The sequence below is a fragment of the Schistosoma haematobium genome, chromosome 5 (assembly GCF_000699445.3).
Source record: "Schistosoma haematobium chromosome 5, whole genome shotgun sequence".
Lineage (NCBI taxonomy): Eukaryota > Metazoa > Platyhelminthes > Trematoda > Strigeidida > Schistosomatidae > Schistosoma > Schistosoma haematobium.
The window spans coordinates 2,807,781-3,096,138 of NC_067200.1; the positions used below are offsets into that span (position 1 = coordinate 2,807,781).

The window sequence follows — 288,358 nt, forward strand, 5'->3', positions numbered from 1 at the left end:
TAAAAACAGCAGTCAAGTTTGATAAGCGAATAATTAACAAGGTTAAAATGTGACTCAAGAAGGATGAATAGACTGGTCGGTCCGAAACCTAGAATGAATGAGCGATCGAGCGTACGAGCGAGCGATAGTGTGAGTGAGTTAGTGATTGAGTGAGTTAGTGATTGAATTAGTGGGATGAGTGTGTCATGAGGAATGTGTTTTGATGTTCCCCATTGGATTGTTCGAGTGAGGTGGAGAGTGGATGGCAGCCGAATGTTCCGGTTTCCCGTTATCATGGTTGTGGTCAGCCAGTGATTCGAGTTCGGTGTTGGCAGTGTCGGTTTGCTGATCATCAGAGTTGATGTGTAATTGTATGATATGTGTGATAGTTGTGTTACTGTGGTATATGTTTGTGAGATAGTAGAGTAGGTGACGATTGTGCGTTATGTGTATGTGTTTATGTTTGTCGGAGTTGGGTGTTGTGTGGGACGAGGTGTATGTGAGCGTGTATACATGCGCCCGCGTGGCCTAATGGATAAGGCGTCTGCCTCCTAAGTAGAAGATTGCGGGTTCGAGTCCCGCCGTGGGTGTGGATTTTGTGGATATACGAAATTCCGAATCTCACCGAACCACTCCACATCTACTGCACGTCAGTATCAATCGTCAGATAGATCACTGACTGCTTCTGTCTGGTGCATGGAATAGGAGCGGAGGGTCCGATCAGTCGGCGCACACCGACTCGCGGTAAGTCCACATTCCTCTAGGTCGGTCCACCGCATACACGTCATCCACCTACAGTCTCTACTAATGATTCGCTTTCGCTATATGTCTTGTCGGTGCGACACTCATACACCGTCCTAACCTACAACCTAACTCATCATCGCTACCAAACACACACTGTGACAGATGTATCAACACACACACACACACTCACCACTCTACTCACTCATCCACCCACTCACTTACACACACTCTCGCTCTCTCACACACACACACATACACACTCTGACAACCACCACTTGAGCAGTAGTCAATGGTTGTCGCACAGACAACAAACAACTGACTGCCTCTCAGTCAACAAGTTCACTGAATCACACAACGTCACAGCGTCAACACCAGTTCCAGTCTGTGATCAGTTGAAATGCACACATTGAATAAGGAGATCATTAAAATCTCACGAACAAATGCCAAAATAATTAGAATGCAGTGATGTGTGGTGTTTGTGTTGATGTTGCAGTATATTTGTGTGTAACGCTCTTGTACTGACATGTTGCATGCTGATTCTGTGACTGTTATGTATGAAAGTGTATCCGCTCAAAATCACCTAATCGAGCACTCAGTCAGTCAGTCAGTTAGTCAGCTAGTCAGTCAGTCAGTCAGTCAGTCAGTCAATCAGTCAATCAGTCAATCAGTCGTCCAATTATACGCACGTCTCGAGTGAGATGAAAGTTTAGTGGTCCCATATCTGACTCCACTTAGATCGTTTCTTACTTTTATTGAAATGTACATGTCGCCAATCCTCGTATATAATCATCGACTTAGATCACGTTGGTGAATAACGCGATTAAACAAGTCAAATTGGATAATGGATTTTTGAATAGGTATATTTCGTACAATCGTTGATCGGAAAGCGAAGCAAAACAAAATTACGTGCAATGGAGAAGGCGAATGAGCCAACTCAATTTAGCCAAGCGTGAATCCATATTTATAGTCGAATAAAAATCAGTTACAGACATGTGACGGTGCACACACAGACGCTCGTATAAAAACAGCAGTCAAGTTTGATAAGCGAATAATTAACAAGGTTAAAATGTGACTCAAGAAGGATGAATAGACTGGTCGGTCCGAAACCTAGAATGAATGAGCGATCGAGCGTACGAGCGAGCGATAGTGTGAGTGAGTTAGTGATTGAGTGAGTTAGTGATTGAATTAGTGGGATGAGTGTGTCATGAGGAATGTGTTTTGATGTTCCCCATTGGATTGTTCGAGTGAGGTGGAGAGTGGATGGCAGCCGAATGTTCCGGTTTCCCGTTATCATGGTTGTGGTCAGCCAGTGATTCGAGTTCGGTGTTGGCAGTGTCGGTTTGCTGATCATCAGAGTTGATGTGTAATTGTATGATATGTGTGATAGTTGTGTTACTGTGGTATATGTTTGTGAGATAGTAGAGTAGGTGACGATTGTGCGTTATGTGTATGTGTTTATGTTTGTCGGAGTTGGGTGTTGTGTGGGACGAGGTGTATGTGAGCGTGTATACATGCGCCCGCGTGGCCTAATGGATAAGGCGTCTGCCTCCTAAGTAGAAGATTGCGGGTTCGAGTCCCGCCGTGGGTGTGGATTTTGTGGATATACGAAATTCCGAATCTCACCGAACCACTCCACATCTACTGCACGTCAGTATCAATCGTCAGATAGATCACTGACTGCTTCTGTCTGGTGCATGGAATAGGAGCGGAGGGTCCGATCAGTCGGCGCACACCGACTCGCGGTAAGTCCACATTCCTCTAGGTCGGTCCACCGCATACACGTCATCCACCTACAGTCTCTACTAATGATTCGCTTTCGCTATATGTCTTGTCGGTGCGACACTCATACACCGTCCTAACCTACAACCTAACTCATCATCGCTACCAAACACACACTGTGACAGATGTATCAACACACACACACACACACTCACCACTCTACTCACTCATCCACCCACTCACTTACACACACTCGCTCTCTCACACACACACATACACACTCTGACAACCACCACTTGAGCAGTAGTCAATGGTTGTCGCACAGACAACAAACAACTGACTGCCTCTCAGTCAACAAGTTCACTGAATCACACAACGTCACAGCGTCAACACCAGTTCCAGTCTGTGATCAGTTGAAATGCACACATTGAATAAGGAGATCATTAAAATCTCACGAACAAATGCCAAAATAATTAGAATGCAGTGATGTGTGGTGTTTGTGTTGATGTTGCAGTATATTTGTGTGTAACGCTCTTGTACTGACATGTTGCATGCTGATTCTGTGACTGTTATGTATGAAAGTGTATCCGCTCAAAATCACCTAATCGAGCACTCAGTCAGTCAGTCAGTTAGTCAGCTAGTCAGTCAGTCAGTCAGTCATTCAGTCAGTCAATCAGTCAATCAGTCAATCAGTCGTCCAATTATACGCACGTCTCGAGTGAGATGAAAGTTTAGTGGTCCCATATCTGACTCCACTTAGATCGTTTCTTACTTTTATTGAAATGTACATGTCGCCAATCCTCGTATATAATCATCGACTTAGATCACGTTGGTGAATAACGCGATTAAACAAGTCAAATTGGATAATGGATTTTTGAATAGGTATATTTCGTACAATCGTTGATCGGAAAGCGAAGCAAAACAAAATTACGTGCAATGGAGAAGGCGAATGAGCCAACTCAATTTAGCCAAGCGTGAATCCATATTTATAGTCGAATAAAAATCAGTTACAGACATGTGACGGTGCACACACAGACGCTCGTATAAAAACAGCAGTCAAGTTTGATAAGCGAATAATTAACAAGGTTAAAATGTGACTCAAGAAGGATGAATAGACTGGTCGGTCCGAAACCTAGAATGAATGAGCGATCGAGCGTACGAGCGAGCGATAGTGTGAGTGAGTTAGTGATTGAGTGAGTTAGTGATTGAATTAGTGGGATGAGTGTGTCATGAGGAATGTGTTTTGATGTTCCCCATTGGATTGTTCGAGTGAGGTGGAGAGTGGATGGCAGCCGAATGTTCCGGTTTCCCGTTATCATGGTTGTGGTCAGCCAGTGATTCGAGTTCGGTGTTGGCAGTGTCGGTTTGCTGATCATCAGAGTTGATGTGTAATTGTATGATATGTGTGATAGTTGTGTTACTGTGGTATATGTTTGTGAGATAGTAGAGTAGGTGACGATTGTGCGTTATGTGTATGTGTTTATGTTTGTCGGAGTTGGGTGTTGTGTGGGACGAGGTGTATGTGAGCGTGTATACATGCGCCCGCGTGGCCTAATGGATAAGGCGTCTGCCTCCTAAGTAGAAGATTGCGGGTTCGAGTCCCGCCGTGGGTGTGGATTTTGTGGATATACGAAATTCCGAATCTCACCGAACCACTCCACATCTACTGCACGTCAGTATCAATCGTCAGATAGATCACTGACTGCTTCTGTCTGGTGCATGGAATAGGAGCGGAGGGTCCGATCAGTCGGCGCACACCGACTCGCGGTAAGTCCACATTCCTCTAGGTCGGTCCACCGCATACACGTCATCCACCTACAGTCTCTACTAATGATTCGCTTTCGCTATATGTCTTGTCGGTGCGACACTCATACACCGTCCTAACCTACAACCTAACTCATCATCGCTACCAAACACACACTGTGACAGATGTATCAACACACACACACACACACTCACCACTCTACTCACTCATCCACCCACTCACTTACACACACTCTCGCTCTCTCACACACACACACATACACACTCTGACAACCACCACTTGAGCAGTAGTCAATGGTTGTCGCACAGACAACAAACAACTGACTGCCTCTCAGTCAACAAGTTCACTGAATCACACAACGTCACAGCGTCAACACCAGTTCCAGTCTGTGATCAGTTGAAATGCACACATTGAATAAGGAGATCATTAAAATCTCACGAACAAATGCCAAAATAATTAGAATGCAGTGATGTGTGGTGTTTGTGTTGATGTTGCAGTATATTTGTGTGTAACGCTCTTGTACTGACATGTTGCATGCTGATTCTGTGACTGTTATGTATGAAAGTGTATCCGCTCAAAATCACCTAATCGAGCACTCAGTCAGTCAGTCAGTTAGTCAGCTAGTCAGTCAGTCAGTCAGTCATTCAGTCAGTCAATCAGTCAATCAGTCAATCAGTCGTCCAATTATACGCACGTCTCGAGTGAGATGAAAGTTTAGTGGTCCCATATCTGACTCCACTTAGATCGTTTCTTACTTTTATTGAAATGTACATGTCGCCAATCCTCGTATATAATCATCGACTTAGATCACGTTGGTGAATAACGCGATTAAACAAGTCAAATTGGATAATGGATTTTTGAATAGGTATATTTCGTACAATCGTTGATCGGAAAGCGAAGCAAAACAAAATTACGTGCAATGGAGAAGGCGAATGAGCCAACTCAATTTAGCCAAGCGTGAATCCATATTTATAGTCGAATAAAAATCAGTTACAGACATGTGACGGTGCACACACAGACGCTCGTATAAAAACAGCAGTCAAGTTTGATAAGCGAATAATTAACAAGGTTAAAATGTGACTCAAGAAGGATGAATAGACTGGTCGGTCCGAAACCTAGAATGAATGAGCGATCGAGCGTACGAGCGAGCGATAGTGTGAGTGAGTTAGTGATTGAGTGAGTTAGTGATTGAATTAGTGGGATGAGTGTGTCATGAGGAATGTGTTTTGATGTTCCCCATTGGATTGTTCGAGTGAGGTGGAGAGTGGATGGCAGCCGAATGTTCCGGTTTCCCGTTATCATGGTTGTGGTCAGCCAGTGATTCGAGTTCGGTGTTGGCAGTGTCGGTTTGCTGATCATCAGAGTTGATGTGTAATTGTATGATATGTGTGATAGTTGTGTTACTGTGGTATATGTTTGTGAGATAGTAGAGTAGGTGACGATTGTGCGTTATGTGTATGTGTTTATGTTTGTCGGAGTTGGGTGTTGTGTGGGACGAGGTGTATGTGAGCGTGTATACATGCGCCCGCGTGGCCTAATGGATAAGGCGTCTGCCTCCTAAGTAGAAGATTGCGGGTTCGAGTCCCGCCGTGGGTGTGGATTTTGTGGATATACGAAATTCCGAATCTCACCGAACCACTCCACATCTACTGCACGTCAGTATCAATCGTCAGATAGATCACTGACTGCTTCTGTCTGGTGCATGGAATAGGAGCGGAGGGTCCGATCAGTCGGCGCACACCGACTCGCGGTAAGTCCACATTCCTCTAGGTCGGTCCACCGCATACACGTCATCCACCTACAGTCTCTACTAATGATTCGCTTTCGCTATATGTCTTGTCGGTGCGACACTCATACACCGTCCTAACCTACAACCTAACTCATCATCGCTACCAAACACACACTGTGACAGATGTATCACACACACACACACACACTCACCACTCTACTCACTCATCCACCCACTCACTTACACACACTCTCGCTCTCTCACACACACACACATACACACTCTGACAACCACCACTTGAGCAGTAGTCAATGGTTGTCGCACAGACAACAAACAACTGACTGCCTCTCAGTCAACAAGTTCACTGAATCACACAACGTCACAGCGTCAACACCAGTTCCAGTCTGTGATCAGTTGAAATGCACACATTGAATAAGGAGATCATTAAAATCTCACGAACAAATGCCAAAATAATTAGAATGCAGTGATGTGTGGTGTTTGTGTTGATGTTGCAGTATATTTGTGTGTAACGCTCTTGTACTGACATGTTGCATGCTGATTCTGTGACTGTTATGTATGAAAGTGTATCCGCTCAAAATCACCTAATCGAGCACTCAGTCAGTCAGTCAGTTAGTCAGCTAGTCAGTCAGTCAGTCAGTCATTCAGTCAGTCAATCAGTCAATCAGTCAATCAGTCGTCCAATTATACGCACGTCTCGAGTGAGATGAAAGTTTAGTGGTCCCATATCTGACTCCACTTAGATCGTTTCTTACTTTTATTGAAATGTACATGTCGCCAATCCTCGTATATAATCATCGACTTAGATCACGTTGGTGAATAACGCGATTAAACAAGTCAAATTGGATAATGGATTTTTGAATAGGTATATTTCGTACAATCGTTGATCGGAAAGCGAAGCAAAACAAAATTACGTGCAATGGAGAAGGCGAATGAGCCAACTCAATTTAGCCAAGCGTGAATCCATATTTATAGTCGAATAAAAATCAGTTACAGACATGTGACGGTGCACACACAGACGCTCGTATAAAAACAGCAGTCAAGTTTGATAAGCGAATAATTAACAAGGTTAAAATGTGACTCAAGAAGGATGAATAGACTGGTCGGTCCGAAACCTAGAATGAATGAGCGATCGAGCGTACGAGCGAGCGATAGTGTGAGTGAGTTAGTGATTGAGTGAGTTAGTGATTGAATTAGTGGGATGAGTGTGTCATGAGGAATGTGTTTTGATGTTCCCCATTGGATTGTTCGAGTGAGGTGGAGAGTGGATGGCAGCCGAATGTTCCGGTTTCCCGTTATCATGGTTGTGGTCAGCCAGTGATTCGAGTTCGGTGTTGGCAGTGTCGGTTTGCTGATCATCAGAGTTGATGTGTAATTGTATGATATGTGTGATAGTTGTGTTACTGTGGTATATGTTTGTGAGATAGTAGAGTAGGTGACGATTGTGCGTTATGTGTATGTGTTTATGTTTGTCGGAGTTGGGTGTTGTGTGGGACGAGGTGTATGTGAGCGTGTATACATGCGCCCGCGTGGCCTAATGGATAAGGCGTCTGCCTCCTAAGTAGAAGATTGCGGGTTCGAGTCCCGCCGTGGGTGTGGATTTTGTGGATATACGAAATTCCGAATCTCACCGAACCACTCCACATCTACTGCACGTCAGTATCAATCGTCAGATAGATCACTGACTGCTTCTGTCTGGTGCATGGAATAGGAGCGGAGGGTCCGATCAGTCGGCGCACACCGACTCGCGGTAAGTCCACATTCCTCTAGGTCGGTCCACCGCATACACGTCATCCACCTACAGTCTCTACTAATGATTCGCTTTCGCTATATGTCTTGTCGGTGCGACACTCATACACCGTCCTAACCTACAACCTAACTCATCATCGCTACCAAACACACACTGTGACAGATGTATCAACACACACACACACACACTCACCACTCTACTCACTCATCCACCCACTCACTTACACACACTCTCGCTCTCTCACACACACACACATACACACTCTGACAACCACCACTTGAGCAGTAGTCAATGGTTGTCGCACAGACAACAAACAACTGACTGCCTCTCAGTCAACAAGTTCACTGAATCACACAACGTCACAGCGTCAACACCAGTTCCAGTCTGTGATCAGTTGAAATGCACACATTGAATAAGGAGATCATTAAAATCTCACGAACAAATGCCAAAATAATTAGAATGCAGTGATGTGTGGTGTTTGTGTTGATGTTGCAGTATATTTGTGTGTAACGCTCTTGTACTGACATGTTGCATGCTGATTCTGTGACTGTTATGTATGAAAGTGTATCCGCTCAAAATCACCTAATCGAGCACTCAGTCAGTCAGTCAGTTAGTCAGCTAGTCAGTCAGTCAGTCAGTCATTCAGTCAGTCAATCAGTCAATCAGTCAATCAGTCGTCCAATTATACGCACGTCTCGAGTGAGATGAAAGTTTAGTGGTCCCATATCTGACTCCACTTAGATCGTTTCTTACTTTTATTGAAATGTACATGTCGCCAATCCTCGTATATAATCATCGACTTAGATCACGTTGGTGAATAACGCGATTAAACAAGTCAAATTGGATAATGGATTTTTGAATAGGTATATTTCGTACAATCGTTGATCGGAAAGCGAAGCAAAACAAAATTACGTGCAATGGAGAAGGCGAATGAGCCAACTCAATTTAGCCAAGCGTGAATCCATATTTATAGTCGAATAAAAATCAGTTACAGACATGTGACGGTGCACACACAGACGCTCGTATAAAAACAGCAGTCAAGTTTGATAAGCGAATAATTAACAAGGTTAAAATGTGACTCAAGAAGGATGAATAGACTGGTCGGTCCGAAACCTAGAATGAATGAGCGATCGAGCGTACGAGCGAGCGATAGTGTGAGTGAGTTAGTGATTGAGTGAGTTAGTGATTGAATTAGTGGGATGAGTGTGTCATGAGGAATGTGTTTTGATGTTCCCCATTGGATTGTTCGAGTGAGGTGGAGAGTGGATGGCAGCCGAATGTTCCGGTTTCCCGTTATCATGGTTGTGGTCAGCCAGTGATTCGAGTTCGGTGTTGGCAGTGTCGGTTTGCTGATCATCAGAGTTGATGTGTAATTGTATGATATGTGTGATAGTTGTGTTACTGTGGTATATGTTTGTGAGATAGTAGAGTAGGTGACGATTGTGCGTTATGTGTATGTGTTTATGTTTGTCGGAGTTGGGTGTTGTGTGGGACGAGGTGTATGTGAGCGTGTATACATGCGCCCGCGTGGCCTAATGGATAAGGCGTCTGCCTCCTAAGTAGAAGATTGCGGGTTCGAGTCCCGCCGTGGGTGTGGATTTTGTGGATATACGAAATTCCGAATCTCACCGAACCACTCCACATCTACTGCACGTCAGTATCAATCGTCAGATAGATCACTGACTGCTTCTGTCTGGTGCATGGAATAGGAGCGGAGGGTCCGATCAGTCGGCGCACACCGACTCGCGGTAAGTCCACATTCCTCTAGGTCGGTCCACCGCATACACGTCATCCACCTACAGTCTCTACTAATGATTCGCTTTCGCTATATGTCTTGTCGGTGCGACACTCATACACCGTCCTAACCTACAACCTAACTCATCATCGCTACCAAACACACACTGTGACAGATGTATCAACACACACACACACACACTCACCACTCTACTCACTCATCCACCCACTCACTTACACACACTCTCGCTCTCTCACACACACACACATACACACTCTGACAACCACCACTTGAGCAGTAGTCAATGGTTGTCGCACAGACAACAAACAACTGACTGCCTCTCAGTCAACAAGTTCACTGAATCACACAACGTCACAGCGTCAACACCAGTTCCAGTCTGTGATCCGTTGAAATGCACACATTGAATAAGGAGATCATTAAAATCTCACGAACAAATGCCAAAATAATTAGAATGCAGTGATGTGTGGTGTTTGTGTTGATGTTGCAGTATATTTGTGTGTAACGCTCTTGTACTGACATGTTGCATGCTGATTCTGTGACTGTTATGTATGAAAGTGTATCCGCTCAAAATCACCTAATCGAGCACTCAGTCAGTCAGTCAGTTAGTCAGCTAGTCAGTCAGTCAGTCAGTTAGTCAGCTAGTCAGTCAGTCAGTCAGTCATTCAGTCAGTCAATCAGTCAATCAGTCAATCAGTCGTCCAATTATACGCACGTCTCGAGTGAGATGAAAGTTTAGTGGTCCCATATCTGACTCCACTTAGATCGTTTCTTACTTTTATTGAAATGTACATGTCGCCAATCCTCGTATATAATCATCGACTTAGATCACGTTGGTGAATAACGCGATTAAACAAGTCAAATTGGATAATGGATTTTTGAATAGGTATATTTCGTACAATCGTTGATCGGAAAGCGAAGCAAAACAAAATTACGTGCAATGGAGAAGGCGAATGAGCCAACTCAATTTAGCCAAGCGTGAATCCATATTTATAGTCGAATAAAAATCAGTTACAGACATGTGACGGTGCACACACAGACGCTCGTATAAAAACAGCAGTCAAGTTTGATAAGCGAATAATTAACAAGGTTAAAATGTGACTCAAGAAGGATGAATAGACTGGTCGGTCCGAAACCTAGAATGAATGAGCGATCGAGCGTACGAGCGAGCGATAGTGTGAGTGAGTTAGTGATTGAGTGAGTTAGTGATTGAATTAGTGGGATGAGTGTGTCATGAGGAATGTGTTTTGATGTTCCCCATTGGATTGTTCGAGTGAGGTGGAGAGTGGATGGCAGCCGAATGTTCCGGTTTCCCGTTATCATGGTTGTGGTCAGCCAGTGATTCGAGTTCGGTGTTGGCAGTGTCGGTTTGCTGATCATCAGAGTTGATGTGTAATTGTATGATATGTGTGATAGTTGTGTTACTGTGGTATATGTTTGTGAGATAGTAGAGTAGGTGACGATTGTGCGTTATGTGTATGTGTTTATGTTTGTCGGAGTTGGGTGTTGTGTGGGACGAGGTGTATGTGAGCGTGTATACATGCGCCCGCGTGGCCTAATGGATAAGGCGTCTGCCTCCTAAGTAGAAGATTGCGGGTTCGAGTCCCGCCGTGGGTGTGGATTTTGTGGATATACGAAATTCCGAATCTCACCGAACCACTCCACATCTACTGCACGTCAGTATCAATCGTCAGATAGATCACTGACTGCTTCTGTCTGGTGCATGGAATAGGAGCGGAGGGTCCGATCAGTCGGCGCACACCGACTCGCGGTAAGTCCACATTCCTCTAGGTCGGTCCACCGCATACACGTCATCCACCTACAGTCTCTACTAATGATTCGCTTTCGCTATATGTCTTGTCGGTGCGACACTCATACACCGTCCTAACCTACAACCTAACTCATCATCGCTACCAAACACACACTGTGACAGATGTATCAACACACACACACACACACTCACCACTCTACTCACTCATCCACCCACTCACTTACACACACTCTCGCTCTCTCACACACACACACATACACACTCTGACAACCACCACTTGAGCAGTAGTCAATGGTTGTCGCACAGACAACAAACAACTGACTGCCTCTCAGTCAACAAGTTCACTGAATCACACAACGTCACAGCGTCAACACCAGTTCCAGTCTGTGATCCGTTGAAATGCACACATTGAATAAGGAGATCATTAAAATCTCACGAACAAATGCCAAAATAATTAGAATGCAGTGATGTGTGGTGTTTGTGTTGATGTTGCAGTATATTTGTGTGTAACGCTCTTGTACTGACATGTTGCATGCTGATTCTGTGACTGTTATGTATGAAAGTGTATCCGCTCAAAATCACCTAATCGAGCACTCAGTCAGTCAGTCAGTTAGTCAGCTAGTCAGTCAGTCAGTCAGTCATTCAGTCAGTCAATCAGTCAATCAGTCAATCAGTCGTCCAATTATACGCACGTCTCGAGTGAGATGAAAGTTTAGTGGTCCCATATCTGACTCCACTTAGATCGTTTCTTACTTTTATTGAAATGTACATGTCGCCAATCCTCGTATATAATCATCGACTTAGATCACGTTGGTGAATAACGCGATTAAACAAGTCAAATTGGATAATGGATTTTTGAATAGGTATATTTCGTACAATCGTTGATCGGAAAGCGAAGCAAAACAAAATTACGTGCAATGGAGAAGGCGAATGAGCCAACTCAATTTAGCCAAGCGTGAATCCATATTTATAGTCGAATAAAAATCAGTTACAGACATGTGACGGTGCACACACAGACGCTCGTATAAAAACAGCAGTCAAGTTTGATAAGCGAATAATTAACAAGGTTAAAATGTGACTCAAGAAGGATGAATAGACTGGTCGGTCCGAAACCTAGAATGAATGAGCGATCGAGCGTACGAGCGAGCGATAGTGTGAGTGAGTTAGTGATTGAGTGAGTTAGTGATTGAATTAGTGGGATGAGTGTGTCATGAGGAATGTGTTTTGATGTTCCCCATTGGATTGTTCGAGTGAGGTGGAGAGTGGATGGCAGCCGAATGTTCCGGTTTCCCGTTATCATGGTTGTGGTCAGCCAGTGATTCGAGTTCGGTGTTGGCAGTGTCGGTTTGCTGATCATCAGAGTTGATGTGTAATTGTATGATATGTGTGATAGTTGTGTTACTGTGGTATATGTTTGTGAGATAGTAGAGTAGGTGACGATTGTGCGTTATGTGTATGTGTTTATGTTTGTCGGAGTTGGGTGTTGTGTGGGACGAGGTGTATGTGAGCGTGTATACATGCGCCCGCGTGGCCTAATGGATAAGGCGTCTGCCTCCTAAGTAGAAGATTGCGGGTTCGAGTCCCGCCGTGGGTGTGGATTTTGTGGATATACGAAATTCCGAATCTCACCGAACCACTCCACATCTACTGCACGTCAGTATCAATCGTCAGATAGATCACTGACTGCTTCTGTCTGGTGCATGGAATAGGAGCGGAGGGTCCGATCAGTCGGCGCACACCGACTCGCGGTAAGTCCACATTCCTCTAGGTCGGTCCACCGCATACACGTCATCCACCTACAGTCTCTACTAATGATTCGCTTTCGCTATATGTCTTGTCGGTGCGACACTCATACACCGTCCTAACCTACAACCTAACTCATCATCGCTACCAAACACACACTGTGACAGATGTATCAACACACACACACACACACTCACCACTCTACTCACTCATCCACCCACTCACTTACACACACTCTCGCTCTCTCACACACACACACATACACACTCTGACAACCACCACTTGAGCAGTAGTCAATGGTTGTCGCACAGACAACAAACAACTGACTGCCTCTCAGTCAACAAGTTCACTGAATCACACAACGTCACAGCGTCAACACCAGTTCCAGTCTGTGATCCGTTGAAATGCACACATTGAATAAGGAGATCATTAAAATCTCAGGAACAAATGCCAAAATAATTAGAATGCAGTGATGTGTGGTGTTTGTGTTGATGTTGCAGTATATTTGTGTGTAACGCTCTTGTACTGACATGTTGCATGCTGATTCTGTGACTGTTATGTATGAAAGTGTATCCGCTCAAAATCACCTAATCGAGCACTCAGTCAGTCAGTCAGTTAGACAGTCATTTAATCAGTCAGTTAATCATTAATTCATTAATTTCAAAATTATTGAACTATCTCCTTGCTGTATTAGTTCTGCTTTCTTCAGATATATTATGGCTATTGTTAATGATTTTTTGTGATTGTCCTACTTAGAACTTTTCACTCTCGCATTGCTTTTTGTTGTTATTGTATGTGTTTTTATTATGGGGTTAACCTTTCTGATCTTTCTTCTCCAATATTTTTTGATGTATACTATCAAATTGGAAATTTTCTATTATTTTCCTGTTATGAATACCGAGAACAGTAGTATATTAGTATCAGATTGTCGTTTCAGTCTTTCTCTAATCATCCATTCTATGGAAATCTATCAAATCATTCAGTCATTCAGAAATATCATGAGCAAATTTAAGACCATGACTGAGATCAATGTAAGAGTGGTTGATATTAGTAGGTTAAAGGTTAACAATCATCAATCATATATGAGGTCTATGAGATAATCTATGACTTATATATGACGAAATTCCAATACTTATGTTGTATCCGAAGTTTTGTCATCATAACAATAAAAACTGCATAACCAAATCATTCTACTTAAAGAGGTAAAGTACACTTAATTCATTCACAAGAGTTACAATTCTTCTTAACTATCTCATTATTATTACATGATTGATCTAATTTTACTGCCCAATTTGAAATTTTTCTCTCCTTCCTTCTAATTGAATATTTTCATAAATTGAATAGTCATGAGTCAATTGGAGCTAGATCATCATGGAAAACCTGGAATCACTGGACTGCCATTTCGTCTTATTGTGAGACTCCTAACTCTGAAGAGTTAGTTGATGATACAAAATAATAAGACTATTATAGCGGTTTTTCAAAATTTGTATATACGCCATGTATAGTTTTCTTGATCATGTCAACATTCAATGGAGTGTTATTTCTTTAAAAAAAAAAAGTTGTTTGAAATGAATTGAGATCGATTTGAATCTCTTTTCATTATCTGGTTGAACAATTACCAAATGTTTCACCAAGTCTAAGAACTTATTTCAACGCTTTTGAGATTCCTGTGTTCGTTTTTTTTTGTTATCTAGAACAGTTAGGAGAATGTTTAATGCAGCTAACCTCTATCCATTGTGCTCAATCCGATCTATGATGATTCCTCAATTAAAGGATAAGTTACCTGGTTCTACCACATCTATATGCATCTACCACTTCAGATGTTCATGTGGAGAAAGCTATAGTGGGAATTGAGCCAATGAGTTAGTGAATACCACTTTTCGTGGTTAAAAAAAAGTATCATCGAGACAGTAAGCAGCTCTGTTTTGTCACACTTGATCGATAATGAAGTGCAATGCTAACTGGTGTTGGGGATGGTTGGAAGAAAGTTAGGGGCGGCCGAACCAAAACGTGGCAACAGTGCTTGGAGTCACTAACTTCTAGTCTGAGCCATGTCAGTAGATGCAGACTACTTGGTCGGGGTTCGAGTGACTATCGTAAACAATGGTTAGAGACAGTGGGTGAAATGGCTCAGAATCAATCACAATGGAGTAGGTGTATACACTTTCTGTCTTCCCTTAAACTAAGAGATTAAAATCGCTTTATATCTTTCTTTCTATGAACTAATTCTTTCTTCCTGTACTATATCCTTATTGCAATCTTTCTTTTATATATTACAACCATTGAAGTAACTACTTCTATGAATCCGGTGTTCATCTTGCTTTGCTAATGAGGTACGGCAACTTGGACTGATGCATATATGTACCTGGTCCTATGTTGTAGCTGACTGATTGACTGACAACTTAAACTAGACTTTGAATTAAACCATCGCTTATATTTTATAGCTAAGTTTAGTATGAAGCTAGAATGTTGAAGTGTTCCGGAGTCTGAGAAATGTTTCAGAAGTCAATATTTAAAGCTTCCAGCGTACTAGACTCATCACTTATCTACGATCATTTTACAGTACCACCTCTTTATACTATAAGAGTGCAGATAACATTCTTAAGCAATTCATCATCAATCAATACCATCGAGAATCTTGTAACTTATCCACATAACTTTACATTTATGTTCTGAAAATTAGTCAAATAGATAGAATCTACAAAATATCATTTGGTTAATCTTAAGAACTCTTCTGGTTACTTGAAAGGAATCACCAATTATCGATGAGATATTCTATTTTCACTCGATTAATCATCCATTTACCGTCGAAATCAATAGAAAACCCACATGATAATTGTATGTTCAGTTTTTGGTAGATCTTAATCAATCAACTTTCGGGTAGCAGGTCATTCAGTCAAGCTATTACGACAGTCTAGCATTAAGTTCAATTAGTAATAGTGAAACATTGAGAAACTATCATGAGAGTATATCAATTAGCATAATGTATTGAGAATATTAACAAGTTAACATCAAATCCCTAGAATATCTAACATGATTACCCAAGTTCATAACAATTGATTGATCACTGGGTGGTAACCAATGTCATGTATGTCAAGTCCTTATTAGTGTAGATCAAATACTGTCGACCATGATAGCTCAGTGGTAACGTCTCTGACTGTGAAGCTAAGTGACACGGGATCGAACCCGTCAGGAAGCACCAGTTCCCTCAAGGTTACAGGTACACCTTGCTGACGAGTGCCAAGTAGCACGAAACCCGGGTACAGAGTTTCCTGTTGACTATCTCCAACCACCATCTAACCCAAGTTCATTACAAAGAATTTATTGGACTAGTGACTACTATGATATGGTGGACCCTAAATTATCCTCATCAATAACTAGTTAACTTATTATGCAAAATGTTACTTGTCACCCTTGGAAGTTATTTACTATTCTCAAGTACATAATAAAAAATTGAGTACTTCTCGTTTAAGTGATTCATAAAAGTTGAAGATTTTATCGCAACTCACGCGCAACTGAGTTGGTTCACATTTAATTCGGTGAAATCATTTTGTTAACTTATTAACGAACTGAGTCATCCGTACAACAACAACTTATCTATATCATTACTTACTTACTTACACCTGTTACTCCTCGTAAAGGAGCATAGGCCACTCACCAGCATTCGCCATCCGACCCTGTCCTGGGCAATCCTTTCCAGCTCCTTTCAGTTGTTATTCATCTTTTCCATATCTGATTCTATTATCCGATGTAATGTGTTCTTTGGCCTTCCTTTTTTCCACCTTCCTTCAGGATTCCAAGTTAGAACTTGTCATCTATATCATTGTATCTTTATTATTGTTGTGAATGTATGAACATGTATGCTTGAGCATTGCTTACTGCCTACACATTTATTCACGCTACTAGCCTTACTATTAACTGCTTAATTGATTCGGTGATTCTTTCATTTCACTATGTATATATATATGTCCATGTTATTCATGTTCATTGTTCTCTCTCGCTTAATTGTACTCGCTTACTCGTACCCATATTCGATGACTCACTCACTCGCTCGCTCGCTTACCTGCTTGCCTTTCGGCACAACTCTTTCATGCTTGTTTAACGCACCTGTAATTTTGGATATCTGTGAGTGTGTTCCCATCATAAACATAATCAACACTTCATATTCACCTTCTGATTAATATAGCGTTGGGGGCGTTATCTAATGATGGTTATCAAGACGAACTGTATACGAAGTTTAAGGATGATATGGAATACCGACTACCATAATTTCTAATTGTTGCTTAGGTAAACATTATCCAGTTAGAATTTAAGTAAAACACTACCAACAATAAACGATAGTTTAGTTTATGTAATAAAGATCTGAATCACTTAACTAAGAAGATAGTTTGATATGAGTTAAACTATTATAACCATCTAAATTCTCATTACATCGATATATGGAATTCATTTGATTAAACTCATGGTAACATTGATCAAATCATGGGAAAATAAAAGAGGGATATATTAAGATAACGAATTACATAATCAAATATTACTGAATTGTGTTGAACAGTGTCGTTGTTGTTGTTGTTGTTGTTACCAAACTAATGAGGTATGACATAATCCATATAAGAAACCAGGTAAATCTTCTGGTAAATTAATATTACGTATTTCTGTTGATGTGGATAAATGAAGACTACGTATACAACCTTTGAACATTTCACCATGATAATTATAAACAGATTGTTTCATTTTATCAGATGTTAAAACTGTAAAAGATGAAATGAGGGAAAATATAAAACACATTCATTATTACATCAATGTGTATAAGCATATATATATATGTATATATCAGTCAGTCAGTCAGTCAGTCAGTCAGTCAGTCAGTCAGTCAGTCAGTCAGTAACAACGTAGAACTTTGTACATGCGTACATCACTTCGAGTTGCCATATTACATTAGCACAGAGATCCAGTTGCCCATTCAAATCCCGTAGTGGTAGAGGTAGTAAAAGTATAAGCAGTAATTGGAAAGACTAGGGTTTGAAGATGTTATTTAAGGAGTATAATACAGTGAAATAAATTTGGAAAGAGGAAAACACGGACATGAAGAATTGAGAAGATTAGAATTTGAGAGAACACAAAAAGTGGACCTACACCTGCATCATTGCAAACGATTTTGAGCCATGTCATTCAGGATCTCTAACCATTGGTTGTTATCGTTTCGCAGTCCCCAACCAGGTAGTCTACACCTACCAACATGGCCCAGTCCACTTGTCAATGACTTCATGGACTTGTGCCATGTTTTGGTCTGGCCGCCCCATATAAATATATATAACATTCTATTCTGTCTATAGTTTACATGAAGGATTAACACTAGTCATTGAAAAGCAGAATATCAAGAACCATGCTACAGTTATATCATCTCATATCAATGTGAGAATTTTCAAGATCATGAACTTATGATCTTATCATCAATCGAATTTAAGATCTACCAGATTTTCAATGAATATATTCACTGATAGATACCATCAAGTTATTATCGATTAGTTCATATGTCTAACTTTAATCAATTAGAATCTATTGTTTGTTACCATAGATCTTATGTCAAAAAATCATTGAACTCAAATAATAACAATATTGTTTCCAAAACGTTGAGTAATTCTCTTGAAGATAATCACTTTTTTTACTACATAATGATTATCAAGATGTTAGGATCCGATACACATGATGAATGGTAACTTTGGGATCCTTTTGTGAACCAATACTAAACGTATATTTCTATGGTATAATTATTAAGTAACTAAACTATGCATATTCATATTCCTCTTATTATAAGCTTTATTTTGACTCATAAACTATTATTATACGTTTTACCATACTTGAGTTATACCCAGTATATTAGTTACTACCTCCCTCATTCACAGCCACATCTGGCTAATTCTTGGACAAATGTTGTTTCCTATTTTATTGGTACGTTGTGGTCTGTTTGATTGGTGCATAAACCCAATATGTTTGGAATATAATGATTCATATTACAGACGCTGAGACTGGTGTTCTGAACTTAACTGGCTGGACTAGGCGGGAAGCAGGGCCAATCACGACTCTAGGCTGTTCGCACGTCTTTTACGCGTCTTTGATCCGATCGACAAGTTATTGCACATTAATCGGTGGTCACAAGTTATAGCACCAGATGAGAGATTTCTGAAGTCTGTTCAATCTATTTTGTTATAAATATAAATCATTGAATACTAATTTGATGGTTTAAAGACGAAACCTATAAATCATGACTTTTATTCTTTATGGGGTGATAATTTAGTAAACAGGTAAAATATGAAATAGATTTAGTTGTCTCATAAAAGAAAGATAGTCATTAGAGAAGTGATGTAGACAACGGTTTCGTACCAGCAAAACATCAATCTTGTCAGCAATAACACTAAGATCACTGGTAATAATGAATGAGGATTATTCTAAACTTAACAAAAGTTGTATATGTGAATAAATAGACTCCGACTCATCAGTTCACAGGTATTTCTGTTCGGAAGATCCAGAAAACTCCTCGAAAAAAAGTCAAGAAAGTCTCTGAAAATACTGAGAAGCATCTTATCTAATCAGTGTTCACTAGACGTTTTCCCAGAAACATCAAGAAGGTGAAAAGTCACATGTCGAGTTTTTGATTGACTGATTACTTATGCTGCTATTATGTTTAGTAGCATTCCAGAATTTTCGGGAAACCCAAAGACATCTTAAATACTATAAAAACCCGAGACTTTCTCTGCACAAGCGAAACCTTTAGAGTAAGGTGTTTCGTACATATTTCGCACCTTTTCTCTCGTATTGAAGTCGCTGTGTTGATCTAGCCTAGGGGTTACTAGAAGAGCTTAAGAACAAAATCTGGCTTTCAATTAACAAGACTTATCAATTTCAATAGTTGTAAGAATTTTCAATCTTCTGAGGTAGTAAGTGGTTAGTCATATCTTCGATTCGTATTTTCTAAGAGACAGAAACTACAATATAAAATAAGGTGTTCATTATGTTGTTGTTGTTGTAACGTGTAACGTGTAACTTAAAGTCATAACAATTGGCGACGGGGATGGGATGTTTTCGGCTCCTTCTGAGCCTCTTACAGCTTCCTCGAGTTCACCGGTGGTCCGTTGTCACAGTTGTCTGGTTCTTTTTTAAAAAATATCTGTCTATAACCAAAAGTCTTATGAAACTTATTTATTGCTATGTGATTTATTTGAAAAACAAAAGTACAGTTTAATAATACACTTCAAATGAATGAATGAATGAATGAATGAAAGGTCTACAGTCAATGAAACCAAAATTATTATATCAAGTAATAAAGAATTATCAGTTTGGTATCCGTGTGACTATCATAACCAGTGGTTGGAGACAATGGGTGATATGACTCAGAATCGATCACAATGTTGTCGGTGTATACACTCTCCATCTTCTCTTACACAGAATATGAACTAATTCTTTCTTTCTGTATTATTATCCTTCTTTTATGTGTTACTGTCATTGAAGTAACTACTTCTAAGAAATTTGGTGTTCACCTTGTTGTGTTAATGAGGTATGACGACTTGAACCTATGCAAATATGTGCATGATCCTATGTTGTAGCTGACTGACTGACCTCACTTAACTGCTAAAGAGTCTTACAATAAGACAAAACGACCGTTCAGTGCTTCTAGGTTTTCTATGGTGGTCTACCTTCAATGAACCCATAATCTCAACGATTCATATTCTATATACATTTCTTTTTCTACCAAAAACAAATGATTAACATTAACAATATGAAAATCCATCTTGTTCACTTATAGCAGTAGTATAAATATTAGTAAGATTTCTATTTGAAACAATCACAGTTGAAGTGGAATCACTAAGGTCTTTGCAATAACAAAGCTCAACTATCTAGACATATATATACATATAAGTTTTTGATTGAGATTATGAACCGATTGATGTTAGACCACCACAATTGAAAATCTGGAAGCACTGGACGGCCGTTTCGTCTATTGTGGGACTCCTCAGCAGTGCGCACCCACGATCCCGCGAGCGGGGTTCGAACCCAGGGCCTTCGGTCTCGCTCGCGCGAACGCGCGAACGCGCTTAACCATTAGACCACTAAGCCGAGCCGGTATCCAATGGTGATAGTGTCTAACATCAACCAATCCACGAAATTGCGCGACCAACTTCCGTTGTACTGAGGTAGATACCTGTCTCTACCCGACAAGCTTCGTGAAGGAATTCTCGGAGTTCTAGTAAGAAGCCGTGACCAGTGGAGCTAATCCTTGTCGGGTAGAGACAGGTATCTACTTCAGTACAACGGAAGTTGATCGCGCAATTTCGTGGATTGGTTGAAGTTAGACATTTTAACACCATTAGATGCCGGTCGGCTTAGTGGTCTAATGGTTAAGCGCCTGGGGCGAGACCTATAGGTCCTGGGTTCGAATCTCTCGGGGTGCAGGATCATGGATGCGCACTGCTGAGGAGTCCCACAATAGGACGAAACGGCCGTCCAGTGCTTACAGGTTTTCAATTGTGATGGTCTAACATCAATCGGTTCATGATCTCAATCAAAAACTTAATAATCTCCACAACCCCTATACGGGTATATACATATAAGTTGGATGGAGAGTATTAGTGGGCAGTCTATGCTCCTCCACAAGGAGTAACAAGCTTAAGTAAGTAAGTAAATAAGTAAATCAATGATTAATCAATAACTTACTTGTATTACGTCCAAGATGTATTGATATAAGTCGATTAGCTTTTATAAATGGTGCTAATGTATCACTAATAGATGTTTGAGATTTTAATTGAAATAATAAATTACGATTAATGAAATTTATATCTAATTTAATATAATGCCATATATTTTGATTATGTCCAATATTAGCCAAATTCACTTCATGATTTAATTCTAATTCATTATTGGATTCTGTGATATAACCCATTTTAACCTTTAATAAAATAGAATAAATGAACATAATAAGGAATTTGAGAAAGAAACAAAGAAAGAAAGAAAAACGGAGTATCAAATCAGTTCGAAACCAAAAAACAAACAAAAACAAACAACGAAAGTACTATGGTATAAAGTACAATGAGAATGATGTAAGATGGTTAACAACAAACTCTATTTAATGTCGATTTCATATTGGTTGACATTAATAACCAAGGAATATCTGTAATCTTTAAGGAATGAATGTTTATTATGGGATTGAAACTTGAATCAGTTAGTTATAGACGGTGATATGTCATTATTAAACTATTCAGGTTACTTATTGACATCTTGTATGAGTGAGTTCTTTTTAAATGATCAATCACTTAATATTGATCAATTTGATGTTTATCTGGTATGGTGTGAGTTACTTATATTCACATAAGTAGTATATAATGATGATCACGCATAGAATGTATTTCAGTAGAAGATTGATAAGGAAAGAACCAGAACACAGCACAATTGATATGAAAATGCATAAACAATGAAATCTGAGACAATAGATTGATGTTTACGACAGGAATGGTCAAGTTTGAGAGGATGAATTGATATTTTGCAAATTAACAATTTACTATATGGTTCTCACATTTGATTGACATGCTCTGTAATCTTGTACTCAAATACATTCGATTGTCTCCATTCGTATTCTTGTTCACTACATTAGTATTTTAAGGGTGTGATTGAACTTTTTTCTTTCTTTTTCACTTTTCGCCTGTTACTCCTAATGGAGCATAGGCCGCCGACCAGCATTCTCCCACCCACTCTGTCCTGGGCCTTCTTTTCTAGTTCTATCCAATTCTTGTTCGAACATTCCATGTACCTAAATAAATTTAGATGGTAGTTAGAGGCAGTCAACAGGAAACCCTGGACCCAGGTTTCGTGCTACTTGGCACTCGTCAGCAAGGTGTACCTGTAATCTTGAAAGAACTGGTGCTTCCTGGCGGATTCGATCTTGTGTCACCTAGCTTCACAGTCAGAGACGTTACCACTGATCGATAGCATTCGATCTGCACTAATAAGGATTAGACAAGCATGACATTGATCACCACCCAGTGATCAATCAATTGTGACCTAAATAAATGGTTGCTCTGGTTGTCAGAAGGGGCATCGGCCTCGTAACTTCCGAAGGAATTCGGATTTCATCATGAGGCGTCATAGTTCTTCTAAATGAAGACCTTCTGACTCCCAAGGCAGAGTTTAAAAGGTTTGAATAATTTTTTCTGGTTAGCGTTTTTTTTAGCGAGTTAGTTTTCTACGGGATGGGGTCGCTAACCCTATGCCCGACCCTCCTCCTTTATCCGGGCTTGGGACCGGCAGTAGCCCCAGAGGGACTCCAGGTGGAGTGACTGGATAGGAACATGAATTTCAGAAAAGGATAATATGAAGGGAATCTTACAAAAACAGACTGTCAAAATGTTTCAGAAAAATATCCTATTCAACTGATGTTTGTATGTTGTTTTCTTCAATGGATCTTGGATTTATAGAATATGTTTGCAGTAAACTTTTGTCTTGAATCATATTAACGAGTATTGATATACTTGCTCACCTAGTGAATTAACTTTCATTATTTGTGAAAAACTCAGTCCAATATGAACTCAACTTTTAGAATTATCCTTGTTGAACTTCAAAAAGAGGATAATCTACCAGAATTATCTTTCATAAGCTCATATCTAATAAAAATAGCTGTAAAAATTATAAGCGACTTGTTCGCTGTAGCTTTTAGTTATTCAGTGTGCTACAAATCTTAAGTCTGGTTATGAAAACAACATAGTTAACATCATATTTTTCTATAGTCTTTAGGATTAGGATTAGGTTTCAGACACTGAATTATGCCATTGCTAATACCTATAAAGCTTCGGTTTTCTGTTTTAAGACTTCTCCATACTGATCGATTGGGTACTAGATTTGAATCCTTGTGTGAATATCACCACTGAGATAAATGCACATTAAGCTAACGAGTCCACAATGTGCATAGTCTATCACAATCACAAATAAAGCAAACCTCTATTTGTCAGAGTTTTCAATAAAAATATCAAGACAGTTCTATTGTATGGAGCAGAAACTTGAAGAACTACCAAAACCATCATTCAGAAGATACAAAAGTTTACTAACAATTGTCTATGTAAAATACTTCAGATCCGTTGGTCAGACACCATCAGCAACAACCTATTGTGGAAGAGAACAAACCAGGAAGAAGCACTGGAAGTGAATAGGGCACATATTGAGGAAAGCACCCAGTTGAATCACAAGGCAAGCCCTCACATGGAATCCTCAGGGCCAAAGGAGGAGAGAAAGACCAAAGAAATGGAGACATACATGAGAAGAATGAATAAAAATTGGATAGGATTAGAAAGGAAGCCACAAGACAGAGTGGATTGGAGAATGCTGGTTGGCGGCCTATTCTCCTCCATTGAGAGTAACAGGTGTCAGTAAGTAAGTAGGTAAGTAAGTATTAACAGTAATAGACAAAACCAAAGACAAACCAAGGATTCATGATCTTAACCATTGAAATTACTATAATATCCACAAAACCCATCTGATATTAATCAACATATGCTCACTAGTGACTGGTTTCAAGAGGTATATCCTTGAGTTCTAGTGAGAGGCAGCGATCAGTGGAGTTCAACCAGGTCTGTTGTGAGATATTATCTCACTGAAGACAATGGTGGATGTGTTGCTCAATTTCATGGATTAGTTGAAGTTAAACATTAACACCATTGGATACCGGCTCAATTGTCTAGTAGTTGTGCTCTCGCACCAAACCAGTAGGTCTTGGGTTCGAATCTAGCAGGGGGTGAGGTCGTGGATGTGCACTACCGAGGAGTCCCACAATAGGACGAAACGGCCGTTCAGTGCCTCCGGCTTTTCCATGATGGTCTAGCTTTAACTGACTCATGATCTTAACCATTGAAATTACTATAATATCCACAAAATCTATCTGATTCAATAATGGCATACCAATAATGTAAAATATTCAGGTTATCAATATATATACAGGAATGAAATTACAAACTATAGACATCAGAATATGGAATGAAACTAGAACTAGAACTTACTTCATTATTTGAAAGGAATAACCATAAATGAATTTCTTCAGTTGGTAAATCAATTGTTCCACCAAATGTTAATACAAATAAACTAGCTTGTTTTATAGTATTACGATCATAAAAGAAACTAAAATCAAATGTTAACTTATCATGTCCTGGTTGAGTCAACATATCTGGTACTGTAAAAGAAAATATCAAAGAATAAAATTGATAGAAGATATGAATAGTAGAGGATTAGTTAGTGATTCATGTTCATTCAATGTTATTTGTATTCACTAAGGTAACCGGTTTAATTAACTTCAATTAAATGGTAACTATCATTTTGATGTAGTTTTGTTCTGTGATCTGGATGATTTAGTCACGACATCATCAACACAAACCTCCGGTTGAAGTGAAGTGTTCAAATTTCTCTATATATGGTTTACATCTTGTCTTGTAGACCTCGATCTTGATTGATTCTTGTTGACCTTAAGCCTGTTATTGTTCACTTCTTTGTTTTGATTTTGTTTTGGTTATCATCATCCATCGCCACAGGTTACATGTCAAATATGATTGAGCTGAAATAATCTTACGATTTGTTTCTACAAATTTCACTATCATTCACAACAACATCGGTGCTTACTTCATGTAGTTGTCAATCTTTCAAATACAAATTGATTCAATTAACTTAAAGCTATACACTTTATTCAGCACTAAATGACTTCCGTGACTAAATGTCAAGTGTACTAATCATTAAGTCTTAAGACTATTCTACAGAAAAGTCTGAAGATGAATATTTGATCTCGAGATGGTGGAGAAGATTTGTAGCTCAGGTGGATGATTTTGGTGGAGTTTTGTTCTCTGAGCTGGATGGTTTGGTCGTGGAGCTTTCAAGCTTTGAGACACATATGGAGGAATTCAAACACTTCACTTCTATCTGAAGTTTGTGCTGACGATGTCGTTCAGAAGAACGATGAAAGCTCCATGACCAAACCATCCAGCTCAGAGAACAAAACTCCACCAAAAATGAATATTTGATCATAAATATAAACAAAAAAGAAATACAGTTTGAATGTGACCACACTAGATGCACACCAGCTCCTATATTTCTCTAAATTCTTCCACTCATAGTTAACAAGACCACATGGTGAAACTATAATTTATGGATAAACCAATCAGTTCGTATTCATCAAAACACTAAATCTAAACCCAATTCGTAATCATCAACTGTAAATCACAATCGTTATCCTTCATACAGCTTTAAAACTCTCATTTAGCCCTAGTCAGTAGGTGGACATTCTTAAGATCACTTTAGGATCGCTCATAGGTCGTCCATAAATTACAGTCACACTGACCACATGAATCTCAGTAGTTGATCTATCACATAAATCTGAAAATATTCCTAGAAAATAGCAATACAAATATATACTACTGTCAATGATAAAAGTAGTTTAAAGTTAATAACTAAAACAATTATTAACTTACTATGTAATTTTATTAAACTATACTTTAAATATTCATCAATATTTTCTGGAATATGAACAATTGTTGGATTTAAACTGAAACAATCATAACAAACTGGACGATTGCTAGTTCTTAAAGACATACCAACATTATTCATTGTTAATTCATCAACACATCCGAATAAACCATAAATATTTGACTATTTAAGATAAGAAAAACACAATAAAGTAAAATAAATGAAGTTCTATTATGAGTATTTCTAAACTTTTGAAAATAATCAATCGATTTATCAGTAAATTGAGTGAAAGTTGCAATGGTTTGTAGATATGAGAAGTCAGACATTAATACCGTTGGATGCCAACTCAGTGGTCTAGAGATTAAGTGTACAGGATCGTGAATGAGCACTGCTGAATAGTCCCAGACTAGAACGAAACGACCTTCAGTACTTTCAGGTTTTTGATGATAGACTAGCTTAGATTGGTTCGCGAATTCAACTGTTGTAATATGAAAATCACTGAAATTTAACTCGATAATTGTATAGTATATTGTTTGCAATATTGTGAAATAATTATAGGCATACCTTATTAAACAATTACGACAAGATTGAACATGTATCTGGTGGTCTTCATCTTCAATGATCTCCTAGATAATCCCTGTTCAGAATAGAAGCTGTTAACAAATTCAGTAAGTTCCACAAATGATGCTAATTAATCAGTGAAATACTTTCATGATAATTGGCGGCCTATGCTCCATTAGGAGTGTTAATTCTATCGAACCGTCCAAGTAACCCCGATTGAGATACGCGCAAAATCGAAGTTCCAAAACAACGATTTGTCTACAAAAGCGGTTCTTTATTAAATAATACACAAAATTTAGTTACAAACCTCAACTTGTGAGGTGTCTAGGCGTTTTAACGCGTCGTTCAAGAATGAAAATGACAAAGGCTTCTTGTAAGAGTAACATAAAGAATGATTGCAACATACGATAGTCCAAAGACAGCCGATAGCTGTGTCTAAATTTGATAACAGTTTATGAACAACCGAAACTCGAACCAAGAGCAAACAATATGGAAACTGTTGCGTTTAAACAAATGCATAAAACTGTGGATAACCATTACAGTAATTAAATCACAGTGATTATAATGATAAATACAACGATAAGTAAAATAAACGCTAAAGATATATGTGAACATTTCAGAATGTTACACTACAACCTGAGTTACAACATAATTGTGAAAATTGTTGGGCATACAACTACTTACTGAATATAAATAAGTAGTATAAACCAACATACAAAAGAGTAGGAAAGGAATGAGTAGGAACAATGTAAAACAAACTTAACAAGGAGTAACAGGCGTAAGTAAGAAAGTAAGTAAGTAATTGGCAGTATGAAGGATTAAAGGACCTACAGTTTTTAAAGAACTGATACTATCAATATGAATTGATTTTATATCATTCATCTTCATAATTTATATCATCTTGATTTAGAATTGCTTAGTTAAATTCATTCTTAGCTCATTATGTCATGTTTCAATCTAATTGATAATTCATTAGGAAACATCATTTGTCAATGTATCATAAGACAAGCATATAGTGGTTGGCAGTGGAATCTAGTTTGATGCGTGTTTCGTCCTATTTGGGACTCGTCGGCGAGATGTAGCTGCGCCTCTAAGTTGAGATTTCCTCTGAGGCTTGAACTCGATACCGTTTAACTTCAAACGTTACCGTGTTATCCACTTGGTTACTGAGTCCTGATTACTTAAATCTATTAGATTATACTATGATAGTTAGCTAAAATTGAGAGTTAATCAATAAATATGAATTATACACTGTTGAGGATGTTAGATACCTATTTTTGTAATTTCATTTTAAGATTTTGAATTTTTTTTTATTTTCACGCCAAAAGCGCCTATTTTCACTTTCATATCGTATTTCCCACTTGGAAGAATCTTGGACGCTATTCGTTCGTTGTATCTTTTAGTATGCTCTATTGTAACGCTCGTGCTTCTGGCTACTTATGAAATATATTTCCCCGTTTTGAACTTGGACTACTCTCTCTAGTTAAATGGGGCCTGGGACGCATCAGAATAGCTAGCTTATTGGTCATTGGTCACAGAGTCTTCGTCCCGTCCTCAGACTAGATGAATTCGTAATCGCTTCAAACATAGCATACACAGTGTTATATTACCATATGTTTTTTTAACATTTCAATTCTCGTTTTACTTTAGATAACTGACTACTTATAAATACACATAAGAAAACAACTGACTGGAATTTTCAATCCAAAACTTTGATCGCATTTCAATCAATCTAATAGGTAGTCAAATAACCAATCCATTATTGATAGTAGTCAGCTGTCTTTTTAATAAGTAAATTATTTAATTAGTTTGAAGTGAATGTAACTACCTATTAAACATCAATTTAGAGATACATTAAATTAAGGATTAAGTTATTTTCTAATTTTAGGTTTACTGTAACCTTTTTGATAGAGTTTTGTTCTCTGAGCTAGATGGTTTGGTCATGGAGCTTTCAATGTTCTTCTGAACAACATCATCAGCACAAACTTCAGGTAGAACAGTAACCGTCTCTATAACTTTTTAATGCATAAAATTCCAGTATACAATTTTGTAATGGTGTTTAAAGGTGAAGACACTGATTCCATTTTTACTGTAGTATTTACACTTAATAATCTTAGATAAGTCACACTTGTGATCATGGAGAGTATACAGATAACTATGAGTCAAAGGTAATTAGATAATTCATAGCCAAAAAAAAATAGTCACATTTTCTCATAACTCTAGCTTAAATAATCAATCAGCGTAGAACTTCGTACGTACGTACATCAGTTCGAGTTGCCATACCACATTAGCACAGAGATCCAGTTGTCCATTCAAATCCCATAGTGGTAGAACTAGTAAGATTATAAGCAGTAATTGGAAATATTAGGGTTTAAAGATGTTATTCAAGGAGTATAATCCAATGACATAAATTTGGAAAGAGGAAAAAAGAAAAGGACATGAAGAATTCAGAAGATTAAAATTTGCGAGAACACAAAGTGAGGACCTTCACCTGCGCCATCGCAAACCCATTAAATTGACACAAGCCTTTTCTTTATTTGTATACGAATACTGCGTTCTTTATTCATGATTATAAAGATATACAATTTGAAAAAATGATAAATAAGTAAAGAAAAAATAGTTCCTTAATAATTTGTATCGATATGAAATTTAAGGTTACTGAAAAACATACTACTTAATATTAGTAAATAGTATAAAAATCTTATCAAAAATATCATTATCTCTTTAATTGGACAAATCGACTTACAGGTTGCCCATTTGCTTGTAATTGTAAATTGAGTACCCTTGGTAATCCTCCAATATATACAACCGATGGTAAATTATATATTTCAATAGGTGGAAGCCAAAAATGACGATGATCAAATAACAACTGTCAAAGAATAATGAACAAGAGAAATGATCAAATGAATTTCATAATGAAAGTTATTATTACTGTTAAATTCATTTATCTTCTCTTTCCTTATTCTTTTGTTGTTCAACTGATTTTTGTGTATTGTGTTTTATACTACTTATTAATATTCAGTAAACAATTCTATTTCTAATAATTTTTAGACGTATGATGTAACCTAAGTTGTCAAGTATTTACATAAACTAATTATATTTACCAGATTTATTATGATAATTAGTTTCTCTCAAACGTCGTCAATGTTACTCCCAGCGTTTTACATCTCTTAAATCCTTGTTTAAACTTAACTGTGTTCCATATCTATGTGCTCTTAGTTCCCATTTTGGTTGTTGATAAATTGTTGTTCATACTAGACCTAATTATAAACTGTGATTTACGCTATTGTATGTTGCGTTTTTATCTTTATTTTATTGTTATTATTTAAAAAGCCTTTCTTTTTCCATAAATATAGACACATTATTCACCGTGGATACCTCACGAGTTAAGGTTTTTAACTAATCTATGTATATTCCCTTTATGATAGAACTGTTCTGTAGATAAAATCATTGTTTTTTCAACTTTGGTTCCACGTATATCTTAAGTGTGTAGTGGGACTCTTCATTGGGCTTACCAATTATTATCATCATTATACTAGGGGGTGGTCTAATCTTATAAAACTAGCTGAGAATCAAGATGGTAAGATATATAGCTAACTGATCTCAAATATCTACATACCAAATACTAATAAATAGTATAACAATTCGACAACTTCCAGTAAATCCTAGAAGCTGACGCTTTTCTGTTTTTGTTTCTTTTTGCTAGACTAAATCGGTTAATGAAAATACTTAGTAGTAGTTTAGAATAGTTTCTAGTTGGTGCTCGTCTAAAAATAACCTCGGATTTCTTTAATGAATTTAGTATCAAGAGTAAAGTTTCAGGCATTACTTCAGTTTCTGTTGAACTCTGGTAGAAGTATAGAAACTTTTTATAGTGTATAACAATTGTTGAATGTTTCAAAATTAGCTGACATTAAAGTATTTGATGTGTTTAGATAGAAAATACAACACTAAATGAAATCAAGTATATTATCACTGAAGAAAAACACAACAATTGAATAAATGTCTAACTCTGTTAAAGACTTCTTATCTACAGTTTATCAACATGATTTTTTGTTGTTGATTTCTCAGAGTAATCAACATTCACTGTTGTAACGTGTGACTGCAGATTTGATGCGCAGCGTATTATCGATCGGATCAATGACACGTAAAACATGTACGAACGACCTAGAGTCCCGATTGGCCCTGCTTCCCTGTCTAACCCAACCAGTTGAGTCCAGAATGTAAGCCTCAGCCTCTGAGATATGAATCATTATATTTCAGACATACTCTGTTTATATACCAACCAAGCAGACCACATCGTACCATAAAATAGAAAACAACATTTGGACAATATTTAACAAGTGGAATAAATACTGATCAATGGGAAGTGTTCATTTAAAGTCTAAGGACACTATTAGACTTAACATGATAATTATTGGTATATTTTCCCGAATATCCTAACATTCACTAAAACAATCCACATCACAAATCCATTAGTAAATGGAATACACACATTAAGACATTAAATAAGAAAGATTAGTTCAGTGAAGAGTTCTCCCTTTTTATGGCGAATTCATTTTCAAAACTGTACAATCGTAGATACGGATACTTATTTTTTCCAGGATAATAATAAACTTCTGTTAGACACGGTGACAGTGAGGTTAAATAAACGAAAGTATTTAAAAAATTTTTTCTACAGAACAAGGAAAGTAGATGGTGGTCGGAGGTAGTCAACAGGAAACCCTGGACCCGGGTTTCGTGCTACTTGGCACTCGTCAGCAAGGTGTACCTGTAATCTTGAGGGAACTGGTGCTCCCTGGCGGATTGGACCTCGTGTCACCCAGCTTCACAGTCAGAGACGTTACCACTGAGCTATCCGAGCCGTGACTAACCTCCTGTAGGACTGAGATGTAATCACAATTGATTGATCACTGGGTGGTGATCAATCTCATGCTTGTCTAGTCCTTAATAGTGCAGATCGAATGCATAGTGCATACATAGTGCCCGCAGTGTCGAGTCACCTAGACTGGTGGCCACATTGCAACATGATCGATAGCATTCGATCTGCACTATTAAGGACTAGACAAGCATGAGATTGATCACCACCCAGTGATCAATCAATTGTGAACAAGGAAAGTTTAATAATCGTTTGATTGTTCATGACTTATATATTCATCAATAGATAGATAGGGAAATTATCATTGGGAAAGGATAGCTCAGCATGATAAGATAAATTGTTGAATTTAAGATGAAATGTGATGTGAACAGAGAAACACGAAGCTACGACAAACTACGAAAGTTATTTTCAGGGGATGTTATTTCATTTCATTCAAAACTTGTAAAACATATTTTTGTTTCTAGGCTATTCTACAGAACAAAAGCTTTCGTTTGATGTATAATTCATTGCCATGGTCTTTTTTTGTTCCAAAGCTATTGTAATTTAAACGTTATCTTTTGTATTCTATTTTCTACGCTAATCTCCGGTTTTGGACATGATTATACTCTCCTAATTGTTGTACGTTGTGGTCGGGGATTAGTCAACCTATTTATTCATGTATCATTTCCACATTGATCTGAAATAGGGAATCAGATCGGAATTGGAAATAAATCATGTAGTGTTCCAGTTAACTTGTCTTCTCTCATTTGCGTGCTTGTCAACCAATCAGGTGATAGAATAGTATTCTTCTCTCTATCCCACTTTGAACTCATGCATATTAGCTTCAAGGTTAAGCTAGTCAACCTATCACGTCAAGGTCTTAATCTAGATTGAGACAAATAATCCTCTTCACAAAGTGGGTGAACAGATCAAGGATGTAACAAATTGTAATCAGGAGGATCGTAGAAACAAAAATAAACCAGTTGGGGGGTAAAAGATGGAAAGGAAAGCAGACGCCTGTAAAGGGAAAGGAGTATGAGGAAAAAGGAAAACCAAAAAAGAGAATGAAGAAAGAGAAAGAGAAAAAAATTATTGGACATTAAGACCATGTTAGAAGAAGAGGTTGCACCAATCTATTTTGCGCACACAATTCTAGTTTTTTCAGATGTATGGCTATTGCTTTGGTAATGCAAAGAACTTACTTACTTACTTACGCCTGTTACTCCCAATGGAGCATAGGCCACCGACCAGCATTCTCCAACCCACTCTGTCCTGGGCCTTCTTTTCTAGTTCCATCCAATTCTTGTTCATTTTTCTCATGTCTATCTCCATTTCTCGGCGTAATGTGTTCTTTGGTCTTCCTCTTTTCCTTTGACCTTCAGGATTCCATGTGAGGGCTTGTCTTGTAACACAGTTGGGTGCTTTCCTCAATGTGTGTCCTATCCACTTCCAGCGCTTCTTCCTGATTTCTTCCTCCACTGGGATCTGGTTTGTTCTCTCCCACAGTACGTTGTTGCTAATAGTGTCCGGCCAATGGATCTGAAGTATTTTGCGTAGACAATTGTTAATAAACACCCGTATTTTCTGGATGATGGCTTTCGTAGTTCTCCAGGTTTCTGCCCCATATAGTAGAACTGTCTTGACATTTGTATTGAAAATCCTGACCTTGGTGTTGGTTGATACGATCTAATTATCTTTGAAATACTTCTACTTCGGTCGGTCAGCTACAACGTAGGACCACGCACATATATGTGTCGGTCCAAGTTGCCATACCTCACTAACACAACAAGATGAACATCGAATTCATAAAAGTATTTAATTCAGTGGTGGTAATATATAAGGGAAGGATTGCATATAGAGATAGAAAGAATTGGTTCGTAGAAAGAAAGATATAAAGTAATTTTAATCTCACAGTTTAAGGGAAAACAAAAGTGTATACACCTACGCCATTGTGATCCATCCTGAGCCATATCACCCAGAGTCTCTAAACATTGGTTACGATAGTCATGCGGATCCCAACCAAGTAGTCTGCATCTACCAACATGGCTCAGACTAGAAGTTAGTGACTTCAATGACTGATGCCACGTTTTGGTTTAACCGCCACTAACTTTCTTCCAGCCGTCTCTAACACTAGTCAGGATTGCGCGTTGTTGCTACCTTGACGTGGCGACCGGGTTTGCCTATCGTGATGAACCAACCAAGTTATAGTGGCTGAAACAGTCCTACCGTGCCAGACAGGTCGGTTGAAGAGCGGTAACACTAAAGGCAGCAAACCCAAGGTTTGAGGCCGAAGTCGTACTACTGACTGTACAGAGGTGTGACGGTAGCAAGGTGTTTCCTTCAGAAAACCAGCATAATAGCGATACTACCCCACCACAGGGAGGAATGGGGTTAGAAAAGGTCGACCGTAAAACTGCACACCTCGCCTTATCCCACGGATATCCGTCTCCGGCGGTAAGGTCTCAACAAGTACGGAGCTAACACAAAAATGACCCATAAAAAGGTCGTGTGTGACCGACTTCAAGCAGTTGTCCCTTGGGCACTGCGGTCACGCTCTCAGGTCATTAAGACCACCAAGAATGCAATTTCCTTTTCAGGTACCTCCAAAAGAACCCTTCCGTGATGTGGGCGAACGGGAAGTGGTAATCGCCTCCAACTTACCTTCTACTTACCATTATAGTATAAATAACGTAGTTTGATTATAGAACAAAAATGCTATTCAACTATGTGTTGTGGATGCGGAGGAATAGACCAATAATTATCATGTTAAGTCCAATGGTGTCCTTGGACTTTAAATGGACATTTCCTATTGGTCGATATCTGTTCACTTGTTGAATATTGTACAAAATGTTGTTTTCTATTTTATGGTACGATGTGGTATGCTTGATTGGTATGTAAACAAAGTATGTTTGAAATATAATGATTCATATCTCCGAGGCTGTGACTTGTGTTCTGGACTCAACTGACTGGGCTAGACAGGGAAGCGCAAACCAATCGAGACTCTAGGCCGTCCGTTCGTGTTTACGTGTACCTGTAATCGATCGATAAGTACGCTGCTCTCTAATTTTCCAGTCAAAGACACAATAATTATCACAGGGTAAAAATCGACCCAACTTAAAGTCATAACACTATGAATTACGATAGAGATGAGGATGATGATGATGATAACAATAACAACAAGAACAACGACAACGACAATAACAAGAAAGAAGTGAAAAAAACAACTAATACTTGTAATCCATGTTCTACATCAGGACCATTTTGTTCTTTGATTGAAATTGGTGAATGAAATATTAACTGTAAACGATGCCATGTTGTATCTGTTATTGTAATTAATGGACTAGACCATAATAGATTTTTTTATCAGCATATATAAATATTTGATTATTTGATAATATCACATAAATATTACCATCATCTGGACCAAAATTAAATGTAACTAATAAACTATATACATCTTCATTAATTTCATCTAAATTAGATAATGTTAAATGTTCACCATTGATAGCAGTATTAGCTAATTGTGCTCGAAATCAATAGTAAATTCAAATGGTGTATTTCTTTGATTTAAGAAAAAAGAAAGAAAATTAAGTAAAAGTTATATATGTATATGAATGATTATGCCGTTATTATGATGTTAGACCACCATTGAAAACCTGGAAGCACTGCGCGAAAGGCCTTGGGTTCGAATCCCGCTCGCGGGGTTGTGAATACACATAAATAAAGCTAAGTCACTTTACAGATTGAAATCATGAATCAATTGAAGCTAGAGCACAATGGAAAATCCGGAAGTACTGTATGGCCGTTTTGTCCTATTGTGGGACTCCTCAGCAGTGCGCATCCACGATCCCGCACCCCGCAAGATTCGGATCCAGGACCTATCAGTCTGGCGCGCGAGCGCTTAACCAACAGAGTATTGAACCGGCATTCAATCAATCCACGATGTTGTGCCACCGTATACCATTGTCTTCAGTGAGTTCCTATCTCATAACAGACCTGGTTGTACTCCACTGGTAACGGTTTCTCACTAGAACTCCAGGAGTATCTCTTGAAGTCAGTCACTAATGAGCAGATGATTATTATCAGAAGGGGTTTTGTGGAGATTTTAGAAATTTCACAGATTGAAATCATGTATCAATTGAAGGAGTCCCATACTAGGACGAAACGGCCGTCCAGTGCTTCCAGGTTTTCCATGGTAATCTAGCTTCAATCGACTCATAATTTCAATCTGTGAAATTTCTAAAATCTCCACAAACCCCTTCTGATACTAAGTCACTTTAATTGAATATACACTTGAAAGAGAATGTACGTTAAATATGAATAGATACATATACATATATCTTATACAGTTTTATTTAAATAACGTACTGTTGTTCAATTATTGTACCAATATTACCAATTTCCCAATATGAATCTGGATATTGATCAAACCATGCAGTATTTTCAGCATTTTCAGTACAATCCTTAAAAATGATCATAGTGAAATGAAGAACATAGTCACAAATATAAAATGAATGAGAAGTAAAAATGTATTGAAGTAAATATATATATGAGTTTAATGCAGAAGTTATAGCGCTAAAGGTTTGATTAGTGATGTAATAAAACAATAAGTGCACTTAGTAAATGACATTTGCAAAATGATAAGATTGTTAGAAGTGTTTGTAATCACTGTGAGTTTAAAGATCTTATTAACACCATCAAATGAGATTTTTAATTGAGTTATATTATTTTGTAAGAGTGGATGATATAGAACAAGGATTAACAGTACACATTAAACTATTTCATGTTAGTATCAGAAGGGGTTTTGTGGAGATTGCAGTAATTACAATAGTTAAGATCATTATGCAAACCTAGAAACACTGGACAGCACACGATAGGACAAAACGGCATTCCAATGCTTCCAGGTTTTCCATGGCGGTCTAGTTTCAATTGACTCATGATTTGAACTATTAAAATTACTATAATATCCACAAAAACTCCTTCTGATATTAATCTAGAGATGTAATTAAATAATTCACCACTTTGTTACTTAATTTGTTTTAAGTAGTATAAATCTTTAAACATAAATTATCACCCTTGATATACTGTAGCAAAAGCTATGGCTCGTGAAAATTGTCAACATGCAGTGCAGTAAATAAGAGTGCATCATTAATAAAATAATTGGTGAATCCTAACACCGAAAAATACACATAAATCGTGAATAGCGACATGTTCAGTGAATGTTTTGTGAAAAAATCGGGGAGTAGAAAAACAAGAACAAAAGTATTTTTCTTTAAATAATATCCCAGTAATTCACAAAATAAGTAGTACATTATTAACAAATAGAACTATGAAGAAGCATCTTTACATCCCATCAAAATGACCTGAGACATGTCAAGGAGTGAAGACAGATATATTCGAATACAATCTAAATATAAAAGGCTGTATTCCAGTGTAAAATTCATTCCAGTTTTAAGTTCATTCATCAATATTTAACCTGGTTCTCAGTTGAAAAACCGGATTATTTATTGACCGTATATGTAATGTAATTAAATAACACAATATATGGTGTGTAGCTCTTCTAGAGTTACTGCCGGTCCCAAGCCGGGGTAAAGGAAGAGAGTTGGGCATGGGGTTATCGACCCTATCCCGTAGAAAACTAACTCGTTAAATAAAAGCTAACCATGAAGTACTAGTAGCCTATTATAGTTTATTATACAGAACGCTTTTTATTTCCTTCTCAATAAGGAAGGATAGAAATTGAAGTACTGATCTTTTAATATAGCATAGAATCTATCAAGTTAAAGAGAAACTCATCGTTAGTTATAATTGTTGGTAATTCGTCGAAGTCAACAAGTAAAACTACTAACGGTCAAAGATCTTATGTAATTGTTGGGGTGATCCAGAAAACTTCTCGCAAAAGCCAATAAAGGCGTTCACCAGAAGTTTTGCCAGAAACATCAAGAAAATGAAAAGCCACATGTAGAGTTTCTGATTGGCTGATCATTACACTGCTACTATGTTTGGTAGCATTTCAGAATTTTCGGGAGACTCAAGGTCATCTAAAATACTATAAAAATCCTATATTTTCTGTACTAGAACGAACGTTTAGAGTAAAGTGCTTCTCGCGTATTTCGCACCTTTTCTCTCGTGTTCAGGTCTCTGTGTAGTTCTAGCTTTGAGGTTTACGAGAATTGCTTAGGAATGGAATATAGCGTTTAATTATCAAGACTTATCAGTAATTTAGTGGATGGATTAGCAAAGAAATCCTTAATTTATATTTTCACTTTGTATAAATATGTGTGCTTGAGCATTGCTTACTGTCTACGCTTTATTGTATACAAATGTTATTTCCTATTTTATGATGCGTTGCAGTCTGTTTGGTTGATACATAAACCCAGTATGTCTGAAATAGATGATTCGATTCAATTCGCATAGTGTAAGCTGGTATTGGTGTTGTGGACTCAAGTGGACGGGCTAGGCAAAGATAGGATCAATAAGGACGCTAGGCTGCTCATACCGGTCGAACGTCATTTATTTGGCACAGTGCTAAGATTGTATAAGTCGTATTTTGATCGGTGGATAAATCACGTGATAAAAAGCTGGACATAAAGTCATAACACCAATATGTTTGTAAATAATTTCAAGAAACATTCATTTGAGCATAAGTTTAATATGCTTAAACTCTTTTCATATCTCATGTATTAAGATTTATAAAACACATACTACTTATATTATCATTAATAGTAGTGATATGTACTACTGATATCAACAGTTATAAGTAGGACATATCATTAATTAAAAGTGAAATACCTGGAGGTAGAAAGTTATGAAGTTCAAAAACAAAACAAAAGAGAACGAGAACAAAGAATGATTAGTGTGGAAACGAAAGAACAATGAAGTTTAAGATGATTGACATTTTGAGAATGAAGTATTTACTATATGGTTCTCAGATTTTACTATGATGTTTTGTAATTTCGTACTCAAATATGTCCGATTGTCCCCACTTGTGTTCTCGTTCACTACAATAGTACTACATTGAAAATAATACTTTATGAGTAACTCAACCATTTTGATGGATTCTCGAACTTGAACAGTTTATTTGTATATAGTTTAGAGAACAAAATCTTCAAAAGATATCTCATCCTCGAGTAAATCTACCATGTTAGTTAGAGAAGGATAGTTGGAATCCGGAACACTCATTCCTTCCTTCTTAGGACTCGTCTGTTTGGCGTATCTGAACTCAAATCGATGTTCACCCTCAGACTGGTACCCAGTAACTTTCACTCTGAACGCCAGAGCAAGACCTACTTAGCTACTAAACTTGAAAAACCTCTTCATTGTACAAAAGGACGAATTTTAACTCGGCTTTATAAATCATCCGGTGAATGTTCAGGACTGAAATTCATCACCTCTTAGTATATGTACTACTAAGCAAACGGCCTAGGTATTGCTAATACATCATAACCTTTTTAACATGATTTATATGATGAATAGCACTGGGATTTAACACAAGCATTTCGTCCTGTTTGAGATTCGTTAGAGATAGGACAATACAAGCGTTCTAGATTCCACTGTTAGTCACTATCCAGTTTTGACCTAAAATGATTGTCACTTAATGATAATATCTAGACAATTTGTTCATAATAAATATATCTTAAAAGAGACTGATCAATGCCATATTAATGACAAGAAATTGAACAGTATAAATTTCTTATCACTAATATATAATTGATCTGTATAAGGCCCTCAAATGCCCTGATATGGCCGAGAGTGGGGTGGGCCCTCCCTCCCTCCCTCGGCCGCGCGTATACAGCCACTCCCAGGGAAGTCCTACTCACTGCCTTCTCATGGCGGGGGTGTTGTTTACGAAAATGAGGGGACGAAAAGCGAATGTCCGGCGCTTCACCCGGATCCCAAACCAATGGTGCATATGGGCTCCAGTATCCTGTGGGAAGAAATGGCGTATGAACCAATCGTTAGTCACCGGCTACCATGGGAATGCATCTCCTCACGATGCTCCACTGCCTTGTGGATCAGATCTTTAGGTCAAAGGCTCCGAGTGTGGCCCCCTAAGAAAACCACCTGTTTCGGTTTGGGCACCCGGGCAGTATCACAGCCCACACACACACACACAAATATGGTGTGGCGCATATATATTTGGTACCCTGTTGTAGTAATGTTTATGTGTTGAAATAAATAAATGAACAGTATAAAAATATTACCGACTTACTATGATTTTATACAACTTCTAGATCTACTATTCACAACAACAATATTTATTATTCATACACTGAATGATTAAATTCTAATTATAGACAAAACTATTTATACATATGAATTAACCAAGTATCATATGATTAATGTAATACTTAATTAACAACAGCATAGATCCACATAGACTATGCAAGCCTATCCATTATGAATAATCAAAATGATAGATGGTTGTTATCATTGAACATATTCAATTCAATTATAATTCTCATATTCATTCATTTTAAGGTATTTCAATCTTATCAATGATTGTGATTATCATTAGTGTGTTTAAATTCTATTCTGCATAGATACAATTTGCTTGCTTGTTTGTTTGTTTGTTTTATCAATATTTAGATTACACATGATATATTTTAATGAAGAAATTTATAAAACAACTCATCTTTTTTGCTTAATGTTTTTACAGCTACGCCTGGAGTTCCCCCTAACCGAGGCTAGTGCCGGTCCCAAGCCCGGATAAAGGAGGAGGGTTGGGCATCACATTAGTGACCCCATCTCATAGAAAAGTAACTCGCCAAAAAATGCCTTTAGAATTAAAAAGTAATTTATTTAGTTGTAGTGAAAAGTCATGACTAGAGAAGAGTCTACATATGTTGCTAATGAAGTAATTACTAATCAATAGTACTGAAGAATAAATTCACTTGATATTGTATTTAGGACTGCAATTGATCAGTCTATTAATGGCATATGTTCATACTGTGCGTATTGCCTCGATATAGCCTTGATTAACAAGCATAGATAGTGGCTAGCAGTGGAATACAGAGTGAACATCAACTTTGAGATGCAAGTACATTCAGCTGACGAGTCCCAAATCGGATAAAACGCGCGTCAAACTGGATTTCACTGCTAGCCACTATCTATTTTTACTTATAAAGTATGGAAGAATGATTGTACAGTATTGCAAATTGACTGAAATGAAGATTGTAATGGTCTAAAAGTTGAGCATTCACAACAACACCTTGAGATTCTGCGTTCTATCCCAGGGGGTAGGAGGTTGCAATAAGTCTCATACTTAGGCAAAGCAGGTAAATGGATGTTTAACTATAGATCTTATGTGAATAATTTATTTCTTTTTTTACCTGAAGACATGTATAGAGTAGACTATATTTGCAGTTTAGTTTGATGTAGGTTGTTATCAGAACATTGTGAGAGATTTAATTTGATGAATCTAGTTGTTTAGATTACTTCCTTGTAAACTTAACAAACCTTCTGATAAGTCACAGCAGTACTATTGATCATTTTCTTTTCGGAAAACATAACCAAACTCTAACAAGATAGTTTGTTTTTAATCTATAAGGTTTCACACTAAAACCTTTATCTGACCAAAATTTGAGTGTTTATAATTTGTTTGTAAAGGTTTGTAATTCCTCATTATATTAATTCAGGATAGTAACTGATCCGTGGTGAACATAACCTTATACAAATGTGATTTGATCGGCATACATATTTGCCATTAAGAGACCGATCAATTACAATCCTGAATTAAAACAATGAAAAACGACAAAAACTTCTAAATACTTTCATACCCGTTGAGGAAACTAAAGACTGTATGAACTTAGCACCATAGTGGATAACTCTTTGGGTATATGAAGATAAAAGTACTGGGTTTGGGAGTTAATGTGACTATCAGCACTCGGATCCAAGTATACTAACCTGACGATACGCCTATTCTGATCCCATCACTGGTCGAATTCTAAATAAACTAAAACTTATTTAAGGGTGTATTATTGAAATAAATTAAAAATACTTCTACCATTGATGAATACTTACATTCTTTTACGAATCTTTCCGTCACCAGTACGTATATTTTCTAAAACCAATTGTTCATCATAACTTACTCCTGGAATAATTTGTTTAGACATTAATTCATTGAATGGTGTAAATATTAATTGTCGTCCACTTGGTGGTGCTGTTAATTCAAGTCCTTGTAATTTACTTGTCAATAGTCCAGCTAAACCTCGACGTTCTGTAAATCGTGGATATAACTGTCCACCACATATTCCAACTTGACTACCGTATGAATTATCTTTACTTACTAATTCAGTTGCAAAATCCACTAGGCTATAAACAATATCATGAATAAAAGAAATAATATTACTCATTATAAGTAAGTAGTAAAATTAATTTTAACGTTATTTTGAGGATGCCTGTGAATATGCACTGAAAAGGATGAACATTATTCAAATGTCGACTTCTGAACTACTGACATTTAACCGGCAATCAATCACAACTTATTGTCAGAATCGATGAAGAAATAAGGAAAGGAAAAGTGTTGAAATACTTTGTGCTGAGAATTCTATATTATACCAATAATATAATATTGAGTAACGCCATCAATGTCTATGTAAAATACTTCGGATCAGTTGGCCAGACACTATTAGCAACAACGTACTGTGGTAAAGAACAAACCAGATCCCAGCGGAAGAAGAAATCAGGAAGAAGCGCTGGAAGTGGATAGGACACACATTGAGGAAAGCACCCAATTGCGTCACAAGACAAGCCATCACATGGAATCCTCAAGGCCAAAGGAAAGAGGAAGACCAAAGAACACATTACGCCGGGAAATGGAAATAGACATGAGAGAAATGAACAACAATTGGATGGAACTAGACAAGAAGGCCCAGGACAGAGTGGGTTGGAGAATGCTGGTCGGCGGCCTATGCTCTATTAGGAGTAACAGGCGAAAGTAATTAAGTAACTAATGCCATCAATAATAATAATATTAATGGGATGGATATATCTGTGAGAGATACCAATGTAAAAGTAGCAAAGTGAGTAAGAGATCTTGATTTTTCAATGTTTGTCTTACGGAGGATAATAAGTATTGATTAATATACTTTTGATTGGTAGACATTCTAGTTTTACATAACAAGTGAGTTTATTTATTCCTCGCAACGATGTAAGTGATCGTAACTCTTGGTTCATAATAAATTAGCCATCACTAAACAGAACCATTTCTTCCTTGCATTGTATTTACATATTTTCTACTTGAGTGTTTGATCACAAAGAATAATACAGTTAAATCGATAAATATCAGATTATGTGATGTGCTGTGGATCAAATAACTGCTTCCGATTAGGATTACATTAAGATAAGCAGTCATTCTTCAATTAACCTATGATCATACAAAGAATTGATCACTACGCATTCAATTTAATTATCTGTTAATGTCAGGTGCACAGGTAGATAGTTATTTTATCATCATCATCAGGCTAGATTTATGATATCATTCGATGAGTTTGAATACATTTTTCATGATTCCAATGAATAAGCGCTTGGAGGAAGATGTGAAATCCATGGGCCTGACTCTTGGTAGGGTTGTGGGTACCTAAAATTTAGGAACTAAAAGTGAGAAGAAACAGCTGTCCTGTACTCCCTGATTCTTCCTGTTATCCCAAATAAACTCAAACTGTTGCAGATACTAAAAATAAACATTTCCAAAAAGACATCGACGGCGGTTAGTAGTGGGATCACCGGCTGGATGTACCTACACCTCGATTTTGGTGTCCATTTCAGGACTCGAACCTAATAATACTGAAGGCGGCCTGCTTGAATATCTGGGCTACCTGTTCCTCGGATCTAGATATTTCATCAAGTTATCTGTTTTGTTGTTTGTTTTAGCACATCATTATGTCCATTGTGCACACAATCTATTCAGGCACGTTTATGAAAAGTTTACAACCTTTCGCTATACAGGATACAAAAAGGTACAATCAGCGACATCATGGTGGCCGGCAATATGCATTGAAACGAATGAACATTAATCAAATATGGATTACCGAACTCCTAACATCTAACTGGTCATCATTCAAAATTTGTCGTCACAATCGATCAAGGTATAAGAAAAGGAAACTTGTTGAAATACTGTATGCTGAGAATTCTATGTTGTACCAAAAATATAATGTTGAATAAAGCTTCTAATAATAATAATAATAATATCATTCGCTTCAAGTGTTATCACATTATCTACTAGGCTACTGAATTCAGTTAGCCGTAGTTTGTGCAATGAAGTGGATTTTAATGTACACCTGTTGATCGTTTGAATCTTCCCATTGAATATTAGAACTCCAGTTGGTGGAGTTCGAAGTGCTGGAGTGAACATTAACTCAGCTGAATGTACGTCCAACTGATGATCTCAAAATAGAAAAAAAACCGATTGTCTTGAATTTCACTGTTAATCACTACCCAACTTTCCTTCTAATTCTTGTAACCGAATATCAACATGGAAGCAATCCGTACACGATACACATATGCTAAATGAGACTTATCAATTAAAGAAATAAACATCAATCGAATGATTCAAACAACCAGTACAAATCAATTAAATACAATCTATAAATATTAGTTTAACGCTTATGATAACTGACACCATCGTATATTTAAAAAAGATTGTTAGAGGGTTTGAACCTCAATGAGAACATTAACACTTAACTGTACGACTATCCATACCTCTTGGAATAAACTTGCAGTTACTATCCAATATATATGTATATATAATCAGACACTTACTGTTTCCCAATTATTAAATATTGTATTGTAACAGGATAAGCTGGCATAAATTGTGGTCCAATATATATTTGTCGAATAGTTTTATTATCTGGTTGTTTTGGTATAGTCCATGTTTGTACAATATGTTGATCAAATAATACAGTTAATTGATCTGTATCAATTTTACCAAAATATAATGTAACAACAACTTCAATTTCAGCTTGTTTTGAATCAAAAAATTGTTTCTTGATTGTTTCTAAATTTATTGGTGTCGTCGAAGATGATGAGGATGACGACGACGACGACGACGACGATGACGACGATGTTATTGTATTTGATGTTACCGTTGAAATTTGTTTCTTTAAATTATTCCAAACTGGTAAAACTTTTGTTAAATTCAAATATTCTGTTAATTCTAAATTTATTAAATTTGTATATGGATCATTCATAGCACGTGATGTTAAAGATGTTCTAGTGTATAATGTTTTACTGACACCCGGTAAAACAATACCTAAACGATGATCTTCTGTAAGGAATATACGTATCCATTCTGCATGTCCCTGTATGTTTTTATTTTAATTTGGAAAAAAATATCAGAAAACATATCAGAATGGTAATAGAACATAAATATTAATTTACTTTAGTAGTTGAGATCATGAATCAATTGAAGCTAGACCGCAATGGAAAATCTGTAAGCACTGGACAGCCGTTTTGTCCTACTGTGGGACACTTCAGAAGTGTGTATCCATGATCTCGCCCATATTACACAAGCATGTGGCTATCAGGACTCAGTAGTTATAAATGAGTAACGCGATGGTGTTTGAAGTGAACGATGATGGGTTCGAGTCCCAGAGTGGACATCAACTTTGATATGTAGGTACATCCAGATGATGAGACCCAAATAGAACAAAGTGGCAAGTGTCCTAGATTCCACTACTAGGCACTAACCAACTTTGCTTATAAAACTTATGACTTAAAACAACATCGAGGCAATCCCCACAGGATGCACATATGCCAACAAAAGACTGATCAATTGCAATCTTAAGCATCAATGGAAAGATCAGTTAGTCAGTCAGTCAGCTACAACGTAGGACCAGGTACATATATGCATCGGTTCAAATTGCCATACCTCATTAACACAACAAGATGGACACCGGATTCATAAAAGTAGTTAATTCAGAGGTGGTAATATATAAAAGAAAGATTACAATAAGGATATAGTACAGGAAGAAAGAATTAGTTCGTAGAAAGAAAGATATGAAGCGATTTCAATCTCTTAGTTTAAGCGAAGACAGAGAGTGTATGCACCGACGCCATTGTGATCGATTCCGAGTCATGTCACCAAGAGTCTCCAACCATTGATTACGATAGTCACGCGGACCTCAACCAGGTAGTCTGCATCTACCAACATGGCTCAGACTAGAAGTTAGTGACTTCAAGCACTGATGTCACTTTTTGGTTTGGCCGCCCTAACTTTCTTCCAATGGAAAGATACAAGTAAACAATACCAAGTAAATTCAAATGTATTTTCATTGTGAAAATTCAATTGACTACTTTAATTTAATTATGAATGTTTGTTTAGTTTGTTTTGTTTTTCAGTTAAATTACTTACAGGTTGAATAATTAATAAATCCATATCACCAGATTGTGTAATTAATGGATTAAAACGTATTGTCATACTGATTCCTGGTTCAAATGGTGAATATCGTTGTGGTTCTTTTAATTCTGATGCCATATATAAATGATGCGGTTTTAATTGTAAACAATATTGATAATTTGGACTTGTATTTTCCTGAGAAAATTTGACAGAAAAAATATATAGATTGGTGTTACAATGGAAGTTGGAAATAGTTTTTTAGAGATGGTGGAGAACAATGGTAGCTCAGGTGGATGATTTTGGTGATGTTTTGTTCTCTGAGCTGGATGGTTTAGTTATGAAGCTTTCATCGTTCTTCTGGACGACATCATCAGCACAAACTTCAGGTAGACTGAAGTTTGTGCTGATGATGTCGTTCAGAAGTACGATGAAACTCCACGACCAAACCACCCATCTCCGAGAACAAAACTCTTTCAAAATAGTTTTTTAATTATTGAATTCTTATCAATTTTAATTTTAATAGTTGAGGTCATGAGTCAATTGAAGCTTGACCATCATGGAAAATCTGAAAGTATTGGACAGTCGTTTCATTTTATTGTGGGACTCTTCAACAGTGCACATCCACGATTCTGATATTAATTGTCATTTTATTGTATAATTATTAAGAAAAAATAGATTACTATATGTGTGTATCCCATTCATCATTAATTTTGGTAAACTCATTAACTTCGGTTGCATGAATTACTATTCCTAATCTGTAGACAGTCTATTAATTACAGCCTCTCCTATTTCACGGTCACTTTTGCCTAGTTTATGTATAATTGTTTATTTTCATTTTATGGTGTTATAGAGTCTGGTATATTTGCATATAAACTACATCTGGACTCAAGCCTGAGTCCTTACTTACTTACTTACTTACTCACTCACTCATCTACTCACTTACTTACTTACTTACTTGCCTTACTTACTTACTAACTTACTTACTTACTGACTGACTTAGGCTTTTTACCCCTCGTGAAAGAGTATAGGCTGTCTACTAGTATTCTTCATCCGATTCTGTCCTGAGCAATCCTTTTCAGTTGTTTCTAGTTTTTATTCATTCTTTTCATGTCTACTTCCAATTCTAAGTGTAGTGTGTTCCTTGGTCTTCCTTTTTACATCTACCCTTCAGGATTACAGGTAAATGGTCGCTACGTGATGAAGTTTGGTGAGTTCTCCAATGTGTATCCTATCGAATTCTAACATCTCTTCCTAATTTCCTCCTCAGATGGAAGCTGATCTTGTTGATGGTATCTGACCAAGGGATATTGAGTATCTTGCGTAGACAATTGTTTATAAATACTTGCATCCTTTTGGTGATGGTTGTAGTAGATCCCCAAGTTTCAGTTCCGTAGTGTAGAACTGTCTTGGTGTTCGTATTGAAGATTCTGACTTTGATATTAGTTGACAGTTGTTTTGAGTTCCGCTTTCTCTCTGCCAATTCGCTCTTTTACGTCCAGATACGTGAATGTTTCCACCACTTCCAGAGCTTCTCCATTAAATGTAATTGCGTTGGTGTTCTCGGTGCTGCATTTCAAGATGTTGCTTTAACCCTTGAGTAGGTTGAGGCCTAATGATACAGAGGCTGTTGCCCCATTATTTGTTCCATAAATTATTTCTATTCTTGTGTGGATTGTTGATTTCGTAGACAATTTTCATTATATATGAGTTCCGATATAGTAAACGAGAACTTGATGGAGTAATTCGATTAACAGTTGAGTGTATAATTACAGAGTACCTTCGTACTATATGCAAATCATACAATAAATATATTATTTGCACACCTTTCTTCAGTTGTCGTTTACATGTTTCATGACTCTTCCAATTCTGTTGTTATTACAATTAATCTCTGTTTCCCTTCCTGTTCTCTTTAAATTCAATCTTCTTAATCTTCTGCTATCAGGCATACCACTTTCAATTGGTGCTACATACTACTTATATCTGTCAACATAAGTAGAATGCATTACATCACAAACTTAAAGTTTTAATGATAATGGGTTCATTTTGGTAACATGAAATAGGTCAAAGTATCTTTTGGTAAAGTTTATGTTTTAATGTAAACACCTGATGAGATTCAATTGAATTTTTCTGGTAAATTTTAGATTATTTAAAATTTCATTGTTTGGTAACATAAATGCTTACTTGAATTCGGTTAGTTTAACCAAGAAATAATTACACAATAATGATCGCGACTGTGATTATTGCCTTGATCTAATCGTTAGGCTTACTTACAGTGACTATATAATAGAGCTATATTGACTGGAATAAGTGTTTGTTTAGATCCTAATATGCCACGCAGCTCAGTGACTTAAGGTCCGAGGGTGAAGTCAAACTGCTAGTTTTGCTGGGATGTGGAGGCACTAAGGTATTTCCACTACCTACCTAAAAGAAATCCTAGTCTCAAACAAAAGAACATACCCATGAAACAACATCGTCGACGGTAAGGTCTTTAATGTACAAAACTAACAAAGTAAGAACTTAGAAAAAGCCCGTATGTAAGCGGCGTCACTCAGTTGCCCCTTGTGCTCTGTAGTCATGCAATCAGGTTGCCAAGATCACTTCTACTAATCCAGCTTACCTTTCAAGTATTTGAAGAAAAACTATTCTTTGATAATGTGTACAACCGAGAAATGACAACCGCTCACACATTTATAACAACACTTGAGATCATATCGTTCACGATTAAATCTCTTCTAATAATAATGATATTATTATCACAATTATTATTGTCAATCACTTACTATAACTCGAATTTCACCAAGTTGTCTAGAATCAGTAAACTGTGTATCACCAAATTGATTTACTGAAGTAATTGCATAATCAGCTAAATAGACTTCACCAGATTGACTTAGTTTACCATTTGTAAAACCAATACGACCGGCGAATGGAGTTAATGAAAAGCCGAGACTAAAAAAACAACAACAACAGAGAATAGGTTTATACGTAAACAATGATAATTTTGTCTTTTCCTGTACAATAGGACAATATAGTTTAATCTCCTAATCTGAAATTTAATTTAACAGTGATTTCATTAGAGTTCATTAAACATGAAATGTGGAAATGTTGTTATACTTATCTCTAACGAATACATAGACTGTATTTGTGTAAATTACATTTATCCCTTCTGAAATATTCTGCATCCCTAGAAGTATTCACAAGTCAGATTTAATGTTATCTCACAGATTGAAATCATGAGTCAGTTGAAGCTAGACCACCATTGAAAACCTGGAAGCACTGGACGGCCGTTTCGTCCTAGTGAAGTTCAACCAGGTATGTTGTGAGATAGGAACTCACTGAAGACAATGGTGTACGGTGGCGCAACTTGGTGGATTGGTTGAAGTTAGACATTAACACCGTTGGATACCAGCGCAGTGGTCTAGTGGTTAAGTGCTCGCGCGCGAAGCCAGCAGGTCCTGGGTTCGAGCCCCGCGTGGTGCGGGATCGTGGATGCGCACTGCTGAGGACTCCCATACTAGGACGAAACGGCCGTCCAGTGCTTCAGGTTCTCAATGGTGGTCTAGCTTCAACTGACTCATGATTTCAATCTGTGAAATTTATAAAATCTCCACAAAACCCATTCTGACTTTAATGTTATCGTTGTAAAGTCATGATTCATCAATTGTATTGACCTATTCAAGGAAGCCAAATGCTTAAATGATACTTTTCCATTCAGTTGAATATTTTATCTTTTTAACATTTTGTCCAGATGTTGGACAATATGAGATAAAGTTTAATGAACCTTAAATATTTCATTAGAATTGTGCACATAGACAATCTTCTCGAATTCAGTTCATCAATAACCATCTTTGTCATTAAATCAATAATCAGGAATGCACATGATATTGTGAGTAATTGATATATTCATTAACATGATATATCGATGGTCATCTAAAATTGACAATCTTAGTACGATATTTGTTAGATCGATCATTGTATATCACATCTTAGAAGACAAGTCGATAAAGTTTCACTATTGAGTAGAGCTAAAGCAACTTTTACTATGATTCTGAGAACTTATTGGACCTATCCAGTTAATCAGAAAAATGAATGAATTTACAAGTATAATTTCTATATATCATTAAGGAACTTCTTGGAATTGCCTATAAGTTCTTCTGTCTTAAGTTCAAAAAAACCCTTCGATCAAACTACTGATAAATAAAAACTTCATGACTTCACATGACTACTCTCAAGTGAATAGTTCCCTAAACTACCTACAATACGTCATACATTTTTGGTATATAAAGTTTTGATTGAGATCATAAACCGATTGATGTTAGACCATCATTGAAAACCTGGAAGCACTGGACGGCCGTTTCTTCCTATTTTGGGACGACTCAGCAGCGCTCATCCACGATCCCGCTCGCAGGATTCAAACCCACGGCCTTCAGTCTTACGCACAAGAGTCTAACCTACTGGACCAATGAGCCGGCATCTAATGGTGTTAGTGTCTAACATCAACCAATCCACGAAATTGAGCGACCATCTTCCATTGTACTGAGGTAGATACCTGTCTCCACCCGACACGGATTAGCTCCACTTGTAACGGCTTCTCACCAGAACTCTATGAATTCGCTCACGAAGCTAGTCACTAGTGCGCACTGCTGAGGAGTCTCAGAATAGGACGAAACAGCCGTCCAGTGCTTCCAGGTTTCCAACGGTGGTCTAACATCAATCGTTTCTTGATCTTAATCAAAAACTTAATGATCTCCACAATCCTACACTTATATAAATAATAAATAAATTGAAATTACATAATAAAGATATATATAAATTACTTTTGCATTCGTTTACGTAATTCATAATGACTAGGTGGTATACCACCTAAAAATAATATCATATCATCATTACAATCAGTTGTCATAAAACTATCCAATCGTAATATACGCATAGATGGATCTAAAATATTTAAATTTAATCGTCGTTTATCTTCATCATGATAACCACTACCACTGGAACTAGTGGATTGACGTCTCCAACGTGGTTTAAAATTGAATGTTTTAAAACGACGTCGTCTTATTATTTCCATATCATCATGTTGTTTAGTATCATCTAATCGATATAATTCACGACCAGACCAATAATAAGCTTCAGGTCGACCATTAATTAATTCAATTGTTATACCATAATCCTTTAATAAGATGAAATTAAAAATTTACATCGATTAAATACAGTATGAAATTATTGTACTTGAAAAGAGTAATCAATCTAATATCTAGTCTATTTTGTAATGAAATACTACTATGCAATATAATGAATTCTGATGTGTGAGTGAAGAAGATAATGAATGGTTGTAGCTATGTCATACTACTACTACTACTACTACTACTACTACTACTACTGCTACTACTGCTGCTGCTGCTGCTGCTGCTGCTGCTGCTGCTGCTGCTGCTGCTGCTGCTGCTGCTGCTGCTGCTGCTGCTGCTGCTGCTGCTGCTGCTGCTGCTGCTGCTGCTGCTGCTGCTGCTGCTGCTGCTGCTGCTGCTGCTGCTGCTGCTGCTGCTGCTGCTGCTGCTGCTGCTGCTGCTGCTGCTGCTGCTGCTGCTGCTGCTGCTGCTGCTGCTGCTGCTGCTGCTGCTGCTGCTGCTGCTGCTGCTGCTGCTGCTGCTGCTGCTGCTGCTGCTGCTGCTGCTGCTGCTGCTGCTGCTGCTGCTGCTGCTGCTGCTGCTGCTGCTGCTGCTGCTGCTGCTGCTGCTGCTGCTGCTGCTGCTGCTGCTGCTGCTGCTGCTGCTGCTGCTGCTGCTGCTGCTGCTGCTGCTGCTGCTGCTGCTGCTGCTGCTGCTGCTGCTGCTGCTGCTGCTGCTGCTGCTGCTGCTGCTGCTGCTGCTGCTGCTGCTGCTGCTGCTGCTGCTGCTGCTGCTGCTGCTGCTGCTGCTGCTGCTGCTGCTGCTGCTGCTGCTGCTGCTGCTGCTGCTGCTGCTGCTGCTGCTGCTGCTGCTGCTGCTGCTGCTGCTGCTGCTGCTGCTGCTGCTGCTGCTGCTGCTGCTGCTGCTGCTGCTGCTGCTGCTGCTGCTGCTGCTGCTGCTGCTGCTGCTGCTGCTGCTGCTGCTGCTGCTGCTGCTGCTGCTGCTGCTGCTGCTGCTGCTGCTGCTGCTGCTGCTGCTGCTGCTGCTGCTGCTGCTGCTGCTGCTGCTGCTGCTGCTGCTGCTGCTGCTGCTGCTGCTGCTGCTGCTGCTGCTGCTGCTGCTGCTGCTGCTGCTGCTGCTGCTGCTGCTGCTGCTGCTGCTGCTGCTGCTGCTGCTGCTGCTGCTGCTGCTGCTGCTGCTGCTGCTGCTGCTGCTGCTGCTGCTGCTGCTGCTGCTGCTGCTGCTGCTGCTGCTGCTGCTGCTGCTGCTGCTGCTGCTGCTGCTGCTGCTGCTGCTGCTGCTGCTGCTGCTGCTGCTGCTGCTGCTGCTGCTGCTGCTGCTGCTGCTGCTGCTGCTGCTGCTGCTGCTGCTGCTGCTGCTGCTGCTGCTGCTGCTGCTGCTGCTGCTGCTGCTGCTGCTGCTGCTGCTGCTGCTGCTGCTGCTGCTGCTGCTGCTGCTGCTGCTGCTGCTGCTGCTGCTGCTGCTGCTGCTGCTGCTGCTGCTGCTGCTGCTGCTGCTGCTGCTGCTGCTGCTGCTGCTGCTGCTGCTGCTGCTGCTGCTGCTGCTGCTGCTGCTGCTGCTGCTGCTGCTGCTGCTGCTGCTGCTGCTGCTGCTGCTGCTGCTGCTGCTGCTGCTGCTGCTGCTGCTGCTGCTGCTGCTGCTGCTGCTGCTGCTGCTGCTGCTGCTGCTGCTGCTGCTGCTGCTGCTGCTGCTGCTGCTGCTGCTGCTGCTGCTGCTGCTGCTGCTGCTGCTGCTGCTGCTGCTGCTGCTGCTGCTGCTGCTGCTGCTGCTGCTGCTGCTGCTGCTGCTGCTGCTGCTGCTGCTGCTGCTGCTGCTGCTGCTGCTGCTGCTGCTGCTGCTGCTGCTGCTGCTGCTGCTGCTGCTGCTGCTGCTGCTGCTGCTGCTGCTGCTGCTGCTGCTGCTGCTGCTGCTGCTGCTGCTGCTGCTGCTGCTGCTGCTGCTGCTGCTGCTGCTGCTGCTGCTGCTGCTGCTGCTGCTGCTGCTGCTGCTGCTGCTGCTGCTGCTGCTGCTGCTGCTGCTGCTGCTGCTGCTGCTGCTGCTGCTGCTGCTGCTGCTGCTGCTGCTGCTGCTGCTGCTGCTGCTGCTGCTGCTGCTGCTGCTGCTGCTGCTGCTGCTGCTGCTGCTGCTGCTGCTGCTGCTGCTGCTGCTGCTGCTGCTGCTGCTGCTGCTGCTGCTGCTGCTGCTGCTGCTGCTGCTGCTGCTGCTGCTGCTGCTGCTGCTGCTGCTGCTGCTGCTGCTGCTGCTGCTGCTGCTGCTGCTGCTGCTGCTGCTGCTGCTGCTGCTGCTGCTGCTGCTGCTGCTGCTGCTGCTGCTGCTGCTGCTGCTGCTGCTGCTGCTGCTGCTGCTGCTGCTGCTGCTGCTGCTGCTGCTGCTGCTGCTGCTGCTGCTGCTGCTGCTGCTGCTGCTGCTGCTGCTGCTGCTGCTGCTGCTGCTGCTGCTGCTGCTGCTGCTGCTGCTGCTGCTGCTGCTGCTGCTGCTGCTGCTGCTGCTGCTGCTGCTGCTGCTGCTGCTGCTGCTGCTGCTGCTGCTGCTGCTGCTGCTGCTGCTGCTGCTGCTGCTGCTGCTGCTGCTGCTGCTGCTGCTGCTGCTGCTGCTGCTGCTGCTGCTGCTGCTGCTGCTGCTGCTGCTGCTGCTGCTGCTGCTGCTGCTGCTGCTGCTGCTGCTGCTGCTGCTGCTGCTGCTGCTGCTGCTGCTGCTGCTGCTGCTGCTGCTGCTGCTGCTGCTGCTGCTGCTGCTGCTGCTGCTGCTGCTGCTGCTGCTGCTGCTGCTGCTGCTGCTGCTGCTGCTGCTGCTGCTGCTGCTGCTGCTGCTGCTGCTGCTGCTGCTGCTGCTGCTGCTGCTGCTGCTGCTGCTGCTGCTGCTGCTGCTGCTGCTGCTGCTGCTGCTGCTGCTGCTGCTGCTGCTGCTGCTGCTGCTGCTGCTGCTGCTGCTGCTGCTGCTGCTGCTGCTGCTGCTGCTGCTGCTGCTGCTGCTGCTGCTGCTGCTGCTGCTGCTGCTGCTGCTGCTGCTGCTGCTGCTGCTGCTGCTGCTGCTGCTGCTGCTGCTGCTGCTGCTGCTGCTGCTGCTGCTGCTGCTGCTGCTGCTGCTGCTGCTGCTGCTGCTGCTGCTGCTGCTGCTGCTGCTGCTGCTGCTGCTGCTGCTGCTGCTGCTGCTGCTGCTGCTGCTGCTGCTGCTGCTGCTGCTGCTGCTGCTGCTGCTGCTGCTGCTGCTGCTGCTGCTGCTGCTGCTGCTGCTGCTGCTGCTGCTGCTGCTGCTGCTGCTGCTGCTGCTGCTGCTGCTGCTGCTGCTGCTGCTGCTGCTGCTGCTGCTGCTGCTGCTGCTGCTGCTGCTGCTGCTGCTGCTGCTGCTGCTGCTGCTGCTGCTGCTGCTGCTGCTGCTGCTGCTGCTGCTGCTGCTGCTGCTGCTGCTGCTGCTGCTGCTGCTGCTGCTGCTGCTGCTGCTGCTGCTGCTGCTGCTGCTGCTGCTGCTGCTGCTGCTGCTGCTGCTGCTGCTGCTGCTGCTGCTGCTGCTGCTGCTGCTGCTGCTGCTGCTGCTGCTGCTGCTGCTGCTGCTGCTGCTGCTGCTGCTGCTGCTGCTGCTGCTGCTGCTGCTGCTGCTGCTGCTGCTGCTGCTGCTGCTGCTGCTGCTGCTGCTGCTGCTGCTGCTGCTGCTGCTGCTGCTGCTGCTGCTGCTGCTGCTGCTGCTGCTGCTGCTGCTGCTGCTGCTGCTGCTGCTGCTGCTGCTGCTGCTGCTGCTGCTGCTGCTGCTGCTGCTGCTGCTGCTGCTGCTGCTGCTGCTGCTGCTGCTGCTGCTGCTGCTGCTGCTGCTGCTGCTGCTGCTGCTGCTGCTGCTGCTGCTGCTGCTGCTGCTGCTGCTGCTGCTGCTGCTGCTGCTGCTGCTGCTGCTGCTGCTGCTGCTGCTGCTGCTGCTGCTGCTGCTGCTGCTGCTGCTGCTGCTGCTGCTGCTGCTGCTGCTGCTGCTGCTGCTGCTGCTGCTGCTGCTGCTGCTGCTGCTGCTGCTGCTGCTGCTGCTGCTGCTGCTGCTGCTGCTGCTGCTGCTGCTGCTGCTGCTGCTGCTGCTGCTGCTGCTGCTGCTGCTGCTGCTGCTGCTGCTGCTGCTGCTGCTGCTGCTGCTGCTGCTGCTGCTGCTGCTGCTGCTGCTGCTGCTGCTGCTGCTGCTGCTGCTGCTGCTGCTGCTGCTGCTGCTGCTGCTGCTGCTGCTGCTGCTGCTGCTGCTGCTGCTGCTGCTGCTGCTGCTGCTGCTGCTGCTGCTGCTGCTGCTGCTGCTGCTGCTGCTGCTGCTGCTGCTGCTGCTGCTGCTGCTGCTGCTGCTGCTGCTGCTGCTGCTGCTGCTGCTGCTGCTGCTGCTGCTGCTGCTGCTGCTGCTGCTGCTGCTGCTGCTGCTGCTGCTGCTGCTGCTGCTGCTGCTGCTGCTGCTGCTGCTGCTGCTGCTGCTGCTGCTGCTGCTGCTGCTGCTGCTGCTGCTGCTGCTGCTGCTGCTGCTGCTGCTGCTGCTGCTGCTGCTGCTGCTGCTGCTGCTGCTGCTGCTGCTGCTGCTGCTGCTGCTGCTGCTGCTGCTGCTGCTGCTGCTGCTGCTGCTGCTGCTGCTGCTGCTGCTGCTGCTGCTGCTGCTGCTGCTGCTGCTGCTGCTGCTGCTGCTGCTGCTGCTGCTGCTGCTGCTGCTGCTGCTGCTGCTGCTGCTGCTGCTGCTGCTGCTGCTGCTGCTGCTGCTGCTGCTGCTGCTGCTGCTGCTGCTGCTGCTGCTGCTGCTGCTGCTGCTGCTGCTGCTGCTGCTGCTGCTGCTGCTGCTGCTGCTGCTGCTGCTGCTGCTGCTGCTGCTGCTGCTGCTGCTGCTGCTGCTGCTGCTGCTGCTGCTGCTGCTGCTGCTGCTGCTGCTGCTGCTGCTGCTGCTGCTGCTGCTGCTGCTGCTGCTGCTGCTGCTGCTGCTGCTGCTGCTGCTGCTGCTGCTGCTGCTGCTGCTGCTGCTGCTGCTGCTGCTGCTGCTGCTGCTGCTGCTGCTGCTGCTGCTGCTGCTGCTGCTGCTGCTGCTGCTGCTGCTGCTGCTGCTGCTGCTGCTGCTGCTGCTGCTGCTGCTGCTGCTGCTGCTGCTGCTGCTGCTGCTGCTGCTGCTGCTGCTGCTGAGTTGGTTCACATTTAATTCGGTGAAATCATTTTGTTAACTTATTTAACGGATAGAGTCATCCGTACAACAACAACTTATCTATATCATTACTTACTTACTTACACCTGTTACTCCTCGCTAAAGGAGCATAGGCCACTCACCAGCATTCGCTGCTGCTGCTGCTGCTGCTGCTGCTGCTGCTGCTGCTGCTGCTGCTGCTGCTGCTGCTGCTGCTCAGGGTTTCCAAGTTAGAAACTTGTCATCTATATCATTGTATCTTTATTATTGTTGTGAATGTATGAACATGTATGCTTGAGCATTGCTTACTGCCTACACATTTATTCACGCTACTAGCCTTACTACTAACCGCTTAATTGATTCGGTGATTCTTTCATTTCTTACTATGTATATATATAAGTCCATGTTATTCATGTTCATTGTTCTCTCCGCTTAATTGTACTCGCTTACTTGTACCCATATTCGATGACTCACTCACTCGCTCGCCTGCTTACCTGCTTCTGCCTTTCGGCACAACTCTTTCATGCTTGTTTAACGCACCTGTAATTTTGGATATCTGTGAGTGTGTTCCCATCATAAACATAATCAAACACTTCATATTCAATCTTCTGATTAATATAGCGTTGGGGGCGTTATCTATGATGGTTATCAAGACGAACTGTATACGAAGTTTAAGGATTATATGGAATCCACTACCATAATTTCTAATTGTTGCTTAGGTAAACATTATCCGATAAGAATTTAAGTAAAACACTACCAACAATAAACGATAGTTTAGTTTATGTAATAAAGATCTGAATCACTTAACTAAGAAGATAGTTTGATATGAGTTAAACTATTATAACCATCTAAATTCTCATTACATCGATATATAGAATTCATTTGATTAAACTCATGGTAACATTGATCAAATCATGGGAAAATAAAAGAGGGATATATTAAGATAACGAATGATTTAAATGAAAAACCAAATTACATAATCAAATATTACTGAATTGTGTTGAACAGTGTTGTTGTTGTTGTTGTTGTTGTTACCAAACTAATGAGGTATGACATAATCCATATAAGAAACCAGGTAAATCTTCTGGTAAATTAATAATTACGTATTTCTGTTGATGTGGATAAATGAAGACTACGTATACAACCTTTGAACATTTCACCATGATAATTATAAACAGATTGTTTCATTTTATCAGATGTTAAAACTGTAAAAGATGAAATGAGGGAAAATATAAAACACATTCATTATTACATCAATGTGTATAAGCATATATATATATGTATATATCAGTCAGTCAGTCAGTCAGTCAGTCAGTCAGTCAGTCAGTCAGTCAGTAACAACGTAGAACTTTGTACATGCGTACATCACTTCGAGTTGCCATACCACATTAGCACAGAGATCCAGTTGTCCATTCAAATCCCGTAGTGGTAGAGGTAGTAAAAGTATAAGCAGTAATTGGAAAGACTAGGGTTTGAAGATGTTATTTAAGGAGTATAATACAGTGAAATAAATTTGGAAAGAGGAAAACACGGACATGAAGAATTGAGAAGATTAGAATTTGAGAGAACACAAAAAAGTGGACCTACACCTGCATCATTGCAAACGATTTTGAGCCATGTCATTCAGGATCTCTAACCATTGGTTGTTATCGTTTCGCAGTCCCCAACCAGGTAGTCTACACCTACCAACATGGCCCAGTCCACTTGTCAATGACTTCATGGACTTGTGCCATGTTTTGGTCTGGCTGCCCCATATTTATATATAACATTCTATTCTGTTTATAGTTTACAAGAAGGATTAACACTAGTCATTGAAAAGCAGAATATCAAGAACCATCCTACAGTTCTATCATCTCATATCAATGTGAGAATTTTCAAGATCATGAACTTATGATCTTATCACGAATCGAATTCAAGATCTACCAGATTTTCAATGAATATATTCACTGATAGATACCATCAAGTTATTATCTATTAGTTCATATTTCTAACTTTAATCAATTAGAATCTATTGTTTGTTATCATAGATCTTATGTCAAAAATCACTGAACTCAAATAATAACAATATTGTTTCCAAAACGTTGAGTAATTCTCTTGAAGATAATCACTTTTTACTACATAATGATTATCAAGATGTTAGGATCCGATACACATGATGAATGGTAACTTTGGGATCCTTTTGTGAACCAATACTAAACGTATATTTCTATGGTATAATTATTAAGTAACTAAACTATGCATATTCATATTCCTCTTATTATAAGCTTTATTTTGACTCATAAACTATTATTATACGTTTTACCATACTTGAGTTATACCCAGTATATTAGTTACTACCTCCCTCATTCACAGCCACATCTGGCTAATTCTTGGACAAATGTTGTTTCCTATTTTATTGGTACGTTGTGGTCTGTTTGATTGGTGCATAAACCCAATATGTTTGGAATATAATGATTCATATTGCAGACGCTGAGACTGGTGTTCTGAACATAACTGGCTGGACTAGGCGGGAAGCAGGGCCAATCACGACTCTAGGCTGTTCGCACGTCTTTTACGCGTCTTTGATCCGATCGACAAGTTATTGCACATTAATCGGTGGTCACAAGTTATAGCATCAGATGAGAGATTTCTGAAGTCTGTTCAATCTATTTTGTTTATAAATATAAATCATTGAATAATAATTTGATGGTTTAAAGATGAAACCTATAAATCATGACTTTTATTCTTTATGGGGTGATAATTTAGTAAACAGGTAAAATATGAAATAGATTTAGTTGTCTCATAAAAGAAAGATAGTCATTAGAGAAGTGATGTAGACAACGGTTTCGTACCAGCAAAACATCAATCTTGTCAGCAATAACACTAAGATCACTGGTAATAATGAATGAGGATTATTCTAAACTTAACAAAAGTTGTATATGTGAATAAATAGACTCCGACTCATCAGTTCACAGGTATTTCTGTTCGGAAGATCCAGAAAACTCCTCGAAAAAAAGTCAAGAAAGTCTCTGAAAATACTGAGAAGCATCTTATCTAATCAGTGTTCACTAGAAGTTTTGCCAGAAACAACAAGAAAGTGAAAAGTCACATGTCGAGTTTTTGATTGACTGATTACTTATGCTGCTATTATGTTTAGTAGCATTCCAGAATTTTCGGGAAACCCAAAGACATCTTAAATACTATAAAAACCCGAGACTTTCTCTGCACAAGCGAAACCTTTAGAGTAAGGTGTTTCGTACATATTTCGCACCTTTTCTCTCGTATTGAAGTCGCTGTGTTGATCTAGCCTAGGGGTTACTCGAAGAGCTTAAGAACCAAATCTAGCATTCAATTAGGAAGACTTATCAATTTCAATGGTTGTAAGAATTTTCACTCTTCTGAGGTAGTAGGTGGTTAGTCATATCTTCGATTCGTATTTTCTAAGAGACAGAAACTACAATATCAAAAATAAGGTGTTCATTATGTTGTTGTTGTAACGTGTAACGTGTAACTTAAAGTCATAACAATTGGCGACGGGGATGGGATGTTTTCGGCTCCTTCTGAGCCTCTTACAGCTTCCTCGAGTTCACCGGTGGTCCGTTGTCACAGTTGTCTGGTTCTTTTTTTAAAAAAATATCTGTCTATAACCAAAAGTCTTATCAAACTTATTTATTGCTATGTGATTTATTTGAAAAACAAAAGTACAGTTTAATAATACACTTCAAATGAATGAATGAATGAATGAATGAAAGGTCTACAGTCAATGAAACCAAAATTATTATATCAAGTAATAAAGAATTATCAGTTTGGTATCCGTGTGACTATCATAACCAGTGGTTGGAGACAATGGGTGACATGACTCAGAATCGATCACAATGTTGTCGGTGTATACACTCTCCATCCTCCCTTATACAGAATATGAACTAATTCTTTCTTTCTGTATTATTATCCTTCTTTATGTGTTACTGTCATTGAAGTAACTACTATGAATTTGATGTTCACCTTGTTGTGTTAATGAGGTATGACAACTTGAACCTATGCAAATATGTACATGATCCTATGTTGTAGCTGACTGACTGACCTCACTTAACTGCTAAAGAGTCTTACAATAAGACAAAACGACCGTTCAGTGCTTCTAGGTTTTCTATGGTGGTCTACCTTCAATGAACCCATAATCTCAACGATTCATATTCTATATACATTTCTTTTTCTACCAAAAACAAATGATTAACATTAACAATATGAAAATCCATTTTGTTCACTTATAGCAATAGTATAAATATTAGTAAGATTTCTATTTGAAACAATCACAGTTGAAGTGGAATCACTAAGGTCTTTGCAATAACAAAGCTCAACTATCTAGACATATATATATATACATATAAGTTTTTGATTGAGATTATGAACCGATTGATGTTAGACCACCACAATTGAAAATCTGGAAGCACTGGACTTGCCGTTTCCATTTGGGACTCCTCAGCAGTGCGCACCCACGATCCCGCGAAAGGGGTTCGAACCCAGGGCCTTCGGTCTCGCTCGCGCGAACGCGGAACGCGCTTAACCATTAGACCACTAAGCCGAGCCGGTATCCAATGGTGATAGTGTCTAACATCAACCAATCCACGAAATTGCGCGACCAACTTCCGTTGTACTGAGGTAGATACCTGTCTCTACCCGACAAGCTTCGTGAAGGAATTCTCGGAGTTCTAGTAAGAAGCCGTGACCAGTGGAGCTAATCCTTGTCGGGTAGAGACAGGTATCTACCTCAGTACAACGGAAGTTGATCGCGCAATTTCGTGGATTGGTTGAAGTTAGACATTTTAACACCATTAGATGCCGGTCGGCTTAGTGGTCTAATGGTTAAGCGCCTGGGGCGAGACCTATAGGTCCTGGGTTCGAATCTCTCGGGGTGCAGGATCATGGATGCGCACTGCTGAGGAGTCCCACAATAGGACGAAACGGCCGTCCAGTGCTTACAGGTTTTCAATTGTGATGGTCTAACATCAATCGGTTCATGATCTCAATCAAAAACTTAATAATCTCCACAACCCCTATACGGGTATATACATATAAGTTGGATGGAGAGTGCTAGTGGGCAGTCTATGCCCGTCCACAAGGAGTAACAGGCTTAAGTAAATAAGTAAATAAGTAAATCAATGACTAATCAATAACTTACTTGTATTACGTCCAAGATGTATTGATATTAGTCGATTAGCTTTTATAAATGGTGCTAATGTATCACTAATAGATGTTTGAGATTTTAATTGAAATAATAAATTACGATTAATGAAATTTATATCTAATTTAATATAATGCCATATATTTTGATTATGTCCAATATTAGCCAAATTCACTTCATGATTTAATTCTAATTCATTATTAGATTCTGTGATATAACCCATTTTAACCTTTAATAAAATAGAATAAATGAACACAATAAAAAATTTGAGAACAAGAAAAAGGAGTATCAAATCAGTTTGAAACCACCAAAAAAAAACACACAACGAAAGAACCATGATATAAAGTACAATGAGAATGATGTAAGATGGTTAACAGTAAACTCTATTTAATGTCGATTTCATATTGGTTGACATTAATAAGCAAGGAATATCTGTAATCTTTAAGGAATGAATGTTTATTATGGAATTGAAACTTGAATCAGTTAGTTATAGACGGTGATATGTCATTATTAAACTATTCAGGTTACTTATTGACATCTTGTATGAGTGAGTTCTTTTTAAATGATCAATCACTTAATATTGATCAATTTGATGTTTATCTAGTATGATGTGAGTTACTTATATTCACATAAGTAGTATATAATGATGATCACGCATAGAATGTATTTCAGTAGAAGATTGATAAGGAAAGAACCAGAACAGCAGCACAATTGGTATGAAAATGCATGAACAATGAAATCTGAGATAATAGATTGATGTTTACGACAGAAATGGTCAAGTTTGAGATCATGAATTGATATTTTGCAAATTAACGATTTCCTATATGGTTCTCAGATTTGATTGACATGCTCTGTAATCTTGTACTCAAATACATTCAATTGTCTTCATTCGTATTCTTGTTCACTACATTAGTATTTTAAGGGTGTGACTGAATTTTTTCTCTCTTTTTCACTTTTCACCTGTTACTCCTAATGGAGCATAGGCCGCCGACTAGCATTCTCCAACCCACTCTGTCCTGGGCCTTCTTTTCTAGTTCTATCCAACTCTTGTTCAAACATTCCATGTACCTAAATAAATTTAGATGGTAGTTAGAGGCAGTCAACAGGAAACCCTGGACCCAGGTTTCGTGCTACTTGGCACTCGTCAGCAAGGTGTACCTGTAATCTTGAAAGAACTGGTGCTTCCTGGCGGATTCGATCTTGTGTCACCTAGCTTCACAGTCAGAGACGTTACCACTGATCGATAGCATTCGATCTGCACTAATAAGGATTAGACAAGCATGACATTGATCACCACCCAGTGATCAATCAATTGTGACCTAAATAAATGGTTGCTCTGGTTGTCAGAAGGGGCATCGGCCTCGTAACTTCCGAAGGAATTCGGATTTCATCATGAGGCGTCATAGTTCTTCTAAATGAAGACCTTCTGACTCCCAAGACAGAGTTTAAAAGGTTTGAATAATTTTTTTCTGGTTAGCGTTTTTTTTAGCGAGTTAGTTTTCTACGGGATGGGGTCGCTAACCCTATGCCCGACTCTCCTCCTTTATCCGGGCTTGGGACCGGCAGTAGCCCCCAGAGGGACTCCAGGTGGAGTGACTGAATAGGAACATGAATTTCAGAAAAGGATAATATGAAGGGAATCTTACAAAAACAGACTGTCAAAATGTTTCAGAAAAATATCCTATTCAACTGATGTTTGTATGTTGTTTTCTTCAATGGATCTTGGATTTATAGAATATGTTTACAGTAAACTTTTGTCTTGAATCATATTAACGAGTATTGATACACTTGCTCACCTAGTGAATTAACTTTCATTATTTGTGAAAAACTCAGTCCACTGTGAACTCAACTTCTAGAATTATCCTTGTTGAACTTCAAAAAGAGGATAATCTACCAGGATTATCTTTCATAAGCTCATATCTAATAAAAATAGCTGTAAAAATTATAAGCGACTTGTTCGCTGTAGCTTTTAGTTATTCAGTGTGCTACAAATCTTAAGTCTGGTTATGAAAACAACATAGTTAACATCATATTTTTCTATAGTCTTTAGGATTAGGATTAGGTTTCAGACACTGAATTATGCCATTGCTAATACCTATAAAGCTTCGGTTTTCTGTTTTAAGACTTCTCCATACTGATCGATTGGGTACTAGATTTGAATCCTTGTGTGAATATCACCACTGAGATAAATGCACATTAAGCTAACGAGTCCACAATGTGCATAGTCTATCACAATCACAAATAAAGCAAACCTCTATTTGTCAGAGTTTTCAATAAAAATATCAAGACAGTTCTATTGTATGGAGCAGAAACTTGAAGAACTACCAAAACCATCATTCAGAAGATACAAAAGTTTACTAACAATTGTCTATGTAAAATACTTCAGATCCGTTGGTCAGACACCATCAGCAACAACCTATTGTGGAAGAGAACAAACCAGGAAGAAGCACTGGAAGTGAATAGGGCACATATTGAGGAAAGCACCCAGTTGAATCACAAGGCAAGCCCTCACATGGAATCCTCAGGGCCAAAGGAGGAGAGAAAGACCAAAGAAATGGAGACATACATGAGAAGAATGAATAAAAATTGGATAGGATTAGAAAGGAAGCCACAAGACAGAGTGGATTGGAGAATACTGGTTGGCGGCCTATTCTCCTCCATTGAGAGTAACAGGTGTCAGTAAGTAAGTAGGTAAGCAAGTATTAACAGTAATAGGCAAAACCAAAGACAAACCAAGGATTCATGATCTTAACCATTGAAATTACTATAATATCCACAAAGCCCATCTGATATTAATCAACATATGCTCACTAGTGACTGGTTTCAAGAGGTATATCCTTGAGTTCTAGTGAGAGGCAGCGATCAGTGGAGTTCAACCAGGTCTGTTGTGAGATATTATCTCACTGAAGACAATGGTGGATGTGTTGCTCAATTTCATGGATTAGTTGAAGTTAAACATTAACACCATTGGATACCGGCTCAATTGTCTAGTATTTAAGTGCTCTCGCACGAAACCAGTAGGTCTTGGGTTCAAATCTAGCAGGGGGTGAGGTCGTGGATGTGCACTACCGAGGAGTCCCACAATAGGACGAAACGGCCGTTCAGTGCCTCCGGCTTTTCCATGATGGTCTAGCTTTAACTGACTCATGATCTTAACCATTGAAATTACTATAATATCCACAAAATCTATCTGATTCAATAATAGTATACCAATAATGTAAAATATTCAGGTTATAAATATATACACAGGAATGAAATTACAAACTATAGACATCAGATTAGGGAATGAAACTAGAACTAGAACTTACTTCATTATTTGAAAGGAATAACCATAAATGAATTTCTTCAGTTGGTAAATCAATTGTTCCACCAAATGTTAATACGAATAAACTAGCTTGTTTTATAGTATTACGATCATAAAAGAAACTAAAATCAAATGTTAACTTATCATGTCCTGGTTGAGTCAACATATCTGGTACTGTAAAAGAAAATATCAAAGAATAAAATTGATAGAAGATATGAATAGTAGAGGATTAGTTAGTGATTCATGTTTATTTAATGTTATTTGTATTCACTAAGGTAACTGGTTGAATTAACTTCAATTAAATGGTAACTATCATTTTGGTGTAGTTTTGTTCTATGATCTGGATGATTTAGTCACGACATCATCAACACAAACCTCCGGTTGAAGTGAAGTGTTCAAATTTCTCTATATATGGTTTACATCTTGTCTTGTAGACCTCAATCTTGATTGGTTCTTGTTGACCTTAAGCCTGTTATTGTTCACTTCTTTGTTTTGATTTTGTTTTGGTTATCATCATCCATTGCCACAGGTTACATATCAAATATGATTGAGCTGACATAATCTTACGATATGTTTCGACAACTTTCACTATCATTCACAACAACATCGGTGCGTACTTCATGTAGTTGTCAATCTTTCAAATACAAATTGATTCAATTAACTTAAAGCTATATACTTTATTCAGCACTAAATGACTTCTGTGACTAAATGTCAAGTGTACTAATCATTAAGTCTTAAGACTATTCTACAGAAAATTCTGAAGATGAATATTTGATCTCGAGATGGTGGAGAAGATTTGTAGCTCAGGTGGATGATTTTGGTGGAGTTTTGTTCTCTGAGCTGGATGGTTTGGTCGTGGAGCTTTCAAGCTTTGAGACACATATGGAGGAATTCAAACACTTCACTTCTATCTGAAGTTTGTGCTGACGATGTCGTTCAGAAGAACGATGAAAGCTCCATGACCAAACCATCCAGCTCAGAGAACAAAACTCCACCAAAATGAATATTTGATCATAAATATAAACAAAAAAGAAATACAACTTGAATGTTACCACACTAAATGCACACCAGCTCCTATATTTCTCTAAATTCTTCCACCCATAGTTAACAAGACCACATGGTGAAACTATAATTTATGGATAAACCAATCAGTTCGTATTCATCAAAACACTAAATCTAAACCCAATTCGTAATCATCAACTGTAAATCACAATCCTTATCTTTCATACAGGTTTAAAACTCTCATTTAGCCCTAGTCAGTAGGTGGATATTCTTAAGATCACTTTAGGGTCGTTCAAAAGTCGTCCATAAATTACAGTCACACTGACCACATGAATCTCAGTAGTTGATCTATCACATAAATCTGAAAATATTCCTAGAAAATAGCAATACAAATATATACTACTGTCAATGATAAAAGTAGTTTAAAGTTAATAACTAAAACAATTATTAACTTACTATGTAATTTTATTAAACTATACTTTAAATATTCATCAATATTTTCTGGAATATGAACAATTGTTGGATTTAAACTGAAACAATCATAACAAACTGGACGATTGCTAGTTCTTAAAGACATACCAACATTATTCATTGTTAATTCATCAACACATCCGAATAAACCATAAATATTTGACTATTTAAGATAAGAAATACATAATAAAGTAAAATAAATGAAGTTCTATTATGAGTATTTCTAAACTTTTGAAAATAATCAATCGATTTATCAGTAAATTGAGTGAAAGTTGCAATGGTTTGTAGATATGAGAAGTCAGACATTAATACCGTTGGATGCCAACTCAGTGGTCTAGAGATTAAGTGTACAGGATCGTGAATGAGCACTGCTGAATAGTCCCAGACTAGAACGAAACGACCTTCAGTACTTTCAGGTTTTTGATGATAGACTAGCTTAGATTGGTTCGCGAATTCAACTGTTGTAATATGAAAATCACTGAAATTTAACTCGATAATTGTATAGTATATTGTTTGCAATATTGTGAAATAATTATAGGCATACTTTATTAAACAATTACGACAAGATTGAACATGTATCTGGTGGTCTTCATCTTCAATGATCTCCTAGATAATCCCTGTTCAGAATAGAAGCTGTTAGCAAATTCAATAAGTTCCACAAATGATGCTAATTAATCAGTGAAATACTTTCATGATAATTGGCGGCCTCTGCTCCATTAGGAGTGTTAATTCTATCGAACCGTCCAAGTAACCCCGATTGAGATACGCGCAAAATCGAAGTTCCAAAACAACGATTTGTCTACAAAAGCGGTTCTTTATTAAATAATACACAAAATTTAGTTACAAACCTCAACTTGTGAGGTGTCTAGGCGTTTTAACGCGTCGTTCAAGAATGAAAATGACAAAGGCTTCTTGTAAGAGTAACATAAAGAATGATTGCAACATACGATAGTCCAAAGACAGCCGATAGCTGTGTCTAAATTTGATAACAGTTTATGAACAACCGAAACTCGAACCAAGAGCAAACAATATGGAAACTGTTGCGTTTAAACAAATGCATAAAACTGTGGATAACCATTACAGTAATTAAATCACAGTGATTATAATGATAAATACAACGATAAGTAAAATAAACGCTAAAGATATATGTGAACATTTCAGAATGTTACACTACAACCTGAGTTACAACATAATTGTGAAAATTGTTGGGCATACAACTACTTACTGAATATAAATAAGTAGTATAAACCAACATACAAAAGAGTAGGAAAGGAATGAGTAGGAACAATGTAAAACAAACTTAACAAGGAGTAACAGGCGTAAGTACGAAAGTAAGTAATTGGCACTTTGAAGGATTAAAGGATCTACAGTTATTAAAGAACTGATACTATCAATATGAATTGATTTTATATCATTTATCTTCATAATTTATATCATCTTGATTTAGAATTGCTTAGTTAAACTCATTCTTAGCTCATTATGTCATGTTTCAATCTAATTGATAATTCATTAGGAAACATCATTTGTCAATGTATCATAAGACAAGCATATAGTGGTTGGCAGTGGAATCTAGTTTGATGCGTGTTTCGTCCTATTTGGGGACTCGTCGGCGAGATGTAGCTGCGCCTCTAAGTTGAGATTTCCTCTGAGGCTTGAACTCGATACCGTTTAACTTCAAACGTTACCGTGTTATCCACTTGGTTACTGAGTCCTGATTACTTAAATCTATTAGATTATACTATTAGAGTTAGCTAAAATTGAGAGTTAATCAATAAATATGAATTATACACTGTTGGGGATGTTAGATCCCTATTTTTGTAATTTCATTTTAAGATTTTGAATTTTTTTATTTTCACGCCAAAAGCGCCTATTTTCACTTTCCTATTGTATTTCCCACTTGGGAGAATCTTGGACGCTATTCGTTCGTTGTATCTTTTAGTATGCTATATTGTAACGCTCGTGCTTCTGGCTACTTATGAAATATATTTCCCCGTTTTGAACTTGGACTACTCTCTCTAGTTAAATGGGGCCTGGGACGCATCAGAATAGCTAGCTTATTGGTCATTGATCACAGAGTCTTAGTCCCGTTCTCAGACTAGATGAACTCGTAATCGCTTCAAACATAGCATACACAATGTTATATTACCATATGTTTTTTAACATTTCAATTCTCGTTTTACTTTAGATAACTGACTACTTATAAATACACATAAGAAAACAACTGACTGGAATTTTCAATCCAAAACTTTGATCGCATTTCAATCAATCTAATAGGTAGTCAAATAACCAATCCATTATTGATAGTAGTCAGCTGTCTTTTTAATAAGTAAATTATTTAATTAGTTTGAAGTGAATGTAACTACCTATTAAACATCAATTTAGAGATACATTAAATTAAGGATTAAGTTATTTTCTAATTTTAGGTTTACTGTAACCTTTTTGATCGAGTTTTGTTCTCTGAGCTAGATGGTTTGGTCATGGAGCTTTCAATGTTCTTCTGAACAACATCATCAGCACAAACTTCAGGTAGAACAGTAACCGTCTCTATAACTTTTTAATACAAAAAAATTCCAGTATACAATTTTGTAATGGTGTTTAAAGGTGAAGACACTGATTCCATTTTTATTGTAGTATTTACACTTGATAATCTTAGATAAGTCACACTTGTGATCATGGAGAGTATATAGATAACTATGAGTCAAAGGTAATTAGATAATTCACAGCCAAAAAATAGTCACATTTTCTCATAACTCTAGCTTAAATAATCAATCAGCGTAGAACTTCGTACGTACGTACATCAGTTCGAGTTGCCATACCACATTAGCACAGAGATCCAGTTGTCCATTCAAATCCCATAGTGGTAGAACTAGTAAGATTATAAGCAGTAATTGGAAATATTAGGGTTTAAAGATGTTATTCAAGGAGTATAATCCAATGACATAAATTTGGAAAGAGGAAAAAGAAAAGGACATGAAGAATTCAGAAGATTAAAATTTGCGAGAACACAAAGTGAGGACCTTCACCTGCGCCATTGCAAACCCATTAAATTGACACAAGCCTTTTCTTTATTTGTATACGAAAACTGCGTTCTTTATTCATGAATATAAAGATATACAATTTGAAAAAATGATAAATAAGTAAAGTAAAAATAGTTCCTTCATAATTTGTATCGATATGAAATTTAAGGTTACTGAAAAATATACTACTTAATATTAGTAAATAGTATAAAAATCTTATCAAAAATATAATTATCTCTTTAATTGGACAAATCGACTTACAGGTTGCCCATTTGCTTGTAATTGTAAATTCAGTACCCTTGGTAATCCTCCAATATATACAACCGATGGTAAATTATATATTTCAATGGGTGGAAGCCAAAAATGACGATGATCAAATAACAACTGTCAAAGAATAATGAACAAGAGAATAAGTCAAAACATGATCAAATGAATTACATAATGTAAGTTATTATTACTGTTAAATTCATTTATCTTCTCTTTCCTTATTCTTTTGTTGTTCAACTGATTTTTGTGTATTGTGTTTTATACTACTTATTATTATTCAGTAAACAATTCTATTTCTAATAATTTTTAGACGTATGATGTAACCTAAGTTGTCAAGTATTTACATAAACTAATGATATTTACCAAATTTATTATGATAATTAGTTTCTCTCAAACGTCGTCAATGTTACTCCCAGCGTTTTACATCTGTTAAATCCTTATTTAAACTTAACTGTGTTCCATGTCTGTGTGCTCTTAGTTCCCATTTTGATTGTTGATAAATTGTTGTTCATAACTAGACCCCATTATAAACTGTGATATACGCTATTGTATGTTGCGTTTTTATCTTTATATTATTGTTATTATTTAAAAAGCCTTTCTTTTTCCATAAATATAGACACATTATTCGCCGCAGCTACCTCACGAGTTAAGGTTTTTAACCAATCTATGTATATTCCATTATCATAGAACTGTTCCGTAGATAAAATCATTGTTTTTTCAACTTTGGTTCCACGTATATCTTAAGTGTGTAGTGGGACTCTTCATTGGGCTTACCAATTATTATCATCATTATACTAGGGGGTGGTCTAATCTTATAAAACTAGCTGAGAATCAAGATGGTTAGATATATAGCTAACTGATCTCAAATATCTACATACCAAATATTAATGAATAGTATAACAATTTGACAACGTCCAGTGAATCCTAGAAGCTGATGCCTTTCTGTTTTTGTTTCTTTTTGCTAGACTAAATCGGTTGATGAAAATACTTAGTAGTAGTTTAGAATAGTTTCTAGTTGGTTCTCGTCTAAAAATAACCTCGGATTTCTTTAATGAATTTAGTATCAAGAGTAAAGTTTCAGGCATTACTTCAGTTTCTGTTGAACTCTGGTAGAAGTATAGAAACTTTTTATAGTGTATAACAATTGTTGAATGTTTCAAAATTAGCTGACATTAAAGTATTTGATGTGTTTAGATAGGAAATACAACACTAAATGAAATCAAGTATATTATCACTGAAGAAAGACACAACAATTGAATAACTGTCTAACTCTGTTAAGGACTTCTTATCCACAGTTTATTAACATGATTTTTTGTTGTTGATTTCTCAGAGTAATCAATATTCACTGTTGTAACGTGTGACTGCAGATTTGATGCGCAGCGTATTATCGATCGGATCAATGACACGTAAAACATGTACGAACGACCTAGAGTCCCGATTGGCCCTGCTTCCCTGTCTAACCCAACCAGTTGAGTCCAGAATGTAAGCCTCAGCCTCTGAGATATGAATCATTATATTTCAGACATACTCTGTTTATATACCAACCAAGCAGACCACATCGTACCATAAAATAGAAAACAACATTTGGACAATATTTAACAAGTGGAATAAATACTGATCAATGGGAAGTGTTCATTTAAAGTCTAAGGACACTATTAGACTTAACATGATAATTATTGGTATATTTTCCCGAATATTCCAACATTCACTAAAACAATCCACATCACAAATGGAATACACACATTAAGACATTAAATAAGAAAGATTAGTTCAGTGAAGAGTTCTCCCTTTTTATGGCGAATTCATTTTCAAAACTGTACAATTGTAGATACGGATACTTATTTTTTCCAGGATAATAATAAACTTCTGTTAGACACGGTGACAGTGAGGTTAAATAAACGAAAGTATTTAAAAAATTTTTCTACAGAACAAGGAAAGTAGATGGTGGTCGGAGGTAGTCAACAGGAAACCCTGGACCCGGGTTTCGTGCTACTTGGCACTCGTCAGCAAGGTGTACCTGTAATCTTGAGGGAACTGGTGCTCCCTGGCGGATTGGACCTCGTGTCACCCAGCTTCACAGTCAGAGACGTTACCACTGAGCTATCCGAGCCGTGACTAACCTCCTGTAGGACTGAGATGTAATCACAATTGATTGATCACTGGGTGGTGATCAATCTCATGCTTGTCTAGTCCTTAATAGTGCAGATCGAATGCATAGTGCATACATAGTGCCCGCAGTGTCGAGTCACCTAGACTGGTGGCCACATTGCAACATGATCGATAGCATTCGATCTGCACTATTAAGGACTAGACAAGCATGAGATTGATCACCACCCAGTGATCAATCAATTGTGAACAAGGAAAGTTTAATAATCGTTTGATTGTTCATGACTTATATATTCATCAATAGATAGATAGGGAAATTATCATTGAGAAAGGGTGGTTCAGCATGATAAGATAAATTGTTGAATTTAAGATGAAATGTGATGTGAACAGAGAAACACGAAGCTACGACAAACTACGAAAGTTATTTTCAGGGGATGTTATTTCATTTCATTCAAAACTTGTAAAACATATTTTTGTTTCTAGGCTATTCTACAGAACATAAGCTTTCGTTTGATGTATGATTCATTGCCATGATCTTTTTTGTTCCAAAGCTATTGTAATTTAAACGTTATCATTTGTATTCTATTTTCTACGCTAATCTCCGGTTTTGGACATGATTATATTTTCCTAATTGTTGTACGTTGTGGTCGGGGGATTAGTCAACCTATTTATTCATGTATCATTTCCACATTGATCTGAAATAGGGAATCAGATCGGAATTGGAAATAAATCATGTAGTGTTCCAGTTAACTTGTCTTCTCTCATTTGCGTGCTTGTCAACCAATCAGGTGATAGAATAGTATTCTTCTCTCTATCCCACTTCGAACTCATGCATATTAGCCTCAAGGTTAAGCTAGTCAACCTATCACGTCAAGGTCTTAATCTAGATAAGACAAATAATCCTCTTCACAAAGTGGGTGAACAGATCAAGGATGTAACAAATTGTAATCAGGAGGATCGTAGAAACAAAAATAAACCAGTTGGGGGGTAAAAGATGGAAAGGAAAGCAGACGCCTGTAAAGGGAAAGGAGTATGAGGAAAAAGGAAAACCAAAAAAAAGAGAATGAAGAAAGAGAAAGAGAAAAAAATTATTGGACATTAAGACCATGTTAGAAGAAGAGGTTGCACCAATCTATTTTGCGCACACAATTCTAGTTTTTTCAGATGTATGGCTATTGCTTTGGTAATGCAAAGAACTTACTTACTTACGCCTGTTACTCCCAATGGAGCATAGGCCACCGACCAGCATTCTCCAACCCACTCTGTCCTGGGCCTTCTTTTCTAGTTCCATCCAATTCTTGTTCATTTTTCTCATGTCTATCTCCATTTCTCGGCGTAATGTGTTCTTTGGTCTTCCTCTTTTCCTTTGACCTTCAGGATTCCATGTGAGGGCTTGTCTTGTAACACAGTTGGGTGCTTTCCTCAATGTGTGTCCTATCCACTTCCAGCGCTTCTTCCTGATTTCTTCCTCCACTGGGATCTGGTTTGTTCTCTCCCACAGTACGTTGTTGCTAATAGTGTCCGGCCAATGGATCTGAAGTATTTTGCGTAGACAATTGTTAATAAACACCCGTATTTTCTGGATGATGGCTTTCGTAGTTCTCCAGGTTTCTGCCCCATATAGTAGAACTGTCTTGACATTTGTATTGAAAATCCTGACCTTGGTGTTGGTTGATACGATCTAATTATCTTTGAAATACTTCTACTTCGGTCGGTCAGCTACAACGTAGGACCACGCACATATATGTGTCGGTCCAAGTTGCCATACCTCACTAACACAACAAGATGAACATCGAATTCATAAAAGTATTTAATTCAGTGGTGGTAATATATAAGGGAAGGATTGCATATAGAGATAGAAAGAATTAGTTCGTAGAAAGGAAGATATAAAGTAATTTTAATCTCACAGTTTAAGGGAAAACAAAAAGTGTATACACCTACGCCATTGTGATCCATCCTGAGCCATATCACCCAGAGTCTCTAAACATTGGTTACGATAGTCATGCGGATCCCAACCAAGTAGTCTGCATCTACCAACATGGCTCAGACTAGAAGTTAGTGACTTCAATGACTGATGCCACGTTTTGGTTTAACCGCCACTAACTTTCTTCCAGCCGTCTCTAACACTAGTCAGGATTGCGCGTTGTTGCTACCTTGACGTGGCGACCGGGTTTGCCTATCGTGATGAACCAACCAAGTTATAGTGGCTGAAACAGTCCTACCGTGCCAGACAGGTCGGTTGAAGAGCGGTAACACTAAAGGCAGCAAACCCAAGGTTTGAGGCCGAAGTCGTACTACTGACTGTACAGAGGTGTGACGGTAGCAAGGTGTTTCCTTCAGAAAACCAGCATAATAGCGATACTACCCCACCACAGGGAGGAATGGGGTTAGAAAAGGTCGACCGTAAAACTGCACACCTCGCCTTATCCCACGGATATCCGTCTCCGGCGGTAAGGTCTCAACAAGTACGGAGCTAACACAAAAATGACCCATAAAAGGTCGTGTGTGACCGACCTCAAGCAGTTGTCCCTTGGGCACTGCGGTCACGCTCTCAGGTCATTAAGACCACCAAGAATGCAATTTCCTTTTCAGGTACCTCCAAAAGAACCCTTCCTTGATGTGGGCGAACGGGAAGTGGTAATCGCCTCCAACTTACCTTCTACTTACCATTATAGTATAAATAACGTAGTTTGATTATAGAACAAAAATGCTATTCAGCTATGTGTTGTGGATGCGGAGGAATAGACCAATAATTATCATGTTAAGTCCAATGGTGTCCTTGGATTTTAAATGGACATTTCCTATTGGTCGATATCTGTTCACTTGTTGAATATTGTACAAAATGTTGTTTTCTATTTTATGGTACGATGTGGTATGCTTGATTGGTATATAAACAAAGTATGTTTGAAATATAATGATTCATATCTCAGAGGTTGTGACTTGTGTTCTGGACTCAATTGACTGGGCTAGACAGGGAAGCGCAAACCAATCGAGACTCTAGGCCGTCCGTTCGTGTTTACGTGTACCTGTAATCGATCGATAAGTACGCTGCTCTCTAATTTTCCAGTCAAAGACACAATAATTAGCACAGGGTAAAAATCGACCCAACTTAAAGTCATAACACTATGAATTACGATAGAGATGAGGATGATGATGATGATAACAATAACAGCAACGACGACAACGACAATAACAAGAAAGAAGTGAAAAAAAACAACTAATACTTGTAATCCATGTTCTACATCAGGACCATTTTGTTCTTTGATTGAAATTGGTGAATGAAATATTAATTGTAAACGATGCCATGTTGTATCTGTTATTGTAATTAATGGACTAGACCATAATAGATTTTTTTTATCAGCATATATAAATATTTGATTATTTGATAATATCACATAAATATTACCATCATCTGGACCAAAATTAAATGTAACTAATAAACTATATACATCTTCATTAATTTCATCTAAATTAGATAATGTTAAATGTTCACCATTGATAGCAGTATTAGCTAATTGTGCTCGAAATCCAATAGTAAATTCAAATGGTGTATTTCTTTGATTTAAGAAAAAAGAAAGAAAAAAAGAAAAAGAAAAAAGAAAGAAAGTTAAGTAAAAATTATATATATATGAATGATTATGCCGTCATTATGATGTTAGACCACCATTGAAAACCTGGAAGCACTGCGCGAAAGGCCTTGGGTTCGAATCCCGCTCGCGGGGTTGTGAATACACATAAATAAAGCTAAGTCACTTTACAGATTGAAATCATGAATCAATTGAAGCTAGAGCACAATGGAAAATCCGGAAGTACTGTATGGCCGTTTTGTCCTATTGTGGGACTCCTCAGCAGTGCGCATCCACGATCCCGCACCCCGCGAGATTCGGATCCAGGACCTATCAGTCTGGCGCGCGAGCGCTTAACCAACAGAGTATTGAACCGGCATTCAATCAATCCACGATGTTGTGCCACCGTATACCATTGTCTTCAGTGAGTTCCTATCTCATAACAGACCTGGTTGTACTCCACTGGTAACGGTTTCTCACTAGAACTCCAGGAGTATCTCTTGAAGTCAGTCACTAATGAGCAGATGATTATTATCAGAAGGGGTTTTGTGGAGATTTTAGAAATTTCACAGATTGAAATCATGTATCAATTGAAGGAGTCCCATACTAGGACGAAACGGCCGTCCAGTGCTTCCAGGTTTTCCATGGTAATCTAGCTTCAATCGACTCATAATTTCAATCTGTGAAATTTCTAAAATCTCCACAAACCCCTTCTGATACTAAGTCACTTTAATTGAATATACACTTGAAAGAGAATGTACGTTAAATATGAATAGATACATATACATATATCTTATACAGTTTTATTTAAATAACGTACTGTTGTTCAATTATTGTACCAATATTACCAATTTCCCAATATGAATCTGGATATTGATCAAACCATGCAGTATTTTCAGCATTTTCAGTACAATCCTTAAAAATGATCATAGTGAAATGAAGAACATAGTCACAAATATAAAATGAATGAGAAGTAAAAATGTATTGAAGTAAATATATATATGAGTTTAATGCAGAAGTTATAGCGCTAAAGGTTTGATTAGTGATGTAATAAAACAATAAGTGCACTTAGTAAATGACATTTGCAAAATGATAAGATTGTTAGAAGTGTTTGTAATCACTGTGAGTTTAAAGATCTTATTAACACCATCAAATGAGATTTTTTAATTGAGTTATATTATTTTGTAAGAGTGGATGATATAGAACAAGGATTAACAGTACACATTAAACTATTTCATGTTAGTATCAGAAGGGGTTTTGTGGAGATTGCAGTAATTACAATAGTTAAGATCATTATGCAAACCTAGAAACACTGGACAGCACACGATAGGACAAAACGGCATTCCAATGCTTCCAGGTTTTCCATGGCGGTCTAGTTTCAATTGACTCATGATTTGAACTATTAAAATTACTATAATATCCACAAAAACTCCTTCTGATATTAATCTAGAGATGTAATTAAATAATTCACCACTTTGTTACTTAATTTGTTTTAAGTAGTATAAATCTTTAAACATAAATTATCACCCTTGATATACTGTAGCAAAAGCTATGGCTCGTGAAAATTGTCAACATGCAGTGCAGTAAATAAGAGTGCATCATTAATAAAATAATTGGTGAATCCTAACACCGAAAAATACACATAAATCGTGAATAGCGACATGTTCAGTGAATGTTTTGTGAAAAATCGGAGAGTAGAAAAACAAGAACAAAAGTATTTTTCTTTAAATAATATCCCAGTAATTCACAAAATAAGTAGTACATTATTAACAAATAGAACTATGAAGAAGCATCTTTACATCCCATCAAAATGACCTGAGACATGTCAAGGAGTGAAGACAGATATATTCGAATACAATCTAAATATAAAAGGCTGTATTCCAGTGTAAAATTCATTCCAGTTTTAAGTTCATTCATCAATATTTAACCTGGTTCTCAGTTGAAAAACCGGATTATTTATTGACCGTATATGTAATGTAATTAAATAACACAATATATGGTGTGTAGCTCTTCTAGAGTTACTGCCGGTCCCAAGCCGGGGTAAAGGAAGAGAGTTGGGCATGGGGTTATCGACCCTATCCCGTAGAAAACTAACTCGTTAAATAAAAGCTAACCATGAAGTACTAGTAGCCTATTATAGTTTATTATACAGAACGCTTTTTATTTCCTTCTCAATAAGGAAGGATAGAAATTGAAGTACTGATCTTTTAATATAGCATAGAATCTATCAAGTTAAAGAGAAACTCATCGTTAGTTATAATTGTTGGTAATTCGTCGAAGTCAACAAGTAAAACTACTAACGGTCAAAGATCTTATGTAATTGTTGGGGTGATCCAGAAAACTTCTCGCAAAAGCCAATAAAGGCGTTCACCAGAAGTTTTGCCAGAAACATCAAGAAAATGAAAAGCCACATGTAGAGTTTCTGATTGGCTGATCATTACACTGCTACTATGTTTGGTAGCATTTCAGAATTTTCGGGAGACTCAAGGTCATCTAAAATACTATAAAAATCCTATATTTTCTGTACTAGAACGAACGTTTAGAGTAAAGTGCTTCTCGCGTATTTCGCACCTTTTCTCTCGTGTTCAGGTCTCTGTGTAGTTCTAGCTTTGAGGTTTACGAGAATTGCTTAGGAATGGAATATAGCGTTTAATTATCAAGACTTATCAGTAATTTAGTGGATGGATTAGCAAAGAAATCCTTAATTTATATTTTCACTTTGTATAAATATGTGTGCTTGAGCATTGCTTACTGTCTACGCTTTATTGTATACAAATGTTATTTCCTATTTTATGATGCGTTGCAGTCTGTTTGGTTGATACATAAACCCAGTATGTCTGAAATAGATGATTCGATTCAATTCGCATAGTGTAAGCTGGTATTGGTGTTGTGGACTCAAGTGGACGGGCTAGGCAAAGATAGGATCAATAAGGACGCTAGGCTGCTCATACCGGTCGAACGTCATTTATTTGGCACAGTGCTAAGATTGTATAAGTCGTATTTTGATCGGTGGATAAATCACGTGATAAAAAGCTGGACATAAAGTCATAACACCAATATGTTTGTCAATAATTTCAAGAAACATTCATTTGAGCATAAGTTTAATATGCTTAAACTCTTTTCATATCTCATGTATTAAGATTTATAAAACACATACTACTTATATTATCATTAATAGTAGTGATATGTACTACTGATATCAACAGTTATAAGTAGGACATATCATTAATTAAAAGTGAAATACCTGGAGGTAGAAAGTTATGAAGTTCAAAAACAAAACAAAAGAGAACGAGAACAAAGAATGATTAGTGTGGAAACGAAAGAACAATGAAGTTTAAGATGATTGACATTTTGAGAATGAAGTATTTACTATATGGTTCTCAGATTTTACTATGATGTTTTGTAATTTCGTACTCAAATATGTCCGATTGTCCCCACTTGTGTTCTCGTTCACTACAATAGTACTACATTGAAAATAATACTTTATGAGTAACTCAACCATTTTGATGGATTCTCGAACTTGAACAGTTTATTTGTATATAGTTTAGAGAACAAAATCTTCAAAAAGATATCTCATCCTCGAGTAAATCTACCATGTTAGTTAGAGAAGGATAGTTGGAATCCGGAACACTCATTCCTTCCTTCTTAGGACTCGTCTGTTTGGTGTATCTGAACTCAAATCGATGTTCACCCTCAGACTGGTACCCAGTAACTTTCACTCTGAACGCCAGAGCAAGACCTACTTAGCTACTAAACTTGAAAAACCTCTTCATTGTACAAAAGGACGAATTTTAACTCGGCTTTATAAATCATCCGGTGAATGTTCAGGACTGAAATTCATCACCTCTTAGTATATGTACTACTAAGCAAACGGCCTAGGTATTGCTAATACATCATAACCTTTTTAACATGATTTATATGATGAATAGCACTGGGATTTAACACAAGCATTTCGTCCTGTTTGAGATTCGTTAGAGATAGGACAATACAAGCGTTCTAGATTCCACTGTTAGTCACTATCCAGTTTTGACCTAAAATGATTGTCACTTAATGATAATATCTAGACAATTTGTTCATAATAAATATATCTTAAAGAGACTGATCAATTCCATATTAATGACAAGAAATTGAACAGTATAAATTTCTTATCACTAATATATAATTGATCTGTATAAGGCCCTCAAATGCCCTGATATGGCCGAGAGTGGGGTGGGCCCTCCCTCCCTCCCTCGGCCGCGCGTATACAGCCACTCCCAGGGAAGTCCTACTCACTGCCTTCTCATGGCGGGGGTGTTGTTTACGAAAATGAGGGGACGAAAAGCGAATGTCCGGCGCTTCACCCGGATCCCAAACCAATGGTGCATATGGGCTCCAGTATCCTGTGGGAAGAAATGGCGTATGAACCAATCGTTAGTCACCGGCTACCATGGGAATGCATCTCCTCACGATGCTCCACTGCCTTGTGGATCAGATCTTTAGGTCAAAGGCTCCGAGTGTGGCCCCCTAAGAAAACCACCTGTTTCGGTTTGGGCACCCGGGCAGTATCACAGCCCACACACACACACACAAATATGGTGTGGCGCATATATATTTGGTACCCTGTTGTAGTAATGTTTATGTGTTGAAATAAATAAATGAACAGTATAAAAATATTACCGACTTACTATGATTTTATACAACTTCTAGATCTACTATTCACAACAACAATATTTATTATTCATACATTGAATGATTAAATTCTAATTATAGACAAAACTATTTATACAAATGAATTAACCAAGTATCATATGATTAATGTAATACTTAATTAACAACAACATAGATCCACATAGACTATGCAAGCCTATCCAATATGAATAATCAAAATGATAGATGGTTGTTATCATTTAACATATTCAATTCAATTATAATTCTCATATTCATTCATTTTAAGGTATTTCAATCTTATCAATGATTGTGATTATCATTAGTGGGTTTAAATTCTATTCTGCATAGATACAATTTGTTTGTTTGTTTGTTTGTTTTATCAATATTTAGATTACACATGATATATTTTAATGAAGAAATTTATAAAACAACTCATCTTTTTTGCTTAATGTTTTTTACAGCTACGCCTGGAGTTCCCCCTAACCGAGGCTAGTGCCGGTCCCAAGCCCGGATAAAGGAGGAGGGTTGGGCATCACATTAGTGACCCCATCTCATAGAAAAGTAACTCGCCAAAAATGCCTTTAGAATTAAAAAGTAATTTATTTAGTTGTAGTGAAAAGTCATGACTAGAGAAGAGTATATACAAGTTGCTAATGAAGTAATTACTAATCAATAGTACTGAAGAATAAATTCACTTGATATTGTTTTACTGCAATTGATCAGTCTATTAATGGCATATGTTCATACTGTGCGTATTGCCTCGATATAGCCTTGATTAACAAGCATAGATAGTGGCTAGCAGTGGAATACAGAGTGAACATCAACTTTGAGATGCAAGTACATTCAGCTGACGAGTCCCAAATCGGATAAAACGCGCGTCAAACTGGATTTCACTGCTAGCCACTATCTATTTTTACTTATAAAGTATGGAAGAATGATTGTACAGTATTGCAAATGAACTGAAATGAAGATTGTAATGGTCTAAAAGTTGAGCATTCACAACAACACCTTGAGATTCTGCGTTCTATCCCAGGTGGTAGGAGGTTGCAATAAGTCTCATACTTAGGCAAAGCAGGTAAATGGATGTTTAACTATAGATCTTATGTGAATAATTTATTTCTTTTTTACCTGAAGACATGTATAGAGTAGACTATATTTGCAGTTTAGTTTGATGTAGGTTGTTATCAGAACATTGTGAGAGATTTAATTTGATGAATCTAGTTGTTTAGATTACTTCCTTGTAAACTTAACAAGCCTTCTGATAAGTCACAGTAGTACTATTGATCATTTTCTTTTCGGAAAACATAACCAAACGCTAAAAAAAGATAGTTTGTTTTTAATCTAAAAGGTTTCACACTAAAACCTTTACCTGACCAAAATTTGAGTGTTTATAATTTGTTTGTAAAGGTTTGTAATTCCTCATTATATTAATTCAGGATAGTAACTGATCCGTGGTGAACACAACCTTATGCAAATGTGATTTGATCGGTATACATATTTGTCATTAAGAGACCGATCAATTTCAATCCTGAATTAAAACAATGAAAAACGACAAAAACTTCCAAATACTTTCATATCGGTTGAGGAAACTAACGACTATCTGAGCTTAGTGCCATAATGGATAACTCTTTGGATATATGAAGATAAAGGTACTGGGTTTGGGTGTCAATGTGACTATCGGCACTCGGATCCAAGTATGCTGACCTGACGATACGCCTATTCTGATCCCATCACTGGTCGAATTCTAAATAAACTAAAACTTATTTAAGGGTGGATTATTGAAATAAATTAAAAATACTTCTACCATTGATGAATACTTACATTCTTTTTACGAATCTTTCCGTCACCAGTACGTATATTTTCTAAAACCAATTGTTCATCATAACTTACTCCTGGAATAATTTGTTTAGACATTAATTCATTGAATGGTGTAAATATTAATTGTCGTCCACTTGGTGGTGCTGTTAATTCAAGTCCTTGTAATTTACTTGTCAATAGTCCAGCTAAACCTCGACGTTCTGTAAATCGTGGATATAACTGTCCACCACATATTCCAACTTGACTACCGTATGAATTATCTTTACTTACTAATTCAGTTGCAAAATCCACTAGGCTATAAACAATATCATGAATAAAAAAATTAATATTACTTATTATAAGTAAGTAGTAAAATTAATTTTAACGTTATTTTGAGGATGCCTGTGAATATGCACTCAAAAGGATGAACATTATTCAAATGTCGACTTCTAAACTACTGACATCTAACCGGCAATCACTCACCACTTATTGTCAGAATCGATGAAGAAATAAGAAAAGGAAAAATGTTGAAATACTTTGTGCTGAGAATTCTATATTATACCAATAATATAATATTGAGTAACGCCATCAATGTCTATGTAAAATACTTCGGATCAGTTGGCCAGACACTATTAGCAACAACGTACTGTGGTAAAGAACAAACCAGATCCCAGCGGAAGAAGAAATCAGGAAGAAGCGCTGGAAGTGGATAGGACACACATTGAGGAAAGCACCCAATTGCGTCACAAGACAAGCCATCACATGGAATCCTCAAGGCCAAAGGAAAAGAGGAAGACCAAAGAACACATTACGCCGGGAAATGGAAATAGACATGAGAGAAATGAACAACAATTGGATGGAACTAGACAAGAAGGCCCAGGACAGAGTGGGTTGGAGAATGCTGGTCGGCGGCCTATGCTCTATTAGGAGTAACAGGCGAAAGTAATTAAGTAAGTAATGCCATCAATAATAATAATATTAATGGGATGGATATATTTGTGAGAGATACCAATGTAAAAGTAGCAAAGTGAGTAAGAGATCTTGATTTTTCAATGTTTGTCTTACGGAGGATAATAAGTATTGATTAATATACTTTTGATTGGTAGACATTCTAGTTTTACATAACAAGTGAGTTTATTTATTCCTCGCAACGATGTAAGTGATCGTAACTCTTGGTTCATAATAAATTAGCCATCACTAAACAGAACCATTTCTTCCTTGCATTGTATTTACATATTTTCTACTTGAGTGTTTGATCACAAAGAATAATACAGTTAAATCGATAAATATCAGATTATGTGATGTGCTGCGGATCAAATAACTGCTTCCGACTAGGATTACATTAAGATAAGTAGTCATTCTTCAATTAACCTATGATCATACAAAGAATTGATCACTACGCATTCAATTTAATTATCTGTTAATTTCAGGTGCGCAGGTAGACAGTTATTTTATCATCATCATCAGGCTAGATTTATGATATCATTCGATGAGTTTGAATACATTTTTCATGATTCCAATGAATAAGCGCTTGGAGGAAGATGTGAAATCCATGGGCCTGACTCTTGGTAGGGTTGTGGGTACCTAAAATTTAGGAACTAAAAATGAGAAGAAACAGCTGTCCTGTACTTCCTGATTCTTCCTGTTATCCTAAATAAAATCAAACTGTTGCAGATACTAAAAATAAACATTTCCAAAAAGACATCGACGGCGGTTAGTAGTGGGATCACCGGCTGGATGTACCTACACCTCGATTTTGGTGTCCATTTCAGGACTCGAACCTAATAATACTGAAGGCGGCCTGCTTGAATATCTGGGCTACCTGTTCCTCGGATCTAGATATTTCATCAAGTTATCTGTTTTGTTGTTTGTTTTAGCACATCATTATGTCCATTGTGCACACAATCTATTCAGGCACGTTTATGAAAAGTTTACAACCTTTCGCTATACAGGATACAAAAAGGTACAATCAGCGACATCATGGTGGCCGGCAATATGCATTGAAACGAATGAACATTAATCAAATATGGATTACCGAACTCCTAACATCTAACTGGTCATCATTCAAAATTTGTCGTCACAATCGATCAAGGTATAAGAAAAGGAAACTTGTTGAAATACTGTATGCTGAGAATTCTATGTTGTACCAAAAATATAATGTTGAATAAAGCTTCTAATAATAATAATAATAATATCATTCGCTTCAAGTGTTATCACATTATCTACTAGGCTACTGAATTCAGTTAGCCGTAGTTTGTGCAATGAAGTGGATTTTAATGTACACCTGTTGATCGTTTGAATCTTCCCATTGAATATTAGAACTCCAGTTGGTGGAGTTCGAAGTGCTGGAGTGAACATTAACTCAGCTGAATGTACGTCCAACTGATGATCTCAAAATAGAAAAAAACCGATTGTCTTGAATTTCACTGTTAATCACTACCCAACTTTCCTTCTAATTCTTGTAACCGAATATCAACATGGAAGCAATCCGTACAAGATACACATATGCCAAATGAGACTTATCAATTAAAGACATAAACATCAATCGAATGATTCAAACAACCAGTACAAATCAATTAAACACAATCTATAAATATTAGTTTAACGCTTATGATAACTGACACCATCGTATATTTAAAAAAAAGATTGTTAGAGGGTTTGAACCTCAATGAGAACATTAACACTCAACTATACGGCTATCCATACCTCTTGGGATAAACTTGCAGTTACTATCCAATATATATGTATATATAATCAGACACTTACTGTTTCCCAATTATTAAATATTGTATTGTAACAGGATAAGCTGGCATAAATTGTGGTCCAATATATATTTGTCGAATAGTTTTATTATCTGGTTGTTTTGGTATAGTCCATGTTTGTACAATATGTTGATCAAATAATACAGTTAATTGATCTGTATCAATTTTACCAAAATATAATGTAACAACAACTTCAATTTCAGCTTGTTTTGAATCAAAAAATTGTTTCTTGATTGTTTCTAAATTTATTGGTGTCGTCGAAGATGATGAGGATGACGACGACGACGACGACGACGATGACGACGATGTTATTGTATTTGATGTTACCGTTGAAATTTGTTTCTTTAAATTATTCCAAACTGGTAAAACTTTTGTTAAATTTAAATATTCTGTTAATTCTAAATTTAATAAATTTGTATATGGATCATTCATAGCACGTGATGTTAAAGATGTTCTAGTGTATAATGTTTTACTGACACCCGGTAAAACAATACCTAAACGATGATCTTCTGTAAGGAATATACGTATCCATTCTGCATGTCCCTGTATGTTTTTATTTTAATTTGGAAAAAAATATCAGAAAACATATCAGAATGGTAATAGAACATAAATATTAATTTACTTTAGTAGTTGAGATCATGAATCAATTGAAGCTAGACCGCAATGGAAAATCTGTAAGCACTGGACAGCCGTTTTGTCCTACTGTGGGACACTTCAGAAGTGTGTATCCATGATCTCGCCCATATTACACAAGCATGTGGCTATCAGGACTCAGTAGTTATAAATGAGTAACGCGATGGTGTTTGAAGTGAACGATGATGGGTTCGAGTCCCAGAGTGGACATCAACTTTGATATGTAGGTACATCCAGATGATGAGACCCAAATAGAACAAAGTGGCAAGTGTCCTAGATTCCACTACTAGGCACTAACCAACTTTGCTTATAAAACTTGTGACTTCAAACAACATCGAGGTAATCTCCACAGGATGCACATATGCCAACAAAAGACTGACCAATTGCAATCTTAAGCATCAATGGAAAGATCAGTTAGTCAGTCAGTCAGCTACAACGTAGGACCAGGTACATATATGCATCGGTTCAAATTGCCATACCTCATTAACACAACAAGATGGACACCGGATTCATAAAAGTAGTTAATTCAGAGGTGGTAATATATAAAAGAAAGATTACAATAAGGATACAGTACAGGAAGAGAGAATTAGTTCGTAGAAAGAAAGGTATGAAGCGATTTCAATCTCTTAGTTTAAGCGAAGACAGAGAGTGTATGCACCGACGCCATTGTGATCGATTCCGAGTCATGTCACCAAGAGTCTCCAACCATTGATTACGATAGTCACGCGGACCTCAACCAGGTAGTCTGCATCTACCAACATGGCTCAGACTAGAAGTTAGTGACTTCAAGCACTGATGTCACTTTTTGGTTTGGCCGCCCCTAACTTTCTTCCAATGGAAAGATACAAGTAAACAATACCAAGTGAATTCATAAGTATTTCATTGTGAAAATTCAATTGACTACTTTAATTTAATTATGAATGTTTGTTTAGTTTGTTTTGTTTTTCAGTTAAATTACTTACAGGTTGAATAATTAATAAATCCATATCACCAGATTGTGTAATTAATGGATTAAAACGTATTGTCATACTGATTCCTGGTTCAAATGGTGAATATCGTTGTGGTTCTTTTAATTCTGATGCCATATATAAATGATGCGGTTTTAATTGTAAACAATATTGATAATTTGGACTTGTATTTTCCTGAGAAAATTTGACAGAAAAAAATATATAGATTGGTGTTACAATGGAAGTTGGAAATAGTTTTTTAGAGATGGTGGAGAACAATGGTAGCTCAGGTGGATGATTTTGGTGATGTTTTGTTCTCTGAGCTGGATGGTTTAGTTATGAAGCTTTCATCGTTCTTCTGGACGACATCATCAGCACAAACTTCAGGTAGACTGAAGTTTGTGCTGATGATGTCGTTCAGAAGTACGATGAGAACTCCACGACCAAACCACCCATCTCCGAGAACAAAACTCTTTCAAAATAGTTTTTTAATTATTGAATTCTTATCAATTTTAATTTTAATAGTTGAGGTCATGAGTCAATTGAAGCTTGACCATCATGGAAAATCTGAAAGTATTGGACAGTCGTTTCATTTTATTGTGGGACTCCTCAACAGTGCACATCCACGATTCTGATATTAATTGTCATTTTATTGTATAATTATTAAGAAAAAAATAGATTACTATGTGTGTGTATCCCATTCATCATTAATTTTGGTAAACTCATTAACTTCGGTTGCATGAATTACTATTCCTAATCTGTAGACAGTCTATTAATTACAGCCTCTCCTATTTCACGGTCACTTTTGCCTAGTTTATGTATAATTGTTTATTTTCATTTTATGGTGTTATAGAGTCTGGTATATTTGCATATAAACTACATCTGGACTCAAGCCTGAGTCCTTACTTACTTATTTACTCACTCACTCATCTACTCACTTACTTACTTACTTACTTACTTACTTACTTACTAACTTACTTACTTACTTACTGACTGACTTAGGCTTTTTACCCCCTCGTGAAAGAGTATAGGCTGTCTACTAGTATTCTTCATCCTATTCTGTCCTGAGCAATCCTTTTCAGTTGTTTCTAGTTTTTATTCATTCTTTTCATGTCTACTTCCAATTCTAAGTGTAGTGTGTTCCTTGGTCTTCCATTTTAAATCTACCCTTCAGGATTACAGGTAAATGGTCGCTACGTGATGAAGTTTGATGAGTTCTCCAATGTGTATCCTATCGAATTCTAACATCTCTTCCTAATTTCCTCCTCAGATGGAAGCTGATCTTGTTGATGGTATCTGACCAAGGGATATTGAGTATCTTGCGTAGACAATTGTTTATAAATACTTGCATCCTTTTGATGATGGTTGTAGTAGATCCCCAAGTTTCAGTTCCGTAGTGTAGAACTGTCTTGGTGTTCGTATTGAAGATTCTGACTTTGATATTAGTTGACAGTTGTTTTGAGTTACGCTTTCCCTTTTTCAATTGTTGATTAATGGTACTGTCCAGGTACGTGAATGTTTCCCCCTCTTCCAGAGCTTCTCCACTAAATGTAATTGCGTTGGTGTTCTACGTGTTACATTTCAAGATGTTACTTTAACCCTTGAGTAGGTTGAGGCCTAATGATGCAAAGGCTGTTGCCCCATTATTTGTTCTATAAATTATTTCTCATCTTGTATGGATTGTTGATTTCGTAGACAATTTTCATTATATATGAGTTCCGATATAGTAAACGAGAACTTGATGGAGTAATTCGATTAACAGTTGAGTGTATAATTACAGAGTACCTTCGTACTATATGCAAATCATACAATAAATATATTATTTGTACACCTTTCTTCAGTTGTCGTTTACATGTTTCATGACTCTTCCAATTCTGTTGTTATTACAATTAATCTCTGTTTCCCTTCCTGTTCTCTTTAAATTCAATCTTCTTAATCTTCTGCTATCAGGCATACCACTTTCAATTGGCACTATATACTACTCATATCTGTCAACATAAGTAGAATGCATTACATCACAAACTTAAAGTTTTAATTATAATGGGTTCATTTTGGTAACATGAAATAGGTCAAAGTATCTTTTGGTAAAGTTTATGTTTTAATGTAAACACCTGATGAGATTCAATTGAATTTTTCTGGTAAATTTTAGATTATTTAAAATTTCATTGTTTGGTAACATAAATGCTTACTTGAATTCGGTTAGTTTAACCAAGAAATAATTACACAATAATGATCGCCACTGTGATTATTGCCTTGATCTAATCGTTAGGCTTACATACGGTAACACTATAATAGAACTATATTGACTGGAATAATTGTTTGTTTTGATCCTACCATGCCACGCAGCTCAGTAACTTAAGGTCCGAGGGTGAAGTCAAACTGCTAGTTTTGCTGGGATGTGGAGGCACTAAGGTATTTCCACTATCTATCTAAAAGAAATCCTAGTCTGAAACAAAAGAACATACCCATGAAGCTATATCGTCGACGGTAAGGTCTTTAATGTACAAAACTAACAAAGTAAGAACTTCTTAGAAAAAGCCCGTATGTAAGCGGCGTCACTCAGTTGCCCCTTGTGCTCTGTAGTCATGCAATCAGGTTGCCAAGATCACTACTACTAAATCCAGCTTACCTTTCAAGTATTTGGAGAAAAACTATTCTTTGATAATGTGTACAACCGAGAAATGACAACCGCTCACACATTTATAACAACACTTGAGATCATATCGTTCACGATTAAATCCCTTCTAATAATAATGATATTATTATTATCACAATTATTATTGTCAATCACTTACAATAACTCGAATTTCACCAAGTTGTCTAGAATCAGTAAACTGTGTATCACCAAATTGATTTACTGAAGTAATTGCATAATCAGCTAAATAGACTTCACCAGATTGACTTAGTTTACCATTTGTAAAACCAATACGACCGGCGAATGGAGTTAATGAAAAGCCGAGACTTAAAAAAACAACAACAGAGAATAGGTTTATACGTAAACAATGATAATTTTGTCTTTTCCTGTACAATAGGGCAATATAGTTTATTCTCCTAATCTGAAATTTAATTTAACAGTGATTTCATTAGAGTTCATTAAACATGAAATGTGGAAATCTTGTTATACTCATCTCTAACGAATACATAGACTGTATTTGTGTAAATTACATTTATCCCTTCTGAAATATTCTGCATCCCTAGAAGTATTCACAAGTCAGATTTAATGTTATCTCACAGATTGAAATCATGAGTCAGTTGAAGCTAGACCACCATTGAAAACCTGGAAGCACTGGACGGCCGTTTCGTCCTAGTGAAGTTCAACCAGGTATGTTGTGAGATAGGAACTCACTGAAGACAATGGTGTACGGTGGCGCAACTTGGTGGATTGGTTGAAGTTAGACATTAACACCGTTGGATACCAGCGCAGTGGTCTAGTGGTTAAGTGCTCGCGCGCGAAGCCAGCAGGTCCTGGGTTCGAGCCCCGCGTGGTGCGGGATCGTGGATGCGCACTGCTGAGGACTCCCATACTAGGACGAAACGGCCGTCCAGTGCTTCAGGTTCTCAATGGTGGTCTAGCTTCAACTGACTCATGATTTCAATCTGTGAAATTTATAAAATCTCCACAAAACCCATTCTGACTTTAATGTTATCGTTGTAAAGTCATGATTCATCAATTAAATTGACCCATTCAAGGAAGTCAAATGCTTAAATGATACTTTTCCATTCAATTGAATATTTTATCTTTTTAACATATTGTCCAGATGTTGGACAATATGAGATAAAGTTTACTGAACCTTAAATATTTCATTAGAATTGTGCATATAGACAATCTTCTCGAATTCAGTTCATCAATAATCATCCCGTCATTAAGCCAATAATCAGGAATGCACATGATATTGTGAGTAATTGATATATTCATTAACATGATATATCGATGGTCATCTAAAATTGACAATCTTAGTACGATATTTGTTAGATCGATCATTGTATATCACATCTTAGAAGACAAGTCGATAAAGTTTCACTATTGAGTAGAGCTAAAGCAACTTTTATTATGATTCTGAGAACTTATTGGACCTATCCAGTTAATCAGAAAAATGAATGAATTTACAAGTATAATTTCTATATATCATTAAGGAACTTCTTGGAATCGCCTATACGTTCTTCTGTCTTAAGTTCAAAAACCCTTCGATCAAACTACTGATAAATAAAAACTTCATGACTTCACATGACTACTTCCAAGTGAATAGTTCCCTAAACTACCTACAGTACGTCATACATTTTTGGTATATAAAGTTTTGATTGAAATCATGAACCGATTGATGTTAGACCACCACCTTTGGAAACCTGGAAGCACTGGACGACCGTTTCTTCCTATTTTGGAACGACTCAGCAGTGCGCATCCACGATCCCGCTCGCAGGATTCAAACCCACGGCCTTCAGTCTTACGCGCGAGAGTCTAACCTACTGGATCACTGAGCCGGCATCTAATGGTGTTAGTGTCTAACATCAACCAATCCACGAAATTGAGCAACCATCTTCCATTGTACTGAGGTAGATACCTGTCTCTACCCGACACGGATTAGTTCCACTTGTAACGGCTTCTCACCAGAACTCTATGAATTCGCTCACGAAGCTAGTCACTAGTGCGCACTGCTGAGGAGTCTCAGAATAGGACGAAACAGCCGTCCAGTGCTTCCAGGTTTCCAACGGTGGTCTAACATCAATCGTTTCTTGATCTTAATCAAAAACTTAATGATCTCCACAATCCTACACTTATATAAATAATAAATAAATTGAAATTACATAATAAAGATATATATAAATTACTTTTGCATTCGTTTACGTAATTCATAATGACTAGGTGGTATACCACCTAAAAATAATATCATATCATCATTACAATCAGTTGTCATAAAACTATCCAATCGTAATATACGCATAGATGGATCTAAAATATTTAAATTTAATCGTCGTTTATCTTCATCATGATAACCACTACCACTGGAACTAGTGGATTGACGTCTCCAACGTGGTTTAAAATTGAATGTTTTAAAACGACGTCGTCTTATTATTTCCATATCATCATGTTGTTTAGTATCATCTAATCGATATAATTCACGACCAGACCAATAATTAGCTTCAGGTCGACCATTAATTAATTCAATTGTTATACCATAATCCTTTAATAAGATAAAATTAAAAATTTACATGGATTAAATACAGTATGAAATTATTGTACTTGAAAAGAGTAATCAATCTAATGTCTAGTCTATTTTGTAATGAAATACTACTATGCAATATAATGAATTCTGATGTGTGAGTGAAGAAGATAATGAATGGTTGTAGCTATGTCATACTACTACTACTACTACTACTACTACTACTACTACTACTACTACTACTACTACTACTACTACTACTACTACTACTACTACTACTACTACTACTACTACTACTACTACTACTACTACTACTACTACTACTACTACTACTACTACTACTACTACTACTACTACTACTACTACTACTACTACTACTACTACTACTACTACTACTACTACTACTACTACTACTACTACTACTACTACTACTACTACTACTACTACTACTACTACTACTACTACTACTACTACTACTACTACTACTACTACTACTACTACTACTACTACTACTACTACTACTACTACTACTACTACTACTACTACTACTACTACTACTACTACTACTACTACTACTACTACTACTACTACTACTACTACTACTACTACTACTACTACTACTACTACTACTACTACTACTACTACTACTACTACTACTACTACTACTACTACTACTACTACTACTACTACTACTACTACTACTACTACTACTACTACTACTACTACTACTACTACTACTACTACTACTACTACTACTACTACTACTACTACTACTACTACTACTACTACTACTACTACTACTACTACTACTACTACTACTACTACTACTACTACTACTACTACTACTACTACTACTACTACTACTACTACTACTACTACTACTACTACTACTACTACTACTACTACTACTACTACTACTACTACTACTACTACTACTACTACTACTACTACTACTACTACTACTACTACTACTACTACTACTACTACTACTACTACTACTACTACTACTACTACTACTACTACTACTACTACTACTACTACTACTACTACTACTACTACTACTACTACTACTACTACTACTACTACTACTACTACTACTACTACTACTACTACTACTACTACTACTACTACTACTACTACTACTACTACTACTACTACTACTACTACTACTACTACTACTACTACTACTACTACTACTACTACTACTACTACTACTACTACTACTACTACTACTACTACTACTACTACTACTACTACTACTACTACTACTACTACTACTACTACTACTACTACTACTACTACTACTACTACTACTACTACTACTACTACTACTACTACTACTACTACTACTACTACTACTACTACTACTACTACTACTACTACTACTACTACTACTACTACTACTACTACTACTACTACTACTACTACTACTACTACTACTACTACTACTACTACTACTACTACTACTACTACTACTACTACTACTACTACTACTACTACTACTACTACTACTACTACTACTACTACTACTACTACTACTACTACTACTACTACTACTACTACTACTACTACTACTACTACTACTACTACTACTACTACTACTACTACTACTACTACTACTACTACTACTACTACTACTACTACTACTACTACTACTACTACTACTACTACTACTACTACTACTACTACTACTACTACTACTACTACTACTACTACTACTACTACTACTACTACTACTACTACTACTACTACTACTACTACTACTACTACTACTACTACTACTACTACTACTACTACTACTACTACTACTACTACTACTACTACTACTACTACTACTACTACTACTACTACTACTACTACTACTACTACTACTACTACTACTACTACTACTACTACTACTACTACTACTACTACTACTACTACTACTACTACTACTACTACTACTACTACTACTACTACTACTACTACTACTACTACTACTACTACTACTACTACTACTACTACTACTACTACTACTACTACTACTACTACTACTACTACTACTACTACTACTACTACTACTACTACTACTACTACTACTACTACTACTACTACTACTACTACTACTACTACTACTACTACTACTACTACTACTACTACTACTACTACTACTACTACTACTACTACTACTACTACTACTACTACTACTACTACTACTACTACTACTACTACTACTACTACTACTACTACTACTACTACTACTACTACTACTACTACTACTACTACTACTACTACTACTACTACTACTACTACTACTACTACTACTACTACTACTACTACTACTACTACTACTACTACTACTACTACTACTACTACTACTACTACTACTACTACTACTACTACTACTACTACTACTACTACTACTACTACTACTACTACTACTACTACTACTACTACTACTACTACTACTACTACTACTACTACTACTACTACTACTACTACTACTACTACTACTACTACTACTACTACTACTACTACTACTACTACTACTACTACTACTACTACTACTACTACTACTACTACTACTACTACTACTACTACTACTACTACTACTACTACTACTACTACTACTACTACTACTACTACTACTACTACTACTACTACTACTACTACTACTACTACTACTACTACTACTACTACTACTACTACTACTACTACTACTACTACTACTACTACTACTACTACTACTACTACTACTACTACTACTACTACTACTACTACTACTACTACTACTACTACTACTACTACTACTACTACTACTACTACTACTACTACTACTACTACTACTACTACTACTACTACTACTACTACTACTACTACTACTACTACTACTACTACTACTACTACTACTACTACTACTACTACTACTACTACTACTACTACTACTACTACTACTACTACTACTACTACTACTACTACTACTACTACTACTACTACTACTACTACTACTACTACTACTACTACTACTACTACTACTACTACTACTACTACTACTACTACTACTACTACTACTACTACTACTACTACTACTACTACTACTACTACTACTACTACTACTACTACTACTACTACTACTACTACTACTACTACTACTACTACTACTACTACTACTACTACTACTACTACTACTACTACTACTACTACTACTACTACTACTACTACTACTACTACTACTACTACTACTACTACTACTACTACTACTACTACTACTACTACTACTACTACTACTACTACTACTACTACTACTACTACTACTACTACTACTACTACTACTACTACTACTACTACTACTACTACTACTACTACTACTACTACTACTACTACTACTACTACTACTACTACTACTACTACTACTACTACTACTACTACTACTACTACTACTACTACTACTACTACTACTACTACTACTACTACTACTACTACTACTACTACTACTACTACTACTACTACTACTACTACTACTACTACTACTACTACTACTACTACTACTACTACTACTACTACTACTACTACTACTACTACTACTACTACTACTACTACTACTACTACTACTACTACTACTACTACTACTACTACTACTACTACTACTACTACTACTACTACTACTACTACTACTACTACTACTACTACTACTACTACTACTACTACTACTACTACTACTACTACTACTACTACTACTACTACTACTACTACTACTACTACTACTACTACTACTACTACTACTACTACTACTACTACTACTACTACTACTACTACTACTACTACTACTACTACTACTACTACTACTACTACTACTACTACTACTACTACTACTACTACTACTACTACTACTACTACTACTACTACTACTACTACTACTACTACTACTACTACTACTACTACTACTACTACTACTACTACTACTACTACTACTACTACTACTACTACTACTACTACTACTACTACTACTACTACTACTACTACTACTACTACTACTACTACTACTACTACTACTACTACTACTACTACTACTACTACTACTACTACTACTACTACTACTACTACTACTACTACTACTACTACTACTACTACTACTACTACTACTACTACTACTACTACTACTACTACTACTACTACTACTACTACTACTACTACTACTACTACTACTACTACTACTACTACTACTACTACTACTACTACTACTACTACTACTACTACTACTACTACTACTACTACTACTACTACTACTACTACTACTACTACTACTACTACTACTACTACTACTACTACTACTACTACTACTACTACTACTACTACTACTACTACTACTACTACTACTACTACTACTACTACTACTACTACTACTACTACTACTACTACTACTACTACTACTACTACTACTACTACTACTACTACTACTACTACTACTACTACTACTACTACTACTACTACTACTACTACTACTACTACTACTACTACTACTACTACTACTACTACTACTACTACTACTACTACTACTACTACTACTACTACTACTACTACTACTACTACTACTACTACTACTACTACTACTACTACTACTACTACTACTACTACTACTACTACTACTACTACTACTACTACTACTACTACTACTACTACTACTACTACTACTACTACTACTACTACTACTACTACTACTACTACTACTACTACTACTACTACTACTACTACTACTACTACTACTACTACTACTACTACTACTACTACTACTACTACTACTACTACTACTACTACTACTACTACTACTACTACTACTACTACTACTACTACTACTACTACTACTACTACTACTACTACTACTACTACTACTACTACTACTACTACTACTACTACTACTACTACTACTACTACTACTACTACTACTACTACTACTACTACTACTACTACTACTACTACTACTACTACTACTACTACTACTACTACTACTACTACTACTACTACTACTACTACTACTACTACTACTACTACTACTACTACTACTACTACTACTACTACTACTACTACTACTACTACTACTACTACTACTACTACTACTACTACTACTACTACTACTACTACTACTACTACTACTACTACTACTACTACTACTACTACTACTACTACTACTACTACTACTACTACTACTACTACTACTACTACTACTACTACTACTACTACTACTACTACTACTACTACTACTACTACTACTACTACTACTACTACTACTACTACTACTACTACTACTACTACTACTACTACTACTACTACTACTACTACTACTACTACTACTACTACTACTACTACTACTACTACTACTACTACTACTACTACTACTACTACTACTACTACTACTACTACTACTACTACTACTACTACTACTACTACTACTACTACTACTACTACTACTACTACTACTACTACTACTACTACTACTACTACTACTACTACTACTACTACTACTACTACTACTACTACTACTACTACTACTACTACTACTACTACTACTACTACTACTACTACTACTACTACTACTACTACTACTACTACTACTACTACTACTACTACTACTACTACTACTACTACTACTACTACTACTACTACTACTACTACTACTACTACTACTACTACTACTACTACTACTACTACTACTACTACTACTACTACTACTACTACTACTACTACTACTACTACTACTACTACTACTACTACTACTACTACTACTACTACTACTACTACTACTACTACTACTACTACTACTACTACTACTACTACTACTACTACTACTACTACTACTACTACTACTACTACTACTACTACTACTACTACTACTACTACTACTACTACTACTACTACTACTACTACTACTACTACTACTACTACTACTACTACTACTACTACTACTACTACTACTACTACTACTACTACTACTACTACTACTACTACTACTACTACTACTACTACTACTACTACTACTACTACTACTACTACTACTACTACTACTACTACTACTACTACTACTACTACTACTACTACTACTACTACTACTACTACTACTACTACTACTACTACTACTACTACTACTACTACTACTACTACTACTACTACTACTACTACTACTACTACTACTACTACTACTACTACTACTACTACTACTACTACTACTACTACTACTACTACTACTACTACTACTACTACTACTACTACTACTACTACTACTACTACTACTACTACTACTACTACTACTACTACTACTACTACTACTACTACTACTACTACTACTACTACTACTACTACTACTACTACTACTACTACTACTACTACTACTACTACTACTACTACTACTACTACTACTACTACTACTACTACTACTACTACTACTACTACTACTACTACTACTACTACTACTACTACTACTACTACTACTACTACTACTACTACTACTACTACTACTACTACATTTACTACTATCACTACTACTACTACTACTACTACTACTACTACTACTACTACTACTACTACTACTACTACTACTACTACTACTACTACTACTACTACTACTACTACTACTACTACTACTACTACTACTACTACTACTACTACTACTACTACTACTACTACTACTACTACTACTACTACTACTACTACTACTACTACTACTACTACTACTACTACTACTACTACTACTACTACTACTACTACTACTACTACTACTACTACTACTACTACTACTACTACTACTACTACTACTACTACTACTACTACTACTACTACTACTACTACTACTACTACTACTACTACTACTACTACTACTACTACTACTACTACTACTACTACTACTACTACTACTACTACTACTACTACTACTACTACTACTACTACTACTACTACTACTACTACTACTACTACTACTACTACTACTACTACTACTACTACTACTACTACTACTACTACTACTACTACTACTACTACTACTACTACTACTACTACTACTACTACTACTACTACTACTACTACTACTACTACTACTACTACTACTACTACTACTACTACTACTACTACTACTACTACTACTACTACTACTACTACTACTACTACTACTACTACTACTACTACTACTACTACTACTACTACTACTACTACTACTACTACTACTACTACTACTACTACTACTACTACTACTACTACTACTACTACTACTACTACTACTACTACTACTACTACTACTACTACTACTACTACTACTACTACTACTACTACTACTACTACTACTACTACTACTACTACTACTACTACTACTACTACTACTACTACTACTACTACTACTACTACTACTACTACTACTACTACTACTACTACTACTACTACTACTACTACTACTACTACTACTACTACTACTACTACTACTACTACTACTACTACTACTACTACTACTACTACTACTACTACTACTACTACTACTACTACTACTACTACTACTACTACTACTACTACTACTACTACTACTACTACTACTACTACTACTACTACTACTACTACTACTACTACTACTACTACTACTACTACTACTACTACTACTACTACTACTACTACTACTACTACTACTACTACTACTACTACTACTACTACTACTACTACTACTACTACTACTACTACTACTACTACTACTACTACTACTACTACTACTACTACTACTACTACTACTACTACTACTACTACTACTACTACTACTACTACTACTACTACTACTACTACTACTACTACTACTACTACTACTACTACTACTACTACTACTACTACTACTACTACTACTACTACTACTACTACTACTACTACTACTACTACTACTACTACTACTACTACTACTACTACTACTACTACTACTACTACTACTACTACTACTACTACTACTACTACTACTACTACTACTACTACTACTACTACTACTACTACTACTACTACTACTACTACTACTACTACTACTACTACTACTACTACTACTACTACTACTACTACTACTACTACTACTACTACTACTACTACTACTACTACTACTACTACTACTACTACTACTACTACTACTACTACTACTACTACTACTACTACTACTACTACTACTACTACTACTACTACTACTACTACTACTACTACTACTACTACTACTACTACTACTACTACTACTACTACTACTACTACTACTACTACTACTACTACTACTACTACTACTACTACTACTACTACTACTACTACTACTACTACTACTACTACTACTACTACTACTACTACTACTACTACTACTACTACTACTACTACTACTACTACTACTACTACTACTACTACTACTACTACTACTACTACTACTACTACTACTACTACTACTACTACTACTACTACTACTACTACTACTACTACTACTACTACTACTACTACTACTACTACTACTACTACTACTACTACTACTACTACTACTACTACTACTACTACTACTACTACTACTACTACTACTACTACTACTACTACTACTACTACTACTACTACTACTACTACTACTACTACTACTACTACTACTACTACTACTACTACTACTACTACTACTACTACTACTACTACTACTACTACTACTACTACTACTACTACTACTACTACTACTACTACTACTACTACTACTACTACTACTACTACTACTACTACTACTACTACTACTACTACTACTACTACTACTACTACTACTACTACTACTACTACTACTACTACTACTACTACTACTACTACTACTACTACTACTACTACTACTACTACTACTACTACTACTACTACTACTACTACTACTACTACTACTACTACTACTACTACTACTACTACTACTACTACTACTACTACTACTACTACTACTACTACTACTACTACTACTACTACTACTACTACTACTACTACTACTACTACTACTACTACTACTACTACTACTACTACTACTACTACTACTACTACTACTACTACTACTACTACTACTACTACTACTACTACTACTACTACTACTACTACTACTACTACTACTACTACTACTACTACTACTACTACTACTACTACTACTACTACTACTACTACTACTACTACTACTACTACTACTACTACTACTACTACTACTACTACTACTACTACTACTACTACTACTACTACTACTACTACTACTACTACTACTACTACTACTACTACTACTACTACTACTACTACTACTACTACTACTACTACTACTACTACTACTACTACTACTACTACTACTACTACTACTACTACTACTACTACTACTACTACTACTACTACTACTACTACTACTACTACTACTACTACTACTACTACTACTACTACTACTACTACTACTACTACTACTACTACTACTACTACTACTACTACTACTACTACTACTACTACTACTACTACTACTACTACTACTACTACTACTACTACTACTACTACTACTACTACTACTACTACTACTACTACTACTACTACTACTACTACTACTACTACTACTACTACTACTACTACTACTACTACTACTACTACTACTACTACTACTACTACTACTACTACTACTACTACTACTACTACTACTACTACTACTACTACTACTACTACTACTACTACTACTACTACTACTACTACTACTACTACTACTACTACTACTACTACTACTACTACTACTACTACTACTACTACTACTACTACTACTACTACTACTACTACTACTACTACTACTACTACTACTACTACTACTAGTAGTAGTAGGTACAAGATGAGTTATATATTCTCTTACCCTCATCATTATTATTATTGTGATTGTTGTCGATTTTTGATCAGTCTAGTCATGTGTTCATGATCTGAGTTGTATTGAAGTCCTGTAGAATAGACACTGACAGGGAATCTAGTGTAGATATTCGTCTAAGGTAAATAATCAGCGTCTCATTCGTGTAGACGAGTAAAATAGAATGTTAGAATAAATTCAATTGTTATTTATTCATATAAACATCATTTGGGACATTCAGTGTGTACTTTACTTTTGTCTTGCTTTAACTTTCTGAAATATTGAGATGAAACTACAGAAAAAATGTGGGTAGATTTTGGATTACTGATGAGCACTGCTGTGAAGCCCTTCAATAGGACGAAATGGCCGTCCAGTGCTTCCAGGTTTTCAACAGTGATCTAACATTAATCAGTTCATGATCTCAATCAAAAACTCAATAATCTCCACAACCTATACTGAAAACTTCTATGATCATGTTAATTAGTGATATCAATATGAAATCGATATTAGAGTTGGAGGAATACGGTAGAAGGAAATTCATAAGATTTGAGTATTATTATTATTATTATTATCTCAAATAAATCTGGATCTCAGAAAATATGAAAACTATCAACCGCTTACATGAATCACTACAGTAATCAAAACTATGAATGAAGTTCAGAGGATTAAGTCGATCAGTAGATAAATAACTTTTCAGTTCTCAGTACTGGTCGAATTCCATTAGTCAAGTTTTACTTCACTTTAAATGATGATCTCATTCTGGTTAGTAATTCGAAATTATTTATCTTGCATAAATGTGGTTCATAACTTGTCCTGTACACCAAAACAAAGTAGTAAACAATGACAGGTTTAAGGTCAAGAAGAACCAATCAACATCGAGGTGTACAGGTTAAGTTGTGAACCATATGTGGAGAAATTCGAACATTTCACTTCTATCTGAAGTTTATGCTGATGATATCGTTCAGAAGAACGATGAAAGCTCTACGACCACACCATCCATCTCAGAGAAAAAAACCTCCATCAAAACTTACAAAAGTCTTTAGACTCTGTGATTTAACCGAATGAACATTGAAGAAATGGTAACTCTTGTAAGCTTTAATTTAACTCATTAATTATTACTATACTACTTATTATTTCCAATTTACTGGCAATTAATTTCTTACAATTTTCCTTATTCACAGACAACTTTGTCTTACTTCTGTATAATTGTAATTTCATAGTTCATGGTGTGATGTGGTCCAATATATTTGCATATAAGCCCAAATGTGCTTGAAATAATAAGTAATAGAAGGTGGTTGTTATCTTCTATTGTAAATCGAGGCAAAGGATAGCGAAAAGTCTGCTGGTAACAAACCAGTAAAAGCTTAACTTATGTCATCTCAAATTTAATTGTACAGGTCAGATGAATGGTTAATTCTAGGACAGTAGGCTATAGGAAAATTTGTAGACGAGCAATAAAAAAGATTATCGTCTTAAGAAAATAATATATCAGAAAGTGTTTTGTGGATATTACTGTAACTTTAATGATTAAGATCATGAGTCAATTGAAGCTAGACCATCACGCAAAACCTGGAAGCACTGGACGGCCGTTTCGTCCTATTGTGGGACTCTTCAGCTTCAATGACTCATGGCCTTAACCATTGAAATTACTACAATCTCCACAAAACCTCTTTTAAAACTAATCAAGATATGCTCAATAGTGACTGGCTTCAAGAGGTATATCCTGGAGTTCTAGTGAGAGGCAGCGACCAGTGGAGTTCAACCAGGTCTGTTGTGAGATAGTAGCTCACTGATGACAATGATGAATGTGTCGCTCAATTTCATGGATTAGTTGAAGTTAAACATTAACACCATTGGATACCGGCTCAGTTGTCTAGTAGTTAAGTGCTCTCGCACCAAACCAGTAGGTCTTGGGTTCTAATCTAGCAAGCGGCGAGGTCGTGGATGTGCACTACTGAGGAGTCCTACAATAGGACGAAACGGCCGTCCAGTGCCTCCGGCTTTTCCATGATGGTCTAGCTTCAATTGACTCATGATCTCAACTGTTGAAATTACAATAATATATGTTCGATTTCAGTTTGTATTCAACTTATACCTATTTCTTTCCGCATAAGTATATACAATCTCGACCAGATCAATTATAAAGTATTACTGAAAGCATTAACTTACTTTATCATAATTTATAAATGTCATCACTGTCATATTAGATCGTTGATATTCTTTTAATGGTGTTAATTGAAAATCGAATTGATCTTTACAAAAATCTAAATTATTAATCGATTTTAAACGTGCATAACCACCGGCACCATTAAAATCATAGAAAAACATTCTAGTTAATGATAAAGATGGATCAATTAATTGTGATGGACGTGCTAAATTAGTTAATTTATCTAATTCACCTTGTCTATCCCATATATAACCATTTCGAACAAATTGACGATTTTTACCACTATAATAAACAAAAATGATATTGAGATGTAAGTTTCAAAATAAATTATTAATTTAGTTAGGTTAATGTGAATAAATATATATTCCTCTATGGACTCATGGTTTATATTATACAGTTCACATAAAATCCATTACAATTCACCATTGGATGCCGACTCAGTGGTCCAATAAGTTAAGCGTTCGCGCGCGAGACCGAAGGCTCTGGATTCGAATCCCACGAACGGGATCGTGGATGCGCACTGCTGAGGAGTTTTACAATAGGAAGAAATGGCCGTTCAGTGCTTCCAGGTTTTCAATGATGGTCTAACATCAATCAGTTCATGATCTCAATCAAAAACAATTTAAATAGCCCAGTCTCGACGTGCCTGACTGTGAAGCTGTGTATCATGGATTTGAATCCTTTAAGGAGTATCACAGTCTACATCATTTTAGATTAATATATGCGCCATACCTTTGAAGTTGCTTTCTCAATTCTCATTGGTTCAATAGTACACTTAAAATGATTTAAATTCAATAAATTAACAAACAAATCAATGGCTATAAAAAACTCACGGTCTTTTTTGTCCGCGGTAGAAAACATCGTTTGATGTACATAAATAAAGAAAAGAAAAGAAGAAATTATATAGAAGCGGAAAGAGTTCACAATTGTGAATGAATAAAATTTACTCTTGTTCAACTATCTATTGTCATGGAATAACTGTCAAAATTATTTGAACTATTTGCTTAAAAACAAGGTGGAATCTTTAATCACGTAAATGTTAATACAACATTCTTGATTTTGTATGGTGTTTGTCCATCAATTCAGAACGTCAGTACTATATACAAGGATTCAGAGATTATCTGAAAGAAGGTAGTGAGCTATTGATAAACGTTTTGAAATTCATGGTTTAGTTTATTACGGAAGTGTTAAATCTTATGTACGACAAGAAACTGCCTAAGCCTCTTGTCATAAGGAAGAACTAGAAGTGACTGTCTCAAAATTACATAATAATAGTAATTTTTTATCTTATGTAACTTCATTTTTCTTATCTTCTATAAAACGGAATACACAAGGATAATCCTATAAACTCTTTAAGCTAGGAAATTACTATCTGTCAGCTGACTATTACCATTAGAAACTAATGGAAAGTCGTGATTGAAATTCCATCTGTCAATTGATCCGAATGTAAACTGAGTCAACTGAAAGATTCTATCGCCTGGAATAACTCAAACTATCGAACCTTCTGCCTTTTCCAAAGACAGTTCTACCGTACTTGAATCAAAACATTTTTTTTGAATAAAAGACTGTCATTTCATCTACTATAATTATTCTAACTATTGTTGCTTAAATTAATTTATCTAGAAATGTGAGTGGCTTGGAACAGAGTACTGAATTCATATTTTACCTCACATAAAACTAGTGTTAGATGAATGCTAAAGCTTAAACTAACTGATTATCACTAAAAAAGTTAGAGCTCTATTTATTCAGAGAGGGGTTTTATGAATATTATAGTAATTTAATAGTTGAATTCATGAATCAATTGAAGTTAGAGCACAATGGAAAATCCAGAAGTACTGTACGGCCGTTTCGTCCTACTGTGGGACTCCTCAGCAGTGCGCATCCACGATCCCGCACCCCGCGAGATCCGGATCGAGGACCTATCAGTCTTGCGCGCGAGCGCTTAACGAACAGAGTATTGAGCTGACATTCAATGGTGTTAATGTCTAACTTCAATCAATCCACGATGTTGTCCCACCGTATACCATTGTCTTCAGTGAGTTCCTATCTCATAACAGACCTGGTTGAACTCCACTGGTAACGGCTTCTCACAAGGACTCCACGAAATACCTCTTGGAGACCATCACCAGTGAGCATATGATGATTATCATCAAAGAGAGGTTTTCTGGGTATTATAATAATTTCATTGTTGAATTCAGTCTATGAAATGATGATAGCCACCGACTTGTTCAGAGTATTAGTGATACATCCAAAAAATCTAAACTGTGATTGTTTAGTGAGGGAAGACAGACGAAATAGGCGATTATGATTGATTTACACGTAATATCATCCTGATGATAGTCAGACAGACAGAAGAACAAATAACTAGATATAAATTTATAGTATCCGTCTCGAACTTTTAAGAGCAATATATTTTCAAAAGTACATTTAGATTTGTTCTGAACTAACTAATAATGTCTGCTAACCACATCGTCTACATTCATGCTTTTATAAAACATGTTACAATCTGATTACTGAAAATCTCATGAATTGTCATCATAGTATCTAGTATATTTTCCTCCTTCTCTGTCCTGTGGAAAAGCGAAAGGTGATTACTATAGAATTCATACACTAAATTTACCCAACAATAGAATGAGATATCATAGGAGTAGGATCAATCTTCGACATTAGCCAGTGAGTATAAATGGCAGGTGAAAAGTAAGTAATATTTGTTGAGATCTCACGAGAATTCCTGTATGAGATCTCCAGAAGATAGAAAAAAGGCTGAGACCATTTCGTAAAATAAACATATTTAATGAATTCTTCTGGAAAATTAATTGGTTGTGTCAAACTTTAACTGGATGATTACTTACTCTGCTACTTAATTGAGAATGTTTCCACGAGTTTCTAGAGTTAAACGGCTATCAATAAACCTATAGATAAGTTTGTTTTTTGTAGATAAATGAACACTTAAGTAAAGCTTCTATTCTTACTTTACTCTTTTCATTTACTATTCAGGGTTCAAATCTAACAGTATTTAAGGATCCTGTGATGCAGATACGAAGTTAGTATCAAGTGTTCGAGTAGCAGGCATATCTTTATTATGAAATTTTATTCAGTCAGTCCCTTATTTCAAAGCATAGTAGGATCTGTCAAAAATGTACATTGGTTCAAGTTATCACATCATATTAATTACCAAGACAAATAACAGGATTTTAGCTGGAGTAACAGTATGAGTGGTAGTAGAAAAGACTCTAAATACATAATGTGAACAGAGAAGAGAGAATGAATTTGTAGTTTAATACATATAAAACAGTTCCAAAACTTAAGATCTAGAGGAGGACAAAGAGTCAGTGCATCTGCGCTAACTACATTAGACTCTGAGTCATATCACCCAGCATCTCTAACAATTGGCTAAGGTATTTCCATAAATCTCAACCGAGTAGTCTATACCTACATCGCACTATAATGTGATAATCTAAAATTCTTACAATATTATTTTCATTAAGCATATCATTCATAACTTACAACTGACACTGATATTCTCTTGGCTTAGAACATTCAGGATTAGCATCAGCAAAATTAGCAATACTAATAGGTGTCCCACTTAATCTTAAGTTGAACATACAAAATTTAATTGATTCCATTGACATAAGTCGTGACCAGAATTCCTCAGCACCATTATCACCCCATGCTTCCGGGTTACTTAAACGACTACTAGGTTGCATAACTCCTCCAATACGTAATTCCATTTGTCTATCCATAATAAGATTTGCTTCTTGATCAAGTGTTCCATTTGTTGTAGAAGTTTGTTTCATCTCGGGAAATACATCACCATGATCTTGAAATGATCGTTCCATAAGTATCATTCTTGTCTCACCACCAACTGATGTAACACGTGTATGATACCAAGTATTTTTTGCAATTGGACCTAATTCTAGGATTCCATTTGGAGTATTCCATGAAAAGCGTAGTCTATTATCAGGTGCTTCAACAGTGAATGCAAACATTTGTGTATGTCCTTCAAAAGCTCTACGTCCAACCATTAATACACTACTTATACTCGATAAAGTTGGTAAATTATTCAAATTAAACCAAAATTCAACATCAAACACTCGAGATTTTGTTAGACTATAAGGAACCAATGTGTATACACAATCTTGACCTAATTGTAAAGGTACTGGATCATGAGATAATGATCCATAATTCACATCAAGCATTGAACGTGCTTCATCAGCTAATCGTCGTAAATTTAACAATTTTGAATCTAATTGTCTAGCAACATGTTCAACTTCATCAATTGATTTAATTAAATAGGATTGAGTAATATTTGCTCGATCAACTATAATTTTATAAGAAAATAATAATCAGATTTAATAAAATAGAAAAAGTGATTTCATGAATAATAATTAATTTTTACAATAAAATAAATCTATTCCAGTATGAACTTGGCTTTTTCTTGTCCTAAAATATGAATAGTCTCCAGATGCCCCAGTATGCCCGAGGGTGAAGATAGTCTGCTCTCTCTCTCTCTCCAAATGCTCTCACTTGGCCACTTATATACAGCCACTACCAAGGAAGCCCCAGTCACTGCCTACTAGCAGCTAAAATGTTATTTATGAAATTAAGGAGATGAAAAGCGAATGTTCGACGCTTTAACAAGGTTAGTGGGTACGGAGGATCCACCTGAGGGAGTTAAAAAACCACAATTCCAAGCGAATGGAGCACATAGACTCGAGGATCCTGAGGGGAAAAAGGGTATGAACATATTGTTGGTCACCGGCTGCCATAGTAGTGCATCTCCTTTCGTTGATCCACAGCGTTGTGAATTAGACCTTCAGGTCAAAGGCTCGGGCTGTGGCCCACTAAGAAGACCACTTGATTCGGTCTAGGTGCCCAGGCAGTATTACAGCCCTCATACAAATCAATGGTAACTGCTACTGGCCTCATTGTCGTCGCGTGGCTGATATGTATTTGGTGCCTCCTTGGACCATTGTTTATATGTTCAAAAAAATCATAAAGTTTGGATATTGTGTAAGTAAATAGGTAAATGCATGATTGTGCTTAAAATATAATTTCTTATTTGGTCTGCTGTATGTTCAGATATTTCCAGTATTTTATTGTATGAGCTTTGAATCAGGATTGAATTGGGTACAATAGGGAACTACACAGTCACTTGACATCGTCATGTGGTTATAAACAAACTCGAAGACCAATAAGCGTTAAGACCTTACTTGTCATTCATTGGTCAGTATGTATATTCGTGAAATTAGTTACTCCTCCGAGTGCCGACATAGTATATAACCTTAATTATGAATTCTCAAACTATAACAAATTCGAGGCGGACCTCTTCTGAAGATAAAACAGTTTCGCCTCAAAGTGGGACTCCTCAACAGTATCATAAAATGGTAATATTCATTGGTGTAGAAGTTGTTTATATAAATAGCTAGTATGTTTATTCCTTAAAACCATGAAGTGCTTGAACAAAGTCCTAAGTACATAAACTGATAGAATGAGTAATATATGATACTTGTTGGAAGCCATTAAAGACTCACTGAAAAGGATGCTCTGGAAGTTAAGGAAAATTGTTGAAATTACCTCAACTAATCAACAATCTTTGAAAATTTTCAAGAGAAACCTAGAAAATAACCGATTGAGCTTTCGTTATCCCGATTGGATAGTTACCGAATTTTCTGCCATTTTCAACATGTTTTCTAGAAGTTTCCCTAATCTCGAGGTTGTGTATAATCTTATAAGTATTTTGATGGAGTTTTCTTCTCTGAGCTGGATAGTTTGGTCGCGGAGCTTTCATCGTTCTTCTGAACGACATCATCAGTGTAAACTTCAGATAGAAGTGAAGTGTTTGAATTTCTCCATGTGCGTTCCACAGCTTGTTCTGTACACCTCGATGCTGATTGGTTCTTACTGACCTTAAATTTGTCACAGTTACTTCCTTGTTTTGGTTGTGTCAACCATTGGTTTGATTTTTGTTCCTATATTTGTGCATAATTTTCCTGATTGGTTGATAAATTGGATCGATTTCAATGTGCTTGTTGATTGCTGATTGACCTCAGTACCAGGCTTTTAGAAATTCTCTGGTGTTTTTGGAATTTCCTCTGTCCAAGATTTCTACATTGTTCCAATCGAATGAGTGTCCGCACTTGTCCAAGTGTATTGATGTAAGTGAGGAAGTATCATGGCGTTTGACTACCAATTGATGTTCATGTAGGCGAAGGTGAAGGGGGCGTCCGCTTTGTCCTATGTAGTGTTTTCCGCAGTTGGCACAATTTATTTTGCAGATGATGTTTGAATTGTCTTCCTTTGTTATTTCATTCTTTGGTTTGCATAGGAATTACACCTTGTGCATAATCTAATCTCCTAAGTAGGGCTTTGTCTATACTATATGCCTTCAATTTTGTGTTCAGAGACTAAGGATAGGAGATTTCTGAGGATTAAAAAGAGGTTGGTAAGTAGGGGTCCATGCGTTCACAAATATAGAAAGAGACGTTTTTTTCAAATGTAAATTTTTATTTTAATCACATTAGAAAAACAGTATTAATAATTTGTTAAAACTAACCTAGAGTTTTAGCTGTTCCTTGTATTTGAGAAAATCGATTCTCCATTTCTTGTAAACGATCATGTAATCCATTATAACGTCCTAACTGTACTTGTAATTTATCCGAGGCATTTTGAACCAGGGGTTTTGTATCTTTCAAAAATTGTTGTATTGAATCAACTAGAATGAAAGAAAAATGTTGAAAAATAAACAAAATAATGATGACTGGTCCTGTAAATGTTTGTCCGTATCGCTTATCGTAAGCCTGAATAAGATTAAATATTGTATTGGCTAGAAATCGACAGTAATAATCAGATTGAAGAATTGTTAATTTAAAACATACCAGGTGGATGGAGGTAACTGGAAGGAAATCAGAGATCAAGCTTTTATACAAGATGACTTTCGTCAACAATGTATGCTAAAAATTCTGATTAAACGAATGGTTCTCGGGGACATCAGCCCGTGTCACCCTATATGAGATGTTACTATTGACCTACTTTAGTATTCTTTGACCTGCTGTTAGACTCTGATGTGTACATTGATTGATCACTGAGTGGTGCACAACATCATGTTTATTTAATGTTTTAGTGCTGATTAAATTCTATCAGTCCAGTTGCAGTGTGGCCATTAACCTTAGTGACTCAAAATCTTATGAGGTATGTTAAAATGTTTTGTGGTTAGAGATAGTTGATAGGAAACTCTATATTTCATGCTCGTTGACTTTCCACCAGCAAGGAGATATGTCAATTCCATATATGTAATAAAGTGGATATTGAAAAAATACATAAGCATGACAGAGCCCATTACTCAGTGAGTGCTTGAAGTCGACAAACTGTCAAGAAGTTAACTCTATCTAATCAAGATCTCATGCAAGGATTGTAGCTCGATCGAAATTCGCTGATCTAAATATATAGTTCTAGATGTGAGAGTGAATGTTCTTGGTTCAGTGCTCAGTGAATTAATCTAAATTATTTCCTAAGAAGCTCACAAACAGAAATATTGGCATTACTACATAGTTTTTCTTTGTTTTGTACCTACAGAACTATTTCCACACATCAATCTTTCTGTATCTGTTTTTTAAGCCTACGCAATACTACTGAATAGTAGTTAGCAGTGCAAGTAGTATTGTACAATTTTAAAACCTCTAATATAATTATCTAGGTTTCCGTAATGTTGCTATAAATTTCAACTGTCAATTGTTTCAAATAAAAATAATATATTTGTAATATCTCAATGAGTATAAAAATAAGATTTTCTGATGTTTCTTGACTTAGTGTAAGTCACTTCTTCAGAGTAAATAAATAACCAAATTAATTGATAACCAAATTGATTTTAAAAATATCAAAATATTGCAAAAAGGCTTTTCCAATTATAAAGAAAAGAGAATAGCTGAAGCGTTCCATATAATGCTTAATCCTACTTCTCACCATACATCCTACTTGAACCATCTATCCGAACCATTCAGTCTGATCGTATTTACAATTTCACACTATCTTATTACAAATTTAAACTTTATGCTTTATTACCATAAAGGTCACACAAGTTTTTTCATTCTTAAACAATGCACACATAAATACACACACAAATTTACATACATATCACCTATGAATCTCCTCGACCGAAATGACATGACATTAACTTGTCCAGACCTGTTTTTGATTGATCAAATACTACTCTTGCATTGTTGCGTTGTACTATGTAAACTTGGATTAATTTTAATTTGGTTATTTATTTACTCTGAAGAAGTGACTTACACTAAGTCACGAAACGTCGGAAAATCTAATTTTTCTACTCATTAGGATATTACATATATATATATATATATAATTTGTGTATTTATAACAATCAACCCAATGCTCAATTTATTCGAAATTATCAAATCAAACCTTGGTAATGATACCTAAAAACACTAAAAAAGTTTGAAAATAAAAATCATTTGATTTCTTATCTACTGCGACTAGATTCTAAGTTCCTAGTTACTAGCATAGATGATAGATGATTTTTAAAATCGATTTTTATCCATAGTGACATGTAAAACAAAAATCCATCAAATAATATAATGACCCAATATAGATTGTTTATTTTCAAGAAAACTAGGGTTCTAGTTTCAGAAGAACCGTATTTCTAGCTTCTTTACTTAATTTGGCTAGCCTCAAATACAATATTCCAATAATCAGAATGGGTTTTGTGGAGATCTTAGAAATTTCACAGATTGAAATCATGAGTCAGTTGAAGCTAGACCACCATTGAAAACCTGGAAGCACTGAACGGCCGTTTCGTCCTGGTATGGGACTCCTCAGCGGTGCGCATCCACGATCCCGCACCACGCGGGGCTCGAACCCAGGCGTGGTGCGGGATCGTGGATGCGCACCGCTGAGGAGTCCCATACCAGGACGAAACGGCCGTTCAGTGCTTCCAGGTTTTCAATGGTGGTCTAGCTTCAACTGACTCATGATTTCAATCTGTGAAATTCTAATAATCATTTCAAATATAAGATAATCTAATTCGAATAATATACATAACTTTCAATATATTTTTAAAACTTTTATCTTTTCGACTCAACTATAAGTATTAAGTAGGTGATATTCATCATGTATTTATAACATACATTGGTGTGGTGTGTGCTACTTATATTGACATAAGTAGTATATCATGTTAGTCGTGAACAGAAGATTTGGCAGTAGAGAAACAAGGGGATCGAACAGTATAGAATGGAATAGGATGCAATTTGTATGAAAATACAAGAACAATGAAGTCTAGGTCATTTTGAGAAAATGGGTGGCCATTTTGCAAATTGAGCATTTACTATTTGATTGTTAGATTTTATTAACAAGTCCTGTAATTTTGTGTTAAATACATTCGATTGTTCCCACTGGTGTTCTTGTTCACTACAACTGGTACCAATAAAACTCCGCCAGTACAGAATTTGGACTAATGAAAAGTTTTAAGTTAGGACAAAATAATTACCCAGTGTCTCCCTATTTTTCAGTGATACCCTAATGATGTTCGATATGGAAAGTAAATATGATTAACCTCTTGTTGATTTCTACTCCGAAATCATTGAGAGTGACTGCTTGTAATTATGTGGAATACAGTATTGTCTACCGTATACTATGGTCCTATATTCTTGGTCGTGAATCGTGTACCTGGTATGACGTGACTTAGTTTGTGCATAGCGTATCGATTGTGTATCTGGTCTAGTACTGTGGTGTGTGCTACTTATGTTGACAGATATAAGTAGTATGTACACCAGTCGGAAGTGGTATACCTGACAGCAAAAGATGAATAAAATTGAGTTAAAGAAAACAGGAAAGAAAACATAAAACAATTGTAATAACAACAGAAATGGAAAAAGCTGTGCAAATAATGCATTTATTGTATGGTTTGCATATATTCCGAACCCACTCTGTAATTACGCAATCAATCATAAATTGGTTTATGCTGTCAAGTCTTCGTTCACTACAGCATACTTCCGCTCACCGGTTTTATCGTCCTATTATAGCAATATCTTGTACAAGAGAAAAAAAATTATCTTAATTCCTTCTTTGAAATACCTAAGTAGTGCCGATCCAGGATTAATTGAACCTGCAAAATAAAATATTTGTCGTAAAATGTAAAATGATCTCAGGTGGTGTTGGAGAATTTGAAGCATGAATTACAAGAGTAGAAGATATGTGTACGCTGCAAGCTATTGACCACAGGTCTTACTCGTGTGTTGTCTAATAACCTAATGACCAATTTTGAGGTTAGGCACAAGATAGTAGGCAAATTCTAGAAATAGATTGATGAAATTGTGAACGTTAGTCTATTAAATTGGTCAGAACATGTATTACTTACTCCTACCTAGACTAATGATATCTACTGATGTGGGTGTAAGTTGGAAGAAGTTAAGCTCAGTCAAACTAAGATATTACACTAATCCACAAAACCAATGACTATTGATTTAAGCTTTATGAGTAGATGATAACTATCTGATTAATATCTACCTAAATATTGCAACCAATAGTTTTAGATGTCGAGAGATATAGTTCACAATTAATCACAATGGGGGAAAATTAATTCTTTCTTTACTATTCATCCTGATAACTTTGTATATCGTTATGCTGTTAATGCATAAGAATATGTGCCAAAATAATACTTGTACCAGATTGTACTTTCATTAAAACTTATTTTATTTATTTATTTAAACATTGGTATAAGGGGGCGCCAAATAGATATACACCACACAAATCATTCAATTTGTGTGAGGGTTGGGATACTGCCCGGGTGCCCAAACTGAGGTGGACACATCCCGAGCCTTTGATCCAAAGATCTAATACTCAAGGCAATAGAGCAACGTCAGGAGATACAGTCCCATGGTAGCCAGTGACGATTTGTTCCTTCAGGATGCTAGAGCCTGTAGTATCAGTCATTATTTTAAGCCCATATACCTTATTCTAGTTTTTGGGCAAACCAATCTATTCATTCTACTTGAGTCATATGTTGACCTTGACAATTATTCGCTTATTAGTCTTGACTGTTTTTATATGGGCGTATATATGTGTGCCCTTCTTATTCCATTAATCACATGTCTGTGGCTTTATTTTGTCTGAATATAAATATTGAGTAACGCTTGACTAAAATGGAGTTGGCTTCCCAGCCACCTTCCCTGCGTGTCATTTTGCTCTGCTCTGTTTCATTCGCTCCATGTACAAAATATATGTATTCTCAAGTCAATTCTCGTTATTCGACTTATTTAATTCCGTTATTGGCTAACGCGATTAAGTCAACGATTATATACGAGAGTAGGCGACAGCAAACATTTATACGATCCTGGAGTCAGATCCACGGGCCACTAAAAGCCCATACACACCACTGATTTGGAATCAGCGTTTTTCAACTTCCCTATGTGTACTCTCTATTTCCACCAATCCCGTTAAAGCGTTGGATATTCACTTTTTGTCCTCTCAATTTCATAAGCTACACCCCTACCACAACAAGGCAGTCAGTATGACTTTCCTGGCAGTGATTGTATGCCCATGGTCATACGAAGGCATTTCGATAGGGAGAACTTACTTTCCCCATTTAAGAGCTGGTGATCTCGACGGAACACATTTTTTAATATCTAATTTCTAAATATCTAATAAGAAAATTGAATAGTTATCTAATAAATACTTACCTTTATTAACTATATTTTTAGTTAATTTTAAATTATTTAAAGCAATTTGATTTAAAGTACTTAAATCATTATCAGTAGTTTCTAATTGTTTATCAATTAAATTTAATGTTTCATTATGTGAATTATAAATTATTGATTGATTATTTAATCTATTTGTAATAGAATCACGTTTATTAATAATGAATTGTAAACGATTTTGCCATGTAATTTGTTGACCATCTATTGTTGTAGTACTATTCAAAAATGCATTCTCTGCTTCATTTGTTGCATTCTCAGCTAATTTTATATTATCTATCATTAATTGATAGGCATTATAAGCTAAATAAGTACGATTTAATTGTTCTGTTGGGATTAATTTATCATGAATAAGTTGTGATTCTTGTTCTATTGGTTCAATGATATTTGTATATAATTCGGATGGGATAGAAATTTGTTTGGAATCCGGTAATTGTATTTGATTTAATTGATAAAGAAGATTATTTAATGTATCAATTCGATTCAATTGTTCTTGATTAGGATGTAATTGTTCTAATTGGGATAATTGTTCATTTAAATTATGTGATTGTTTATTAAAGGATTGTAATGTTGTTAAACTTGTTGTCGTTTTAACAGTATCGACTAATGTATTCGCCTTTTTCTAAATAATATAATAATGATAATAATCAAATTAGGTAATAAGATATGACCGTAGTAAAGTTTAGTAATATACTTTAATGTTTGATCCTATAGTATGATATTTACTTGTGATAGATTTAGGAAAGTTGGACAGAACGTGTATGGTAAGTTAACGATAAGTTTAGATCAACTATATGTATATATATATGTATGAGTTATGAACATATGGAACTCAGATTAACTGTCAACCAACATCATAGTTAGAATCTTCAATATGAAGGTTGAGACAGTTCTACTGTACGGAGCTGAAATTTGGAGAACTATCACAATCATCATCAAAGCAGTACAAGTATTTATACAAAATTATCTACATAAGATACTCAATATTTGTTGTTAGGATACCATCAGCAACAGTCTACTGTGGGAGAGAACAAACCAACTTCCAGCTAAGGAGGAAATTGGGAAAAGATGTTGAAGATGGGTAGAATATACATTGCGGAACTCATCAAAGTGCATCAAGATGCAAGTGCTAACTTGGAATCCGCAGGAAAAACGAAAAAAATGAAGGCCAAAGAACCCACTGCACCGAGAATTGAAAGTAGACATGAAAAGGATGAATAATAACTGGAAATGATTACCTAGGACAGGGTTGGATGGAGAGTGTTGGTGAACGGGACACAGGTGTGAATAAGTACGTGTTATGAACGTTATTATTCTATCGCACACGCAACAGCAAATGCAGCAGAAGACTACCAGTGTAGCAGCAGCATCAGCAACAGTAGGTCTCAACATACACAAAGGGAAAAGCAAGATTCTCCGATACAACACAACATGCACCAATAGAATCACACTTGACGGAGAAGATTTTGAATATGAGCGGCATCATTGATGAACACGGTCGATCTGATGCAGATGTGAAGAGGCGGATTGGCAAAGCAAGAAAAGCATATATACGACTGAATTATATCTGGAACTCTAAACAAATGACAACTAACACCAAGGTCAGAATTTTCAATACAAATGTCAAGGTATTTCTACTGTATGGGACGGAAACTTGGAGAACTACGAAAGCCATCATCCAGAAGATACAACTGTTTATTAACAGTTGTCTACGCAAAATACTTCAGATTCATTGGCCGGACACTATTAGCAACAACGTACTGTGGGAGAGAACAAACCAGATTCCAGTTGAGGAAGAAATCAGAAAGAAATGTTGGAAGTAGACAGGACGCACGTTGAGGAAAGCATCCAACTGCATCACAAGGCAAGCCCTCACATGGAATCCTCAAAGCCAAAGGAGAAGTAGAGGACCAAAGGACATATTACTCCGAGGAATGGAGACAGACATGAGAAGAATGAACAAAAATTGGATAAAACTAGAGGGGAAGGCTCAAGCCAGAGTTCGTTGGAGAATGTTGGTTGGTGGCCTGTGGTCCTCCATTGGGAGTTACAGGCGTAAGTAATTATGACTATAGAACTAAGACAGCAAAGCCTTAAGATAACTAACTGAATACAATATGTCAGTAGTTGTCTATCATAAATAACTCAATCTCCATCAACATATTAGTTTTATAATCAGCATTCTTTGCATCTGTCTCTAATTATCAACGATAAACTCTATACTCTGATTAAATTTCAATGTCTAATTAACTACTTGTGTTTCTAAGGAAAGACGTATGGTGGCTAGTAGTAGAATTCAAGACGCCCGTTTCTTCCTATCTAGAACTCGTCAGCTGGATGTACCTGCATCTCAGAGATGATATCCACTACCGGACTCGAACCGATTACTGTTCACTTGAAACTCCATTGCATTATCCACTTACCTACTGAGTTCAGATAGCCACTTCCTAATGTAATATGCACAATATTCGCATATGTCAATTGGAGACTGATCGATTCCAGTCATAAGCGTCAATGGGAAGATTCAAATAAACTATACCAAGGAATTTTGAACTTCATCCCATTACACAAGCAAGTGACTACCACAACTAATTACCTAAATGGATAATGCGATGGTATTTCAAGTGAACAGTACTGAGTTCTAGTCCTGAAGTGAACATCGACTTTTACATACAGATACATTTAGTTAACATCTTCCCAATTCATAATATGAATATTATATTATTATTATTATTAACTTACTAATGCTATATCTAATTCATTTATGGCTAATTTAGTACCATTACTAATACGATATATTTCATTGGTTTCATAATCTATTAAAACATTTTGTGGCTAACAGTGGAATCCACTTTGCCACATGTTTCGTCTAATTTGAGACTCGTCAGCTTGTGTAATCCGCACACCATACACATATGCCAATAAAAAACTGATCAATTCCAGTCATAAACGTCAATGGAAAGATTCAAATAAACTATACCAAGGAATTTTGAACTTCATCCCATTACACAAGCAAGTGACTATCACAACTAATTACCTAAATGGATAATGCGATGGTATTTCAAGTGAACAGTACTGAGTTCTAGTCCTGAAGTGAACATCGACTTTTACATACAGATACATTTAGTTAACATCTTCCCAATTCATAATATGAATATTATATTATTATTATTAATAACTTACTAATGCTATATCTAATTCATTTATGGCTAATTTAGTACCATTACTAATACGATATATTTGATTGGTTTCATAATCTATTAAAACATTTTGTGGCTAACAGTGGAATCCACTTTGCCACATGTTTCGTCCAATTTCAGACTCGTCAGCTTGTGTAATCCGCACACCATACACATATGCCAATGAAAAGCTGATCAATTCCAGTCATAAACGTCAATGGGAAGATTCAAATAAACTATACCAAGGAATTTTGAACTTCATCCCATTACACAAACAAATGGCTATCACAACTCATTACCTAAATGGATAACGCGATGGCATTTGAAGTGAACAGTACTGGGTTCAAGTCCCAGAGTGAACAGCGACTCTTAAATACAGGTACATTCAATTAACAGACAACCAACGCCAAGGTCAGAATTTTCAATACAAATGTCAAGACAGTTCTTTTGTATGGGACGGAAAGCTGGAGAACTACGAAAGTCATCATCCACAAGATACAAGTGTTTATTAACAGTTGTCTAAATAAAATATTTCGGATCCGTTGACCAGACACTATTAGCCGCAACCTTTTGTGGGAGAGAACAAACCAGACACCAATGAAGGACGAAATCAGAAAGAAGTGTTGAAGGTGGATAGAACATACAATTACGAAAGCACCCAACTGCATCACAAGACAAGACATCACATGGAATCCTCAAGGCCAAAGGAAAAGAGGAAGACTAAAGAACACATTACGTCAAGAAATGGAGACAGACATGAGAAAAATGAAAAAAAAATTGGATAGAACTAGAAAGGAATGCCCAGGACAGAGTGGGTTGGAGAATGCTGGTCGGTGGCCTATACTCCATTAGGAGTAACAGGCGTAAGTAATTAAGTAAGTAAATAGAATGAAATATACATTGATTCATTATTATTAATCACTTACTAATGCTATATCTAATTCATTTATTGCTAATTTAGTACCATTACTAATACGATATATTTGATTCGTTTGATAATCTATTAAAAATTTTTGTGGCTAGTAGTGGAATCCACTTTGCCACATGTTTCGTCCAATTTCAGACTCGTCAGCTTGTGTAATCCGCACACCATACACATATGCCAATAAAAGACTGATTAATTCCAGTCATAAGCGTCAATGGGAAGATTCAAATAAACTATACCAAGGGATTTTGAACTTCATCCCATTACACAAACAAATGGCTATCACAACTCATTACCTAAATGGATAACGCGATGGCATTTGAAGTGAACAGTACCGGGTTCAAGTCCCAGAGTGAACAGCGACTCTTAAATACAGGTACATCCAATTAACAGACAACCAACGCCAAGGTCAGAATTTTCAATACAAATGTCAAGACAGTTCTTTTGTATGGGACGGAAAGCTGGAGAACTACGAAAGTCATCATCCACAAGATACAAGTGTTTATTAACAGTTTTCTAAATAAAATATTTCGGATCCGTTGGCCAGACACTATCAGCCGCAACCTTTTGTGGGAGAGAACAAACCAGACACCAATGAAGGACGAAATCAGAAAGAAGTGTTGAAGGTGGATAGAACATACAATTACGAAAGCACCCAACTGCATCACAAGACAAGCCATCACATGGAATCCTCAAGGCCAAAGGAAAAGAGGAAGACTAAAGAACACATTACGTCGAGAAATGGAGACAGACATGAGAAAAATGAAAAAAAATTGGATAGAACTAGAAAGGAATGCCCAGGACAGAGTGGGTTGGAGAATACTGGTCGGTGGCCTATACTCCATTAGGAGTAACAGGCGTAAGTAATTAAGTAAGTAAATAGAATGAAATATACATTGATTCATTATTATTAATCACTTACTAATGCTATATCTAATTCATTTATTGCTAATTTAGTACCATTACTAATACGATATATTTGATTCGTTTGATAATCTATTAAAAATTTTTGTGGCTAGTAGTGGAATCCACTTTGCCACATGTTTCGTCCAATTTCAGACTCGTCAGCTTGTGTAATCCGCACACCATACACATATGCCAATAAAAAACTGATCAATTCCAGTCATAAACGTCAATGGGAAGATTCAAATAAACTATACCAAGGGATTTTGAACTTCATCCCATTACACAAACAAATGGCCATCACAACTCATTACCTAAATGGATAACGCGATGGCATTTGAAGTGAACAGTACTGGGTTCAAGTCCCAGAGTGAACATCGACACTTAGATACAGATACATTCAGTTAACATCTTCCCAATTCATAATATGAATATTATATTATTATTATTATTATTATTATTATTATTATTATTATTATTATTATTATTAATCACTTACTAATGCTATATCTAATTCATTTATTGCTAATTTGGTACCATTACTAATACGATATATTTGATTGGTTTGATAATCAATTAAAAATTTTTGTAATTCCTGATATCGATTTAATTGATTTAAATCAATTTGTATATGATTTTGATTAATTATTGATTGTATTAATTCATTAATTCGTTGAATAATTCTTTGAATTTCTATTTCTATTTCATTTAACCATATTATAGTTTCATTTAATTGTATATTACTTAAATTAGTATAAATTTGTTTGGAATGTTCTTGCCAATTTTTTAATTCATGCAAATTCATTGATTGTCCATATTCTTGTTTCATTAATCGATTAATCCAATTATTTAATTGATTTTCTATTAAATTAGATTGATTATACAATGTATTGATTTGTTCTAAAATATCACAATTCGATTGATCAAATACTTGATAATTATTAAATATTCTTATATAACTTTGATTGATTTCAATCAATTGTCGAAATAATTGTTTTGTACGTGATAGAATTTCATTTTCTAATTGAATACGTGATGGTATAAAACGTTTCTTATTCATATCTATTTGTTGTTTTAATTTAGCTAAACCTTGATAAGCTAAAGTGGTAATATTTAATCCATCAATTTGTAATTTGACATAATCAGATTTAATAAGTAATTCACCGGTACATGGACCACGACAATCTAGGATTACAAAAAAAAAACGAGAAGATGAAGTTACATAGAAATTGAATTCTAAGTGAAAATATGAGTTACCATAGTAACTGCAAGAAATGAATTTGATAGACGTTTATTGATATAAATAAAATATATGAAAATAAATCTTCTTCAATGAGATCATGAATTGATTAATCTTAGATCACTATTGAAAACCTGGAAGCACTGGATGGCCGTTTCGTCTTATCGTGGAACTCCTCAGCAGTGCGGATCCACGATCTTTCACTCCGGATTCCAGCCGAGGGCCTTCAGTCTCGCGTATGAACGCTTAACCTCTAAATCACTTAGTCCCACAATAGGACAAAACAGTTTTCCAGTGCTTCCAGGTTTCCGATAGTGGTCTGACATCATGATCTCAATCAAAAACTTAGTAATCTCCACAACCCTATACTGATAATAATTTTTCTAATGAATTGACAAAAGTTGGGAAGCTATTAAAAGTCAAGGTAGATGATTTACGGTCGTTTTTGTCTCAGTTTAATATTTTTAAGCCTTTTACGGTTTATTCATAACCATAATACTTGTAGTGGATGATAGTATATCAAGCCCCAATAGGCTATTTTAGGCTTTGGTACAGACCAATCTATTCGTTCTTCTCAAGCTACATTTCAACCTTGTCACTTAGTCGCTTATTAACCCCGACTATTATTTTATGTGATCGTGTGTGTGTGTGTGTGTGTGCTAATTACTTACTCTATTCATCATGTGTTTGTAACTTATTTTGGTTTGATTATAAATATCGATTCATGGTTGACTAAATCGAGTTGGTTCCTATGCCTTCTCCGATCCGTTTCGCTTCGTTTACCTGATTGTCTGTTCGAATCAACGATTGTATGAAATATACGTATTCAAACTCCATTTTCATATTTAACTTATTTAATTCTGTTATACCCTAACGCGACTTAAGTCGATGAAAATATACCAGAGTTGGCAACATGTAAATTTCAGTAGCCATCATAAGACGATCAAAGTGAAGTCAGATATCGGGCCACCTAAAAGCTATCTTTTAATCTTATATTGGCTCAAAAAGTTACCTAATGATCATATACTTACTAATGACTAGTTTCGAAAGATAGATTTTTAATGTTAAATAACTAATCAGCTCATCATGAAGTCCCAATTTCCTAGGTCTTATTTCCATCGGGAAGGGGGCATTAAAGAAGTTTTCAATCTTAACAAATCACATGTCCAGTTTTACATTTTATAATTTATATCACGGAGTGCCCTTAGTCCGATAAACACGAAAAACCAGAAAGCACTGAAAGACTGTTTCGTATGGGAATCCCCAGTAGTGTACATCAACTACTCCACCAGAAATCAGGACCTCAATGTCTCAAAAGCGAGCTTTTGACCTTTAGACCACTAAGTCTTCACCGAGTGATTCACGTTTCTAACTTTAATCAACCTGCCATATCTCACAGACAATCTACAACGCCAATGGTAGGTAACTGCTGTGCACTCAACAAATTTGAATTCTACTGGTCACGTCTTCTCAGTCCAGCACTCCTTCAACTAGTATCAATCTATGACGAAGAGTATCTTCAAATTGGACCAATTTCCATAAATCACTCAATAAAACGTATCAAATAACTGAATTAACGCTGTCGGGAGCTGCAGACTTTGTTTTAATCAACTTGGTTTACGAAATGTACGAGACGGGAATCATGGTACAATATTTCTGTAGTACGAGTCATCGTAAACTTAGACAGTTAAAACGTTCAGGTTTGCTCAATAGTTTTGACAATATTGACTTATTTTGATAATGTAATAAGAAGACGAAGATTATCAGAACTACGTTGACTTAATAATTGGTTTTGAAAACTTGGCAGCGCACATCGTCCAGTTGGGAGGTAAAGCATAGATGCAACGTAACGTAGATGGTCAGTTGTATTCCTATGTCTTCTGTACATGGGATCAGATGAACACAGCTTGTCGGTGTACAGTCATCACAGGAATTGACGGCACCCGTATATTTAAGAAGGAAATTCCAGTCTACCAGTTGGTGTTATTGGATGCATCTATGAAGCTGATTTCAATAGCCTTTGGATTTCTGGCTTGAGAGCCATCTGATCTTATTGGAAGGTTTCCAGTGTTTTTCCATGTTATTATTTTGTCTGGTATACCAGTCCGAAACTCAGTAAAGATTCTAATGATAATGACAACGCCTTCTGTGAGGATGTCACCTATTTCTACCACCTTGCAAAGAAGAGAGTTCCAGTGAATGGACTAGATGCACTCGATACAAATTTAATTACCGAACCGTTTTATTATACAAATAAATCCTTCTGACTCAAGCAAAAACACTTAAGCTAAGGCCTTGATTAGGTATTTAGTTGATTTCCTCCAAAATTACAGGTCGTTTATAATTTCTCACTTGCGGTTTGACTTTTAGTTGGTATATGAGGACAGGCGTGTCATACGTCTGGTATTAAACCAGCCCGTTAACATATCGGCCTAAAATTATGTTCTCTTTTAGAGAGATTAAAGCACATAGGTCAAAGTGAGAGGACATTATCATATCGCAAGACATTTAGTACAACATCAGTTAGGGTTAAATAGTACTATTAAAAGCTTATCGTCTGTTCTACATACCACGACATGTTCCATGATCAACAACATGATCTTCTTCGCATTGGTCACATCTACGCCCTTTAATACCAGGCCAACAATCACATTGTCCAGTGTCTTGATTACATGTCTCCGATCTTGATCCTCCACTATCGCAATCACATGCTTGACAAGCAATCATGCTTGTTGGATCACCATAATAGCCAGGAGCGCATTGTTCACATCGTAAACCAGCATAGCCTACTTTACAAATACATTTATGTGGTAAAAGTGAAGGATCAGTTGATGGTGTACATGTGATTGCATAACTATAGAAAGTGAAAAAAAGATGGGAAAATAAAGGAGATAAAAATTACTTTGATACGAAAGATACAAAAGAAACATTACTATAAAAAGAAAAACCTTAAAGGCTTCATCATATATTGACTAATGAATTCCACATTATGACTGATTTACTTAAAATGAAAATAAAAATACAAGTTTATCAGTGTACAGATTTTGTACTTCGTTTAGTTGTTATCCAGAGATTCTATTAACAATTAGATTGAAATTCCTCAACAGCACGAGATCGTCAATGCTTATTGCTGAGGAGTTCCGTACTAGGACGAAACGACCTTTCGGCATTTTCAGGTTTTCATTGGTAGTCTAACTTAGATCGATTCATGAATTCAACTATTAAAAGAACAGGAAGACAAAAAAATGAATAATAGTTTAATGTAAGATTACTGAAATTCGACCAACAAGTTCCTCTTTACAAATAATTCATAGTGATGCTTTTTAAAACTTTAGCTGTTAAATCTAAACTATTGACACTGTATCATAATTCAGAAACTTTATCAACCATCAAGTGTAGCTATTTTTCAGCATTCTCAAACAACCATGAATACGATTGAACCACTTAAGTAAACGGTTTTGTAGAAAAGGATTTTCATTCAAATACTAATCTATCGTTTTCGTATTCTTACTACGCGTTGTCGAATTCGGGATTCTTAACACCGAGCCTAAGTCAGTTAATCATTTCACAAACATAACAGTGACAAACATTCCAATAGGTAGAAAGATGAACCTAATAATATATGTCAGAAAAGCTTAATCAGATACTATAATGTATGTTTTTATCAACAAAATACTTACTCGGTTTGTTCGGTAGGACATTGACATTTAACACATGGTTGTCCAATTTTTGGATCGCCCATATAACCTGTAGCACATTTCCCACAGTCTGGGCCTTCTGTGTTACCGGTACAATCCAAGCATATTCCAGTGACTGGATCACAATTTGAGGACATACCATGACAACGGCATTTCTGTGCTCCACCTTCCCAAATGATGTGTCCTGTTGGAAGAGTAGGATCAATTATGGCAGTTGGTGGTAGAATTTCACGTCCAGGTTTCGGTTTAATTGGTGGGAAATAAAATCCAGACGAAGCAATCTATCAGAATGAAAACAAGGTAATGAAGAAAGACATCATAAAATACAATATTATTATATAATGATGAAAAATTCATCTCATGAAAACTATATTATTTGAAAGCTAATTGATTTGTCGACAAGAGGAATTGGATACAAGTAAGCTATATTCAATTCCCGGAATTGTGGAAATTCATTTAAACTACGTAGTGCAAATGATTGGTTATTAAGCAGTAACTAATATCATTTTTATACAATTATTTTATGCTGATCGAATGATATTGATCAAGTTATAACGTGGCCAATATTCAAATTGGCTTTAAATACCATGTTTTAATGTTAGATACATGGAGGTAGTCGACAGGGAACGCTGACTCCAAGTTACATGGAATTCAATTAACACTGGAAAAATAAATGAACATCACACTAATCACTACTCAGTAATAAATCAGTCCTACAGCATGTCAGTTAAGGCACAACGTTTTATACTGTGGGGCTGGGTGATAAGAATCCTAGTTCCATATTGCGTAACAGTTCCCTCAAGATTGTAGGTGTAGGTTTAGCACGAAACCTGACTCAAACTTAGGCTCGGGAGTGAACATCAACTATAGGTTACAAATAGGACGAAATACGTGTCGTGGATTCCATTACTGGATAAGTTCTAGCATATAGTGAAGTGTTTCGAGAATTTCACCTACTATCCAATTTAATATTCATCAGTTTGAAGAATATGCTTGAATACGATTGTTTTATGTTTCGATTACAAATATTTGCTCATAGAAACCAAAATCTATATGTTAAAATAAACGTATTAAAACCATTTAAGTTATATTGCCCTCAATCTTGAGAGTTTCTTTGTTATGTCATACAGTTCTACGGTGATTTCCAGAGAACTGTGTGACATAACAAAGAAATTCTCTGGAAATCACCGCCCTCAATCCTAAATTATTTTTACCTTTAAACATGTAAACTTTTCAGCTCAAAAGAATAAATAACAATTGGATATTAAAACAAAAATCGACTCATAATTACATTGCTTTTCAAATCAAATAAGAGAAAAGATAACAATCCTAAAACATCTGCTCACTAATGGCTTGCTTCGTGAGGGAATTCTCGGAGTTCTAGTGAGAAGCCGTGATCAGTGGAGCTAATCCATGTCGGGTAGAGACAGGTATCTACCTCAGTACAATGGAAGTTGGTCGCGCAATTTCGTGGATTGGTTGATGTTAGACACTATCACCATTGGATGCCGGCCCAGTGGTCCAGTTGGTTAAGCGTTCGCACGCGAGACCGAAGGCCCTGGGTTGGAATCCCGCGAGCGGGATCGTGGATGCGCACTGCTGAGGAGTCCCACAATAGGACGAAACGGCCGTCCAGTGCTTCCAGGTTTCCAAAGGTGGTGGTCTAACATCAATCGGTTCATGATCTCAATAAAGAAACTAGACTTGGTTGAATCTGTTAGTGATATTTTAAAGGGTATAAATAATAACGCTAATAACTAAGATATACATACCTCACAATGATCACCGGATGCAGTCGGTGGACATTCACATTTTTCGATTGTTTTAATTTCGATTCCAGATAGTGTTGTTATTTCTGTACGTGGTTGATAAATTTTATATTTTACACTAAAAGAAACAAAAATATGTTAAATTAAAAAACAAATCGTAAATTATAAGACAATACATTAAATTTTGTTATTTTTTTTCTTTACAGAATATATTTTCAGTAAGTTATTTGATTATAAACAATATGGAAGTCAGTCAGTCAGTCAGTTAGTAACAACGTGGAACTTTGTACGTACGTACGTACATCAGTTCGAGTTTCCATACCACATTAGCACAGAGATGCAGTTGACGATTCAAATCCCATAGCGGTAGAAGTAGTAAAAGTATAAGCAGTAATCGGGATGATTAGGGTTTGAAGATGTTATTCAAGGAGTATAATCCAATGAAATAAATTTGGAAAGAGAAAAAAGAAAGGGACATGAAGAATTCAGAAGATTAGAATTTGAGAGAACACAAAGTGTGGACCTGCACCTGGGCCATTGCAAACGATTTTGAGCCATGTCATTTAAGGTCTCTAACCATCGGTTGCTATCATCTCGTGGATCCCAACCAGGTAGTCTACACCTACCAACATGACTCAGTTCACTTGTCAGTGACTTCATGGACTTGTGCCATGTTTTGGCTTGGCCGCCCCTAGCTTTCTTCCAACCTACTCCTACACCATAAAATATCGCACGTCGAGGCAGTCGGTGGTTGGGCATACGTAACACATGTCCCAGCTATCTCAACTGATGAAGTTGCACTACTTCACCAATTGATTTATCATCCTTACCTAGTACCCGTTTCCTGACAACTGCATTACTTACCCGGTGGTCCCAGGTTATATGAGCAGTGCTTCGAAGACACCTGTGATCGGATACTAGTAACCTATGAATATCCCCTACTCTTACCGGCCATGTTTCACTGCCATAAAGTAGGACAGAGCGAACTACTGCGCAATAAACCTGTCCTTTGGTTGGCAGACGGATATCTTACCTACGCCATAAATGGCGCAAGTTGGCAACATGGAATGCACCACGTGTATGTGTTTGTTCAAGTTATTATACCATACCACGGTTATCACTTCTAAGCCAGATCATCCAACATATGCAATCTTTAGTTAGGACAATCGTGCTGCTCCTAATCAGATAGTTTTCATCTATTATCATGGCTCAGACTAATAGTCAGTGACTTCATGAACTGATAAAATGTTTTGCTTTGATCGCTCCAAATGTTCTTAATTCAGCCCATTGCGCAAGTTAATGGCCATCTGGACTCAATAGCTAAGTGGTAGATTTTAAAATGAACATTTCGTTTAACTTGGATTTTGTCAGTTTAATGTATTTGAATGTTTACGTTATAGATAATATTTATCATAACAGATGGACAACTGGTAACTATTTATTCTTTTCTACGACTACTACTACTGATACTGTAAATACTTCTACTACAACGAGATTTATATTGATATCATTTTGCTGTAGTAATGTAATGTGACGACTGGAACCGACACATATATCTTTCAGGTTCCATTTTATGTATGGCTATTCGTGCAGGTTCAATAAGCTCATGATCTACACACTAGCATTTAAAGCAATGAAGAGTAAGCACAGGCATGTTGGTAGATGTAGACTACGTAATTGAGGTCTGGTCGCTAACTTAGATCGGTGGTTGAAGACGTTGCATGATATGACCCAGGACAGATGACAGTGACTCAGATCCATCCAACTTTTTTCGTCCTTTAAATGTTGAATTACAGTACTTCTTCGTGTATACCTTTTCATCTTGTCATACCAGTTCGACGATGATTATTTCATCTTGTTTCCTATTTATCATTTGAATTCCATCTCATTAACTAGTGTGGTGTGATTACAGCTGACTGTCCAACAGACAGTTATCAAGGTTTCTATTAAAAGTAACTCATATTATCAAAAAAGACTAACTTCGATTTAGTCTTTACTATCACGAACAAAGTAATATAAACTTTTATCATTAATCAATCGGTAAATCGATGACCAAAAATTAGGTGATTTCTTCTGACCATCATACTGCTGTTTATTATTAGTCGGTTGAAGATAGTCAGGAGTAAAATCTGACTGGCTTAAGTGTCGTGATAGTTATCACTCGTCAGTAAGCTTATACTCCCTATAGGATTTTAACTCAAGTAGTTCAGTTTCACAGTCTGAGATATCATCACTTTCCTATATGCACTGTAAATGTTGTCTACTCGTTCGTAGAAGAATTTATACACTGAGAAATGCTTTTGTTAATTATCAAAGGAAACCTATTTTGGAATTTCAATGTTAAGTTCCACCTAGCTACAAAAAGCTTACCTCACAAGTTTGGGTCTTGCTTCAGGCATAAATAAACGTACACTGAATGATGTAACATTAAGTAAAGCTAACATTAATTCATTACGTGTTGGTCGAACACGTGTATCAATACCAGATACACGTGTTATTACCCAATCTTGTTCACGAAGCCAAATTTGACGATAACCATCCGCAATAGATGTAGGTGAATTTTCCTAATAATAAATAATAAAACATTATTGAATTGTTAAACTGATCAAATTCATTATTTGATATTAATCAATAATATTGAATGAGTCTTCCTTCATTAATATAAGAATATTTCGACTTGAATTCAATAATGATGATGATGATGTCTCAGGAACTGTAATGAAAGTTTGTCAATTAAACAACTTGCTAGTATAGGGGTTGTGGAGATTATTAAGTTTTTGATTGAGATCCTGAACCAATTGATGTTAGACCATCACAATTGAAAACCTGGAAGCACTGGACGGCCGTTTCGTCCTATTGTGGGACTCCTCAGCAGTGCGCATCCATGTGCTCACTAGTGACTAGCTTCGTGAGGGAATTCTCGGAGTTCTAGTAAGAAGCCGTGACCAGTGGAGCTAATCCTTGTCGGGTAGAGACAGTTATCTACTTAAGTACAATGGAAGTTGGTCGCGCAATTTCGTGGATTGGTTGATGTTAGAAATTAAACAACTTAGTTGAAAGTATAATACAACTATCATAAGCAATATTAATACCTAAATGATTAGTGAAGTCCGACTATGTTGGGTATGAGGTGATAGTTACACAATACAACATAGTGATTGAAATTGAACACGTAAACTATTGAACAACGACTAAATGGTCTAAAGATTAAGAGGTCAGCGTGAGAATTTCTGTTCATGAATCCGATCATCAATGGGATTGTGGTTTAGGATTTCCATGTAACCCCATACCGAGAGGAAATAGCTGTTCATCACTTATTACTTTTCAATGGTTATTAGACTAGAGTTAATTCACAATATAAACTACATGGTTTATTTGAATGTATCTTTTTTTGCAGAAACAAGCAAACACAACAACAATAAATCATTATCAACTAATCCATAATTAACTTACAGATGGTTGATATTCCATTTCGATATAACCATTTAATGCTGTCATTCGAGCATCTACAATATCATTTCTACGTATAATTAACCCTCCGGGTAAATCCTCTCTATTTGACAATATGTTAGTAGTTTGTGCATCTTCAATGCCAAGTTTACAATCACCAGTAGGTAGACATTCTGTCAATACACCTATAAGTACACTTCCATAATTACGCATCTAAATGTGATATAAAAGAAAAACGCACAAATATTTTCAAAGTATTTACTATAAAAAATGAATTAAAGAGTTTATCATATGATATGTGGCTATGGAAATTAACATCCGATTAAACATTGAACATGAACTGACAGACATTCAGCTTACTGACTATTATATATTATTACATCAGAAGGGGTTTTGTAGATATTATAGTAGTTTTAATAGTTGATATCATGAGTCGATTGAAGTTAGACATTAACACCGTCGGATATTGGCCGGCTCAGGGGTCTAATAGTTAAGCGCTCACGCGTGAGACTTATAGGTTCTAGGTTTGAGTCTCACGAGACGGGATCGTGGATGCGCACTGGTGGGAAATCCCACACTAGGGCCAAACAACCGTCCAGTGCTTCCATGTTTTCCATAGTGGTCTAGCTTCAATTGACTCATGATCTTAACCAACAGAATGCATATATGTGATTTCCTTTGTTGTTGATGATTTCTGTTCTGGTTCCCAATTTTATTATTGTATTGTGATAGCATACTGAAGAAATAGAAAGTATTCTCATTCTCCCTTTAAATCACCATACTAATAACAGTAATAATACTCACTTTATTCAATACTATATGCTTGATTACAGTGAAGAGTTGTCGACACAAAATATGCAATGTGACAATAAGATTCTAGTTTAACGTCCGTTTGACTTGTTCATAAACAAATTAATTTTTAAAGCATTCAAGTTTTGAAATAGTAGTTACTTGGCACTCAGATTCATCTGTAACCATTTAAGATACAATCATACCTTTGAGATATCTTTTTTTCATCAGATAACAACATGTAGCTAGTAAGTAAATGTATGAAGCGCTATAGGATATTAGTAAACTCCTTTTCATTACTAAATTCACTGTACTGTACTCTAGATTTCACATTATGATAATAAGCGGTTAATATGGCTTAAATAGTCTGATTTTTGTTCATTGATTGGAATTGAATATGCGTGTATATCGTCTGTAGTATTGTGGTCTAGTGGGGCCAATCGTATTATCCCATCTTGTCATACATGTGGTCAAATTCATTTATTATTTTTAACATTGCAACAATTTGATTTATGAATTCTATCGTAATCGTCCCCTGTTTCTAGAAGGCACAGTCTTAGAGAACAATGCACGAACTATTGTGATGGTAATTTTTGATTATTTTTTTCAGTTTGCAGATTTGCGATAAGTTGTAAACATTGAAATACATGAGTATATGTTCGGAATTTACATTCAGAAAAATTTCGACTTAGACGTTTGAATGGGTCCTTAGTCTTTCCTTCCACCCCCCTCCGCACACACACACACACAATTTCTGATCAATAATGATAAAATATTATTCAAAACTTACTAATGAACCCTTTAATTCTGGTATTTCTAAATGAGTTGGACGATGCACAGAGAAACGCCAACTGAATTGACTTAAACCAATAGTTAATTCATTTATATCAATATCTTTTAAACCAAGTTTTAAATCAATTAACGGTCCACCTGGATAACGTGGATCATCAGTAGAAATTATCTTTATATTGAAATAGAAAAAGTAGACTTAATGGAAAAAGTGTATTTTGTATACAAATAAGATGAAATATGGTAAAAGGTATAAAATAGCAAAGTGTAATTGTTTTGTAAGTTTGTATCTTTATTCTGTTGAGTAACAGACAATGATTAGCAATTTGAATAGTCTACTGATATCACTATCATCAATCTAACAAGTGACAAGATAGAAACTGGAACCAATCGATGAATTTGTACAAACCTCTTAGACAAATAACAATTATATGCTTAATAATAGACTGATTTCATGATAAATTACTAACAATCTATGGAAACGTTCTGAGTAGTATAATCTAATCATATAATAAGTAAGGCAGTTGCTGTTAAACAGTATCATACTATATTATAAATTGACTGAAGTTGAAAATTTGAACTATCGGATTTCGACTCAATAGTTTAGAGGTGACGGTCATACATAAAAGTTTTCGGTGCAATCCATGATGGGATCATCAATGTGTATTGTTGAGAAGTTTTATATTAAGATGGAACAAATGTTCAGTGAATTCAGGTTTTGAAAAGTTTTACAAATAAAAGAAAACGTCAGTGACTAAATCCAGTATCAATGTGAATCAATCTCCATAAACGATAGAACACAAGATAAAATCCTTGGTAAAATAATGAAAAATTCAGTCAGTCAGTCAGCTACAACGTAGGACCAGGCAAATATATGCATCGGTCCAGGTTGCCATACCTCATTAGCACAGCAAGATGAACACCGGATTCATAGGAGTGGTTAGGTCAAAGGTGGTAATATATGGGAGAAAGATTGCATATAAGGATACAGTACAGGAAGAAAGAATTAGTTAGTAGAAAGAAAGTTTTGAAGTGATTTTAATCTCTTAGTTTAAGGGAAGACAGAGAGTACATACACCGACGCCATTGTGATCGATTCCGAGCCATATCACCCACTGTCTTCAACCATTGGTTACGAAAGTCACGCGGACCCCAACTAAGTAGTCTGCATCTACTAACATGGCTCAGACTAGAGGTTAGTGTCTTCAAGCACTGATGCCACGTTTTAGTTTGGCCGCTCCTAATTCTCTTCCAACCATCTCTAACACCGATTAGCATTGCACGACGTGGTAATCGGTGTTCAGGCATACGTAACACGTGGCCCAACCATCTCAGTCGATGAAGATTCACAACCTCATCAACTGATTTACCATCATTACCTAATACCCTGCGTCTAACCTCTCTTCAGGAAACACTATTGATTGACATTATTAGCGAACAATCATAATACATATCTATATCACAGATACAACCCAGATAATTACTATGTCTATGCGCAGAAAACATCCAATACCAGTTTAATGATATATTATAATGTCAAGCCGATGGTGTAGCTATTGAAAATCCTTTAGAATCAATCAAAGTCTTAAGGAATACATTTCCTTTCATTGTATACCATACTTTGTTCAATAAAGTAAACAAAAGTCAATTTATGTGTTCTTCCAAACCAAAGCTTTTAGTTTGCAATGACAAAAAGATCAGTTTTCACACGTTTTATTGGATATATTCCAAAAAATTTATAATTTCCAGGATAAAACATTGTTTACTTGTTCGAAAGTACAACACCAACTTGAAACAGAACGTAAAGTGGGTACAATGGATGTATTCGAAATAATTAACAAGCAATATAATATTACAATTATAAGCAAAGACGGATAGTGGATAGCAGTGAAATCCGAGACGCATATTTCGTCCTTTTTGGGACTTGTCAGCTGAATGCACCTGCATTTGAGTTTATTTTCGCTCTGGGGCTCGAACCCAGTACTGCTCGCTCTAAACGCTACCGCGCGACCCACTTAACTACTGAATACTGAGACGTGCATTGTGGATTTCACTACAAGCCAATATCCATCTTTGCTTGAAATGCTTGTGAATTGAGGCAATATGCACAGTATGCACATATGCCGATAAGAGAATGATCAATTGCAGTCCTAAATAACAATGGGAAGATGCAAGTAAACAATACCATGTGAATTTAATGTAATACTACATTATTAAACTTTGCAGAAACCATAGTAATTAGATAACTTGAATCTAACTTTGTGTTTGGAAAAGAGTTAATAGTTAATTTTCATCAATCTTGGCAATCAATTTTACCTTGTGTTATATCCCGATGAGAACAATGAATGGTAACTGTGGGAATCTATTTATGGACTAACACTATGCATATATTTTTATCCTATAATTGTTAAGTAACTAAACTATATATATTCATGTTCCTCTTATTATGAGTTTCATTTTGATCTATGAGCTGTTATTATACGATTTACCATTCTTGAGTTATACCTAGTCTATCAATTACTATCTCTCACATTCAAAGCCACATTTGGCTAAATCTTGTACAAATGTTGTTCCCCATTATATGGTGTGATGTGGTCTGTTTGGTTGGTATATTAACCCAGTATGTTTGAAATACATGATTCATATCGCAGAGGCTGAGATTGGTGTTGTGGACTCAACAGACAGGGTTAGGCAGGAAGCAGAACCGATAGAGACTCTAGTCTGCACGTACGGGTTCACGCGTCAGTGTTTCTGTCGATAAATCACTGTTCTCTAAATGGCAGCATCATTACGTTATACATTGATAGGGACAAAGGGCACAAGTTATAACATCTTGTCTCAATTTTATTCTAATTACAATTTAGTTAGCCTATATTGTCTCTTCGTACTTGTCATTATAAAAAAAAATTATACTATTGTGTTAAGCTATAAATTTAATTCATTAATTACTTCCAACTATGAGGTGTGTTGTCATATACAATCAATTTCCTACGGATCAGTTAAATAAACAACTTGATATTTTCTACATTAACGAATTACATAATACATATACATTCAAATGTTTCATTACTTACTTCAACTCCTTTCACTTTCCCTGGAACTGAACGATAACCTGTCAATAGACTACAACGAGATGATGTACCAGTTGGAAAACAGAAACATGTATAACAACCAAGTGGATAATCAATATTCAAACCAAAAGTTCCAGGTTTACATTGATCACATTGATCACCCTAGAAAAAAATATTAAAAATAATAATAAATGGAAATCAATATTTTGATGGCATCATAAACTATAGTTGGTATAATAGTGAAATGAAGAAAGATTCAATTTGATCAGAGAATTATATTTGATCAGCTTACTAAAACTATTCACTGTTGAATTGAATTGTGTTAGAGGAGATGTAGATTCGTACAAGATAGTCATAACTTATAGTTTTAGTTTATAAATGAAATGGCTAAAATTCGATTGTAGTAGGTTACATTTCACCATTCACAATCTCCCTTTAATTTTTTTTTAATATAAATGTTACTACGTGCTTCTCAATGCTCAATTTTATTCATTCTTCCCAAAATTTATATCGTATCAGTATATTTGGTAAGTGGTTAATAGGGAAATACAGTATGTATGTTTCGGCCTGTATAAGACTCGTCAACCGGACATATTCTTATCAAATGTGTTAATATTCATGCTTAGACTAAAACTTAGTATAATCAAAATGAGTTTAACTCAAAAGTGAAACTTGACTGATGGAATAGTGAGATATGAAGTCAAACAAGAATGTGATAACTGGTGACAATTGTTTGTGCTTTAGAAAATCAAAAGTCTACCTTAAAGTTTCACTTGTCAATAATAAAATTCTTATGAGTTTACAGGTTATTCGGAATAGATGTAATATAACTAGAAGTGGTAGAGAAAGGTACTAGATTTGAATCTTGGAGTGAATATTAACTTTGAGATTTGAGTACATCCTCCCAAATAGTATGAAACGTGAACCCTGAATTTTACTGTTAGCCACATTTCATTTACTCTGCATAAACTTACATTATAATGACTATGTTGATGTAACCCACACAGGATGTGTTTATGCCAAATAAGACAAGTGAAAATTTAATAAAAATATCAACAACGAGATAATCCAGTTTATTACGAATCCAACATACAAGTTCTTTTTCTTCAATACAGCTTTATTAGAATAGAAACTTGGTTGCTGATGTCTTCTACCCAATTAGGTCTACTGATTTACTAGTTGAATAAGGTATGGTCTTTAGTTTTGGCTATTTTACATTGGAACAGCTGTTTTCTGACTGATTTACTTTGTTCGTTTACAAAACTTCGGAAAGTCAGTACAGGATAATATAAGTGACTCAGATAACGGACCCTCAGTAATCGATATTAAAAACACATCAAAGTTCATCCTAATCAATCGGGTGTTAATTTCTAGGAATTCTAGGCAGTACTAAACATAATAATTTAAGTTAAGAAATACTCGATGTTAGAATTTTGTAATTCCCTTTTCTTTTAATGTTGTGCTGAAGATGTTAATTAACTTGACACTAACCCACCTACTTCGAAAGATTTCGTACCAGAATACATTTACAACTAATCCTAGAAGTTGACAGATCCTAAACATCAATTATAATAATACAGGCACATATTATTCTCGAAGTACGTTTTTATTATTAAAAAATGAAACTACTAATGAGTAGTATAAGGTTCAAATGCGAAATGTTTTTTCTACATACTTCGACATTTTCTTTACAGTTACATTGTCCATCAATTGGATTGCATGGTACAACCGTATCTGATATGGATAGATTTCCCCATGCAGTACCACGCATATCACAGTTGCATTTTCTACAATAAGGATAACCATAATAACCCTTACTGCATTCATTACATGCACGACCTGAAAATTCTGGTTTACATGTACATTGTCCCGTGGTTAAATCACATTGATCTTCAAGGCCTATAACGGAACCATCTATCGAACAATTACAATTCTGCAGTTTACAAAAAAAAGATAAGAAAAGTTATAAAGGGTTAATAATCGAACAATATAGGACATAAGTGTGTGAAAAACGTCGAGATACATACTTGAATAGTTTAGTCACCACTCAATACGGTTGTACAACATGTGCACTTTCACTGGAACCCACGATCTCTTTAAGCTTATCCATACCAGAAACTTTAAGCTAAGGTGAGAATTGAACGGCGAAAAGTGTAATAGCCCCTACTGTCTACCTATGTGTGAAATTAGTAGAAGGATAGTAACGTTGATGATTTGAGAGGATATATATACTTTGTGTGTACAACAACACACATTTAATGGAAATTCACTGAATTGTTCGTTGAATCAACGATTTTTAATCCTTGTGACCGTAGATGTGAAACATAACAGAAATTCTTGAAATACGATTAAACTGAGAAAGGGAGTAAGGGTAAACAGAGACAAATAGGCTTACAAGTTATGCAAGTGAGTAAATCATGATTATTTCCATCCAGTTGATAACAGTTTCAACCAATATTATTTATGATATCTAATGTCGAGTTTCTAGGAGTTAACAAACTTCAGTTAAGAACCCTACATTATACTAGAGTCCTCAGACCAAAATTCAGTATCTACAAAGGCCGATTCTACCCGAACTTTATCCAGTTGACCTTCACACCAATCAGTAAGGCGAGAGTTAGAGGAAGTCCAAAGGAAACCCTGAATCTAGATTTTCTGCTACTTAGCACTCGTCATCAAGATTTAGTTCCAATTCTGAAGACTGATGCTTTTTGACTAATTTTATCTCATGTAACCCAGACTTAAAGTCAGACTTGTTACCACTGAGCGGATCGAGAAGCGATCGACATCCTGTAAGACATTTGTGTTCACGATCGATAGATTATTGATTAGTGACCAGTGCCATGTTTGTTATGAACTTTTTAGTGATGTTCGAACTCTAGCAATCAGTAGAACACGTTCAAATACAAAACAAAGTTAGATATGTAATACATAACCAAGTAACTGTAAAACGTCTTCGACTGACTCGTTAGTCCTACCTGGAACATTGTGCTTTATAATGAAAATATATACTTCGTGGTTTAACCCTACAGCAATAATACGAACGTCAAGACAGTTCTACCGTACAGAGCTGAAACTTGGAGAACTACTACAACCATCATCAAGAAGGTACAAGTATTCATAAATAGTTTTCTACGCAAAATGCTCAACATCCATTGGCCAGATACCATCAGCAACAGTCTTCTCTGGGAGAGAACAAACCAGCTTCCAGCTGAAGAGAAAAGTAGGAAAAGACGATGGAAATGAATGGGACATATATTACAGAAATCACCAAACTGCATCGCGAGACAAGCCCTAACTTGAAATCCTGAAGGGAAGCAGGAAATGGAATCAGATATGGAAAGGATGGACAACAACTGGAAAGAACTGGAAAGGATTTTTTGGGACAGAGTTGGATGGAGAGTGCATCTAGGAGGCCTATGCTCCTCTACGAGGAGTAGCAGGCATAAGTATGTAGGTAAGTAAGCAACAAGGCATATTTTCATTTTTCCGGGAACTAATGCTGCTTCAAATATTCGAATTTCTTTTCATTCGATGATGCAATGTTTTGATTCAAATAATAATGACCATCAAAAAACACAAAGCACTGAAAAACTCTCATCCTAGTGTGGGACTCATGAGTAGTACGCATCATCCACGCCTTCAATGGACAGTTAAATCAAAAGCGTTAACTCTCATGGTAATCTCTTAACCCTAAGACCACTGTGATAGCCAGTGGAGTTCAACGTTTTTTCAGAAAATCTCCTTTAAATATACATTTCTTACACTCATAATAAAACGATTAGACTAACTTTACAACCAATCACTGGATTATAGTCCCATGAACCAACAACGCATCTATCACATCGATCACCTTCAGTATTTGGTGGACAAATACATTTTCCCGTAATCTGATCACAAACTTGACCATTTGGGCAAGGCAAACAAGCTATAAAATAAGAAATCTTATTTGAGTATAAAAGACAAACAAAAATGTAAATTATCAAAGTGGGTTTTGTGGAGATTTTAGAAATTTCACAGATTGGAATCATGAGTCAGTTGAAGCTAGACCATTGAAAACCTGGAGGCATTGGACGTCCGTCCACGACCCCGCACCACGCGGGGCTCGAGCCCGGTACCTACTGGCTTCGCGCGCGAGCATTTGACCACTAGACCACTGAGCCGGCATCCAACGGTGTTAATGTCTAACTTAAACCAATCCACGAAGTTGCGCCACCGTACACCATTGTCTTCAGTGAGTTCCTATCTCACAACAGACCTGGTTGAACTCCACTGGTAACGGTTTCTCACTAGAACTTCGGGAGTTTTTCCTGAAGTCCGTCACTAGTGAGCAGTTGATTATTATCAGAATGGGTTTTGTGGAGATTTTAGAAATTTCACAGATTGAAATCATGATTCAGTTGAAGCTAGACCACCATTGAAAACCTGGAAGCACTGACTCCAACCATGAAATCTTGACATCTGACATGAAAAAAAAACACTAAGCATGATATTAGCATAAACAGCTATTTCGTGTTTAGATAGATGAACCTTTAGGAATCAGGTTACATTGTAGAAATATTTCTTCTTGATTTAGGACTTTTAAGAAGTTCATGCAAGCGGATCCATACAGGATCAAATCTGGATGATATTCTTCATATTCTTTTTGTTAGTTTTATTATCATTGATGACACTGCTTCTCTTCTGAATAATCTACTCTTAATGATGTTAATTTTATCTTGTTGTGTTACTTTCAGCCGATGATCATTTATGCTAGGTTCTACTATGTTAACTATGACTGATCGACTAACTCTATAGTTGTACTTGAAAAAGTTTGAGTAATGAAAAACGTAGTGTAAATTTTAAGTAATCTGTGATTAATGTGCAGGTTCATAGGGAGAAAGAAAAACTGGAAAGAAACAATAAAGACAGGATATTTATTATCAATGTCAACACTTACGTTTACAACCATTTTCAGAAACACCAAAATATCCTAATTCACATTCTGTACAGTCTCGTCCTACTACATGTGGAGCACATTTACACTGACCAGTATTCATATCACATTCAGTTAACTGAGTTAATGTTCTAGTTAATTCAGTTCCAATTCCACAATTACATGGTAAACAATTTGATCCAGTGTTATTCCAATAGAATCCAGGCTACAATAAAATAAATGAATAGAAACTAGTTCTTATGAACATAGATCTAACATTTGAATGGTTTGAAAGAAAATATGTATACATTAGCCTTAACTAATATGCTAAATATCATGATTTATGCAGTTTTCTTGCTCTAATTCTACTTCCTTTTCCTGTATTCTGTTCTAAATATGCCAAACCACTGCCTACCTCCATGGGTGATGTTGTCTAGGATAGGAGTAAGATGAAAGAAAGCTAGGAGTGACCAAGCCATGATGTATCACTGATCTATGAAGTCACCGAGCAATGTTAATAGATGTAGACTATCTAGTTGGTGTTCGCGTGATTATCTCAACAAATGATTAGAGACTTTGAGAGACATGGCTAAGAATCATTCACTCCCTGTCTTCCTCTAGAACCTGAGTCTTAAAATCTCCTCATTACTTTTGTCATTTTCTGTAGCTATTTTTTTACCATTACTGCTGCTGATTTTGTCACTACTCGTACTATTCTGAGATTTGTCTTGAAATGATTTTAATTCTCTGCGTTAATGATATTGATGATGTATTCCGTTTAGAACTTCGTCAAATGAACGATGTTGAAAATTTATTTCACTTTTGACTATAAGCGATTTGCAGCTAATCAGAAGTCAATAGAGTAAAAGGAGAGCTCAATTTGCTTTGTGAAAATGTTTCAGATTGTGATGTGAGTTCAAACTCTATGAGAGTATCATTCCCTTCTAGACTGCCTATATACTATAGTAATGAGTCTTGACTAACATGAAATCTAGCTCTAGGGTTTCCTGTAGAGTATTGAACCTCGTCCTAAAATAACAACTACGTTGAAAAGATTGAAAGGCAGGTATTCCCATGTCAAAATGCATATTACTTCAAAGAATCTACGAAAAAACATTCACATTTCAATTATGTATCACTCGTTGAAGACGATACATGAGATGAACATAGTGAATCTATTCAAGAAATTTCATTATACTGAGTAACTCTGTCGTACAAAGATTTCTATTGAATATAACAATGAAGAGGATAAAAGTTGATCTTAGTACTTAAAAGGAGTTATTCAATTATCCTCAGATTACTTTTGATGCCATAAATAAGTAATCTAAATAACTCATTTCATTTGTTATAGCAATCAGATTTATCCATACATTCCAGTTACAAAGTTATCATTTCTATTTACTTGACTTGAATGTACATTAATTTGATGATTTCAGTATAAAGTTATTCATCTTTATCAGCATTATTTTCTTCACCATTTGTAGATCGATAGGATTATCATCAAATTAATTAAAATACTGTCAAGTGATCTATGATAATTAGTTGGAAACCCCACACCTAGATTTTACTTTAGTTGATACTTTTCAACCAGGTGTACCTGTAGTCTTGGGTTAACTGATGCTCTCTGCGAGATTCAAATTGGAGTCGTCACCCACTATCATAACGTGAGACATTTTTCACTGAAGCAGTCAAGCTCTTGACGTAGTTTCTTTAGGAATATTTAATATTAATTGACCAATGTGCAGTGAGCAATTCCATGTTTATCTAATCCTTTAATACGAATCGAATTTTATGAATATGGTCACTTGTTTAAATTACTTGACATTACTGAAACACTTGAAGTGTCTTCTGTAAATCAACTATATTAAAGCTTTCAGTAGATTATCTGTTAGTCTTTTTTGTCGCCCACCTGTTACATTTAAATACCTTCGTTTCCATGACATCATTAAACATATAATTTACTGTTGGGAGGCTAAGACTTGCGTTCTGGACTCAACTGGCTGGGCTAAACAGGGATGCAGGACCAATCGAAACTCTAGGCCGTTCTTACGTGTTTACGCGTCTTTGGTCCGATCGATAATTCGCGCTCGCTAAACTCCACTCAGCAGTTTCTTTCACGTCATAACATTTACAATCACAAGTTATTTGTTCTGAATAATTAGGATTTATCGAAATTTATACATTTGTAATGATTAAAACAAAACTTACCAAACATTTATCACATGTATCCCCAATTACATTCTCACCACATTTACATTGACCAGTGATTGGATTACATGTTCGATCGATTGCTCTTGAAGTACATTTGCACTCTGTAAATAATGTTCGTTTTATAAAAAAGAGACATATATATATATATATATATAATATGAACAGAAAAACAAGAAGCTACGACAAACTACGGGAGCTAGTTTGGGGGATATTATTTCATTTAATTCCAAACTTGTAAAACAGTAACACATACTTTTGCTCCTAGTTTATTCTTTAGAACATAAGCTTTCGTTTGATGTATGATTCACCGTCATATCCTTTTCTGTTTCAAAGCTATTGTATTTTAAACGTAACCTTTTGTACTCTACTTCCTACCCTAATCCCTAGTTTTGGACGTCATTGTATTTTTTCTAATTGTTTGCACGTAATTGTCTGGTTTATCATCCATTTATTCATGTATCTTTTTGCGCTAATCTTAAAAACGGGAACCATATCGGAATTAGGAATAAATGGAGTAGTGTTCTAGTTGACTTGTGTTCTCTCACTCGCGTGCTTGGCAGCTAATCAGGTGATAGAATAGTTTTCGTCACTCTACCTTAAGTAGATAGTCTCAGTTCGAACTTACGCATACTAACCTCAAGGTTAAACCAGTCAACTTTATCGCTTGAAGGTCTTAATCTTGATTGAGACAAGTTATCCTCTGCATATTAGTGGACAGACGGCGAGGCTATAATTTATGAACGAACCAATCAGATTTCGGACAACAGATCTAGCATTTTGGAGGGAAATTCATTCACTTATTTTTCTAAATAACGTTTTGGCATTTTAGCTGATATCGATATCGGTTCATGATGAAAACAATAAATCTAATTCCTAACCCTAATCATCAATTGTAAATTATGATCCTTATTCTTCACACTGCTTTATAACCATCATTCAGCCCTGGTAAGTAGGTGGACGTTCTCAAGGTTACTTTAGCGTTACTCAAAGGTCATCCATGAATTATAGTCTCAACAAATAAAGTCTACGTTACAATTCGATAGTCCGTAATATCATACTTATCAACACTAGTTATTTTCTATCCATCTAATTTGGTCTTATAATACTTTTGCTTTCTTTAAATTGATAATCAAAAGTTTGGTGTGTGAAATAATCTTGGTTGAAACTAAATATCAAAATTATCCCCTTGATAAGTTGTAATTTAGCTGACAGACTATTAACATGACAATAACAACAGAGTAATTCACATTGAATCTTATTAGTTTAATGGATTTATGAAGATTGTTGAGTTCTATAGTTTACATCACTAACTGACCTTGGTAAGATAACCACTGAAAACTAGGAAGTACTTGATAGCTGTACTCTGACCCTAATGGGGATTGGATCCAGAAATTTCAGGTCACAGTGCGAGCGCTTAGATTTTAGGTAACTAACCCAGCATTCAATAGCTTTACATTTCTAGTTTTAATCACAATGAATCTAGCATAAATCATCAATGCTACTTAGATTTCGAAATGATGATGAATAATGTTTACTTCCACTAAAAGTAATTGCTGATGATGTAGTCCAAAGCAATAACAAAGGATTCATAATAGAACTGTTTACGTTCAGACAACGTAAAATAACCAGAAATACAAATAATCCAGTTTATTATCTTCAAAATCCACCAAAACACTAACAAAATACCTGTGACTTAAAATTTCTGTGGAGCTTCTAACTTGAACTATAGGTGAATGCTCAAAATAAATTACAATTTTATCGTTATTCAATGCATGACCATTTTGAGTGTTCAGACATATTTATTAGGTTTGTAAATCTTCATATCAGGTGTGAGACCACATCGTAAGTGATTGAAGTTGTAAATACACATCAATGCATGGCAGTTTAGTGACCGAGAGGTTAAGCATTCACGCGCAAGACCGAAGATCCTAAGATCTGTCCCCAAATATAGAGTCGTAGATGCGCGCTAAATCATAATCATGGTAATAATCGTAGTTAAAGATGAGTCCTGGAGTGAATATCAGCTCTGAGTTGCAGGTGCATCCAGCCAACGAGTCCTAAATAGGACGAAACGTGTGTCCTGGATTCCACTGCTAACCACCATCCATCTCTGCTTGTAATAGTCGAAGCTGGTTAGGAAAACCCAATAGCTTTGATGGCTAAATTGATGAGACGTCAATCATTTTATTGAATAATCCCAAAATAATAAAACCGTTTATAAAGATAACGGTAAATGTGAGTGTGAAAGTTTGACTAAAATGGTCAATGAAGGTGTTATTATGATTCCATGACATTTAACGAATGTTCATAAAGGTTCTAGGTCAAACAAGCAACAGAAAAAATTTTCAAAAGTATTTTGAAAACAAAAGAAGAAATATGGGATAGAAGGATAACAGTTAATTGATCACCATGACAATACAAAAGTGAACTGTAAGTTCTTTTTGTAAACATAAACTGAGGTTCAGACAACGAACAGTAGTACTGGAGTCTACTGAACGTCTAGTTGGATATGAGTGTTTCTGATATTCATATTTAATACCATGATTTTGGTAGACAGATGAAGAGATATGAAGCGGCGATGTTAGGTATGCCTATTCAAGATAGTACTTACTGCAAACACTGATGCAACTCAAAATAGACAATGAATAGTTTGACAAAGAAACAGACATCGGATAAAATAATAAGTGTACAGGCTCACACAAATGAGATGAACAAGTGTGAAATTATAAAGACACAAACATAATAAGTATATATGTACTGAAAGTCACAACTTCCTATGAAACTAATGAAGTTATTAGGAAGGCAAAAATGACTTCATTGTTAATTAGAAGTTGGACAGATATATTCTTTTAGGGAACAGTTGTTTGTCTTGCTGTTTCGTATGTTTACTTGAACCGCTTACTCATAAACTCAAGTGAGGTCATAGAAACAAAGAAAATGAAGAAAAAAATCTAAATATATCTTAAATTTATTACCTGTACATCCATTTGGACCTAGATTATAATATCCTACTTGACATGTTGAACAGTCTAAAGTACCACCAACTCCTGGTTTACAAGAACATTGTCCAGAGACAGGATCACATGATGTTAAATATTCTGGTCTGGTACCAATAGGATCACATTGACATGGTGGACAACCAGCTTCTGTATTACCACGACCAGATATACAACGATCACATCTAACACCTTCATATGTTGATAAACAATTACATTGACCATCTTCAAGTCTACATGATGGAGAGATGCTGCCTTTTGGATGACAATTACAAGCTAAAATAAATTAAAGAAAAACGAACTACTTAAGATTAATCAAATAGGCATTTAGGAAGAATTTTATTGAAATAACCGAAATATAGTAACAACACTTTTGTTGAATAAAAGTCTGTATAAACTAACGTTGTCTAGTTTGTTCTCTATAAACCGTACATCGATCAAAGTTTATGTATATTACGAATGTAACATTCAGTGAATTTAGTATGTACAATAAACAGTACTGGCTACATAGTTGAAAAGAAAACAAATTTCACGCTATTTCGTGGATTGGTTGTGGTTAGAGACTAACACCGTTGGACGTCGGCCAGCTCAGTGGTCTAAAATGTGATCGTTCGCGCGCGAGACTGAGGGCCCTGGGGTTTGAATCCCGCGAGCGAGATTGTGGATGCGCACTGCTGAGGAGTCTCACAATAGAAGAAAACAGCCATTCAGTGCTTACAGGTTTTCAACAGTGGTCGAACATCAATCGGTTCATAATCTCAATCAAAAACGTAATGATCTCCACAAGCCCATATTGACAAATTTCACTTGATTTAAATTTCATACAATATTAGTATTCATTTTTGTGTCAGGAATTTCCAATTCCCAATAAAACTTGGTGTGATTCTTATTTAGTATATATGATACTGTAGTACTACAGATATTATCAAAAATGTACAGGTAATTGTAAACAGATGCCTATGCAAGATTCTTTAGATTTGTTGGCCAGACACCATCAAGGATAACCAATTGTAGTAGAAAATAAACTAGGCTCCAACTGAGGAGGAAATTATGAAAAGACGCTGGAGGTGGGAGGGACGTACGTTGGATCATAAGCTCTAACTAGGAGTTCACAAATCCAAAGGAATATAGGAAGACCAAAGAACACACGGAGCCAGGAATCCGTGCCAGAAATCAAAGGAATGAATAGTATTTTGAAACAACTGCTGGACACTAAAGTATCATGTTATCATTGTTTGTTGTATGTAAAATATATATCGATTTTTCTTATGTCATGAATGTAGTTGACTTAGATTATTATCATAAATTATCAAGAAGGTTAATAATAATAATAATTTTTAATATTAATGAAGGATGCATGGTTAGTTTCCACTTGAACCAATCAATATTTCACCAATTACTGACATGATTGCCTAATTTCTACACTACGTTGCCTTTTAACGTTACCTTCAATGTGATTTGAGAAGAAAGGATGTCATTGAATATTGAAATTGTTCTTGAACCAAATTCATCTACTAAAAACAATATGCTTGAAAGCCAAAACTATTTTTATTATTTAGTCGAAGGATCATGTTACAATTTGTGGCCTGATGACCTATTAATATATAACGTAATGTTACCGCCAATTAGAGAGCAATAATTTATCGACAGGAACACTGACGCGTGAACACGTACGTGCAGACTAGTCTCTATCGGTTCTGCTTCCTGCTTAACCCTGTCTGTTGAGTCCAGAATACCAATCTCAGCCTCTGCGATATGAATCATTTATTCCAAACATAGTGAGTTATTATACCAATCAAATAGACCACATCACACCATATAATGGGGAAAAACATTTGTACAAGATTTAGACAAATGTGGCTTTGAATGTGGGAGATAGTAATTGATAGACTGGGTATAACTCAAAAATGGTAAATCGTATGATAATAGCTCATAGGTTATAATAAAATGAACACGAATATGAATAGTTTAGTTACTTATACGTATAGTATTAGTCCAGAAATAAATAAATAAATAACAGGTCAAATCTACATATTTGATGAATTTGCATTGACAAATATGTCTCTTTTGTTATTGTATGAGGATAAATGTAACACATTAAACTGATTCACATTCATACTAGATCTTTTGTTGATGTTGATGTTGATCAGTGGGAAACTGAACTAAACAATGATCATTCAAAATATGCTCATCAAACTTTTAGATAGTGAAAAATTGAGACTAGTTACTAAATGAGTGAGAGACAGAACGGAACATCTATCATGTATTGGCTACCAATTGGGTTTTATACATACTGTTTTACAACTAATTATCAGAGTTTTCCTATAAAAAACACTGAATATTCACTTTAATCATTTGTAGTTGAAACTATAAAACTGAATTTTACAGATTATTAGGATGTGATCATTGTTAGATCATTGTACAGGTCACTCACTAGTTATATAGCTACTTTTAATTATTCAATAGTCATTAAATTAATTTTGACCTAACCGACAGTATCATGTCAACGACGTTTTTCCTCAAAATCTAATTGATGAAAACAGTTTGAACTTATCTTTATCGAAAAAAGTAAACTCAAAAAAATAATTTGTGGAGATTGTTCAGTTTTATCATTGGCATCACGAAATGACCTTAGTTTTGAAACCATAAAAAAACGGGAAAGTATTTTTGACCGCGCACGAAAAATCTGCTCAAAAGAATGCCTCGAAGAAGAAATTACTACAATCACCAAATGCCTACGTGAAAATGCATATCCGGATAAATTCATCCACAAATATGCTAATACAAACCCTCCGATTAAGCATGATACAGTTGAAAAGAAAACCTGCTTCCTATCCTTACGCTTCAAAGGAGATGAAGTCGTCGGAATTATCAATCACAGAATTAATTCCGCTTTAAAAGTGACCTACCCGGCAGCCAAACTGACTACGTTATGGAAAACATAGTGCTCACTGAAACAAACGAAAATCGACAATTCCTCTCCCCTCAGTTGCTCCAACTGCATTTACCAACTCACATGTACGTGCCGTAGCACATACATTGGAAGAACTGAGAGAAGAGTACAGGTTCGCATTTCTGAGCATATTCCGAAGAACTTGACGCTGCGAGGGACTAAAGCTTTTAACAGTGCAATAGCTCGGCATCTACTTGACACCGGGCATACCGTCGATATTCTGCACGCGTTTAAAATTATCAATAGACAAAGAACTACTACCACTCTCCGCTTTGCTGAAGCCATTGCAATTAAGAAACTGAAACCTGATTTATGCATTCAAAAAGAGACTTTAATAAACTTATCACTACCCTGGTAATCTCTTTTGTTTCCGTTTGTTTTTTGTGTTTTGGTTATTTTATTCATTTACTTATTTTAAGATATTTTATACTCCCCTATTACCTAATTCTTAAACTAAAATTTTATTCACACATTTCCACCGCCTGATCCTCTTAAATTATCTTAACTTCCCAAATCCTACTTAATTATTATTACGTAATCTACCTTATCATTATTTAATTCCATTAATCTCTACAATTATCACACAATTTATGAACTTCACTAAACTTTTATACCACCCAACCTGAATTAACCCCCTTTTTTTACCTCTGACCTGTTTCTAGTTATTCCAGTTATTTACACTCATTTATGTCAATTGTTTCACACTATCTCCATGTATAATAATTCTATCACAATTTTGGTTTGTAAGCAGCTGACGAGAAACCTCGAAATAATATGAATTCATACTGTTCTGCATCAATGTTTGTTCTTGCTCTATTTAAGTATTAAACAGTTGTTGCTTCCCAGTATAGAACTTTTCAGTAGCGCATATTCACGTATTCATATGAGATAGAGCTAAAGATCTTCAGGTATCTCAACAAGCAATTAGTTTTTAGACTACTGTGTTTCAAAATATCTTATGAAGTTCATTTTGTACATACACAAATGATGATCAGTCATATAAATATCAGGTCATGAAAATAAAGAGCGGGTCAAAATCACTGAAATAAATATGGTCAAACATACGTCTACATGGTTGTCCTCTAGTTGGATCTCCATGCGTTCCTTCAGCGCATGCATCACATTGCGGTCCAGCTGTATTAAATCCACAGATACAAGCTCCATTTGTTGAATTGCAACCTATAGCAGCGGGTCCACAATTACATGGACGACATGGCACTCCATTCAGTGGATCACCATAATACATTTCTGCACATACTTCACAATATCGACCTCGAGTACTAAGCATTAAACAGAAGGGTCAAGACATTAATTACATAGTAAGAAAACACTATTAGTCAATTTTTAAGAAATTGAAACGAATAACTTGAAACTATTTCATCAAATAAATGTCTTCTTTCTTAAACTTAAGCTCATTGACATCCTGTTATGGGTCATCACTTACTCTTTCTTCAGATAGGTATAATTTATAGTGGTTAACATTTTTAAACATAATGGAAATGTTATAATGTTTGATAAACATAACAAGCTAATTTAGGCTATTCTTATACACAACTAAATGATCGATTAATTTAACATGAGTAACAGAATATCATACGATTAATCACTAATAATTCTCATCAAAATAACGGAGCATTGTATGTAACTCAAATAGTCTATTTTCAAGTATAGAAATTTTCATCTTAACTGTCAATTAGAATTATATCAAGAAAAAAGGTATGTAATATGATTGATTATGTAAGAATTTTCATATCTCAAAATTAAAGAATTGTCTTTAAGGTATATATATTTCAATAGTTGAGATCATGGGTCAATTGAAGCTAGACCACCATGGAAAATCTGCAAGCACTGGATGGCCGTTTCGTCCTATTGTGGGACTTCCCACCAGTGCGTATCCACGATCCCGCCTAGTGAGACTCGAACCCAGGGCCTGTCAGTTTCGCGCGCGAGCACTTAATCACTAGACCACTGAGCTGGCCGACATTCAAAGGTGTTAATATCTAACTTCAACTAATCCAGTAAATTGAGCGACAAATCCACAATTGTCATCAGTGAGTTACAACAGACAGTCACAATAGACTTGGTTGAACTCCACTGGCCACTGCTTCTAACTAGGACTCCAGGATATACCTCTTGAAGCCAGTCACTAGGTTTACCATGGTGGTCTATCTTCAACTGACTCATGATCTCAACTATTGAGATTATTACACAATACTCATCAAAGTGAAAATGTGATTAGATTTTGACTAGAGAAACAAAACCCTGTTTTTACTTAAAAAAAATAGTTTTTGGCATGATAGAGAGTGGCTGTTAGTCGATAGAAGGGCAAAAATATCTTATTGTAGTATCTGTTACTATATTAAGTTCATATAACTTATTCTAGCTTCTGGACAGGTCAATTTATTCATTCTTCTTGAGTCATATTTTGACAGTGTTAATTATTCGATTATCAACCTTGACTGTTTTTATATGAGCGTATGTGTGTGCACTTCTTATCTTATCCATCACTTATCTGTAACTTCATTCGGTTCGACTATAAACATTGAGTAACGCTTAATTAAATTGAGTTGGCTCATATAAATTCTCTAATTCGTTCCACTTTGCTCTCTACGCTTTTTCTTACTCAATTCTCTCTGTGCTTGCTTTCTGAGTTGCTTGCAGATTTAATCAATTATTAACAATACACTATCCACACGACTGGTATTCTAGCTTTTGAATAATCTCGAGTAAATGCATAATATTACCAGGAGATTTGGTATGCGTAAATGCTCAGTCAGCGAAATATTATTCATTGGAGTCGGATATAGAGGAAATTAGCCTCTACATTATGATAGATGTTGACCCATTTTACTGTGTGATCTAAATCATCTTGTTGAGTAGTTTAGTCTATAGTTGAGCCGATTAACATAATTCATCTGATCGTTTCTCGATTATTAGTTTAGTCAGAAATATAAAGAGTTAAATTTTCTCTTTATTATACATTCTCATGGGCAACAGACTAGATGTTGTCTTGTGATATTCTCACAGCTCAGTTAGAAATAATTCAAGAGTTAATTAGTTACTAATGAATTTGTCAAATCATTATAAAAGTTGTCAAGCACAGATCCTTAATGTGGCCAAAGTTAAAACTTAGTAAGCCATTTGGTTTTAAAAAGTTTATCTGTTTTGAACAATAACTAGTGAATACACAAACGAGTTGACAAAGCTTATTAACGTCTGTACAACTTTATGATTGGCATATAAACGAAGCATAGCAGCATCAAGGTCAAATTGGCGAGTGTTTAGTCGTGTCATTTGTAAGTTCGTTTGTTGATCACACTTTATACATAAAGTAATAGAAAAGGCAGATATGTTTGTTATGGATCGATGTATTACCAGTGTAAATCCGTACTTATTAACGTTGTATCAGTTGACTTGGTTATATAAATACACTGAATAATAGTAAAAATTATTCAATTGGTTATGGCCGATGACACTTAATCAGGTCATGTCCCACAGTTAACTTACTACTAGAATTTCAAATAAATGATTGTATAATATTTCTGAATATTTATGCATAATAATTAAAGTGATTCTGAAGAGAATGAAGAATATAATAATGTTTATCCAACTCAATGACACACAATAAAGCTCTGCATTAATATTTAGTCAACATAAACGAACATAAACTAAATAGGACAGGATACGATTATAGTATCCCTGATCCTACTGGTTATACTTAGAGACAAGAAACATTGAAATTCCTAGATCATGAAGTGAAAACACAAGGATTAATACTTTGAATGTTTACTGAATCTTCAACAACCCTATCTCGTAACAAGTCATCCATAAACACACCATTATTATTACCAAATCCGCTCATTTATAAATTGATTTAACATACACTTGATGATTGATTGAGAAACATTTTACAAATGAAAAGATACATCAGGTAAAATGTATTACAAGGGTCACAAAGTATATATAATTGTCATACTGGATCAAAGTTTACATTTGTTATATTGTTGGGGTGATCCAGAAAACTTCTCGCAAAAGCCAAGGCTCAGGAAACACTAAGAAGCATTTTATCCAGTCAGTGTTCACTAGAAGTTTAGGCAGAAACATCAAGAAAATGAAAAGTCACATGTAGAGTTTTTGATTGGCTGATCACTACACTGCTACTGTGTTGAGTAGCATTTCAGAATTTTCGGGAAACCCAAGGACATCTAAAATACTATAAAAACCCTATATTTTCTGTACTGGAACGAACGTTTGGAGTAAAGTGCTTCTTACGTATTTTGCGCCTTTTCTCTCGTGATCAGGTCGCTGATGTAGTTCTAGCTTGGGGGATTACGAGAATAGCTTAGGAACTGAATATAACGTTCAATTAACAAGACTTATCATATACTGAACAAAATTCTCATTTAATTGATTTAAAAATATTTTCATAAAACAATTGTACACTGAACAATATCAAACCAATTGCATACTGACTAAAACGTTCCACTAAGATTAAAACAAATGTTACAAATTGTTATACCAAATCAAAGAAAACATGAGAATCGTCCTCTTATTCTAACTTATCAGAGAATGTATTTCAGTTCAAGTTATCAAAATCCAATTTAGGACAACAACAACAACAACAAAAAATGAACAGAATGACAAAGTAGAGGGAAAAAGAAGAAGAGGGAGAAGGAGGGAAAAAATGAATGAATTTGTTTGTTCCATTGAAACTCATATCTTATAAGGTATTTCTGAATGCAATAATAAAGTCGAAATCTGCCTACATTCGTTAGATCAATAGTTAAGGATTTCATGGATTAAAGTTGTTATTTGAATAGCTCGAAACCCCTGAACTGTTTCCTATTTAATAATTGATGTACACATTTACCATTAAGCAAAGAGTACTGAGAATGGCATGTAAAATCTTGAGAAGTGTTATAGTTCCTATAGGGTTATCTATGAAAACACTAAATTAAGTAGCTACCATTGTTATTAGCATTGAAAACTTTGGTTTACTATTGGTTGCTAATAATATTATTATTATTATCTATTTCGGTATTGTTCAAAAACTTGACTGTTGAGAGAATACCTAGACAGGTAGTTACATCGAAGACTAAGCATATTCTTTTAACAAGACGTAAGATTTCCTGAAATGTTTAATTTCAGTGGACCAAATATATAAATTAACTCACTTTTCTGTACAATCCAAACAAACATAAGGTTTTTCCTCTTTAAATACTTCTTCTTCATGTGCCAAACAAATTGTAGTCATTTGATAATCTAAATGAGGACATTCACATGATTTACATGCTGTTGGGTCACCGGTTCGTGGATCCCCATAAAATCCCGGTGCGCATACATCACATTTATCTCCTGCAGTATTATGAGTACAATCCTAAAATATAAAAAAATTATTGATTCTATAGATTGATGACATCTCCTAATTCCTCTTTACATTTTATTCGTATCAAACAATAGATTTATTGGTTACGTGTATAGAATATTATTCTGTGAGTAAATTGTTTTAGAAGTACAAATTACGCGAATACAACTTGTTAAAATTCTATTAGTTTATCTAGTTAGCTATGATTAATAATGACAATTTATAATCTAGACTAAATTTAGCTAACCAATCATTAATATCCGTATGGCATTTGTCGGTTGGTTTCATCCGGTCACGAGGATCCTGCTCAGTGTATATACATATCTCTACTTGAGATTTAATTACGAACTACAAGATCCCTCAGTTAAATCATTACTTTCAAAACACTAAGTCATAACATATTGTTAAACTCTGTCAAATTTGTATTGTAGTCAATGAATCAGTTTGAATTACTGTATTTTCCTAACATTTACGGGCTGAGATGTGTAAAGAATTTCAACTCATTTATAAGTTGAAATCAATGTTGAGCAATTGTACCATAATCAATGACGATCTGATTAAGTTTATTAATTCATTAACCCAAAATTAAAAACTATTTAACTTCAAAACAGTGGTGTCATTTGTGTTTTAAATAACCTCGCATTTATATCACACAAAAAATTACTACTTTATCAATTCACTTGGTGTTGTTTACTTGTATCTTCCCATTGTTATTTAAGACAGCAATTGATCAGTCTCTTGTTGGCATATGTGAATCCTGTGCGGACTGCCTCGACATTGCTTAAAGCCACAAGCTTTATAGTAGTGGAATCCAGGACGCGCGTTCAGTCCCATTCGGGACTCACCAGCTGGATGTACCTGCATCTCATAGTTGATGTTCACTCCGGGATTCGAACCCAGTACCGTACGCTTCAAACACCATCGCATTATCCACTTAACGACTCTCTTATTTCATAAAATATTGGTTGTCACTTTGAATCTTTGAAATCATGACGATGTACTTTATTATGCTCAGTGGTATCATAATTATTAATGGATCAATTGTATTGCTAATAGCAACGGTCTGAATTAACTTATTATTGATATTTGTAACTAAATTTTGATTAGTCTGTGTTGGTATATATATATATCCTGTACGGATTGTCTCGATATAGTCAGTTATTATACGAGTTTTCATTTAGAACTAATGGATTACTGCTGACAGTGTAATCCATGACGTACATTTCGTCCTATATATGACTTGTAAGCTAGGTGTACCTTTATTTCAGTGTCGATATTTATATTGGGACATGGATCCAGTTCCTTACCATTTAAATTCTAACATTTTATTCACTAAGTCAGTGAGCCGTATATTGTTGAAGAGACTACCACAGAAAGTATGTGCATAAACAAAGGCTGATTTAAATTCAGCCTAAAAGGTTAACAAATGGATAGTTTAACTACGTTACGGTAATTATATAGGCATCATACAAGTTGAGTTGATCACTATATGCATTTAGTAGCTCAGTGAATAAATCAACTGTGTCTTGATATCATTTTGAATTCCTCCATAGTGTCGTATGAGTATGATAGGTGAAAAAGAAACCTTAATTCAAGATTTGAAGTCGACGCTTATCAGTGGGTACAACAATGGAGCAGGGTGCTTACATACATAGTATACAATTCCCTTTGAACCTAACACACAACAATAACATTATACACTGTCCCATAATCCTTGACAGATCAGGTAACCTGAAAGCAACGAGAACATCGAAGCATACGTTAGACTGTTGTCGAGCTGATACAAATGACACTTATCAATAACGTATGTCTACAATTTTAAAAGAAATAATGATTCTAAAGGGTTATTTCACTGATAGAAATGATAGAAGTCAAAACAAAATTAGTGTTTGCCTAATGATCCATTTGATTTCCTGACAATTAATTTACAAAGAAATATCATCAATGAATAGATGGATAATCTCTTGAAGATTTCTCATATTTCACTTAACACGATAAATTTTTTCTCTTGATAAAACTTACAATGCATACTCCAGTTTTCTCATCACAAATATCTGAATGTCCATGACATTCACATAGTACACAAACAGGTAATTGTGTCATCATAGTTGAACGCCATAATGATAAAGCTGTTGATGAAGTAAAAGAACTTTGATTAGTCTGTATCGTTGATTGTTTTTGATAATCACGATAATAACCAATTGCACATGATTCACAAGATGATCCTGAATATCCATTTGGACAAATACATTCTTCAATATTTGGTATTCCACCAGTTTCATAACGTAATGCACGACCAAGTGTAACAGACATTAATCTGTAATAAATGAATGAAATTAAAAATAAATACATTGAAATATTCAATAGAGATTGCATTTCATATGATGTATTATTCAAAGTAAATATAAACATTTTAGGGATATGTGTACATATAAGATGGATTCCTTAAAGATCGGTCGTGCACAGACCAGATTGCGACACTACGGATCATCGTCGAACAATCAATTGAGTGGAACTCGTCACTGTACATCAACTTCATTATGAAAAGGCATTTGACAGTGTAGATAGGAGGACATTATGGAAACTTCTTCGACACTCCTGAGTTCCTGAGAAGATTGTCAATATTATCCGGAACTCATATGACGGACTACAGTGCAAAGTAGTGCATGGAGGACAGCTGACAGATGCATTCCAAGTAAGGACCGGAGTCAGACAAGGCTGTTTACTCTCTCCCTTCCTCTTTCTTCTGGTGGTCGACTGGATTATGAAGACCTCAACATCTGAGGGAAAACATGGAATACAATGGACAGCTCAGAATCAATTAGACGATTTGGACTTCGCAGATGACTTGACCCTCGTATCTTATACACATGAACAAATGCAGATAAAGACAGCCAGTGCAGTAGCAGTCTCTGCATCAGTAGGCCTCAGCGTACACAAGGGGAAAACCAAGGTTCTCAAATTTAACACAGAGAACAGCAATCCAATCACTATTGATGGTGAAACTCTAGAAGATGTAGAATCCTTCACATACCTGGGAAGCATAATCGATGAACAAGGAGGTTCAGATGCAGACGTAAAGGCAAGCATTGGCGAAGCAAGGACAGCATTCCTACAATTGAAGAACATATGGAACTCAAAACAGCTTTGAACCAATATCAAAGTGAGAATCTTCAATACGAGTGTCAAGGTAGTTCTACTGTACGGAGCTGAAACTTGGAGAACTACAACAACCATCATCAAACATGTACAAGTATTCATGAATAGTTGTCTATGCAAGATAATCAACATCCATTGGCCGGATACCATCAGCAACATCCTTCTGTGGGAGAGAACAAACCAGCTTCCATAAAGAGGAAATTAGGAAAAGACGATGGAGATGGATAGGACATACATTATGGAAATCACCAAACGGCATCACGAGACAAACTCTAACTTGGAATCTTGAAGGGAAGCGGAAAAGAAGATGGCCAAAGAACACAACACGTCGGGAAATAGATGCAAACAATGAAAAAGACGAATAACAACTGGAAAGAGCTGGAAAGGATTGCCCAGGACAGGGTTGGATGGAGAATGCTGGTGAACGGCCTATGTTCCTTCACGAGGAATAACAGGCGTAAGTAAGTAAGTACATATAAGATGAAATGATACATTTTAGTAGTTGTCAAATGTATAAACAGCTAATACAGAATTTAACTCTATTGATTGTGAATAAAGAAAAGCAACAAAGTCGAATGAGAATTGTATACTTGCTTAAAGATGAGGATAAGAAAGAACATGATTGTTTAGTTAGCTAGAGAGAAGAGTATATGACCAGTACATCTAAGTGGTAGGTTACTGAAATCCAGAAAATAAGGTTAACTTAACTATGATATACATAAATTTATATTCTGTACTTCATTCATTTGTCATTCAGTATGGAATCAGATTGTGAGCACAAAAATGTTGGGAACTTTTACAGTACTCACTAGTTTTCACAATGACTCCAAACGAAATCAATTTGTAACAAAATCAAACTTTAGATTTTAGTAAAGGATTAATTGATAACTTCAATGAAATCAAATATTGATACTTACTCAGTTGTTGTTTGATCAGTAATATATTTAGCTTTAATCAATAATCTGTCTATACTGGATAACACAGTCATTATATCAGCTATTGTTGCTGGTCGACCAACTCGTTCCAATGTTGATTCATCAAATCTTAATTGATCACCCTGTAACCAACTTATAGGGAAACGATCTAATGGTATAGAGGTTGGCGGTTCAACAATTACACGAAATGATGATTCACTTAATGGAATATTTAAAATCATATGACTTTCACGATAGGATGGTGATAGCATATGAACTAGTCGATAACCATTACCCTGTTTATTTTAGAGGATAGGAGAAAAAAAAAAGAGACAAACAACATTAGAAGATGAAACAATCAAAGTTTGATTTGAGTAAATCAACGTCTATATGTGCTATAATAACTACTCACTATTTGAAATGTAAATTTTAAATAAATTTGCAATGGTTTGGATGATCTCATTGTTGATATTTTGACTAAATTTTTGTCTGTTCTAGTTGGGAATATGCAGAGCGTGGTGATTGTCTTGATATGTCCACTAAGTCATTAGTCTCAAACTTCAATTAAAATATGAACAACGATATAATTAAATCATTACAAATTCAATTAAATTTATACCTGTTGTACACGTGAGTCACTAAATGAACTCAATGGCATTGGCTTTTGAAGCGAAATGTACTGGATTAGAGTATTTTAGTTAGTATCAATTCTAGGATGTAGTTACATTCATCTGATGAGCCCCAAATAGGACGTAACGCGCGTCTTTGATTTCACTGCTACCTGCATCCCGCTTTAATATTAATCATTCGTTAAAGAAATGATTCACGTAATTATTTTCGGTATTAGATAACACATTAGTTACATAGTTTACATCGATAAACTGACCTTGGTTACGCAGTCAATGAGAAGTAGGAAGTACTTGACTTTTGTTTAGTTCCAATATGAGACTCTACAGTAGTGTGCGTCTACGACTGGACCAGGAACTGAACGGAGAATCTTCACGTTTGATACTAGAGTTTAATTTTTAAACTACTGATCCGGTATCTAATTGTTTACACTCTTAGCTTAAAACTATCTATGATATTATGGAACCATCATTTACTTACATACTGGCTTTTTAATCAGAAGAAAGTGGACAACCGGTATCATAAAGTAAATTTGCTGTCTCTCATTATTCGCCTCTTTTCAAAATAACACGTCATTCCTGAACTAACCCATTCTACAAACGACAGTTTTAAGACAGAATTCTCTTAATCTTTAGCAGGACTATTATTAACCATCAACTGATTCATTACTGGATTAAACTATGCAAACGACTGAGAAACAGAATAGTCACTTTATTTAACATCCTAGATCCTAACAACGACTTGATTCTATCAATGAATCCAAAATTGTCGGTCGTTTGTTAGTCGAAAATGGTTGACAGAAGTCTACGGATCTGGGTTTTACGCGAGAAATAGCTCAGTAGCAACAATTTCAACTGTGGTATTAAATGATACGTCGCTCGGGTAACACTATGTATTGAAAATGATAGGAGTTTTATAATACTTCAGTAGAAGATATATATGATCTCTGTATACTAATAAAGATCTAAGTATCTATCAGTAATTCAGGAGTGAACAGACCCACTGAGTCGATAAGATCATTAGGAGACGGATTAAATTAAACAACATGAATCAATAATTCATACTAGTGCTTCTTCCCTAGCACGTTACGCGTCACTGAGTCAATCAATCCATAATCTAACAATCAAAATCTTAATCTAGCAGTTTCCAGTTCTGGAATGCAATACGCAGATATTATATTGGAAGAGTAGGTTTCCCCCAGTAATGAATTTTATGAAAATATCTCTATGTACAGTTTTTAATTATTACTAGTACTTAGTTGAGTGATTGAAATCTTCACTTAAACCAATTAAGTGAATTCATGGTTTCTGGTATGTAATTTATGAAATGACCAATAAGATTGAAAAGAAACAGATAATTAACAGTTAAATTTAATAATTGAATTAGTGAGTCAATTGAAGCTAGATCACCATGGAAAACCTGGAAACACTGGAAGGACGTTTTGTTCTAGCGTGATACTCCTCATCAGTGCGCATCCACGACCCTGCCCCGCGAGACTCGAACACAGGACCTCTAGGCCACTGAGCCGGCATCCAATGGTGTTAAGGTCTAGCCTCAACCAATCCATGAAATTGCGCCACCGTCCACCATTGCCTTAAATGAGTTGGTATTTCATAACAGAGGAGTCCCATACTAGGATGAAATGGCCGTCCAGTGCTTCCAGGTTCTCCATTATGGTCTAGCTTTGATTGACTCATGAATTGAATTACTAAATTACTGCAATCTCCACAAAACCCCTCTCTGATCATAACAGTTATGTATTGGTGAAATTATTAATAAACAGATATTACCTCAATTACTATGTCTGGTTCATGTAGCCACATATAATTTAAGTGATCAGTCATAGCCATTGATAAAGAAAATTGTCTACTGCCTGATATGTCCGTGTTTATTGTCGGTGTACGATATGTTAACATAGTAGGTGAATTAAAACGTAAAATAATATTCAATGTATCACGATAAGCTGTTATTTGATTGCCTAAATATGCTTCTGGTGCAGACCAATAATAACCGCGTGTAACTGGTGTTGAAGTAACTGATGAAAGCCAACCTTCAACTGCACGTGTTTGAGCAAATAAAACTTTATCATATTGTACAGATGTTTCTATCATTGGTATTGTGTAACTTGTATCTGGTGTAGATAAGCTTGGTACAATAATTTTCCAATTCGCTAAAGTGTTGACCTATGAAACAATGAAAAAAAAGATCTTGGAAATAATTATGTGAATTAAAAGATTAATAATAAGAATGTAGTATTTGGCAACTTGAAGGATATAAGTGATTTTATTCTATTATGCTACACTTTTAAAATAGAATTGGTAGATAGTTTAATGAAGAAAAAAAACTATTAATTTACATTCTATTCAGAAGTAGAGATCAAGAATTATCCACTAGTCAGTAATGAATTCATATTTCACATTGCAATTAGTATGAAGTTGGCTAGTTTACTGAACAGTAGGTTTTCTAAATTAAGATAGACGAATTAATTCATAAAACTTAACTAATTAGTTAGTTTAGATCACGAAGACAAATTTATTAACTGAGAGAATAATAAACTATTTTAATAGTTGAGATCATGAGTCAATTGAAGATAGATCACCATGGAAAACTTGGAAGCACTAGATGGTTGTCTCGTTCTATTGTGAGACTCCTCAACAGTGCGCATCCACGATCCCACTTGCGGGATTCGGACCCAGGGCCTTCAGTCTCGCGCGCGAACGATTAACTTCTAGAACATGGAGCCGACATCCAACGGTGTTAACGTCCAACCTCAACTAATGAGATAATGGACTAGGAATAACTGTAATAAGAAAAACGTGGAACTAGTTTGTAATCCCTCTACTTTCTCATAATTCAATCAAATCAAGCGTTGGATAATAATACATTAGGCTTCTTAAATTCAACACTTAGAAGAATGAATATTACCGTATTCATCATGTTAATTGGTGACTTACAAGAAAAACATTTTTGTTTTAAGTGATCTTAAGGTAGTTTTACATGAACTCCTATGCGTTCCTCTGAAAATCAGCCAACTTAACACTTATTATATTAAGAAATATGGCATTAATTAGTCCACTGAGTTAGGGAAGTTTAATGCACGTATGATTTCAGTATGATCAAACGATAGTGATCCGAATGAAATATATATCCTACTTATCTTTGTATTCATTATGTTGATAAATAACTTTGATACAACAAAAATAAACTTCAAACGGTAACTGTATTTAGGAAATATGTTTCAGACATAATAATATTGAACAGCATACAAGCGATATAAAATGCAACGAATGTATAAAGCATTGGAGTTTGGTAATCCGTAGACTTAGAAGATAACAAGGTGGTTAAGTTTACACAAGTCAGTTAAGATATGCTGGAATTTGTCAGACACATACTGTTATACACACATGTATTAAAAATAACCACGATTACAAATAAGAAACTAACAGGGTTAAACAAATGTAAGATATAATAACTGGAATGATCAGAACAACTTGTCCTACGCTTTTTTCAACCTTGTTCAAGAGAATAGATGTACAAAAATGACTGAAAAGAGTAAAATTATTAATCTTTCCAAAAATCAGAACAAATTTCGTTTTAGTCACTAATTCATGCCTATCGTTAAAGTGTGTAAATATTGATTATTAAATAACTGGACTATATGATATCAGCTCTGATTACCGACAATATTGAGGCGTCAGAACAAAGAAAGCGTTGATAACAACAGGCTTTAATTGGTGTAAAATTCGTTCAGTATGAAGCGCATAAAGTTTTTAAACAACGAGTATTATACCCATATGAAGGTTTATACTTCATTAATTATATGAACAAGGCTATAGTATTTCTGTTTTGTAGAGGTAAGTCTGATTGATAGCTAGCGGGTAAATCACTAGCAATAAACTCAAAAGTTATTGAGAAGAAGAAAGGAATTTAAAAATAATATTCGACAAATATGATGAATGATAACATGTAATGCGTACATTACCCTTGATTCTGTTAATGTAAGTAGCAAAATCTCATTTTATGCAAGTATTGAGTCATAATAATCACAGATTTCGCTTGAAATGTCTAAATATATTTCACACTACTACCTATTTATAAGTAGTATTTCATAAAATGGAAAAGGAAAACAAGGAGAAAAAGTAATACAAAAATAATAACATATTCGACATTAAGATTCCGTTGTATTTTTTTCTTGTAACAGAGTAAACCCATCAAACTGAATCCTAACGAAGAGTTTTTCTTGAATGTGTCCCTAAATGAATGATTATTATTGCTTGACCTTTCTTCATTTAAAGACAATAAAAATTTGTCCTCAAGCTTAATTCTCATCTCATTGTAAACTAGTAAATGTTAGACAGTATAAATGATCAATACGGTTAGGTGTTAAAACGTTGTCCAGTGTCATTGAATATAAAATTAAATCTATCATAATCTTGTTAATTGAAATCTAAATAGTTCTAATATTTCCTCTGACAATTTGGTCTCGCGCGCAAGACTGAAGGCCGTGGGTTTGAACCCCGTGAGCAGGATCGTGGATGAGCACTGCCGAGGAGCCCCACAATAAGATGAGACGGCCGCCCAGTGCTTCCAGGTTTCCAACGGTTGTCCATTATCAATCGTTTCCTGACCCCAATCAAGAACTTATTCGAAATTACCAAGTCAAACCTTGGTAGCGATAATTTCTGATTGATATTAGTTTATAATCATATGAAATTCTCAGAAGAAGGACAAAAACTGAGTATTTTGTTATCTTTGACCTAATTTTATAAATAAGAGACGAATTCAAGATTTAAAGACAAAGAGTATTACTGAATGAATTCAACCATAAATTGAGTTATAATAAGAATAGATTCTGGATACAAACTAATAACATTAACAATAGATGAATAAAAAAAGTTATGTTACTTACTGGACCAAGTAATCCTTTTCTTTCCAGCATCTATATTCATAAAAAATGAATATAATGAGAAAAGAAAAAAACAAACAAACATGATATTACTTCAGGAATAGATATTTTCAGGGGTATCATAACAATGTTTGATTTGAATATCACTAATTGTGTACCATATTGGATAGTCAAAATGATAAACAAAGATAAATATAGACTGGCTATCATAAATTATATTGTATTTCGCTTAACGATTTATGATTATTTTGATCTATACTAGATGATGGATATGTACTACTGAGGAATCTCTAATTGAGATGAATCAGATCTCCATTGCTTCCTAGTTCCCAATGGTTATCTAACCAAAGTGAATTCGTGATGTACATTTTAAAATTTCCTGAATAACTAGAAACAATGGGGAATCATAAATATCATTGTCATTTCATGAATAAACTTTCTCAAAAAAATATACTTTGTGTTCTTATTTAACTAGTTTAGTCATTCATCAGAAGCATATGTCACAGTACATAGTACAGGCAATGGATCATATCTGTTCTAAATAATGAATGTCTATTATTTTCAGCGAATTCACGTATAATTAACCATAGTATTATGTTTTGTTCAGTTGAATTTACTCACTTTTAATGTCCCCTACTAAAACTAGAACACAAAAACTCAATATTTTAAAACCCCATAAGGGGTGAGTTATGACTATCAACTATTATTTATTTAGTCGATATTAATCCCTTTGATAGTCTACTACCTTCTCTCTATAGATTGATTGAGGGATATTTTCATAAGATTAGTGCATGTACTAATACCTCATTACTGTTATTCATCACATTTTGATGGTAATCAATATTGAATTGTAGAGCATTAACTATCTTAAAAGATAGAGAAGATAAATAATAGATGTTTAACTTATACACATATTACGATATTATCACTGAGTGAGTTGAGCTTCTAGTTAACAGAGTTTTCGTTATCATGTTAATTAGCATTATCATTATGACTCAATATAACTGGACAGTATGATTAAACTACTATTAAAGACAAAAAAAAACCGCAAAATCTATTCTATACTCTGTAGTTTTCCAGGTTTTGTACTGTATTATAGTTTTCTAATTCACTGATATTTACCAATGCTTCGTTTATTTAAATAATTTAAACTAATATTGAAACCTTTGTAAGCGAAGATGGATAGTGGCCAGCAGCGGAATTCAGAACTCGCGTCTCGTCCTACTTGGGACTCGTCAGCTGGATGTACCTTCATCTAAGTTGATGCTTACTTCAGGACTCGGACCCAGTACTGTTCGTTTCAAACGCCACTGCGTTATCCACTTAGCTACTGAATCCTGACAGCCACTCTCTGACGAGTCTCAAATAGGACGAAACTCGCGTCCTGGATTCCACTGCTAGCCGCTATCCATCTTTGCTTATAAAGATTGTGGCTTGAAGCAATATCGAGGCTATCCGCACTGGATGCTCATATGCCAACAAGAGAGTGATCAGTTGCAGTCCTAAACAACGATGGGAATATACAAGCAAACAACACCAAGTGAAGTGAATATTGAAATCATTCTTAAAAAATATGACTAGCAATATATAAATATCCCTGTTACGTCCTTATACCCGATTAGTTATATCATGTGATACGACCGCCAATTAGAGACACCGACTTAAACTATCAGACTAATAACTTATAAACCTGTACGAGTAGCCTATAGTTCTTATTAGTCTTCCGAAATAGTAGCTTCTCTCCTAATTCAACCGGTTTAGTTCAGAATGCCAATATCAGACTCTACTATACGAATCATATATTTCAAACATACTAGGTTTATATACAAATAAACCACACCGCATCGTACCGTAAAATAGAAAATAACATTTGTACAGGATCAAGTCCAAAAAGTGGCTGTGATTATGAGAGACTGTTACTCATAAATTGGGAATATCTTAAGAGTAGCAAATCATATAATAATAGTCAATAGGTTAAATAAAAGGAATATATATATATAATATTATTACTTAATAGTTATACAATAAGAATATATATATAATAGTTCATAAATAGATCCTAGCAGTTACTACTTATTTATCATTCATCCAAATATAGTAATCCCACATATCAAATCAATGAATACCATACATGCGTAATACTGAAGAGTTTCGTACTAGGATGAAATGAATATCCAGTACTCCCTAGTTTGCAATGGTATCCCAATTAAAATCAATCTATAATGTGTTAAATATTAAGTGAATTTTGAAAATAATATACTTAGCACTCAATGATATATATATATATATATATATATATATATATATATATATGAACAAACTCGAATTGGAGTAAAGTGTTCAGTCACAATAAGTAGAATAGTATTATAGCAAAAATGAAAATGCAAAAAATTGTGTGAATAAAATGCATAGTGTCCGGCCCAGATCTCCGGCCAGAGAGTGGATTTGAGAATGCTGTTCTGTGGCCTATGCTCCATTAGGAGTAACAGAAGTAAGTAAGTAAGTAAGTAAAATGCATAGTAAGAGAATTTAATCTTGTCAATTGAGATAATAATAATAAGATTGTTGTATGGATATAATCTGTAATGAGGGGGTGTTATCAAAGTAATTACGATAAACGAGTTAAGAATAATGGATATGAAGATTCAGATAGAGATAATAAAAAATAATGATAATAAAGAAAAATAAATAAATAAATAAAAATAAAGGAAGGGGTAAGTGGTTTAAATATCCAGTCTAGGTATTCGGTGGTTCAGTCGTAGGCCAAGGTAAATATAGAGACTGGATATATTTTATATCGATTAACAACACCATTCTTTCTCACTCGGTAGATAGTAAACATCATATCAAAATAGAGGAAGCTTTCTCTGTTTTATATCAAGTTTCAAAATATCTACCTCAAGGAGCTAGATTACGACTGCTTTACATACCCGAAGCCATCTGGATCAACTCCAGAAGAGTAAATTTATGTGTCCAGAAAAATATACCCAGCCTCTATGTTTACCTTAGCCTACAACTGGATCGCCGGATACCTAAACTGAATATTATAAAAATCTTACCCCTTTCTTTTTTTGATTATCTTTACCTTAATCTTCATATCCATCAATCCCAATTCGTTTATCGTAATTACTTTGATAACACCCCCCCCCTCATTACATATTATATTCACACAACAATCTTATTATTATTACCTCAATTGACAAGATTAAATTCTCTTACTATGCATTTTATTCATACAATTTTTTGCATTTTCATTCATGCTATAGTACTATTATACTTATTGTGACTGAACACTTTACTCCAAATCATATTGACCTTTGTTGAATGACCTTTCTAATTTAATAAATAATACAATTTTGAAGGATATAGATATATCAGAAGGGGTTTTGTGGAGATTATAGTAATTTCAATAGTTAAGATCATGAGCCAGTTGAAGCCAGACCACCATGGAAAACCTGGAAGCACTGGACGGCCGTTTCGTCCTATTGTGAGACTCTTCAGCAGTGCGCATCCATATATATCGTAACAGATGCAAACATGCACCATTTTTTAACACATAACATTGTTAAATTCATTAATGCCATGCCTTATTTTTGGCCTTTGTAAAAATATCACAATCATTATGAACTTATAACTGTAGAGCCTGATGATAAAGTTATTGAAGAAACAATTGTTCATTCAAATATTCCTCATTTTTCAAACTTGAATTATTGAACAATGAATTTGAATGAATTGAAATTTTATTCATACATACCATTGCAGTAGTTGGTGTAACACCAGTACATTGATCAGTAAGACTAGAACAATAACATGATTGACAACCTTCTGGATTATTAACATCTAAATTGAAAAATCCTTTTTGACATGTATTACAATAAGAATCTGGATCAACATTAATCTATTTATAGAATTAGAAAAAAAGAGATGAAATAGGTTTTATGATTAAAAAAAGGAATAGAAATTAAATATTATTACATAATTAATCAATTAATTATTAAGAAATAAATTCGATTTATAATGTAATTCATTTCATTAACTAATATTGATGAGAAGTTGCACTGCTGAAGAGTCTCACAGTAGGATGAAACGATCGTCCAATGGTTCTAGGTTTTTTATGGTGATCTAGCTCCATTCATTGATTCATGATCTTGACGATTAGAATTACTATAATATCCACAAAACCCCCTTCTGATATTAATGAATGTTGTGTTTCGATAACTACCCTGTCTATGTGTTATAACTGAAAGTTGCGACTTATATATATTTTGTTCTGCAAGATTTGACCGATCAGTTTTATTTATTTATTTTCACACTACATGGTTGTTGCAATTCACTACCTTTATTATTCAATCTGTTCTAAAAAATATTACTTAGTAGAGATTATTGAGTGGCATACGATGAACTTTATTCTTCCAGATACTCATCATTTAGGTGTGAATATACCCTAGTGAGTCGCACACGCAACAACAAGCGCAGCACAAGACGATCAGTGTAGCAGCTGCTTCAGCAGCAGTAGGTCCCAACATATACAACAGCACGCATCAATCGGATCACACTTGATGGAGAAGCCTTGGAGGATGTAAAAACCTTTACATATTTAGGCAGCATCATTGATGAACATCGTGGATTTGATGCAGATATGAAAGCGCGGATCGGCAAAACGAAAGTAGCATAACTACAACTGAAGAACATTTGGAACTCAAAACAACCGTCAACTAACACCAAGGTCAGAATTTTCAATACAAATGTCAAGACAGTTCTACTGTATGGCGCGAAAACCTGGAGAACTATGAAAGCCATCATCCGTAAGATACAAGTGTTTATTAACAGCCAGACATGAGAAGAATGAATAACAATTGGATAGAACTAGAAATGAAGGCTTAAGACAGAGTGGATTAGACAATGCTGGTCGGAGGTCTATGCTCCATTGGGGGTAACAAGCTTAAGTAAGTAAATACCCTAGTCAAAGTTGGGCATCATAATCATTGAATTTTTTAAAGCAATTGTTATTTTATTCGTAATTCCATTTCCAGTTTTCTAATATAATATTAGGCTAGAAATCCAACAACAATTATTCTCCATAACCTGTTTATTCTATCTCTGATTATCATCTTAAGATAAATACCTAGACAATCTGACGAAAAGTTCTAGTTTTGTCTTGATCTAAGTAAGGTTTCTCATCATTTGAAGGAACGTCATACCACAAATTGACGTTAACTAGAAAACCCAATAAAAATCAGAGATCTTACACAGCTATTTCAATCTTTTTTAAAACTTTTCTACATCTTACACGTACTACTGTATGAGTATTGACCTCAAAAAGTACATGATATTATTAGATTATGAAATCGGTTAGTCAGTTTGGAATATATAGAGTTTACTCTTAAACTAGAGCAAAACAGCTAACAAGCTCCGTAGTGTCATTGAAATTGACCCACTGGTTCTATCGATCAAGCGTTTACCTCGAAGACTGAAGTTCCTATATTGGACTAATGCTAAGGTTGTGAGTGCATACTGTTGATGAATCATAGATATCCAGTTTTCCTTGATTCTCAATAGTGCACTTAATGATATAGATCTGTGATGAATACTACCTACAGATTAAATTGTTCTCCATAAAATCTCTTCAAGTAACCATTTATGACTGGGTTTCAACACAATACCAACTTATGATAAGCTTACATTTATATGAGATTTTCACTTCATCAATTTCAGTTAGAGTAGTTATATATCCATTATTGATTAGGTTCAAAATAGACTTCTTCAAGCTTTAATAATAAGATTTGTGATCCACTAAGATAATTAAATCAGTATTGGAATAAGGTCTTGCTTTATTTCATAAATTTGCTGATTTGTATTAACGTTTATGTATTGTTAGTTAAATCTAACTGTTTCTTGTCAGAATAGAGGGAGGGGTTATGCAGATTGTAGTAATTTATTAGTTGAATTCATGAGCCGATTTAAGCTAGATCACCCTGGAAAACGTGGAAGCACTGGACGGCCGTTTCGTCCTAATATGGTACTCCTCAGCAATGCGCATCCACGATCCCGGCTGTAGCTCTTCTAGAGTTACTGCCGGTGCCAAGCTCGATTAAAGGAGGAGGGTTGCGCATGAGGTTGGCAACCCCATCCCGTAGAAAAATCTTGCTTAAAAACGCTAACTTGATTAAACAAATTAAACCATTTAGATTCATAGATGAAAGTTAAATCTCCAGTGATTGAAACCGTAGTTCCTGTCAATATGCGAGCACAATTTAATAATCCAACGTGACAATTTTCAAATTTATAGTACTGGATTATAAATATATCGCGTATATGTCTGAAATATATCTGTATACAAATTTTTTAGTTCAATATTTAAAACATTTATTATTATTTCTAAGCTCACCTTACAATTACATGGTGGTTCACATTGATATCCTGGACCACGATGACTTCCTCTAATATCACATGTACATGGTATACATAATTGAGGATCAATGTTAGAACGTTGATAACCTTCAGCACATTCATCACAACGTCTACCTGCATAACCTTCTTTACAGATGCAATCTCCGGGATACTGAACGCAAAAAAGTAATACACACAATAGTAAATATTGTTCTTATTAAAATTGTATAAATCTCTGTAAGATGAAAATTTTGATATAATCACAGTGGTGTAAAAACATTTAATAAATAAACTATATTGCAAGCAGTCAAATCTAGCTTTTTTAAGCTATCATAATGTATTCTATTAATCAGATGTTTAGATAACCAAATACAGTTTAGATCTAATCTAATACAAACAATGATGGGATAAGAGATCATTACGATAGGTGTTAACTTTCACCCAGTGTGACAGCTTATTTACCTACTTACGTCTGTTACTCCAAATGAAGCATAGGCCACCGACCATCATTCTCCAACCCACTCTGTACTGGGCATTCCTTTCTAGTTCTTTCCAATTTTTTTTCATTTTTCTCATGTCCGTCTCCATTTCTCGACGTAATGTGTTCTTTGGTCTTCCTCTTTTCCTTTGGCCTTGAGGATTCCATGTGATGGCTTGTCTTGTGATGCAGTTGGGTGCTTTCGTAATTGTATGTCCTATCCACCTCCAACACTTCTTCCTGATTTCTTCCTCCACTGGGATCTGGTTTGTTCTCTCCCACAATAGGTTGCTGCTGATAGTGTCTGGTCAACGGATTCGAAATATTTTATTTAGAAAACTGTTAATAAACACTTGTATCTTCCGGATGATGGCTTTCGCAGTTCTCCAGGTTTCTGCCCCATACAGTAGAACTGTCTTGACATTTGTATTGAAAATTCTGACCTTGGTGTTAGTTGACAGTTGTTTTGAATTCCAGATGTTCTTCAGTTGTAGATATGCTATTCTTGCTTAGCCGATCCACGAGTGTGACAGCTACATTCTTTAAATTATTCACTGTGCACTACTTATATGTTTTACAGTATCCCTGTGTATCTTTTCATTTATATGATGTTAGTTAATCTAATCATTGATGGTATGTAAAATCAGTACAAAAATGAGTGTATTAGACTTTATAATGAACTAATGTTAGAAGACTTGTTTTGGGATCATGTTTCTAAAGAGTTAATAAACCTTTATAGGACTGGTCTTTATGTTTTTACTTCACGTTGTGGGAATAAAACGGGTTCACATTCGTAAGTAGAAGCAGTGAGACTGCAGATACAACAGAGCCAACATTTACATAACAGAATCTGTCCAGACATAACACTATGACAATAAGAATAATACAGAAGATAATAAATGAGATGTTTTGCAACTGCTGTTGAAATATCTATTTTCAACTATCTCAGAGATTTTATCCATCGAGCATATAATATCAGTATAATCTAGAGAAATCGATAGTTTTCAGATGAATAATATCATGAAAAATCCTCTTTATTACAATTACTTGATCTGGTTTACTACATTGAGGACTAAATGATGGCTAAGTTCTGAGTTATTGTTGTAAGAATTATCGAAACATATTTTTCAACTGTTCAGTTACCGGACAACTGATTAGCAGTATTGACAAGTCCTTGTTGAAGGTAAAAATTACGTACGGAAAATTTATTAGACTAGTATTATAGCGAAATCACAAACCCACCTAACTTAATTCACCGTTATAAACCTGGAAACAGTGGACAGCTGTTTCACCCTAGTACAGGATTCCTCACAACTACTCACCAACGATCCCAAGCCCGAGAACCGAATCTAAGAATTTCTGTTTCGCTCACAATTGCTTAACTTCTTAACCACCGTGCAATAGACGTATAAAACGATACTGATAACAACAATGACGACTCACTCGTTCTGGTATTTCAGCATCATTAGATGTACAGTCACCAGTTGAACCAAAAGTACTACATTCACATGGTCTACAAGGATATTGTGAGTCAGGTCGGACATTTAATGGGCGATAATAACCTTGTTTACATTTTTCACAATTTACACCAGTTGTATCTTCCTAAAAAACAGAAAATATAGAAAAGATTTAATACTGTTTAGAAAGGTAACTATTTTAATTAAATAATATAGAATTAAAAGGTGTTTAATTTGATGAATAGCATAAAGGTTTTCATCTGAGATTATCCGTAATTATTTCAGTTATTATGAAGTGTATTGTTTCCAACATTTTAGATCATTTATAAGGTTAGTTTAATGATGTAGTGTTGTATATTGAGATGCTATTTTCATCAAAGATCTTATTTCACTGGTTTGGTAATTGCACAAGAAGTGTATATAACTGAATTGGATGGCTTTCATTAAAACAGATAGGTTTTAAGTTGAATTGTTTATCTAAAATGTGTATCTAGAGGTTTCAGTCTACGTAAAGATAATGGTTTATCGTTTTCTTTTAAAATTACCGATCTTTATTGAATATTTATTGCTTTAGAGGAAGTTGACCCGAATCGATCATTCATTAGATAGGAAAAAAGGAGATCATTCTTAATTTTCTCTGAATGAATAATGAATGGTACTTTTGATTACATTACTAGCGAAATCATTTGCAACAAACTGTCATTATGTGAAAGAAGTATATGAATTTCTCACTTCATCAGTATTTCGTTAAACAACGAAGTTCAATATGAATATGGATAACTATTATACCCTAGTTAAATAATTATAATTATTTTCAGTGAATTTATATTGAAAAATGCTTTGTAAATTTATAAACTACTTTAACACTGAATCTGGGCATAACTTTTTGATTTATAATGTACTCAAATGGGCTAGTCAAGTGTTGTACAACATTCTGAGGATCATTCGATTTATTTTGTTAAAAATCTCAGTATCGAGAAGCTCGGAATACCTATGCTTCGAGCCTCCATAAGCCTAGAAGGTTGTACGAAAAGAAAATTGTTAAGGAATCCATAGAATGTCCTAAACGCATGTATTCGTATATAAACTAAACTTGAGTACTGCATACAAGTGGCTAGCCTCTGTTTAAAAAATACATTGAGCTTTCGGAAAAGGTTCAGAGAATAGCAACTAAGCTGATTCCCGGAATAGTGAAGCTTCCGTATGATGCTCGACTAGCTAAGCTAAACCTATTCCCATTGTCATATAGAAGAACCAGAGGTGACTTGATTACAGTTTTCAAATTACTTAGTCATAAATTTGCACCTGATATGCCCTCATTTTTCTTCTCTTCCGAAATAGAGAATTTACGAGGACACTCCAAAAAGGTTCATAAGCCCAGAACAAATTACTTGTCAGCTGACTATCGACTTTCCCATTGAATAATCAACGAGTGGAATTCATTATCTTAACAAGTGGTTGAGGTTCCATCCATCGACTCCTTCAGAAAAATTTGTATCAACTGAGAGACCGTAATTGCCAGGACTAACACAGGTCATTAAGCCTCCTTTCCTTTCCAAACTGAAACTGAATTATTAAGGTTTATAATCAGCAATTAGTTATAACAGTTTGTCACAATATGGATCCAGTTTGAATAAAGCATGAGTCATGTGGTGACCTTTACCAAAGACTGCCTAAACTTGAAAATCTTTTGTAAACGCTTTGTTTTCCTATAAATTCTGTTTAATTAATCAGTATATTTAGTTTCCATCAACAGTATATTGGATAATCTTAATGGTTTGTATTTTTCTATTAATAACATCAGGGATTGTCATTATTCATTTGGTATAGTGATATCACAAAGTGAAAATCGAAAATGAAGCGTGGTTATTATCCATCTGATGAGTCCCAAATAGGATAAAACACGCGTCTTGGATTCTATTCTCAGAAACAATCCACATTTATGTTTGCATTGATGATAACTTTTTGCATGTTGCAGTTAATCCCTTTTATTTGAAAAGTATTTTTGAGCTACTTGTAAGTAGTACAAATTAAAAGCATTAAAAGAAGGTATAGAAACGAATTTAAGAAAAGTGGCAATGGTTATATGCTAAGAAGGTAAATATCGTTGAAAAAGTGTTAATTTTTACTATCAGGAAACTTACACGACAGTTTAAGCAGACTCCTCCACCTTCTAGAACACCATCTTTACGCATACTTAAACGAAGATTAGCGACTGTTTGATTATAAATACATTCATCTGCCTTTTGATTACAGTTACACTCTAAAACATAAGAAATATATAGATATCTAATCACAAAGTGTATTAATTCAGACGCTTAAACAAGCTGAACCAACATTTGATTCGGTTATAAAGAAAAAGAACTGATTTTTTTCAGATTTTCAAAAGAACAATTTTTTCAGTATGGGATTGTGAAAGTCGTTAAGTTTTTGATTGAAATCATGAATCAATCGATGTTAGACCAGGAGTGAAAAGCCGGAAACACTAGACGGTCGTTTCAACCTAGCATGGGACTCCTAAGCAGTGCGCAAACACGATACCGAAAGTTCTGGGTTCGAATCCCGCTTGTGGTCTCGTGTATGCGCACTGCTGAGGAGTCACATATTAGGTTGAAACAGCCGTACAGTGTTTCCGAGTTTTCACTACTGGTCTAACATCGATTGATTCATAACCCCAGTCTAAAAACTAATCTTTTAACGTTGAGTACTAACCTGAGGCTTTACTCAATTATCATTTCTAGTTTTATGGGTAACAAACTATTTCATACTTATATACGATATTAATAAAAGCAGTAGAAGGTGAAAAAGATATCCATATAATACATGTACTTCAATGATTTGTTTAACTTCAAAAAAATCAATTTACTTCCTTGTTTCCACTTGAAACATAATTTAGAAAAAGGATTCTATACCATCTGATTTTAACAAGTTAAATAGGGAATAACACGAATAATAGTTACATTGTCATTTACAAAAATTTCATGCACCATCAACAGGAAGAATTAGGATAAACTCAAAAGTACAGTAATAAACATACTTTTGTACAATTGATTAAACTTTCAAATTGTTAGCTGGGCATAGACTGGATTAAAGCATGCTCAATGCACGATTGCTTCGGTGCACGCTGATTGGATAAGAATTAGCCAATCAGCACTAGTCGATACTTGGAGAACACTCTAGAATCTTCTCGTGTAAAAACTATAAATATACTAACGTTTTTCCTATTGTGCTGCTTACTTACTTCTTACTTCCATCTAACCTTGTTATTTGGAATATAATCTCTCTTCCTGTTCAACCGTGTTCTGATTTGGGTACTTGTCGAGTGATTTGGTGTCCGAGAATACTAAGCAATAGGAATAGCTGAGTCATAACCGTAAGAAAGAGATTATAACACAAATATTGATGCTTGACCTATGCAAGGATCCATTTCATGTTGATGGATCCTTGACTAGTATTCAGTGTTGTTTCTGTCTTTTCATTCCGGACAATATTCCCAACTCAATAGTCCTGCTACTAACTGTGATATTTTATGATATAGGTCTAAATCCAATGGAACTAGGCATCCGTGGCTAAAGTTCTACTAGATATGAGCTATCATATAATGGCTAAGTTGCAAATCTAGCTTAGTGAATTTGCATTATTCGATGAACACTTTATATGAACATAGATGACACTTAGATTTTGATTTGATTGTTGATAAAAACACTAGTAAGGTTGTTTTATAAATCAGTCCGAATTTCCGGTATAAAAACTAAGATAGATCATGGAAAACTTATCAAAGACATCTCAGAATGAAGATTTATTCATAAATATCTTGAATGTCTTTAAGTATTGAACGATTTTATATCATTATTAGTATGAATTTGAATTATCCTTTTGTTAGTACCCAGGACTGGATTTTGATCAGTCTTTGTTGACACATGTAGATCTTGTGAGGATCCCCTAGACACTGATTTTGGATCCCAAATGTGAACATAAACACTTGGACATAGATACATCCATATGACAAACACGTTAGAGGATGAAACGAGCTTCCTGACTTTCACAGGTAACCACTATCCATTCATTTTAATTGTCTAAACGTTTCGCTTTAATTTAAATGGTTTTTTGTTATATTGAATGCATTGTGTTCTAGTTAAGATTGTTCCTCACCATAATCCTAATCAGCTTTCAAGATGACTGATTAGGATAACGTAAATATATTCAAATATTTAATTGTACAACATAACTGTTGTTTTTTACCTTCACATATTCTTCCTGGACGCCATGGTTGTTGATTGAACAATGGACAACACTTTTCACAATTGTTTCCGCATGTATTATGTTGACAGTCACACACGGCTCGAGGTACACCCTGATTGATGAAGTAAATAAATACATAATTTAAAAAAACAATTTCAATAAAGGAATGATATTGACTGAACAATTCAGATCATTATTTGTAAAGAATTAAATGGTCAGGTTTTTAATATTCAGGATTGGATTTCAACCAAACTTTATTGATACAAGTACTTTCTGTAAAAATTGATTCGTTGTAGCCGTTTTATCACGCGACTTATAGTATAGATAAATTGTGTTAAAGAAATGGACTCAATAGGTTAGAATATGGTTGACCGGAATTTGAAGTGAAGGATATTGAGTTTAAACTCCAATGTGAGCGTCAACAATGGGATAAATGTATATCAAGATGATCCCATGCACATCATTTTATTGGAACTTCAGAATATCCATCTCGTTTTAAATTTATGAGTAAGGATTCGGCGAAAGAGCATCCATTAAACTGACTCCTAATACAAGTGATTGAATGTTAGCATTTTCATAGATTTAAGCTCAGTCATTTTTATTACATAAACTAAAATTATCAGTATAATTTTGGTGAAATAAATAGTAATTTAATATTCTATTTATTCGAATATTGCAGCTCATTATTTTGATCGATAACACTGTTATTATATGTATATATATGGGATACAGTGAACAGCTAGGATGCAGCTGGACGATCTAGACTTCGCAGATCATCTGGCCTTTCTATCTCACACGCAACAACAAATGCAAGAGAAGACGATCAGTGTAGCAGCAGTAGGTCTCAACATACACAAGGAGAAAATCTGGATTCTCCGATACAACACAACATGCACCAATCAAATCACACTCGACGGAGAAGATTTGGAAGATGTAAAAACTTTACATATCTGGGCAGCATCATTGATGAACAGGGTGGATCTGATGCAGATATGAAAGCGCGGATCAGCAAAGCAAGAGTAGCGTATCTACAACTGAAGAACATCTGGAATTCAAAACAACTGTCAACTAACACCAAGGTCAGAATTTTCAGTGCAAAGCTGGAGAGTTACGAAAGCCATCATCCGGAAGATACAAGTGTTTATTAACAGTTGTCCACACAAAATACTTCGGATCCGTTGGCCAGAGACTATCAGCAGCAATCTAATGTGGGAGAGAACAAACCAGATACCAGTGGAGGAAGAAATCAAGAAGAACTGCTGGAAGTAGATATGATACACATTGAGGTATATATATATATATACTAGTTCCCTTGTTGAAAGCACAAAGCTGATCGTGCCAAATTCCCAAATTCGCAATAGACTTACAAACTAGAGTTGAAACTTTACTTATAATCTAGCTATTATTAAATCATAAACCTTGATATAGTGAAAAATAACTTAAAATGAAAATAAATATCCCAGCTTTGACATCGTCAGCAAAAGTGGTAAGTGAATCGGAATTAAGGACCATATACCAGAATGCTTGTTGTAAATGAGTCTTAGAAATGATTAGCGATAACACATTTTCATTGGACTAATCCCATTTCCTTGCCTCCAAGTTTATAAGGAAAAAGAGAAATCAATAAAATACATTCTCATCAGATTATTTGGTCCTTGTCAAACTTACATCAATTACTTTCTGTTCGCATCGACTAGCATGACTATTACATACACATTTTCCCCCAACTTTAATCGTTCGAATTGAGTAATAATACTGAAATAAAAAGAAACTAATAAATAAGCAAAATCTGAAGTGTATAATCTGACGAATAAGAGTAAAGTTATGTTTGAAATCATCATCCTATATACATAGGTATTCAGATTTATTGTAATATATTTGCCAACTTACTTTAGCCTACTTATGAGTAGTATAATCATTAAAAATGTTAGACGACCGTTGAAAACCAAGAATTTTTGGATAGTTGTTTCGTGCTAATATGAAACTGCAGCTTCGTCAATAAATGAGTGCTAGGTTTGAAGCTATCACGAGTTCATTTAATCTGCGAACAAGAACAAGACTCTTTGACCAAAGACCAATAAGCTAGCTATTGATGCGTCCCAGCCCCTCTAACTAGATGGAGAAGTCCAAGCTTGGAATGGGAAGTATATTCTGCAAACAGCCAGAAACAAACCATAACAACAAACACAATTCAAGACGTATATATACAGTACAAAACCGTCCCTGATGAAAGTTACCAAATAGCATACTAAAAGATTCAACGGACCAATAGCGTTTAAGATATTTCCCAATGGGAAATACGACATGAAGGTGACAAGAGCGCCTTTGGCATCAAAACAAAGCAATTCAAATTTTCTAAATAAAATTACAAAATGAGTTCCTTTCCCAAGTGAATTCTGGGGATCTGACATTCTCAACAATAAGCTATTAGCCTTCAATTATTGTTCTCAATAATGAAAATGTGTTTTCTTTTTTGTATTTCCCTAGTATCTTGTTAATGAACTGACTGTGATATACACCTATCTTATTGCCAATAACGTTTTTAAATTGTCTGAATATCAGCGGAAGTAAATACCAAGAGTTCAGTATATTCTATAAACTTGGATAAACATCAACATATAATTCAAGCAATTAATCAACCAATGATTATCAGCAAAGTAAAGACATTCCTCAAAAAAAAAAAAAAAAAACTTAAAAAACACCGTTGGATGCCGGCTCAGTGATCTAATGGTTGAGTGCTCGCGCGCGAAGCCAGTAGGTCCTGGGTTCGAGACCCGGGTGGTGCGGGGTCGTGGATGCGCACTGCTGAGGAGTCCCATACTAGGACGAAACGGCCATCCAGTGCTTCCAGGTTTTCCATGGTGGTCTAGCTTCAACTGACTCATGAGTTCAATCTGTTAAAAAGCTTTAGTTTTTGTCAAATAATTCAATAGTAATTTCAATACTTTATATAAATGAAATTGAGATGGAATTACTAGGGCGGCCTGCTTGAGCATCTGGGCTACCTGTTCCTGCCATCTAGATATTTCAACAAGTTATCTATTGTTGTTTGTTTTAATATATCATTATGTTTATTAATCGCATAACCTATTCTGCTGCGTTTCTGAAAAGTGTACAACCTTTCGTTGTCAAAGTTACAGAAAACTCAATAAGAGACAATATGGTTGCTGGCAATGTACAACGAAAAGAATGCACATTATTCAGTTGTTCATTCACTGAAGTGCTAACATCTAACTGGCGTTTCCTCAATATTTATCGCCAGGACCGACCAAGAAGAAAGAAACGGAAACTTGTTGAAATACTTTGAGCTGAGAATTCTATATTGTACCAAAATTATAATATTGAATAAAGCTAATAATAATATAATATAATATAATATAATACTACTTTCCATTGACTTTTAATAACAGAATTGGTAATCATAAATCAGTTTATATTTGGAACCAAATTGTTTATTTAATTATTAACCGATTATTATTATCATTATTATTATTATTATTATTATTATTATTATTATTAGTAGTAGTAGTAGTAGTAGTAGTAGTAGTAGTACCGGTAGTACTGGATAAACGTTAACTGCAAAATGTTTACAACCATATTTATTTGACCTGATTATATATATATATGTATATTTTTCTCTCAATTCTTAAACATCCGGTCAATTTCATTATACTAATGATGATCCTAATAACACATTGATGGTATATTTTTATAACCAGCCAATTTATGTATGACATTAAATGTTATTTGAATAGATAATCATCTATTCTCTAAATGAGAATTACATTCGTCTATTATTATTACCTATATAACTATACTAATACTTAGACTAATAGTATCTATTTATGTAATTTCTAATGTGGTAACTTGTCTCAGTTCATAATATTACACATAATTGTTATTATTGCCAAATCTTAAAATATAAAAATTTAGGGACAATATAAACAATCATTATGGTTAATTGAATATTATCTATCCAATAGTTTATTGTATAATTATGATATAATAAAAGGTTAAATATCATTGAATATGTATATAAATATTCATTTTTGAAAAATAAATTATGTCAATAGTTAAGATCATGAGTCAATTGAAGCTAGATTACTATGGAAAACGTGGATTCACTGGACGGCCATTTCGTCCTATTATGAAACTCCTTAACAGAGTGCACATTCACAATCCTGCCTCGCAAGATTCGAACCAAGGACCTATCGGTCTCGCATGCGAGAATGCTTAAACTAATACTAATACCGCTAATAATAACAATCATTATAATCAATACTATCATGAATAGAATAATGTGAATTATAAGAGGGATAGAGAATATATATATATATATATATATATATATATATATATATATATATATATATATATATATATATTGACTCTTCAATAGTGTTCATCTACGATCCACGATTCGAATCCAGGACCTATCGGTCTCGCACACGCGAATGCTTAAACGTTAGACCACTGAGTAGACCGACATCCAATGATGTTAATGTCTAACTTCAACTAATCCATGAAATTGAATGATATAACTATTGAAATTACTATAATCTATCCACAAAAACTCTTTCTGATACAAATAAATTATTATTAATTTTAATATTATCAATATAATTAATTTGATTAAAATTGACTAATAATAAGAATACGAATACTACTACCACTACTACTTATAATAATAATAATAATCCATCGTTTCAATCAATGTGAATTATAAGAGAAAATAAATAAATTCAATCTACATTGACAATTGAATCTTATTTGAATTGTACAATGTAATTCATAACATCATAATAAACATTGAATATGTACTTTTGTATGTTTATATATATGGATAATTGTATGGTGTAGAGAGATTAAGATTAATAATAATATGAACACCCTATTAGTATTGATTTATACATCAATGATATACCGGTACACACATAGAGAGTGTGTGTGTGTGTGTGTGTGTTTTATTTCTAGACAATATGAAAATAAATCATGAAAATGTTTTGCTGTTGTTGTTGTGGTGGTGGTGGTGGTTGTGGTTGTTGTGGTTGCGGTTGTTTAAACTATTGTCATGTTGAGAAAAAAAAGGAAGAAAATAGTGAAATTATTTTCACAATAATTAAGTTTTGAGATATATATATGTGTGTAGTTATATGTAAATAGGAATGACATATAAGCCTTTCAATTCGATCTTGTTTTAATATTTATGTATAATAATAATAATAATACTATTTCAATGGTTGGGATCATGAGTCAATTGAAATTAGACCACCATGAAAAACCTGGAATCACTGAACAGCCGTTTCGTCCCATTGTGGGACTACTCCGTGGCAGTGCTCATCCACGATCCCGTCTCACGAGATCCGAACCCAGGACCTATCAGTCTTGCGAGCAAGCGGTTAAACACCAGACCAATGAGCTGGCCGGCATCCAATGGTGTTAATGTCTAACTATTCTTGACTTTACGATTCTGCGTATTCGATATACAATATCAAGTCATTATCATAACGGTACTATTAAAGAAAAGTTGGAAATCATTAGATTCTATTCAGTTTTATAGGCCGATACATTGATCTTAATAAACAAAAGAAAAACTGAATACAGTTATCTTTTTGTTAATAATGTACTTCAAACTTTTCAGATGACTATTTAATGAGGGAGTATTAAAGGTCCTTCATTTAATTCTATTCATCAGATTGTTAGATAAAGACAAATTTGACACATATATATAGTAATTTATTAGTACGATATATAAGTTAATTATGAATTAAAACTCATAGTTTATATCATGTCAACATAGTAAATACTACTTAGATCAAATTAAGTATAAATCTTGACTGTGTTTTTTTTTTAATTTCATATCATAACATCAGAATAACCGGGAAAGGGACAAAATGGCTAATAGTAAATATGTGCTTAAGACTCAACACACAATAGTAAGGTTATTTCCAAATATAAACTGAAAGTGATGTTGAACTGTCATGAGTTGAGTTAATTTGAAGTTATTAGAATTTGAAACGTATTGGTTTACATATCAAACGTAGATCATGTTTACAAACTCCTCTGGAATTGAAGAAGAAGAAGAAGAAGAAGAAGAAGAAGAAGAAGAAGGAAATACTGTTTGCAACTATGTACTTCATAAATTGTGCTCACATTTTATTACAATCTCTTGATATCTTCTAGTTTATTATCTCTTTGGTCAATAGTCTTTCTACCACTGAAGTCATTCCATTTATTTAAGTCAACTCATTTATAGTCAATTAATATTATAACATTTTAAATAATCTAGTCTACTTTTCTAATACAAGTAGAGATAGATGGTGGATAGTAATGGGATTGAAGATGCACGCTTCGTTCTATTTGAGACATATTCACTAGATATTTGCGACTGAATGTTAATATTGAAACAGTTCATATAGGATATACAAATGACAAAAAGAGACTGATGATTATTCGTTGTCCTAAACATCAACTGGACGATTCAAACAACCAATAAATATACAAAATCATAAAAATTTAAAGTCAGGAGCTAAACTTTGAGTCTTGGAAAAAAGAAGAAGAAGATATGATGGAAAGGAAAGCCAAAATTCGATTGATTTACTCATCATGAGTTTTCTTCAAGATGACTTTCATTTTCATTCAATATGATGATTACTCAATGGAGTATTTGTTACTGTGATCTCATGTGATATTTTATTCTGTATAATATACGATATTCTTGTATTCCATTGACATGAACTATGCTCAGTATATGATCTGTTATAACTGAGTATGTTTTATATAAGTGATTTCATCTTAGTTATTGATCAAAGTGTGTGTACAACCACTATATAAATGAGTGTATTATTGACTAGGGTCATCTTCGTCGTGTTTTTTGGGGTTAATAAATCTTCACTTATACCAGTCTTTGTGTTCTTATTTTCGCGTCGTGGGAATTGCGGAGGTTCCTCGTTCCGAGTATAAGTGAGAAGCAATTCCGACATAAAAATCAGCGACGACCAGATATAAAAACTAATGTTAAAAGAGCCAATACAATCAGCATTCAATTCACCAGTTATAACAAATAGTTTGTTTATATCAAAAATTTTACCTAATCTATCATCACAATGAAATTAATAACATATAACATTCATTCTTAATTAATTTCAATGATAAGCATTTAGACTTGATAATCATGAAATGCATCTCGGTTTATAATCATATAATACAAATCTATAATAGGATAGATAAATGAAAAGCGATCAATTACTTGGTTAATTGAATTAAACTACCCAATAATTATACCTAAGACTTTTTAATAACTGAATCATCTAAACAAGGTTTATGTATAAATGTGTAGTTAGGACAATGTCAAGTATAAAAGTGATTGAAAACTCAGAGAAAATGCATTGTACCATGCTAACTAGTATAATAAGAAAACATTTATCATAAATGAATTTAAATTCAAATGGGCTTTAATTAGAAAATCATAGTGATTTTTCTCAGCTTTGATTTATTTTATTAGTCTAGATAACTTTTGTTTTGTTGAACCATAGAATGTATGGAACTTGAAAAAGATCCTATATAAAATATTTTTTATTTGTTGAGATTATGAACCGATTGATGTTAGAACACCATTAGACAGCTGTTTCGTCCTATTATGGAACTCCTCAGCAGTGCGTATATACGATCTCGCTCGAGGGATTTTTTTAAACTTTCCCCGTTATCCATCAGAAATCAATTTAAACAAAGTGTAGACATGAGAACCATTAACTTATACTACAAACAGGAACTTCCTGCAAAAATAACCTTACTAATGACCATTCATTTGTTACTCAGTGATAACAATACCAATCATTCGCGAATATGGAAAACAGAGAATAACAAAAACTGAGGAATGAAGTGGGAAGAAATAATTTTACACTCATACCCTATTATAAACTGAACTGTCTAATTGATTTGGCATAGCCATCCAATCACCAGAAAGTGTTTGTAATTGTTGAAAACGTAATCGTACAAATCGTGCAGACAAGAAATCCTGGATAAATAAAAGAAGTTAAAATTGAAAGAAAAAAACAAAGTGAGAATGATTTTAGGGGAATACAATTTCAAAAAGAAAAAAAACAAATTTCAGGAGCATGATAGTTTTGATAGCTGGTTAGATAATTTACTCATTTTTTTCAACGGGGTGGTGGGTAAACTGTAGCTCTATTGCTATGTGAAGTTAAACTATCTCATTGTTATAGTCATTTGTAATTATTTGTTACAAGAACCATCATTTGGATTATCTTCTGTTACGATCAAACAACGCCCAGGACAGGGTTGGATGGAGAATGCTGGTGAGCGGCCTATGCTCCTTCACGAGGAGTAACAGGCTTAAGTAAGTAAGTAAGTAAGTAAGTAAGTAAGTAACGATCAAACAACAAAATGAAAAATAGTAAACTTTAAAAGTTGTACAACTTGATGATCATTCAATAGTGAACAATTTCGTGTTTATCTAGTTCTTTACCGCTTAAGGAACTTTATCAATCGCGTTGCAATGTGGCTACTGGTTTGAATGACGTGATAACACGTGCACTATGTTGAGCTGTTGTGATGCTAAACGATTAGAGACAGTTAAAATGAAACCGTACTTGACCTAGGCTTCATGTGAATGGTCACTTGTCAGTAATATATACCTATAATTTTCAGGGTATCATATCCTCTTTGTGGAATTCAAACACGTAGTGACTTACATCAGTTACATTTTGTTGGGATAAAAGGATAAAAGAGGAAATATCAAGTTTACGTAGCTATTTTCTAGTGAAATAGTTGATGTTTTTTTATAATTATCTAAAAACTTGTTATTTATTATAATTTTATCATAATCATAAGTGTAAAATGTCTTAAGATCAGTCAAGTGTTCCACTATCTTCTACTAATTACAAACTGTTGTCATTTAACTATGAATTTGTTATTCAATTTTGTATCTATGTGCATCTAGTGAGACTGGTCAAATATTAGTTCATTCTGGTCTTATATATTTTACTTATCTAATGATAAAAAGTGTTTATTACTACTCATCTGAACTCCACCTGGAGTCCCTCTGGGGCTACTGCCGGTCCCAAGCCCGGATAAATGAGGAGGGTTGGGCATGCAGTTGGCGACCCCATCCCGTAGAAAACTAACTCGCTAAAAAAAACCGCTAACCAGAAAAAACTACTCATCTGACTTCGTGATATTGTTCTTAAAGGATAACAGTGATGGGAACTTGTATTGTTAACTGATTATATGACAAATACAGAAATAAAGTTTGAGAATTTATTACGAATGATGTGATCAAAACAAAAACACTTTCAAACTATGTATGTCTGATGATAATTATTATATATTACACAACATTATAAACTACGCTATAATTATTGATATTACGTATGAAAGTCTCTAATTCATAGAAATATTTGTTGAATTGTGTATAAAATATACAATCATAACCATGATTACTACGTAGTTATATAGCAGATTTTAAAATAATAAGTAATAATCAATTCATAAGTCAAACAACAAAATCATTCATCTATACTTACAATTAACTTTGATGATATAGGACTTTCAAGACCCGATTCAGTAGATATGGTACTTTCACGATCTAATGTTAAAGTTACAATAATTTCACCTGATTGTAATGCTTGAGGTTGACTGTAAAATGTTGTACAGTAAACCTTAAAAGATTAAAAAAAAACGTATAATTTATTTACTCATAGATTTTTTAACGATATTTCAGTTAGTCAGCTAATTAAAATCAATCTAAAACCTGGTAAGTATCTGGATCCATTCAAGATATCTTATTAAATGAACGTAAATAGATGACATGATCAGTACAAATACTAAAGGAGTAAAAACGGTAACGCCCCCAAATGCCCAAGGACTGCATCTCCTAAAGTTGCTCCACTGCCTTGTGAATTAGACCTTTAGGTCGAAGTCTCCGAGTGTGGCCTCCTAAGAAATCCACCTGATTCGGTCTGGGCACCTAGGCAGTATCACAGCCCACACACAAATCAAGTGACTTGTGTGAAGCATATGTATTTGGTGCCTCTTTGTACCAATATTTATGTGTTCAACTAAATAATGAAGAAAGAAAAGATAACAGTATCCAAGGTAGTAGAGAATATTATGCATAAACAATCGAATTTAAAATCAAAGTATCATGAAAGGCTGTGAGTGTATTATGAAAGTACTGAATGGCCGTTTCGTCATAGTATGAGACGCCTCAATAATGAGCATTCATGAGATTGAATTCACCAACCGAACTCAGGTTCTTCAGTCGTGCATCTGAAAGCTTAATCTCTAGACTACTGGGTCAGTATTCAATAGAAAATACACGTTTCTAATAATAACGAATGGCAAACTATTTCATTTAAATACGCTCTAATGAATGGAAACCAGCGGTATTTCGAAGTCACTTTTTATAACTCTTGTAAGAGATTTCTTTTGAAAAGGTGACAACTAAATAATGGATAAGAGATAAATGAACTTGACAGAAATCGAGATTAAACCTCCAAAGCTATATATTTTTCACTGACAGAAATCTAAGACTACATGATGTACACAAGATTTGGTAGATATTCCTTAAAGCTAATTTAAAACATGATTTGAGAATGTTAGCAAAACCATAAAACAGTCTATAAACACAATACTAACTTCATCATCACCCAAATGCCATGGTCTTGGTCCACTTGTAATAGTTAGTGGTCGATCAATTAACGGTTCGTATAACTTCTTACAGTCATATTCAGTTTTAGCGAAAAATACCCATGGATGATATACTTCACCATCTACTGAACGTTCTAGGATCCAATTGGCTGGCCGAGGACTATCACCCATACGTAGAAGAACATAGACTATTTGATATACCTTTAAAAATTCACAGAAAAAATGAGATTCAACTTTATACATCTGATAATATGCAATAAACTAATACTTCACAACCCTAACTTTGGATTTATCTAAAGTTTTCTTTGAATTAAGTATTCCGTATATACTATCTGGTTCTAGTCGATTATTGGATTAGTTATAGCATGATCACTAGGTTGAATGACTTGACATTATATAGCATTGTTCTTTAATTCTAGCCAAATAATGGTGTACTGGTAAAAACCTGAAAAGATATATTGTTTCAACAATGATGTTAATTCATACCATTAAGTAATCCAGTTAAGCTCAGATCATTGTGGTCACTACACTTAATGATCATCTTCACTGATAAAAGCCATTAATGAGGATGTTTAAATCAATCAGGAATTTCTAACTTCAATCGTTTAATACAACGGAACATATAATAGTATTCTCCTACACAGACTGATTGTTTTAATCAGGTGATTTTTATTCATGCATACAAAACAAAAATGTTGAAAGCTTATTGATGAGTAAACTTTTTAACTCTACTGATTCGAACTGAATTAGTGAACCTCTTGTTTATTTAAAACAGATTCCCAAAAAATGTAAATATTGTTTGAGCTCTAACCCGACTTTACTTATTACTTGGAGATTTTCAATACTAAAAACCCAAAATTTACAAAAACTTTAAACATTGAAGTTTAGCAAGTAATATTTTCTGTTCTTTCGTTAACCGTATTTCATAGTGAGTCTTTAATAGTCTTCAGTAAGCTAATATTTTATACTTAAGTATGTGTCAGAAATATCAACTGAATATTTAGGCAAAATTAGATGACCCAGGATTCTAAATTGTGGTCTAACGTTTATAAATTGTGTTTCAAATTAATTAACGACTGTTCTATTTAATGTATTACAGTAGTTTCAATGGTTAAGATCATAAGTCAGTTGAAGCTAGACCACAATAGAAAACCTGGAAGCACCGGACGGCCGTTTCGTCCTATTGTGGGACTCTTCCACAAAACCCATCTGATATTAGTCAACATATGCTCACTAGTGACTGGCTTCAAGAGGTATATCCTGGAGTTCTAGTGAGAAGTAGTAACCAGTGGAGTTCAACCAGGTCTGTTGTGAGGCAGTAACTCACTGAAGACAATCGCGGATGTGTCGCCCAATTTCGTGGATTAGTTGAAGTTAGACATTAATTTGATTTTATCTTGTAGCAGTTGGCTACCGGATATATATATATATATATATATATATATATATATATATATATATATATATATATATGGATAAATGATTATTTTCAGAATCTAAAGGAAGATTACTTCAGATAATTTATTCTATTCACAAATGCTTTACTGAACTTTTCAGCTGGCTGGCAATATATTATATATTCTCATTGTCTTAGAAAAGCCTTATTGACTGAAAAGTATATGGTGTGAGCATTTTAAATCTGCTCATATAGCCTGCTTACTGATAACTATTAGTAGTGTGTATCATACTAAATAAACAGAAAACCCTTCAATAAAACATTAGCACATACAAGAAACACATACCGTTTCTTAGAAAAATAATATTTGCCAAAAATGGGCTGAATATTTTTTCAAAATTTTCATCACAATTGAGCTGGATCTTAGTTTGAAAAACAATTTATAATGCACACAAATTCATGGTTTATCTGTTAGTGTATGAAATGGAAGCTGGAATGTTTTAGCCTTTTCACTCTTTCCTCCTTTCTTTACTTTCTTGTGTGACAAATAAAATGTTTGTTAAATTTCTCTACGAATTCGTCCATTTGTCGCTGATTGATGTAAACATGCTTGTAGGCATGATCACATAGAAGTAAACATTATTTTAATAATTCTGTTGACCGATTCAGAAATTAATAAACGTACAAATGTTTAGTTGGTTATATTTACTGACAATAACCTGTAATATAATTTTCACATCCATTACAATTGAGATTGTATATTGAAACAGAACTGAGAGAGAATGTGTGTGCTCACGCGAAAAATGAAGTGGTTTAATTTAATGATGATACTGAATGCTGGGAGATGACTTACAAAAACGTTTTAGTTTTTGTTTTATCTCAAATTTATTTCGCTAACTTAAACTAATACTATATTATGCTTTGCAAACAAATCTAAACTGATTAATCGACGCTGAAAAATAGTTCGGAGTATGAAATGTTAAATAGAAGTCGAAACGTAGAGCTGGTGAAAAACATTACTAACACGGATGGATGATTTTGATGAAGGTTCGTGTGTTGAGCTGGGTGAAGTTTAATTGCGTGTTTTACGATCGAGATCATGAAACGATCAGTGTTATGCTACCAGTAAATAACTGGAAGCGCTGAGCGGCTGTTTTGTTCTAGTACAAGAATCGTCGCCAGTGCACGCAGGATTCGAACTCAGGATCTTCAGTCTTGTTCGCCAACGCCGAACCTGTAAACCACTGAGTCGACACCCAACGGTGTATCTTTAAGTGCGCCCCTAGAAAACTCTATAAAAAACACATAGGATTGAGTCATTAAAATTTCACCTCATATGACTGACAGCTTCTTCGGTCGATGTAATCAAGATCAAAGTCAATCAAGCAAGCTATTGCTCATATGTGATGAAATCTAAACTACTCATTTCCATCTGTAACTTTTCTTGATGATGTTGTTTCTATGAGAAAGTGAATATTTTCTTCTTTTATTAACCATTGACCGCAATATTTAGGTCTATTAATTTTCCGCCAACTACTGAAATAGTATATATTATGATGGATAATAGCTTCTAAATGTCAGCAATTTTATTTCGAAATTGTTCTTAAACCATATACTTACCTGACGAAAGTCCATAGTGATTGTAACCGCATGGTATTGTAAACCTTGTGCCAAAGATGGGCTTTGCCACCACAAATTGGCCTCACCACTGAGAACGTATTCAATTGGATGCCGTAAATTAGGATCTCTATCATCACAATAACCACATTGCACCCATTGCCCACTTGGGTCACGATAAGACTTGGCTTCCTGGCTGTAAGTCAAAACTTCCCTTGGTGTTCGGTGTAGGCTTAAGCATTAAAATTATAAGACTTATTTATTAGCAAGCATGAAATCACTAGAAGCTATAAAATTTTTAACAGAAGATGTAATATCGCATGTGTTTTGCGAGCATAAACGTTGGTCACTTGGTGAACACTTATCCAATATTGTACGAATCCCAGTTTCATAACTGTGATTAAGCTGCTGAAGAAACATCCACCAGAATGATCTTCCTACAATTTAATAGTCTTCAACCGACTTAACTGGGAAATGTAATGTTCTACTAATTTCGAATAGGATACATGAATAAACTATCGACCTTTAGTTGTTTTGAGTGGTATTAGGCCTCCGACTGAAAATAAAAACCAAATAGTACTAGCACGTAAGTCATTTTGAGGCCCGTGTTAGGGAAATTTTCCCTTTTGCTTAAGAGATTAGTAATGAAAACTACTAAAAGCTTATTTTTACTCATAAACTGTTATCCACATCTACGTTTTGCATTCACAACTTGATGTAAAACTAATTAGAAAAGTTTGCTAAAACATAAAAAAGTAAAGTTACATCTTTCAAAAGGGTTCTATTCGGTAGCTATAAGCCAACTGCATTAAGACTGCATTAAGAACCTACTTAAGAAATAACACATGGATATCATGTTTAATATTAAAAAATTCCAAATAACCAGCCGCCAAGAATTTCTATCTGACATCATTACATATCATATTGAATCAGTTGTACAAAACCTGTCATCCAGTTCAAGAGTGATCAAGTTGAAGTCACCATATTTTCTGGCATTATACCCCATCCCGATCTGCACATGATAAACTTTTACAGTTGAAGCGTATGTTCAGTAACACAACACAGAGAGATAAGTGATGTCTTAAAACTTGCCGACTGGAATAAATACTTGTGGAAATGAACTTATGGGTACTGAGAAACATCTGTCAAATAATTATCCTCAAAAGTTAAAATTGCTTTGTGAACAGAATTTTAAACTTTTTTAAAACAACCTTGTCAGATTAACTGATAGTTACTTACAAATGCTAAAACATGGCAGTATGTTACTTAATTCTAAAAAAGTAGGGAAGACAAATTTATCAAGCAATTCAAGAAAGAAAACAGGTTTTATTTCACAAAATGATCTTACCGACCATCGTATGTGATAAAGCCATCAGCATGTTCAACAAGCCGGCAGAAATATTCTTTACGGTTTATACCACATGTGGCATTTGCTGTAATTATAGCGTTCTCTTCCAAAATCGAATCAGGATCCATATCCAGGAAATCTGCTTCATATGGATAACCTGTAAGCAACAAGTTATACAACATCGAGAAAGCTACCATCATATCTCTGCAAAATCGCTACATTTGCACCAAAAATAATAAGCAATAAGACTGATAAGGTCATTCTCATGATTTCTAGTCTTGCTGAAGGTACATCGTTAACAAAAAATGTTTTCAAAAAAACGCTTATTATATTAAATTATGTGTGATGTAGTAAAACGAAGATGTAGAGCGCTCAAGTTTCGGTTTTTGAAGGTTAAAAAATTGATTGCTTTAAATCAACTAGCCATTGATTTCCCATATCTATAAAATCCACTCCTTTGTTTTTGAGACTCAGTTTCTGTCCACTCGAGTAGAAACCTAATTAAGTGGAGAAAATAACGACATCTGTTTAACAAATTAGTGGGAAATATCATGCCGATCCCCTGTGAAAAACCATTTATTAGGTTTAAATGACCACAGAACCTTTTGATGGAAAATGGTTTGAATAATTCGCTCGTGTTCGCATGGTCAGTAGATTCAGATGAGTCTTCCACGTTAGCCTCTGCCAAAAATACAATGGAACAACACTGGACTCTAGATAGTTGATAATTAAATGAAATCTGATTTGCGATAATTCGTTCTGGTCGCTTAACCCTTTAGGAAAGATACAATTTTCTCATAACTAACTAATAAGGAAATGAAAATACTCCTCATAGTATCATGAGTAGCAGTAAATAAATCCTAAAATTCATTAGCTCTGTATGTTTTTGATATTCGATGTTGACCAAATTAGTTTTACTGAACTGATATAGCTGAAAGCGTCCGGTCATACGTACGCACAAGCCATCAGTGGGTACGCCGTACTCCACATCTCTTACAACCGCTAGCCAGCTTAGATTAGTCACTTCTCCATATATCGATATTTCATCACATATGAATTCGAACCCTTTCGCTTATGGCTTTTGATATGATTAGGTTGTCACATTTCAATTACAGAAGGTGTTACTGGTTAAGGTGTTGTCAAACTCCGAATACTTATGGTGTTTTTACATGTATTCACTTGTACTTAGCACCGACTTCAGAATCCATGAAAAGTCCGTTTTAGTGTCTTTCTTTGAAAAGGAGCAACCTTATTGAAACTAACTGCCCTGATATCGTTATATTAGAAATACGAGGTGACGCTTTCTCATTCTGGCAATACGTGGAATGTAATCAGTAAACAATAAAATAAAGTCTGAATATTGTGATTTGCCATTATGATCCTTTTACCATGATGAGACCAGCGAAATCCCTAGAAATTTTTGTCATCAGACCACAATTTCATGCAATGGAAAACCATAATCTCGTGACTAAGTGTACCCCGATGAAACTACTACATTCCGTCATATGGCCTTCAACAGTGATATGAAAAACTTTGACAGCTTTTATTGCCTATCAGCTAATTAGAGATATATGCTATTGATTTATCAGATCCACGCCGTGAGACAAGCACGGAAGATTCTAGGATTATTTCCACACCAGTATTATAAACTTGGCGCACATCACTAACCACTATCAAACGTCAAGATTACAGATTCCCTATCCATAAATGTGTGTAGCGAGCACTCAAAGAAGTAGGACGTTTCAAAAACAAAGACAGACGTCTCATTTTAAAAGTCATTTAACTCACTGAAACTATCGATAGTGTTCAACTAAACTCGGTCGCTAAGGGACACTCACTACTACCCTAAAAAGTCAAGAGAATCGCGCAATCGACTGCCTACTACCAGCGGTCTGCATCTACGGAGCCTGTTACACAACAACTGGTTAGGAATATAGTGATCTACTTTTATCGAGAGAACGCGATTGGTTTAATGGAAACAACTTTATAACCAATTGTACCAGTGATTGTTTTACTGTTCTTGTTTGTTTTATTGTGCTTAAGACTTTCTTCCAACCGTTACTAATAATGGTCAGCATTGTGCGTCACGATAATCGGTGTTCAGACATACGTAACATGCAGACCAACCATCTCAGTCGATGAAAATTCACAACCTCACTAACTGATTTACCGTCATTCCCTAATACACTGCATCTAACCTCACTATTACTTACCCCGTGATCCCAGCAGACGCCAGCAATATTTCTAAGGCATATGTGGTCAAATACTAGTAGCTTGTAGTGGCATTGGACCATAACCACACAATCTTCAAAGCTGAACACAAGACTACTCAGAAAATAGATATTCAATATTTAACCTGGGGAAATACCTAACGATGGAGAAGGCGCGAATAAGGGGTTGAAATTACTGGGGTTAATCCAGTGGCATGGCTCGGCCATGCAGGCGTGGTCTCTGCTGAATGTTACCTTATATCTTCTATTCATATTAAATATATTGTTCTTTCTCTAGCCTAACCTTGTTCTACATCATGTATTGGTAATTGATACTATACAGTGAGTTGGTGTAGTCGATGGTGTGATGTCCACGTAAGATCTCATAGATTAGGCAGTTATATCATGACGAATCTAGAATTTTGGGATTAGGTCTATTATTAGAGCAGTACTAATATCATAGTAGACCATAATTCTACAAGCTTACGAATATCTTCTACTCCTAATGGCAACGTTCCGCAGCCGTAAATGAAAAAAAAAACACAACGGACTGCCGCACTGTATACTCGTCCATTTATTGATAGACGAATATCTCGCCTTCGCCATAGGTGACGCAAGTTGACACAAGCCAAACGAGCTTTTCGAATCTGTGTTTAGATTTCGTCAGACACCAACCCATAACGGCTGATCAGACTTCCAAGATAAGTGAAGTTGTCAACGCGTTCGACTACTTTACTCCCTATCCTTAGTTCAGGTGTTGACGCAGACCAGTCCTGAAGCAACAACTTGCATTTAGAGAGAGAGAAGCGCATTCCAAACATTCTGGCATTGTTGCTTAGTGCTACCAGAAGACTCTGCATTTTATCAGCGTCTTCACCAAACAGGACTATATCATCTGCGCATTCTAAGTCGATAAGTGGACCTCCTGGACGGAGATCAATACCCGAGAACTCAGTCGACGAGAAAGTTATTTCCATCAGTAATTTTATGATGAAGTTAAACAGAAATGGGGAAAGTGGACAGCCTTGACGGACACCACTTGAGGTTGCAAAAGCAGATGATAGTTCGCCATAAGCTCTCACTCGACTGGTAGTGTTCTTGTAAAGAGCCTTCACAAGGTTTATGTACTTCTGAGGTACGCCTTTCAATGACAGACACTACCACAGAACCCCTCGGTCTATAGAGTCAAATGCGGCATTTATGTCAAGAAATACAACCATCATCGGACGACGACAAGTATCCCTGTGTTCTGGAACCTGACGAATGGTGAATATGTGGTCGATGCAGCCACGATCAGGTCTGAAGCCAGCCTGATTTTCACGTGTTTGCAGTTCACGAGTCTTAGTTAAACTAATCCCTCTATGGTTGTCACAGGATGATCTTGACCCTTTCTTATATATCGAGACAATAAGTTATTGCCACCAGTCAGGTGGGATTACGTCTAAATCTCAGATTTTGGCTAAAATATTAGTCAACCTAATCGCTAAAATTGGACCACCATCCTTAAAGACCTCTGGGGCTAATCCATCTGGACCAGCTGCCCTTCCTCGTTTCAGATTAGCTATAGCCTTTTGAACTTCTGCTAGAGTTGGGGGACCTATTTTAATGTTCCATTCACACTGTCTGGGAATGGAGGGTAGTTGTAGAGTAGCTGAAGGCCAGCTGAACTGCTCCTTAAAATGTTCCACTCATCGATCTGGGCTGAGAGCAGAAAAGGGTGTCGTCTTCTTATGAGATAGTCCCACTTACACAGAGAATTTCTTCAGCTATAAAGTGTAAAAAACATACGATACACATAAATATTTGTCATCTGACGTCTTACGAGATATACAGATCTAAAGACACACCTAATACCAAGTTAAGCTAATATTTAGACATGCTTCCGTTCTCAAGCACTTCAAATACACGATTGTGGTGGTCCGTATTCGGTATAATCCTTAAACTTGGTATACAGTTCGTCTTGATAACCGTTCTATATAACGCCCCAACGGTATATTAATCAGAAGGCGAATACGAAGCTTTGATTACGTTTACTACGAAACCACACATATATATCCAAATGTACAGATGCGCTAAACAAGCATAGAAAATTTGTGCCGAAAGGCAAGCAAGCGAGCGAGACGAGAGTATGTGTTGAATATGAATAACATGGACATATATATATATATATATATATATATATATATATATATATATATATATATAGTGAAATGAATGAGTAATCGAATCAAATAAGCGGTTAGTAGTAAGACTAGCAGAGTGAATAAATGCGTAGGCAGTAAGCAATATTCAAGCATACCTATTTCATACAAGCAAAATAATAATAAGAGTACAATAAATTGTTATAGTGCGGATGACTTTGTCCGCTAAATAAGTTAGCGAAAGGGCTTAATTGAGTTAAATGAGAATAAACTCAATTGCACGTGACTCGCTATAAGATGACCGTCTTGCGACAAGCCTCTCAATGTCACTGAAACGAAAAGCGATAAATTTCATTTCAGGTCAGTTTTATCATTTGTCAGTGGCCCAATCCTTAGTGAGCTACACTCCGTTTCTTGTGCCTACTCATGCCAAAATATTCCTGTAATAACGTTGTTTGTGTTGCACGGTCATCAAGGTGGCCAAAGTACCTGTATTCAGCGAGAGATAATTCATGTTTGGTATTACCCGTGTGGTATGAATTCAACGTCAGTCCCGTAATACTCGAGTAGACCCTCAATCGTCTACATTATTAATCCATACACTCTTGGGCACACCGAAAAATATTGAAGCTCAGTCTCGATTCAAATTTTAGGGGTAAAATTCACAAGTTGGATGTAGAAAATAGAGGAATAGATCAAGCAGCTACATTCTATTTTTTATGAGCAGTCATGTTTTGTAATTTGCTACAGGATTACGTGATTCATACTGCTTCTAGAAGTACTTCGATAGGAAACTTGATACACTCATAAGAAATGAGGAAAGTATTTATTTGTAATTAGTTTTTATTTCTATCTTGGCCATCAAATATGCCTGGGATCATACCGGAAGGCACCAGTGGTCAACTTTTACTAGGTTAGGAACTCTGTTAAACGAAAACTTCTTTTCAGCCCTCAATCCCTTGAACCAAATGCTTTGCTTGAAAATAACATCAGTTGTTATTACTGAGCGCTTATTATCCTCCTACGTAACCAAGACTTACTTCTTATAACAGAGACGTAGATCTGAAGAAACTATTATCAGTGACTAAAAATATGGAAACTTAGGGATTGTTTATTGAACGTTGGAGAGCGTAGTATTTGTAGTAAGTCCGGTACGTCAGGACTAAGTGTGCAACTTTCAGTCCTAGTTAGAAGTGATTTATTCTTAGTTTCTTACTTATTGGAACTTTCGGTCAAATTTTTAATGTTCATTATATCGTTGTTGAGCAAAGAGTTATTTAGCTTGTTGTTGGTCAGTTGTCTTAGGTAAAGTATATTTCTTTTCCAAAGGCCTAAGGAAACATTTTTAGGCGATAGGTTCAGGTATAGTGCAAACTTAGGTTTAAACTCTATTTCACTCACTTAGTTTGGATCGTCTTGGGAGGATGTTTAGTTTTCTTCCGTGATGTAGATTATTGGGACGAGTTGTATAACTCTCCTATTATAATTGGCTTGGTGAATGAAAAAATCAACCTTAAGTTAGGTGGCAATTAAGGTCCACATTACCCAAAATGTTTCACCGAGAGACTTGAGTTACACGAGGTTTTTATTGTTTCTAGAAGAATTCCTCAAGACGAGAAATTTTCAAATTTATCCAACTTTTGACTAAATGTACACCGAATTTCCTCATAAAAGTTTGCGTTCATGTCCCCAAAGTTTTCTTCTGTTTACACTTAGTTGGTTATCTCATGTAACCTAAATTTTACCAGTCTTGGGCCTAACTGTAGCACATGCAGTAAGAGTAAAATACTTACATATATGAGATAACTAATAAAATAAATGTAGCGTTTGTTACCCACTTCCAGGAAACAAGATATTTAGTAAGCCTTTGTTTCGATTGAGTAAAACCTTATGATTAGTTTCGACACAATAATTGAATCTCCCGGTAAGAGTTCAATCACTGGAAATTTAGATGAGGAAAGTGTTATCTTTGAAAGCACGTCTACTATAAAGTTAAACAAGAATGGAGAGAGTCGACAGCCCTAACGAACACCACTCGAGGTAATCAATTCTGATGACAGTTTGCCATAAGCTCTCACTTGACCTGTTGTGTTCGAGTAGAGAGCCTTTATAAGGTTAATGTACATTTTTGGTACTTCTTTCAATGGCAAACACTGCCATAGAACCTCACGATCAACAGAGTCGAATGCTGCCTTAAGGTCGAGAAATACTACGGTTGTGGGGCGCCTGAAAGTGTGCTTGTGTTGTAGAACCTGACGTAGTGTGAATATCTGGTCTATACAACCATGTACAGGTCGAAAACTAGCCTGGTTTTCTCTAGTCTGTTCTTCACGAGCTTTGATTAGGCGTCGAAGTATTATTGAAGCTAATATTTTAGACATTATATTAGTCAAACTGATTCCTGTGTGATTGTCACAAGAGGACTTTTGCCCTTTCTTGTAGACTGGTACGATCAGTGACCGAGACCAGTCAGATGAGATTACGTCCAGTTCCCAGATTCTACGTAAGACCTCAGTCGAGAGTTGGGAGAGTCAGCTCTCCCTCTCCAAATGCTCTCACATGGCCACGTGCATACAACCACTACCAGGGGAGTCCTACTCACTGCCTTCTCCCAATATTACTGTCGCCTACGAAATTGAGAGGACGAAAAGCGAATGTCCGACGCCATAAATGGGTGAGTTGGAAAATCCTGATTACAAACCAATGGTGTACATGGGCTTCAGAATCCTGAAGGAACAAATGGCGTATGAACCTGTTGTTCGTCACCGGCTACCATAGGATCGCATCTCATGACGTTGTTCTACTGCCTTGTGGATCAGACTTTTGGGTCGGAGGCTTCGCGTGTGGCCCCCTAAGAAAACCACGTGCTTCGGTTTGTGCACCTAGGCAGTATCCCAGCCCTTACATAAATCAAATGATTTATATGGCGTATATCTGTTTGGTGCCTCCTTGTACCAATGTTTATGTGTTTAAATAAATACATGAATAACTTATTTTATTAATTAACTTTGTATAAGGTAATTTCAATAGTTAAGATCATGAGTTCATTGAAGCTAAACCATTATGAATAACCTGGAAGCAGTGAACCATCGTTTCATCCTATTGTAGGACTCCTCAACAATGCGTATCCACTTATTCTGCTTCGTGAGATTAAACTATAAAACATCAATATATTTACACTTAATGTGAAACTTTTTTTTTGTTTTTATACTTTAGATATATAAATCTCTATATCTATATATCTAGATATGGATTCAGAAAATAATCCATCTAATATGGAAGATATTATACAATTAATAAAACAATCTAATCATGATATTAAATCATTTAAAGTTATCTATGATAAATTAACAAATTCTATATCTATAAATGAATTAAATAATTTTCTAGAAATATTAATTAATCATTTACATGAATTACAAATCAATACAATTAAGAAATTATTAATCGATAATATCAATCTATCTCATTGGATTAATTATAATGATTCAATAATTTATAAAAATATCATTCATTTATATATAACATGTTTAACATATTATCCAAATTTAATTTATTCTATATGTGATTTATATATTAATCAAATATTTTATTTAAAAAATTTAATTGAACAATTCAATCATCAATATTTTAATCAATTTATTGATTTTTCATTAGAATTTTTTATATCGATCTATCAATTATTACCATTACAATCCATGAATATTGATTTATTGATTGATTTATTAATAAAACATTTTCCAAATTGGCGTAAATCTATTAAAGAATTATTATGGTCAACATATCATTTAATTCATTTATTATGTCATCAACAATTAAGAAAATTATTAACAAATATACATAAATGTAATTTATTATCTATTTTATTTCATATAATTATTGATATCGAATTAAATCCTAATGGAATTCAACATGAAAATATATTGAAATTATTTGAAAAGACAATGATTTATTCATTATTTGAAAAATTTGATCCAACTATCTTGAAAACAAATTTAGGCGTCTTATTTCATACCATTGAACAAAAAGATGGAATGATTGATGATAAGAATTGGTTTAAACTTGAATTGATTAGTTGGTTATTAATTACACATTTCAATAGTATATGTATAGAAATCAATGATAAATCATTGATAGAATTAAATTGGAATTTATTATGTACAATATTTCGACATGTACGTAATTTATTCTCTGAACATATTTTACCAGTTAATATATATATGGTAGGTTATCCAATAATTTGTTTTTATATATGTAGTTTACGTGGTGGTATAGTTATAAATTTTATTGATTTTTTATGGAATATTGTAAAAGATCATCAACGGGATCAAGATAGTCGTCTTATGGCATTATCCTATTTATGTTTTATATTAGTAAATGGAAAATTTTGTTTTATTGAATTAATTATTGAAATAATGCATGATATCAGTACATGGTGTATTGATTATACCTATCGAAATCGTACAATATTAACACATTCTAATTCAATACATTTATTATCAGAACATAAATTGTATTATGCTATATGTAATGTATTAATTTATATTTTTGTACAATTACATTCAGAATTATTAAAAGATGAATATTTTCAAAATTGTAATCGTTTACCTATAGCACAAATTTGTATATCACCATTGAAACCATTAATTCATATACCAATAGAATTACGTCAAATATTTTTTCATATTATATCAACTTATCAATTAAGTTGGTCTATGATTAGTTTAACACAATCTATACATGAACAAGATTATTTTCATAATGATATTTCATTAACGATAGAAATGATTCAATCCATAAGACCAAATAAAATAATTCATATACCAAAGAATAAATGTTTATTATCACTTTCATTATCAATGATTAATTGTTTATTTCGTAGTATTAATTTAGGAAAATGTTTAATGAATCAACAAATGGATCATTCTGAAGATCATTCTAAATCTAGTCCAAGTTTATCAATATCATTATCTTTTCATAAAAAACGTAAAATAGAATCAAATATTGAAGAAAATATCACTAATAATGAATGTATTTCAAAAGTTACTAAAGAATCAGAATAGATCATTTGCAATATTTTGGAATAGATCTTGTATATATTTCAATCTTTGCTATTTTTCTATTGTTTATTCTATTTGTACATATTCAGTAGTTAATTTTGGAATTCTAATAAACGTTTAATCAAGTTTCTGTGGATATGTTTTGGTTTTTTTTCAGTATCTCAGTCCGTAAGTAATAGTGAGGTTAGATGCAGGGTATTAGGGAATGATGGTAAATCAGTTGATGAGGTTGTGAATCTTCATCAACTGAGATGGTTGGACCACGTCTTGCGTATATCTGAACACCGATTACCACGACGTGCAATGCTAACCGGTGTTGGAGATGGTTGGAAGAGAGTTAGGGGCGGCCAAACCAAGACGTGGGGTCAGTGCTTGAAGACACTAACTTGTAGTCTGAGCCATGTTAGTAGATGCAAATTACTTGGTTGGGGTCCACGTGACTATCGTAACCAATGGTTGAACACAGTGGGTGACATGGTTCAGAATCGATCACAATGGTGTAGGTGTGTACACTCTTTGTCTTCCCTTAAACTAAGAGATTAAAATTGCTTCATATCCTTCTTTCTATGAACTAATTCTTTCTTCCTGTACTATATCCTTATTTGCAATCTTCCTTCTATATATTACCACCTCTGAATCAACTACTTTTATGAATCCCAGTTTGTTTTATTAGTCTGTAGAGCTGTCTTATGTTCCCTATAGCCGCCGCCTTTTCCATCTCTTTAGCTTTCGTTGCCCACCACTGCTCACCGTCGTTCCTTAGACTTTTGCTTAACCTAGATCTGATTTGTTGTCGCTCTTCATCGTGTTCAGAGCCTGATGGAATGAGTTTACGAGAATCCATCAGTGCAATGGACCTAGAGGAAATCCATTGGTTCTTTGTAACCCTGTGGTTCAAGTCACTGATAGATGTCACTGCTGTTTGTATAGCTTTCCAAGCAACATCTGGGTCAGCTTCGCTTTCAGAACTACCTAACTGTGACCTCAGTTGTCCCTGGAATCTACTTTCGGCTTTCTCGTCACTCAATTCAATTCAAATGAGTCTTCTTAGTGTGGCTTTTTTGCGTCCAGTGAGGCGCAAACAAACGCATGCTCGTATTAGAGTATGGTCAAAGTCCAAGCAGGTATTCCAGAGCAAGCAACAGTCTTCTATTGAGCCTTTCCAACGATGGCTGATGGCAATATGGTTTATTTGAGTCCATCGTGGGTTTGGTGCAGGTCGCCATGTTAGACAATGTTCCTCTTTATACTTAAAATAAATGCTCGTTAAAAATGAACGACTGTCTGAGCACAGTTGCAGCAGATGATCATTATTATCTGTTCGCTGAGCCGGATACTAAAATACCAACCTAAATGTCTTTCTGTTTGGTTTAAGCTACCTACTTTTGCATTCAATTCACCTACTACGAGTACTATGTCTGAGCGTTTAGCTTTCTGAAGTTCATCATTGTACCAAATCTGTGCTATCACACACCTACGTGATTTGTTCTAAACTTTAGATATAAATTATCTTATTCTTTCTATTTTCCCTCACTAATTACTCACGTGTAACTTCGAGCATGCTTTATACATGTATCTGCTAGTACGTACGTATCTGTCTTTTTCACGCTTATAAAATCTGAGTCTCATATTACTCCATTTGTCTGAGAAAACAAGTGTCTGAAATAAACTCGCCCAACCTAATTCGTATTTGGTTTATTACTACTGCCGTCACTCAAACGAGGTTAGCTTGTGTAGAATATGCAAAGTCAACCGGAGATCTATATTCATGGCTCATTCATTCGAGAGTCATAACAGAGTGAGATCGCGGCTCTAGATATCTAGCTAAATATCTCGATTCTTCATAACATAGAACTCGATTGATTGACTATACATGCTAAGCTAAACAACACATATTTGTTTTCATGTACTAACCAAGTAATTCTGACTACACAATAAACTGCTTGGTAAGAGTAAAATAAGTACAATTAGAAACTAGACACTGAGTAATAAGATACTTTAACTTGTTTTGTGTCTAAAATTAATAGTCTCTTCATAGATTTACTGATACACTAATCACTTACCAGGTGGTAGTAAATGGAATCTATAATGGTGATCGGATATTGTACATAAATTAATCTTCTATTCCCATTTCATACAAGCATTATGTTCTGAAAACGTTGCGTACTAACATATCACTTACAACTAAATGTAAAACTGAATTCTAATGCTTAGAGTTTGTTGGCATTGTAGTATACTCTGTATAACCATACTTAGACAACATCCTTACGAGTTATAAATTATTTTCGCCATTTTTGTGATCATCGTAGATATTGACATGATCTATACTGTTGATGAATTGCACTAAGTCACTTCAAAAATCGTTTCGATTTGTTGTTGCTAATGATCGCTTATCGTAATTCATTTATCAATTACAAATAAAAATGTACCCCGTTTGGGTAAAGGCTAATGAGCTACTAATATTCACCTGTCGGAATCGAAGATAGTGAACTGGAGTTCCAACCTACGGTTTGCTGGCTGAAAAGTGAGTGCTCTAATTACTAGGTCACAGGTTCACACAGTACCGACAAACTTCTTTAAATCACCACTAATCAATCCATAATAACAAACGGGTGTTAATTTTTTAAAATCCAAATGTTGTGCATAAATTTATTTTTTACATATTTTATTCGTGTTATTTCTCAAAAAAAATACAGGTAAGTTATCTGTGATTTGTACAAATAAAATTACAGAAAGGAGTTATTTTGTACAAATTTGTACAGATATGGAAGGAATCCAATAAAGGCGGCTTGGTTGTTGAGTGGTGGTGGTGGGGCTTGACTGTATGCACGCACCTTACCGTCCAACTGATGATTCCAACTCAAACCATTGTCTTAAGGCGTCAGCAAGTAGATTCGGCAGACAAGCCAAATCTCGTAACACTAAATAATATGGTAACGGGAATACGTCCATATAAGGTTGTAGTTTACCGGGGCCACAATATCGCCGAAGATCAAATATCGAATGCTTTAAAATAGAGGAGAATGATATTAAAAGAAAATAAATTTATTCAAATTACGAACGGATCTGAGTAGGGCAACCAGTGAAATAATTCGGAACGCTGGATAGTCATTTTTTCCTCACCAGTATCCAACCATGACCCCGTCACTGGGAGCCGAAATCAGGACCCTTAATCTCGTTCACAGACGCTTAACCTCTAGACTACTGACACGGACCACAGTAATGTACAAGTCTAACTTTAACAAATCCATGTTCGGGTACGAAACTGAATGTCCTACGTTCGATTTCCGGTTGCGGATGGACCCTACTGAGTCCCATATCAAGACGAGACGACTGTGCAGTGCACTGGTTGTCCAACTTAGATCAGTTTGTAGTTTTAATAAAATTCAAAAATTTCTACGACCCTATACTACAAAAATAATTTGCTAGAAATGAACAGCTATTTGACGTCAAGTAGTCTAATTGAACTTAATCAGCAAGGGGAGTTGTGGAGATTGTAGTATTTTTTACATTTGAATTCACGAGTCGATCTAAGATAGACTATTATTAAAAACCTGGAAGCACTGGACAGCTGTTCCGTCTAAGTATGAAACCCCTCAGCAGTGCGCATCCATAAAGCAAAGGTCCTGAGTTCGAGTGCCGCGTGTAGGATCGTTAAAAAATTGGATTTTACCAATTGAGTTGTAAAGTATCTACTATCTGAATGATTGGTTGGAGGCAATTGTGATAACAAGCCCATCAAAAAGACATATCTGCAATCTTTAGGATACTGTTGGTTCCTGCGAGATCACATAACTCATATCCAACAATCTGCTAACCTGATATAATTTTAGTCCAACTCCAACTGAAGGCTAATTGTTACACTGAGTTCTACTCTGACGAACATCGTACTCTTTGATTTTTTTTTTTAAAGAAACACAGGTGATTGAACTTTTAGCACTGTATAACTGATCAACAATCATTATTCATCATAAGACAATGACAAATAACTAAAGTACACTCACTTTCTTTCGAACATCATCTAGAATAAGGCAAACAGGGAAAATATGAGAATCACGTGCTAATCGAACAGCGGCTTGTAGTGATGGACTTTGTGGATCTTCTGAGAAGACACCATCTGATAGAATAAGTAATAATTGACTAGGAATAGCATTATTACTGGTAGAATTCATGTAACCAGTTGAATTCATCAAGTGAGTAGTACACTGTAGTAGCTAGAATAAAATAAATGGAGTGATTGTTTTAAGGTTTGTATGTAATAACATCAGAAAAGATAACTGTACAGTGGATGATAAACTTTTGTTAATCACATCAAATAAAGACCATATATTTTGGTGGGGTTTTATTCTTTGAGTTGGATGATTTAATAGTGAAGATTTCATTGTTCATTAACAACAACAGTGCCTTAGAGAGAAGTTTGGACTGATGATATCATTCACAAGAATAACGAAAGCTTCAGGATTAACCGATCTAGTTTAGAGAGCAAACTTGGACCTAAGTTACAAATTTTCTCCATCTCCAAGATGACATATATATTGGATTTTGAAGTGAAAAAAAATGTGCACCTCAAGTGGATGCTTTTGGTGTTGTTGAGTTTTCTGATCTAGATATTTTGATAGTAGAGCTTTCACTGTCATTCTGACAACATCAGCGATTAATTCATGAATATTAAAAGTTGGCAATGATTAGAATTTTATTGAAGGGGTTTTGTGGAGATTGTGTTTAATTTGTAAGCTATATTTGTAACAGACTGGTCTCACTTGTGTTACTATTGGAAAGAGTACTGGGACATTGTAACGTCCTAGGATGCACACACGCGACTCTACCAAGGAACGAAACCTGGGTTCGATTCTTCATTGAGTCGTGAGTTTAGTGGGAAATTCAATCACAATGTCATTTCTACTAAGACTAAACTACACAGTATATATGCTAGATACGAAAAAAAGAATAATCAGATAACATACCTGAACAAGTGATGTTTTCGGTTGTCCAAAAGTGAATTGACTTAATACACGTGGACCAGCATCTGTTACCCATGGATCTTTTAAATCATGAAGTACACGCACTGATTCACCGAAACTATTAAACAATGAAGTGTAAATTATGAAATTTAGTCATCTTTCATGGACATTTCATATTCTATATTTTTCCATATATTAGATGTCTCAATTCAAAGAATCTGGTCAGTAAAATTTCTAACATAATCGATTTAATCGAAAAAATAAAATCATTATGATGACTTGGGAGCCTATTTGTCTGCCAATTGAATATTTACTGAACTTTTTTTCGCTCCCGAACTACTACTAATACATGATTTTTTCACATTCGATTGATAATCAGGGAGCGTATAGAAAGACAGTGAATTCCATGTTTATTCACTATAATACATACTTCCACTATATTAGACAGATTGTGAGCTTCTAACCTGACGACCATTAAGTACTTTATAAACAAAGGCAACGCTTTCTGTGTAGGTATAGTCTTCATACATAGTGTTTAGTTTTCAGTAAGGCAAAGTAAGGACCGCATTCCTACAGTTGAAGAATATATGCAACTCAAAACACCTGTCAACCAATATCAAAGTCACAATCTTGAGTACGAACGTCAAGATAGTTCTATTGTACGGAGTCGAGACGTGGAGAACTACTTCAACTGTCATCAAAAAAGTACAAGTATTTATAAACAACTATCTACGCAATATACTTAATGTCCGTTGGTCGGATACCATCAGCAACAGCCTACTGTGGGAGAGAACAAACGAGTTTCCGGCTGAAGAAGAAATTAGGGAAAGACCTTGGAAAATGTTGGGATACACATTGCGTAAATTACGAAACTGCATCACGAAGCAAGCGCTAACTTGTAATCCTGAAGGTAAATGAAAAAGAAGAAGGCAAAAGAACACACTGCTTCGGGAATTGGAAACAGACATGAAAAGGATGAGTAGCAACTGGAAAGGATTGCCCAAGACAGAGTTGGGTGGAGAATGCTGGTGAGCGGCCTATGCTCCCCCATGAGGGGTAACAGGCGTAAGTACGTAAGGCTATTCTCCATTCGTCAGTTCATATACAAAGATTAAGATAAAACCTTGAGTTCTTCTTTGAAAGTCAATACATTAAATTAATAATTGCTTATTCCGAATAGTCTTAAACAGAAGTGATTCGGTCTGTTAACACACTCAGTTGTCAATCAATAGGCTACAAGTTGAGACTTCATCAAAGCAGCCAGATAATGGTATTTTAAGTTTTCACAGAAACAGTATATGTCAAAGCCATGTATATAAACCTGTATGTTTAGTGAATAAATTACACTCTAGTGATTCATATCAAACAAAGTAACCGAACAAATTGCATACAACTAAGAACATACCTGCAAACACCTATTCGACCTACTTCTAAAAGATTTAATGCAGTGATTACTGTTGTCAGTGATTCAAAAGTCATCTAGAATGTGGAAAAAAACAGTGGATGTATAACTATAAATAATAGTATAAGAACAACAAAGTAAGTAAAAGTTGAACTTGGTGATTATCACCTAACTTTTGGTGGGGATTTTCACTAACTCCGATAAGTTAGAGGCTGGGGAAAATTACTCAACATTTGCCAATCTGGTGAAAATGTAAGTTAAACCACGTTACCATGCCAAATAAGCACGACGACATGGAATTAACAGTAACTGTTATATTGACTGCTGACGTAGTGACCTACCTTGTATATCATGGTGGCTCAACCGACCTATATTAACTAGAACACCTATTTCTTGAGGTTTTATCATAAAAGATACGTTGGTACGCCGTCAGTAGAAAATATGAGGAGTATGAAGTCAAAATCTACTCACAAAAAGAATATATGTGAATAATATTAAATAGTGATCTGTTTTGGCAATGTGGTCACGCTCCTATGTTGCCATGATCAACATTTACGCAGTTCACTTTTCAGGTGTCTCAATAAGAAGTATCCTGTTACAATGCTAGAAGCACTCTCATTCCCTAAACATTGCTCGAGATAATCTCGTTCATAATCAAAGTCCGTCTTCATCACCTAATATTTGGTTCATTTCCCTCAATAACTCACAACTTGAGTCTTCGACTTCGTCTACATGTACCGCTAAAGAAAACGATCTGAGTAGACTAAATAGGGCAGATTTTTGTACAATTAAACTATATATCAAAAAGTAAGCTGTTTATCTATCAGAATAACCCACTCTATTCACACACACAAGCAAATACAGTGGTATGTCATACATAAATAACGTGACATTGACATGTTTAGACGTATTATGATTTTGACTGTACTAAAAATATTCTGCATTGTTCCCTTTGTACCATTTAAACTTGTATTAATTTTATTTCGGTTATTTATTTGTTTACTCTGAAGAAGTGAATTATATTAGGTCAAGAAAACATTAGAAATACAATTTTCTACTCGTTGGGATAACAAGAAAGGTATAATTATGATGTGAGTAGAGAAATATGACAAACAGCGGAAGCTGTTTTCGGGGTCGCTATTTCGCTTAATTCAAAGTTTATGAAATACTAACATTTAGTTTTAACTCTGGTGCTCCTGTGATCTATAAGCTTCCATTCAATGTATGATTCACTGCCACACCCTTTTCTGTTCCAAAGCTGTTGTAGTTTAAACGTGACCTCTTGTACTCTATTATTCTGCCCTAATGCCCAGTTTGGACATAATTGTATTTTCCTAATTGTTTGTAAGTTGTGATTGTGTTAGTCGTCTATTTATTCATGTATCTCTTTACACTAATCTGAATTGACAATCAGGAATAAATTGAGTAATGTTTCAGTTGACTTGTCTTTTCTCTCATGTGAGCTTGTCAATCAATCAGGTGATAGGGTATTTTTCATCTCTCTGACCAAGGTCATTAGTCTGAATTCGAACTCGCATCTTTCTATTCTAAAGGTTAAACCAATTAGCCTATCGTATCAGGGTCTTAACCCAGATAGACACAAGTTTTCTCCTGTATATTGATTGGGTAGATATATCATTAATAACTTACTTGTTTACAAAGATTTTCAGACATTGATGAGGAATCGTCTACAGCAATTAAAATACGATATTCACGTTGACTAGGTTGTGAACGACGTAGCCAAATTTTATCTTTACGAAATTGACTAGCCAAATATGGGATGATCTAATTGTTTTTTTTCAACAACAAAAAAAGAGATAAAAAGATATGTATGATTATTTTCATCTCAAATGGTATGACGCTCAAGATGATGAGCTAGAAGGTCTCTCTCTCTCTAAGTCGATTTCTTCTTTAGGAACATACTTAAATGGAAATGTTTAACGTCTATTATTTTTTAAAACAATAATAAACAGTTCAAGAAATACTCTACACACAGTTTCATAATTTTAGACTCTGATTAGATTATTATGTTGATATTCAAGAATGAAGTTTGACCAGTCATTGCTGGTATATATACGTTCTAAATGGAGTGTCATATTGTAGATTAGGTGTGGCTGGGGTAATTGAGTTCACGACACATGTCTCGTTCTTGTTAGTTAGATGTTGTACCTGTATATCAGTGTTGATGTTCACACTGAGACTAAGACCCAGTACTTTTCGTTTCAAAAGCGAATGTGTTATTCACTAAGTTATGGAATTCAAAGGTTTAAAGATTAAACTAAACATCAACACTGGGAAATGGTAAGCACAACCAGCTGATGATTCTAAAATAAAACAATAAAAAACACATCTTGGATGAGACTGTTCACTAGATGGAAACTCATGAATTGATCAAATGAAAGAACCCTAACATGATTGGGAAAGTCAGTGACACATTTTCACTTTAAATATTCAACTAGCAAAAAGAATACCCTTCACGTCTTCTGTTTACATTAGTAAACCATGAAAGACTATTTTCATACAGTGGTATTTCCAAATTGTAGACACATCTTACTGAAATATGGTAATAGCCACAGAGCATAGAAACCTAATTCATATGTTAAACATAAGATACACTCCAGCACCCGAGAGAGCTTGATGTTCAAGTTCTAGATAAGACGCCGACATTAAGTGCATTTGACTAGTAACCAACGAGTAGATTGACAAACTTTAACACTAGAACCTACGAAAAATAAATAGATAAATAAGCTAACTCTTTAAATAAGTCAGAATTTAACGCTTCTTGTAACTGTAAACCTATAGACTGTAGAATCTGAAAGAAAAAGATGAAATTCAAAAGAGGCTAAGTGATAGTGTTTTAGAATATCCATAAAATGATTGGTCAAACCAATTTGAATCAAATGTTCACAATGCTAGTTTGTTTATAATTAACTTAACTCAAGATAAATGAAAACTTAATGTATTCACACCAACCAAATCTATTTTCACTAATATTATCCATAGTCTTTAAGTAAGCATTATGAATATCCCATAGATTGAAACCGAAAAACTGAACATCTTTATATAATTTTTAAAAAAATAATCAATCAGTTTATAAACTGGTTTCATGTCTTATTCTAACTATAGTGAACTCTTTCTAAATCTAATTTACTTACGCCTGTTACTGTTATGTCCCGACAAGAATAATGAATGGTAACTTTGGGATCCCTTTTATTGACCAATACTAAACGTATATTTTTTATCGTATAATTATTAAGTAACTAAACTATTAGTTTATGCGTTTTACCATACTTGACTTATACCCAGTATATTAGTTACTACCTCCCTCATTCACAGCCACATCTGGCTAATTCTTGTACAAATGTTGTTTCATATTTTATTGGTACGTTGTGGTCTGTTTGATTGGTATATAAACTCAGTATGTTTGAAATATAAGGATTCATATTGCAGAGGGTGAGACTAGTGTTCTGGACTTAACTGGCTGGGCTAGGCGGAAAGCAGGACCAATCAGGACTCAAGACTGCTCGCAGTTGTTTTACGCGCCCTTGGTTCGATCGATAAGTCAACGCCCTCTAATCGGCGGTCACAAGTTATAAAAGTTACCCCTCGTGGATGAGCATAGGCTACCCACCAAGATTTTTCATCAAATTCTGTCCTGGGTAATTTAGCCGATTGTTATTCATATCTAATATTATTCTTTCATTATATATAGTTTATTTAAGGATAGATATTTTTTAAATACCTAAATGGATAATACAATTTTCATAGGTTTATAGAAATACAACATCTATTAGATAAACTAACCTTTCGCATATTGATACGTTTGCCTGTACGATAATCTCCACGTAAACGTGAAGCTTTAGTTGGTTCAAGAACTAAACGAAGTGTTTCACATAATTGACGTGCTAAACTACTCGACCGTTGACAATAAATTGACCAATCAAGACAATTTTCAAGAGATGTTTCTAAAAATTTATTCTCTAAAATTTGTAGATCAGTTGGAATCTCTGTAGATATCTTTATATTAGTTGATTGAAGTAAAACTTCAGTCTGTAAAATGAATAGACAAAATAAAATATAAAAACAAGAGAACAAATGTCAAATTAAAACACACTGATTGTTAAGCTTGTTTACATTCCATCGGAATTCTCATGTCATTCCACTTCCTCCTATACTTCTTTACTAATATTCAATAACCCATTGCATTTCTAACACCTTTTCACCATGGAATACGAAACATATTTGTTGTTATATGATATGTTTTATTATTCGTATAAACTGACAATATTCAGTTTATCTATCAGAGGTACCTGTTAAAAGTTAGTTTTATTGTAACAGTTTTTATATTTCAGTGTTCTTTTACTTACATTTTGAGGCTGTTTGCCATTTTCATTTTCTTGGGGAGATTTAGAAAACTCCTCGAAAAAAAGCCAAAAAAAGGCTCTGAAAACGCTGAAAAACATCTTATCTAATCAGCATTCAATATAAATTTTGCCAGAGACATCTAGAAAGTGAGAAGTCACATGTCGAGTTTCTGATTGGATAACTATCTATACTGCTACTATGTTTTAGTAGCGTTCCAGAGTTTTCCGGAAACCCAAGGCCATTTAAAATGTTATAAAAACCCTAGATTTTCTGTACATAAACCAACCTTGGAGTAAAGCGTTTTCTTGCATATTTTTCTCCTTTTCTCCCGTGTTCAAGTCACTGTATAGACTTAACCTGGGGGTTACAGAAAGAGCTTAAGAACCGAATCTAGCGTTCAATTAGAAGAATTATCACATTTCGACAGAGTTATCAGCTGTTACATGTCTTATCGTATATTGCTATAAATAATCCTATGTGCCCGTTTATGAAGCACTGTTCCCTGATTGTACACGAACTCAATAAATACTGTGGACACCTCACAAGTTGATGCTTGAATTATATTTCAGGTAATTTCATAATTATACTAGCAATTTTACAGATAATTTTGCATTTTTAGTTCACCATATTTGAGGTATCACGCGATCGTGATATTCAACTTCGATAAAGAATAAACAATGAGATGAAGGGAAAAACACAAGAATAATAGAGATCCATGTGAACTAGACAGTGTTGAAGAGTCAATATCAGTGATCAGTTTATTTCGAAAGCCCTCGACTTTGTAAGAAAAGGTACAACTCTCAGTCTGTAAAATGAACAAACTCATCACCAAAAAATATCAACTCGATTTTCAGGAAATTCATTCTATATTACGCATTGTATAAAACTAAACTGCATTCTACCAAGGTAAACTGTTAATAACCAGTCAGTGTCAATAATTATCGTTAAGTCCTTTCTCACAAAGTTTGCGAGAATTATCTAGTGTGAAGTGGTAATGACAAGTTTGCTATTCAACGATATCTCAATCGTGGCGAAAATAGCTTCGAAACTAAAAATCATCTCAAGATTAGAAATACATGTCACCGACAAGTGTCGACTAGCAAAGAACTGAGCGTTAGGGTTTCCTGTGGAACACCTTCAACTGTTTAACAAAGTAGGAGTAGGCAACAACAGAAAATACAGATAACTTAATTAATAAACGACTACAAGAACTTACTCTTGTACAACTGATTGATTCAGGTGGTCTTTGTGCACCTAAAGTTGGAACAAATTCTTTTGTTGGATCTGATTCAACTGCTTCATGATCACCGTGTACTTGTTTTCCTTTCACAAAAGGTTTTAAATGTTTATTTTGCTGAGATAATACATTTGTGGAGGGATCAGTTTTCTATAGAAAAGATTTATATAATTATACAAAAAAACCCCATTAATACGTATTTTTTAAAAATGCATTTAGTGTACATTGAAGGTGGGGCAAAAATTTTCTCCCCATTTTCGTGCAGTTGTATATCGAATGACTGATTGGTATCTTTGGTTCGATAATCATAACCTACAAGTTGGTATTTATTTTACTAAAATCAAGTTTATATGTTTTAAATTAACCATTGAGGACTGGAGACTATTAAATAGCTGTTTCATTCCAGTATGGAGCTCCTCTAAGAGGCGTATAGCCACAACAACGCCTAAAAAAGTAAAATCCTTAACTTTGAGGTATCTTTGTGAGTGCGTTAACATTTATAGAACTAAATTGAAGTTCGATAAGTGTATGTTTGCAAAATCAATCAATTTGCGATATGGTCCGACTATTATGGAATATTATCGGTGACGAATACTTTACTTTACACTAACCATGCATCTTTATCATACTATCTCCTTTACGCAATATCCTTTTTGGATTCACATCAACGCACGGAAGCAATGTCTGTTCTACTTCTTTTAAAAAAAGAAACTTGTAATAACAACAAAATAACCACATTAAGCAAAGTCAGATGGATGACAGCAGTGCAATCCAGGACGCTTGTTCCATCTTGTCCGGGACTTATCAGTTGGATGTACCTATATAGGTGATGTTAATCACAAGATTACTTATAAGTAGTATGTAGTGAGGATGGTTTCAAACTTGTCAAAGTTGTGGACTAAAGAGTTTCAGTACAACGAAAGCACGGCATAGGTACGATACCTGATGACCAGATGAGAAGACATTTCGGATTGCGGAACACATGGCAAGATACAAATGCATGATCGAATGATATGCATACATATTATGGAAACACCGTAATTTCTTTTCTGCCGAATGTGTTGTTCTATACCTGTGTCTCAGTGTTAATGTTCGCATCAGGACTTTATGGCAATAACGAGATAATTCACATAGGATGCACATATGCCAACAAAGGCTGATCAAATGCAGCCCATAGTATCAATGGAAAAATTCAAACAACCAATAGAAATGAACCAAGCAGACAGTAGTAGTATACCTCTAATTCAGATGTGGGCAATTTTCCGTCATCATTATTGCTATTGTCATTATCATTTTCTAATCCAATGTCCTCCGCCTTCTCTCCATCATTATCATTAGATTTATTCATTGGATCACTATCGCCCATTAGTTGCTGTTCAGCTTGATCTATTGTAGCCGAATCATGAACACACGGATAATCATCATCTTTATTATGAGCATCTAAGTCTTCTGAATTTGGTAAATGTTGAAATAGTTCCGAGTTTTGATTAGATAACGGTGTTTGTTGTTTTTCTGAACAATGTTCCAAGTCTACTTCTATGGTTTCAGCCTACAAAGACGATGCAAACAAAACAAAATATGAGTTATTTTTTATGTATGTCGATAGAAATAGTATGTAACATCAATCAGAGGTCAAAAACATGGTAGCAGAAGGCTAAGAAGATCGAGCTGAAGTGAATAGAAGAGAAAATAGGGAGGAATTGTAGACTGGAAGAATCATACAAAATGTAAAGGACAAATGATGAAAATGTCCAAATAAAGTATTCAGTGTATAGTTCTCATATTTTACCAAGAGATTCTGTAATTATGTACTTAAATGCAGTCGGTTGTCCCAATCTGTGTTCTCGTTCATTACAATACTACGCAGAAAACAGTATGGAAGTGAAAGGAATAAATAGTCAGTCAGCCAATAAAAACGTAGAACTTCGAACGTACGTACATCAGTTCAAGTTGCCATACGACATTAACACAGAGATACCATTGTCGATTCAAATCCCATAGTGGTAGAGGTAGTAAAAGTATAAGCAGTAATCGAACATAAGGGTTTGAAAATGTTATTCAAGGAGTGTAATCCAGTGAAATAAATTTGCAAAGAAGAAAACACGGACATGAAGAATTGAGAAGATTAGAATTCGGGAGAACACGAAGAGTGGATGCACCTGCGCCATTGCAAACGATTTTAGCCATGTCATTCAAGGTCTCTAACCATCGGTTGCGATCGTCTCGTGGATCCCAATCAGGTAGTCTACACCTACCAACATGACTCAGTCCACTTGTCAGTGACTTCATGGATTTGTGTCATGTTTTGGTCTGAAGTTTCACTACTTCATCAATTGATTTACTTTCGTTACCTAGTACCCGTTTCCTAACAACTGCATTACTTACTCGATGGTCCCAGGATAAACGAGCAATATTTCGAAGACATCTATGATCGAATACTAGTTATCTACGAATATCCTCTACTCTTATTGGCCATGTTCACCCAGTAGTATCAATAAACATAACTGAGTTTATGTTTTTAGTATCCATTTGTTGTGAAAAAGTGATTGAAATGACTCGATTAGTCAAAAAATCACACACATATATGATGCATAAATTAAACTTAATATTCAACAGTTAAGAATTCAGTGTTCTACTTATTAACTTTGGAAGTTGATATTTTCTCCCCACATTACATGATAATAGATGATAATAAATTGTTAAAAGCAAATTGACTGAAGTAAGTTGAAGTTCTAAAGAGTTAAAGGAGGCGATGAAACACTGAACAAAATGATGAATAGTGATCGACAGTATGGGTATAGTTAATTAAGTGGACACCGGCAATTTATTAAAACTAAAAATTGCACTAGAAGCGAATTTCAGGGACAGTGTTTCGTTTGACTACACATTCCTGCATCAGTGTTCACAATAAAGGACTCGATACACAGTCATCTATCGCTTCAGACGCAGGTAGTATTGTATAGCTGTTAGATTACTATTTAAATAAGATTTTGTAGTTCCCGATGTTTGTGTTCAGGACTGTATAAATTATAAGGGATACTTAGAAGAATCTATACTATACGTAGATATAATGTTTCTTATCATGAGGACGAACATATTGTTATTCAAACAAATGTAACTCTTCTCAAAAATAATTGAAAATAAACCAGTAAATAGAACGATAATTTCATAATTGACTCCACGAAATGACTTAATTTAAATAATCATTGAAAACTAGGAAACAAAGGAAAGTTTTTCTGTCCTAACGTAGGATTTCTCACATTGATGTGCATTTACCACCCCCATCGGAGATCAAACTCGTAACCTTCAGGTCCCGAAGCGAACATTTAACTTTCAGGTCACTGAGTTGATAAGGAATGGTTTAAATTTCTTAACTTTAATCCAACTGAGATATTGTACAACTATCTTCTAATGACATTGGTAACTACATCATACCCAAATTAGGTGAACTCCATTCATCGCGGTTTCTCTCTAGAATTCGTGGAAGGATTACCAGAAATCAAGCACTAGTACACAAATCATTATTATAGTGGATTTGTGAAGATTGTTAAATTTTATAGTTTGCATCATGGATTGATCTTAGCTAGACGAATTGTCAAGACTAACCTTAGACAGAGCCTTTTGTTTGTTCGATAAACTTCGATTGTTTGATGTTGGTTTTGGACCAGAGTGTGTTTGATTCCTATTAACGTCTCGCTGACACTGTTGTTGTTGTTGTTCTGCATTGGCTCCGGAAGTATCTGACTGACTAGTGGATGTAGTATATTTTTCACCTGAAACATTTCCTTGATTGCCACGTTGTGCAGAAGTTTGATTGGAAGAATCAACATCAGTATCATCATGGTCGACATTATTGATTTCCTTTCATGATTAGTCAGTTGATTAGCAAATACAAAAAGACAAACAAGTGAGATTAACCTATGCTAATAGTCATAAATTAGTCGAAAATGTGAAATATTAGTAGATTAACTTACACCCTAACCCTGCTTCATTTCGGCTTGAGTAACCAGGCGAAATCATTAGCTTTGACACTTAAATTGTATCTCATATACGGGTACCAGGGAAACTTCGAACCTGTTTAAATGATGGTACAATATCCTCGCACAAATTTACAAAATAATGAAATCCACACCTGTGTTAAACATGACAAGAAGGATATTTATGTAGAGGCTAGTGATTTAGTGGTTTAAGAGGTATGGGATGGTTATGACGATTCAGTTACTCGTATTGTGGGAGGTCCTTTCTTATTAAGTCATCTGCTGATATCTGATCTTATCAACCACTGGCAATGAACGAAGAGATTACCAATAAAAAGTTGATTATTCCCAGCGTCATGTACATTTGTTTTATGGATAGTTTTAGATCTACTAACTGGATGATTTCTTCAAAGCTGAAAATCTGTGTGCGGAAAGCGAATCATACTAATTTAAGGGCTGAGTTTTGTTATCTGCCTTTCCCATATAATTGATATCCAACTGTTGTCTATAAGTTTATAATTCTGTTAAAATTAGGTCAATGTAGTAACAGACTGATTGAGTAAACTTACAGAAAGTCAGTTCTCATAGGAGTACAAGTCAATAGTAAGAAAATTTCAATATAAGATTAACAAAACAAAAAAATGTATGAGCTTACTGTTTTATCATCATCTTGGAAATTGTGCTCATCTCCTCCGAAAGCCTAAAATTTAAAATATAGAATGATACTGATTGAATAGATTGTTTCAAGATCAATTTCACAGTTTCTATCAAGCAACCATGAATAATGAAGTGTAACTTCATATCAGGAGTGAAATAGATAGTGACATCAATCAGATTCAATGATCATCACGTAATATAATAGATCGACTATACTATGATTATAACTCAATGGGCTTATAGGGAGTGTGTTAACCGTGTAAGACAGAACAATCCAGTGCCCCCATCTCTAGTGACACATTGTGGGAGGAAACCAGTAGAAGACTATAAATAAACATCAAGATGGAGGTATATCTAACGAATGGTGGGTCCTGGATTTTATCGCTAGAATATAATGAAAGTTGCTCTACTGACATGCTACCTTTCAAATGCCTCAATGTTCATGCTATTTTGAAAAAAAAATATTGTTTTAAACAATATATGATATCTGACATTAAGTGAACTTACATTAGATTGATTATCATTATTCAAATCACTTGCACCAATTCCGGAATAAGGAAATACTTCAACATTTTCGGAAATTTCAGTATTTTGTTCATCTGATGATAAATAAATAAAGAAGGAAATATACCATGCGAAGAATAATTGAACCACTACCGCAAGACTATAATTCTTAGATGAATCAATCAGATTTAACAAAATGACTCATCGATTCCTTCGTTCATACATCAGTTCATGATGAAAACGCTAACTCTGAATCCCAACTCTATTTAAGTTCTTCACACTAATTCATAATCCTATTTTGACTTTATTATTTGGTTGAGGCTTTACAAGACCACTTTGGTTCAAAAGTTATACTCTTGTCATCGAAACTGTTGTATAGGTACTCAGTATATGTTTTGTGTGGATGATACTTTGATTAATATTGACTTACTTTCTTCAAAAAGCATGTATATTTTATAAAAGAAATGGATTGTAGATGGTAGTTGAATTTCAAATGTGCGTTTCATCCTATTTTTGACTCGTCAGTCGAATGTACCTGGGTTTCAGTGTTTATGTGTAGCACACTGTAACTTGAACCTAATACGTCCCAATTCAAAAGCCAACACGTTACCTATTGAACTACAGAGCCTAGATAACCATTAGATTCTCCAACGGATATAATGGCCAAATTACGAGACAGTTGGAATTATTTCCTTGTTGATACTCTGGACTGTATTCTGGTCGATCTCAGTTGGGATCGATATAGATTTAGGTGAAGAGTTTCAAGTGGGACGAAACGCTCATGTCTGAATCCTCTTTTAACTACGATTACTTTATGCTACAAAATTTGTGGAAAGAATGGTTAGGTCGAGGTTTTCCTCTTAAAATATACATATTCCTTTAGAAATAATAATTTATCAATATTCTTAAAGAATAATGACTGAAGAATTTGTGGTTAGTTGAACAGTACACTAGATTTGTAGAATCCTATAGTATAATATCTGATTGGTACTGATATTCATTATCAACCATGATGGAAATGATGGTTCCTGAGAGATTCAAACCCACTTCACAGCCTGAGACGTTGCCATTGACCTATTTAGGTCATGACCGGCCTCCTGTAAGACTGAGGTAATCACACTGATTGATTACTGACCATTAACGAAGGCATCGTTTGTCCAGTTATTACAGTTGCAGTAAAGTAAGTAGTGATAAAAATAATTTAACACTCCATGTAAAATGTTCTCATCATAGGTCAATAGGATTCAACAAGTAATAAGGACTAAATGAATATGACGTGGTGTGATTACCACTACATGGTGATCTATCGTTTGACATCATTTCTTATTGTAGAAAAGTATATAAATTGGATGAGTATATATCTATTGGAAAAATCAATAAAGAAGTTTGATTATTTGCATACAACTAACCAATATCCATAGTTTCAATTTTGTTATTTTCATTTATTTCATTCGCATTTATCGTAGATTCCTCTTCATTATCTTCCTCTCCGTCTAATTGACCAGATGATGGATCTAAAACACACATATAGAGGAATTGAAGTGATGAATTTTTGGGAATGTGTTTAATCTCACTGGCATGTAAAGTGAATAAAACGGTTTTTTTTTCATTCTTGAAGAAACATATAAAATCGTAGTTACAAGGTGGAAATATACAAAACGTTGAGAAGATGAAGATTAAGTAGGAGATAAAGAATACATGGACTACAAACAAATATATTATGATTGAGATTGAACATGCCTTCTAAAGTCTAAAAGCAATTGATTAAGGATGTCTACTGACAATAATTAGGAAAGCCTGTAGGTACGTTCAACAAAGATTGACTGATGTTATGTCATATCTTCGACCGATAGTTTAAGTAACCAGATAGTGACATTAAGCCCTTATATATGAAAATCATTTCAAATGTAAACGACTGGTTTACTGCTTTGAACTGTGTGCTAATAAATCTCCTCATTTTCGCCTATATCTGCATCTTGATTATTGGTAGAATATATAAGTTGAGTGTATCACATGATCAAGTATTGTGATTTAGTGATCTATGCTTAGTGCTCATAGTCTGAACAATAAAACTTATTTACATTCGAAATAAAAGGAAAATATTTTACCGATTTCTTCCCCATCATTGTCCGCGCCTAAGTCCATTTGATTATCGAATAAATCACCTGGCAAATCTTCAACATCTCTTTCTGTCATATCTTCTTCATTACTCATTTGGTCAGCATCAATATCTACAGGTAAACCTTGATCATGTTCATCAACATCCGAATTTTCATGATCATCACTTGATTTTGCATGAGTCAATTCCGATTTATTATCAGTAGGTTGATCGGATTCATTATCCATTTCATCTTGCATTATGTCTTCATTTGCCACAGTAGTTCGATTTCCGGGAGTATCATGTGCACGTTTTGGTTTCTTGCGTTTCGGTGATTTATTATCAAGTTCATCAAGTTTGTCACAAGGATCTTCGTCATTTTCACCATCATCATCTTCTGTAGATTCAGGATTCTGTTTACTTTTGTGTTCTTGAATATTACCAGAATCCTGTTCTGCTTTTTTATTACCGCTATGACGTGATTTATCATCCTCAACACCACCGGTTTTATCATTTTCTTTATTCTCATCAGAATCACGTTTCTGTTTATTATTATCATCATCCTTTTCAGTTTCCTCATCATCCGATGCCCACATTTCTTTAGCCAAATCGTCATCATTATGCCCATCTGTTTCATCCATTTTATCATCAAAATTCTCTTGTTCCAATTGTTCTGAATCATCATTGTCAAGATCACAATTTTCCAAATCTGGGTCATCATATTGTCCGTCAAAATCATCATCTGGCATTTCAATACCATTTGTGTTGTTATCTTTGTCATTCCTATTTTTATTCAAATCGTTATCGTCTCTTTGTTGTTTACGATCATTCAATAAACCTTCAATCTGCTCTTGACATTCTAATTCATTAGTAACATCTTTTGCATTTACTGCATCGTTTGTATTCGATGTTAAACTTGTACCGCCTGATTCACCACCTTTATCCACCGATTGTTCATTATCTGCTTTCGAGGAACTTGATGATCTACCATTTTCATCACCTGTTAATTGATTATCTCTAGCTAAATTGGCTGGACGACAAAATCCTTCAGTGATTATACGTCCAGTTATTCGCATTGCAAATTCACCTAGTTTAAACCATATATCTAACAAATGCCAAAATTGTACACATCGTATACATAATGCTTTCGATAAACCATCCATCAATGGATATATACATTGAATTATGATTATTCTTGATTGAGACACCATTTCATATTCATTCTTTAACAATGTAGGTTGTTGTAACAACATTGAACGGATATTTATCAAGTATTTGTTAATTTGAGGTAATACTGAAGTAAATAATTTTGAAATCATCGTTGAAAAATGATGCAATAAACTTAACTGATCAAATTTATTATCAGTATTGTCATTGATTTGATCTGAATCATGCAGAATTTCAATAGCTTTAAGCATGGAATGCACTAAGCGGTTAATTAATTGTTCAAATTTCACATCTGACTTATACATACTACTATTTATATTACTTAGATTGTTATCAGTAGTGATATTAGTAGAATGAGGATTTGTTAGATCATTACCATTATTGATCCCATCATAAGATATGATGCTTAATTCACTATGAATTTTATTCCATTCAACATTAATCTGCTGTTGTACAGACTCAAACACAGAACTGAACAATACAACATGATTACAAGTCTTATATGCATTCAGTAAAGAATTTAAAGTTTCTTGTAAATATCTCATTGATGAAGATAATTTTTCATAAGCTTCATGTACAGCCTTATTCCATAGAAATGTATTCAATCCAAGCAATTGTGTAGTACATTTTAATACATTAGTGAAAGCTAATTTTAATGATTCCATATAAGATTCAGTTATTTCAGTCAACTGTTTTGAATTTTCTAGAGTAAATGTTGATAATAATTCTGGATTCTTAGTTAACCATGTCCAACCTTCCGAACCAAATAGACAAGATAATTTGGATAAATTAAATGGTTCATTGATTGTTTGTTTTTGAAAAACGATCCAAAATACATTCCATTGATAAATATGTTCACGGATAATTTGATCTAAATTTTGAGTTGATACCTAACAACAAAAAATATATATGTATAACACATTAATAAACTAAATTTGAATGAGGATCTGTGAATGATTGAATCCATGAGTCGATCTAAGTTAGACCGTCATTGAAAATCTGGAAGAACTGGACAGTCGATTCGTCCCCGTATGGGACCCCTCAGTAGTGCGCATGAGGAATATTAATCCCTGTAAGACTGCCATATTTACAAGTGACAATCGAAAAAAGAAACTTAATCGCAGTTTATTGTATTGAACACATCCTGTCACTTAACATGCCTACATAGTGTATGCAATGTCAAGTCAAATAGATCAGTCTACACAGTGTAGCTTATTTGGCAGAATTATATCGGTACTTAAAGGCTAGGTAAGCATGACATTAGTCACTGCTCAGTGGCCAATCAGTTGCATTTATTAATCATTATAATTACAAAGGATTTCAATGCCCCCCCCCTCCGAAAAAAAGATGAAAATTACTTAGACCAAAAAGGTGAGTGAAACACACACTTACACGAATCCGTTTCAACTTATCCAAATCCAAAGGATAATATGTACAATACTGGATAATTCGTTCATTACCATCACCAACTGGTTGTTTATCGTTGGACACCATCATTGATACATTTAAACTACTCGCATATTCCATAACTAATCGATTTATTTTCTTGCTAATACCAGTGAATTCACAACAAACTTTGAAATCTGCACAACATTGATTTAATAAATCATTCATTATTCCAATTAATCGAGATAAATTATTCGGTCCACCGATTTCATTTAAAATCGCTACACTTGTATCAACATCTCCATCACCTGGTCCAGGAACACATGGCAAACTAGCACGTAAAGCAATTAATCGTGATAGTCGATTACATACACAATGTATGAAGTAATCCTCTGAATTAGTACTAGTAAAAAAAAAAGAAAACAGAAATAGTAATTCATTAAGGAAGAACAATGTATTTGTAAAATCTCACTGAAGTAAATTCAATGTATCGCTCGGCAATCTAATCCACACTTTTTCAATGAAACATAGTCAAACATCAAAATTAACGAATATAAATAGGTATATCGTTTTCCGATTAACTGTCTACTAAATAGATCATCCATTTATGTTAACAATATTTAAAGTATTTATTTGTTGTAGTGTGTATGAAACGTGGTGTGTAACAAAAACTGTGTTCAGATAACAGATTTTGTATTTTCCTAAGTGGATCTGAGGTGTGAGAAGAAATTTCATTGACTATTTATCGACTCTGATCGGCGAATTTTTAAAGAAAAACATATATGATATGAGTTGAAAATGTTACAGCAAGCAAAAAATGAAGATAAATAAACAAAATACAAATAAATGAATGGTAATTGCTGCTCCTCGTGATATAGGGGGTAATACAATACAATTATTTAGAACAATCCAGAAAAAATTCCATAGGATCGTTCTGTGTTAAAAAAAACTTCCGATGAATAAAATTACAATTTAGAAATGTCATTATACTACTGAACTAATCTGCCCCCGAATACCCTACTACGGTCGAGGGTGGAGAGTCAGCACTCTCACATGATTACGAGTATACAGCGACTGACACGGAAGTCCTACTCATTGCCTTCGCGTGACAGCGGTGTTATTTACGAAATTGACAGGGTGAAAAGCGAATGTCCGGTGCTTTAACCGGATTGCTGGACACAAAGAGTTCACCTAAGGAAGTTAGAAAACCCTGATTTCAAACAAATGGGCTACATGATCCTGGGGGGAAATGGTGTATGAGCCAATTATTGATCACCGGCTACCATGATACTGCATCTCCTGACGTTGCTCCACTGCTTTGTGGATCAGACCTTTAGGTCGAAGGCTCCGCGTGTGGCCCCCTAAGCAAACTATATGCTTCAGTCTGGGCACCCGGGCAGTATCACAGTCCACACACAAATCAAGTGACTTGTGTAGCACATATTGTATTCAGTGCCCCTTGGTACCAATATTTATGTGTTTAAATAAATAAATTAAAGAACTATTAGTCTAACACATTTTCGGACTAAGTAAAAAGACACTACTTGTCTATCTAAACAAAAGTGAATGAAAAGAGGTTATTGTTTTAATGAACACAATGAATTTAGAAGAAGTTCAAATTTTAATCAAATAACTTGATTACAGTAACATTGAAATATTCGATTGAATTTTTTGTTAACGAGGAGACACCAATTCTAAGCATTGAACTTGTTCAATGTCTAAATTTGTCCATCTATGTTATAAAAGTGTTTAAAAGTTTTCATACACTTTAAAAACTTCATTTAAAAGAATGTAATTAGCAGTAAAAACTAGATAATATGATATTGTTGATACTGAGAACGATTTAGTGACCTATCAGTGCAAATATCCAAATTCTATAGACGCTTTGTTGGGACACCAGTAATTCAATAATGACATTAAGTAATGTCAGTTTCAATCTTCAAAGCATTCGTTTTATGAATTTCACTTATGAGTGTTAAACCATTACAACTTATAAACATAATATTTTCACCATTGACTAACTAACTGGCTTGACATGATCAACACAAAATTCCATGATTGTGTACATCTTATAACTTGTGACCGTCAGTTAGGGAGCAGTGACTTATCGATCAGAGCAATGACGTGTAAGCCCGTATGAGCAGCCTAGAGTCCTGGTTGTTCTTGCTTTCTGCCTAGCCCAGCCATTTAAATCCAGAACACCAGTCTCAGCCTCATCGATATGAATCATTTATTTCAAACATACTGAGTTTATATACCAATCAAACAGACCACAACGTACCAATAAAATATGAAACAACATTTGTACAAGAATTAGCCAGATGTGGTTGTGAACGAGGGAGGTAGTAACTAATATACTGGGTATAAATCAAGAATGGTAAAACGTATAATAATAGTTTATAGGTCAAAATAAAGCTTATAATAAGAGGAATATGAATAGTTTAGTTGCTTAATAATTATACAATAAAAATATACGTTTAGTATTGGTCCACAAAAGGATCCTAAAGTTACCATTCATTACGTTTACCAGAACCTAGCAGTACAGAATGTCTAAAGACAACAATAGACATGGTATACGGAATAAGTGTAAGGTTTACTAGTTAAAATGTAGTGAATACATAGAAATGCAGAAAGGGTTCTATTAATTAGACTGACAATGTTTACTGTTACAGTTTATCAATTTAAACCAACTATGCACTAAACTCTAAAATGTAGTAGAACACAATAAGTTTTATTTAATAAGCATATAATATGACTGTCAAAGTAATATATGTAAAATAGATTGAACATATTATATAGAAGCTTACTTGATAGCATCAAGATTTCGACCAATAAATTGATTAACATAACTCCATGGATCACCATGTAGTTGAACAAGAAAACGACTCATATGACCAGTTTGTGTTTGTCGTTGACCTCTGCGATACGATAAACCAAGATTGGGCATATTTAATGCTTCGAATAAATGATCGTCATCATTATTATCAGAAAGAATTTCAACGTCATTCTCATCATTAATTAATTCGGCAGAATCAATTGATTCAGTTAACTTTGGTGTTGAATCAGAAATATCAGGTGATCTGTTGAAAAAAAAAGAATATCAAAGATTATTATTATGATCACCGTTATTAAGGGTAATATCTTGATCCTAAACTAGGAACCGATTAAGCAGTTGAAATAATAATAATAATGCTCTTTCTATGTGCACTTTTTACTCACTTCCTAAAACGCCCAAACGACATTAGGTACTTGTTCTAACGATAGGTAGAGTTGAACTATAAGGATGTGTCAAATAGGATACGGCAAGTTGACTCATGGTCATGCTACATATGATTGATTGCACTGGACTAATTTCTCATACACTATATTGATATAATCTCACTTAAGAAAACATCATGAGTTGCTTAGATAAAACAACGAGGTTTTAAAGTTAAGATTCCGTCTTGAGCATCAAGATTTAGAATAATGACTTAAAATCCTATTTCCAGAACAGTAGGGTCATTTATTCACATTTACTGCTTTCTGATTGGCTGAAAAGGGCCAACACAATATCAAGGCTATTTCAAGTTACCCGGACTAATTTTAGTAGTGCAATTTAACTCTATTGAGGCAGTGTAAACCTAATAAGAAGCTCGCATTCACGGAAATAGACAGATGACGTGAAACAGATGAATGCTCGAAATCGGTAAATAAGAAAACGTCAACAAAAAATGTAATTCATATGAGGCATTGTGCCAATAGACTTACTGATTATTGACAGTAGATGAATGTTTAAGAGTTGCAACTTTTAGCCAATCAGATAACGCTAGACGTTTACGTTGTTGTAAGGCTGTAAATTCTTGATACCATTGACGAGTTTTCTTCAGTTCTTCATCTTCTTCCTCATCTTCATCTACTTTATCATCGTTACGTGAATGATTTCTTTTGCTTGATATTAATTTACACTTTGTTTTATTCAATTTCAGTTTATTAAATTTTGCCAGTTGATTACTAGTAGGACAAGTGGAATTTAATCGATCAGTTTGTCTACTCAGTTCATGCACAAAATCAATCCACATTTGCAAACCAGAACGAAGATGTTTTGTCCATTGAATTATTGGTGAATTATGCACCATTGCGTACACATGTTTATGAAGGCATCTGATGATCGATGGTAAACGTCTAATTCGAAAATAACAAAAAATGTATTACGTATGGACAGATTACAGAACGGAATAGAAGAGCGAAAATCAATAAATCAGTAACTACACGGAATTACACGAACTAGGTTGTGAATCCTCACTCCCACTGACCTCACCATAATGGTAGCCAAGAAAAAAAAAGCAACCAGAAATAAAACACTGAGAACACCAATACAAACGTCAAGACAGTTCTACTGTACGGAGGGGAAACTTGCAGAACTACCACAATCATTGTTTATGCAAGATTGGCCGGATACCATCAGCAACAGCCCACTGTGGTAGAGAACAAACGAAATATTGCTTTTGTATACATAAACAGGATTTCAGTTTGTGAATAGCTAAGGCTTCTAAAAATCTAGGAATTTGTCCTTGACAATTTCCATACCACGTTTTAAAAGCTGTATTGATGTCAAATCTATGTCTCGTCTGAATTATGTGCTTTGTCATTCAGGACTATGGTATTTTACTTCTCACGATTATTGGAGCATCTAACAATAACTGGTGCTGAAGCGCATGTCACATGACCCTTGATTGGATTGTTCAATTACTCCTCTGTATGTATGTGTATCCACATAAACAAGTGAATTGGTAAATGCCATGTGGTGTCAGGCAATTGTTTATCCTATGTCTAGGTTTATGTGAAATCATGAGCCTAGTCTTTTCTATCACAACCAGTTTAGTAGTGTAATACGTTTTCTAAATAGCTGATTTTTTTGTCTCAAAACCAATTACACAAATGAGACTTACTTCAAATGCAATGTGAAATTGAACTTTGGTTGTTGATCTTCTTGTTCGCTAAAACTACTATATAACTGTTGTAGATCCCTATATGATTTTTCAAATGAGCAATGCTTCAGTAGTGCCAATAAATCAGTCATTTCCAGTTTTAACAATGAACTAGAACATATATGATCATTATTATCATTATTTGATTTTAGATAAGTCGGTATTTTGATAGCATTTTCAAATATTGGGCGTACCGGTCGTTGTAGTATCGATTCCCAATTTTTAACCTGAAGAGTAAAAAGACGGTTAGGTGATAAACACATAAGTATTAAACACCTTGGGCAAATAAAACTCTTTCATTACAATTGAAGTTTTCAACAGGGAATGACTCCAGCTGGAAAAACATTGAAAACCAAAAGAACTGAACACTTGATATGAGACCTCTCAGCAGTGCCCATCCATGACCCCATCAGCGAATGAACCAAGAACTATCAGTGCTCGTAGCAAGCACATAATTTTCAGACCAATGACTTGATATTGAAAGGCATACGTAGCTAACTGTAATCGTTTTTGAGATACTGTGAGACAACCATTTACTTCCATTGATGATACTTCTCTTACACCAGAAGCGGTTAGGTGCCGTTGTTTGAAGTTCCTCATCAGAAACTCTGATGACCACCTCTTTAGGTTAGTTACCAGTAAAGACAGTAATTTTCATTATTATATGAAGTACTGGAGATTCTGGAATATGATGTTTTGCATCATCACGGAATGACTTTATTTAGACAACCATTTAATATGTTCATCTATTCAACTTCGATAATTAAAGCTAAGCGAAGTAATAAATCCATGGACCCGAGAAATCATCATGAAACACAGTTTCATAGAATCGAAGTATAATGATTAAAATGGTTTTAAGTAGTCGTCATACGAAGATAAAACACCAGATCGCGAGCAAAAACTGATAGCTTGATTCACATCGATAATAATGGTAAAATCTATACGACAAATAATAGACTAACATACATGTTTATGAATCGACTTTTTACAACGATCTACAGTTGTTTTAACTGACCAGAAACGTGAGTAATGGCCCCATTTCGTAACATTCACAAGACCCTGAATGAAAAACCACAAAATAAAAGGTATTTTCAGCAAAGTGAGCATGATTATGCAAGTTAAGTGAATATGAGTTTGGATATGTTTAATCTTTAATAAAAAAATATTATTTATTAATTAATACATGATATAATTAAGCTATGAGCGATGGGATCTCAGTTAATTAATGGAGATCTCTGTGTACAACTTTGAATGATTCTGTTTATTTGGTCGCTACTATTGCTAACTGGACTAGATAGAGTGAGAATTCAAACGAGCAATGTATCGGTGGAAAGTCAGACATTTTTACTACTATCATTATTAGTTTATTATCAAACACTTGATATCGAGCTTCACATTGACTGTAAGACGGAGTGATAAAACCTAGTTGTCCAAACCGTAGTAGGCATATTATAAAGTAACCTTAATCAATTAGCTGTAATCAACGTAGGAACTGGCAAAAATTTATATCAACTTAGATTGGTACACCGTAAAATTAACAGAAAACTCTGCCAGTAGCAAGCATGATTAATTACCTAGTTTACAATTACCTAATACTACACTATTCATTTTACATCTTCCTAAAGATGACATTTCAGTCCTTCTACTAAGATAATACTGATACCTAAATGTTACATTCTATGGTTAGGAAGAATCAATAATAAATTACATATCGTATAACGATCTGATAATCTCATTGGACCATATGACTTGATTCAATGCTAATTTAATTAACATATTATCATCAACTTATTATTATCAATTAAAACATGAAAGACATAAATACTATGAAGCTAAAAGGATCAACGGAGACTATGGAATTTTCATAGTTTTCATAGTTGTCGGAATGGCCATCCAGTGCTTCCAGGCTTTCGGTTTTAGCTTAACTGAAATCAGTGTCCACGACTCCAAATCCAGGAATCGAACTTAGGACTAATAATCTCATGCGCAAACAACATAACATATAGAACATTATAATGATTATTAACAAACCTTTAGTTCTTTTTCAATTGGATGTCGTAAATTACTCAATTCTTCAGTTATACATGGTAGAAATTGTGCATAAAACCAAACTGCATTACCAACAATACGTTTGGATGATGAACGTTCTGTCAATGTTTTAAATTTTAAAAAAAATTAAACAGGAAATTAAATATGCAAGAAGATAAATATATTCTCCTCCTGAAATAAATGTATTTATCCAGTACTTACTTATCCAGTAACTTATGGTTACTTCAAACTATGAACAACTGAAAGATGTCTGTTTATGCAAAAGAGATCTAAACAGTGTACAGAACTCGACAACTAATCCCTTAAAAAATACTTCAATAACAACAATAATTACACATATGATTGAGGAAAACAAAATAAAGAAACTCAGGAAGGACTTGAAAATCCATAAATTCGAGATTGTAATACTACAACTCTGTCTATTTAACAATAGACTGACGTTGAAATGTATAACAAAAAGCCAACAGTAAAGGTTATCAGTGTTGTATTGGCTAGAAAAAAATATCATCAACAATACGTACTCAACAGAACTGATGTTTGGCTGGTGTTACATTTGAATCATGGTTCAAGCAATAAGATGTATTCAAGGTCGACCTAGAAAAATTTGATGATGCCACAAAGGTCAGAGTACTGCTACACAAACTTGGCATAGCTGAACATGAATGCTAAAACAAATTCATTCTCCCCAAAGAATCCCAGAGACCTTTCATTTGATGCAACAGTCGTAACTTTGTCGCAAATTTTCGATGAACTATCATCTTTGTTCAATATTCGTTACCAATGTCCGAAGATGGTTAAAGCTGAAGACGATGACTGAGTGCAACATTCTGGCAGAGTAAATTGCGAATGTGAACGGTTCAAATTATCAACAATGACAGAAGACCACTTTAAGTGTCTTGTTTTTGTATACAGCTTGCAGTTACCTGAAGATACCGACATCAGAACCAGAATTCTGAATAAAATTAAACAGTGTCCAAATATAACGCTACAAGAAGTGCCTAATGAGTGTCAGAGGTTGGTGAACTTAAAAATATATCGGACGTATCAAATGATGATCAGGAACCTAATGAAATTTTGATAGATGCTGATTATCCAAGTGATCCATTATCTACTAATGAGATTTTCAAGAAATTTAATGGAAATGTTTCAGAACAATCAAACCCTAATGACCTCATATCAACTGTCGTTGATCCTCATCATCTAGTCAGTTCTAGTGGACTCTCTATTCAATGCGGGAGATATGTTTTAAATAAAGTCACAATGATTGTAACTTGGGTATATGAGGACCTAACATTATTTCGTCGGGGGAGGATAAAGTCAGGATCTAAACTTTGAGTCTTCGAAAAAAAAGAAGGGGGAGAAAAGTCGAAATTTGATTGATTTACTCATTATGAGTTTTGTTCATGATTACTTTCGTTTCGATTCAATATGATGATTACTCAATGTAGTATTTGTTACTGTGATCTCATATGATATTTTATTCTGTATAACATATATTATTGTTGTATTAAATTGACCTGATCTATGCTCAGTATATGATCTGTTATAACTGAGTATGTTTTATATAAGTGATTTCATCCTAAGTATTAATCAAAGTGTGTGTACAACCATCATATAAATGAGTGTATTATTGACTAGGGTCATCGTCGTCGTGTTTTTTGGGGGTTAATAAATCTTCACTTATACCAGTCTTTGTGTTCTTACTCTCACGTCGTGGGAATTGCGGAGGTCCCTCGTTCTGAGTATAAGCGATAAGCAATTCCGACATAACAATCAGCGACGATCAGATATAACAAGTTGTGTTTAATCGACAAGACATATCAATTAACACAAAACAAAAAAGAACCTGAAATACTTTGAAACTTTCTGATAAACATTTTATATGGAGTATTGTAGTACAACCTGCTTGCACAAACCGAAATAGTCAGGGCAGGATTATAAACCTATATGCACGTTGATGACATTTTTTTCGACAACTGTCTAACACAATGGGCACATACAGTATAAGATACTGTTAAACCAATCACTAGAACCAGTTAATCCAGATATGAAAAAGTTTTTAAAAATGACAAATAACACAAGATAAAATGCAATAAAGTGAAGAACAGGAAAAAACTACGAAAAAAAAGGGAAGCGAGACCAACACATTCACAAACCTGTTTCAGTTAAACCAGGCCATATATTTAATGCTGAATAAATTGACGCAACTAATTTCCATCGAGATGAAAATTCACCGATAGGTCCTTTTTCGAATAATTCAATTAATGCATCAAAACGATCAGTTTCCAATTGTAATCGTTGTCTCTCATCATCATTATTATTATGGTCCACACTAGCGTTATCTTTCAGACAAGATGAACTACTCATTTTAGATTGATATTTTGAATTAAGAGAATTTAACTGACGATTATAACTACCAGGACGTAGAAATAAATCATATAGATGAAACCATAATGTTACACAACGATTACTGATTTGAATTTCAGCTGAATCTAATGTAGCCAACCAGTAACTGTAAAAACAGAAGACGGGAGATATGTATCGAGAAAACAACAACTATAAAAAAAAGACTAGTCACTGTAAAAGTTATATTACATAATGAATCAAGCGGGGAAATAGTTATGCGACATTGTATTCTATTGTGAATACCACTTATTCGTGAGTTATAGCCCATAAAAAAACATATGAATTTAATGTACTGTAATTTAAACCGTACATAGCTATTTGAGGGCTAGTGGAAATACCTATGTTAACAGGATAGAGCCCAGAAAATTGTAAGAACTTATTAGACCCACAGTGACTGATAGAAAATGAATCAATTAGCATTAAGAGATGAGTCAAGAAGACGCTGGACGATTCAAATGTAATTTTTATGTAATGCTTTTACTGATGTACATCTTAGTTATTTGGACTATCGAAATATGTGCGTTGTTAGCACTCAGCACTTGTACCTTAAATGCTTAGACACCAACGTCCTAGTTCACACTGTAATCTCCAATCCTTGAGAAGCAGGTTGTGTATTCCTTTCAAGGCTACCTTATGTACAGAAAACGAGAGTTTTTCTACGGTTACATGCAATTTGAAGTTCAAGAAATTCCTAGAATACATAGTGAAAATAGCTAAACACAAAAACCATTTATCAAGTCAATATAATGGCAACATCATCATCCACTATTTAAAACAAATTCTCTTGAAAGCTTTTGAAGAATTTCAATTTTTCTAGGTACTTTAAAACATCTCACGGCATCTAGAGATAGTATTCGAAGGATTTCACAGAGCTATTATTAACAAGGAAACGTATATTTATATTTTAAATGTACTAGATATACGATGAAACATACAATCCCTTTTTTTCTCTTTCCAGATTTATCTCAATGGATTATACTCCTTGAATAACATCTTCAAACCCTGATCTTTGCGACTATTGCTTATACTTTTACTACCTCTAACACTACGGATTTGAATCGACAACTGCATTTCTGTGCTAATGTGGTGTACGTACGTACGACGTTCTACGTTGTTACTGATTGACTGATTGAAATATACAAGTGTTTGTATTACATTGGCAGTAAAGATTTACCTTAATTCCATTTTACGCCAACTAACCAACAAATTACAAACTTCTTTGCTTGATTCATTAAGAGAAACATGCTTAGCTGCATCACGTTCCCATTCCTGTAAAAATAATCGAAATCGAAACATGATCAAGAAAAAAATCTTAAATGTTATCAAAAATGCATCCTAGCAGCGAGATACTGTTGTTTTCAAACTACCTCACACGTTCAAGTGTGGAGAGAATTCACTCTTCCTCTAGCAATCCTCTTATATGACCACGCTTATACTGACACTGTCACAGTAGCCCTACTCACTGCCTTCTCGTGATGGGTAGGATGTCGTTTGCGAAATTCAGAGGACGGAATAAGAATGTTCGACACTTAAACCTCATTCGGGTATACGGAGGATCCAGTTAAGCTAGTGGCGAAACAACGATTCCAAACTAATGTTTCAGGAGGGTACCAGGAAATTGATGGAGCAAATAACTGATGGACTTATTGTTGGTCACCGCATCTCTTAACGTTGCTCCACTAACTTGAGGATTAGACCTCTAGGTCGAGGTCTCGAGGAGTGGCACCTTATCGAAACCATCTATTTCTTTTTGAGCACCTGTACAGTATTCCAGTCTACTCACAAATCCAATGATTTGTGTGGTGTATATATATTTTGATAAATACTTTTATTAAGACGATTTATTCAGTTGGAGATAAATATTATTAGAATGTACTTCAGATGGTCTAACTAGTAGTTTGATAATGAGGTTGGTCGTGAATAAAATTATAAAAGGAGTGGTTAGGATAAAAGTTGGAGATTCTTTGTACATAATCTGATAATCACTGAAATTTTTATTTTTATGAACAACAAGAGAACTCGGAAATCACATTCTATCAGTTAGTAAAATTTTGTTCCGATTCTAAGTCGTTTCACCCAGTCTTCAACTACTGATTGCAAATATGGCATGAACTGCAACCAAGTAGTTTGCACCTACCTACAAGGCTCTGTTTAATAATCCATGACTATAAGCACGAATCTCAAACGATAGCTTTGCTGATTTCATCTTTTTTCTAATTTACTCTAGCGTTAACCAATATTCATTATCAAAGTGGTTCGAAATAACTAATATATGTTCCAATCACTTTAATCAATAATGATTCACAATCGCATTACCTGATAAGTGTTTTTGTGGTATGAAACTACATAAATGATAGATGAGAAATAAGCTTGATAAAATTTCAACTTACCTGGATCACTTGCCAAAGCATTTCAATTCCAGTAACAAACTTTATTAACGGATCCGATACAGTGAACGATTCAATACGATGAATTATAACTAACAGCTGAAATAATTCGGATGAATTAAGATACATAAAAAAACTGGTTTATTTATGAATAAATATTGACTTAATTAATAATTTATAGTCAGACCTATCCAAATGTCCGTGAGCTTCAAACAAAAGAAGTAACATTCATCATAAATGTAACTTAAATCATGCGATTAATTCCGTTAATAAACTGAGTGCATAATAAGAAAAACTCAAGACAAATGTATGAGATGCAGCGAACTGATTTCTACATTTTGCAGCTGCTACCTTGATGGGATGATTTGGTTTGTCTATTGTGATGACTCAAACGAGTTATACTAGCTAAAACATTTGTTCTTTTAGCTCCTATCATAACAGGGCGGTCCTTTGAAGAACAGTAAGATTGAAAGCATCAACTCAAGCTCCGAGAATGAAGTCGTACTGCTGACTGTAGAGGCGGTATGACGGCAGTAGTGTTCCTTTAAGACAGCTAGCATCTGTAACGAGACTACCTAATCACGAAAAAAGATTGAAATGATCCACTGCAAATATGTCACACATCACCTTACCAGGAGGGTTTTTGTTTCCGGTATTAAGGCTTTTTAAAGTACGGGACAAACACGTCACAAAATCCGCACTTAACTGGCCTCAAGAGGTTTCCCATTGAATTTCGAGTTCCAAGTTCAAGGTCACTAAGACCATCCCTACCCCAATGTGTTTTTCAGATCCTCTGAGAAGAGATCTGCCCTCATGATGTAGGCAAAATTGAAGTAACAAATTACCTAATAACTGTAATAGCATTCAACATCATTTTGACATTCTTTGAATTCCCCACATATATGTAATGGTTTGTTTATTTGGCCAGTAACGCTAACAAATATGATTCATCCCTGAATAAAGATTTATCGAAATGTGAACGAACCGTGTGACAGAAACAAATTCATCTTTCCGACCAACTTTCGGTTATTCTTTAGAGCACACAAACCGGTCTAAGTTAGACAACTATTCAAAACGTGGAAGCACCGAGATTTGTTAGTAGTGTGTATCAATGAACCCTCAACCGAAAACAGAACTCAGTATTTTTATTCTCACGCACGATCGGTTATTTATTCCCAATGAACCTTACTGTGTTTAATCTAGTCAAGTTTTTTTAATTTCGAATTTACAGTTATTATTATAAATAGCTTTATTATCTCAATATAATTTACACTGTTGGAACCCATATGAATTTATTGATTCAGGCAATCGTGCTTCCTCATACTCTCTTCAATTACTGTTATTTCTATCACAATCACCATAATCACTTTACTATTGTTTTTCTTTTTAATAATTATAATCAATAAAATTTGTTTCTACTAACTTTGGCGCCCTGCTTCAATATATGGGCTACCCGTTCCTGACATCAAGATATTTCAACAAGTTATCTGTATTTGTTTGCATTACCACTTTATTATGTCTATTAATCGCATTACATATTCAGGTGTGTATATGAAAAGTCTAAGATCTACCGCTTTAAAAGGTACAAAAAAGTACAAACAAAGGCATCGTGGTGGTTGGTAATGAGCATTGAAGACAAGAAACATTATTCGGATACCTATTCCTGAACTGCTAACACCTAACTGATGATCACTCAATATTTATCGTCAAGATTGATGAAGAAATAAGAAAAGGAAACTTAACGAAATACTTTGTGCTGAGAATTCTAGATTGTACCGAAAATATGTCGAATAAAGCCATTAATAATAATAATGACTTGCCAGTATAAGGGTAGTGGAGATTATTAAGCTTTTAATTGAGATCATGAATCGACTGACGTTGGGACACCATTGAAAACCTCGAAGCACTGGGACTCCTCAGCAATGCGCATCCATGACCCCGCTCGCGGGACCATTTTTTTGGTAATTACAGTCAGTTTTATCATGTCATTTACTATAGTCATGATAATTTGCAAATATTTTTCTGTAGATTACATAATGTTCTCCTTCTCGCTCGCGCTTATTCCGTCGGTCTATAACTTAAACTTATATGAAAGTGATTATAATAATCATTCATTAGTGAACCACACATAATATTACATTTACAATGGTATTTTATCCATTTGGACAAATTAGTTGGCATATATGGAAGACTTACAGCACACAAAATAAGAAAATGGGATGACTTTTCACCCATCATGATGTTTTGTTCATCATTTTTTTTACAACAACTTATGATAAAATCTGTTTTGAAGAGGAATGGGAATAATTATAACTGTACTTACACGTAATAAACTAGGTTGTCCAGGCCATTGAGTGAGTATATGTTTAATTTGTTTTTCCAAATTTCTCATTAATACATTTAATTTCTCAGCTTCTTCTAATGGAATAGGATCAATGTAAATATTGTAACAATGTGATTTAGTACTGTAATAATGATTGAAAGATGTAGTTGAGAAGTTGGACGAACTGTTGATCGGTAAAATAGGGTTGGCTCTTATATCATATTGACCCATATAAGCAGTGATACCGATATATGGCAAAGTAGTCTGTTCATCAATAATGGGATCTGTAAAAACAAAAAAGGGGGGAATTGGAAAGATGATAACACCAAAAACATTTACCGAAAATATTATAAGGAATAAACAATATAATTAATAACATTGGTAAAAACCTATTGTAGTTAGAAACACAAAACGTAAACTGTTCAATGAACGTTGGAAGTCTTTACAGTAATACTTGGTCTACGATGAATGACTGTGTCATTTGTCAATATAGTTAGATTTCATCCATATATATCACAAACTGTAATTCAAGGAAAACCAACTTGAAACTCACCAGCCGGATGTACCTGCATCTCAGTTTTGATGCGAAGCATATTAGAACTTGAAACAAATGAATTTCAATTTAAATGTCAATGAGTTATCCACTAAGTTATTTAGTCTAGCTAGTTATTAACTTATTCAACGGGTACGAATAGTTTAGTTACATTAAAATTTGTCGAACAACGCTACTATCGAGGTAACCCCCGCTTATGATATACGTATGGCAGCAAAAACTGATCAACTCTAATCTTAAATATCAATACTCAGAGATTACATGCCATTAGTAAATAACAAAATTTCATGTATTCTAATGCATGTTTCCGTAAAATAATAATAACTTGACTTACCTAAACTGAATTTCGATTCCATTGATAACCAACTGGCTAAATTAAAGCCATATAGAACTGTATGCCAATGCCAAGAAAATACACTACTGATATCTACTGATTGATTGTTATTATGTTTATCAAGGTTTAATAATGACGAATTCAATGGATAATTTATTATAGAATTTGAATTTAACAATAATAAATAAACAAGACGTTTTATAAAATAGACTAATTCGTTTTCTTCTGGGATCCAATATTTTCCGGAACCATTCAATGAACTTTTTAACCATTTATCGATTGCTTCTAATTTAGCAACAGTCTATATATCGAAAAAATAAACATTTGAATATAGGAGAAATGTAACTACAAACCAATCACGTCAATGGGAAAAAGATAAATTTACGTCTTAGAATAAGACTGAAATAATTCCACTCCGCTTGTATTATAAGATTGGGAAGAGTCTAAATGTGATATAAATTTCTAATTATATAACTGACATAGCTATTATCAAATACTATTGTTAAAAGAACACATTCTTCATTGAGATACATTGTCAATAGTTGTAAATACTTGTCTAACTAATTAATATAAGGAACAACTTATCATTAATACGCATACACATACAAGTTACAATAAGATTTAATGTTCATTAGGTGGAAAATAATCATATGATTTATGAATTAACAGTAGTTGCCTAACGTAGTGTCAATGGCATGATCGTTTTTAGGTACTTGAACTTCAACCACTAAATTTCAAATTCAGACGTCGTTCCGATCAATTCGGTTCGAAAAATCGGATAGTATTAGTATCTTTTGTACTAAAAATAAGATTTATTTATATATTAGAAGCTGATACCTTAATCTGGTGGTCGGAAACGCCTATTATGATGAAGAAAAAGAAGCTATTTCGGCTGTAATACATGCTCTATTAGGTCCTACTACGCAAGGCAGATTGATTGAAAAGGATTAAGGCCAATAACAGCGAACATAAAGTCCCAGTGTGAAGTCGTACTACTAACTGTCCAATAGTGTGATGACAATAGTGTTTACTCGAAAGCAACAAACATCTTGAAAGAGGATGTTTTCTCGAGACGGAAGAACGGTTTCAAAAGAGGTTAGCATTGAAAACAGCACATGAAATTCTGTCGCTGGTGGTCAGGACTGAATGAACAAAACTAGTACATCAAAACCTCATGAAAACGGCCCAAGTTGCCATAACAAACCAAAATCTGATTACCTTTCCAGGTGACTAAAACAGTGCACTTCCACGGTGTAAGAAATCAGGAGGGAACAACTGCTAACACATATCTAACAACACTCAATAACATCTTGTTTAACATCGTATTTCCTTATTTCTTATGAATGACTGCGTATCTAACTGATTTATTGTTTGAAAGTCTAGTATCATAAAGAGTGAAACACTGCTCCAACACATGAAAAGTGTAGGCTTAAACCCGAGTGCATGAATCTATACATAGTTACTAAGTAACACTAAAATGTATAATTATTATTTGATGTTTTTATTTTCACTAAAAATAAAATAAGCCAAGTAGAAAAGTAAAGGAGTTTAATGGCTCTGGAACCGGACTTTTGGAGTGGTTATGGATATGCACTACTAAGGAATCTCACAATGAAAAGAAATAACCGTCCACAGTTTATTAGTTTTAATTCGTTATTTAATTTAAGTCAGTTCGATAGTGTAAACTATGAAAGCTTTAGAGTTTTACACATAAAATAAATCAAAGTACAATTACTTAAAATATCGACGAATAATTAACTGATTTTTTGAAACTGTATAAACAAAAACTTTTACATCACTTCATGTTGTTTTACTTGTATCTTCCCGTTAATGTTTAGGACTGCAATTGGTCAGTCTTATGGTGGCATATGTGCATCTTGTGCGGATTGCCTCGATAAAGCTTTAGTCACAAGCATTTTAAGCAAAGATGGATAGTGGCTGGTAGTGGAATCCAGGACGCGTGTTTCGTCCTATTTGGGACTCGTCATCTGGAGTACCTGCATCCCAGAGTTGATGTTCACTCCGGGACTCTAACCCAGTATCGTTCGCTGCAAACACCATCGCGTTATCCACTTAGCCATTGAGTTCTGATTGCCAATAAGAGATTGATCAATTGCAGTCCTAAATAACAATGAGAAGATACATGTAAAACAACACCAAGTGAATTCAAACTTCACCCCATTGCATAAGCAGATGGATACCAGAAATTAGTAGTTAAGTGGATAACGCGATGGTTCTTGAAGTGAACAGTACTGGGTTCGAGTCCCAGAGTGAACATCAAGTCTGGGATGCAGGTACATTCAGCTGACGAGTCTCAAATAGGACGGAACGCGCGTCCTGGATTCCACTACTAGTCACTATTCGTCTTTGCTTAAAAGATTTTACATTCATAATAGTCGTAGAATAATGAACTTCTCTGTATGTGTAAACCAAATGATCCTGTTGAGAAAAACAAAACTACCTGTTGAATTTCTTTCTCTTTTTCAAAATTTCCAACTTGTAAATTATTATTATTACTAATGCCTAGTTCTTTGTAAGCATTTAAACAACCAACTTCAGAGAATCGTAAACGCCAATCAACTTCTTCATTTAATGATTGATCTATTAAATCAGGTGATGTAGAACGTACATGATATTGTTGATGTTTATTTTTTTTAGATTTTATATCTTGTAAATCATTACGAATTAATTGTTTACGACGATCAGCTTCTAGGAAAAGACTAGCCCGTGATTCAGCTAATTGTTTACGTTCTAATTCAATTTGTTTCCAATGGTGATTTAATGGTAATATAATCGAGTTTAAAATACGACCAATTAATTTATTATCAATATCAGTAATATATAAAGATGAATTTTTTTCAGCATTATGTAACCATAATAAATTCAATATGAATGAACTTATTCTGCAACAAAAAAAAGAAAAGAAGAAGGGAGTAAAAGACCACAGTTTATCAACTACATGCAGTGGAAAAGCGGCTACATTACATAATATTTAATGAGAGAAACTATGTAAGAATCAAGACATGGATACTAAATGTTTGTAGAAACACAATAATTATAGTAATTAGAAAGTCATCGAAATATTTTAGTAACCAAAGTTTTTATTTATTTTTCATTTATTTAAACACATAAACATTGATACAAGAAGGTACCAAATAGATATAAGCCGCACAAATCCTTTGATATGTATGAGGGCTGGGATACTCCCCAAGATTGAAACAGATGGTGTTCTTAGGGAGCCATACCCGGGGCCTTCGACCTAAAGGTCTGATCCACAAGGCAGTGGAGCATCGTAAGGAGATGGTAGACGGTGACCATTTGTTCCCCCAGGATACCGAAGCCCATGTGCACCATTAATTTGGAATCAGGGTTTTCCAACCCCTCTTAGGTGGACTCTCGGTATCCACCACCGGACATTCGCTTTTTGTCTTCTTGATTTCGTAAACAACACCCCCGCCACGAGAAGACAGTGAGTAGGACATCACTGGCAGTGGTTGTATGCACGTGGCAATGTGAGAGTATTTTGAGAGGGAGAGATAACTCTCCCCAATCTCGGCCGTACCAGGGCTCAAAGTTTCGCTATAATACATTCCGTATTTCGACAGCCAATGTAGATAAAGAAGATCATACAGACTTCTTTTGGGTGTAAACATCGCGTGTGATCGTGTATTCTGATATCTTCAGGAGTGTAAACAAGACAAACTTGCAAGCCATGTGATAAATTTCATGGAATATAGAGAATAACCGTAAAAGTTTTATTCAAATTAACTTCATTTCCTGTGCCCATCAAGTAACCAAGAACACAATGTGTTAATCAATCTTACATGTCCTTGACTCAAACAATATCGATTATAAATTTTACAATATCGTTTGCATGTACAAGAACTACTGCGACTCAATAGCATAGTGGAACGGAACGCATGCAGTTTATCTGCTAAACAAATCAAATAAAATGGTAATTATAACAGCTATGGACAAAACAAGACACTCAACAACTTGATCTTGACTGAAACTGGTTTTATTTAGTTATTTAAGCATATAAACATTGTTACAGTGAGACACCAAAATATATATACACCACACAACTCGTTGGATTTGTGAGTAGACTGGAATACTGTACAGGTGCTCAAAAAGAAATAGATGGTTTCGATAAAGGGCCACTTCTCTAGACCTCGACCTAGAGGTATAATCCTCAACGCAGGGGAGCAACGTTATGAGATGCGATGACCAACAATAAGTCCATCAGTCATTTGTTCCGTCAATATCCTGGGACCCACCTGAAATATTAGTTTGGAATCGTTGTTTCGCCATTCGCTTAACTGGATCCTCCATATACCCGAATGAGCTTTGAGCGTCAAACATTCTTATTTCGTCCTCTCAATTTCACAAACGACATCCTTCCCATGACGAGAAGGCAGTGAGTAGGGCTACTGTGACAGTGACAATATACGCGTGGTCATATAAGAGCACTGTTAGAGGAAGAATGAATTCTCCCCACTCTGAGCCGTACAGGGCATTCATAAGGAAGTCAACAAAACGTACACCGGTAACATGTTTTTGTCAAACTACTAGTTGCCAAAATTTATGATAATGTTTATGACTATCTAATAATTACTCGAACAGGTGAAATATATGAAGAACAACAGAAATGAATGAAATTATAGACAGTTGAATTTTGGATAAGTCACCAACTAACAAATTTTCATCCTACTGAAATACAGATTTCAGTGACAAGTGTGACGACTGAAAGAATGATGTAAGATCACAATGACAGTCATTCTTCAGTGTTGATAAAAGCTCAGCGTGAAGCTTGCAGTTTTTGTACAGTTCCAATTCTGATTTACTGTCCAGATTATTGTTAATGAACTGAATTTGAGAAAGTCCCCCGAACATATAATTAGAGGCGTAGGAGAAGAACCTTCAACTATGTTGTAGTGGAAAAGACACCAAGATCATTGTATAGGCATAAACCAGATGTATTTTGATATATCATAAATAAAGGTTTTCATAACTCAGGGTAGTTATTGAGTAGAGTAGAAAGCTATTCGTTGGCAGTCGGATAATCATCAAGTCTACGTATGTAAACAAATATGTTTTTTAATTGAAATTAGTAGACAGGATACTGTGGAGTTAGGTTCCAGACCACTTGGCACGCGTCACCAATATTTACTTTTAATCCTAAAAGAATTAGTGCTATCTCTTTGTAGTTCTAACCCGTGTCAATTAGCTTCAGAATTCTAGATGTTGACAGCTGAGCTATCAGGGTAACGAATGTCCTTTCCAAAAGACTGATTCATTGATCACAGAGTAGTGTCCAATCATCGTCTAGTCATTTCAGTATTGACCGATGAGTGATACATAGTCGCGTACAAATGAATGAAATATGATAAAAATACTAACTTACCGAAACTGGATTTCTTGGATTTTATGCGAAACATTAACCATATTACCAGAGAATGAAGTCGGATTGTTAATAGAATTAACTAACTGTTGAATTAATCGTCTTGATTTAGAATTGGCAAGTTCTAATGCAAGTGATAATGATCGAGATAATCGTTGACCACCGGAAATAACTGGTAGAATAACATTATCATTTTGTGTATTAGGTAAAAGACTAGTCACTAAATTGATAATCATAGAAGACACAGTAACCTGTTAATTTGTATAAAAAATATATAAGTATTCTATGAGTTCCAAGAAATGAATTCAACAAAGATGTTCGGAAAAAAACTCAATGTGTCTGATAATACTTTCAATCGGAAATTAATATACCGTTCAAAAGTTATTGATTCTTAACCATCATGAAAAATTAGGTACTTGAACCCTTTAGAACTGATTCTTAGACACTCAAAAAAAACTTTACTTTAATGGTTAGTTTACATACGAAAACATGGATATTTATTGGGTATGTGTTTAGTTGCCTTTCATACTCTAGAAGATACCAAAGAAGTGATAAAAACAATAACAAGATAGTTAATGGCACAGTCAAGATAAGACACATAATTCAACTTTTATCTAACAGCACTCAATGCCACCTCCAACAGCACTCTTTTATCTAAGAATCCTTGTAAAGTCTCTATTGAACGCTGTATGAACGAAGGCTCTTCAGCATTTTTCCCAGTTTGTCAAAACTGCTCACAGGAATTCTCAAAAGCTCTTGATATTTCAATAGCAATACTGAACGACTTACTCAAATCGAAGTTAAAAAGCTCTTACTTCAGCAAATTGGGATCTAACTATATTGAGTTCGAACTGTATTTTCGTAGAACCATCGATCTATAGTGTCTGATGATTTAATTATGTGATATAATCAAGAAATTCATTTACTATAAACATGAATTAAGAGGAATACAATATGAGAAAGCATCTGACTGGCAAATAGATTGTCAACAATTAGCAAGTTTTAAACTTCAATTTCGGTCTGACGCGTTATAGATTTCTGTCTAATCTCCTTAGTACCGATGAAATTCTGTCAATGAAGTTGTGATGTTTCCACTAATCTAAGAGACTCGACATAACAAATGTCATATACTGATAAATTAGGTGAAATAAATGATTCCTACAGAAAGTAACAGTTTTCTCAAGATTGCAGATATACCTTGGAGTTGAGTGACATTTATCATAGAAACCTAGATTTAGGATTTACTGAGAATGACCTCTAACCACTAATTTGAATAATAAAAGTTATATATGCTTTGAAATTCCACTACTCATCAACATAAATTTATTATGAATCAACTTCTAGGCCTATCACGCAAACCATTCTTGTTCGCATTTCCATCACGTCTTATTTTTTAATTAATGTAAAAAACAGGATAGCTACAAGAACTTTAACATATTATAATAGCTTACATTTAAAGAGTTATGCTGTGCAATATTCTCATGGAACATAACACGAAGGCCATGATAGATCTGCAAAAGAAAAATAATATTGAAAAGTTACTTTTCTTTTAATTAGCTGTTACTGAGACATAAGCATAATCCTAAGTAGAATGATCTTGAAAACTCGAGCTAAGTATCAGCGTTGAGGTTTAAATATCCACTAATTTACCAACAATAACTCATTTATGTACAAGTACAAAGTCGTTGAACAATGTGCCTCAGATGTGATAATATTCGGATACTGCCCTATACAAAAGTAGATGAGTTACAGGGTTCGAACGTACGACTTATTAATTGAAATCAGAGAATAATAATCATAAGGAATGATGTAAATTTGCACTGAGTCAACCAATCATAAACAACGTAGAACCAAGAATAAAATTGGATCGATGCACGTTTACACAGAACATCAACATAACAAGATGAAATTAGCATAATGAACAAAAAACAATTCGAAAAATAATCGTAACAGTTAGTAGTGGTAGCAACGACAGTCAAAAAATGATTGCATCTTGAAAATATGGTTTAAGAAGATAGAATTAAAAAGTATTTATGCAGGAATACTGAAACCAAATTTTTAGAAAGATTAAATACATGTGCACTAGTGTATAGATATTGTGTAATGTCACCCACCGTTGGTCGTAAAACTCTGAGGAACTCAAACCAGGTAGTTTACACCTACCAACATGGTTCACCCAAAGAGTTAATAATTTTATGGACTGGTGTCATATCTTGTTTTAGATATCCCACAACTTTTTTCCCAATTTATAAGTAAATTAAAAGAAGTGAATGAGTTCAAACAGAATGTTCTGGAACGATATTAAACTCGAAACATCCAGATATATATATGTAATTGTGCCTGTAATTACTACATCATGAAACTAAAAAAATATTCAATCAAGAAGAATCAAGCATATGAACCAGACATTGAGATAATGATAATAACTTTGTATTGAGTCACTGAACTAAAGTTATTCTATGATCAATCAACTTAACATTATAGCTCTAACTGATAATTAATGTCAAAAACTACATGTTATAAACAGGCAAGTGTGTGGTAGTAAGAAGAAAAAACAATATGGACAAAACAATCATGATGGCAATGATAAAGAATGGTAAAAGTTATTTTACTTACATAAAATAGTCCATATAAAAATGGTGTAATAATATCAGCAAATGTATTCAAACGATTAGGTTCCGTTAACCAATCTCCAAGTATTGATGTGGTTTCAATCCAACAACGAACTTTTTGCAGTTCCACAGTTTTTTCGAAGATTTTAATATTATTATTGTTATTATTATTTGTATTGGGGAAACAGTGACCAAGAAGAAACTCCTCTGTGAAATCAGTTATAAATGAGGTAATACGTCGACGAATTTCTACATACTGTAACAAAACAGAAAAGATTAGATTATTGTTAAATTTTCTCTACGTCTACAGTAACACTTGATGTGAATTACTAAGTTATTCACATGTTTATGTACACAGCATCAACTAACATGTTACGGCATATACGAGGGCTAGTGATACTGCTCATAAACTGAAGTAGGCATGGGTGATGATGTTGAAAGGAGAACGGGCCTACAGATCTAAGAATGAGTATCTACTCTTAAAATACTCGTTGAGTTTAAGAATATTATAATACTATAAGAAACTTTACTGTAAACAGGTTTCAAGAATGTAAATATTGACACAATTTAAAAGTTGTTGAAGGACTACGAGGACTGAGCTTAAATCAACATGTGAATAAGTTAACAAAATTAACTAGCACCATGAAAAGCTCTAGGGACAAAGTAGTTATGGCCTGATTTTCGAGAAGAATCACTTTTGTGAAACACAATTTATTCTGTGAAAACTATAAAACATACAAGTGCTACACTTGTCGCACATAGTTACATTGTATTATCATATTTTAATATTCTGCTTAGGTTTTACATTTTTCCAACAGTGTACAGAGTTCAAAATGTTTCGATTCACAAATTCGAAGAGTGAGAAAGAAGCTGTATTTAGGTTGAATCGATTCATTTACATACGTACATTTGTCCCTGTTGGGATATCCAGGAAAATATCCCAAAAATTATTCTATCAAGTCTAATGCTATTCTTGGACTTGGAGATGGTATTATTCTCTTATTGGTCAGTACTTATTTCATGTGTCACTTTCCTACTGGTCAATATTGTACAATGTTATTTTCCATTTTATGGTACGTTGTGGTCTGCTTGACTGGTATATAAACAAAGTATGTTTGAAATATAATGATTCATATATCCGAGGCTGAGACTTGCGTTCTGGACTTAACTGGCTGGGCTAGACAGGGGAGCGAGGCCAATCAGAACCCTAGGTCGTCCTACATGTTTGCGCGTCTTTGGTCCGATCAATAATTCGCTACCCTCTAATCTGCAGCGTCACAGTTATAACAGTCCCTTACAAAATTAAGCTTATCAGTGGTTGATGTTTCATTATTTGTAAAAAAAAAAAAAAATAGTCGCCAATCGGCCAATTATGTTCATTAGGAGATTCTTCATTGGAACAATGTGTAAATCAGTAGAAACTAGATTACACACTAGTTAATATCTCTGATCAAAATCATGATCCATCATTAGAGATAGGCAGATAGTTGATACATTGATAATCATACAAGAAATTTGGGATAAACATTGTGAAAACTAGTGTTTCCAGTTTTTATAACATACGTGTTGTAAGTACTCAATTCAACTCATTAATTGGTGATATATCTTTTACTAAGTATAAATTACTATTCATCAATTGTGCATCTATTACCTAATTTTCTACTACAAATGACCTAGATACACACAGGTTATAATTTGTTATTAGTGATTTGCTGCCATTTTGTAATTAATGTACAGTATCATGTGAATTTTAGACTGTAACACAGAGAGAATAAATACGTTGACTTTTCTCCTGTTCTGATTAGGCAAATTTGAAGAGCCTAGAAAGAAGTTAAGCGGGTTAATCAGTATCAGTACACCTAACAGAAATATTGATCAATAGAAGCTTATTAGTATTCATGGTGTAAAGTGGACCCATTGTTAGTAGTCTCAGTAATTACGTAACTCATATTTAATGGATATACAGAAGTGAAATTTATAACTTACTTCAAAATTTGAATTTTGACGTGTAACTAAAATATTTTCACAACTAGATCCTAATTGTTGTTTTAATGTTTCAGCTTTTTGTTTAAGGCAATGCAATCGATTAACAAGTACACCTAACCATGGATGTAACAGACCACAATCAACACGTCCATTAATATTCAAAGGATTAGCGTTTATCAAAGATGGTAATAGAGAATTGTCATATGCACCAGTGGCAAGTTTTTGCATGTTTTCACGAAACTGTAATTCATTTCTAATAGAATTCATCTGGAATAATCGAAAAGAAGAAGAGAAATGCCATAGAATTATCAGACTATAATTCAATTAATTAAAAAAATGGAATAATACTTCAACTAGTAAATTGTAATCCACGTACAAAGTATATTATCAATTGTTCGTATGAATTCTAATGACACCTAGATATTCGAGCTGATGTGTACAGAAACAAAACAGGACAAGTATTCTCAGCTTATCAATAAGTTGCTATTACATGTCTGCATCTAAATACCATCATAAACAGTTTACTTGAAAAGTGTGATTCAAAGATTAGAAAGTGAATCTAGCTAAACACATCAAGTTGAATAAACTGAGTCAATATACCACCATGCTACGCCTATGTTACTTTAACAGTCTGTATTCTAACTTACATACGTTTTCTATACCGAAGCATATTTATCAACAACATATCTTATATGGGTATAACAACAGTCACTATCAGGAAAAAAGAAGGAACGTTAAGATTTTTCTAACAATGAACAGCAATAAATTCATGATTTGGTTAAATAGTAAAAAACTTCCTTCTCATCCTTAGTCTACTGTCACCATAACAGGTTGGGCTGGCGTACAGAAAGCCTGTTTGCCAAAATCAGAAACAGACACTGTACAACTAAACAGTAGTACAATTTCAGCATGTGAAACCAAGTGACGTGAATTCAAATTCCACACGAAGCATCATTTCCCGCAGCAATACAGATATATTTTGCTAATGGGTTCCGACTAGCACAAAACCAATGTCCAAAGTAAACACCTATTTACCTCCAACTGCCTACCATATGGACATATATTTACGTGATCTAAGCAAAATTTATGCATTACTAAAATTACTACAATATCCACAAAATTCCTTTTGATGCATTTGAATCATATCAAGCTGTGAAAAGTCTGAAAATATTTTTTCTTATAGTTATGAGTAGTATTACTCAGATATCCAAGAGGTGACATCTTAAATTGTGATTGGTTCATCTGTAAACTAATTTCACCAAAACAATCCGAAATAAATAAAGTCACACAGCTGATAGCAAAGTCATTTTTGCTATCACAATTGTTATGTGCATGAAGAGAGAGAGAAAAGCACAAGATCAGAAGTGAAATTAAAACATAATTGATTCCTCACTTCAAGTTTAACTGCTTCCTCTTCAACTTGTAAAACTATATAAGGATCTAATGGACTGTATGGACAATTACACCGTAGATATAAAAAGCCGATAAGGAGCCAACAATTAGATAGAATAAACTTATAACTCAGGATATCATCATCATTATCATCATGAACATCGTTGTGATTGCTTTTTTTACTAGATAGAGATGAAGAGAGTTGTTCCAGATAATTGATTAATAATTCAATCAAACGTATAATATGATACCAGTCGTTTGATTTATCATTATATATATATGATTTTAATAGACTGATAGATGGATTGAAAACATTGCGAATCCAATTGATTAACTCAATGAGATTATTAATACGAATGATTGGAATGGGTGTATCCTCATTTGTATCATTATTTTGTGAATTGACAAACTTCTGTAGTGAATGAACAGCTTGATATATACAATGAAGAACATTAAAGGCATGTTGTATAATTGTTTCCAAACTATTAGATCTATTTGGGAAAAATACATGTGAAATTTTAAAAAAATATTAGTACAATAATCAACAATGAAGGCAGTATAACTATGTTGAACTCAATGGTCAGTTAATCAGTGAAAGGAATCGTCATGACCTATACTGAATAAAATCATCCAACATCTCCAACTATTGGTTACAATGATCCAGCGAATCGCAACCAGGCAGTCTGTATTTACCTAGATGGCTCAAAAAAATAGTCAGTGTCTTAATGGATCGATGCCATATCTTAGTTAGGCTGCCCCTAGCACCTACGACTGGATAGGATTAACCTACTGGAAATCTAGAGTAGTAATAAGTACGTGTTTGTGATATTGTCGCATTCAAATAGACTTTCTTAACTGCTAACAGTATAATCTAATCGAATTATACTTATATATTTGAAAAAGAATTTAGTAATTAACTAACCCAAATTATTAAAAAATGACATTGACTCACTGTGAGTATTCATTTTTTGGCATATTGATCCTTTCTTGTTTTGGAGATAGAAACAATAAATGATTTGCTTTCTGTATAGCATGTTGACGATAACGCCAACCATAAACTGTTAGCTTACCAGTGAAAGAACAAGTTCCATAATCACATAACATTGGCCATGTTATATGAATAAGTGCATGACTTATGGAACGCCATTCACCTAATATATCAGGCTATAAAATTAAAAGGGATAAGAAACAACCGTATTTGTAAAAAATATTCAGAATACATACATAACACAAGAATGAATCAGGTATAATTATATATTCGATGTTGATAGTTTAAGTTAATAATGTGATTAAAATTGAACAGTGGCTAGCGTAGAGGTGCCAGGGCTAATGTTTCGTCCCGTCTCCGCCGCGAGAGTCCGGAAATACAAACTTTTAATGGTAATATATTTCATCAGATAAGGAGTGGAGCCTCTCATGGTTTATCTTGAATATCGCCCCAAATATCAAACAACATAATTCTGCTATCATTAACATGATGTTCCCCGATCGATTTCTTCACTTATTGGATTTAATCTTTTTTAAACCATTCATGTCCCTCACAGTACAACCATCTAACTTCAATTACTAAAATTTAAAACTTAAGGCAACCACTTTCGAATCTCTTAGATTAGTAACTGCAAGGCAACTTGGTCTATAGAATTCAATCGGCATTAAAAGACTAAAGAAGGCTAGACTAGACTAACATGGTGTTGCCACTGGATGTCAGCAATCCTTCGGAGACAGCGATGATCGAACACAGAGTCGTCTAACGTCCTCAACTCGGATACCTCAGGTTTCACAAGTATAGAGCAAAACTGCTCTCACCAACGCGTTATAGATCCGACCTTTTACAGCCAGACTAACATCACGAAGGCGCCGAAGATGACACAGATCGGTATAAGCTACTCTGGCTTTCACTATACGTGCATTGATCTCATCACTCACGCCACCACCAGCACTTATGCAGCTACCTAGATACACCAACTTCTCGACTACTTCTATCTGCTCACCATCCAAGGTGAGTACAAGATTAGGATCCTGCCGAAGGTGTAAAGCACATAGCGTACCTATGGACATTGATTGCCAACTGATTAAGTGCGGATTGCATGGCTTGAGTATCATCGAACAGTAAGACAATATCATCCGCATACTCAAGGTCGAAAAGTCTTTCTGCAGGCAACAGATCCACACCACCATTAATTACATCCATCAGAGTTGTTCCCAGAATGTCATCGATAGCAAAGTTGAAGAGGAATAGTGAGATTGACCGATCCTGCCTAAACCCACTGCTCGAATGGAACCAATCGAGAGAGGTGGTTGTATACCCTCACTCTACCTGAAGTTTTTGTATATAGGGCCTTTAGGATGTCAATGAACTTCTCAGACACACGCTTCTCCAATAGACAATCCCAGAGAACAGTCCTGTTCAACGAATCGAAGGCAGCCCTGATGTCAAGAAACACTACGATTGTTGGCCTGTGATAAGTATGACGGTGTTCTAACATTTGTCGGAGGGTGAAGATATGATCAATACATCCTCGACCAGAACGAAACCCAACCTGCTCTTTGCGAGTCAATCTTTATCGAGTTTTCAATAACCTACGAAGTATGACAGAAGCCAATAGCCTGGACGCAATAGGAAGTAGACTTATCCCCCGATTGTAGTTATCGCAGAAACTTAGTTTTAATATCAAAAGATAAACTTTACGTCGAGCTGAACCACTAAATCAGCGACTATATATCTACAAACTCACTTGATTTACTAAATGAAAATTCAATAATTGATTTGGAAGTCTCCAATCTAACTTCTTCAGAGCAAATGTTAAGAAAATGGATGAATTATTATTACGATTGTTCATTGTAGTTATATTCAATTCCTGTAATAATTGTTTCACAACACGTGCTTGTTCACAATTAGTGGTTTTAAATAAACATTGTGTTGTCATTGATAAACAAGCTAATAATTGTGGACGATTCAATGATAATAGATTAGAACGAATAGAAATACGTAAAGATTCTGTAAAATCCCATTGATCATTATGTTGTAATGTATTATTGAATAATTTGATATCAATAAATTTCGATAATAAAATCATTGTCCATGGCCATAAACAATAGAATTTCATTATATCATTTTGATTATCATCATTAATATTATAATTGCCAACATCATCACCATCATCATCATTGATATTCATCTCTTCGTCATTCTCTTCTTCTTCTTCTCCTTCATCATCATCATCATTGTTGTTGTTGCTACCAGTCGAATGTATTTCACTTTTAAATCTTATTAATAATTCATTCATCAATTGTCCAAATTGTAACCAATCAACAGATAATGAATGTAATTGTAATTGACATTTTATCACATTTAATGGTATTAATTTTAATTGAAAACAATGTGAAATGATTGTTAAATTTGGTAACGGTTGATTATATAATAGATTATTGAATAAAATATGTTGATTATGAAATAATAAACGTTCAGGCCAATCAAATGAATCACCTAAAGGTCTTGAACCAAATAAACGTAACCATATCCATGCTTTACTGATTAACTTTGTGTATAGTTTGGATAAATCATATTTATAGTTAAGGAAATGATTGTATAAATCTTTTAAAAATGTAAACCATTGTTCATTAAGGTTAGATAAACCTGGATAATTATCTAACCAAACAGTGGGAAAATTATTCTCCATAGATAATTTAATGATTTTGAGTACAGGAATTCGACTAAGATCAGAAGATTGTAATAATGAATAGGACTGATTATCATTTAATTGTCGATGAATACATTCATGAGTTGATTGGATTAATTCATTGATCAATAATAAAGAAAGTTTTCTATAGAAAGGAAACATTAAACAATGTAAATTAAAATGTGAAATTATTCAGTATATAGAAATCTATGTGTATCTAGGTAGATGCATAAGTGCTGGTGGTGGCGTAAGTGATGAAATCAATGCACGAATAGTGAAAGCCACAGAGGCTTATGTCACTCTGGGCCACCTTTGGCGCCTTCGTTACGTCAGCCTGGCAGTAAAAGGTCGGATCTACAACGCGTCGGTGAGAGCAGTTTTGCTCTATGCTTGTGAAATCTGGCCTCTCCCAGTTGATGATGTTTCACAACTCTCTGTGTTCGATCATCGTTGTCTCCGAAGGATTGCTGACATCCAGTGGCAACAACATGTCAGTAATGCAGAGGTTCAGCATCGTGTGTTCGGGCACAGAGATGATAACTCAATCGGTGTCACCATCTTGAAACACCGACTTCGGTGGCTTGGACATGTTCTACGAACGACGTCCCAGAGAATTCCACGTCGTGCATTATTTGCCGACGGTGGGACTGGTTGGAAGAAGCGGAGAGGTGGTCATTGTATGACATGATGTCGTGGTATGAAAGAATGTTGCAAAGGGCTGGCTTCTGTTGGTCCTTCACGACTCCCTGGCTAAGGTCCGAGAGATGGTGCGACACAGTGGTTAGAGACATTATCAGATATGGCTCAGATTGGAAGTCAGTAGCGACTCTGTTGTAACCGTTTACTTTCTTTATAAAAAGTAGTTGTTTCTTCCTTAACTGAAAGAATTCTTCTGATTGTACCTTTCCGTTTCCCCCACTATTATTATTTTCATTATTGTTATTATTATTATTATTGTTATTATTACACTACCATACACTAATTTGTGGTCGTTATTGTTCTATTTTTTCTTATACGCACCTTACATTCTTTTTCTCTTCCCATTCTCATTGTTTTGTGTGGCGCATATATATCTGGTGCCCCGTTGTACCAATATTTATGAGTTCAAATAATTAATTAAATACTTGATATGATTTGCTAAGTGATACGATACGTTGGTTCCAACAAACAAATAATAGGTACATTATACTTTCGAATGTTGACCAGAAGCAGTGGATAAAAAAAGGAAACATTTCATTCTACTTAGAACTCATTAGCTGAATATATGACCGATAGTGAACACTAGGCTTTACTTTTATCGAAATGTTTTTATATGGTAATGAGTTTATAGCATGTAGTAAGGATGTCATACCCATTTTCTTCATGTTGTAGATTTTTATGAGAGAAAACGAAAAGTGAACATACAGGGATTTAACCAGGTAAACCAGTACGAAGAATACACTGAAGATAGTTGAGAAACTCTAATTCCTAAATGACAGTGTCGATGGACTCCAGAAGTCGAAGAGTAGGAATGTTGTATGGATCTATATAGGATCTTAGCTGACATGAAACTAAGTCCCTGAATACCGATACACTGATCTTTAGATTGGATGCCTAAGATAAAGGCTCTAGCGACAAACTTCTAAAAATAACCACCTGCTCCGAACAGGACATCGAGGCAGTATGCCATCGCTATTACTCTTACAAAAGTTGTACTTAGATCATTCTGCTAGCTGCTATTTATAAACGTGATAAACTTGCAAATATAAACTATGTTGATCGACTGAAAGCGCTTCATATGCCGATAGACATTACACCCACTTTAAGATACTAGCAGTAAGAAGTACAAACCCTAAGGTGAAGCTACAGTGCAGCAGTTCAAACATTTGTCATTCAATCATTAAGAAACAGGTTCGTATCACAACTTATTTCGTTCCCTTGATAGCGTCCAATCGTAACAAGAAACATGTGACTTAAATTAGAGTACATAAATGGTGAATTAGATCGTGAGGCGCATAAACAGGCATCCATTCATAAGGACGCAATCAAGAGAGCGACAAATAAAGATCAACAGTGAGAGAAAAAAAAACGTTTATTTGTAAGACTATTACATATTATGTAATACAACCTTTTACACACTACAACTTAATTTTCCAGCTATAGATATGAGCACTGTATTGATGTAATAAAATACTAACAACCAAATAAATCAGCTCTAATTAAGAATCAAAATAATTGAATGTTGCCATGGTTTGAATTTTATTTTAAAAATCTTGTAGTCTAACTCTGATGGAGCTAAGAAACATAGTTTATTGACAATTCAGAATACCGTGGAGAAGTTGAATTCCCTAATCAAAACAGGGATTGAGAAAAAGGAGTAAATCAACAATCCGTTTTATAGTGAAAATGACAAACAATTAGACTAATTTAATGATGTTAAATGGAAGTAAATACCTCACATTAAATCAAGTTTCTAAATGTCCTTGGCATATAAATGGATACATATTGTTTAAGAGCTCTATTCTAGAACAAAACGCCTGTCAAAGACTGCTGGCTTTCAAATGTTTCCCTAATAAAAAATGCGTTAGTTACAAAAATTTTATTTATTTATAACTATAAGTACAAAATAAATGATCGAGAAACATGAGGTTCCACCATAAAAAATGAGAACTTATGTTTGTTCATAAAAACGAAGTGACAAAGTATAATTCCACATCAGTCTAAAACTCTGGATCTTTTGTGGAACCATTAGTTTTTGAATATAAAAAGCTACATCATCATCTAGACATGTACAAATTACCAACAACTATGAATTACTTCAAATGCAACTCTGCTATGTTCAAGTGATTAAGATATCACCTAAGAATGACAAACGAAATGAAAGTCAGCAACACAACAAAAAGAAATGTAAAGATATTCCACTACGCCCCATCCCTGTTAGCTAAAGAGATAAAACCAGATTCAGCAGAAAAAATATATCACTCCATAAGCAGCTTGGAAGAATGAACAACAAGCACACAACTCAAGAGTATATATACAGTGTAAAAACGCTCTTGGGAAATAGCGTATAAAGGGAGGATACGAGCTAATGGCATTTAAGACTCTTTCAGATGAGAAACACAAACTAGTAGTAAAAATAAGAGCTTGTGATGCAAAAATGAGAAATTCAAAATTCCCTAATAAAAATACAAAACTAAGAAGTTTACCAAGGGATTTCTGGATATATGACATCACCAACGAACACAAACTAAAGATATAAGAAATCGTAAATCACTTACCTATCCCATTCATTAATTAAAACATCTGATTCATTTTCTAATGAACAAATCAAATGTTTCCATCCAGGTATCCAACGTAGATCAGGCCAATCAGACCAATCAGATAGCTTTATCATTGTCATATCGGATTCATTGAATTGAAGTACATTTAAATCATAGAGTATATTATTTTGTTCTAATTGTACATCAATTACATTAGCTTGTTCTAGTACGATACGTTGAATCATTAATTGTATATCTATATTCAATGGTTTTTTGTAATACTCTTTCAATGTTATATGAATTAAATTAGTATATGATTGACGATAATTTGTAGGTAGACGATTTTGAATTATTTCATTTACATTATGATGTAGATAATTGACAGGAAGATGATACATTGAATGTAGTTCAGTAGGGAATTGATCCGTATGCATAATATGTTTTACATAGTAATTAATTAAATATTTCACAAACTAAAAACAACAAGAAGAAAAACAACGTTGTGTATACATATGAACCAGTCACTCAGTCAGTCAGCTACAATGTAGGACCAGTCACATATGTACATCGGTCCTAATTGCCATACCTCATTAGCACAACGACATGAACACCGGATTCATACAAGTAGTTAATCTAGTGGTGATAATATATAAAGGAAAGATTGCATATAAGAACATAGTACAGGATATGAAGTGATTTTATTCTCATAGTTTAAGGGAAGATAGAGAGTGTATACACCGACGTCATTGTGATTGATTCTGAGCCATGAATCAACTGCAAGAGAACACAATGCAGAACAACATTGTTAAGCTAACCAACATCAATGAATATAAGTAGGCTATCCACAATTCTTACTAAATACACTTTTCCTATCCAATCAACTAAATAAAAAAGAATGAAACTTTCCAGATTAGTATTAGTTTAATGTTTATTTCTCGTTCCACAGGAATACAACAATAAAACAAGTTTGTGTTCATTCTAGCACAACAAAGGATATGGCATAATGTTGAATTTGTTAAAGTGACCACAATCTGGATTCATATATTCAAAGCATGTAGTTTTACACGCTTTACATAATTCAAGACAATAGTTATGTTTTGATCTAGTTTATTTGATTCATTCTCATCCAGCATGGAATATAATACATATTATTAATAAAGTTGAGATCATGAGTCAATTGAAGCTAGACCACCATGGAAAACCTGGAAGCATTGGACAGCCGTTTCGTCCTATTGTGGGACTCCTCAGTAGTGCGCATCCACGACTAGCTTCAATTGACTCATGATCTCAATTATTGAAATTACTACAATCTCCACAAAACCCCTTCTGATATTATTAATAGTATGTTAATGAAAGTGATTTGGTTTAAGGAAACAGAAGAAATTAAAATAAGACATACATACTACTGATAACTAAGTTATCAATAGTAATCAAATCAGAACGATAAAAGGGAACACACCTAATATATAGATTAACACAATGATATTGTTCTTAATTGATCTCATAAAACATTAACTCTGGTTAAGTATATAGAAATCAACAATAAACATAGGTGAACAGTTCATAAGAACTGAGAACCACAATAAAAATCCCGAAAACAGTGGACAAAATCTGTTTGAACATATAGCATCATACGTCATCATCATCACTATTAATAATAACTAAACAGAATTTTTAAAGCTCTGTTCCGTCGAAATTCTTAAAATTAAGTCAGTCCGTCAAATGTACATATCACTTTATGCAGTCAGCTTGATCAAAACTTTGGCTAAAAAATCCATTAACTTAAACCGAGTAATTGCAGACAATAATGATAATTGTACTGTAATATTACGAACTCATATAAGTTAGTGATGTACTTTGAACGTTTGAAGGTCAATTGCAAGATGCGACGCTTTATGGTCGGACATAAGTTTAATTTACTGTAGGCAGAATCTTGAATGCTTACTTCTGAAGAAATCTCAGTGTTTCTTAGCAATGAATGAGTCAGTCTGATGACAATACCTATAAAATGTAGACGCTTTCATCAAATCTTCCTAAAATTTAATCATGATTAAGTTTACTATTTCAAAATAAAAACGAAAACGTAAGCGATAACTACCTCAACACTCTTTGTATTCATTTGACGATGACAATAGGCATAATGCAAAATATGTATCAGAATATCGTCTGTATTTATTTCATCTTTTGTAATATCATCATCAATATCGATCCGATTGTTCAGATTTTCATGTTTCTTTATCGTCATTTTTTGTAATTTTCTCTTTTTAGTTTCTATCTTCTTTAATTCCAGCTCTTTATTACCCATCGGTAACATTGAAACTAACGGACAACTTGATGATTCAATTAAAAGTTGTTTAGCATAATAACCAGCTGAGATTAATGCACCGATTGGAATTCTTTTCAAATGATGACAATTTATAGATTGAAGTGTGGTATTATTATTATTATTGTTATTATCTAAAAATTGTACTTTTTCATTGAAACATTTTGAATAAACTTCAAGAAAAGATGTTTGATTTTCACAGACTTCAAGAAATAATCCTTGGAATTGAACTAAACCTATAGCAATCTGTTTAGGGACATTGATTGATGTGAATAAACGTAGTAAGTCTATATGTGGTTGCATAATCTAGAATGAGAATAAGTAACACAGAAATGGATAATAATAAAAAGTATAATAATGAAAACAATTTATATACAGTACAGTATTCTTTGAGCAAATTTGTTACAAAACAAAAGGTCAAATGTTTGAATGATAAATGATCATATATTCTTTATGATCTCAGTTTCTGAGATCAATTGGTTCAAATCTCAATACCTATATATGTTGATCGTTCATGCCATTATTGAGCACATTCCGATAATGTTGTTGATGTCGTATGGTAGAACACGAAAACCTCAAGAATAAAACTTAAAAAAGAATGGTGCAATACAACTAAAACGTCCTACCCAGCCAACTGATTGGGGTTCCGACAAATAGGCCAGACACAACTCGTAAACCTACCACTAGATAATCATCTATTTTAAGAAATATCGAATCAATAAACTCGAACGGTAGGACTTAATCAGCACCAAGAAGAACTACTTCCAAACAACTAACATTATGAATTATTATATTTGCTGAAGAGATTAATAGTATAATAAATCAGCCTATGCTAGGATATAGGCTCCTTTGAAAGAATGTATTTTACTGTCTTCATTAACATACTATCTATAACATTTATGGATGGTAGTTACAAGTGTGACACAAATCATTTTATGATGCATCTGCTGAATATACTTGCAGTGAATTGTTGATGTTTAGCACTAAAAATGACGAAAGCAGCACATGTAGCTATAAATAATACCAAGTATGAGATTATGTATTACAATGTTACTACTCGTAGGTAGTTACCTTTAATCATAAACTTTTTTTCTTGTATTTCATAGTTTAATTGTAAGCTAACAGTTCTTATATTAATCAATATGTATCTCATCTGTCCAGTCACATATCTAACTGCTCACTTATGTGCTTGTATGCGATAACTTTTATTTATAGGTTTATTACACTGAATATGAGCTTTCATTAGCCTAGATATTATTTATTGAAGAGCTGCTTATCACTTATATTAATAAGTAAATATCGGAAGACGGAAAGATAGTGCCTTGGCAATAACCGATCAAAGGTTTGTTACTACGATAAATATGAAACATGGCTATCGGTTAAATTGTTCAACAAATAAAATAAACATAATCATTTTTGCGGTTATCATAATTCAGTAGTTTGCAAGAACTATCATGTAGAAATGATGCATCCAACTGACGAGTTCTAAGCAGAAAAAATCAGTTAGTCATTAGCAAAGCAAAACCTGGCACATATTTCTATCGCTTGAAGATGATTTTTTTATGTAGTACAGAAAAATGACATTGTGAGGGCAAATCCCAGAGTAGTAAAGCAAGTAACAGTATTAGTCATACTAGATACCATTCGACAAGTAAACATGGATTAGTAAAATAATTTGGAAACTTGGAATCTAAAGGAAAACAAAAAGGTAATGCACTCACGCCATTGCGAACGGATATGGACCATGTCACATAAAGTCTGTAACCACTGGTTATCATAATCACAAACAACCCAATCAGGTAGTGTGAACATATACATATGGACCAATGAAATAGTGTCTTTAAGGAATGTTGTCAAATCTTCGTTTCAACACCTCTAACTTCTCTCAAACTTAACTGTACACCAACTGTCATTGCACAACGAGGTAGTCGGTGTTTGGGTATACGTACTAAGTAGCCATAACAATCTAAAGACCCAGTACCTCGTCAGTTGATTTACCATACTAGTTTAGTACTTCTGTGTATAACCTTGGAATTCCTAATTCGATGGTCGTAAAATACACAAGAGATGCTTACAAGACACATGATAAAAAAATAGCAATCTACGAATATCCGATATTTGTCGTGACCATGTATCACAGCAATAAATAAATTATAAAAAATAGACGCTAATCTAGAGTTCAAACTATCGTTCATGTCACGTTAATTGACGTTAGAATATTACAAAACAATCTATTGAACTTACTGGTTCAGTGAAAGTGATTTCTAAACCTCGATTACGCATCGCACGAGAAATTCCAGTTGAACTATTAGCTCCAACTCCGACAAATTCATCCACAGTTAAAATTAAACGAAAATTAGGATGTGCTTTCAGTGTAATAAGTTTACCATTTACATCTAAACCACGTTCACTAAGTAACAATTCACCATTTGGTTCAAGAAGACTATTTAAACGATCTAGTACGGAAGGACTAGTTTGTTAGAAAAAAACAAAATAAATGATTCATTAAAGAGAACTGTACTTAGTATTAAAAACCAATTTAATAACACAATAATATACGAACGTCTACTTTTTGTATTTTAAATCAAAGGAAACATCCAAAGGAGTTTCAGTTTATGATTTCGTATTTTTAAAAACCAATAGGTCAACTAATGTGAAACAATCAATGAAAGTAACTTAATAACAAAGGACATGTTGATGTGTACCGAGATTTGAGACATATTTTTTTTTGCTAGTGACACGACCAATCGACTGAACAGGGCTAATTAGGTATATTTAGTCTGGACGTAATACTCCATTCTATTCCACTTATGTGATAATTACCCCTTATTGTAATTCCTTAATCGTGTTGATGTGTGGTCAAGATTTTTCTCTATATTATTGTATAGGTTTTGGTTCAAAGTTGAATCTGATACAATAAAGAATCAATCTGTGTCTTCTGATTGGCTGCCAGATTAGAAGCTTGAGGACCAATAAGCGAAAAGATCTCAGCTGATTTTAACTGGGCAGTGCATCAAATGGCAAGCAATACAAGGTCATCTATGGGCCTATGAAGACCTTTGTCTTTTACATTTAAGCTATCCTTGAAAGTGAGGCTTCTTTTAACACTTTTCATCTCTTGTCGTTTGTTCGAGACTAGAAATCGATTGAACAACTAGAGCTAAGTGTTGAATTACCAGTTGTATAATAGCATTGAAGAAAATTGCTCATATTAGTTAACTAGTTAGTCTATATTAGTAGTTACCTGCATAATTGTGCGTTTTCAATTAGTACCCAATAACCATTCATAATGCCTTTGACTAATGGACTATCAATCCATTCAAATAAACCGCCTGATTCACGTTGTTCTAATGAACCAAGTAATTCAATTGTATCCGATGTCGGTGATAAACACATAGTTACCAGTTGTTGACCAAGAAGAATTGATGCTATATGAGATAAAGTACGTTTGCCTATTTTTTTTTAAAAAAAATTCAATGTAATAGATAAATAAGCAGTTAATTCCGAGTTAGAATAATTAATTTTTAAAAATGTAAACCCCTGTGAAACAGTGTTGGTAGCATGTGTAATGGTGAGATCAACCGATTTTGAAACAGTAAGATTGTAAAGTTCAGCGCTCCAACTTAACCTTAAACACACAATATAAATTAAAGTCAAAATAAAAGAATGGATACTTGAGGAATCAATCTGCAGCAATGACATGACTTTGATTGGGAGGTTACTGAAGGCAGTTTTTCTCTCAAATATTAGTTAGTGAGGGAAGTGATATAATGAGCAAGAATCAAGCCCAATAATTGACAGATTTCAAGTTTTTTCCACAGTGGAAATCATAAGTCGATCTAAAAGAGACCACCATCAAAAACCTGGAAACACTGGATGGCCGTTTCATCGTAATATGGGACTCTACAGTAGTGCGAATTCATGATTGACAAATAAATAACTAACAAAGCTGATACTCTCCAATCATTCATAATGATTATGTTCACCTTCTACTTTATATTTTGCACAAAACTATGTTAATTTACTCGAGAAAAAGACTATACTTTTGCCTACAGGTCACGACCTTTAATATCAATTCATTCATCAGTTGGCATCAAAATTTCAATCTTGTTATTACCCATCCCCTTGCTATATTGTACCGTTTGTATTATTTCACTTATCTATCCATTTAATTACTTACAAACCAAACTTGTTTGTGAAATTCTCCAATACAAAAGTCTTTGATAGCATAGTTAGTGAAAAGAACTCCTTCAACATGAATTGTAAATGATGACATTATAACAGTTTAACAATTAGATGTCTATCAATTGAAACAGTTTATCTAAACACATTTATACGGTGTGGTCAATATCTGCAGTATAACTATCCATACACAAGTTTATTGGAAATACACAGTACACATGCTGAATCGAAGTTTACACAATGTTCTCTAATTAATGTTCATTAAAAACCCAAGAGAATTAAGCACCAGAGACAAAATGAATAAATAACTATCGATGTGTGATAACTTTAACAGTAAAAATTGGTAATTCTGACGTTTTGTGCTAATTTTATTTTGATTATTCGTTTTATTTATTCTGATGAAGTGAATTACATTAGAGTACATGAATTTATTAATTATTTATTTATTTGAACACATAAATATTGCTACAAGGGGGCACCAAATATATATGCACCACACAAAACAATGAGAATTCGAAGAGAGAAAAAAAAGACAAGGAGCGTATAAGAAAAAAGGGACAATAACGACCAGATTAGTGTAAGGTAGTGTAATGATAATAATAGTGGGGGAAACGGGGAGATACAACCAGAAGAAATCTTTCAGTTAAGGAAGAAACAATCACTTTATATGAAAAAAGTAAAAGGTTACAGCAGGATCGCCACTGGCTTCTATTCTGAGCCATATCTGATAACGTCTCTGGCCACTGTGTTGCACCATCTCTCAGACCCCAACCATGTCATGCACTGACCAACTCTCCGCTTTTTCCAACCAGTCCCACCGTCGGCAAATAATGCACGACGTGGAATTCTCTGGGACGACATTCGGAGAACATGTCCAAGCCACCGAAGTCGGTGTTTCAAGATGGTGACACCGATTGCGTTATCATCTCTGTGCCCGAACACACGATGCTGAACCTCTGCATTACTGACATGTTGTTGCCACTGGATGTCAGCAATCCTTCGGAGACAACGATGATCAAACACAGACAGTCGTCTAACATCCTCAACTCGGAGAGGCCAGATTTCACAAGCATAGAGCAAAACTGCTCTCACCGACGCGTTGTAGATCCGACCTTTTACAATCAGAATAACATCACGAAGGCCCCCAAGATGGCCCAGATTGGCATGAGCGAATCTCATAATTATGGCTTATAACTGTAGAGCCTGATGATGAAGTTATTGAAAACAATTGTTTGCTCAAATATTCTCTAATTTTGAATATTCTATAGGGAATTTTAAACTGCTGAATACTCCGCTTTACTTAAATTTCATGCTATTTAACGTTCGTCAACAAAGTATATCTACAAACTTGAGGGAACTGATATTCATTGTTGTGGCATCCGAACTGGTTTTACAATCTGCAACATTACTATTTAGATATTCAAGTTGCGTAATATTACCAGCGATTGAATAATGAGCAGTAGTCAATATTATGTGACTATGTAACTGGTTGAAATATTTAGCTAGGATTTCAAGGGTGGGTTCTTGGTCAACTATGTTATCTCTTCCACATTAGTAATTTCATCATATCAATACAGTCTTACAGCGATAACAGACTGTTTCAAAAACTATCCCACTATACAGTAAACAAACTAAAAATGAACAACCTACCACATCCAGGTGGACCATTTAGCATCACCATCCAACCCATTTCCATAACTTTTAGAAAACTCTCCAGGATACTTCGATGATGGTCCATTATTATCAAATATTCAAATTCATTACAAATTGAATAATTTATTGAATGACATATGAAATTAGCCAGTCCACATTGTAAAGATGATCCATTGAAAAGGCGAATATCACCACGTGGTTCATAATAGAACATTTCAGGCATATTCAATATTGTATTACAAACAACAGTCCATAAATCAACCATCTAGAATTGTACAAAAAAATAAAGAATTGATGAATTGTCGTCGATTTATACCCTCCCTCTTCGCAGAATGTTATGTGTTCAAATTGAAGAATTTCATGTCGGTTTGTTTAGCACCAGTGTAAACCACTACTGACTTATAACAGCAACTTAGTTACTCCTGATACTCCTAGTGGAGGAGAGTTTAAATGGTTTAAATTGTTTATGTTAGTTAGTGTTGTTTTAGCATGTTAACTTCCTATGGGACGGGGTCGCTGACTCCATGCCCAACCCTCCTCCTTTACTCCATCTTAGGACTAGTAGTAACCCTAGAAGAGCTACAAATTAGAGAAAAATTTCCAAGAATCATTTCTACAAAACACATATTGATTAGGTTTCCTTGACTCGACTAAAATTAAAAACCATGATCTACATTATATTAAAACAGATAGCAAAACATTGTGAAAATAGACTTTTTTTCAATTAGGTGGTAGAATGATCTTTGTAGCCCAGATTATTTAATTTTGAAGCTTCCATTGTCGTTCAAAAATGACAACAACATTATGCGAGCCTACTTCAAATAGCACTGAAGTAATCATTTACATGAACTGTAAATCTTTCGAAACATTTCCAAATTTATTTATTTCTATTTTGATATAAGAAGACATACTTCGTGTATGGAAAATAACAAATAAAACTAAAGTGATAAAAGACAGAATGATATTTTACATCAATCGGTTCATGATCTCAATCAAAAACATAATAATCTCCACAACCCTTATACTGATAATTATCATGTGCTCACTAGTGGCTAGCTTCGTGAGGGAATTCTCGGAGTTCTAGTGAGAAGCTGTGACCAGTGGAGCTAATCCGTGTCGGGTAGAGACAGGTATCTACCTCCATACAATGGAAGACGGTCGCGTGATTTCGTGGATTGGCTGAGGTTAGACATTAACACAATTGGATGCCGACTCAGTGGTCTAGTAGGTTAAGCGTTCGCGCGCGAGACCGAAGGCCCTGAGTTGGAATCCCGCGAGCGGGATCGTGAATGCGCACTTCTGAGGAATCCCACAATAGGACGAAAGGGCCTCCCAGTGCTTCCAGGTTTTCAATGGTGGTCTAACATCAATCGGTTCATGATCTTAATCAAAAAAATAAATTGAATTGCACAGTAAAAATACCTTTTGTTTATCTTGCACAGTTCGCATACGATTTGTATACAAGAGATGAACATATAAACCAGGATTGAAACCTTCAAAATCCTAATGATTTAAAAGAGAGAAAAGCAATGTCACACAGAAATATGTATATAAACAGTAAAAGTCTACCAGTTGACAAGTAAATCACTGATAAGAAAAATATTCTTAAGTGTTAAAGATGCTGAACAAAAAATCCTGCTTTATCTAAGTTCCGAGTAACTCCCGAAATGTCCTAATACGGCTGAGGGTAAGGAGAGTCCGCTTTCCTTCTCCGTATGCTTTCATATGGCCACGCGTATATAACCACTCTCATGGGAGTCCTATTCACTACCTTTCCTCATCCATGGTTTCACGAAATTAAGAGGACGAAATGCGAACGGCCAACGCCTTAACCAGGTTGGTGGACAAAGAGGCTTCATCTAGGGGAGTTGGAAAACCTTGATTCCAAACCAATGGTGTACATGTGCTCCAGGATCCTGAAAAAAACAAATGGTGTATGAACCTGTTGTTGTTCACCGACTATCATGGGACTGCATCTCCTAACGTTGCCCCATTGTCTTGTCCTTTGTGTCAGAGGCTTGGGGTGTAGCCCCTAAGAAAACCTCCTGTCTCGGTCCGGTGGGCACGGGCAGTATTCTAGCTTCACATACAAATCAAATGACGAAATGTGGCGCCTCCATGTACCAATGTTTATGGATTTAAATTAAATAAAATTCCGAGCTAGTTGACACTGATTAGCAAAAATATATGTGGATTGTTTAGGACATTTATGCTACCTATGAGATTTAAAACAAATTTCTTATATCTAGGCAATTCAAACTTCATATATCCAATCAAAGGTTTAAGCTACATCCGTTGGAATTATCGGTATTTAATCTCAATGGACAACTATTCTAAATAAAACTTGACAATAACTAATATAAATGAGATATTCAAACACACATTAAACAAAATATACTGATGAAATACTTACTTTTCCTTTCATTAAAAGATCACACCAACGAGTTAAATCACGTAAATTAAACTCCCATGGTCCACCTTGATTTCCAAATTCATGTTTAATATTGATTTGTTCATTTACCTAAATCAGTAATTTTAAACCAGTTTAAGAATAAGAATAAATAAATAATAAATTTGTAATATCCCAATGAGTAGAAAAATTAGATTTTCTGACGTTTCGTGACTTAGTGTAAGTCACTTCTTCAGAGAATAAATAGCCAAAAAAGCCAAATGACACACTGCATTGAGAATTGGAAGCTGGTATGAAAAGGATGAATAGCAACTGGAAAGGATTGCTCAGGACAGAGTTTGATGGAGAAAGCTGGTTGGTGACCTATGCTCCTCCATGAAGAGTAACAGGTGTAAGTGAGCAAGTAAGTAATAATAAGACTTAGACTAACAATCAATGATTTCATAGACTAATGCCATGTCATGATTTGTATCCTACTAACTTTCTTCAAAGGTAACATACTCCAGTTCATATAACATGTGAAGGCAAAGGAAGATTAGATACATATGTAAAACACCGCAATCATATATATATTAGACGTCAATGAAATAGGGAATTTTACACATTAGCAGTAATCGTAACAACGAATATAAGATGAATTAATTTAATAAACTCACCATGTCATTAAAAGTGACCATTAAATGAATATAGTTCTCAGGTATATCAGGATATAATTGAATGAGAATAAATTCTTGATCTGACTTACTCAATGGCTTCATATAGACCTATTAAATGAACATGATAACAGTAGTGAGATGGAGAGAGAAATGAAGAATAAATCAAGAAATAAAAGTGGTATATTTTGAAAGAAATTCAAAAGAATTTCACTGTCTACATTTGTTTTTTCTTTAATAATTCAATACAACAATCATTGAAACATAATGATGCCACTAAATGCCCTGGTTTGGCCGAGAGTAGGGTGAATCAGTCCTCCCTCTCTAAATGCCACGTGTGTATAGCCTCTGCCAGGGAAGTCCTACGCACCACATTCTCGTGGCGGGGGAGTTGTTTACGAAATTGAGAGGATGAAAAGCGAATGCCCGGCGCTTTGACAGGGTTTGGTGGACACGGAGAGTCAACCCAAGGGAGTTGGAAATCCTGATTCCAAACCAATGGTGCACGTGAGCTCCAGGATCCTGAAGGAGCAAATAGCGCATGAACCTATTGTTGGTCATCGGCTACCATGGGACTGCATCTCCTTACGTTGGTCTACTACCTTATGGATCAGACCTTAAGATAAAAGGTTCCGGGTGTGGCCCCCTAAGAAAACCACCTGCTTCGGTTTGTGCAACCGGGCAGTATCACAGCCCTCAAACAAATCAAATGAGAATTGTGTGACGCATATGTATCTGGAGCCCACTTGTATCAATATCTATGTGTTCAAATAAATAAATAGAAACATAATGATTCATCCCATATTCTAACTAATTATTACCAATGGGAGATAATTTAAGGTTGTTGAATGTATTCTGTGACAATTTTGTAATAAACACACTTGTGGTTTTTATCTTTTGTAGAAAAAAATCTAGAATATGTTTTTGCAATATATTTTCTATTAACTGATTTATAGACTCATGCCGCTGGATTTGCGCTACAATTTAAAACGTGTAGCTAGTACTACGTTCAATCCTGTTGCTCAAACATGAGATACGTTCGAACCCGGAACTTAGTGTTTGAAAGTCTAACATGTTAAGAACTGAGTAATTGGTTCCCGAATTTTCCGTTTTAAGATATATGAAATGATTATGATATGGAAGGAGTGGGGGAAAAGCATTTGATTATCATTCAACTGTTTCATACTACCACAACACGTTGAAGCCTCAAGTTATCATGCTTACATCAGATAACCTGACATTTCAATTTAATCTAATTTCTCAGAAATAATTTACAGTTTCATCGTGGAACAAGTTCAGTATGATGATCATTCAAGAGTTTTTGTAATGTAAATTATAGACAATCAGAAAATGTTGGAATTATTTTTAAATTTCAATCGCTGAGATTATTTTAAATATAATTTTCGCAAACAATGAGAAAATGTTTTTTTTTTAAAGACTATGTGAAGGAATTGTTCAGTTCAATGGTATAAGATTTCAGCTGGAAAACACTGAGATCCATGAATCATTGAATGGTTATTTCGTCCTGGTACAAAGACTCAGCTTTAGTGTGCAATAATGATCCTATTGGTGATCTTGTAGAAAATTCATAACCTTTAACCTAACAATTTGCCAGAAAACAGTGCACACTTATAACTTCAATCAATTCGCAATATTGTGCAACAACGTATCGTTCAATCCAATTGATAACTAAATTTTTCATTTCTGACAAAATTAAAGTCTACTGGTTACAGCTTGCTAATAGAACTATAAGAATACTTGCTGAAAATAGTCACTGTTAAGTACATGTTTATTCTGAATACAGTTTTGTGTAGATCGTTGATTTCACCATGGACTTGAAATCGCACGTATTTCAAGAAAATAAATGAGGGGAAAAAACTAAACTAAGATGTAAGACTGAAAAATTACAATCTATTATCAAAAATCAAAAACAGTATTATCAATATTTTACACTGACTTGAGTGAAACGATTCAAAAACGAACGTGGTAATCCTTTACGACCACCACCTTCACGTAATGGATTTTGACAAGCAAATAAACGTGTTGTATATGAATTAATTTTGAATGTATTATTCAATTCAGGTATGAAAACTTCACCACGATGATCTAGACATGCATTTAATGATTCTAATACAGATTGAGATGCTAAATTCATCTGTAAAGATTAAGCAAACAGATAGATATATACATATTAATTAAAAGTATTTAAAAAAATGACTTCATACAACAAGAAAATGATATTCAGTGAATAAAGACGATTCGTGGGAAAAAATGCTTCTTCTCAATCAGTTTTTTTTCATTATTTACCACACAGTATAGATGAATCTGATCTAAATTGGTGAAGTAAATGCTAGTTCAATCAAAGTTCTTTTATTCCTGTCCAATTGACTAACGTACGGCCATGTTGGTAGATGCAGACTACTTGGTTGGGGTCAGCATGACTATCGTAGCCAATAATTAGAGACTCTAGGTGACATGGCCCATAAATGATTACAATGATACAGGTGTATATACTCGTTATCTTCGTTTAAAACGTGAAATTAAAATTGCTCAATACCTTTATTTCTACGAATTAATTCTTTCTCCCTGTATTATTATCCTAATATGCAATCTTTATATATATTAATAGCATCGAAGTGACTACTTTTATGAATTCGGTGTTCATTCTGTTGTGATAATGAGGTGTGGCAACTTGGAACAATGCATATATGTGCCTGGTCCTACGTTGTAGCTGACTGACTGACAACACAGCATATCAAGTTGATTTAAATTATCCACCGTATTTCATTAAATATACAACATAGTTTATGAGTTCATCATTGATGTTCATTGTAATCAACTTGTTCAAGTCTAGTGTTTTCACTTCACAGAATTATGTATAATTACTTTGTCTATGTTGGTTATCGAAACAGACCAACATATAAGAATGAGTAAGCCAACTCGTTTTGAAATTTCATTCGTTTTATTGCGGCTATAGGAGTTTAATGTTTATCTATTTATTTTCACGTCATTCTGTTTTAATGCAACCTTCACAACTACATATTCTATTACTACTACATAGCATAACCGGCATCAATATTGGATGTGGTATCAAATAATTCTTTTCTCTTTGAATTCAACAATTGTACATCCCTCTAATAAATATTTACATTCGTTTTATTTATTAATTAATACATCTGATTACTTTATTTAATGATTTAATAGAAAAAACACTGAAGAAATGGTAACTCATGGATGCAAGACTGGAACCCATGGTCTTCTGGCTCGCACGCGAACGCTTAACCTCTAGACCACTGAGCCGGCATCCAACGTTATTAATACCTTGCTTTAACTAATCCACGATAGCGGATCGGTATAAGCTTGGCTTGTGTCACCTCAAGGTTAACTGTAGAGGTCAAATGGATGTATAATTGGCTAATTTTAAGACACCAGGTTAAAGGAGAAATGTTAAGCACTGAATATAAGATTGTGGTTAGAATTCTGATTGGTGAATTTAGCTCTTTATATTGATTAACGTCTCAAGACAAGAGTTAGGCATTCACAAATATTTTCAGAAATTTCTCAATTATTATCTAGCCAATCACGTGACAGGTATATTTTGTTATTGATAGTATTAGTACTTCGAGAGTTGAGTAGTATCAATGGGACTTACAAAAAATGACATAAAATTGAGTGCATGACACTGTACTTGATAACTGAACTAAATCAGATAATCCTACTAATCAGTGTTGGAATTTCGAATATCATTATAGCGAAGTATTTATGTGTTTAATTCGTAGGCATTGAACAGTAAACAACGTCCATTGTGAGGTTGATTCTCCTAACCTATTTACGATATGATGGTTTTATCTAAGGAATTCAGTAGACTTTAAGGTCTATACTATAAGATAATTAGGTAAAATAATCAGTGATAAATTAATGTGCATACTATCTTCTTAATCGAAATAACATTAAAAAAGCATTGTATGTACTTCATCTAATATAATCCAGTGACCTTCACATAGACCTTGTAAAAATGGACCAGATTTCCATGCAAAGACACCAGCTTCAGCACCTTCCACTGGTAGATCACACCCGAACAAGTCACTAACTTCCTGAATTAAAATAAGATACAGTGTAATGAGATTCATTGGGGAGGAAACAGACAACAAAGTAAATAATGCAGAAGTAAACACAAATATTTAAAGTTTCAAAATAGATAATATCCATTCTATAGACTAAAAATTATACCGCTTCGAATTACATAGATTGTTTTGTGCATATCAAACAAGGAAAACTAAAATCTCCCCCATGGTTCACAACAAGAATATGGTATAACTTCACAGACTAACACCGTGCTTTATTCAAAACTAAATTTAAGTCAGATAGCATTCATGTATTTTATAGTATGATTGGGTTGGTCGGTGAAATTAACAAGCATATGCTTAACAACCACTGAGAAGAAACATAATATTGGTAGTAAACATTATGCAACACATCATAGGGATCTCTCTCATATTAAAACTGTTATAACAGTATAATAATTACGAAAAATGAAACTAGTGGGACCACTTTTCAGATTATTAACATCATTAATTCTATTGTATAACTAATACATAACTGTACTATTGCATATCTATATTCGTTTTATTATAAGTTTTCAAAGAACCTATTTACTGTTACTGTACGTCTTACTATTACTTAATCATTTCTAATTAATAAAAAAGTATGCTGTGAGTGGCAGAGAGCAAGCATTTCAACTATATCATTGTATGTTATTACTTATTTTATTTTACTTAAACACACAAACATTGATAGAAGGAGGCACCAAATCTATATGCTCCACATAAATCGTTTGATATTTGTGAGTACTGGGATATTGTCCGGGTGCTCAAACAGAAGCAGGTGGTTTTCTTAGGATGCCAATCCCTGAGCGTTTGACCTAAAGGTCTAATCAAGAAGACAGTGGAGCAATGTTAGGAGATGCAGTCCCATGGTAGCCGGTGACCAACAATAGGTTCATACGCCATTGGTTTCCTTAGAATCCGAGAGCCCATGTGCACCATTGTATGAGTTTTGAGTAATGATTGTATCGAATAAAATAAAGAGTTAATCTGTTTCTTAATTCAGTCTTCCGATTGCCTATTGAGTCAGAAGGAGCTCGACGACCAATAAATCGTGAGGTAATAGTTGTTGTTCATTGATTGATGTATAAGTTGATGCTTCAAGGGTTACCAGGTAAACTAGAACTACAGGTGAATGAATCAATAAGCGAAATTTTGATCGGGTAATACAACGTGCAATATCGATCAGTGCTTTTACGACAGTGAAAACAAGAAATAGAAAGATAAGCACAATACCAACAACAAATTAGCTTAAACTACTTACAGTTGCTTCGGATAAATTTATGCGTATCACTTTATGACCAGATGCCTTAGCTAAAGCTAAGACAAGAGTAGTTTTACCAACACCTGGACTACCTTCTAGAAGGAGAGCTCTAGCAGGCAATTGCATAGCTCTAAGTAAACGTTTTAAATTGGATGCAGGCGTGGGAGCGTCAAAAATAAAGTTGGTATTTGTTAGGGAATCTATCAATGGACCTAAGATAAACGAAATAACAGTATAGTAACAATATTATTATTACTATTCGAAAGTTTTCACAAAAAAATTAATATTGACTATCAATGATTAAAAGGAAGGAGATTGCAACAGACACGTAGGACACTTAGAAGATACTTTAAATTACCGCTGACATAAACATCTGCATAGCTAATCAACAGATGTTACAATACAGTAGTAAATATGGGAAGCTTTAGTGCAAAAAAGAATATTTATCGACTTCATTAGGAATGTATCGAAAAGAACGTGAACGTTTAGTCCATAAACATCTATATAGACGCATGAGAGATAACCTGTTGCTCTCAGCGGTCGGCTTTCAATCAGTGGATAACAGGTTTGAATTCGTTGGTAGCTACCAACTTGACGTGACGATAAACACTGCATATTGTGATGACTCAATTTATTATATTGGCTGAAATATTTGTTCCTTTGGGACGTATCTTACCAAGCACGTCAGTTGGAGAACGGCAAGACCAAAACAGCAACTCGAGATCCAATGGAGTAGTCTTACTGCTGACAGTAAGATGTTTTCTTAAGATAACTAATATCTCCAACGATGTTATCTGGTTCAGGAAAGAAAGCAAAGGATGATCAAAACAAACATGGAACTAAATCATGAATTCATTGGCTATTGGAGTAAGTCATGTAGGTAGATGTAGACCACCTAATTGAAGTCCACGTGACCATCGTAACGAATGATTAAATACTTTTCGGTAACATGGATCAGAATCGTTTGCAATAGAGCAGGTGCACTAACTGTTCTTATTTCCTCAAAACCTGGGTCCCGAAATCTCTTTATAATTTCTTTTTCTACGACTGATCTTTCTTAATACTACTACTGATACTGTTACTACTTCTATTATTCTGGGATTTGTCTTCGATTAATTCTACCTCTATGGGCTAATGTGGTAATAGCAACTTCAACTGATGCTATATGTGTGTAAAATTCTATTTCACATATGACTAACTAAAGCCATTGGTTTCAATTCTAAGCTCTATTGAATAACGTCAGTTAGTTGACAAGTATAACAGCAAAACGAACAAACTGAATTCTATCATCGACTGAGATGAAATGATGTTTCAAATTCAGTGTATCTAATCGACGATAAAGAAAGTGACAGAGTAAATAGATTGCTTAAAAAGTTAAAACAACCGTAGAATATACAAACATAAGAGTCATAATACACTGGTTACGATATAAAATTAACATACCTGTCGATATGAAAAACGGTTCACAACCAAATAATTCATTGTTTTTCTTTAATACAAATTTTTCATTCAATTCACTGGAAAAACTAGCGTACATATCATTACTAGAATTTGGAATTGATAGTTGAATTCGTTTAAATAAAATATCATTATCAATTGAATATAATTGATCGATTAAGTAATGTATCGCTGTCGATTGGAAATTATTATCGTCTAATTGTTCTACAAATGAAAACAAACCAATACAACATGGATATTATTCTTCATATAACATAAGAAAATATGTGTTGACCCCCCTTCCTCACAAAATTGGATCATACAATTGTGAATATGACCAAAATGTTTGGGATCTACTTTTAAAAGAGAGTCATAATAACTATTTTCATGTAGTATATGGTATTTATTAAACCAACCCGAAGGATGTCAAGATGTAATATATATATGTATCAAGTTCAATAATTAAACGGAAGATTAGCGTGAACCAAACTAAAACAAACACAAAGTATGTCTTACACAGGAGTACGTGTAATTTCATAGAAGGTATTTTAAGGAATGATCCGTAAATATATTAAATTGACTGTATAAAACAACTCACTGACAGACTAGAAAATTTAGAACAACATATATAAGCGAACAATATTGTTTTCGATTAGATCCTCATCAGGCTTTACTCTAATATACAGTATGGGAATATTTCAAATTTTGAAGACTAGAAAATGTGGAAAATATGAGAATAACAAATTTTGTCTAGTGACAAAATAATAATAAACCTAAACACAAAGCGCTTGAGGCATTAGTCACTGTCGAAATGCGTGTAATAATCGATGTTACAGGGTTGAAACTACACATTACTGCAAGGGTCACAATGGACAATTTTTAATGGCGAAATATATTTGATCAAATACTGTTCTTTTTAACAGAATAACAATTTTATAATACTAATTTAGTAATGAAGCGAGTTACTAAGATGATTACTATTTGTTTAGAGCACCAAGTTATAAGATTAGTTGTATTTCCCTCCCAATACCCTGATACGATCGAGGGTGAGGAGAGTCCTCTCTCCCTCTCGAAATGCTCTCACGTGGTCAAGCTTATACAGACACTTTCATGGAAGTCCTATTCACTACCTTCCCTTATCCGTGTTTTTACGAAATTAAGTGGACGAAATACGAATGGCTAATGCTCTAACCGGGTTGGTGGACATGGGAGATACATATAGGGGAGAATCGGAAAACCAAAACTCGCAACTACTGATGCATATCGGATACAGGATCCTGAGAAAATAAATGGTGTATGAACTTATTGTTGGTCACTGGTTACCGTAGGACTGAATCTAACAACGTTACTACACTGTCTTGTGGATTAGACCTTTGGGCCAAAGGTTTGGGGTATAACCCCTAAGAAAACCCGTCTCGGTTTGGGCGCACCTTCAGTATTCCAGCTTCACTCATATCGAATGATTTTTGTAGTGCACATGTGTTTGGTGCATTCTTGTACCAATGTTTACGTAAATACATAAGATTAGTGAGCTCACCATATTTATAGTAACACAGATTTAGTTTATATAGTGGAACACTGTGAGGAAGAATCTAATTTTCTTATACACTTGTATTTTCTTACCTTTAATGTCAAGAACTGTATATAAACCGAATGTTTCGATTGTGTAAAAACTGACATTTAAACACACGTCTTCATAAAGTTGAATTTTCGTTAACATTAAAAAAAAGAATAAGTGTTTTTGTTCGGTTCGAAACTTGTCATCTGGATGCACTACAGATCAGTAAGTAGATGATACAAGAGATAAAAGTACTGAGTTCGAGTTTCAATGTGAACATTAACAGGATGCAGAAACATCTAGATGACGAGTCCAAAATAGAACGAAACGCACATTTAGCGTTTTAAGCAATCCACCATTCAATCTGAACAAAAAGCTCATTATTTTGTTTGTTGATTTACACATATAATTTCAAACGAACTAATAAATAATGAGATCCCGCATAGACATTAAGAAAATACACACAAAAAATACAAACATACCATTAAAATTTCTGTTAGGCAAAGTATGGTCAATAGCATCCAAAAATACTAAACATGCACCATGTATACAAGCACTGAATAAATTTAATCTACTAGATAGATTCATTACATTTTGTGTTGTAACAACAGTTTGAATGAAATCAATCCAAACAATTAAATCACGAATAGTTGGCGATGGTCTAGTGAAATAACCAATACAAATTTAATGAAAAGATTACTTAAATAAAACTAACTATACAATAAAAGTAATTTGATGTTATTTAGTAGATCAACTATTAATTCAACTGATTCAGTGATTAAATATAGATTTATGTACATAATCATAGGTTGTATGATTTTGTATGCTGGTAAGTGTTACTTCTACTAGTAGTAGTAATCGACTAGTCAAATCGAAGTAGGTTTAAAGTAGGATGGAGTTGAAACACATATTGTGTCATTGTTCAGTGGTCAGAATCCTTTAACTAACGCTCAAAAACATCTTACATATTCAATAGAAAATCACAATTGATTGATCACTGGGTAGTGATCAATGTCATGCGTGTCTAGTCGAATCCTCTGGGGGGCACCAGTTCCCTAAAGATTACAGGTACACCTTGCTGACGAGTGCCAAGTAGCATGAAACCCGGGTCCAGGGTTTCCTGTTGACTACCTCCAACCACCATCTAATCTCAATAGAAAATCAAATCCTTAAAATATTAGGTTCGAAATCAGTTATAATGAACACCTACAGTGTTTACGAATGAAGGGAAGAGATAGTGGTGTATGGAAATTTAGTTAGTAATAATGAAAATGTCTATTGAACAAAAAAACTTAATGGATTAGATCCCCAGATGAAATATGAAACTAAACTGTTAAGAAATTCTATACTAGAATAAGACAACTATCCAATGCTCCCTTGTATTCAATGATAACCTGACTAAGATCAATCTGTGATGATTAAATCTTACGAACTAAATCACACGCCACAAAATCCTTTCAACCAAAACAGGAAGGATTTACAGCTCATACGCAGTTGTAAGCATGACTGTTGATGAAACACAGTTACAAGATATAAAATTTACCAAAAGTACTGTATAAATGATAAAGACTAGATAAAAAAAATAATGTTAAGGTTAGTTGTAAAGTTTTACACATTCACAGCATTGGTGTTACAAATGGATAAAATCGATGTATTTGTCGGATATAAAAATGTAGTCTTCATGATAAACATTAAAAGCCCCGAATTTAAAACTTTTACAGTAGCGTTACAGACCACTGTGAGTAGGAATTTTTCCAGGAGTAAATGACAATGAGCTAAGTCTCTTACTGGAAGGCTCACTATTGACATTCTAGCCTCATCATATAGCCTCAGACAACTTCTATAGGTCGACTGGAACAATAGAGAAAAGGCGTGAAATGTGAGCAAAAGCTTTACTTTAAGGTTGGTTTGTGGAAAGAAAATCGAAGTATTCAAAAAATCGCATGAGATCTTGGCCTTATGGAACGTCCTGGTGAAAAACTAAATATAGTAATGCTATGCGGTAACTATTCAATTAAAAACGTGAAACGCGATGCGTCATTTTTCCAGAACCGTCTAAGAGGTTTTCATTCAATACTGATTGGACGAAACATCTGGGCTTCGTGAGAATTTGAAGAGGGGTATTTTCGCCCGTCGGCCCACAACATGATCTCAGTTTAAACGTCAGCCTTCTTAACACTTCTAAACTCTAAGAAAAACAGAAAAACGACCACTAGTCGAAAGAATAAAGGTGAAATGAAATCAAATTTATTAGTGTGAGGTTGAAAATTTAGTTAACAAGTCCTGAATCGAATAAAACGAGCGTTCTGAATTCCATTGTTAGACATATATTAAATAAATAGTGACACATTAAAATAGAGTCAACTCTAACAATAAATATCTATTTATTTATTTGAACATATAAATATTGGTATAAAGGGGCACAAGATATATATGCGTTATACAAAACAATGAGAATGGGAAGAGAAAAAGAATGTAAGTTGAGTCCATGGTTCAGCTGGTTAGCGCGTTCAGATATTAACCGAAAGGTTGGTGGTTCAAGCCCACCCAAAGGCGGCTCACACTTTCTTGTTTCGGTCTGGGCACCCGGGCACTATCACAGCCCACACACAAATAGAACGAAATAACACTTTAACAATAAGGACAGAATAATCTTACCTTTGACAAAGTGAACCAATTCCATTTGATTTATATTCATTTTGTGAAACAGCAAACCAGTGAATAAAATTGATCATTTTTTCAGAGAATTGTTTAACAAAATTATCATTACCGGTATTAAAATACAATGGTATTTTCAATTGTAAATTATGCATAACAATTTGTTGACAATCTAATAATGAATTTGATAATTGATTGGATTCATTATAAGATAATGGAATTGTTGATTGTATATAGCCTGAAGTAAATATTGGTGATGGACACCAAATTTCAGTGAAACGATTACGTAATGCCGGTGATAATTCTTTTTTGCCATAATCTCCACCAGGATTCATTGTTGCAATAAAACGAAATTTAGAATGTGCTGTTAATAATTGTGTATATGCTGTTGTTAATGAATCATTATTATTATTATTTACAATAAGAAAATCTTCAGAACATTCAGCCAAGTGTAATTGTCTTTCAGGCTCCAGTAAACTATTCAGACGTTCTAAGACAGCATCATCAGCTAATGAAATTTCATCCAATAGAAATAAATCTCCATTTAACATAGCTGTCACTAATGGACCATTGACCCATTCAAATAAACGACAGTCATTTGTGGACTAGTTTTAAAGAAGAATTTTATACAAAAATGAAGTTAAACTTTTAATGGTGAACTAGTTAAGAGTAAAACAACGAATTTACCAAATAACTATGTACATATGTTCATAAGGACGGAGGAATAAATTATGTAGGAGTTTCAGTGTTTTTAGAATAATTAGATTGGTTGGAGGTTCTAATACTGTTCAAACTAATTCTGTTTCGACTGGCAAATAGTAATAAAAGCCTTGTCAACGACATACTCATTAGCTAAACTTCTGATGTAAAGAAACTAAAAGTTGTTTCGTTGATAATGTATAAAAATACCTTCTCTACTAATGGGCCTGATATCTGCCAGTCAATTTGTAATATACTGGTAGGGAGATCAAGACAGGATCTCACTCAGTTGTTTTTCGATAACTTATATTTCTTGTTAATATGTTTGAGAACTGACTATTATCTAGCAACAGATTTATCCGTTTATAGGAAAATAATTCCGAGACATAAACTATAAAATGAACATAGTAAATTAGACAAACGGTATTTACCCAGTCTCCAACCTGGGATTTTAACCCTTAAAATCTACTCTACTTGACAGTTTTAGTTAGTATTTACACATCAAATCAACCGTTAAATGTTTTCCAACAAAAGATTATAGCAAAAATCCTAAACAACGTAGAAGTAACAAAGACGTATTAATAACACACCCTGACAAAGGTTCAGGAGGAAGTCTGATGGACCGATAAGCTTATTTCGGCAAAACGACAAATTTGTTATCATAATAACATTGAAATGATTAAAAACAACTAAGATCCTCAATATAATGAAAAATTATAGTGATTAATGAGGACATTTTTTGTCCATAGTATTGGATTCACTTATAAAAATTATACTACTTATAAAAATACCGATAATTAAGTAGTGCACTTCATAATAAATCACAACAAATCACAATAGTTTCGATATTAAAGGATTAACATTTTACTAAATATGTAAGATTTTTCATGGAAATAAGAAAAATATATGACTCACTTCTATTTCATTCCCTTCTGAGGAATGTCGAACTGGCCGTAGTTCACCAAGAAAATCAGAAGCTTCAGTGCATTGATGACAATTTAAACAATGCAAACGTTGGTTATGCAACGCAGCAATCAATTGACAAATAGTAGTTTTACCACAACTAAATGAATGAGAGAAAAAAAAGTCAACAATATACAAAACCAGGACTAATAACTTGAATTGCATTTAAATGCGTACAAATCAAATAGTAAACGACATTTATTTATCATTGCAACAATCAATTTTCCAAGATCTCAGTGACCATATTGAAAAAGATATTCTATATAGCTGAAATACATACTAAATTCTCCAAAAAAATATATCTCATCCATGATATCAATGATAGAATGCCACTTCAGCCAATCCATCAGTTTGCTAGCTCTCGATTAGCTTGTTATATAGGTAGAACAAAGTGTGCTTACCAAAACGAATATCCGAAAATTAACAAGCATTTTTATCAAAAAGTAAATGCAAATTAATCGATAATTTAGTTTCATTCAAGCCATGGATTAATCATTGTTAGACCACCACTGTAGACCTGGAAGCACTGGAAGAAAGTTTTGTCTTAGTATTAGACTCCTCAGCAGTACCCAACCACGATCCCGATTACATATATCGTTGCTGAACAGCCTTGTGGACTAGATCTCTAGATCAAAGGCTCAGGGAGTGACCACATAAGAAAACTACTTGCTTCAGTTTGGGCGCCAGGGCAATATTCCAGTACTCACACAGATCGAATGAAGTTTGGCATATATATTTTTGTTGCCTCTTTGTACCAATGTTTATGTAATTAAATAAATAAATAAATCTGTTTAAAATAAGTGTACTGAATTACGTCAGGGTTTGGAAGTCATCCTCTTTTTCCAATTAGGTTCGTGTATGTTCAGAACCAATTTTGTTCAAAATACCTCAGAAAATTCTTACAAAATTCCATACAAAGATTAGAACGGAAATCCTGCCACCAGATTATCAATGAAAACAAAGCTAAACATTGTGTTCGTAAACATATGCATAAAGTTTACCATTCGTTTATATGTTTACTACGTCGTAGTGAACACCATACGTGCCCGAAAATTTCTCTTAACGAGTTAGATAGTTTTATTCAGTGGAAAAGAAGGTTGAACCATGGACAAATTGAGCACATGCTTCAATAGCACATAAACAAATCAAAATTTATGGTCATATCCTCAAAATTTATCCTCAGGGATACCAACAAAAAAACTACAGTCGGTTTAATGTCAGTCTGATATTTGTGCTCAGAAGTGGAATATGCAATCTTTTATTTCACTATAGTTTTAACACGTATTCGACACTTCACTATGTTTCATACATCTCGATTTAATTTCTTCATGTTATTTTCATTCTAATCATATTTTGACTACCGCGTAATTTGATACTTAACAATATTTTCGATTAACTTTTCACATCCATGATGGTCACAGTACAATTTTCTATTTTTACAATAAACTAAGTCAGAAAGTTTATTTATTATTTATTTAAACACATAAACATTGGTACAAGAAGGCACCAAATACATGTGCGCCACACAAATCATTCGATATGTGTGAAGCTGAAATACTGCCCGTGCGCCCAAACCGAAACAGGAGGTTTTCTTAGGGGGTTACACCCAAAGGCTCTGACCCAAAAGTGTAATCCACAAGACAGTGGGGCAGCATTGAGAGATGCAGTCCTACGGTAACCGATGACCAACAATGGGTTCATATATCGTTCGTTTCCTCAGGATCCTGAAGCGAATGTGCATCATTGGTTAGGAATTGTGGTTTACAATTTCTCCCTTAGATGGATCCTCCATGTCCACCAACCCGGTTTCCGCGTCCGTCATCTGCAGTTCGTCCCTTGAATTTCGTAAAAAACCGATGATGAAAGGTAGTGAATAAAACTTCTGTGAGAGTGGCTGTATACACGTGGTCATGTGAGAGCATTTTAAAGAGAGCTGACTTTTCCCACTCTCAGCCGTACCAGGGCATTTACGGAAAAAATAACCATAAATATGATGGTTCTACTTTACTAAATGATATGATTGAGAGTAAAATTTTGTTCGCTGAACTGCCTTTATGCTATATATATGATAACTTACCCTGTTTCACCAACCAATAGAACTGGTTCTTCATATTTTAATGCATTACCGACTAGAACTAATAAACGTCTCATATCTTTTGTCCAGACAATATGATCGAATCCAGTACAACAAACTGTTTCTTTGTTTAGAACAGGTTGTAAAAATTCATATACAACCGGTGATGTACTCTCATTCAAGTCGAATAATCTATACAACGAAATAACAACAAACAATACAGACAAATACAATTAATTAGTCATCAAGTGTATGAAGTGTGAACGGCAATAAATTATAATATAATTGAGAAAGTCAGTCAAACCAATAAATGATATTTGGTTCATAAAACCAATTACTGTTGTAGTCCGAAACATGTTGGTAGGTGAACAACAAAACGATTCCTATATGTAGATGGTTCTACATTAATTAAGACTGATTAATAGTTCATTACATTGCAATCACGAACCGATCAAAGTTAGACAACCATTTAAAACCTGGAAATAATGAACGGCCGTTTCTTCCTAATATGGAACATCTGAATCACACATAATACTTGACGTCACTGAGTTACGAAACAGTAGGATATGCAGCAACACATTCAGGTAGTCATAATATACTGACAGATACTAACCTATTACAATAAATGTTTGTCACCCGATAATACACCATAAAATTTCAGTAGTCTCAGTTGTTTTTATTTCTAGATATGGAAGAAGAATTAAGTATATGGGTAACAATATATGATGTTACATGAGATAACAATGATGACAAGATGATGATTTCCACCCTACCTATAATCTTTACTGTTTCGGAGGTTAATATCGCTTATCATAACATATAGTTAGTAAATCCAAGTAGTTCATGGAGGAAAACGAAGGCAAAACAACGAATCTCACGAATTAATCAGCTCACAACCGACAGTAACATATTTGTTTAAAAATATATACTTACACCAACAGACTGATCACTATAACCAGGCAAACTCCACTTAGAGTATTAAAATGTTATAGCATAAACTATGTTTAAGCTGTGAAAAGTTAAATTACCGTGATTCAGTGACTTTTCGTTTGAAAACACTCTCAATGACATCTGTAACAATTTGAATTTCAGCTGGATTACGTACACGTCCAGCAAGTAATAAATAACCTTGATCAGCTAAATATCCATCCCAGTCGAAAAATATCGTTTGTTCATTTCTTTTATTATCAATTTGACCAGTTACAAGTTTATCACATGTAGCTAAACGGTAACGTTCGGCCCATCGGAATAGATCACGTAGTGTAATGAAACTATCTTTGCCTTGAAACAAATTTGAAGTACATCTAGCTAGCTAGAAATGTTTGGAAAATAGATCAGTTGGTTAAGAAAACTGTGAAATCAAGTAGAAACAACCAATGATTAGATAAAAACACAATGACATAACAGTTTTTCCACTTACAATCATTAGATATATACATAATCTTTTATTACATCATGCAATTTTTTCAAACTACCTAAAACTGTCTTTAAGACAAGTGTTGTGATTCAGTACAGTGACCCGAACGTAGTTTTTATATAGAGGTAAGCACGATAGTATGGTTGCATTATCTAGGCTCTTAAGTCAGTTAGTCAGCAAAAACGTAGGACTTCGTATTTACGTACGTACATCAGATCAAGTTACTATATCACATTAGCACAGAGATGCAGTTGTCGATTCAAATCCCATAGTGGTAGAGGTAGTAAAAGTATAAACAGTAATTGGAAACATTAGGGCTTGAGGATGTTATTCAAGGAGTATAATGCAGTGAAATAAATATGGAAAGAGAAAAAATAAGGGACATGAAGAATTCGGAAGATTAAAATTTGGGAGAATACAAAGAGTGGATGCACCTGCGCCACTGCAAACAATTTTGAGTCATATCATTCAAAGTCTTTAACCATAGGTTGATATCGTCTCGCGGATCGCAACCAGGTAGTCTACACCTACCGACATGGCTGAGTTTACTTGTCTTAAACAAACTTCAGCGACTACATACGGTCAATACAACAGAATAAGATCTTTGTTGAAATATTTACTAGAAGTTAGAAGTAATCTATTAACAAATTTTATATTACTAATTAAATCATTAATTCATTCACATAGAGAGTAGGTTGAACTAGGCAGTTAATTAATATAAAGTATACCAGATAAATTATTATAGACATGAATGTATGACGGTTTGAAATATACAATAATCACTGGTAAAAACTCTTCAATCATGTCAGTTCAGTTCTTCCTTGTTCTTTAAGTAAACCTATAATTTTAAGTTACCTGAATGTCGCAAATTTCCGAGTTTAAATTAACTGAAGTCACTAAGAAAAATTATACATCATGTTTACAAGTTGCGAATTGGTTTGGTTTCAAAAACTAAAAAGAACATTGAAATGGTTTCGAATATAATAGCTCCTACGTATTCTCTTTAATTATTCAGCCAATAAGTGGAATTTTCTGACAGATTGGTAGTACTAGTGATAATATTTAACTACTTAAACAAGAGTAGAAGGAGGGAAACTTGAATATGAAGCTCAATGGTTGAAAGCCTAATCACTTAATCAGTAAACCAATACACCCAGTGAATAGAAGCATTACTTACAGTTGTATGAAAATAAATAAACAACTAAAGTATACAAATAAATGTAAAACAACTAACCTGAAGACGATGCATTACTTCAACAAGACGTTGTGCTCTGCTTGAAGGTAGTAAACATTTCTTCTCTAAAATTATTTCCAATTCATTTCGAGGTATTGTATCAAAATGTAATTCAATGAAACGATTACGTAGAGCACGTGAAAGCATCTTAAATAAAAGGAAAATTTGTAGTTGAGGTTCGTTTTCGGAAGAATTAGAAAAATTAACTTAAATCAGAAATGATTTTCAAAAAAAATCAGTGTTAAATAGATAAGTGGATGCACACTTCTGAGAAGTCCCACAGTAAGACGAAACGGTCGCCCAGTACTTAAAAGTTTTCCATGGTGATCTAGCTTCAATTGAATCATGATCTCAACTATTAAAATAACTATAATATCCACAAAACCCCTTCTGAAATAGATAAGTATTATATGGAGAAGAGTTGTGTTCTATGATGGACCACTTTTGGATTGTTAAAATAATGAATATTAATGCTAGTCCATAGACGATGTAAGGTGTTACAAATAAGTCGAGTAATAACTTCTATCAAGTAATCCAATTATTAATACAAGGCTAGCTTCTAATAAACTAATGATAAATAAGCATGCAACTGGTCAGAAGATCATCACTTTATTATAATTATGGTAAAATGATAAATTTCTATGAGCTCAGAGTTGAATATAATGAGAAGTCAATTTAACCATAAGCGATTCACAAGCCAATAATGTAAAGACCTGAGCTCTTCAGTTTTATACTTGAAGCCTAGCGAAACATTATGCTACTGCTTAAACCTAAAGAGAAAAGCAAAGCGGAGTCTGAAACTGTGACCCAGTGATTATATTCAATACAATCATCAATAATAGCCTATTTTGAATTTCTAAACCGTTCTCACTAGGGTAACATCAAGAAGGAATACAAACCTGTCACTATCTGACTTGAAAATAAATGATACACTGATCAAATTATGAAGTCTAAATTATATATATTACAACTTGGCCACAACATACCTTTCGACCAGCATAAAGACCTGGTGGATTCTGTGTAGCAAATAATCGAAAGTGTGGATGTGCTTTAATTGTTTCCTGTGTTTCAGTGATGAATACAGAACGATTATCATCTAAAACCTAAAATATATATGAAGATAAGTAAATATATGAAAAGTAATTTTTCCTAAAGAATATTATACATTCAATGGTGTAAAGAAAACAACAAGCAACTAAGTATAAATCAAAATATACAGGAAACTATGTCTCCAATAAACCAAAAATAGACGTTGAATAACTCCTAACTATTATTTATTCAGTTAATTCAAAAGACGTATGCCAAACAGACAACTGAACTACGCGAATAACTATTATGTATAAATACGTCCATAGTACCTTTGAAATTACAATAAAAATGCAACAAATTAATATGTGAAAAGTCATTTCGGTAATGTTTAGAACGACAAGCAAATCTCATATGACAGAATTTGACGAGTAAACGATAAGATAACAAAGTAGCTAGTCTTGAGGAGCAAATGTGGCGGGGGAGGAGGGGGAAAGATTGAATCACCTTGAATAGTTCTAAAGTTCCGAAACTAAGATATTTTTATTCTTACTTCGAGATCACTGATCCGTTAACATGAGTAACATAATGCTGATCTTATTCTTACATTGAAACATGCTAGAAAACATTATGGTAATTTCAATACAGAGTGTATATTGCACTATCGTAAAATCATTTGTTTAACATATCTAAGATATCTCATAATACAATATTATTTCCCGCATCACACCAAGTGACCAACTTAATAAACAATCACTTATGTTTCTTGGGTATAACAATGATTTTGTGTAATGAAATCCCAAAGAAATTTATGTCATGTACAGTTGAATGATAAGTCACTTTCCAGGTTCCAGGAATAGTAATATTGAACACTTTAAAAAGATGTTTCCCTATTTAGTAGTTAAATCGATCATTTTAGTTTCTGTGGTTGATATTTCTCTAAATACAGTATACTTTGTATCATAATGAACTAACCCAAGTTCGTATGGAGGCAGCGACGTTCTATTGGTACGTCCGGGAGTGAGGAGAGTCAGCTCTCCCTCTCTAAATGCTCTCACATGACCACGCGCATAAAACCACTGCCTTCTCGCACTACGGGTTCGGTGCTTTATCCGGGTTGGTGGGTAGGGAGGGTCCACTTAGAAAAACTGTAATACTCTGATTTCAAACCAGTGGTGTACATGGGCTCCAGGATTCTAAGGAAACAAATGGCTTACGAACCAATCGTTGATCACCGGCTACCATGGAACTCCATTACCTGACGTCGCTCCACTGCTTTGTGGATTAGACCTTTAAGTCAAAGGTTCGGGGGTTGTCCTCCTAAGAAAACCATCTGCTTCTGTTTGGGCACCCGGGAAGTATCTCAGCCCTCACATAAAGCGAATGATTTATGTGGCGCATATCTATTTGGTGCCTCCTTGTACCACTATTTATGTTTAAATAAATAATCATGAACTTCCCACTTAGTTATCATAAGTCTGTACAACCTAACTGCCGCTTTCCGATTTACGCACTCGTCATCATAAGATTTCCAACGTTCACAACCAAAAAATAGATACATTTATTTGTAGAAATAATTTGAGAGGATAGTTTCAAAAAACATAGGTCAGTCCGTCAGTCATATGCAAAGTAGAACCTCGAATATATGTGTGCTTCTATCGGTTAAACAAATATAATACTAGAGAAATGTATAGATTTTCAACAATATAAACTCACTCTATTCAAGGCTTCTAAAATTTCAGTTGGTGCCAAATTTAATTCATCCAATATTATCCAATAACCATTACGCATAGCTTTCACTAATAAACCATCTTTGAAAACTAATGATGTGGATGTCTTTTTCAAATTTTCATTATCACTGCCTTTATTATCTTTTGTTGTGCATGCAGTTGAAGAAACTGTATATGTACCTAAATAAGTTTGTTGATCAGTATGCTCATGATTATTAATTCGATAACACACTTGACCAACACGTTTAGCTAAATATGTAATAAGTGATGTTTTGCCAACAGACGTTTCACCTTGTAATAGAACTGGAAGACCTCCACTGATTAAAGGCAAGGGATATATATTGAAAGAAATATGATTAATTAATATTTAGAGAGGAATTTTATTCATAAATAAATGCTACAACGTATTTGTCAGGCTAATAAATTCTAAAAATCAGTAACCGGATAAATAGGGAGACACAATTAATCGAACAAATAAATTTAACATATTATTTTGTGCAAGAATATATCAGTTAACGCTTGAGCACAGCAAATCAGAACTGTTGTAATACCAATACGTTAACAAATAAAAATGTGATATCAGTATTCCACGCATTAGCTTCATTTATTGGCTTCTTTGTAAATTACACTACTTACAAATCATCAGTAGTTTATTTTGTCCTTAGTCATTTTAATGACATGCACTGATGTGTAGTATCTGGACAGTAACAAACTATTTAACCTATCTATTCGTACCTGATTTCAATGCTTAAATTCATCTTCTTACTTGAAAAATATGTTCGTTCATCTTTTGAAGTAGCTTTTTTGTGGATTTCAGTTTATCTTTTATGTCTTGTAGTAAATTACTTATGTTTCTGTATAACAACACAACCGTTTGTACCTTTCTGATCTATTGTATATATTGTAACCTTATTTTAATTCACTTAATTATTGAATGCACATTCTCTTTGATAATGATTTTAAAAGACTAGTCGATACCTGGGTTTCTTCCTATCCAATGTTTAGTAAATTTCGGTGACTATTAATGTGTTACATAATGGTGTAGAATGATCAGAAAAATCTCGTTTTTAGATTTTACGCATAATTCAGCCGATCAGCTAGAATCTTTCACATGATGTTACGATTAAAATTTATATAACACAAGTGGTAGTAATGAAGTGTTAAAAACAAAACTAGAGTAACAAATGACGATGTAACATAGGTAGATATCAAACACGAAAAAAGTTGTTATTTATCAGCTTTGGTGCATATTTCACGACTTCCAATGTATATTCATCCCAAACAACTATACAAATTAGAAAATATATCAGTTCGATTTTAATATGACCGAGTAAACTGCTAGAATAAAGATATAAATCGACAGTAAACAGTACTGCTTAGCCAACACTCAAGAAACCTATCTCAATGCAACGCAGGGACATGTGGAAATAATACCTGGGCTATATTACTGCGAACGCTAGTTGAAATATTCCACCACTATAATAAACGTTTGTAAATTAACAGGAATGAAAACATTATGAGACGAATTCGACTCATTACATATTGAACCTTTGAAATTTTCACTTACATAATTTTGTGGGTAACTTGTGCATGACGTAATTCATTTTACTTAGTATAAATATTGATAAGTGCGCTCCCAGACATTTAGTGCACAAGATATAGAATAATCACTTCATCCTATGATTTTGATTAACCTTGGCAATACAAAATGATACCAGATCTTATCATTTAAGATAGATAGCTAGAAATCGGCTGAAGTGATATCTCAGACCTTATGTAATAAGCCGAAAGAATGTTACCTCACAGAAAGCTAGATTATGTAACTCCTACTTATGTAATCTTCATGTAAAAGCGTGTAAAATGAAGTAGGGCATAATAAATTTAATCAATATCCTAGTAAGAGAAAGAAATCTAATCAGCATACATTTATTTCAACAATTAGAAAAAGTGGACATACCCTGCAGAGACAACACGTGCCAAATCCTTTAAATTTGCTTGAACACTTGGTGTTAGAAT

General features: G+C 35.1%; 5 protein-coding genes across 6 annotated transcripts in view; 1 reads left to right on the top strand and 4 right to left on the bottom strand.

The window, feature by feature from the left end:
- Positions 1 to 17,506: 17,506 nt before the first annotated feature.
- On the bottom strand, positions 17,507 to 21,915 carry LAMA1_1 (Laminin subunit alpha-1; the record flags this gene model as incomplete). Its single annotated transcript, XM_051208349.1, has 2 exons — positions 17,507 to 17,722; positions 21,684 to 21,915. Coding segments are annotated over 2 exons (405 nt in total), but the record flags the coding sequence as incomplete, so codon positions are not given.
- Positions 21,916 to 24,734: 2,819 nt separating this feature from the next.
- Positions 24,735 to 103,580, bottom strand: LAMA1_2 (Laminin subunit alpha-1). 2 transcript variants are annotated; one of them, XM_051217296.1, is made up of 13 exons: positions 103,301 to 103,580; positions 90,962 to 91,314; positions 88,930 to 89,095; positions 86,150 to 86,329; positions 84,559 to 85,097; positions 81,817 to 82,108; positions 76,169 to 76,263; positions 75,007 to 75,337; positions 69,671 to 69,793; positions 66,378 to 66,555; positions 64,924 to 65,093; positions 61,613 to 61,844; positions 57,355 to 57,662 (listed from the first exon to the last, which is right to left on the bottom strand). In XM_051217296.1, exons 1-13 carry the CDS (start codon positions 103,331 to 103,333, stop codon positions 57,550 to 57,552), a joined length of 2,805 nt encoding a protein of 934 aa, XP_051064679.1. In that variant the 5' UTR covers positions 103,334 to 103,580; the 3' UTR covers positions 57,355 to 57,549. The 2 variants fall into 2 exon arrangements, with proteins under 2 accessions (XP_051064678.1, XP_051064679.1); XM_051217295.1 differs by lacking the exons at positions 57,355 to 57,662; positions 61,613 to 61,844; positions 64,924 to 65,093; positions 66,378 to 66,555; positions 69,671 to 69,793 and adding exons at positions 24,735 to 25,179; positions 26,465 to 26,642; positions 29,767 to 29,889.
- Positions 103,581 to 104,041: 461 nt separating this feature from the next.
- On the bottom strand, positions 104,042 to 190,805 carry LAMA1_4 (Laminin subunit alpha-1). Its single transcript, XM_051217297.1, has 35 exons — positions 190,659 to 190,805; positions 190,465 to 190,621; positions 189,120 to 189,348; positions 186,092 to 186,304; positions 184,978 to 185,112; positions 183,342 to 183,449; positions 177,101 to 177,187; positions 175,433 to 175,544; positions 173,335 to 173,453; positions 171,177 to 171,335; positions 169,254 to 169,427; positions 166,620 to 166,763; positions 162,869 to 162,898; positions 159,750 to 160,142; positions 157,336 to 157,628; positions 155,282 to 155,576; positions 153,069 to 153,271; positions 148,960 to 149,174; positions 144,921 to 145,217; positions 141,943 to 142,046; positions 139,759 to 139,960; positions 138,611 to 138,747; positions 136,495 to 136,752; positions 134,823 to 134,981; positions 131,750 to 131,920; positions 130,174 to 130,383; positions 129,091 to 129,284; positions 126,724 to 126,838; positions 124,934 to 125,232; positions 123,824 to 124,107; positions 120,513 to 121,198; positions 114,992 to 115,628; positions 109,855 to 110,013; positions 106,806 to 107,619; positions 104,042 to 104,134 (listed from the first exon to the last, which is right to left on the bottom strand). Exons 1-35 carry the CDS (start codon positions 190,729 to 190,731, stop codon positions 104,128 to 104,130), a joined length of 7,872 nt encoding a protein of 2,623 aa, XP_051064680.1. The 5' UTR covers positions 190,732 to 190,805; the 3' UTR covers positions 104,042 to 104,127.
- Positions 190,806 to 198,030: 7,225 nt separating this feature from the next.
- On the top strand, positions 198,031 to 200,005 carry MS3_00011104 (uncharacterized protein). Its single transcript, XM_012947079.2, has one exon. The coding sequence runs from the start codon at positions 198,064 to 198,066 to the stop codon at positions 199,876 to 199,878; it is 1,815 nt and encodes a 604-aa protein (XP_012802533.2). The 5' UTR covers positions 198,031 to 198,063; the 3' UTR covers positions 199,879 to 200,005.
- Positions 200,006 to 201,314: 1,309 nt separating this feature from the next.
- MDN1 (AAA ATPase midasin) overlaps positions 201,315 to 288,358 on the bottom strand; it is a 100,152-nt gene continuing 13,108 nt past the window's right edge. Inside the window, exons 11-63 of the mRNA XM_051208350.1 lie at positions 288,300 to 288,358; positions 286,329 to 286,659; positions 284,573 to 284,689; positions 283,587 to 283,733; positions 281,964 to 282,247; positions 280,939 to 281,127; positions 278,814 to 278,961; positions 277,200 to 277,804; positions 275,024 to 275,202; positions 272,990 to 273,208; positions 271,547 to 271,758; positions 270,151 to 270,273; positions 268,137 to 268,334; positions 266,183 to 266,290; positions 265,530 to 265,637; positions 264,539 to 264,619; positions 263,114 to 263,381; positions 260,526 to 260,733; positions 259,526 to 259,751; positions 257,057 to 257,587; positions 254,977 to 255,431; positions 250,775 to 251,864; positions 248,992 to 249,203; positions 248,041 to 248,530; positions 246,648 to 246,914; positions 244,666 to 244,917; positions 243,501 to 243,560; positions 242,053 to 242,300; positions 239,110 to 239,551; positions 236,649 to 236,949; positions 235,762 to 236,045; positions 233,442 to 233,537; positions 232,226 to 232,320; positions 230,802 to 231,157; positions 228,628 to 228,743; positions 227,563 to 227,655; positions 226,558 to 226,823; positions 225,377 to 225,790; positions 224,437 to 224,709; positions 221,636 to 222,032; positions 219,087 to 221,133; positions 218,388 to 218,492; positions 216,982 to 217,073; positions 216,473 to 216,517; positions 215,447 to 215,701; positions 213,078 to 213,389; positions 211,820 to 211,990; positions 210,043 to 210,288; positions 207,889 to 208,023; positions 206,242 to 206,315; positions 204,840 to 204,954; positions 203,880 to 204,089; positions 201,315 to 202,881 (exon numbers count right to left, since the gene is read on the bottom strand). The exon at positions 288,300 to 288,358 is cut by the window's right edge and continues 303 nt beyond it. Of these exons, the coding sequence (XP_051064681.1) occupies positions 202,711 to 202,881; positions 203,880 to 204,089; positions 204,840 to 204,954; positions 206,242 to 206,315; positions 207,889 to 208,023; positions 210,043 to 210,288; positions 211,820 to 211,990; positions 213,078 to 213,389; positions 215,447 to 215,701; positions 216,473 to 216,517; positions 216,982 to 217,073; positions 218,388 to 218,492; positions 219,087 to 221,133; positions 221,636 to 222,032; positions 224,437 to 224,709; positions 225,377 to 225,790; positions 226,558 to 226,823; positions 227,563 to 227,655; positions 228,628 to 228,743; positions 230,802 to 231,157; positions 232,226 to 232,320; positions 233,442 to 233,537; positions 235,762 to 236,045; positions 236,649 to 236,949; positions 239,110 to 239,551; positions 242,053 to 242,300; positions 243,501 to 243,560; positions 244,666 to 244,917; positions 246,648 to 246,914; positions 248,041 to 248,530; positions 248,992 to 249,203; positions 250,775 to 251,864; positions 254,977 to 255,431; positions 257,057 to 257,587; positions 259,526 to 259,751; positions 260,526 to 260,733; positions 263,114 to 263,381; positions 264,539 to 264,619; positions 265,530 to 265,637; positions 266,183 to 266,290; positions 268,137 to 268,334; positions 270,151 to 270,273; positions 271,547 to 271,758; positions 272,990 to 273,208; positions 275,024 to 275,202; positions 277,200 to 277,804; positions 278,814 to 278,961; positions 280,939 to 281,127; positions 281,964 to 282,247; positions 283,587 to 283,733; positions 284,573 to 284,689; positions 286,329 to 286,659; positions 288,300 to 288,358 (14,526 nt within the window). The 3' untranslated portion in view covers positions 201,315 to 202,710. The remainder of the gene's footprint in view (positions 202,882 to 203,879; positions 204,090 to 204,839; positions 204,955 to 206,241; positions 206,316 to 207,888; positions 208,024 to 210,042; positions 210,289 to 211,819; positions 211,991 to 213,077; positions 213,390 to 215,446; positions 215,702 to 216,472; positions 216,518 to 216,981; positions 217,074 to 218,387; positions 218,493 to 219,086; positions 221,134 to 221,635; positions 222,033 to 224,436; positions 224,710 to 225,376; positions 225,791 to 226,557; positions 226,824 to 227,562; positions 227,656 to 228,627; positions 228,744 to 230,801; positions 231,158 to 232,225; positions 232,321 to 233,441; positions 233,538 to 235,761; positions 236,046 to 236,648; positions 236,950 to 239,109; positions 239,552 to 242,052; positions 242,301 to 243,500; positions 243,561 to 244,665; positions 244,918 to 246,647; positions 246,915 to 248,040; positions 248,531 to 248,991; positions 249,204 to 250,774; positions 251,865 to 254,976; positions 255,432 to 257,056; positions 257,588 to 259,525; positions 259,752 to 260,525; positions 260,734 to 263,113; positions 263,382 to 264,538; positions 264,620 to 265,529; positions 265,638 to 266,182; positions 266,291 to 268,136; positions 268,335 to 270,150; positions 270,274 to 271,546; positions 271,759 to 272,989; positions 273,209 to 275,023; positions 275,203 to 277,199; positions 277,805 to 278,813; positions 278,962 to 280,938; positions 281,128 to 281,963; positions 282,248 to 283,586; positions 283,734 to 284,572; positions 284,690 to 286,328; positions 286,660 to 288,299) is intronic.

Excerpts from the sequence above, each read along its gene's own strand:
- LAMA1_2 (XM_051217296.1), bottom strand. The coding sequence starts at position 103,333 with ATGACAGTGATGACATTTATAAATTATGATAAA. Across the intron at positions 91,315-103,300 it reads CATTTATAAATTATGATAAA|GATTATGGTATAACAATTGA; the intron begins GTAAGTTAATGC and ends ATCTTATTAAAG. Across the intron at positions 61,845-64,923 it reads TATTCCTTTCAAATAATGAA|GTTAAAATGGGTTATATCAC; the intron begins GTAAGTTCTAGT and ends ATTTTATTAAAG.
- LAMA1_4 (XM_051217297.1), bottom strand. The coding sequence starts at position 190,731 with ATGAGAATGACCTTATCAGTCTTATTGCTTATTATTTTTGGTGCAAAT. Across the intron at positions 136,753-138,610 it reads ATCCAGTGATTGGTTGTAAA|AATTGTAATTGTTCGATAGA; the intron begins GTTAGTCTAATC and ends TGTAAACTGCAG. Across the intron at positions 107,620-109,854 it reads AGGAACAGCTAAAACTCTAG|TTGATCGAGCAAATATTACT; the intron begins GTTAGTTTTAAC and ends ATAAAATTATAG.
- MS3_00011104 (XM_012947079.2), top strand. The coding sequence starts at position 198,064 with ATGGATTCAGAAAATAATCCATCTAATATGGAAGATATTATACAATTA.